The sequence below is a fragment of the Balaenoptera acutorostrata genome, chromosome 20 (assembly GCF_949987535.1).
Source record: "Balaenoptera acutorostrata chromosome 20, mBalAcu1.1, whole genome shotgun sequence".
Taxonomy (NCBI): Eukaryota; Metazoa; Chordata; class Mammalia; order Artiodactyla; family Balaenopteridae; genus Balaenoptera; species Balaenoptera acutorostrata.
The window spans coordinates 4,745,151-4,996,418 of NC_080083.1; the positions used below are offsets into that span (position 1 = coordinate 4,745,151).

Here is a 251,268-nt window from a genome sequence, read left to right on the forward strand (position 1 = left end):
CTGTGGCTACTTTCACGCTACAGCAGCAGAGATGAGTACTTGTGTCAGAAGCAATATGTCCAGCAAAGCCTAAAATATTTACTATCTGACCCTTTACAGAAGCAGTGGACAGCTGCCTAGAAGGCAACCCTCCCCAAAGACAGAGCCCGCTGGTGTCATGATTCTGGATGTCCCAGCCTCCAGAACAGTAAGAAATACATTCTGTTGTTTATAAGCTATCTGTGGTACTTTCCTATAGCAGCCCAAACCTGCTATATAGTGTTCCACGGTATGAATGAACTATAATTTATTATCCATTCAATTGTTGTTAGGTATTTAGTTTGTTTCCAGTTGGGCGCAATAATAAACAGTGTACATTCTTTTTTTTTTTTAATTTATTTATTTATTTTTAATTTTGGCTGTGTTGGGTCTTCGTTTCTGTGTGAGAGCTTTCTCTAGTTGCGGCGAGTGGGGGCCACTCTTCATCACGGGTTGCGGCCTCTCTTGTTGTGGAGCACAGGCTCCAGACGCGCAGGCTCAGTAGTTGTGGCTCACAGGCTTAGTTGCTCCGTGGCATGTGGGATCTTCCCAGACCAGGGCTCGAACTCGTGTCCCCTGCATTGGCAGGCAGATTCTCAACCACTGCACCACCAGGGAAGCCCCCTTATGTACATTCTTGCACATACATACAAATTTCTGTTGATTTACCTAAATATGGAACTGCTGAGTCATTGAATATTCATGTGTTTAATTTTATTAGATACTATCAAACAGTTTTCTTTTTCTTTTCTTTTCTTTTTTAACATCTTTATTGTAGCATAACTGTTTTACAATGGAGTGTTAGTTTCTGCTTTATAACAAAGTGAATCAGCTATACATATACATATATCCCCATATCTCCTCCCTCTTGTGTCTCCCTTCCACCCTCCCTATCCCACCCCTCTAAGTGGTCACAAAGCACCGAGCTGACCTCCCTCTGCTATGCAGCTGCTTCCCACTAGCTGTCTATTTTACATTTGGTAGTGTATATTAGTCCATGCCACTCTCTCATTTCGTCCCAGCTTACCCTTCCCCCTCCTCGTGTCCTCAAGCCCATTCTCTACATCTGAGTCATTATTCCTGTCCTGCCCCTCGGTTCTTTATAACCAGTTTTGTTTTGTTTTTTTAGATTCCATATATATATGTGTTAGCATATGGTATTTGTTTTTCTCTTTCTGACTTACTTCACTCTGTATGACAGACTCTAAGTCCATCCACCTCACTACAAATAACTCGATTTCGTTTCTTTTTATGGCTGAGCAATATTCCATTGTATATATGTGCCACATCTTCTTTATCCATTCGTCTGTCAGTGGGCATTTAGGTTGCTTCCATGACCTGGCTATTGTAAATAGTGCTGCAATGAACATTGGGGTGCATGTGTCTTTTTGAATTATGGTTTTCTCTGGGTATATGCCCAGTAGTGGGATTGCTGGGTTGTATGGTAGTTCTATTTTTAGTTTTTAAAGGAACCTCCATACTGTTCTCCATAGTGGCTGTACAAATTTACATTCCCACCAACAGTTCAAGAGCGTTCCCTTTTCTCCACACCCTCTCCAGCATTTATTGTTTGTAGGTTTTTTGGTTATGGCCATTCTGACTGGTGTGAGGTGATACCTCACTGTAGTTTTGATTTGCATTTCTCTAATGATTAGTGATGGTGAGCATCCTTTCATGTGTTTGTTGGCCATCTGTATGTCTTCTTTGGAGAAATGTCTGTTTAGGTCTTCTGCCCATTTTTGGACTGGGTTGTTTGTTTTTTTGATATTGAGCTACATGAGCTGCTTGTAAATTTTGGAGATTAGTCCTTTGTCAGTTGCTTCATTTGCAAATATTTTCTCCCATTCTGAGGGTTGTCTTTTCGTCTTGTTTACGGTTTCCTTTGCTGTGCAAAAGATTTTAAGTTTCATTAGGTCCCATTTGTTTATTTTTCTTTTTATTTCCATCTCTCTAGGAGGTGGGTCAAAAAGGATCTTGCTGTGATTTATGTCATAGAGTGTTCTGCCTATGTTTTCTTTCCTCTAAGAGTTTTATAGTGTCTGGCCTTACATTTAGGTCTTTAATCCATTTTGAGTTTATTTTTGTGTATGGTGTTAGGGAGTGTTCTAATTTCATTCTTTTACATGTAGCTGTCCAATTTTCCCAGCACCACTTATTGAAGAGACTGTCTTTTCTCCATTGTATATTCTTGCCTCCTTTATCAAAAATAAGGTGACCACATGTGCGTGGGTTTATCTCTGGGCTTTCTATCCTGTTCCGTTGATCTATATTTCTGTTTTTGTGCCAGTTTCATACTGTCTTGATTACTGTAGCTTTGTAGTATAGTCTGAAGTCAGGGAGCCTGATTCCTCCAGCTCTGTTTTTCTTTCTCAAGATTGCTTTGGCTATTCGGGGTCTTTTGTGTTTTCATACAAATTGTGAAATTTTTTGTTCTAGTTCTGTGAAAAATGCCATTGGTAGTTTGATAGGGATTGCACTGAATCTGTAGATTGCTTTGGGTAGTATAGTCATTTTCACAATGTTGACTCTGCCAGCATGTATCATCTTTAATTTCTTTCATCAGTGTCTTATAGTTTTCTGCATACAGGTCTTTTGTCTCCTTAGGTAGGTTTATTCCTAGGTATTTTATTCTTTTTGTTGCAATGGTAACTAGGAGTGCTTCCTTAATTTCTCTTTCAAATTTTTCATCATTAGTATATAGGAATGCAAGAGATTTCTGGCATTAATTTTGTATCCTGCTACTTTACCAAATTCATTGATTAACTCTAGTAGTTTTCTGGTAGCATCTTTAGGATTCTCTATGTATAGTATCATGTCATCTGCAAACAGTGACAGCTTTACTTTTTCTTTTCTGATTTGGATTCCTTTTATTTCTTTTTCTTCTCTGATTGCTGTGGCTAAAACTTCCAAAACTATGTTGAATAATAGTGGTGAGAGTGGACAACCTTGTCTTGTTCCTGATCTTAGAGGAAATGGTTTCAGATTTTTACCACTGAGAATGATGTTGGCTGTGGGTTTGTCATATATGGCCTTTATTATGTTGAGGTAAGTTCCCTCTATGCCTACTTTCTGGAGGGTTTTTATCATAAATGGGTGTTGAATTTTGTCAAAAGCTTTTTCTGCATCTATTGAGATGATCATATGGTTTTTCTCCTTCAATTTGTTAATATGGTTTATCACATGGATTGATTTGCGTATATTGAAGAATCCTTGCATTCCTGGGATAAACCCCACTTGATCATGGTGTATGATGCTTTTAATATGCTGTTGGATTCTGTTTGCAGTATTTTGTTGAGGGTTTTTGCATCTGTGTTCATCAGTGATATTGGCCTGTAGTTTTCTTTCTTTGTGACATCTTTGTCTGGTTTTGGTATCAGGGTGATGGTGGCCTCATAGAATGAGTTTGGGAGTGTTCCTCCCTCAGCTATATTTTGGAAGAGTTTGAGAGGATAGGTTTTAGCTCTTCTCTAAATGTTTGATAGAATTCACCTGGGAAGCTGTCTGGTCCTGGGCTTTTGTTTGGTGGAAGATTTTTAATCACAGTTTCAATTTCAGTGCTTGTGATTGGTCTGTTTATATTTTCTGTTTCTTTCTGGTTCAGTCTCCCAAGGTTGTGCTTTTCTAAGAATTTGTCCATTTCTTCCGGTTGTCCATTTTATTGGCATAGAGTTGCTTGTAGTAATCTCTCATGATCCTTTGTATTTCTGCAGTGTCAGTGGTTACTTCTCCTTTTTCATTTCTAATCCTATTGATTTGAGTCTTCTCCATTTTTTTCTTGATGAGTCTGGCTAATGGTTTATCAATTTTGTTTATCTTCTCAAAGAACCAGCTTCTAGTTTTATTGCTTTTTGCTATTGTTTTCTTCATTTCTTTTTCATTTATTTCTGATCTGATTTTTATGATTTCTTTCCTTCTGCTAACTTTGGGGTTTTCTGTTCTTCTTTATCTAATTGCTTTAGGTGTAAGGTTAGGCTGTTTATTTGAGATGTTTCTTGTTTTTTGAGGTAGGATTGTATTGCTATAAACTTCCCTCTTAGAACTGCTTTTGCTGCATCCCATAGGTTCTGGGTCATCATGTTTTCATTGTCATTTGTTTCTAGGTATTTTTTGATTTCCTCTTTGATTTCTTCAGTGATCTCTTGGTTATTTAGTAGTGTATTGTTTAGCCTCCATGTGTTTGTAGTTTTTACAGTTTTTTTTCCTGTAGTTGATATCTAGTCTCATAGCATTGTGGTCAGAAAAGATACTTGATACGATTTCAATTTTCTTAAATTTACCAAGGTTTGATTTGTGACCCGAGATATGATCTATCCTGGAGAATGTTCCATGAGCACTTGAGAAGAAAGTGTATTCTGTTGTTTTTGGATGGAATGTCCTATAAATATCAATTAAGTCCATCTTGTTTAATGTATCATTTAAAGCTTGTGTTTCCTTAGTTATTTTCATTTTGGAAGGTCTGTCCATTGGTGAAAGTGAGGTGTTAAAGTCCCCTACTATGACCTGTTACTGTCAATTTCCCCTTTCATGCTGTTAGCATTTGCCTTATGTATTGAGGTGCTCCTATGTTGGGTGCATAAATATTTACAATTGTTATATCTTCTTCTTGGATTGATCCCTTGATCTTTGTGTAGTGTCCTTCTTTGTCTCTTGTAATAGTCTTCATTTTAAAGTCTATTTTGTCTGATATGAGAATTGCTTCTCCAGATTTCTTTTGATTTCCATTTGCATGGAGTATCTTTTTCCATCCCCTCACTTTCAGTCTGTATGTGTCCCTAGGTCTGAAGTGGGTCTCTTGTAGACAGCATATATACGGGTCTTGTTTTTGTATCCATTTAGCCAGTCTATGTCTTTTTGTTGGAGCATTTAATCCATTTACATTTAAGGTAGTTATTGATATGTATGTTCCTATTACCATTTTCTTCATTGTTTTGGGTGTGTTATTGTAGGTCTTTTCCTTCTCTTGTGTTTCCTGCCTAGAGAAGTTCCTTTAGCATTTGTTGTAAAGCTGGTTTGGTGGTGCTGAATTCTCTTAGCTTTTGCTTGTCTGTAAAGGTTTCAGTTTCTCTGTTGAATCTGAATGAGATCCTTACTGGGTAGAGTAATCTTGGTTGTAGGTTCTTCCCTTTCACCACTTTGAATATGTCCTACCACTCCCTTCTGGCTTGCAGAGCTTCTGCTGAAAGATCAGCTGTTAACCTTATGGGGATTCCCTTGTCTGTTATTTATTGTTTTTCCCTTGCTGCTTTTAATATTTTTTCTTTGTATTTAATTTTTGATAGTTTGATTAATATGTGTCTTGGGGTGTTTCTCCTTGGATTTATCCTGTATGGGACTCTCTGTGCTTCCTGGACTTATTGACTCTTTCCTTTCCCATATTAGGGAAGTTTTCAACTATAATCTCTTCAAATATTTTCTCAGTCCCTTTCTTTTTCTCTTCTTCTTCTGGGACCCCTATAATTCGAATGTTGGTGCGTTTAATATTGTCCCAGAGGTCTCTGAGACTGTCCTCAATTCGTTTCATTTTTTTTTCTTTATTCTGCTTTGCAGTAGTTATTTCCACTATTTTATCCTCCAGGTCACTTATCCGTTTTTCTGCCTCAGTTATTCTGCTATTGATCCCTTCTAGAGAATTTTTAATTTCATTTATTGTGTTGTTCATCATTGTTTGTTTGCTCTTTAGTTCTTCTAGGTCCTTGTTAAACATTTCTTGTATTTTCTCCATTCTATTTCCAAGATTTTGGATCATCTTTACTATCATTATTCTGAATGTTTTTTCAGGTAGACTGCCTAATTTCCTCTTCATTTGTTAGGTCTGGTGGGTTTTTACCTTGCTCCTTCATCTGCTGTGTGTTTCTCTGTCTTCTCATTTTGCTTAACTTACTGTGTTTGGGGTCTCCTTTTCGCAGGCTGCAGGTTCGTAGTTCCCGTTGTTTTTGGTGTCTGCCCCCAGTGGCTAAGGTTGGTTCAGTGGGTTGTGTAGGCTTCCTGGTGGAGGGGACTGGTGCCTATGTTCTGGTGGATGAGGCTGGATCTTGTTTTTCTGGTGGCCAGGACCATGTCCGGTGGTGTGATTTGGGGTGTCTGTGACCTTATTATGATTTTAGGCAGCCTCTCTGCTAATGGGTGGGGTTGTGTTCCTGTCTTGCTAGTTGTTTGACATAGGGCGTACAGCACTGTAGCTTGCTGGTCATTGAGTGGAGCTGGGTCTTAGCATTGAGATGGAGATCTCTGGGAGAGCTTTCGCCTTTTGATATTACATGGAGCCTGGAGGTGTCTGGTGGACCAATGTCCTGAACTCGGCTCTCCCACCTCAGAGGCACAGGCCTGACACCCGGCCGGAGCATGAAGACTCTGTGAGCCACACAGCTCAGAAGAAAAGTGAGAAAAAAAGAAAGAAAGTAAGAAAAAAATAAAATAAAGTTATTAAAATAAAAAATTATTAAAAATAAAAAAATTTAAAAATAATAAAGAAAAGAAAGAAGAGAGCAACCAAACCAAAAAACAAATCCACCAATGATAACAAGCGCTAAAAACTATACAAAAAAAAAAAAAAACAGACAGAACCCTAGGACAAATGGTAAAAGCAAAGCTATACAGACAAAATCACCAAAGAAACATACACATACACACTCACAAAATGAGAAAAAGGAAAAAAATATATATATATCTGTATACATATAAAAAAAAAGGAAGAGAGCAACCAAATCAATAAACAAATCTACCAGTGATAATAAGCTGTAAGTACCAAACTAAGATAAACATAAAACCAGAAACAATTTAGATGCAGAAAGCAAACCCCAAGTCTGCAGTTGCTCCCAAAGTCCCCCTCCTGAATTTGGGATGATTCGTTGTCTGTTCAGGTGTTCCACAGATGCAGGCACATCATGTTGGTTGTGGAGATTTAATCCGCTGCTCCTGAGGCTGCTGGGAGAGATTTCCCTTTCTCTTCTTTGTTCGCACAGCTCCCGGGGTTCAGCTTTGGATTTGGGCCCGCCTCTGCGTGTAGGTCGCCCTCTGGCGTCTGTTCCCTGCCCAGACAGGAGGGGGTTAAAGGGGGCTCTGGCTCACTCAGGCCGGGGGGAGGGAGGGGTACGGAGGCGGGGCGAGCCTGCAGCGGCAGAGGCCGGCGTGACATTGCAGCAGCCTGAGGCGCGCCGTGCGTTCTCCCGGGGAAGTTGTCCCTGGATCACGGGAGCCTGGCCGTGGCAGGCTGCACAGGCTCCCAGGAGGGGCGGTGTGGAGAGTGACCTGTGCTTGCACACAGGCTTCTTGGTGGCGGCAGCAGCAGCCTTAGCGTCTCCTGCCCGTCTGTGGGGTCCGCGCTGGTAGCCGCGGCTCGCGCCCGTCTCTGGGGCTCGTTTAGGCGGTGCTCTGAATCCCCTCTCCTCGTGCACCCCAAAACAATGGTCTCTTGCCTCTTCGGCAGCTCCAGACATTTTCCTGGACTCCCTCCCAGCTAGCTGTGGCGCACTAGCCCCATTCAGGCTGTGTTCACGCCGCCAACCCCAGTCCTCTCCCTGGGATCTGACCTCTGAAGCCTGAGCCTCAGCTCCCAGCCCCCACTCAGCCCGGTGGGTGAGCAGACAAGCCTCTTGGGCTGGTGAGTTCTGGCCGGCACTGATCCTCTGTGCAGGAATCTCTCCGCTTTGCCCTCTGCACCCCTGTTGCTGCGCTCTCCTCCGTGGCTCCGAAGCTTCCCCCCCACCACCCCCCATCTCCGCCAGTGAAGGGGCTTCCTAGTATGTGGAAACTTTTCCTCCTTCACAGCTCCCTCCCCAGGGTGCAGGTCCCATCCCTATTCTTTTGTTTCTGTTTTTTCTTTTTTCTTTTGCCCTACCCAGGTATGTGGGGAGTTTCTTGTCTTTTGGGAAGTCTGAGGTCTTCTGCCAGCATTCAGTAGGTGTTCTGTAGGAGTTGTTCCACATGTAGCTGTATTTCTGATGTATTTGTTGGGAGGAAGGTGATCTCCACGTCTTACTCCTCCACCATCCTGAAGGTCTCTCCAAACAGTTTTCTAAAGCTGGTGCTCCAGTTTACACTGTTACCAGCAACATAAATGGTAAATTTGTTATAAATCAAGTGATTGAATATGAATGATTCTGTTTCTGGACTCTATTCCATTTCCTTGATCAGTGTGCCTATCCTTATACTGCATTAGAAAAGCACAGTCTTAATTACTACAGTTTTTTCATAAATCATAAAGTATAATCATCTTTATTCTTCTTCTACCTTGGCTATTCTTAGCCCTTTCTATTTCCATATAAATTTTAGAATCAGCTTATCAATTTCCACAGAAATAAAGTCTGCTGGGATTTCGATAGGGATGGCATTAAATATATAGATTGATTTCAAGAAAGAAAATAACGTAACAAGATTGAATCTTCCAATCTATGAACATGGCATTTCCTTCCATTTATGGCCAGTAATTATGTATAGTTTTTTGTGTAGAAGTCTTGAATATCTTTCTTTGGGCATTTCCTAGGTATTTGGTTTTTTAAATATTCTTTTGAACTGCAACTCCCCACAAATCCTCCAAACCACTGAAGCAGCTCTAATCACTGGCCCCTGAGAATCTCTGAAACGTCCTTTCCAAGCCCAGCCCCAGTCTTCTGAGATGTCCTCTTTGCTTTTCCTACCTACTAGGATTTCAATTATATTTGAAATCCAGAAAAAAAAAAATTCCATCTTTTACTTGAAATCCTCTCAGACCTCTCCAATCCTGCAGTAATGCTGCATTGCCATCAATTAGTGGCTCCTATTATCTTATTGCTTATTTACTAATTAATGATCCTGTGCTACTTGGCCTTTTCTTGGTAGTAAATTGCTAGAAAACTTTTCAATATCAACACACAACTTTTGAAGTCTTGTCTCCCCCCAAAAGTACACATTCAATGAAGATAAATACGCATTATCTTTTACTTTTAGTATCCCTTAAATATTTTTCCAGAGTAGTGTGTTCAGAAGGAACTTAAAGTTAGCTCCCTGTATGATTGAATCATAAATTTATTTTCCCGAACATAGTTTAGCTGAAGATTGATGTGAAATGGTTAGCTATTTCCTATTCTTTCTATAATTGGCTCATACATCATGCACATAGTAATTCGTGGATTTAAACTTGTCTTATGCTTTAAAGCTAAACTTTTCAGTGAATTAAGAGAAACATATTTTTTGTTTTCTCTTCTTTCTTTTTGATGAAAGAGGTAGGCAGCTGGTTCAAAAAGAGATTTGAGGGAAAAAACCACTTTATCCTTTTAGCCTTTTTAAAAAGTCCCATTGAATGAGGCCATGAAATTACAGAAGATGCAAATCTGTTATACATAATTTGAAGTAGTTGACATGCAAGACCCCCCTGTGCGGATTCAGAAATCATTTTTCCAAAATGCCAGGCAGCATTTTTTGGCTCATAAACAGCAACGGTGGCCTGTATGACCCAAATAATTTGTTTCTTCAATTGGGAAATCCTTAGATGTAGCCAGGCAAGTTTAGAAAAGAGAAAGGCAGAAATACAGAGAGAAATAAGAGGGAAATGGCTAGATTGAGACTGGATTCTATTTTACTTCTATGCTGACTTCCATGAATTGGGATCAGGCCAAATGATGAGGGAATAAAAATTAGAAATATTGAGCTTTAGACAAAGAGGATTTTGTGAAGAGTCTATACACAGATCATTTGGGGCTTATGTTTTGTTTAAAAGAAAAAAAATCACATCACAACCACCAGCCCTATCCCTCAAAATGTTCCCAGCAGCTGGCAACTAGAGATAAGGCAGAGGTATTTCACAGTCTAATACTAATCATATTTGAGCACTTCAAGTAAGATTGGACAGTCTTTTTTTTTCTTTCATACTATTTATTTTTTAAGTTCAAATCAAGGACTTGTATATATGAAAGATCCTCTCGCATCTAAAACACAAAACAGAGGGAGAGAGAAGTGGGGATGCAGCATGAGGTGGGGGGTAGGAGTTAGAGAAAAGACTTGTGTCTCCAACAGAACCTACTCGTTAACATTGGAATTCTTATAAAATTCCAGGCTGCCCCAGCTGATACCCACATGAGGGTGGAGGCTGATACCGAGGCTGTCAGACCTCTGGGGTGAGGGAGTGGAGTTCAAAGACCAGCAGCATCCTAGGATGTTCTAGGATGTCACAAAGAGGAGGACCGGAGGGGGAGGAGACCCATTCTGAATCATGATGAGCAGCTTTCTTTCTCTGCCAGGCCTGCAGATCCAGGCTCTTCTCAGCAAGCCATCCTGTAATTCTACATAATCTGTGCTTCATTTGCTTGGTGCATGATTGGAAAACAAACAAACAAACAAATAAAAAAACTGTAGTCTATGCCAGAAAGGCTCATTCCTGATTATAGATTAACTCCCTTTTCTTGAAACCATTTCTTCCTGGTCTTGTTCATGCTGTAGGTCTCATATATTTTCCCTCATGTATGTTAAACCAGGTATGAGTCAATGGCTTCAGGTTAAAAACAAACGCGCATCATTAAATTAGGTTAACCTGCAGATAACCAGCTATTGGTCATCTTTAAAGCCATTCTGTCCCACTATTCTAGGACTTTTTCTTTCAAATTATCTCATGAAATCCCATCATTCCCCAATCCCAAATCCACATGGCATCAGAGGACGGAAAAGCCGTCATCTGCTAATCCCATTCACTGTCACACAGATAAACATCATGCATCTATACTGTTGCCTACAGTGTTCCCTTTAGGGATCTAAAGTACTTTAACTTGTGTCTCTGCTTGTTGAACTCCTGGTTTGTTATCCAAGAGCAGTGCAAACTGTTGCCTTCTCAGAAAATTCCCCTAAACTTCTTAGGAAGAAAAATCTTTCTCCACTGTGCTTTCTTAGCCTTCTTCATATTACCACAGTCGTGATACTTGACAAATAATCAAATATTTATAAAACAATTTGAAACCATGTATCTCAGATTGGGACTTGAACCCACGAGGCTGGGACTCAAACCCAGCCAAAACCCACAGTCCTTTAACTGAGATCACACACCTGGTTTCAGGACTTAATGAAGCTCAGGTTCTTGATGTCTCATCGCAGAAAGAATTCAGTGAGAGACAAAGTGATGGGTAAGAAGTGGATTTATTCAGAGAGAAACACACACTCCACAGACAGAGTGTGGGCCATCTCAAAAGGCGAGAGCAGCCTCAAAATATGGTTAGTTATTATGGGCTGGGTAATTTTTTTTTTTTTTTTTTTGGCTGCATTGGGTCTTCGTTGCTGCACGCGGGCTTTCTCTAGTTGTGGTGAGCGGGAGCTACTCTTCATTGTAGTGCGTGGGCTTCTCACTGTGGTGGCTTCTCTTGTTGTGGAGCACAGCTTCTAGGTGCGTGGGCTTCAGTAGTTGCAGGACGCATGCTCAGTAGTTATGGCACACGGGCTTAGTTGCTCTGCGGCATGTGGGACCTTCGAGGACCAGGGATTGAACCCGTGTCCCCTGCATTGGCAGGCAGATTCTTAACCACTGCGCCACCAGGGAAATCCTGGGCTGGGTAATTTCATACGCTAATGAGTGGGAGGATTATTCCAACTATTTTGGGAAGGGGTAGGGATTTCCAGGAATTGGGCCACTGCCCACTTTTTGATCTTTGATGGTTGGCCTGGAAATGTCATGGCGCTGATGGGTGTGTCACTTAGCTTGCTGATGTGCTACAATGAGCATACTGAGGCTCATGGTCTAGTGGAAGTTGACTTGTCGACTTGGACCTATTTGGTTCTAATCATTTTATGTCGTGTCCTCGGGCTATGTCATTCTTTTAAAGTTTGTGCCCTGCCCCCTTCCCTGCTGTTTCAAATTCAGTGGTCACTCCTACCAGATAGTGAGCACAATAGGGGGAAAAACTACTTCAGTGACATTACTGTATCCATGAACTCTAGCTGTGGCCAGTACATGATGGATATGCAATAAAATATTGAACGAATAGATGGGTGGGTGGATGGATGGATGGATTGTTGCTTAGATGGAGCTAGAGGAAGATTGGTGTATTGATCTCCTATTGTTGGGTAATAAAGTCTGATTCCATGTTTTGATGTTTGCTGACAGTATTTAAGCTTCACCCCACACAATTCTCTTTCTGCCCCACACCTGGGAAAGCTGATAAGAATTGGTATCATTGGGACAACGATAAGACCATGCACAGGAACCTTCACCCTGTCCCCACTTTATAACTACCACAAAACCTCCAAGCCAGTCTCCTTTTCCCACTTTCTCAAGCTATTTTTGGACCTGATTGGGAGCCATCCTGAAAGCCTCCTTTATGTGAGTAACAGTTTTTTCAGATCCTTTTGGTGTTTGTGTGGCATCATCAATCTCAACATCTGAACCAAATTTGGGGTAGGGGTCCACCCTGTCTCTGAAGGGTGGCTATAGCATGCCGCAACAAACTACCGCAAACTTAGTGACACAGCTCAGGATATTATCTATAGCCCCTGAGGAGGAACTAAAGGTCCTTGACTTTCTTTAATGACTGAACTAGTATTATTTTGTCCTGTTTGACTGCTTTCCTTTGCTTTTGCATTTTTTGTTCCATTTCTCTGATGAAATTTATTCTTTGGCTAAAGTTTTTCTACAGACAAAAGGCAGGTGGAGGACGTGGTGGGGGGTGGAGGTGGGGTCTGTCTGGGGAAGGCCCCATAGGGCTCTGCTCTGTTGTAGAGACCTGCCGCTGAATGAGATTCTGGGAGGGGAGAAGGACAGGATGGGTAGAGAAATGGAAAAACTGAGCAAATTCAAAGAAAGTTAATATCTCGTTGTTTTTACATAAAGGCCATAGAGTCTTTCAGCTCCTCATTTTGTCCCCAGTCTTTTGCCAGTGAAAGCTATATTTACTTTATCTTTGTTTTGCCCCAGTAAATAGCGTGACTATGAATATTTAACAGGGCACAACAGTTCACCTTCTCTACTCTGCTGGCCCCATTAGACCATCCAAGATATTTAAAGTATAAAAAGTGATAAAAACATTAAGTCATCACAATTATTACTGTTATTATCATTATTAGAACCAGAACAACATAACAGAGTAGAAGGAAACTTGGACCAGGCCAAGAAACCAACCACACCAATAATTCATTGGGTGACCTTGGGCACATCAGACCTCTCTCTGCCCAGTGTTCTCCACATTCAAGTGAGGAGTTAGGCCACGTGATTTCTTACAGTTCTTTTAGCTCCAAAATGTTCGTCTTCATCGCTGAATCATTATTTTCTGCATATGTGGTAGCCCATGTAAAAGGCTGCTTCTCGAGCTTGTGGCCTGAATGCATCTGATGTCCTGTCTATTTTTAGCTCTGGTGGTCTTTTTGATGTGTTTGCCTCAGCAGAAGCACATGTTAGCGGCAGTTGCTTTATCCTGGGCCTGGTTGCCTGATGAAAAGAACGCATCAAGCATGTGCAGATCTCCGTAACCACCATTTTATTGCACCGACTGCTCGTGTTCACAGAGGCAGATGTGGTCACTCCCAGAGAATATTTCTAGAGACGTCAGAATAATTTGCAAAGAAGGGGAGCTAGGGTTTGATTTCTGCCCCTGCTAGTACTGCTTAGAAGATTGTCATCTTGGCCCACCCTGGAATCCTGGGCCAAGACTGAAGAATGTGTGTTTTGTTTTGTTTTGTTTGGCCGTGAGGCATGTGGGATCTTAGTTCCCCGACCAGGGATCGAACCCGTGGCCCCTGCATTGGAAGCACAGAGTCTTAACCACCGGACTGCCAGTAGTCCTGAAAAATGTAGGGAATGATGCTACCTCACCCACTTCCCTTCATCTCGTTTAATCCCTCCATAGCCCTGCGGGGGGTGTATAAACGTGTACATGCCACAGAGGTGAATGAGAGAAGGGTGTGATGGGGGAGGGGAGGAAGACGAAAACACATGGCCAGCTTCCACTGTTCCCTGCCTACCACCACCTGACCCATTGTCTGAGTCCACTGGGTGAACTCGGTTCCATTATTTAGTGTTTCTACTGTGCTATCCACAAATTTAATGAGCCTAAAATCCACCTTCAAACTTGCCATAAGTAAAAATGCCCCATAGGGTAGAGCCCTGTGTGTCATCTTTAGAGACAATCTCCCAGATTGATGCTGATCTTTGTTCTTCATCTTTCAGACTCAGGTACTCAATAAGGTACCGTTCTTCCTAATTGTATTGTCATTCAATCTACAGTTTTTTATGTACATGGAGACACTATGAATACACAGCTCAAATACCTTAACTCAAATTCAGTGAATTAGTTAAGCAGGGATTGGGGGGGTAGGGGGAGTTGGGTGAAGGTAATTAAGAGGTACGAATATTCACTTATAAGTTCTGGGGATGTAATGTACAATATAATGACTAGTTAATAATATATAGTGTATATTTGAAAATTGTTAAGAGAGTAGATTTTTTGTTTTTAATTTTTTTGGAGTATAGTTGATTTACAGTGTTGTGTTAGTTTCAGGTGTTTTGTTTGTTTGTCTCTTTGTTTGTTTTCGCTAAGAGAGTAGATCTTAAAAGTTCTCATCCCAAGGAAGAAAACTGATAACTATGTTAGGTGATGAACGTTAACTAAACTTATTGTGGTAATCACTTTGCAATATATACATGTATCTAATCATTATGTTGCACACCTTACACTTACACAATGTTATATGTCAATTATATCTGAATAAAACTGGGGAGGGGTGGGATGGGGGGGTAGGAGGGAGCCGCAAGAGGGAGGAGATATGGGGATATAGTGTATATGTATAGCTGATTCATTTTGTTATAGAGCAGAAACTAACACACCATTGTAAAGCAATTATACTCCAATAAAGATGTTAAAAAATAAAAAAATAAAATAAAACTGGCGGTGGCGGGGAAGGGAAGCCAGAACAAAAAAAAAATGCAAATTAAAAAAAAATGCACTAGGATTGCTGTACTTTCTTGATAGAACTAGTCTAGTAATCCCATCAAAAAATGAATGGGTCTAATCTGGCATCACACTCATAACAAACAACTTTATCTGTATTTTATTGTATTTTATCTGTATGTGCTCATAATGCCATCGAAAGTCAGGCAGGAAGGTCTGATCAAAAGCCAGACACAAAGCTGGTTTAACAGCCTGGCCTCAGGCATTTTTAGGCAATGATGGTGAGCTGGCTCACAGGTCTGGTTAGAGTCTGAAGTCTCTTTTGAGAACCCATTTCCTGCAATCCCCCAATGTGTCCAGGTAGTAGTTCCGACCCAGACACCCCTAGGAATTTCAGGAGAATAAGCTAAAGTTTCAGAACAGGATCAACCTTAAAACCTTACTAGGCACTGCATCAGGAAATTTATATACAAGAACTGAGGGTTAAGCTCTTCAACCTAAAGGTGGGGAAGATGGCAGTGGAATTTCTCAGAGATTTATTTGGTATGAAATGCTTTGCGCAGATGTAAACATTGATAAAATTCACATGTTAACGATCTGACTCTCCACTTCAGTTTGCTTGAATCTTCTGAAGATGCCTTCAGTTCCAGGCAGGGAGAGAGAATTGCCTGCAGCTTAGCACATGAGAAGCATGGCTCCTAGGACAGCCCTGGGTGTAGCTAGCTTCTTAATGATGTTAACCAGAGTAGGCTGCTGGGATCTTAGAGGATCAAAAGGAATTTAAGAAAATTGTACATGAGCCCAGAAGAAAGTCCATAAAATCACTTCCTTGTGTCTGTGGGTTCCACCCATTAAACAGCCTGCCAAACCCAAATACCTGAGAAGGAAGCAGGGTAGAGAGAGAGGAAAAAGGAGAAGCTGACTCTGGAGGGCAAATGAATCAATCCCCCGGATTCTGGATTCATTAGCATATAATAGAGGCCAAGGGGCTACATCCTGCCTGTGTATGACTTTAGGGAGAAATTTAAATAATCTTCTTCTACCCCTAGCTAATATTCTTCCTCGGTGTTATAAGAAATCCACCCAGCCTAGAAACCTGCGGCTGACTAAGGGTCTAGGAGAAGAAAAAGATAAGGATGGAAAGAGAAAAATGGAGAAACTGAGCTAATCCAAAGAAAATTAACACCTCCTGAAAGCAGTAGTTTCCTTCTGTTCCTCATTTTGTCCCCCATCTCTTCCCAGTGAAAGCTGTATTTACTTTCTTCATTTTGCTTTGCCCCAGTACATACCTTGACTAGGAATACTAACCAGGCACAATTTGTTTCCCTTCTGTTGACCTCATTAAACCATATAAGATAAGCTCTAATTTGTAGCCAGGCTTCAAATTGAATTTAATCACGAAGCCCACCTCCTTTCAGTTCCAGTTCACTGCAAAACAGGCTATTTGGCAAGTGAAGCAGTGGGTTCCAGTGTGCCTCTGTGCCTCTGCGTAAGCCACGCCCAGCGTTCGCCTGCCTTTTCTCCCTTACCGCCTAGTCTCGTCACCCACCCAGCTCTGTCTCCTTCCCACCCATGACAAGCCAGCAACCCTCACCTCCCTGCACAGGCACTTCTCTAGGTCCTCATTTACGTTTGTACGTTCTTCTGCTGTGGTGCTCCTTACCCGTCTGGATTTCTCAACTACGAGTGACTCAATGGCAAGATCCCCATCTTCTTCATCTTTTTATTATTAGCACCAGTAAATGATGGTTGAATGGATGGTCTTTCATCAGAGGAAGGCCAGCCCCATTCTTTACCCCATTACAAACCCTGCCCCTCATCCTTTGCTTTTCAGTGTCCCTCCATAATGGACGGGAAGGATCATGGCAATGAACTGCACCATCACGTGTGCGTGCGTGTGGTCCCATAGGTGGTTTATACACAGAGCATAGGTGCACTTACCTTCCGTCGTCTGTTGACTTATTTGTTTCTTTCCTCTTCATACAATGAGTAACACCCTGTCCAAAATGACTGTAGTAAGAATTGAGGCATATTAAGTGAGAGCTTTGGTGCATGCTCAACAACTGATTGTTGAATGAATTAATTGAATCACGGAATGAATGAATAAAAGCAATATGATCAGGAGCAAGTTTGCAAGATGTTGGAGTCATTTCCTGCAGTCGTCTCTAGAGTGCATGTGCTGGATGGGGCACAAATGCGGAATAAATGTTAGTCATCACCATCATCACCATCATCACCATCATCATCATCATCATCATCATCATCAACATTGTCATCAACAGTGCCTGGTATTTCTATTTAGCAATGAATCTCATGCCATTAAAGCCTGATGTCCACCATTATGGCTAATATTCAAGGTTCTGGGAGTTCCAGCCAACTGCAATCAGACAAATAATAATAGACTCTGTATGTGCCAGGTACTGGGCTTTGTGCCTTATGGACAATATTTCATTTAATCCTCAGAAGATCCCTATAAAGTAGGTATCATTATCCCTTTTTACAACTGAGGAAACAGCCTTAGAAATTGGGTAAAATGCAGAAGGTTTGAATTAGTAGGCAGTACAGTATGAATTTACCCAGGTCTGTCTGTCTGAAACAGTGATGCTTTTTAAGCACTGCACTATATTGATCTATAATAAGAAAAAGAAGTCAAAATTCTAAATATTGACAAATATTTCTTGCAAATAAAATGATCATCTCTTTGCAAAGCCCAAGATAGCCAACCTAGAAACGATTGCAGTATCTCAAGATATAATGGTATTTAAAGACCTCCCCACTTTCCCCTTTGGTAGCCATAAGTTTACTTTCTATGTCTGTGAGTCTATTTTGTAAATAAGTTCATTTGTATCATTTTTTTAGATTCCACATATAAGTGATATCATATAAGATTTGAAAAAAAAGATATCATTCACAACAACTATTTTTTTTTATAATATTTATTTATTTTTGGCTGCGTTAGGTCTTAGTTGCGGCACACGGGCTCTCTGGTTGTGGCGAGTAGGCTTAGTTGCCCCCCGGCATGCAGGATCCCAGTTCCCCGACCAGGGATCGAACCTGCGTCCCCTGCACTGGAAGGTGGATTCTTAGCCACTGGACCACCAGGGAAGTCCACAACAACCTTTTTTTTTTTTTTAAAAGATTTATTGATTGATTGATTGATTGATTGATTGCTATGTTGGGTCTTCGTTTCTGTGCTAGGGCTTTCTCTAGTTGCGGCAAGCGGGGGCCACTCTTCATCGCGGTGCGCGGGCCTCTCACTATCGTGGCCTCTCTTGTTGCAGAGCACAGGCTCCAGACGTGCAGGCTCAGTAGTTGTGGCTCACGGGCCTAGTTGCTCCGTGGCATGTGGGATCTTCCCAGACCAGGGCTCGAACCCGTGTCCCCTGCATTGGCAGGCAGATTGTCAACCACTGCGCCACCAGGGAAGCCCCACAACCATTTTTTAAAAAATTAAAATATTACATTATGTGCCCCAGTCCAGGGAATTTGCTTTCTAGTGTGGTTCCCAGTGCAGTTCACCCCTGCTCCCCACCCCAGCAGCCAGGGCCAAGTTTTTGGCAAAGTGGGAGTGAAATTCGTAAGTAATGTTCAAGGCCTATAGAAAGAAAACAACTGATAAACTTTAACAAGACACATACAAGAATGAGAATAAATAAAAAGATATACCATATTCCTTGATGAGAAGATTTAATATTGATAAAATATCAAATTTTCACAAATTTAGTTTCATATTAACAATGCCAGTAAAAACTCTGACAGGACTATTGTCTGAAATTTCACAAAATGGTTTTAACATTCGTATTGGAGAACAAGCAAATTAGAAAAGCCAAAAATATTTTGGAAGAGAAAAGTTACAAGAAGGACTTACCACACAAATATTAACATGTAATACATAGTATAATAATTAAATCAATATGTTATTTGTACCAAATTAGAAAGACAGAGTAATAAAATAGAATAGGAAACATAACAGCAGACCCAAGTATATATATAAATGTAATATTTGATAAAGGTGAAATTTAAAATCAGTTAAAAAAAAAGAATAATAATTCAACAAACGGTTTGAGGAAAGCTGGCTAACCATTTAGAAAGTAAACGTAAATACCAAACTCACACTACACCCTAATAAATTCCAGATGTACTAAAGTTTTAGGCGCTTAAAAAAGTAAACTATAAAACACAGTAAATATTTATATATAATTTTTAGCAGGGTGGATCTAAGTGTCTTATCAAAAATAGAAATCTAAGAAAAAAACCGAGAGACTTGACTAAATGCAATTTTATAATGTTTGTAAGTAAAACAAAAAGAATTGACAAGCAAACGACAAACCAAAGCAAATTTTTTAAGTTCTATGGAGGAGCTTAATTCCTCGACATATAAAGATTTTGTATGAATCAATTAGAAAGGGATAAATGATTCAATTAAAAGCTCAGCAAAAGCAGGTGGCAAAAGAAATACAAGTGGTTATAAACCCAAATAAACTCTGGAAATCCAAGAACTGCAAACCAAAACCTCTTTGAGATAATGCTGCTTTGATAAAAAATTATTATCAAATTGGCAATAATTTTAAAAATTATTTGTTAGATTAGAGTAAGAGGTACTTGTGTACCCTGCTCGGGAGGAGTATAAATTTATGCAACCTGTCTGGAAGTTAATTTTGTCATAGGTATGAAAGTGACCTAAAAACTGTGCAGTCTGCTTTGGAAGTAATAGTAAGAAAGTAACCACACAGGACAATCAACAGTTAGCTCTTAGAAAGTTAACTGAATCATGGTGACAAACCAGAAATGATTTGAATTTCAACTTTAGAGAAGTGGTTTAAAAAAGTGATTGAACATGTACAAAGAGGAATACTATGCAGTCATTAAAAAGGCTGCTCTTACAGTCATATTTTATGACATGAAAGATGTTCACAGTCAGTGAGAAAAGCTCACAGGACTGTTTCTATGAGAGGCACTGTCCAGCAGAGCTTTCTGTGTGGATGGAAATGTGTTTTATCTGCACTGCCCAATGGCCCCATGCAGCTTTTGAGTACTGGAAATGTGGCTAGGGTAACTGAGAAACTGAATTTTTTAAATATTTGTTTTAATTAATTCTAATTTGAGCGGCCACATGTGGCTATTGGCTGCCATAATTGATGGTCAGATCCATAGATTGATCGTATTTTTATCTACATGTATATGTGCATATATATTATGCACATATACATATATATGTGCATAATATATATTATGTAGATATTTTTATCTGCATAATGTAGGAAAGATGTACACCAAAACGTAAACAATGGTTATCCCTGAAGACTGGCACTCTGGGTGTTTTATTTGTTTAAATATGTTTAAATTTGTTTTAATATGTGGGCAAGGAGAGTTATTTCCCAAATAGGAGTACGAAGTGCTATGAACTGGTTTGAAAACACTTTTCTATGCAGAGAGTGGTGTAAACTCTTAACCTCTTATGTGGGTCCCAGATGCATTTGCCTGACCACCCAGACTGGATCATGTTTAATTGGAGCCCCCAGTTTTTTTCCCAAGGACCTTTCCAGATGTCACTGCCCCATATCCCAGCACACCAAGGATCACTTCCGCAGAGTCACAGCCCTGGGCTTTGGTCAATGTTACTTTCCTAACAGTTTTCTTAACTGATGGGCAGAGAGTAAGAAAAACTTGTGTGAATGATGGGGCGGGAGGCCTGGTTTTAATAGAAGTTGTGGGATCAGCCATGCATGCTTCCACTCAGCACTTCTTATCTCATCCCCTGTCAGAGCTTTTCATCACATCATGGGCCCCAATCCTGGGAGATTTGCTTCTCATTATGGCTCCCAGCCATAATGTTCCCCATCCCAGGAGTCAGGCCCAGGCATGCCTCCAGGATGAAAAATTATCCAAGCTGCTGGTACAGTGGGAGAACTAATTCTCCCACTATGGGCACTTCAATACACTTAAGAAGTCCTCTGGTACCGAAGGAATCACCACAACTGTAGCAGATGCCCATACCTGGGGCTCCTCCAGAACTGTTGAGGACTGTCACAGAATACTCATTTTGTCTTCATTTATCACTGTTTCACCCCAAGACCAGCATGGAACAATCAGGCATGAATATAACCTTCCTCCTCTCTCCTAACTGTTGCATTTATCAGTCACAGTACCCTTCCCTGCTGAGTCCAATGAGGCCTCAGCGTCCTTCTCAACACAGGACAGCCATCGCCCATCATACCAAAAGAAAGCTATTTGACCCCCAAAATTAAAGTTTGTCGTATGATTGTTCAGTGAGAGCAGAGCCCATATTGAAGCCAGACTCTATATTTTTGGACAGTTGAGAGCAAACAGCAATTTGCTGTTGTCTTATATTTATAGACTGCTGTAAGTTTATAAAGCACTCTTGTGACAGCTGAATATCTCAGTAACCCTATGAAGTTAAAAAAAGGCTGGTGTTACTTTCCTGACCTGAGAAACAGGCCCTTGTTCACTAGGTAATGTAGTAATATTGTGATTGTTACGATCGCTAGGTTGGTACGTTGTGATGAAGGGGCGTAATCCTAGATCACGTGACTCTAAACACAGGGCTCTTTCTGCAACATTGAGCTGCTGCTTCACTCAGACGGCAGTAGGAAAGCCCCCAAGAAACCCAGGGCTGTCCACGTCCAAGAGTAAACCAGGGGAGTGGTGAAGAGTTGGTCAGCCTCTAGCACTGGGTTCAAAACTTGCCTTCACCACTTAGTATTTGTGTGACCCTCAAGGAATTTGGGAAATTCCTCAAACTCTATAAGCATCAGTTACCCCAGCTGTAAAATGTGGATAATCCCATTCTCTCCCTCACAGAGTTGTTGTGAAAATGAAATAATATCTAGCACACTCCTGGGTATACAGTAGGCACTCAGTAGGAAAGTTCTTATCACCAGTCCAGTTTCTACATGTGCCCACGAGAACAGCCCCTAGAAAGTGACCTGTCTTCCAGGAGAGGAAGATGATCTTTGCATCTTGAATCACCAAGTAGATTCCATAAAAGGCTGATAAATCACCCGGAAGAGAAGGACTGGGGATTTGATCATGGATGAAGAAGAAAGTCACTTCTTAGACTAGGGTCGTGTTGAGATGGATAAGTTTGCCTTACAGCCTTGGGGAGATCAAGGCTGAGACCCCAGGAGTGAAAGGGGATCCAGCATGCTTGGAGATGTGTGTGATGTACAGTTACCACCCCAGGTAGGGTACTTTTGGATTATTTTCAGCTCTCATTGGATGATTGCAACGAACCATTGCTTTCTCTTTAGGCCCCTGCATCACACTAGGAAGAATGAAACTTCTCCCAGAAAATTTGACTTTTGACAGTATGCCATCCCATGCCCACAAGTGGTCATTGCAATCTTAGGGTTAGCCAAAACATTTTTTTTCCAGAGGGAGGTGGGCAGGCTTGAGATTGGGAAGAAAGTGGGAACTCTAACTTTTTAATCTTATAATGATGACGTTTCTAGGAATACTTTGTGGTACAAAGTAGAGATTATTTATTGACACTAGTTACTGTCTGATTGCATTCTCCATCATTTCTACATTGGCTGAGGATAATTTCTTGCTGGGAGAGGCAATTCACCACTACCACGGGCTCTGAGTGTCCCTTCATGCTCTAGCTGAGTCTGCCAAAAATGCAAGATCCTGACCACTCTCTGCCTGGTCCATTTCTCAAAATTGTGTTTGCAGCAAGCAAGATTGAGTGATGAAGTACCAAGCCCTCCTGGCCAGAGAGAGGGCATTCTTACCACTCACACCAAGCTCAGTGTTCCTCTTCTTTAGTGCAACCCACTGTTTGTGAAGGCATCCATCTAGGTTCATCTGTATCGCTCCCCGGGGGACTTGGGAGCCATAGGGAATGGACATGACAGGAAACTCAAGCTGCCTGCTGTGCTATAATTATATTGTCTCTGACCCAGGAATCTCGTGTCTTCTGCCAACATCCATGAAATAATAATAGCTTAGCTTAATAGCCTACAAGTAGGATAGACTCCCAGATCCTTTATAGTTCTTGGCACTTATATATTAACAAAATTTAGCATTTTGTTGTATTCTATCCTGTACAGTTTGCCAACTGTGGGATATTGTAGTAGACAGGGTGACCATGGTGCCTCCAAGCCCACAGCCTCTTCTAAGTGGGACTGTGTCATGAAGATGCAGCTTGATACAGGCCAGGTGACTATTCCCACACCTGGTGACAGCTAATTGGACCTGGAGTGGGCACTGGAATTAAAGAACAGCCAGTTCATGAGCTGGCCAGTAATCTGTGATGTGGACTGGCACAGAAATATGAGCTGGGCCAGATTCAGTGGATCAAGAAATGTACAGTTAGCAGTGAGAGCTGAGCTGAGGTATCATTACAGTCATTAGCTGAAGCTATGAGGAAGCAGACAGTAGGAATGAACAAAAGCTATGAGACAGAGAAAAGATATAAAGAATCGAGAGAAGGAATAAACCAGTTAGTAATTAGGAAGAACCAGACGTGAGAATATCAGCTGAATTATGATTGACGGTGGAACACATAACAAAGATTCATCAGCTCCAGCTGTGGAAGCCCATTGACCATCTTGGATTCAAAATCACCCACCACTTCCTGCTCTTCTCAAGGCCCCCTTGTCTGGGTCTTCCTGGGGTTCTATGCTTGTGCATACTATTAATAAACCCCCAATACTTGAAGTAACTGAAGTCCCCAGTGAAACAAACATGCACTCACCCATTCCTTGGCATGGTCTTTGTTCATACAATGGAGGCGTGGCTTGAGGAGATCAGGGTTGAATCAGCAAACTGCCTTCACTGCTCAGCAGAGCTCTCCTATGATAGATTCCATCCCCCACCTGACACCTGCCTAAATGCCGACCCTGGGGCCCCATCAACAGGGGTCCCCCAAGGCACCAACAAACCCTATAAGCCTTCTAGACTCTTTTATTATTTCACGGTAAACCCTGGACAACTCTCAGACATAAAATAACATGGCATCAATTTAGCATAAAAGAAACATAGTATATCTTTGTGATAGTGTGTTAAGTCAGTGTTAGAATACAAACACGGACAGTAATTAAAATGAAAAACTAATGATACCTCTCAATACTTGTTTTTCAAATTAACAAAATTACATACACACACAACTTACATACAGTAAGTTGTGTGTGTATGTATACAATTCTGCGAGTTTGTGTAAAGATTTGTGTAAACAACACTACAATGATGATACGGAATAATTACATCATCTCAAAGCCATTCATTCCCTCACCTCAACAGGAACTGCTGGTGACCACTGATTCATTCTTTGTTACTATAATTTTGTCTTTTTTAGAACGTCATGTTAAGTGGAATTATTTATTTATTTATTTATTTATAAAATAAATTTATTTATTTATTTATTTTTGGCTGCATTGGGTCTTTGTTGCTGCACGCAGGCTTTCTCTAGTTGCGGCGAGCGGGGGCTACTCTTCATTGCAGTGTGCAGGGTTCTCACTGCGGTGGCTTCTCTTGTTGCGGAACAGGAGCTCTAGGCACGCGGGCTTCAGTAGTTGTGGTGCGCAGGCTTCAGTAGTTGTGGCGTGCGGGCTCAGTAGTTGTGGCTTGTGGGCTCTAGAGCTCAGGCTCAGTAGTTGTGTTACATGGGCTTAGTTGCTCCGCGGCATGTGGGATCTTCCCGGACTAGGGCTCAAACCCATGTCCCCTGCATTGGCAGGCAGATTCTTAACCACTGCGCCACCAGGGAAGCCCCTGGAATTATTTATTACATTACTTTTTGAGGTTGGATTCTTTCACTCAGCACAAAGCCTTTTATTTTATTTATTTTATTTTTTTATTGAAGTATAGTTGATTTACAATGTTGTGTTAGTTTCAGGTGTACAGCAAAGTGATTCAGTTTTATATATGTATAAAAGAATATGTTTATACATATATATATAAAGAATCTGATATATATGGATCTCCTTTTTCAGATTCTTTTCTATTATAGGTTATTACAAGATATTGAATATAGTTCCCTGTGCTACACAGTGAGCAAAAAGCCTTTTAAATGAGTGCATGCTGTTGTATGTACCGACAGTTTGGAGACTTCATTGGTGAGTAGTATGCCATTGTATGGACGTACCACAGCTTGTTAATTCCTCCACCTCACAAGGATATCCTTCCCAGTGCCACCTGGGGTGATTTTTTTTTTATACAAACAAATTATATATTTATAAAATTATAAATATATATGATTAACGTTTCTAAGATTATCGAACAGTAAAATTGACGGTTTTTCTTTAGATGTACAGTTCTGTGAATTTTAACACATGCATAGATTTGTAGGGCTACCATCACACTCAGTACAGAACAGTTTATCACCCCAACAAAATCCCAGTGCTATTTCTTTTTCTTTTTTTCTTTAACATGGCTTCTTCTAGGTTGTTTTTTTTTTTTTAATTCATTTATTTATTTATTTTTGGCTGCGTTGGGTCTTGCATTGCTGCGCGCGGGCTTTCTCTAGTTGTGGCGAGCGGGGGCTACTCTTTGTTGCGGTGCGCGGGCTTCTCATTGTGGTGGCTTCTCTTGTTGCTGAGCATGGGCTCTAGGCACGCGGGCTTCAGTAGTTGCAGCACATGGGCTCAGTAGTTGTGGCTCGCGGGCTCTAGAGCGCAGGCTCAGTAGTTGTGGCGCACGGGCTTAGTTGCTCCACGGCATGTGGGATCTTCCCTGACCAGGGATCGAACCCATGTCCCCTGCACTGGCAGGCTGATTTTTAAGCACTGCGCCACCAGGGAAGTCCCTCTTATAGGTTTTTAAATTTTTTTTTAATTGAGGTATAGTTGATGTACAACATTATTTAAGTTTCAGGTGTACAACATAGTGGTTCACAACTGTTAAAGGTTATACTGTTTATAGTTATTATTCAGGGTAATGTTTCCTGCCATCTGCCCTCTCCCATCAACTCAAGGAAGGGGAAAGCAATACGGAAATCTCAAGTGTCTGATTCTCAGGGTCATGCTGCTTCCGTGGTGCTCCTCTTCCCAGACATCACTGCTTCCGCAGCGAGGGGCAACATGTTGTATATCCTTTTGCACTTTATCCCTTTTTCTTCTGGACTCTATGTTTGTTCCTATATATATATATATACACACAAATGACTCCTATAATGGCTTGCCCTATTTCTATGTTACTTCCCACATTTTGGATCACATAGTCTAAAAAAAAGGACAGTATGGATCCAAGTAGTAGCAGCATAGGACACATTACTCATAGCCACAGTAACATTCACTGACTATTTTTTCACATTCTCATTTTCCTTCTTTCCAAGCTTCTGTCCTACATTTCACATCGTCTATGACAAACCACATCAGCGCGATCCAGTCCAAACCACACATCATTCTAGGGCAAATTAATAACAGCCTCAAGTAAAATAATAGCAGCGCTGAGCAAATAGTTAAGTTTAAAATGAGTTTAAGTCATTCCAGTGGAGAAAGTCAGTATGCCATCATGTGAAATCAAACCCAGGAGGAGTCCGTGAGGAATCAGAGCAAATGACTTTAAGATCATTTTCTCAGAAATGTGGACAAATCTTCCCAGTCAAGCATAGCCCGTCCCAGTCCATAATGCAGGTAACATCTGTCGAGAGCGAAATTACCTTCCAGTCGCCACCGTTACCATTTCAGGGTTGACGCCAACCACGTCTCGTGCTATTTTGTAACCAGCTCAGTTCGAGATTTCCACTATTTTGCAGACATCCCAGCCCTTACTGGGTGAGCCGTTTTCAAGGGATGTGGTGTGCGCTTATCTCAATGTCTCCAAAGCTGTAAATTTCTCCAAGAAGTCCGTTTACTCCTCCAAATGAGTTGTTAGAAGGCTTGACTGATTGTAGAAGCAAATCGACCTTTAATGGGCCGCTGCATAATTACAAAACAAAACCAGTTACACACATGAAACACACCCGCGTTTCAAGGAGTGAGTGGAATGATTCTTCCAAACCCATACCAGCTCCTCAGTGTTTTAATTAGGTTGAAACATTCTGGTTTGGTGTCAGCTTTCTCATTGCAAGGGATCCTGCCTCTGTAAAACTCTATGTTTTACAAAGTTTTCTTTTCCCTAAGAAACAGTACTTATTTTTATGATGAAGATGACAAGGCAGCATGGTATAGTAATATTCCATTCAAAGGCAATTTTTGAGGGTTAGTGACGGAGAATTAGCCTCTGGAAACAAACTACCTGGATTCAGATCCTGGCTGGACCACTAAGTAGCTGTGTGACCTTGAACAAGTGATTTGATCTCTCTGGGCCTCAGTTTCCTCAACTCCAAAATAGGGATAATACTATTTGCCTCATAGGATTTGGGTAAGGATTAAGTGAGTCATTCATGGGAATCCCTTAGCTTGATACCTGGCATGTGGGAAGCATTTGGTAAATGTTAGCTGCAGCCCGCACAGAGCATTCTTTCCTGGTTTTAGCACAAAGGATCCCATAGAACCATCTTCCCCTTAAAGTGTCTTGTTGATTTCCCCCTCTATCCTGTGGAGGTTCATGGGCCCCAGAATAAGAAGAGAACGCCAGAGATGGGCTGCAGCCACTGGATTTGATGATGTTGAGATTCCCCAAGGATGGGTTTGGAACTCTGCCACGGCTGGTTTCCAGGCGGGCCCACTGCAGGAACATCCTCTGTTGCGCTGGCCAGATATCAGGGTGCTGCCCACTCCTTGGAACCTGACCTCTTGCACACTCCATGTTGTAATTAACCTTGGATCAGCAAAGCAATATCTGCTCTCCAAATGCAGTCATATTTTATGCAAGCAGTGACAAGCCAATTAAGTTAATTTTTATAACACCTATCTGTATAATGAAACTAAGGTTGGATGATTCCAGCTGCTTCTCCTTCAAGTGCCTCCCCGTGATGATTAAAAAATAATTAAATTGCACCAAAGACAGGAACGAGAAGTTAATTCAAAGACGGAGGTGCAGTCTTTTTTTTTTTTTTTTTTTTAATTAATTTTATTTTTGGCTGCGTTGGGTCTTCGTTGCTGCACGCGGGCTTTCTCTAGTTGTGGTGAGCGGGGGCTACTCTTCGTTGTGGTGCACGGGCTTCTCGTTGCGGTGGCTTCTCGTTGCGGAGCATGGGCTCTAGGCACACGGGCTTCAGTAGTCGTAGCACATGAGCTTCAGTAGTTGTGGTTTGTGGGCTCTGGAGCACAGGCTCAGTAGTTGTGGCACATGGGCTTAGTTGCTCCACGGCATGTGGAATCTTCCCAGACCAGGGCTCGAACCCGTGTCCCCTGCATTGGCAGGTGGATTCTTTTTTTTTTTTTTTTTTAAGGATTTTCTTATTTATTTATTTATTTATTTATTTATTTTTGGCTGTGTTGGGTCTTCGGTTCGTGCGAGGGCTTTCTCCAGTTGCGGCAAGCGGGGGCCACTCTTCATCGCGGTGCGGGGACCGCTCTTCATCGCGGTGCGCGGGCCTTTCTCTATCGCGGCCCCTCCCGTCGCGGGGCACAGGCTCCAGACGCGCAGGCTCAGCAATTGTGGCTCACGGGCCCAGCTGCTCCGTGGCATGTGGGATCTTCCCAGACCAGGGCTCGAACCCGTGTCCCCTGCATTAGCAGGCAGATTCTCAACCACTGCGCCACCAGGGAAGCCCGGCAGGTGGATTCTTAACCACTGTGCCACCAGGGAAGTCCCGGAGGTGCCGTCTTAATGAAACATATCCAATCATGTTCACTGCAAGGCTCCACAACCAGATCCCTCCTCCAAATATAGGTGAATGGCCACGAACATTGGGTCTTTCTTGAGAGCATTTAGAAAACATTAACATCTCCCATTTGCTCCACCCAGCAAACATTCTAGAAATCTCTTTTTGCCTTTTAATGAGATAAAGGAAACTCTTGTATTTATTTGGGCAGTCAGTTGGCTGAAACGAATTCCAAATCTGGACCAGGAATATTACTTTTTTTGTTGGGGGGGGGAGCTACATCATCAAAACTGTCACTTCTCTGGTGGTATCACAGACACCCAAACAGGAAAGCTCTATTTCCATTTTTATGGAGCTAATTGTCCTATCTTCATACAGGAAAGATTAAATAAAACATCATGGTTGGGGAAGTTTAGAACTTTACTTTGATTTAGCTAGTTCAGCTTTTACTTGTATTGCATTCCAGGCACTGGTTTCCTGGCAGAAGGGGCCAAGGATGCTTTCCCTGGCTGGCTAGGGTCCCCGAGGCCATGGCTGTAGGCAGTAGGATGACTTGTTAGCTGGGCACGTGGGCAACTAGAACAGGTGCGGCGAATGTAGTCAGTGGAGAATCCCATGGCCCCAGCCACAGTCTGCCAAGTCACTTTGCTGCCTGGGTAAATGAGACTAAAGTCACTTGCAAAGGGAGGGGTTGGGAATGAGCAAAGTTCTACTTTAGCCAAAATGAGAGCCAACAACCAATCTCCCTCAAAATTGGAAGACCGGGTTTCTGGATCATTCAACCCCTGAGCAATATGTGTCCTTGGACAGAATGCTTTGCTTCTTTGAGCTTCTGTCTCCCTGTTAATAAAAGAAGGAAGTAGGACCCAACCTCAAACTATGGTTCCTTTTCATGCTATTGTTCTATGGACCTAAGACATCACCTTAGTTTTTGTAAGGTTAAAATGAGGTGAAAGGGCAGGTATTATCAAGCCTGTTTTACAGGTGAAAAACCTACTCGTCATAGATCTTCCAGAATTTTGTTCAAGTTACTCAGTCTCCTCTGAACCTCGGATTTCAGACTAAACACCAGATACTGTGATTCCTCATCAGGCGCCCAATTGTGATGCTTAGAGCAATGCATCCACCAACAGTCTCCAAGTTCTTTCCCTACAAGGAAACCCCTGCCTAGATTTGATCACAAGATCTGCGGGTCAACCAGGGCAGTGTTACTCCGTAGAGCGAAGTGAGTGGGGTGTGCTTTATTTGCTTTGTTTTCCCCTTGTGGGAAGCTCCCTACCAAAGGGGAAGGGATTCTGTTAAGGGCCACATCCACATAAAAAGCGATTTAATGTAGTCGATCCAGATGGGACTTCGCTACAGTAACAGATCCTGTGGCTTTCATCATTAACACCTCAACAGGCTCTCGCGGTCTTCCTCTCAGGAAGCAATTACACACATGTGCACCCCGACTCGAAATTTTATCCTGGCTTCGGGTGGCTCGGGGCACAACTGAAACCTGGCGGAAAGGGGTTTCCTTCTCATTTATTTGGAATGGGGGATTTGTGAGCTGGTGTCCCGTGAAAGGTGAAGACATTTTAGAAGGGGCTTTGGTGCCTGAAGAGGGATGGGTGAGAGGGAGAGGAAAGAGGCTCTTCAGTGGGGAAACCCCGATATCTAAATGGGTTTCTGTAAATCCAGGCTGAGAAAGGCCATTGTTTTGAGGGTTGGGATGCAAAACAGCATCGCATCCTTAGGGGACCCTCTGCTCCTCCTCGGTTGGTCCGGCCCTTTCTCTTTAGAAATTTCCTGTTTCAAAAGGGCCGTGAACTCGTTTCCAGGCTCAGAGGATCAGGCCTGGGTGCTGCGTTGATTGAGTGCTGAGAAATCACACGCATATGTTCTGGGGAAGGGAGCGCATGTAGGGAAGAATCTCACTTTGGAAATCAAGCCTGGGTGGGCATCCCCTCAACACCCTGCCTGCATTGCACCATGTCCTGGTCACAGCAAAGAGCACGCATCTCTCACAGCCACCAGCTCGTCCACACCACACACAAGTCAAACAGCTATTTTCATTATCCCCATTTTACAGATGAAGGAACTGAGGCCCAGAGAGGGAAAGTGACTCATGGCCTATGTGTTACACAGATTCTAAGCAGCACAGTCATGACCTGGACCAGGTGTTTTGAATTCAAGCATCTCTAGAGGCAGACCTTGTTTTATTGCCCTTCACAGATACTTCGTTTTTTCATAAATTGAACGTTTGTGGCAACCCTGCGCTGTCAATGAGGGTTAGCATTTTTTAGCAATAAAGCATTTTTAAATTAGGGCATGTACATTGTTTTTTATAGACATAATGCTATTATTGCACATCTAATAGACTACAGTAAACATAACTTTTATATGCGCTGGGAAACCAAAACATTCGTGTCCCTTGCTTTATTGTGATATTCGATTTTTTGCAGTGGTCTGGAACTGACCCCAAAATCTCTCTGAGGTCTGCTTGCACCGGAGCATTCACCCATATATCATTCTCTCCCTTCACCCCACCACCCCCTTCCCCTGACTCCCCAGAAGTCTGCACCTTCTGAGGCAGGAGTTCAAGACATTCAGGTATCTTTAGAACCAACAGTACTGAGTAGATTCGGCACCATTCCTGCATCAGAGGTCAAGATAACCTGATCTGTGAGGGATGAAATGAGGGGGCTTAATCATTCATCTTTGCTTCCCTATGAAAAGCACGCCTTCCTTTCTGCCGTCCCTATCCCGCTAAGCTGCTCGGTGTGTCGACTCTTTTACATTTTAGCTTTTTCCTCCACATGGTGCATGGGAGGGTCCAGGTGGTTAGAGCTGATTCACTAAGCAACCGCCGAGCAGAGGGACCTGGGGAGGAAGAGCTTGGTCAACCCCAGGGTTCACATCCCAGCTTCCCCAGGTGGTACCTTGGATTCTGAGCAAGCGGCTTCCTCTCCCTGCTCCTGTGTCCTCACCTGTAAAAGGCAGGTAAGAATAGTACCTGCCTCCAAGGGTCCTTCTGAGGGTTGAATGAGAGAGATGCCCCTCTGGCATACAGTAAGAACTCAGTAAGGTTTGCTGTTACTGTTACTGAAAGTGGGGTCAGGCTGCTCGCTGCTCTAAAACCAATGAAGAGGCAAGGTTGGTGGAAAGTTTGCTTTATCTTGGAGGCTGGCAATGGGGGTTTGGGGGGGAAGGGAGGGTGGACTCCTGTCCAAAGGCCGACTCCCCCCCCCACCCAACAACCAGTAGAGCAAGAGCTTTCATAGACAGACGGAGGGGGCTGCGTGCAGAAACAGCACAGGCAGCTCTGACCGTCATCTTGAAATCAGTCCTGCGGTGGTCTGACCAGCATCATCTTGATTATACCGTTAATCTTCAGTTACAGGGTCGGTTTGTTCCCATTTCCTTGAGGGCAGTTCTCGGAATTGTGGCAGCTCATGTCATGGCTACAGCCTGGTCGTCATGTAGTTAACTTCTTCCACCTGGCGGGGGTTTCAGTGTCTATAAGGCAGCTCCCAGGGCATGGCTCAGAATATTATCTATAGCCCTTGAGGAGGAACTAAAGGTCCTTGACTTTGCTTATGGACTAAACTATTATTATTTAGTCCTGTTGGACTGTTTTCCTTTGCTTCTGCATTTTCTCACTTCTCTGATTCAATTTATTCTTTGGCTAACGTTTTTCCACAGACAAAAGGCAGGCGAGGCTGTAGGAGGAAGGACCGTAGCGTCCTGCTCCGTTTCATTACTATTAGATTTTGTACAGTGCCTCGCTCAGAGACGAAGAAGGCAGAAGTCCTGCCTTCGGGGAGTTTACAGTCTAGTGGCTGGAATAACACACACTGCAGGACACTGAGCTTGGTAGAGAAGAGCGATTCTCTAAATTGAGCCTGCATCTGAGTCCTCAGGGGGGGGGGTGTTAAAACACAGGGCCCTCCTGTGTGTTGGTTTTGATTTGTATGCTGGGCTCACCCCGAAAGTGTCTGTTTCAGAAGGTCTGGGGTGGGGCCTGAGCACTTCTGTTTCTAACAAGATCCCAGGTGATGCTGCCGCAGCTCCGGGGGCACCACTTTGAGAACCATTGGTGTGGCGACCAAAGCCGGCCCTGGGAGCACACAGCCTGATCCGCCCGCCCGCCAGAGCTGTGTGATCTTGAGCTGAGCTCCTGGGCTGGGAGGATTCACAGGGAGAATGAATGCAAGTGAGCCGTCAGGCGAAGGAAAGAGGGCCCTCGCTGCTGGTCCGCGCTGGACTTTGCTAGCTGGGCAAGACGTAGCAGAAGGGATAAGAGATGCTGATCCCAGCTGGGGTGGAGGCCTCGGCGAGGAAGTCAATTTGAGAAGGATCAAATGCATCTGGAAGTCATAGTGATAGTAACATAGATGCTTTGAGCCCTTGAGTAACAAACCCCGGGATACTGAGTCCGGGAGCAATTACAGGCCTATTTAAGTATATTTTGATTGACTTCCACCGTCTGGACCTTGAAATATGAGTGATGGCAGAAAGCCAGAAGGCCCCCAGTTCTTTCCACCGTAATCTGCATATAAAGCCTTCCGAGTTGTGTGGCTTCACATGACATCAGGGTGGGATTTATCGTCCCTGCCGCCAAGCACTACGAACAGTGGCACCACAGCAAGGAAATTATTTTTTTTTTTAATTAAGAAACGGGTTGCTTCTATTACCCAAGACTGTTCACCGTTGGCACTGTGATCCATTCATTTCACTCATTCATTGTTACCATTCAACACTTCACGTATTTGCAGTTTGAATATGTTGATGTAAAATGTGGCAGACATTTCCTGAACACACCAAAAATTTGACAGCCAGCTCCCAGGAGAGTCATTGCAAATCGCTCGGCGTACTTGCTCACAACCGAACCCAGGGCCCTGCGTTCACGCTGCGTCTCAGTGGTTACAATCCGCCCCTTCGTGGACATTCGCCTGGATCCTGAAGCCACAGAAAAAGGAGCAATTTGACATCTGGCAGCTCCTGCAAAAAGCAGAGATGTAGGCTGGGAAGCGGGGCGGGGTGTTCAGACCCACATGAGAAGGAATAGGGGCTTGGGTTGCATACGTTCTGAGCTAACCAGATAGAGCCAAGTCAGCACAGCCTTGGGGGCTTCCTGATGCTGGACCTGGGGAGCCCTGAGGCTCACACCTGCCTCTGGGACCGCAGAGCTGAGAGGGGAGGAGCTCGGACGTGACTGGAAGAAATGAGGAGTCTGGGCTTTGCTCCAGCCCACAGCCGTCAGGTCACCGCAGGAATGGTCAGCCTGACCGTGCCCCGCTTCAGGAGCAAACCGGGGTTTCTCAAACACTGTTTCCCGAAGTGCCCATGAGCAAGAGGCTCTTGGAGTGCCTGTCATTTCAAAATATCAGTATCACTGTCTGTTTCCTTGAGACCTCAAACCAGATGTCTGAAGGCAGCTACTGGCAAGTTCCTCTGTTTCCGAACTCTTTCCCAGCTTCTTCCTTCCACAGCTGTCATCCATCTCCAGTCTAACTTCTCCTTCAATCCTTATGAAAATGAGCAGTTAGGTGGATATATTCTGCCTGGTCTCTCCTCCTCACCTCCTGCAGAGCCCACAACGTAAAATGGGCAGGGCTGAGCAAAGGCATGAGCTCCGGACGCAGCACCTCCAAACCCTGACATGCGCTGGATCACTTGGGGCTCTTGTGAAAACACAGATTCTGATTCAGTGGGTCTGGGATGAGGCCTGAGCTTCTGCTTTTTGCGTAAGCTCTCAGGTGATGATGAGGTTGCTGGTCTGCAAACCGAATGACACAGTTGAATGAATGACACAGTTGTAGCGGATCATAGGAAAATATTGAAACCAGATCAGAGGTGCAGTGCTATTCTACATCATCCCCTGGGATACCGGGGGCAAAAGTTAAACGTGTGTCTCTCATCTCAGTGATGGTTTAATGCAAATGGATTTTATTTGTGCAGTAGCTGCCCGTGATCATGTTAAACTTCAGGGTTATGGATGCCACTTCGGGGCATTTCTCGATTATACTGAGAGCAGAAGGGAATTATGCAACGTGACATCTGACATAGTGGGGTGGAAACGTGACTGGCCTTGGAATCAGAAGTTGACGACATGAATGTCAACTTTGCCCCATCACTAGTGGGCACCGAGTGTGCTGCTAACCACTCGACAAATGGAAAGAAACAATAACCGTCTCACTTAACCTAACAGGGCTGCTTGGAAGGTTAAACTAGGTAAAATCTGGAAAATTTCAACGCAGTTTCAAATGGTAAAGTATTGACAACCCCCTTTGGGCTCCAGGAGGATTAGCAAATGTGGGATGTAAAATAGCCTTCTTATAAAGAAGGCGGCAAACATTTTCAGTCACACATGGTGTCACTCTATCCTAAATTGCATCTTAATACACTACCCCCATTTAATTATCCCTCTTACAGGATAATAATGGCTCTTTCAGCCAAAGAAGATATTGTATTATCCTAACGGCATTCACATAAAACATAAAGAGATCAAACAGTCCGGCTCATTTTCTTAATACCATAACAGTGAGATTTATACAAGTCTGTTTAATTCAAGCTTGGCCATCTTTCCAGCTGAAACGTCCCCGGAGAGCAGCCCTTCTGAAAAATGGTTCCTTTCGGCCTCATGTGAATTCCTTTCTAATGTCAACCCTTAAGGAAGTAATTACTGAAAGTATCCCAGCCAGCAACACATCCAAGTGTTCCTCTTTGTTTGGGAGGATGTCACATTCTTGGAAACCTTCAGGAGGACCAGAAAGGACAACTCGAAGGTGTTCATTTTTGGAATTGGCCGTCGGAAAAAGAAGTCCAGCTTCCTAAGACTGAAGTCCCGTCAGATATAAAGTCTCTATGAAAATAACCCCTGGGTCAGCATTTGCCAAAGGGCCCAAGCTTCTGCGTCCAATTTGTATCCTATTTAGACAAGTGATGACACAGTCCTGGGCCTGTGTATTATACAATTACAGAAATGTGATTTTCATTATGTTATTAAAGTGCTAGTTGTTGCTACTCAGGCCACGCTCTCTGCAGACGATCTTCCCAGCAGCACCGTTATTGCTGCCGCCACCATTGCCGAAATTTCCAGATCTCGGTGCCACATTCGTCCTGCTCTTATAGAGTCCTGTAGGGGTGAACAGGAAGTCCTCCTCAGCCCCCTGGGTTGGTTTTGATTAGACTCAACTTCTGGGAGAAACTGGACTCCTGCAAAGCCCAGCCAAGTAAACAGAACTCTCCCTCTCAGTTGTCATTAACCCTTTTCTAGGCAGGCAACACTTCACACAAATTTAAACCAGGTGGGTGAAAGAGTCTCTGCAAGGGGGAGGGAAGTCTTTTTTGCAGGCTCCACATGGAAAACCAATAGGGGTGTGTTTCATGCATTCGTCATCTGTTTCAGGAAATCTGTACTGAGTATCGTGTGAAGCTGGAATTGGCTGGAGTTTCAGACCTAGTGGGGAATGCGGTCTTCACGAACCGTGGATATAGACGACTCCGTTGATCATCCCAACAGCCTTTGGGACCAGGACATTGAAGGTCAAACTGGGTCAACCACAAATCAAAACTTTGATAATATCAGTTGAATCCCTTAGCCGCTCTTTATTGTGTATATGCAGTGCAGAAGGGTCAACGGGCTTCAGACAGGGTTCAGCCCCAGGATTTTAGAACGAGGTCAGGAAATGTCACCTTTCCAAACTGAAGCTAATACGAAGCAACATGAAATTGAAGCAATTTGCCACCTGCAGGGGAGTAAACCGGCTCTTGGCAATGCGTTGCAGATGAGCCTGGGGTATGCCCTAAACCTCCACCTAGGATGGAGACCTAGGAGGTCTTCACAGCTGTTCAAGAACAATAAACTGTCAGGAACACAGGACAGCTGTTATTGTGAAACTCTCAGAACTGATGCGAGGGGCCGCCCTAACCGTGCCCCTGGCAGATGGAGAAACATCTCAAAATTGAGACGGTCAATTCATCTAGGTATCCCACCTTGAAGGAAATAACTCCTAGAAACAACCAGTGCCCTTTGATTCATTCTGTACTTGGCAAGCAAACTACCCCCACTGACTGATCCCAGGTACCTCACCCCAAATGGTTCCCACGATGAACTAATAAGTTAACATTCCAATAGGTGAGCCTTGCCTATTGTGAGGAACAAATTTATGCTAATTAAGTCTGAATGTCCCTGGGTAGATTCATTCAACTGAAACCTGAGCCAGCGAGGACCATACCCCAAATCAGACAACTTCGTTCATTCATTCATTCATTCATTCTCTCGCTCACGTACTCCATGAACTTACGGTAGTGCCATCTCTGTACTGGATACTGCATGAGGCATAAGGGATGCCAAGGGATCTCAATGTTCCTGCTCTGAAGAAGCTTCCAGCGTATTACAGACTGTTTTTTAACCTATGGGTTGTGATCAGGTAGAGAGGTATAAAATCGATTTAGTTGGTTACAAATAGCCCTTAAAAATAAATATAATAGAACAAAAAATGAATAGAATAGAAAAAAAGTGAATAGAACAAAAATGAATAGAATAGAAACTATTACTTTATGTTGCTGTTTGTCCTTTTTACAGCACCAGCAACCAATTATCTGACTCTGTCTACCAACTGGTGCCCAACAATTCAATTCAATTCTGACACTAAGTACCCGGAGTTAGTGCAAACCCCACAGGTTAAGGGTTCAGCTCACGGACTGCCGCCACCTCTGATGCCAACCACAAATGGGGTCTTCAGGCGCCTGCACTTTAAACGACCAACTACAAATTTGGGAGCTCCCATGACACCCCTAGGGTTCGATAAATTGTTCGAATGATTCACAGAACCTGGAAAAGTGTGAAGCTTACCATTGCAGTTTATTATGAAGGATAGAAATGAATAGTCAGATGAAGAGGTCTGGAGGGTCCTGTGCAGGAGCCTCCATCCCCATGGCGTTGGTGTGCACCACCATCCCAGTACCTGGGTATGTTCACCAACCACGAAGTTCCTCAAAACTAGTAGTTCTGAGGGTTTTTATCCCATTATGTAGGCACATTTGATTAAACCATTGGCCATCGATGATTGACTCAGTTCATAACCCCCCTGCCCCCTCTCCCCTCTCTGGAGGCCAGAGGGTGGGGCTGAAAGTTCTAACCTTCATCAAATGGTTGGGTCCTCTGGTGACCAGCCTCCATCCTGAAGCTATGTAGGGTCCTGCCAAGAGTCACCTCATCGATATAAACTCAGGTATGGTTGAAAGGGGCTCCTTATAAATAACAAAAGACACTCCTGTCACTCAGGAAATTTTAGGAGCTCTGTTTCCGGAACCAGGGGAAAAGACCGAATGTATTTCTTATTATATCATAGTTGCACACAGTAGGGATTAGTGTTTCCTGTGGAAGTTTTGTTCTCAGTCACTCGTATATGTGTATGTGCCTGTCCTTCTACTGGATCTTGATATAAAAGGTATTTCTTAATATGGATTGTGGTGAAAAAGTTTAAAAATTCTAGCATTGAGACATGCCTGCCTCCCAGGTTGCCTTGTGAATTCTGACCCATAAACAGTGCCAGCGTTTCAGGAGGGCTGACGGTTGATGTTTCTCTGATCCTTCAATTTCCCTTTCTGGACCTTCACTCCCCCTGTTCCTTCTACAATGTGTAGGGTCTGATTCCTATAATGAATCCTGTATTCTGTGATTTTTTTTCTAAAGCTTGAAAAACACTTTACTAGAAGAAACATTAGAGAGTATTTATAATGATTTGCGTCCATGCTTAGGGGGTTCTACTAAAACATGTAAAACACACAATGAAAGCCCAGACAAGAAGTGACATTAACAGGCAGGAAAGGCTTCTTAGAAGAAATAACCTCAAATTAGGTCTTGAATGATGAGCAGACCTCCAACAGTGTCAAAGAAAAAAATATTCATGACACTTGTTAAAAATGGTGAGGAGGAATTGATTCAAGGGGAACGGTCGTGATAGGCATTGGGACCACCGCAACGGGGTTTTGCAGTGGAGGAGAGAGACTGGACTCAGCTCTGAACACAGCAAGGAAAAGTGGGAATTTTTAGCCGAGGAGCTGGGGTCGCAGGGTGGGAGTGGGGGAGAGGTCAGTGGATGGAAAATTACTAAGCAGAAGTATCAGCAGTAGCAGGGATTCCGGTAAACTGACCTAACAGGATTCTCTCTGAAGGAAGGCCAGGGTGATCAGACATCCCCTGGGGGATGCTGGAGGTTGAGGAACTTGGGCGTGAAGCCTGCTCAGATATGGAGCATGGAGGATTCTGGCTAAACTGACTAAGCGGGATTCTTGCTAAAACTGGACAATGCAGAGATGAACCCAGAAGTCCAAAAGTCAAGGCCTCACTGATAAAGACCTCAGAGGAGCCTGAGCAGAGAGTTTGGTCAAGAAGAGAATCTCTGTCACTACACAAGAGCTCTCAGCTGGCACAACAAATCTGCTTTTCTCTTCTCGCCCTATTTCTTAACCTGATTACCTAATTCCAACGCTGAGTACCTATTCTTCATGAATCACCTGAAAATTCAGCCAAATATTGGCCAAGCTAATAGAAAATCAGTCACTTTAGGGACTTCCCTGGTGGCGCAGTGGTTAAGCATCCACCTGCCACTGCAGGGGACACGGGTTCGAGCCCTGGTCCGGGAAGATCCCACATGCCGCAGAGCAACTAAGCCCTTGAGCCACAACTACTGAGCCTGTGCGCCACAACTACTGAAGCCTGTGTGCCTGGATCCCATGTTCCGCAACAAGAGAAGCCACCGCAAGAAGCTCACGCACTACAACGAAGACCCAACACAGCCAAAAATAAATAAAATTAGGGCTTCCCTGGTGGTGCATTGGTTAAGAATCTGCCTGCCAACGCAGGGCACGTGGGTTCGAGCCCTGGTCTGGAAAGATTCCACATGCTGCAGAGCAACTAAGCCCATGAGCCACAACTACTGAGCCTGCTCTCTAGAGCCCACGAGCCACAACTGCTGAAGCCCGCATGCCACAACTACTGAAACCCGCATGCCTAGAGCCCGTGCTCCACAACAAGAGAAGCCACTGCAATGAGAAGCCCGCGCACCGCAACGAAGAGTAGCCACTGCTTGCCACAACTAGAGAAAGCCCACGCACAGCAACAAAGACCCAACGCAGCCAAAAATAAATAAAAATAAAATAAATAATTTTATTTTAAAAATTAATTAATTAATTATTTTAAAAAAAGAAAAGAAAAGAAAATCAGTCACTTTAGCTGTACATCTGCATTGGTATTTTCATACAGGTGAAATTGACCCAGGAAGATGCCCCCAAACCCCAAATGCCAAGGACCTATGCAAGGCTGAGATTGGACCAGGGCCACAAAGAACCTGTTCCTCAATATTAAAGCCTTTAAAAAGGGATCCTCATTTCTTTGGGGACAGCAAGTCCGTTGACCATAAGGAGAGAAAACCAGATGTCTTAGATTGGGTTCTCTGGAAACAGACTTTGAGATGAGATTTGTGTGCAGAAGGCTTCTTAGGAAGAGCTCTCGGGAGGGACGCCTGTCAGGAAGTGGATGAGGCGGGAACGTGCAGGATGCAGTGTGGGTGCAGCTGAGGCCTCGGCTGGTCTAGTGGGGAGCTCTGCATTTAGGTGGCTGACCTCATTTCATTGACCTTGGGCTGAACCTTAGGAGGGCGCGTAATCTCGGCTGAAACAGGTCCCTATAGCACAGATGTGGGCAATGCCCAGTGAAGGACATAGCCACGACCATCACCCCCATGAACAATATTCCCAGGAGCTAGGAGATGGGTGCATAGGCCTTGCGGAGGGCATCTGCACACTGCACCCCAGGATCTAACACAGATCTATGTTCAGGTTAACTCTGTGTTCCTATTGAGGTTTGGCTCCAAATCTGAGTGTAGCTTCCTGGTGAGCTGACCCGGAACACTTATGAGTTGCAGGACACATTTTGGCAAGGCTGCACCAAATTCAGCCCATGTGACTCCCCTGCTATAAGTACGCAGAATTCAAAAGAGAATGAAGGGCTTCCCTGGTGGCGCAGTGGTTGAGAATCTGCCTGCTAATGCAGGAGACACGGGTTCGAGCCCTGGTCTGGGAAGATCCCACATGCCACGGAGCGGCTGGGCCCGTGAGCCACAGCTGCTGAGCCTGCGCGTCTGGAGCCTGTGCCCCGCAACGGGAGGGGCCGCGATAGTGAAAGGCCCGCGCACCGCGATGAAGAGCGGTCCCCGCACCGCGATGAACAGTGGCCCCCACTTGCCGCAACTAGAGAAAGCCCTTGCACGAACCGAAGACCCAGCACAGCCAAAAATAAAAAAAAAAAAAAAAAAAAAAAATGTAAAAAAAAAAAAAAAAAAAAAAGAGAATGAAGAAGAGAAACATCACCTCTGAGCAGGGAGATAGAGCAAAGCCCGCTGGCAAAAGAGATCTATCAGAGGCCAATCCAGAAGGAGGAAAGCAGGCCTCCAGAATGACCAGCTCCAAGGAGAGCATATGAAAAACCATCTGTCATTTTTGGATGCCCAGAGACAGTTTCCTCTTGCTATGGTAACATCATCCCAGTTTTCCTTTGGAGGACCATTATTCCTTTGCCACCATCAGTCTTTAAGGTTCAGATGGACCAACCCTTTCCCTTCACTCTGTATGTGGGCAAGTCAAGCAGTCTTTTTTTTTTTTGGCTGTGTTGGGTCTTTGTTTCTGTGCGAGGGCTTTCTCTAGTTGCGGCGAGCGGGGGCCACTCTTCATCGCAGTGCGCGGGCCTCTCACTGTCATGGCCTCTCATTGTGGAGCACAGGCTCCAGATGCGCAGGCTCAGTAGTTGTGGCTCACGGGCCCAGTTGCTCCGTGGCATGTGGGATCCTCCCAGACCAGGGCTTGAACCCGTGTGCCCTGCATTGGCAGGCAGACTCTCAAGCACTGCGCCACCAGGGAAGCCCGTCAAGCAGTCTTGGCAAAGGAGAGTGAAGCATCCGTAACCCCTGGCAGTTTTTTTCTGCTGGAGTTGCTAAGATGGTAAGACCATCAGCCTGGAGCTGTGGATGCCCATCTGCTCTCCCCTGGATAGAGCCCATCTGAGAATGAAGCCAGTAAAGAGAAGCAGGCAGCTCAGAGGTAGAGAGCAGGGACAGGTTCCTGGTGACACCTTGAGAGCATCTGGATCCAGCAGAACCTGAAGATCTCTTTCCAAATCTACCACTGGACTTTTCAGTCAGTTGAGCTAGTACTTGTTCTTTTCTGATTAATTCTTTAAGTTGTTTTTTTGTCACTTACAATGAAAAAAAAAAGTGGGGTGGCATGTTCTGATCCCCTGCACAAGCACAGAGGAAACTGTCTGGTCCCAAGGGCGGGGCTCAGCAAATCTGGAGGTGGGCTCTGGAGAGGCAGTGGAGGATGTACCATAGCTTCCTTCACTTCCCAGAGTTAACCCCTGCTCTTCCATCCAGCTGGGCGACCTGGGACAGCTCCTTATACTTCTCGTGTCTCAGTTTCCTCAGCGGTAAAACAGGAATAAAAATGGCACTCCCCTCCTGTGCTCGCCGTGAGCATTAAGCGAGTTAGGGTCTATGAAGGGCTTAGGAAAGTGCCTGGCACATAGTAAATGCAGAATTAATGTTTGCTAGAATTAGTTTTATTGGAGCCTCTTTGGCATGTGGAGTAGAAGTGGAAAAGCAGATGTGCTGGGCAGGTGAGCAGGGGCCCCTGATGGAGGGCCTGCTCTGGAAAGCTCGGCTGTAGGCCTGGAAGTCCTTACTGTGCGTGTGAGTGTGGTGGCTCGATAATGTCCCCCAAAGATGTCCAGAACCTGTAAATATGTCACTTCATGTGGCAAAGGGACTTTGCAGATGCAATTAAGTTGAAGACCTAGAGACGGGGAGATTAGCCTGGATTATCCATAAATCACCGGGCTCCTAATAAGAGGGAGAGTGGGTCAGAGAAGGAGACGGGAGGATGGAATTAGAGGTCAGAGGGAGGCAAGCACAAGAGCCAAGGCTGCAGGCAGCATCTAGAAGCCAGCGGAGGCAAGGAAACCCGTGCCCCCTAGAGCCGGCAGAAGGAACGCAGCTCAGCCAACCCACTTTATTTTTTTATTTTTGGCTGTGTTGGGTCTTCGGTGCTGCACGCAGACTTCCTCTAGTTGTGGTGAGTGGGGGCTACTCTTTGTTGCGGTGTGTGGGCTTCTCACTGCGGTGGCTTCTCTTGTTGTGGAGCACAGACTCTACGCGCGCGGGCTCAGTAGTTGTGGCTCGCGGGCTCTAGAGCGCAGGTTCAGTAGTTGTGGTGCACGGGCTTAGTTGCTCCGTGGCATGCGGGATCTTCCTGGACCAGGGCTCGAACCCGTGTCCCCTGCGTTGGCAGGCGGATGCTTAACCACTGTGCCACCAGGGAAGCCCCTCAGCCACTTTAGACTTCTGACCTCCAGAACTGTAAGAGAATAAACGTGTGTTGCTTTAAGGCACTAAGGTTGTGGCAGTTTGTCACAGCAGCTGCAGGAAGCTGACACAGGGAGCAAACGGAGAAATGAGGCTTAAGACACGTGCCATAGGCTGCCTGGGGCCAAGAGGAGGTGTGCCCGTGAAGGGGCCCCAAGGGCCATCAGGGGAGATGGAAACGTGCTATATTCCTTTTTTAAAAAGCTGTTTATTTTTATTGAAGTAAAGTTGATGTACAATGTTAGATAAGTTACAGGTGTACAATATAGGGATTCACAATTTTTAAAGGTTATACTCCATTTATAGTTATTATAAAATATTGGCTACATTCCCCATGTTGTACAACATAACCTTGTAGCTTATTTTACACATAATGTTTTGTACCTCTTGATCCCCTACCCCCTATATTGCCCCTCCCCCTTCCCTCTCCCCACTGTAATTATTTTGTGCGGAAATGTTCCATATTCTTTTTTTTTTTTTTTAATTTTTGGCTGCGTTGGGTCTTCGTTGCTGCACGCGGGCTTTCTCTAGTTGCGGCGAATGCGGGCTACTCTTTGTTGCGGTGCGCGGGCTTCTCATTGCAGTGGCTTCTCTTGCTATGGAGCGTGGGCTCTGGGTGTGTGGGCTTCAGTAGTTGTGGCACATGGGCTCAGTAGTTGTGGCGCATGGGCTTAGTTGCTCCGCGGCATGTGGGTCTTCCCGGACCAGGGCTCGAACCCATGTCCCCTGCGTTGGCAGGCGGATTCTTAACCACTGCACCACCAGGGAAGCCCCGGAAATGTTCCATATTCTGACTGCAGTGCAGCCTCAGGGGTGGACCTTTGTGAAAACTCCTCAAACTTTGCTCAAAGTGGATAAAGTGGATGCATTTCTGTACGAAAATTATACCTCGATTGACTTGAAAGCAAGTGTTTTCAAAAAGAAACGTTCCTTCAGTTTCTCAGTGTCTCTAATTCTTCCTACTAAGGAGGAAAGCAAGACCACTGGATTCTGATCTTTACTGGGGAATCATATCCAATGTCCACACTTTACAGGTGTGGAAACAGAGGCTCAGGGACAGGAAGTGACTTGCGCCACGTCACACCTCGGTTCTGCCCCAGCAGGGACAGAGGTGAGCCAGGATTTTACTTCCCACCCAGGGCTCTGCTTCTCCCTGTCATCTAACGCTGGGACACCCAGGAAGGGCAGGGCAGTGCTCTCCCCGCAGTGACGTGCTGCCTTCTTTCCTGCAAACCCAGAACCTTCCTGGTCCCCATGTTCTGTCCCCAGATGCTGAGACATCCCACTCTCCTATGTCCCAGGGGAATGAGGATCAAACCAACAATTTCCTTCTCCGCCCACTGCCCAGCAACTAGCTGAGGGCATAGCAGTTACAAAGAGGAAACCGATTTCCCCTCATGGAATTCCACTTTCCCAAGTCAGGGAGCGCCCGCCCTCCCAACCTGGTCGCATTCCTGAGTGCCCTACCCTTTACCCACCGACCCAGTTCCTGGCTGCAAAGGGATCCCACGAGCCCATCATCACGTATATTTGGCCACCACTCCAGCTGGAAAGTCCTAGCCTCTAGGAGAGTGACGTGGTTCCTGCCCCAAGCCTTGGGACGATTTTCTCTGTCATCTGTCACCTCCTACTTTGCAGGGCCTGCTTCGCAGTGAATTCAAAGTCCTTTCACATTTATTATTACACTTCCTGCAACAAGAGCCTCAAGAGGCAGAGAATGGCAAAGGCGCTTTTTTTTTTTTTCTTTTTTTTGCTCTGACCTCTGCGAGCACATTCAAAGCCCTCAGCCCAGCAGCTAGCATGCGGTGAGGGCCCAGTGGCTTTGCTCGATGATGTTTGGCTGTGTCCAGAGAGTAGCTCAGCAGAAAGCTGCAGACTGGGGCTTCCCTGGTGGCGCAGTGGTTGAGAATCTGCCTGCCAATGCAGGGGACATGGGTTCGAGCCCTGGTCTGGGAAGATCCCACATGCCGTGGAGCAACTAGGCCCGTGAGCCACAACTACTGAGCCTGCGCGTCTGGAGCCTGTGCTCCGCAACAAGAGAGGCCGCGACAGTGAGAGGCCCGCGCACCGCGATGAAGAGTGGCCTCCACTCACCGCAGCTAGAGAAAGCCCACGCACAGAAACGAAGACCCAACACAGCCATAAATAAATAAATAAATAAATAAATAAATAAATAAATAAAAAAGAAAGCTGCAGACTGTCTCGTGGAGACCAGAAGTGGCGGGGTGGACCAATGTTGCCTGTTCATAGAATTCGAGAGCCAATGTGTCTTTTTCACGGGGGTCAGAAATTCTTAGAATTGAAAGAGGATCTTAGCTATTGTTTAATCAAACTTTAGGTGCATCCAAAAGGGACACAAGGAAAGAAACAGAGTATGTCCCTTAGCACCAATCCGAGCGGCCACCATTAAGACGCTCTTCTGAGCAAATTCTAGTACAGTGACAAAAGTGTGCAGGGAGACAGGTAGTGTGCACGTCATATTGTCCTCTGATACCATTAGTCTTTGCTATGACCCTCTCCACCTCCCCAGCTGGCTTCAGATGCCAGCTCTTTGTCTTTTCACTTCTAAGCAGAAAATCATCGTCGAGTGTCCAACATGAAAAGTTGCTGCTGAGAATCTCTGCACTGTTTCTGACACAGCAAAGGATGGAGGGAGGAATCACTGGCACCAAGAAACACAGTGTTTTTTCATTTGTTTTTGGAGCTGGTGAGTGAAAGGAAGAGCCCAACCATGCGTTCCCCCATCAGAGCAGAAAGTCTGAGGTCTGTTCTCGAAGTTCCTGTGTGGTCCCAGACCAGCATCTTTGGCATCACCTGGGAACTTGTTAGGAAGACAGTTTCTTGGGCCCCACCCCAAACCCGTGGAAGCAAACTCTGAGGGAGGTGCCCAGCCATCTATGTCCTAACAAGCCCTCCGAGGATTCCAGTGCAACTCAAGGTTTGAGAACTCCAGGGGACAGACTTGTCTTCCCCCTTCCTGAGTTAGAAGCCCCTTTGAGAATCTGGCTCAGGCCAGCAGCTCTCCCCAAGAGAAATACACAAGCAAAGACTTTTGGGGGTAGGGTGCTGTTCAAGGAATACCACGAAGGTCACTCAAGAAGAGCATCGGGGACCATGGCTGAGAATGACGTACAGCCATCCCTTGGTCTCCCAGGGGTTTGTTTCTGCATCCCTGTGGATCCCAAAATCCATGGATGTTCAAGTCCCTTATATAAAATGGCATGGTATTTGCCTATAACCTACATACCTCTTTTCATATACTTTAAATCATCTTTAGATAACTTATAATACCTAATACAATGTAAATGCTATGTAAATAGTTGCCAATGTGCAGCGTATTCAAGTTTTGTCTTTTGGAACTTTCTGGAATTTTTTTTTTCCTTGACTATTTTCTATCTTCAGTTGGCACAGCCAGCGACAGGCAGAACCCAACTGTATCCTTCACATTCATTCAGGGGCTTTGGGTCTGGACTGCAGACAGGTCAGATGTTACTCTATTTTACTCGGGGGACTGATCTCACCCCGCAAAGTTCCCAGCAGCAAAGCAGGGACGTGAGCCTGGCTCGCCGCTCTAGGGCCCCAAAGCACCCTCTCAACACTGCGCCCCACCCCCTTCAGTTTAACCGATTTCCAAAAGGAGAAGGAGGAGAATGGCTATCCGGGTGGCACTCTGAACCTTTTCATAACAATAGACTTTTGGAAATCGAAACCCCAATTTAAGAAGGAAGGAAGAAGCGGGTCCCTCAGCTCCTGGGAAAGCAAAGGGTGCAGTAGCCCACGCTCACCGCTAGATGGCGGTCGTGGAAGCAAATGCTCATATCGGGGGACCTTCCCGGGGGGGCCCCCCCGTTCGGCTTCCGTGCATCTCCCTTTTGGCCCATAAAATGTTTGTACATGTTTTTGGGAAATTTCACGTAAAAATATAGTGCACCAGGCTCACTTGCCAAACAGTCCCAGGATCTGGCATCACCTGGGCGTGCATCTCTCGGGGAACCACGGCTTGGCTCTGAGCAGAGGTGCTCCCCTAGGTGGAGCACGAGGCGCCGGGTTTGCCTGTCCTCTCCTCGTCCTGCTGGTCACTCACTCATGTCACCTCCTGGCCTCTGCAGGCTAAGAGTCTGCCACCCCAGTAGCCCCCAAGCCACGTAAAGGGGTGTCTGGTGAGGTATATAGGTGTCTTTTAGACCATTTCTGATTCAGAGCAGCACCATGCAAGTTGAGAAGTGCCTGCACACATTCTTCTGTTCTATTACTTTACGCTTTACTCTGGTCTTACTGTCTGCAAACCCATTTTACTTCTGCCCAAAGCTGGGCAAGGCGCCTCTAATGCGTGCCCACAGCGCACGAAAGATTCCCTACCTTAGAGTTTACCATATTATCACGGGCCCAGATTTTTACTGTCTCTCCCATTAATTTGTAAATTCTCTGTGGGCAGGGACCAAGATAATTGGGTACCTGGCTCTTCAAAGGAATTCAATAAACAAAGAAGCAAAGAAAGAAGGGAGGGGAAGGGTGTACTCAAACGTCCTTGGTTCTCAAGCCCAAGTGGGCATCAGAATCCCCTGGAGGACTGGTTACAGCCCCAGCAGCTGGGCCCTGCCCGCAGAGTTTCCGATTCGGTAGGGCTGGGCGGGGCCTGAGAATCTGCATTTATAACAAGTTCTTGGGTGATGCTCAGCTATTGGCCCAGGACCCACAGTTTTGAGAACGTCTGCTCTCGGTGACTCTTTTACAAAACACCAGCTTCTAGAAATAGTTTACAGGTTTTCAATAATTCTCTCACCCCTGTCTTTTTATTGTAGAATATAGCAGGTACTGCATAAATAGTGGGTCCGTGACACATACATGAGTGGTTTTTACTCCCCCTTCCTGCAGTGCTCTGGAGGAAAAGGGCTGCTATGATGATTTCCTGCCCCCACTCCACCCCAAAGCAGGGGAGAGAGTTCCTATTTGTAGTGAGGAAGGCCTCCCACCCTTCTGCCTTGAGCAACAACTTGCTGGATACAAAAGGTATGAAAAATGAGGGAGAGAAGGAGTAGAGGACTCTTCAGTGATACAGATCAGATTAGGATGCTATCAGGTATCAGGCATCTCCCACTGCTCTCCCCAGAGCACATGGTGAAGTGGAAGTGTGGCCAATCAAGCATCAAATTGTTGCTCTCTGAGCCTGGGCTGTGAGGCCTCAGGGTCCTTCTTAAAACTCCATCAGCCGCTCTGAGTTGGTGCACAAGATGCAGATTGCTTTCTGCCTGATATCCTGGGAAGAAGCTGCTTTAGAGGAGATTCCAGAAACCACTGCCCTTCTTAAATCCTCTCATGTATCCAGGGAGATGGAGAAATCCATGGTGTTCTGGGGGGCGGGGGGATGGCAAACAGAACACAGTGTCACCAAAAGCCTTGGTTATCTTCAGGTCGTTGGTCACAGGGATGCAGTTGGCAAAGGAATTTTGTGGAGTAATGTATGTCAAGTGAAGCCCCCTGAGGACAAAGCCCAGGCTGGTAGGAGCGCTTCCGCCTCCCGGGAGGCTCAGCTGCAAACCAGATGGAGGGCGGGGGTGGGGGGGGGTGTCTCAGCATTTTTCCTCCCCCACCCCAACCGGCGGGGGAAAAACGAGGGTACGCTGCCACCAAGTGGTCATGGCTGGTAACACGCCGTGATTAAGGAAATAATGAAAACCAGGAAATGTCTAAAGAATGGATGCATGAGAGGATAAACACTATGATTATTTAATTTTCGTCTTTTCCAGTGAACTGAAACACACATTCCCATTTTTGCATAGAAAACACTGGGAGAAAGAAGTATCCAAGGAGGAGAGTCAAACCCTTTAAAGATCCCGGACCAGATATTGCTTGACCAAGAAAAGTGTAGATGGATAGGGAATTCAGTTCAAGCCCCTTGGATCCCATCCAGATGTTCAACCAGCTGGTCACACCGAGTCCCCTCCAGTCAATTACTTTTCTTGATGTTTCTAATCAACAGTATTATATATGTGATGCTATAAACTTTTATACTTAATATTAGCTCATAACTCAGGATCCGAAACCAGATGTTTTGGGTGAGAAAGAAATTGATGACTTATCATAGATTGAACCCAGGCCACTGGCTGCTTTCCAGGCATTTTACCAGCTGAGCTGCAAAGCAGAGAGGTTGCTACCAGCTCCCTTCAGTTATGGAGAGAGGAAAAAAGAGAGAGAGAGGGAGGATGAAAATGCATATGAACATAAAGCAGCATTCAAGATCTTTTATGATTTATTTTCTCTTATAAAATAAGAGCTTGTAATGTTAAGTCAATCCTCAGAACACATCCTTCTCTTCTTTATAACATCATGAATGTTGGGTGCTGGGGATGGAGGGGAGAAGAAAGTAAAATACGTGGCCAAGAGAAGGGGACGCCGCTGACCATCACCAATCAGGTGGGATAATGTCTTTAAATTGTAATTGACTTTTCCTCCCAGGGATTCCTCTCTGCCCTGGGATCCAAACAGCCATGCCCACAGACAGGAGGAATTAGGCCGAGTAGAGAGCAGAGAACAAAGAATTCTTTGGGGCTGTGGTTTCAGGCTCCTGAAGGAGAGGAGGAATTCCTGCCCCACTGACCTTCTTGAAAAATACCCCCCAATCTGTGGATGGGGGAGCAGGACTTCAGGTGGCTATCAGGGAAGGAGTTTCTGTGGCTGACTTCCTGGGTTAGAGCCCTGGGTGGGTAGCAGACCCCAGACAGGGCATGGCTGCATGCGGCATCTGGCCATTTGGGGCCAGAGTGATTCCAAATGAGATAACCCATGAAGAGCACTTAGCAGATACAGAGCATGTGCTCAGAGAACTGCAGCTGTTACTGCTTTTGTGAGGATGCTCATATTTCAGATGCCTTTAGAATCACCAAAGCCAGCTCCCCGTGGGATGCTTCCTCAGCAAGGGACAGCCAACAGAGGTCCTCCTCCCTCTCCCCCTCTCCTTCCCCCTTTCTACCTTTTCTCCCCACATCAGACAAGACTACTTTTAACTCAGTTTCCTCAATGAGCCAATCTAAATCAGTATGTTATGGTGAATTTTATATGTCAACTTGGCTAGGCCATGGTACCCAGATATTTGGTCAAACGTTATTCAAGATGTTTCTGTATATTTTTTACATGAGGTTGACGTTTAAGTCGGTAGATTTTGAGTAGATTACCCTCCGTAACGTGGGTGGGCCTCATCTAATCAGGTGAAGGCACAGAAGACTAACCATCCCAGAGAAAGGAGGAATTTTGCCAGCAGATGGCCTTTGGACTCACCTACAGCTCTGCTGGGCCTCCAGCCTCCTGGCTCGCCCTGCAGATTTTGTTTTCAACTCTCTTTTTTCTTTCTTTTCTCTTTCTTTTTCTTTTTCTTTTTTTTTTTCATTTGGTCTCACAGCACAGCTTGCAGGATCTTAGTTCCCCGACTGGTAACCAAGGGTTGAATCCACGCCCTCAGCAGTGAAAGCACGGAGCTACAAACACATGAGCCAATTTCTTAAAATAAATCCTTCTTTCAACACACACATGCACACACACACACACACGCTGTTGGTTCTCTGGAGAACCCTGACGAATAGACAATGATTCCACAAGAACATTATAGAATCCACATAAATATGAGGAAATCAGGGCCCTACCCCTACACTGGTGGATTGAAAAGCAGAATACTGGGTATCTACTGGTGAAGCACTGGGAGAGTAAATCTCTCTATTAGTTATGACCTTTGTAATCTTGGGCAAATTAATCCCTTTCTGCCTCAGTTTTCTCATCTGTGAAATGGGATACTAATAGGCTACACATGGCAGGACCGTGGTGAGGATTAGATGATTTACACATTTAAAGTCATGGAGGCGTGCCCATCACAGTCTGCACTCACTGAACTACTGTGTGTGGTTCTCTGCATACACCCCCATCTTTCGTATCTCCCTGCTGTTCCCCCTGGCTGGAATAACTTTCCTCATCTTGCCATTCTGGAAATCTCCTGTTCATTTTTCAAACTGCCAAGCATGCCACATGTTCTCTGAGAAGGCTCCTCTGACGCCATCCTCTGTACCCAGAAAATAACTATCACTAACACACGTGCTTATGCCCTCAGCAAAAAAATCAACTGTGCAAAAAATACATATGTATTAACTATATTTCTTCTACCTTTGCATATTTCTATTTTAAGCTACCATGCTGGGTTGGCAGAAAATTCAGACCTCAGGGTTTCTGAGTCCCCAGGCTCCTGAGGGGCCATGTCAGCTTCCTGGAGGTGGCGTGCATCAATGTGTTAGGCTGCCATACCAAAATACCACAGACAGGGGTGCTTAAACAACAGAAAGTTATTTTCTCACAGTCGTGGAGGCTGGGAGAGTGAGATCAAGGTTTGGTTTCTTGCAAAGCCTCTCTGCTTGGCTTGCAGACAATCAGCTTCTCCCTGTGTCCTCACCCGGCTTCTCTGTCCTGGAGCATCCCTGGGGTTTCTTTTGTGTCCTAATCATCTTCTCCTACAAGGACACCAGTCAGATTGGATTAGGGCCCACCCTGATGGCTCATTTTGACTTAATTACCTATTTAAAGGCCCTAACTCCCATTACGATCACATTCTGAGTACTGGGAGTTAGGCTTCAACGCGTGAATTTTGGGGGAACACAATTCAGTCCATAACATGGGGTATAGCGGCAGCTCACACGTTATCAAGGCAAATGGGGGTGAGGGGAACATCTGGTCCTCAGTCATCAGGCCACGGGGCTCTTCGATGCTCATCATCTTGATCAGAAATACCCTCGGTCCACAATGCCCAGATGCCCAGGCAGCCAGTCTGCCTGGAGTCCTGCAGCCGTCAGGGGCTCTGCCAGGGAAAGGGGCACACGTCTCCCTGTGCCTCAGCCCACATTTGCCTTTCCTTCAGCCCAAGGGACTCTCCCTGGTTTCACAGAGAATCCTTTCTCCCTTCACCTTTTTGCCAGAGACATTGGTCTCTGTCCAACAAATTTATCCAACAAATCCTCTCTTCCCAGAAGCGGATGCTTTTGAAACGAAAGCAAGGGAGACTCCAGGGCTACTTTTGCTTTCATCCCGGTCACAGCCCCCTCCTGCGACTTTCAAGGGGGCTCGCCAGCTGCTTGAAGCGGCGGGGAAGGTCAGACCCAAAAAACAATCTCAAAATTATATGCCTTGCTTTGTTCGACATGCATAAAAACACCCCAGACTGTTGGATGGATGGAGGGGTGGACAGAGGACAGATGTGTGAAAAAGCATGTACAGCAAATGTTAACATTGGGATCTAAGCAGTGCGTGTTCAAAGAACGTTTGACATTTTTCATTATCAATTGGTGTGCGTGTAGGGAGGGGGAATATGACAGTTCACATTTGCCAGCCTTCCGCCTGTAAGCTCTTCGGTGAAATATGGGGGGGGGGGTTGTTCGTTTTGTTTTTGTTTGTTTGTTTGTTATTGGCAACAATGTGCTCGGCACTCGGTAGCGCTAGAAATAAGCTCTAAAAGGAGCGGACCCTGAAGGAAGGAGCCACCTCCTTGGAGGTTCCGCAATTCTCTTGGCTGCAGCGCCACTGCGCCCTCTAGTGGCGAAGGCGCTCTCACTCCACGGGACGTTTCCCTGAGACCCGGCCCTGGGCTGGGACCAGTCGGGGGGGCGACCCGCCAGGCTCTGACCTGGAGGAAGGGCCGCAGGGCAGGTAGATGGTGACAGCCACCCAGAAGATGCTCCACAGAGGATGTGGGATGGATCTAAACGTGCGCTGAGGGACCTCCCTGATGGTCCAGTGGCTAAAACTCCGCGCTCCCAATGCAGGGGTCCCGGGTTACATCCCTGGTCAGGGAGCTAGATCCCACATGCCTCAACTAAGAGCCCGCATGCTGCAACTAAAAGATCCCAGACGCGGCAACAAGGACCTGGCACAGCCAAATAAATAAATAAATATTTTTAAAAATAAATAAACGTGCGCTGAGGATCTAGAAGGCTTAAGTGTTCCAGCCTGGTGTCAATTGAGAGCACCTGCCGACTGGGGGAGGGGCTAGCGCCCCTCAACTGGGAAGAATATTACAATCTGGTGGATAGGGAGTTGCCTCACAGCCTCTCTACCTCTGGGCAAGCGTCTGTGCAGGACCCCAACCCCTCATTTCAGACTCTGGTTCAGAGCTACCAGCTGGGATCATAGGAAAAGAGGGACCTTAAAGTTCTCCCTTTGAAGGTCGAGGGGCAGCAGACACAGGAAAGCTGAGGGGTCCTGAGTAGAAGGGGGCTGGGGGAGGAGAGGCTGGAGTGAGCTGTTTGGGGCTGAACTGTGTCCGTCCCCCAAATTCATGTGTTGAAGTCCTAACTCCCAGTACCTCAGAATGTGACTGAATTTGAAGATAGGGCCTTTAAATATGTGATTCAGTTAAAATGAGGCCGTGGCAGTAGGCCCTAGTCCAGTCTGACTGGAGCCAAGATATTTGGACACACAGAGAAACACCAGGGATGCACAGCGCAAAAGCCATGTGAGGGCGCAGGGAGAAGGTGGATGTCTGCAGGCCAAGAGAGGCCTCAGGAAAAACCAGCCCTGCTGACACCTTGGTCCCAGACTTCCAGCCTCCAGAACTGTGAGAAAATTAATTTCTGTTGTTTAAGGCCCCCAGTCTGTGGTGTTATGTTATGCCTGAGCAAACTAATACTAGGCAGATCCTCTGTGCCTCAGCAAACGTTTCCTGTGCCCCGTCTAATATCTAATTTAGATACTGCTTAATGCTCAGTATCTAAAGATGAATGAAGGGGCTTCCCTGGCGGTCCAGTGGTTAAGACTCCGTGCTCCCAATGTAGGGGGCACAGGTTTGATCCCTAGTTGGGGAACTAAGATCCGGCATGCCACACAGCGCGGCCAAAACCAAACAGAAACAAAACAAAACAACAAAAACATAATAAGATGGGATGAAGCCTGGGAGGCATTAACTACGGCAGAGCTGCAGTCTCTCAGAGCCTGATGCAGCCTGAGCCACCTTTTTTTTTTTTCTTTTAACATTCCTTGTATATTAAAAAAAATACACCAGAGATTTTTTAAATGGTGGTACCTGAGTGGGTGTTGGCTGTGACTCGCTTTGACTTCCAAGCCTGAAGTCTCACTTTCAGTGAAACTTGGAAACTGACCACCATGTAAAAACCTTGGCCTGAATACTGAATGAGAACCGTCTATGGGGAGGGAGAGGCTTTGTGGAGGTGAAGCGAGGCACCCTGGCTCGCAGCCCGAACGTGGAAGTGAGGCCATGGTGGATATTCCACCCACCATGGAGCTGCCCTAGTAGCCACTGCGAGGAAGGGATGAGCCATCCCCAATGAGCACAACTGTGGGCAAGAAAATGATTGAAATGGTTTTCAAGACACTGGGTTTGAAGGTAGTTTGCACCCACAGCAGCAGACAATTAAGAGACTCAAAGCAAGAGGAAGTGGTTGGATTCTGTTAATTGCCGGTGTCACTGAGTTCTGAAAGCCCATTTTCTCCGTTGCCTCTCTCCCTGCTGCCCTGATGTCAGGCTCCCTCCACTCCAGCAAGTCTGGGGTCACTTTTCTGTCTCTGACTCTCTGATGTACCCTTTTGAACGTACCAGACTCCTCCCTCTGATAACACCCTCTTTGGTGTCCTGATTGAATTTTGGGCCCTGTTTAATTGCAAGGCCACAGTCTCATTTAAGTTACTGGGTTCTTCCTAAATTCCTAATATTAATTGCCTGCCATAAGCCAGGCCCAGTCCTAGGAGCTAATGATACAGGAGAGAACCAGACCAAGAGAGCCCTGTACTCAAGGAATTTAATTCAAGTATAACCTCAGACTAGCTTTTGTTTTCATATACCAGGCATAAAATGTGACCCAGAGCATCAGTGCAGAAAGGCATACTGTGCCCTGAAAACAACCTGATAAGCACCCAGGCCTTCCCTAATTTCTTCATCCAGATCTCAGAATTTTATACAAGTACTTTATATAAGTGATTCACCCTATATGTAAAGGTATAAACATTCTGGGATTACCTGACAGATGTGAGTCTAGGGAACTAGTAAAACAGAACCAACATTTATTTTTTTGTGTGGAATTTAAATTTTTTTTTAAAAGGATCAAAGTAGTCACCAAGGGGAAAAAAATCAATATTTTATTGCACTTCTGAACTTTTTTTTTAAGTTTAGTATTGTTTCTGTCTTTACTCCAGCTTTATTGAGCTATGGTTGACATATAACATTGTGTAAGTTTAAGGTTTACAGTGTAATGGCTTGATATAAGTACGTATTGCAAAATGATTACCACCATAAGGTTAATTAATATACCCATCACCACACATAGTTACCTTTTTGTGTGTGTGTGGTCAGAACTTTTAAGATCTACTCTCTTAGTAACTGTCAAGCATACAATACAGTATTGCTGACTATAGTCACTATGTTGTACATGACATCCCCAGAGCTTAGTCATCTTATAACCAGAAGTTTGTACAATTTGACCACCTTTACCTATTTTCCCCAGGCTCCCAGCCCCTGGTAATCACTAATTTACTCTGTTTCTATGAGTTTTTTTGTTTGTTTGTTTTTTAGATTTTCTATATAAGTGAGATGGTATAGTATTTGTCTTTCTCTTACTTATTTCATTTAGCATAATGCCCTCAAGTTTCATCCATGATGTTGCAAATCTTTATGTGATATGGCTAATTTGCATTGTATACGTATACCACATTTTCTTATCCATTCATCCATTAATAGACGCTTAGGTTGTTTCCATGTCTTGGCTATTGTAAATAATGCCGTAATTAACATGGGGTGCAGATAACTCTTTGGGATAGTGATTTCATTTCCTTCATATATATACCCAGAAGTGGAATTTCTGGATCATATGGTAGATCTATTTTTTAAAAAAATTATTTTTTGAGGAAACTCTATATTATTTTCCATAGTGGCTGCACCACTTTACATTCCCACCAACAGTGCACCAGGGTTCCCTTTTCTCCACATCCTGGCCAACGCTTGTTATCTCTTAAATTTTTGATAATAACCATTCTGACGAGTGTGAGGTGATATCCCATTGTGGTTTTCATTTTCATTTCCCTAATGATTAGTGATATTGAGCACCTGTTTATGTACCTGATGGGCATTTGTATGTCTTCTTTGGAAAGATGTCTATTCAGGTCTGTCACTCATCTTAAAATCGTATTATTTGGCTTTTTGCTATTAAGTTGTATGAGTTCCTTATGTATGTTGGATATTAACTCCTTATCAGATGATTTGCACATATATTCTCTCATTCCGTAGGCTGCCTTTTCATTTTGTTGATCAAATATTTATTTTGAATATTTATGGGGATGGTAGTATCATCATCGTTTCAGGGCTTAAGCCCGTGAAAGGTGTAAAGTCACAGAAATGCAGTTTTCCTGATCCTTTTGGGGAAGGTTACTTCAAGTGCAAAATATGCTTTTTACACAGTTGGGTGGTAATCTTCCAGAGAACCAGTTTCATATTTGAGTGAAACTTCCAAGTAAAGGATCATCCCCACTTAAGGAAGCTCCCTGTATTTCTAGTGGTTTAATTGATATCTCTCACGGACAAATCCTCATTCGCTTTGTAAGGGGATAGTAGGTCTTTTTCTGGTTTTCAAAAGGCCTGTATTGGGCCATCTGCCCCAGGACATCCCTGGTAAACATTTCTTTAACCACCGTGGCTTATTTAAATATATTTTATGCGGGTTGAAACATTTTATTTCCTTTTCAATTTTACTACCATTTATTGAGCGGCTGTTCCGTGGCAGTGCCACTCAAAGAGCTGTCAGTATATTATTAGGTGATTTACAAAAAATGGGTGGAAGACCTAAATAGACATTTCTACAAGGAAGACATACAGATGGCCAAGAGGCACATGAAAAGCTGCTCAACGTCACTAATTATTAGAGAAATGCAAATCAAAACTACGAGGTATCACCTCACACCGGTTAGAATGGGCATCATCAGAAAATCTGCAAACAACAAATGCTGAAGAGGGTGTGGAGAAAAGGGAACCCTCCTACACTGTTGGTGGGAATGTAAGTTGATAACAGCCACTATGGAGGTTCCTTAAAAAACTAAAAATCAGAATTACCATATGACCCAGCAATCCCACTACTGGGCATATACCCACAGAAAACCATAATTCAAAAAGACACATGCACCCCAATGTTCATTGCAGCACTATTTACAATAGCCAGGTCATGGAAGCAACCTAAATGCCCATTGACAGACGAATGGATAAAGAAGTTGTGGTACATATATACAATGGAATATTACTCAGCCATAAAAAGTAACAAAATTGGGTCATTGTAGAGACGTGGATGGACCTAGAGACTGTCATACAGAGTGAAGTAAGTCAGAAAGAGAAAAACAAATATATTAACGCATAATTTGGAATCTAGAAATATGGTACAAATGAACACGTTTGCAGGGCAGAAATAGAGACACAGATGTAGAGAACAAAGGTATGGACACCAAGGGGGGAAGGGGGGATGGGATGAATTGGGAGATTGGGACTGACATATATACACTAACATATATAAAATAGATAACTAATGAGAACCTGCTGTATAGCACAGGTAACTCCACTTTGCTGTCCAGTAGAAACTAACACAACACTGTAAAACAACTGTACCCCAATTAAAAAAAAATTAAAGGAGGATGTTCAGCTTATAAATCATTAAAATAATTTTGATAATAAAACGTATATTATTAGGTGATTTGATTCTAAAAAACCTTATGAAGTGAATACTGTGACTATCCCCACTTGACAGATAAGGAAACAAGCTCAGAGAGGTCAAGATCACTCAACTAATAAGAGACCCAGGACTCGCTTGTTCCAGAGCTTGTTCTCTTAACCCTTATTCTTGCTTTTCTTTCCACAAGCCAGTAAAAACATCTGAAACGTATATTCATGCGAATTACAATGGAAATAAAGTTAGCAAAACTTCTGCGGTAAAGCTCTAGTTTATCTCCTCACATTTAATCCTAAAAACAACCACAAAGGGGTGACTTGTCTTAGGGGACACCTCGGAGTCGGTGGGGACGGGTCGACCACCCCTCAGCCAACTCCACTCCGAGGACCAGGTCTCTGGCTGGCATTGCCGTTTCCGGTCCTGCCCTCCCAGAAGTCCCGCCCAGGCGAGGGAAGATTTCCGGAAAGAATTGACGCGGGGAAGCCGGAAAAAGACCAGGGGCGGGGCCGTTCGGGGCGCTCTAGCATTCCTCCTCTCTATGGCCACCGCCAATTGACACGTCCGGAGCGGCGAGGCTCCTCCCTATTGGACGCGCGGCCTCGCGTAGGCGGGCGGCCTGGCTGGCGGCGCGCTGACTGGCTGGGGCGCCACGCGGGCGTAGGGGCGGCGCGTGGGGCACGCGGACCGAGACCGCCGGTTGCGCCCAGGAGCTGGAGGAGGGGGCGCATGTGGGCTCTCCGCTCGCTGCTGGGGCTGCGGTGCGCGGCCGGGCGCGCCATGTCGCAGGGGCCGACTCGCCGGCCACGGCCGCCCAAGGACCCGCTGCGGCACCTGCGCACACGGGAGAAGCGCGGGCCGTCGTTGGGGCCCGGGGGCCCGAACACCGTGTACCTGCAGGTGGTGGCGGCCGGCGGCCGGGATGCAGGCGCTGCGCTCTACGTCTTCTCCGAGTTCAACCGGTCAGTGCGCCGCGCCGGGGTCCGGCCGGCCCAGCGGGTCCCCTGGCCAAGCCCTGCCCCGCCCCGCGGCCGCAGTGCTGAGCGCCCAGAGCATCGGGGCCCTTTCCTGGGCTTGGTACCCCTCCCATCCCCCGCTTCCCAGTGTGGATGCGAGAGCCTAGATCCCTTACATCCCCGTCCGTGTGGCTCCGGGAGGCCCCGCTGACCTTTAGACAGACTTGGCTATAAGCGTTCCCTTCCCAAGCCTCGGCCCCGAGCCCCCTCCCGTGCACCCCAGGACCAGGGCCTCCTAGTCCGTGTTGGGGGTGGGCAGGTCTGCGGAGGAGGTGATGGGGAAAGGACGCATCTCGCCCCAGTTCGAGCCTACTCAGGCCCCAGATCCCTCCCTGCCTCTGCTGAGGAGGGTTCAAACCCCAGCGTCCCAACAGCAGAAATGCGGTTGGTAGCACAGCATGTGTTTTTAGTTGTTTCCCCTGTGGTGTACAACAGAGCATATAAACGGTGGCAGAGGTTTTACAGAACCGAATCTAATGACTCTCTGGTGTAACGTTCGTTCTCTAGGTATCTCTTCAACTGTGGGGAAGGCATCCAGCGACTCATGCAGGAGCACAAGTGAGCCAGCCATTTTCCTGCGGGGTGGGGAATGACTCTGCGGCTTTGAGGCAGGAGGGTTGTTACAGCAGGAGAATGGGTCCCTGGTCCTTCTGTTTTGTCCTGCTCCAACGCTTTCTTTTTCTTAGGCTGAAGGTGTCTCGTTTGGACAACATATTCCTGACCCGAATGCACTGGTCTAATGTTGGAGGGCTGTGTGGTGAGTATATTCTTTCCCAGGTCAGGGGCTGGGGGTAGGTGTCTGGGATTTTAACCTGCCTGGCCCTTTTTTTTGCCTGACTTCGGAGTCCAGGGTCTCTGGAATTCTTTTTATGCCAGCCCCGTCAGCTGCAGCAGGGAGAATCAAAAGCTGACTCAGAAGAGTAGATTTTAACGTAGACGCTGCCTTCAGGTGTTCACCATCCACCTCATTTATTGAGTTGCTGGACCGGAGGTATGGGACAAACTGGGAGTGTGGTGATGGTGATTACAGTCAATATATCAGTATTCACCATTGAGACGGTCCGCTCGCTGCACACAGATGCCCAGGGTCCAGATTACCCCCTTGTTTACGCCCGTCAATTAGATGGATCGAGATTGTTCTGCCGCCAGATTCTGTAAGGTTCGTGGAGCGGGTAGGAGGGAGTGGAGGCTGAACCAGTCTCATTCCCAGAGCTGAGACTCAGGTGAGGCCAGGAAGCACCAGGGTGCAGCATCTGTGGCCTGCCTCTGACTTGGCATGATTTTGCACCCGAGGTGCCTCGCCCTGGTATCAAGTCCTGCCCGTTCCAGAGGCATCTGAGTGATGGTCGGCGTCCCTCGCAGCTCTAGCCAGCGTCACTTCTGCTCTGCACGTGCGCAGCAAGCAGAAACCTAGCAAACTGAGGAAGGAGTGCGCCTCCTGGCCGCGACCGCGGGTCAGGGTGATGAGAGATCTGATCTGATTCGTCCTTTTTAGGAATGATTCTTACCTTAAAGGAAACCGGGGTTCCAAAGTGTGTGCTGTCTGGACCTCCACAACTGGTGAGTCTCGCCTGACTCAGCTGTCAAAGCTAAGCCCTCCAGTTCAGTGTGAGTAACAAGGGTTTCCAATTTTACAAATCAGCCTTCTGTCCTCCAGAGTTAATTGACAGTGGCATAAACACTTTGCCTTTCGAGTTAAAGACACCTGAGTCCATAAACCTTATTAACTCTATGACCTTGATTGAGTTACCTTCCCTTCTGCAGCCTCAGTGTCTTCACCTGTGAAATGGTTTGCAGTTGTTAAGGATTAAACGAGGTAACACGCAAAACACTCACTCTTTATGAGGTGTTTCACACCATGTGGACACAACAGATGTCAGCTTTTATCCTTATTTATTAAATTTCAGACATCTTTGTCCTCCCTTCCCAGCCAGCTTAGGACATTGTCGAGAGGTTGTGTACACATTGTTAGCATAAGGGTTCACTTCCCAGGTGCTAGGGTAAAAGGCCAGCCCTGTAAAGTCTGTCCCCAGAGTAATGCTGCATGGGCATCCCTGTTTCTTCTTGTGGTTGGTCTGTGCCTACACCTTCTACTGCCATTGCTTCCCATGTCCAATCCTGCCCCCCTGTGGCCGTCCAGCACCGCGGCCAGAGGGACCCCTCCCAAGCGTAACCGCAGGCAGGTCACTTCATCCTAAAACCCTTCAAGGGTCTTTGTTGTAAACACAGTCCAGACGTCTTCACGTGGCCCACAGGTCCTGTCGGCCCAGGCCCTCAACTGCCCCGGCATCTGTGCCCTGGTCACCAGGCGGGGCTGCGGGCCGGCTTTTAGCTCTTCCCGGAAGCCCCTTCCTGTCTCGGGCCTTCGTCCACGCACCAGTTCCCCTCTTGCCCCGCCTGTGTCCTTCCTTCAGGGCTCATCTCAAAGGGTGTTTGCTCAGGAGCCACCCCTGACTCTCCAGATGCGTCGGATCCCAGCTCCCGACGTTTTTCATATCTGCAGGTCCCTCAGCACCACGGCTGCTGGTTGTCATTTGTATTGTTTTTGTCTCCTCCCCTGGATTCTAAGTTCCGTGAGGGCAGGGACCCCATCTTTTCACTGCTGACCCCTTGGCATCTAACATATGGTGGACACTCAGTAAATATTTGTATGAAGGAAGTTCAAAATGCTCTCTGAACTGTGTTTTATGTCGGTACCTTTGATGCCGCTCATGTACTTGAATGTGTTGCTGTGTCCTCCATCTGTGCAGCCATAACTGCTCACTTCCTTATTTTTCTTTCTTAGGAAAAGTACCTGGAAGCTATCAAAATATTTTCTGGTCCACTGAAAGGAATAGACCTGGGTATGTCCTTGATGATGACTCATTGCCATTTCTGTCTCACATGTCCCCATCTCTCAAATCAGAATCCATAAAAGCTGACGAAATTAAACCTTAAAATCAGTGCTTCATCCACGTGAGATGAATTTTTAAAATATCGCTTGCTGCACTTTCTATGCCCTCACCTCCCGCTCCTCCCCAAACACGGGCAGGGGAGGCAGGAGTGAGTTAAAAGCTGCTGCGTGCTGCATGCGTGCTGGGTGGGGGGTCTCTCTTGGGGCCCCCGAGGCTCCGCCCTGGCCCTACAGGTGGTTCTCGTCATCGAATGGCCTTGGATCCCTTGTAGGGGGAAGGGCTGTGAGCGGCTCTGGCTGGGCTGGGGGGCGCGTGGCCGCTTGATGCGGGGAGGCCTGGCCGATGTGCCGGCAGAGCCCGGTGCATCTCCGGCTTGTTCTTCTGTAGAAACACTAGTATTTTATTTCAGGACGTGTCCCGGGTCTCCGAGTTGAGAGGATTGGCTCTGGCCGAGTGTTTGCCTGTGTCTCTCACGTTTAAGTCTCGGCTTCGTGTTTATTTTAGCGGGTTATCGCCTATGATCGTCGTGTGTCTTCTCCTGTGGCTGACCTAAATATTAGTGGCTGATGAAAATATGTTTTCGCTGTTTCCCTAAACACTACCGTTTCCTCAGAAATTCTGGCTTGAGCGCAGACTCGCGCCAGAATTCCAGAGCAGGCTGGTTGCTCGTGGGCAGCGATGTGGACTTGACGTTCACGCCTCGTTTGCTGCTGCAGTCACTGTCCTGTGGCCTTTTCCCCGCAGCCGTGCGACCCCACTCTGCGCCGGAATACCAGGATGAGACCATGACGGTCTTCCAGATCCCCATCCACAGTGAGTGTGAAGCCGCGATTCCCAGGAGTGGGAGGACGTGGGTCCGGGGTCAGGAAGGCAGGTGGCAACAGAAACTGCCTGATCGCGGGCCTGTGTACCCAGTTTTGTGTTCTGAGCACGATTAGGAAGTTTAGCCAAGGAGTTCCTGCCCTTAAGGAGCTTATGACCTTGAGGACAGACGCGTTTACCTCGCATGTAACGATCGTGATTGCACTTTGGGGTGTCCGGTAATCAGGCTCTGCCCTCAGATCTGCCCGTTTATTGCCAGGGGTCATTGCCACAGGTGTGGGTGCCCTCCTGGGACGCAAGGACTTGGAGAGCTGGGCACAGACGAGCCTTGTTCATAAACAGCAGCGGCAGCCCGGCGGGAGTGTGGTTGGGGGTCAGAAGGGCTCGAGGACCTCCTCAGGTCCCGGGGCCCGAGGTGCGGTCCTGACGTGGAGACAGGCAGTCTGCACGCGAGTCACTGCCGCGTCTGCGCCGCCCTGGCATCCGCTTAACGCCCTGTGTTGGGTCTGCCGACTGTGAGCGACATGCAGGGCCGGCTCCTCGCCCGTTACCTGGTCTGAGCTTGCCGCGTGCAGATGGGGCACAGACGAGCCCCCACCCCGGCCGGAGGAGCCCGGGACCCGCCGGGAGACGGTCCTGCGCCAGCCCGGCCTGGCTCACTCTCCTCGCGTGTCCTCCCCCGGCCGCGCCCCCAGCCTGGTGTGTCCCTGCCCGCTTCCCCGCTCCAGCATGTGGCCCCGCACCCTCCACACGTGCGAGTGATCAGTGCTGAGCCCGCCCGGCGAGCCCTGAAGACCGGGCAGCTCAGAGGGCCGGGCGGGGCGGGGGTCGCTGAGACCAGCAGCTGTGTGCCCGCCTCTTAGGGCAGGGATTTCTTCCGTTCGCCACACCGCGGCCTGCGGGATCTTAGTTCCCCGACCAGGAATCGAACCCGGGGCCCCTGCAGTGAAAGCATGGAGCCCTAACCGCTGGACAGCTAGGGAAGTGTTTTTTTGACCTTGAGACTGAACTGACTGCCCGGTTATGCCGCTCCTCGTGGCGATGGGGAACCTTGGGCCAAGGCCTGTACGGAGCGTGATGGCGGCGGATACGCCAGCTGAGTGCGCGGTGCTTTCTGCTTGGCACGCACCCTTGAGTCCCCGCTGCAGTCAGGCCGGGACCCGGGCAGAAACCTCAAGATGAGGAGGATGGGCATGCGGGCCAGAGCCAGGCGGGGAGGTGGCCAGTAGAGGACAGGCCGGCATAGTGGGCCACCTGGCTGTGAGCCTGCCCTCGGCGTGTGTCACTTGCTTGTTTCCCTTCCCGACCAGGCGAACAGGTGAACGGGGAGCACCAGCCAGCGCGGAGTCCAGAGAGGCAGAGTCCAGAGCTGTCTCCAGACGCGGGACCAGCGGAAGGGGAGCAGCACCTGGCGGCCGGTAATGGTGCTTGGACGGCGGCGCGCTGGGGGGGCTGCTGGGGCTGCTGGGGCTGCTGGGGCTGCTGGGGGCGGGAGTCTGTCTGAATCGGCTGGCTCCTGCTGCGCTGCATTCGAATCTCTGTCATGAGGAAGTTCTGGGTGCAAAACAGACGCTTTTTCTTATCGCGTTAGGATTCAGCTGTGGGGCAGGTGAGAAGGTTGTCTTTAAAAGCGGCCACACGAAGCTGTAGGGGCCAGTCCGCAGCCCTGGGGAGCCCCAAGCTTCGGGTTCAGTTTAACCAGAGGAAGAGCAGGACCTGGCAAATGATTGATTGGGAGGCTTGTGTTTCTCTCTTTTTTTTGGTATAAAGTTACATTGTTTATTTCATCATACAGTATAGATCATTAAGTCTTTACAGTTCATTACAGTCTTTGGATTTTTGTTTGAATTCCCATTTCACTTGTAGCAAGTCAGTATCATCCCCAAATCAAAATCACTTCCTTATATGTGCACCCATCATATGTGCAGAACCCCACACACAAAGAAGGTGTTTCAGCACAGCGTCAGCACTGCAGAGAAGGCACGATGAACTTTTTGTCTCTCGTTAAGGCAGCAGTAACGCAAGTTAGTTTATCCTGAGTGCAGAACCTAACAGCTAAGCAGACCAGTCATATCAACGAGTGGATTTGCACCTTTTCTTCCAGAATGACAGCCTACTGGGAAACTGGATTAAAATTCTAGGATGAGACGTATCACACGAATTGGGCTGCTTGAGGGTGCTGTTGTCCAGGGATGGGCAGGGCTGATAAGTTCTTGTCTCTGCCCCGAGGCCGTGTCCGTCTGAGGACCGACAAGGGGCTGGCCCTCCCTGCTGTCCTTTTTGGGTGGCTCGGGTGAGGGCTGACACCCACGTCGTTTCTGCAGGCCTTGTAGCTTTTGTGTTATTTCCCATGTTCTTACACTTGATTGTAAAGCACGTTACAACTTATTTTTCCCTCTCATCTCCACTTCTAGGTAAAATGTGTCATTTTTTTAAACATTTCACTTGCCATTTTCTGGTTGGCATTTTGCATTTTTGTTTACTCAGATCTCAACACGAGTGGGAAAAAGAAAAGATCTGCTTGAGAAAAAATACGTTTCTTTGACCTTTGTATCCAAACAGTTCCATCCATTTAAGTTTGTGTGAAGTCAGATTAGGTATCCGACGATCACCGATCTGTGGCACCTGGAGACATTGCCATTTACCTCGTGGGGTCGGATTTGTTTCTCCTCAGGTGCTGGCCAGAAAATGCACGGCAGGGACCCCTCCTTGGTCGTAGCTTTTGTCTGTAAGGTAAGCACCTTGCTGGACGCTCTACATGAACATGTGTCTGGTGACCTAAGGGTTTCCGGTAATTTGAAGGTAGCAGCTCCTACCATCACCTGTGTTCAGAGGAAACAGTTGTCCTGGTTCCCAGTAAACCACCTATGCTTGTATGTACTTCCAGATTCTCTTCCAGCCAGAGTCAGTCTACAGAGACCTGTTTCCTATTTGGCTGTGAGCCTCCCTCTTGAACTTCAGAAATAGTTGATAAGTTTCTGAAGTTAAAGACTACTTTTTTTTTTTTTTTTTAGGAATTTTTTTTTTGTTTGAAGTATAGTTGATTTACAGTGTTGTGTTAATTACTGCTGTACAGCCAAGTGACTCAGTTATACACATATAGACATTCTTTTTTATATTCTTTTCCATTACGGTTTATCACAGGACATTGAAGACAGTTCCCTGTGCTATACAGTAGGACCTTGTTGTTTATCCATCCTATATATAATAGTTTGCATCTGCTAATCCCACACTCCCAGTCCGTCCCTCTGCCGCCCCCCGCCAACCACAAGTCTGTTGTCTATGTCTGTGAGTCTGTTTCATAGATAAGTTCATTTGTGTCATATTTTAGATTCCACATATTAGTGATAGCATATGGTATTTGTCTTTCTCTTTCTGACTTCACTTAGTATGATCATCTCTAGTTGGCATCCAAGTTACTGCAAATGGCATTATTTCATTCTTTTTTATGGCTGAGGAGTATTCCATTGTATCTATGTACCACATCTTTATTCATTCATCTGTTGATGGGCATTTAGGTTGCTTCCCTGTCCTGGCTATTGTAAATAGTGCTGCAATGAACATTGTAGTACGCGTCTCTTTTTGAATTACGGTTTTCTCAGGGTATATGCCCAGTAGTGGGATTGCTGGGTCATATGGTAATTCTGTTTTTAGTTTTTTAAGGAAGCTCCATACTGTTCTCCATAGTGGCTGTATCAATTTACATTCCCACCAACAGTGTAGGAGGGTTCCCTTTTCTCCACACCCTCTCCAGCATTTATTTGTAGACTTTTGAATGATGGCCATTCTGACCGGTGTGAGGTGGTAACTCATTGTAGTTTTGATTTGCATTTCTCTAATAATTAGCAATGTTGAGCGTCTTTTCATGTGCCTGTTGGCCATCTGTATGTCTTCTTTGGAGAAATATCTCTTTAGGTCTTCTGCCCATTTTTGGATTGGGTTGTTTGGTTTTTTTGGTGTTGAGTTGTATGAGCTGTTTGTATATTTTAGCCCTTGTCAGTTGCATTGTTTGCAAATATTTTCTTCCATTCTACAGGTTGTCTTTTCATTTTGTTTATGGTTTCCTTTGCTGTGCAAAAGCTTGTAAGTTTGATTAAGTCCCATTTGTTTGTTTTTATTTCTAGTGCCTTGGAAGACTGACCAAGAAAACACTGGTAGGGTTTATGTCAGAGAATGTTTTGACTACGTTCTCTTCTAGGAGTTTTACGGTGTCATGTTTTATGTTTAAGTCTTTAAGCCATTTTGAGTTTACTTTTGTGTATGGTGAGAAGGTGTGTTCTAACTTCATTGATTTACATGTGGTTGTCCAACTTTACCAACACCACTTGCTGAAGAGACTGTTTTTCCCATTGTATATTCTTGCCTCCTTTGTTGAAGATTAATTGGCTCTAGGTGTGTGGGTTTATTTCTGGGCTCTCTGTTTGGTTCCATTGATCCATATGTCTGTTTTTGTGGCAGTACCATGCTGTTTTGCTTACTGTAGCTTTGTAGTATTGTCTGAAGTCTGGGGGCGGGTTATGCTTCCTGCTTTGCTCTTTTTCTTCAGGATTGCTTTGGCAATTCTGGGTCTTTTGTGCTTCCATATGAATTTTAGGATTGTTCTACTTCTTTGAAAAATATCATGGGTAATTTGATAGGGATCACATTAAATCTGTAGATTGCTTTGGGTAGTATGGCCATTTTAACAGTATTAATTCTTCCTGTTCAAGAGCGTGGGATATCTTTCCATTTCTTTGAATCATCTTCAACTTCCTTTATTAATGTTTTATAGTTCTCAGCATATGTCTTTCACCTCCTTGGCAAGGTTTATCCCTAAGTATTTTATTCTTCAGGTTGTGATTTTAAAAGGTATTATTTTTTTACATGCCCTTTCTGATATTTCATTGTTGATGTAAAGAAATGCAACTGGTTTCTGTATGTTAATCTTGTATCCTGCTACCTTGCTGAATTGGTTTATCAGTTCTGGTAGTTTCTGTGTGTAGTCTTTAGGGTTTTCTATATATAGTATCATATCATTTACAGATAATGACAGTTTTGCCTCTTCCCTTCCAATTTGGATACCTTTAATTTCTTTTTCTTCTCTGATTACTGTGGCTAGGATTTCCAATACTATGTTGAATAGAAGAGGAGAGAGTGGAACATCCTTGTTCCAGATTTTAGCAGGAAGGCTTTCAGCTTTTCACCATTGAGTATTATGTTGGCTGTGGGTTTGTCATAAATAGCTTTTATTATCTTGAGACATGGTCCCTCTATGTGCACTTTGATAAGAGTTTTTATCATGAATGGATGTTGAATTTTGTCGAATGCTTTTTCTGCATCTATTGAGATGATCGTGTGGTTTTTGTCTTTTCTTCTGTTGATGTGGTATATCCCATTGATTTGAGTATGTTGAACCATCCTTGTGAACTTGGGATGAATCCCACTTGGTCGTGGTGTGTGATCTTTTTTGTGTATCATTGGGTTCAGTTTGCTAATATTTTGTTGAATTTTTGCATCTATATTCATCAAAGACATTGGCCTGTAATTTTCTTTTTTGGTGTTGTCTTTGTCTGGTTTTGGTATCAGGGTGATGATGGCTTCATAGAATGTCTTTGGGAGTGTTCCCTCCTCTTCAATTTTTTGGAAGAGTTTGAGAAGGATTAAAGGACTACTTTTTCACAAAAAGCTTTGTTTCTCTTCAAATGAATCAGGCCTTTATTGAGACTCCTTCACCTCTTTTAGTTTATATCATCTTACTGTAGTTGTTACACTGCTGACGTTGGACTAATTTTTTTTTATTGGAGTATAGTTGCTTTACAATATTGTGTTTCTACTGTACAGCAAAGTGAATCAGCTATACGTATACATATATGCCCTATTTTTTTGGATTTCCTTCTGATTTACATCACCACAGAATTGAGTAGAGTTCCCTGAGCCTATACAGTAGGTTCTCATTAGTTATCTGTTTTATACATAGTATCAATAGTGTACACATGTCAATCTCAATCTCCCAATTCATCCCCCCACTCCCCCTTGGTAGCCATACGTTTCTTCTCTACATCTGTGTGTCTATTTCTGCTTTGTAAATAAGATTGTCTACACCAATTTTTTCAGATTCCACATATATGCTTTAATATATGATATTTGTTTTTCTCTTTCTGACTTACTTCACTCTGTTTGACAGTTTTCTAGATCCATCCATATCTCTACAGATGACCCAATTTTGTTCCTTTTTATGGCTGAGTAATAGTCCATTGTATATATGTACCACATCTTCTTTATCCATTCATCTGTTGATGGACACTTAGGTTGCTTCCATGTCCCGGCTATAGTAAATAGAGCTGCAGTGAACATTGTGGTGCATGTCTCTTTTTGAATTATGGTTTTCTCAGGGTATATGCCCAGTAGTAGGATTGCTGGGTCATATGGTAGTTATATTTTTAGTTTTTTAAGGAATCTCCATACTGTTCTCCATAGTGGCTGTATCAATTTACATTCCCACCAACAGTGCAGGAGGGTTCCTTTTTCTCCACACCCTCTCCAGCCTTCATCGTTTGTCGACTGTTTGACAGTGGCCATTCTGACCAGTGTAAGGTGATAACCTCGTTGTTTTGGTTTGCATTTCTCTAATATTTCACGATGTTGGACATCTTTTCATGTGGTTTTTTTGTAAACGGGGTAAGTAAAACGTACCTCTTGAAATTGGCTTCTCAGGTGTCTGCCCGCTTCTGAATTCTTTTGGGATGCCCTACCTGGGGCATTTCTGGAGGGCAGGTGTCTTTCCTTGACAGCCCCACAGGCCTTGTGAGTATTCAGTGCCCATCAGCACAGGTTTCAAAGTTGTTGTTACAGGAAAGAGCCACAAGGCGGCAGCACTTCTTCATGCCCCACTCTTGTTTTTTCTTTTTCTTTTCTTTTAATTTAATTTTTATTTTATATTGGAGTAGAGTTGATTTCCAAGGTTGTGTTTGTTTTAGGCATACTGGAACTTGATTCAGTTATACATTGACGTATATGTATTCTTTCTCGGTTTCTTTTCCCAGTATAAGTTCTTACAGTGTGTTCAGTAGCGTTCCCTGTGCTATTCAGTAGGTCCTTTTTGAATATCGGCTGAATATAACCAACCTCCTAAATTATCTCCCCCCATCTTTCCTTTTCGATAACCATAAGTTTGTTTTCTTAGTCTGTGAGTCTGTTTCTCTTTTGTAAATTAGTTGGATTGTATGAATGTATAGATTGCACCTGTTATTGATATGATATTTGTCTTTCTCTCTCTGACTTACTTCACTGAGTATGATAATCTCTCGGTCCATCCTTGTTGCTGGAAATGGCATTAGTTCGTTTTTTTTTATGTCCGAGTAGTATTCCAGTGCATATATGTACCACATATGCTTCATTTATCTGTCGTTGGTCGATTCGGGTGCTTCTGTGTCTTGGCTATATTGTAAATAGTGCTGCCCTGAAAATAGGGGTGCTCGTGTCCTTTCAAATTAGGATTTTCTCCGGATCTAAGCCCAGGACTGGGATTGCTGGATCATATGCTAATTCTACGCTTAGTTTTTTTTTTTTTTTTAATTTTTTTTTATTTATTCTATTTTTGGCTGTGTTGGGTCTTCGCTTCTGTGCAAGGGCTTTCTCTAGTTGTGGCAAGCGGGGGCCACTCTTCATTGCGGTGCGCGGGCCTCACTATCGCGGCCTCTCTTGTTGCGGAGCACAGGCTCCAGACGCGCAGGCTCAGTAGTTGTGGCTCATGGGCCTAGTCGCTCCGCGGCATGTGGGATCTTCCCAGACCAGGGCTCGAACTCGTGTCCCCTGCATTAGCAGGCAGACTCTCAACCACTGCGCCACCAGGGAAGCCCCTACGCTTAGTTTTTTAAGGAACCTCTACACTGTTCTCCATAGCGGCTGTACCAATTTACATCCCCACCAACAGTGTAGGAGGGTTCTCTTTCCCCCATGCCCTCTCCAGCATTTATTCTTTGTAGACTTTTTTTTGACGATGACACCATTCTGACCGATGTGAGGTGATACCTCATTGTAATTTTGATTTGCATTTCTTTAATACTGAGCGATGTTGAGTATCTTTCCATGTGCTTTTTTTTTTTTTTAATACAGTGTGTGCATACTTTACCTCTTGAAATTGGCCTGTTGAAAGTCAGCCCTGTTTTGAATTCTTTTCCGATGATTTACCCCAGGGCATTTCTTGAGGGCAGGTGTCATTCACAGCCCCGCAGGCCTTGTGAAGATCAAGTGCCCCTCAGCACTGGTTTTAAAGTTGTTGTTACGGGAAACGGCCACAAGGAGGCAGCATTTCTCCGTGACTGGCTCTGGTTCCCCGGCAACCAGAGCCTGAGGCAAAGTGCTGTTCCTGGGTTGCCAGTTAGAGGGGAATGGGCCAGAAGAAACGCCCCAGGCTTGTGTCTCGTGACTTCTTCCCCTCACCCCTTACGGCCCTTCCTGCCTTCAGCCAGTCCCCACTCCGGTGTCACCACTCTGCTGAGGGTGCTGTCTTCTGTAGGTAGGTGGGGCGACCCTAAGGAGGCGTGGAGCCCAGGGGACTCTCGGAGCTCTTCCAGCCCATGGGCTCCACCATCCTTCGGGCGCACCTGCTTGGTTTCGCTGTAGGAGGGCCCGCCTGGGTCTGGAGAGGGTGGGCACGTGCCCAGGGCACCAGGCAGGCCAGGTCCCAGGCGGGGCTCGTTTGCTGGCATGTCCTCCCTGGATCCCTTAGCCCTTGACAGTCCAGCCTTGGGCCCCAAGCCTGCTCGGGCTCCAGGGATGTGACACCAGCTCAGGGCACCGAGGCCTGAGGGGAACAGATTTGGCATTTTTTTTTTCTTTTTTTCTATTTTAAATTTTATTTTTTATTGGAGCGTAGGTGATTTACAGCGTTGCGGGTTTTCTTATCGCTGCTGTTTTTTCCTCCGTGTACAGGAACTTGATTTCCTTATACGTAGACCTATGTGTGTGCTTTTTCGGGTTCTCTTCCCATATCAGTTATTCCAGAGTGTTGAGTAGGGTTCCTTGTGCTGTAGCCTGGGTCCTTGTTGATTATTTTATAAATAGTAGTGTGTATATGTTAACCTCAACCTGCTTATGTCTCCCTGCCCACCACCTTTCCCTTTCGGTAACCACAGGTTTCTCTTCTAAGTCCGTGAGGCTGTGTCTGTTTTGTAAAGTTCATGTGTATCCACTTTTAGATTCCACCCGTGAGTGGTGTCTTATTATACTTGTCTTTCCCTGTCTCACTACCTTCACTTAGTACGATCACCTCTATCTCCTTCCCTGTGGCTGGAAATGGCATTATTTCATTTTTTTCTTTTTAATGGCTGAGTAATACTCCATTGTGTCTATGGACCCCATGTTTGTTTGTTTGTTTGTTTTAAATACAGCAGAAATATTTCTGAGGATTTGGGGATTGCTTTTTTTAAATTAATTTTTATTGGAGCATGTTTGCTTTCCAATGTGCGTTAGCCTCCAGTGCACAACAAAGTGAATCAGCCATACACGTACAGATATCCCCTCCTTTTTGGACTTCCCTCCCATTTAGGTTACCACAGTGCATTAGGTAGAGTTCCCTGTGCTATATGGTATGTTCCCATCAGATGTCTATTTTATAAATAGTATCAATAATGTGTATGTGTCAATCCCAGTCTCCCAGTTCCTCCCACCCCACCCGCTTCCCCCTTGGTATCCATACATTTGTTCTCTACGTCTGTGTCTCTATTTCTGCTTTGCAAATAAGATAACCTATACGTTTTTTCTAGATTCCACATATATGCGTTATTATATGACATTTGCTTTTCTCTTTCTGCCTTATTTCACTGTGTATGACACTCTGTAGGTCCATCCACGTCCCTACAAATTACCCAATTTCGTTCCTTTTTATGGCTGAGTAATATTCCATTGTATATATGTACCGCATCTTCTTTATCCATTCCTCTGTTGATGGACATTTAGGTTGCTTCCATGTCTTGGCTACTGTAAATAGAGCTGCTATGAGCATTGGGGTGCATGTATTTTTTTGAATTATGGTTTTCTCTGGGTATATGCCCAGTAATGGGTAGTTCTATCTTTAGTTTTTTAAGGAAACTCTATGCTGTTTTCCATAGTGGCTGAATCAATTTGCATTCCCACCAATAGTGTATTGAAGGTTCCCTTTTCTCCACGCCCTCTCCAGCATTTATTGTTTGTAGGTTTTTTGATTATGGCCATTCTGACCAGTGTGAGGTGATACCTAATTGTAGTTTTGATTTGCATTATTCTGATAATTAGTGATGTTGAGCATCTTTTGATGTGCTCGTTGGCCATCTATGTCTTCTTTGGAGAAATGTCTATTTAGGTCTTCCCTTTTTTTGATTGGGTTGTTTGTTTTTTTGATATTGAGCTGTTTGAGCTGCATGTATATTTTGGAGATTAATCCTTTGTCAGTTACTTTGTTTGCAAATATTTTGTCCCATTCTGAGGGTTGTCCCTTCGTCTTGTTTATGGTTTCCTTTGCTGTGCAAAAGCTTTTAAGTTTAATTAGGTTCCATTTGTTTATTTTTGTTTTAATTTTCATTACTGTAGGAGATGGGTCAAAAAAGATGTTGTTGTGATTTATGTTAAAGAGCATTATGTCTGTGTTTTCCTCTAAGAGTTTTATAGTGTCTGGCCTTACATTTAGGTCTTTAATCCATTTTGAGTTTATTTTTGTGTATGATGTTACGGAGTGTTCCAGTTTCATTCTTTTATATGTAGCTGTCCAGTTTTCCCAGCACCACTTATTGAAGAGGCTGTCTTTTCTCATTATATATATTTTTTTAATTTTAAAAAATTTATTTATTTAATTTATTTTTGGCTGCGTTGGGTCTTCATTCCTGCGCACGGGCTTTCTCTAGTTGTGACGAGTGGCGGCTACTCTTTGTTGCGGTGCGTGGGCTTCTCATTGCGGTGGCTTCTCTTGTTGCAGAGCACGGGCTCTAGGCACGCAGGCTTCAGTAGTTGTGGCTCGCAGGCTCTATAGCGCAGCTCAGTAGTTGTGGCGCACGGGCTTAGTTGCTCCGCGGCATGTGGGTTCTTCCCGGATCAGGGCTCAAACCTGTGTCCCCTGCATTGCCAGGCGGATTCTTAACCACTGCACCACCAGGGAAGTCCTCTTCATTGTATGTTTTTGCCTGATTCAGGGAAGTCCTCTCCATTGTATGTTTTTGCCTGATTTGTCATAGATTAGGTGACCATAGCTGCGTGGGTTTATCTCTGGGCTTTCTATCCTATTCCATTGATATATATGTTTTTGTGCCAGTACCACATTTTCTTGATTACTGTAGCTTTGTAGTATAGTCTGAAGTCAGGGAGGCTGATTCCTCCAGTTCTGTTTTTCTTTCTCAAGATTGCTTTGGCTATTCAGGGTCCTCTGTGTTTCCATACAAATTGTAAAATTTTTTGTTCTAGTTCTGTGAAAAATGCCATTGGTAGTTTGATAGGGATTGCATTGAATCTGTAGATCGCTTTGGGTAGTATAGTCATTTTCACAATATTGATTCTTCCAATCCAAGCACATGGTATATCTCTATATGTGTTTGTGTCATCTTTGATTTTTTTCATCAGTATCTTAAAGTTTTCTGCATACAGGTCTTTTGCCTCCTTAGGTAGGTTTATTCCTAGGTATTGTATTCTTTTTGTTGCAGTGGTAAGTGGGATTGTTTCCTTAATTTCTCTTTCTGGTCTTTTGTTGTTAGTGTATAGGATTGCAAGAGATTTCTGTTTATTAATTTGTATCCTGCAACTTTACTAAATTCATTGATTGGCTTTAGTAGTTTGCTGGTGGCATCTTTAGGATTTTCTATGTATAGTATCATGTCACCTGCAAACAGTGACAGTTTTACTTCTTCTTTGCCAATTTGGATTCCTTTTATTTCTTTTTCTTCTCTGAATGCTGTGGCTAGGACTTCCAAAGTTATGTTGAATAATAATGACGAGAGTGGGCACCCTTGTGTTTTTCCTGATTTTAGAGGAAATCGTTTCAGTGTTTTCACCATTGAGAATAATGTTTGCTGTGGGTTTGTCACATATGGCCTTTATTATGTTGAGGTAGTTTCCCTCTATGCCCACCTTTTGGAGAGTTTTTATCATACATGGGTGTTGAATTTTGTTGAAAGCTTTTTCTGCATCTATTGAGATGATCATGTTTTTTTTCCTTCAGTTTGTTAATATGGTGTATCACATTGATTGATTTTCATATATTGAAGAATCCTTGCATCCCTGGGATAAATCCCACTTGATCGTGGTGTATGATCTTTTTTGTGTGTTGTTGGATTCAATTTGCTAATATTTTGTTGAGAATTTTTGCATCTATATTCATCAAAGTTACTGGCCTGTAATTTTCTTTCTTTGTGACATCTTTGTCTGGTTTTGGTATCAGGGTGATGGTGGCCTCATAGAATGAGTTTGGGGGTGTTCCCTCCTCTTCGATTTTTTGGAAGAGTTTGAGAAGGATCAAAAGACTACTTTTTTACAAAAAGCTTCATTTCCCTTCAAATGAATCAGGCCTTTATTAAGGCTCCTTCAACTCTGCTTTAGTTTATATCCTCTTACTGTAGTCATTGAGCTGCTGACATTGGACTAATTTTTTTTTCTCTCTCATTTTATTACAACAAAGTTTAACAGTCCAGAAAAGTCACATGACCTTGGTGGGTCGACACTGGACTAATTTTTATTTATTTATTTATTTATTTATGGCTGTGTTGGGTCTTCGTTTCTGTGCGAGGGCTTTCTCTAGTTGCAGCAAGTGGTCATCGCGGTGCGCGGGCCTCTGTCGCGGCTTCTCTTGTTGCGGAGCACAGGCTCCAGACGCGCAGGCTCAGCAATTGTGGCTCACGGGCCTAGTCGCTCCGTGGCATGTGGGATCTTCCCAGACCAGGGCTCGAACCCGTGTCCCTTGCATTGGCAGGCAGATTCTCAACCACTGCGCCACCAGGGAAGCACCTGGACTAATTTTAATGTTGGCTAGCATTCACAAAGGCCTAGATTGGTAAACTGAAGTTGGTCAATTTCTATGAAAATGTTATTACAATCACGTGTTTTTCAGATCTAATTGCCTACTTTCAATAGGACTTTGCATTAAAATTTTATTATACTAGAACCTGCAGCAAACAGTTGTCTAATCTCCGGTAAGACTACATTGCTTTTTCGTGAGCTTTGATTTTTTTTTTTTTATAAAGCAATATATTTGATTTAAAGTCAACTTGGTAAAGTTGATTTTAAAATATATTTGTAATTTTCATCCATTTGTAAAAATTTTCAACACCAGCAAGTGAACAGTTATGAAAGGTTAGTAGTAATATTAGTTGTTAGTTGTAAGATCATTGCCAGTATAACTTCCATCAACTTACTTAGATAGTAAAAAGTAATATCTATAAAAATAGTTTATATCTATTTTACTTAGATATAAAAAGTACTTAACTTTTATAAAAGTTAAGTACTGTTGCCCATAGGCTTGTTACTTCTGTGTGTCTGTATTTTTAGGCAGCAGAATAATTTTCAGAGCAGTTTACGTGGTAATCTTTTGAGTGGCCCTGCATCAATCCTTCCTGAACAGATTACGTCGACCATGGTGTGTTCTGTGTGATCAGGGAGCTGTTTGGGGGCAGCTGTCCTGGGAGCCGAGGCGCCAACACCAAGTCGCCGCAGGCTGTGTCCTGGCCTCTGGCTCCTCCCATCTGTTGCTGCTCCTCCCACTGTGTCATCCTGCAGCCCCTTTTCCCTTTCCTGAAAATTTGCTGCTTCTCGGCTAAGGGTTCAGAAGGCGGTAAAGCAAAGCTAGTTCAAATTCTGGGAGGTGGGAGAAATAGGCTCTGGGTGTGAGGGTCTGAGAAGCTCTTGTCTGATAGGAGCCTGGGCTTCAGGCAGCCGTTTGCTGCCCTGGGGCCTGTGAGCTGGCGTTCGGTTTTCAGACGGGAACAACTTTCTCCACGGGTTGAATTGAGCTTGTAGTGGAGGCACAGGTTTTACCGGCCTTAGGCCTGACATTCCTGTTAAACATTAGAAACATTTTGCTTCCATCCAGTTTCATCTGGGTCTGTGGTCACCACAGTGCCTGTTAATGTCGTTATCTGAAGGTGTCATCTAAGTTCTGTCGTGTTTGTATTACGTGCTCACATTAAGCTGTCATCATTCCTCTAGGATAACGTTTTCCAAGATAGAAAATCCTAGAATCCTAATAAGGCTTTCGGCTCCAAACTGGAGACTTGGCCCTAAGAGTAGTTTCGTAAATTCAGGAAGTTAAAAGGAAATGCAAATAGCTTCTCAAGATCTAAGGAAGAAAATGAAATTCAAATATAAGTCAACCCTGAAAGACTTGTTAACATTTTATGCCATTTCTGACTTTCCTGTTATTAGGTAGGAAATATGTGGATTTCTAAAACGTTGGGACATGAGTTTTTAAGTACAGAATGATTATGAGGTTTTGTGTTAGGATTATTGATTTCCCTTTTAACATAATAAGAGAATACTGGGAACTTTTTATTGTAACTTCGTATAAAAGCAACAGCACAGTTTTGCCAAATACATGAAAAGTAGAGGAGAAAAACCATCCACACGCTCTACCCTGTCCTTGTCACTGGAATGCCATGTCACTTGGTGGTTACACGATCATTTCTGCTAGAACGTGTTCCAGTGACACTCCTTTGGCTGTTACTTGACCCGCGCAGGATAATAAAAGCAACAGTGTTTTCTCCTCCAGGTACTTGGAGGACACGTCTTATTTGATATGGAAATGGATTGCATTTTATTAGATGTGTAAGGAGTTAATGGGAAATAAAACACCTTGGTTTTAAATCATTCAGCTTTTAGTGCTAAACTCAACTGATTTCAAAACGAATGACGAAAACCAAGCTTCTTCATCAGTCACGGGAATTACATGGAGATCTCTTCCTTACAGCTCCACATGAAGAAGGGAAACTTCTTAGTACTCAAAGCGAAGGAGCTGGGCCTCCCAGTGTGAGTGGCGGGGACAGCTGGGGGGCCTCGCCGGGCGCGCTGAGATCCCAGAGCCCCGCCCTCACCGAGGCCTCGCCTCTCGTTTCAGCGGAACAGCTGCCATTGCGCCCATCATTGCTGCTGTCAAGGATGGGAAAAGCATCACATTCGAAGGAAGAGAGGTGAGGTGCCCTGTTGCTGCAGTCTCAGCAGTGACAGGCAGGGACCGGGACGCTGGACCGAGTCACTGCCTGGGTCAGGCCCTGCAGACACCACTTTTGAGGGGACTGAACAGCTTGGATTTCAGCACTTAGCTGAGCGATAAAATAGGGTCTCTTGTCTAGGCTTGTCCTGCACATCAGAGCTGGCCATGTCGGGCCGTTTCTGGAGGTTGTCTCTTTAGGATTTGGGGGTCTCCTTATAGGATGGATGCTTTCCCTTGTACTTGAGCTCAGGGTGGACCCCATAAGGGTGGAATTCGGATGCGTGGCCCAAGGGAATGACGTTGTCACAAGATGTAAGGACGTCAGGACCACACGACCTGAGAGAACCATGCGTGCCACACCGGGCCGTCCGGCCACTTCAGGTGTGAAGTGCCCTCTGCCAGCCAGCGGCCGCCTGTCTGCGTGTCCGCGGAGAGGGCGAGAAGGGTGAAGGTGGTGATCTTACGTCGGCGCTTCTCTGGAGGGTGATGCGGTGTTAGCAGGTGACTCGAGGGCCTGCCCTGGGAGCACGTCCTGACCTCAGTGACTTCACAGATTCTGCCTGAAGAGATCTGCACCGCCCCAGACCCCAGGATCGCTTTCGTCGTGGTAGAGTGTCCAGACGAAGGATTCATTCAGCCCCTCTGTGAGAATGCCACCTTCAGGAGGTAAGGAGGGGTCTCCGGGCGGAGAGGTGAGAGCCGACACGGCTCGGGAAGGGCGGCCTGGCACTGACCAATGGCTGCCCCTGCCGAGGCCTGGGCCACCACGGCCCCGCACAGCGCCCTCCCTGGCTGCCGGGCCCCGGATCAGCGTGTCCTGAGTTTGCACCACGTGACCCAGCAGAGCCCCCTGCTTCCTTCCTCCCAGTTTCCAAGGAAGAGCCGAAGCCCCCGTGGCCCTGGTGGTCCACATGACCCCGGAGCATGTGCTCCTGGACAGCAGATACCAGCAGTGGATGGGGAGGTAGGAGCCCCGGCGCATGCCAGCCGCGGTTCCGCCGCCGCCCCTGCCCCCCGCCTGAGCCCTCCCTGGGGTTCCTGCCCTCCCTGGATTCTGGGGGCGTCCCCGCTGTGAAGACTGTCCCCGCTTGCCTGGGGCTGGTTTCCTCAGCTCTGAACAAATCCTGCCTCTGGACCATCCCGTGCGTGTTTCCTAAAGAAGAGTCTTGCAAGGATAAAGCCACAGCTTCAGTTTACTGAGCGACCGCGACACGTCAGGCAGCACGTTAAACATGCTTCATTTCCCTCTCCTGATCTTGCCGACAACCCACGTTCAGCGACCGGGAGGATGGGTCCCACTCCTGGTTTCGTTGGCCGAGGCCGGCGCCGGGTGGAAGGACTTGCTGGGGTTGGACCGGGCGCGTGGTGACGCGTGGTGATACCGCCCTCCCCCGCCGGCCCCGGCAGTCCCTCCTCGGCGCCCTGGTCCTCTGCCCCCCGGGGTCTGAGTGCTGACACCCATCACTGTTTTCCTCTTCCTCCCCCGTGCTCCCTGTGTTTCCAAGTCCCCAGCACTGTACCTGCTCCTGGTTCTCCTGGTGTCCTTCCCACACGCCCAGGGCCTCTGACTTTGCAGAGACGCCGGGCTCTGAGGAAGAGGAGCAGGGCTGTGTCTGGCCACGTAGGGTGACCTCGGTGGACAGGTCACTCACCCTCTTGAACACTCCCAGCACCTGGCCACCCCGCCCCCTGTGCCGCCCTGCGGGTGGGAGTGTTCCCAGAAGGACGCCGTGCTGACCGTGTGTCGTCTGTCTTAGGTTCGGGCCCGACACCCAGCACCTGGTCCTGAACGAGCACTGTGAGTCGGTCCACAACCTCCGCAGCCACAAGATCCAGACACAGCTCAGCCTCATCCACCCCGGCATCTTCCCCCCGCTCGCCAGCCTCCGCCCTCAGGTAGGGGCCCAGCTCGGCCCATTGCCCAGCCCCCAGCCAGCTGCCCCCCGCGGACCGTGGCTCCGTCTCTTACAGGAAGGAGGGCTTGCCCCCTGCGTGCCCCTGGTCCGCGGCCAGTGTCTCCTCAAGTACCAGCTCCGGCCCCGGCGCGAGTGGCAGAGGTGGGTGTGGTCTCATTCGGCGGGGGCGGGGCGCGTCGGGCTCGTTCTGGGAGGGGCTGGGGGCGGGGCGTGTCGGGCTCGTTCTGGGAGGGGGCGGGGCGCGTCAGGTTCTGGGAGGGGCGGGGCGCGGCAAGCTCGTTCTGGGCGGTGCGCGTCAGGCTCGTTCTGGGAGGGGCCGGGGGGTCAATGGCACAGGCTCCACAGCTGCATGGTCTCCGTGTTGGACCCAGGAAGAGCCACAGACGATAGGTGGCGGACGGTGGCTGCGTCCCATTTTAAGCTGACCTGGGGGAGGCGGGGAGGCGGGGACTGACGGCTGTCCTTCCCCGAAAGTTGCCTCTGCTAACAGCCGTGTGTGTTCATTGTTTTGGAACGTGGAAAATGAGTGAGCGTAGGGTGAAGAAAATCAGTCAGCCGTAATCTCATCACCCTGACACAGCGATGGTTAACGTTTTGTGTTTTTTATCTTTGAGTACGTGGGGATGTGTTAAAATACACGTCTACACCGTGGGTTTAGGGCCTGACGCGCTGCCAGTTTTTTCCCGTGTCACGATAGTCTTCGTAAGGAGACTGTCGCCGGTGTTCCAGATACGGGTGTTGGTGCGTTGGAGGCATTTCCAGCTTTTTGCTGTTGTAGCGAAACAAGTGCCTTATAAAAGTCCTTGAGGAGAACCGTGTTCCCTTAGGGTGATTGTGAGAGCGGGGTTAGCGAGTCGGGGCGGCACTGCCCGAGGCAGCTGGTGAAAGGCGCTGCAGCGTTCACCTTAGCCAGTCACCCAAGAGGTGCTTACGGCCCTGCATCTTTAACTTTTAAAATCTCACCCTTGAATAACTGGAAGTGTCCTGTGCACGCCGTGGTGTCTGTGTCCGGGCAGACCCCGTTCTGGACCACTGCTGGACACCAGGCACTGTCGCGGTGAATAGTTGGGGCCCTTGAAGGGCCCCCTTCCCTCCCCCCCCCAGCCCTGGGGGATGCCCAGTGCTAGTGGATGTAGCGAGCAGAGGTCAGGGGGCTGCGTAGAGTGCCCGCACCGTCCCGTCTGTCCACCCCCCCAAATGTCAGGAGTGCCAGGGCCGCCCCGTCCTGCTTTGAGCTGAGAGGTTCTGAGGAGCCGGAGCTGTGAGACGCCCTGAGCTGGGAAAAGGTCTGCCGGGCAGGAGAGCGGAGCCGCCCCAGGCCCCAGTCACTTAGATTTGAAAGCATTTTCTGCAGGCGGTCCCCAGGGATTGAGCTGGATGGGCAGGGTGTTTGCCTGGGGCCACACGCTCCCCTGATGCCTTCTTCTTGCAGGGATGCCATCGTAACTTGCGACCCTGAGGAATTCATTGCTGAGGCCCTGGAGCTGCCTAACTTCCAGGAGAGCGTGCAGGAGTACAGGAAGACTGTGCAGGACGGCCTGGCCCCGGCGGGTGAGCCAGACCAGGGCCCAGCCCCGGTGTCTCCTGGCCTCTGCCCTCCTGCAGCTGTTCGCACAGCACTGAGTGGAGGGTCCGCGTGGCCCCGTCGAGCCCCGGGTACCTGTTGAAGCCATTGCTTCTCTGGCCTCCGCTTAACGTGGCCCCGTCGAGCCCCGGGTACCTGTTGAAGCCATTGCTTCTCTGGCCTCCGCTTAAGACCACCAGTGCCGGCCCCCGCCCGGACTGCTTGGTTAGGTTGGAGGTTAGGTGACGGTGCCCAGGCTCTCCTGGCAAGGCCCACGCTGAGCTGAGGGCGGCGGTTCTGGGGCCTCCCGTGAGGCCCTGGACAGAGCCGGCAGCCTAGTCCTGTCTTTGCTGGGAAGGGTCCACGGAAGATTCCGGCCATGTCACTCACCTTGCTGGGCTCTCACCGCCCTGACAGGAAGAGCAGTCTGGGGAACTCCGTGCCCTCTTTCCAGTACTTGGTTTTCCCAGTGGTGTTTTTAGCTCACGAATGAGGCGGAGAAACAAGGCTGGACCAGAGGGCGGGTTCAGGTTTAATCCAGCTGGCACCCGTCTGGTATTTCAGGAAGATAACTTCCTGGCTGCACGTGCCGTGGGCTTGAGATGGGTTTCTGGTTTGCACGTTAAAGGTCCATTTAGATCATACTCGTGAACGTGCACCCGGGGCCTGTCAGGCCAAGCGGGGCCCATCTTCAGAATCTAGGCGGCTCTGCCTCTTCTCTGGGAGCTGGCCCTCGGAACCCCTGCAAAATGCAGCAGGGCCTGGCCGGGGGTCCCCAGCCCCGGTAGATAAATGCTGACTTGTAGCATGAAAAGGTGGCCTTTGCTATTTAACACTTAGAGCAACTCTGCTGCAGAAAGGCCTGTGGAATTCCTTTGCTCTCCTTCCCAGGCAGCGCCGGGGCCCCTCGCCCCAGGCCCATGTGTAAGGAGGTCGGACCACCAGCCCCTCCTGTGGAGCTGGACTTAACTAACTCCAGTGTTGGCTCACTTCTGACCTGAAGAAGTGAACAGCTTGACGTGTGTCTTTCCATAGAGAAGAGAGGCCAGTATCCAGAAGTGGTCTTCCTCGGAACGGGGTCCGCGATCCCTATGAAGATCCGGAATGTCAGCTCCACTCTCATCAACATCAGGTATTAATCCTTGCATGGGAGGCGCCCGTAATCGGGAGCCCGGGGTTTTCTCAGCAGATCCTGTTCCACCCGCCAGGCTAACCTGGAGGTTCAGCCTGTACGTCCCTGGAGGCCCATCTTGGCTGGGGCCCGGGGGGAGGGGTCAGGCGGTTACGGCCTCCGTAGCTCGCTGGACTGGAGGCAGGCACCCGTAGTTATGTCTTCGGCTGAAAACCGCTGACGTGTATGCCGTCGCCCTGCCAAGGGGCGGTCTTGCTGAGTTTCCACGTCCCTCCCGTGAACCCGTGACTGGCCACCTCCTGCAGCCCCATCATCGGTGCACCTGCCCCAGGCTGCTCATGGCTGGCGGTGGGGCAGACCCAGGCCAGGACTGGCGTCCGCCTCTGTGTCATAGGGCCTCTCACTGGTGCCGCTGGGGTGCGGAGCGGCTTCGGGGCTCCTGCGTTCGCTTTGTGAGCCGCCTGGGTTTGCCTGGTGGTGTAGGTCCGCAGGGAGGTGGACCCGGGCTGTCTGCGGGAAGCCAGGCTCGTTTTTAAGTTTTGCTTTGTCATGCGGGTGCTGGTGGTGGATGGCTAACAGCCGAATAACGCGTTAAACGTACTTGGCAGTCGTAAGGGGCACCCCGACGACAGAAGCGCACGGGTCTGGGACGTGTTTCTCTTGTGACGGAGGAGCTGGCGGGAAGCGGCCCTGGCCTTTCCGGAGGGCGTTGGTGCAGCCGCTGTCCCCGGGCCGCGCCAGCTAAAGCAGAGCCTCCAGGTCTCCTGGCGGCCACAGCGGCTGTCGCCACGTTCCTTCTAAGTAGAGTTTTGTGGATTTCATGTCCTCACCCTCTCCTTCCGCAGAAACTCTCTTGGGTGCCCAGCATCTGTGTAGCTCTAGGTACGCTCCGTGCACTTAACCTCACAGAGCGTCGCGACAGTATTTCGTGTCACAAGGACGGACATGTGAGACCACCATCCCCTTGGCAGCAGCTCCCGCGGGAGGAGCTGAGCCGTCCCGGGAGACGGGCACCCAGCCTCGTCCTGCCCTCCTCCCTGAGGGCAAACCTGTCTCCTCCCGTAGCTCCGACACGTCCCTGCTGCTGGATTGCGGGGAGGGCACCTTCGGGCAGCTGTGCCGCCACTACGGAGACGAAGTAGACCGGCTCCTGGGCACCCTTGCCGCCGTGTTCGTGTCCCACCTGCACGCGGACCACCACACGGTGAGCGGGCCGCCTCCCTCTTCCCGGCCGCGCACCTCCGCCCGGGCCTGGGCTCTTCCGCAAGCCCAGCGCCACGTGCGTCTCCCCTCACCATGCGGCTGCTCGGAGCTGCCCTCGCCCGGAGGCGGGCGGCTGGGTCCGCTGGGGGCAGGGGGGCGGTGGCCGCCAGAGCGCCGGGCACCCAGGGGCCCCAGCGCGGGAAGGAGGTCGGGTGTGGACCTGGCTGATCCGTGTCCCCTCCTCCTTCCCAGGGCTTGTTGAACATCCTGCTGCAGAGGGAGCGGGCTCTGGTGAGTCGCGCAGGACTGGACTGCCCTGACCTGTTGCCCTTCTTTGGAATGAGCGCATGCGCGCACACACACACACACACACGCACACACGCATGCGCGCGCACAGCCATGCTTTGGGCCACGGCACGCCGTTTTCCCTGCAATGCGCGCCGTGCGCTTGGCGCTCTGCTCTCCCCGTTGCAGGTGTCGCTGGGGAAGCCTTGCCACCCTCTGCTCGTGGTGGCCCCCACCCAGCTCCGGGCCTGGCTCCAGCAGTACCACACCCAGTGCCAGCCACTGCTGCACCACGTCAGGTGAGCGCGCCAGGCAGGCTTAGACCGCGGGGGCAGGGTGAGGCGGTTCCCACTTTCTCTGCCCTCTTCACGTCTGTTCCCGTTTCTGGATCTTTGCCACACTTCCGCCAGACACAGTTCCAGGGCCGAGCGCCCTCGCTCCCTGCCTCAATGACGGAATTGAATTGTTTCTTTATCATAGCGATTTCGGGGTTCTCTCCAATCAGTGACTTGAACTTCAGATTGTTTGTATTTTTATCTTCTCACAGTATTATTCCTGCCAAATGCCTTCAGAAAGGAGCTGAGGTCTCCAACCCCAAAGTGGAAAGGTTGATTAGTTTGCTGCTGGAAACCTGTGGCTTGGAGGAGGTATGGGGAGGGCCCGGGCGCGGGAGGGCCGGTGGGGGGACAGGAGCGTGTGACGTGGGGAGGAGGGGGCGAGGCGGTAGCTGGGCCACGAGCCCATCACCCGCTCCCTCAGTTTCAGACCTGCCTGGTCCGGCACTGCAAGCACGCCTTCGGCTGCGCGCTGGTGCACACGTCCGGCTGGAAGGTGGTCTATTCGGGGGACACCATGCCCTGCGAGGCGCTGGTCCAGATGGGTGAGTACGGGCAGCCACCTCTGGTCCCCCCGACGATTCTGGTGGGTGTCCTGACTCGCAGCCTTGTCCCAGGGCCCGGGGGCAAGTGCTGTGGCCACCCCAGGCCGAGCGGGATTCTCAGAGGGCCTGTGCTTACACTCTAGGGAAGGACGCCACCCTCCTGATCCACGAGGCCACCTTGGAAGATGGTCTGGAAGAGGAAGCCGTGGAAAAGACACACAGGTAGCGGAGCCCCCTGAGCTTGCGTCAGCCGGTCCCTCCCGCTCCTCCCCGGTGATGCTGGGCTAGTCTGCTCTCCAGGGGCCCTGGGGGCTTCTGACCCCACACAGTTGTCTCCGGAGCCTCTGCCTTTATTTCTGCAGCGCCCTCCAGGCAAGGTTCTGGGGGAGGCGCGGCTCGGGAAAGAACTGGAAATAACGCTGAATAAGCGGGAAGCCGGGAAAAGGGGGCCGGGGGCAGATCTTGCGCTATTTAAGGGAAGAGCGTGTTGCCCCAAGTCGGCAGCCCCTGCTTTTCTCAGAGGCCCTCACTGGAGGAGGTCTGACAGCACAGAGCCTGGGCTTCCCTGGGGGCGGTGGGAAGACCGCCTCTCGGAGGGTTGGTGTCGGCAGCAGGAAGCCCCGGTGCCGGAGCGGGCAGAGTCTGGAGGGGGGGTCTGCGTGACTCGTTCCTTCCAGCCTTGTGTCGCCCCGTCTCTGCAGCACCACCTCCCAGGCCATCGGTGTGGGCATGCGCATGAACGCAGGGTTCGTCATGCTGAACCACTTCAGCCAGCGCTACGCCAAGATCCCGCTCTTTAGCCCTGACTTCAATGAGAAAGTCGGCATCGCCTTCGACCACATGAAGGTCCAGGACCGCCGGGGCGGGGGCGGGCGGGGCGGGGTGGGGTGGGGCTGAGACGCCCTCCTTCCGCACGCAGATGGCCAGGCTCGGGCCACCGCCCAGCACGACTGGCACGGGGCCTTCTGCACACAGTCTATTGAGAGCCTCTTGGAGGCCCAGTCGGTCCCCAGAGTGACATCATTTGAGCTTCTGCACAAGCCTGGGAGACAGTGTTCTCTTGAGTGGTCAAGCTGGGCCTGTCCCACCCCTGGGCCTGACATGACGGCTGCGTCTGCTGACGGGGGTGTGGCCGGCGCCTGGGAGCCGTGACAGCCTCACCCCAGCCTCTCTGCTTCGTCTCGCTTCGTAGGTCAGCCTGGGGGACCTCCCGACGGTGCCCAAGCTGATGGCGCCACTGAAGGCCCTGTTCGCCGGGGACCTGGAGGAGATGGAGGAGCGCAGGGAGCGGCGGGAGCTGCGGCAGGTGCGGGCGGCCCTGCTCGCCAGGGAGGATGCGGAGCCCCTGCGGAAACGGGCCCCCGCCGAGCAGCCCCCCAGCCCGCAGAGCAAGAAGGTCAGGGCCCAGTAGCGACACGGGGCCTGCGCAGCCGCTGCGCGGTGGAGGAGGCTGACGTCGTCTCCGTGCACGCCGCGTCTTCAGTCTGTCAGGTGGAGTCGGGGCGCACCCCCCCCCCCCCGCTGCGGCCCAGCCGTCCCCTCTGTACCCAGAGGCAGCGGGGCCCCAGGAGCGCGTAGCTGTGGACGCAAAGCCTCCAGGAAAAGCGTCTCCAAGAACGGAACACAGTGAAGGTCGCGTTTGGAACCTGAGTGCTTTGTCCCTGTGCCGCTGCTGGGGACCCAGGGTGCCCGGAAACAGCATGATCGTGGCGGGGACCTGTTCCCAGGGAGCCACCACGCCTCAGCAGCCTGGTGTTTTGGCAGAAGTTGTGCAGACCCACAGCCGGGGTAGGCCAGGCCCGGCTACGCAGGGGCCCCGGGGAAACGCAAGCCTTCCCGTTGTTCCGGCGAAAGAGGAGCCCTGTTGCTTTCTTGCCCCGTGACAGCCACTCACCGCCCTACAGAGTGCTGAGAAATACCGCGTCAGGTGGCTCCGGTGCCCGCCTTTTGAGGATGAACAACACTGAGGTTAGTGTGTGTTTGAAAAGTGAATTTTCAAAGAAAGATGCCTCTAGTATTTGCATATTCTTCCAGGAGACTAGAGAAGGAGCTTTAAAGTTTCAGGTGCTGGGAGACGCAGACCAAGGACTGGACTTGCCTTGCCGTGACCTCGGGGTCCCTCCTGAGGCAGCGCCTGGCATCACCTCCCGTGGCCCCTTGAGCTTGTTATTAAAACAAGATAGGCCACACTCAGGGATAATAAATCTATTTTAATAACATTACCATTGACAGCTATTTGTACATGTATTTAAAGGTAACTAACTTTCAACCCCCCGGGCTTCATTACAAATTGGGTACTGAACTGCCCTGCCAGCAAGCGAGCAAAGCTGTTAACGTCAAAAGTTTGCAAATCCCCCTGTCGGAGGAGGGTTATTTTACACTTTTGGTTGGGAAAAATAACTAAGCATTTAAGTTTCTCATTGTACACCTGTACATGGGTTTGGATTGAATGGCTCAAATTAAACAAATATAGATTTCATATATACAAATATTATATCCTGTATAGGTATGTCTATTTTAAAAGGATAAAACTGTAAGGTTGGGCTTTGCATGCATGACCCGAATCTATTTCTCACTCCCTTCATCCCAGCTGTGACCAGGCACCCCCGGCTCTCCTCCCCGAGGGCAGGTGGGGCTTCATGGGGAGGATGAGCAAAGCTCTCCCCGCCGCAGGGCCGAGGGCGCAGGCCTGGGGTCTCCGCGGGCTGGTTTCCCCTTCCTGTCTGAGCTTTGGGTAACAGGATTATTGCTATTCACTTGGGACCTCCAGAAAGAGGCGACCCCACATCTTCGTGCCCTGGATGCCCTGATGCTCCTGGGCGGCTGCAATTACTGAGCGACACCTAGTGTTGGCGGGTGGGGGGGGGGGAAGGGGGTGGCCTGGGGAGCTACCTTTGGGCCCTCCAGACATGCTCAAGGTCATTTTTTAAATTCAGAAATAGAAAACCTTAAGATAGGAAAGGGAGCTTCAGTCCACGGTGTGGAGAAGTAGAACTGTTAGATGTCGTTTTTTAGCCATTTCCTGTACAGCCCACGGATGAAGGTTTGCCCTGGCCGGCCCTCCCCTGCGAAGCAGCAGGGCGGTCAGGGCCCCCGGGCTTCTCGGCTCCTGTAAGCGAGCACCCCACCCCGTCCCCGCTCTGTACTACCAGGCTGGTCGTGCAGGACTCGCCGTGGCCGTCAGCTCAGGCGACAGGCAGCCCAGGGCGGACCGGCCGCTGGGCCCTCCACGCCCCACCCCGCGGAGGACGTTTCTGAGACACAGGCCCTTGGGTGGACGGGGCTGTCACTTGGCGTGGAGGCTGAAAGGGGGTCAAAATAGGCACAAAGTCGAAAGGCAAGATCAAACAAAAGGCCAGAGTCCCCACCCGGAGGGAACGCACAAAATCTGTGTGGCCGACACCTGCCACACGGGTGTCCACCACGCTCCAACCTCGCGGTGGCCATGACGGCACGGAGCCGTAGGTACACGCGTGTCGGCGGCGCTGCTCAGAGGGCCGTGCTCTCCGACTCCTCCGAGTCCCTCTTCTCAGCCACCGAGTGCCGCCGCACGTGCTCCCGGGGACCGAGGCGCAGCGCCGAGCCCAGCTCCACGTGGATGGAGGGGACGTCGAAGTGGACCAGATCTGGAAGGCGGCAGAGAGAGGCGCTGAGGGGGGGCTGCCCGCCCCCGAGGCGCGGCTGGCAGGCAGGACGGCGCGAGGAGCAGGCAGGGGTTCGGTCACAGAAGGGCTAGCGCGTCTGGGGGCCGCCGCGGCATCCACCATATTGCAAGGTCAGGGCAGGGCCAGCCTGCTTTGCCTGTGGACCCAGACGTCCAGATCCTGCCTGTGGGCCAGCTTGCCAAGCCGGGCCACGTGACACTTGAGCTTGACTCCATAAAAAAAAGGATGCTTCTGGCTGGGTCTCGGTGACACCTTCCGGGGAATTTCAGGGCTGCCTGTAGTTTCCTAAAGTCTGCGGGGCTAGGGTTACAGGCCGGGGAGACAGCCTTCCCCCAAGTGCGTGAATGAATGCGGGGGGACCTCGCTCAAGACCACGATTGGTACCCTTGGGGTGGCTGGTGGAGGCAGGGCGGGGTCCCCCTCCGGACCCCAGAAGTAAGGGAAGCAAACTGCTCCCTGACTGTGGGCACCCCACCACCCGGCACTAGGGAAACCACTCACCTCCAGTTACACCCCTACTGGAGGCACTGAAGGGTCACTTCCTGGGAGACGCTCAGGAGGAAGGTCCCTGAGCCAACAGGCTCGGCGTCTGTCCAGACCTCAGCTGGCAGCTCAGTGCAGCCCAAGCCACGGGGCTGTGGGGCCTGGAGGGGCGGCTGCCCCCAGGCGGGCACCGGACAGCTGCTCCCTGACTCCTCGGGGGCCGCAGGGGGCTAAGGGGACCCTGGCATCCTTTGCTCAGGCCTGTTACTCCCTCCCGGGCCTGCTAAGCCTCTGGCCTCCACACAGCCTCTCCGTCCCCAGGCAGCGTGCTGTCCCCGGACCGAGGACCGAGGACATGCAGCTGGACGGGAAGCAGCCCTGGGCCAGACGGGGTGGGGCACCCCGTGTTTCTGTAAAGCAAACATTCCGCCCAAGGAGGACCACCGCAAGTGGACAGACAGACGTTCAGACACTGTCCTCAAAGACACACAAACATGGAAGCTCTGGGACAAAGGTCCTTCTCTCTCCACCCACCCCCCAAACGGTCCCCCTGCCTGACGGAGCAGAGCCTGGGGGTCTGCCGGTGCCTCACTGCCGGCGTAGACTGTGAGGGGCAGCACAAGTCCTCAGGCTTGGTTTTGGATTCAAAGTTCCGTCCCTGTCGCCAGGGCAGGGGAGCGTAACCCCGGGCGGTTTTCTACCCTGCCTGGGCCTCAGCAGCCGCTGGGGGGATACAGGCGGGAAGGTGCCTGCAGGTGAAGGACGTGCAGCCCCGAGGCGAGCTGCCCAGCTGCCATCCTGGCCGCTCCCTTGGACGCTTGAGCCAGAAGGCGACTCAGGTAGCCTAAGCTTGGGGCGGGGAGAAGGCCCACTGGCTGCCGGGAAAGGGAGGCCTGTCTCTGTGTCAGAGGCCCCAGAAGGGCCTGTCCCGGGGCCCATGTGGACGCCGGACGCCCTGGAGCTGTGTCTGTCAGGGGTCTGCTGCCCGCAGCTCAGCAGCTTCCCTGGAGGCACTGGGGGGGACCCTCCCCTGCTTTGCTCTGGCTGTCCCTTTCTGAGTGAGGCCAAGACACTTGCTTCCTCCGGCTTCCTTCCTGTTCTTGCCTTCGTTTTCCTTTTGAGCATCCAGTTACAGAAGGAGGAGACCAGGCAGAAACTGGTACAAAGGCTCTCAGAGTATTTCACTGAGTTGGACAGAAAGGCCCTGGCTGGCTCTATACACTGGGGACACACTGAGCTCAGGATAAATTCTAGAACGAACACTATGGACACTCCAGGATTTGCCAACCGTCCTAGCCAGAGCTCAGGCTCCAGGCCCCGCGCTGGGGGATGCGGCCATGGCAGCGGGCGGGTCCTCTCCCCGGGGCCCTTCCCTGAACCAGGGGTGCACATGCATCTCCCTGACACTGGGCACCTGTCTGTAGCAGGTCAGCCAGTGACACAAGGACACACGGGATGAGGGACAGGGCTGTCACCCTCTCAGTCTAAAGCAAAATGGGCGGGGGGAGCAGCTGGGATTAGGTGACTCTGGCCAGAGAAGGGGAGGGAGGCCTGTTTCTCCCCCATCTCCTCAGAAAAGAAAGGAGGCGGCCAGTGAGCCCCAAGGCCGCGGAGACTGCCGTGCAGGTCGGGGCGCATGCAGAGCGCAGGGCCGCGGCCTGGCTGCGAGCGGAGGGGCGAGGCCGGGGCCGCTTACCCTGGAATCCCCCTCACGTGTCCACAACTGCGTCCCCCGCGTCACACAGCTGCGAGGACACAGCGACAGGATTCGGAGAAAGGAATAAATACGATGAGACGAATGGAACACGGACCACGCCCAGCATCACGGTCAGACGGACCACAATAAACCATCACCGACCACGGCGCTCAGACCCCCGCCCGCCCTGCGGGACGACGGGCCAGGCTGCCGCCGCCGGAGGACATCAGGACAGGACAGATGGGGCACGAGATGACTGCTAAAGGGCAGCAGCTCTGAGCCGGGCAGGAGGGAAGGGGGCCGTCACACCTCCCCAGGGCCCCCCCCCCCCAGGGCAGCGGCCTGGGCCCCTCCCATCCATCAAGGGCTCCTCTAGAACCACCAGCGGGAAGTGGTGCTCACTGGTGAGAACTTTTCCTTAGCTTTTTATAAGCCTCAGGGTGGGTGGCGCAGCTGGACCTGCACCGCTCGTCACAGCAAACATAAAGCAGCCGCGTCACCAGCCGGCCTCTCCGCGCAGTGTGTACCTCTGCCCCACCGCGCATGCGCGCAGGGCCGGCCCCTCCGGCGCAGCGAGGCGCTAGGCCCGCAGGCTCACCTCCACCTGACGGAGGGGAAACGGCGCGCCTGGAGAGGGACGCGGCGGTCACAGCGCGACCCGTTACAAGTCCCAGGGCACCCGGGGCCCAGGGCCAGACTGCTCTCTCAAGTGTGTGTGTGTGTGTGTGTGTGTGTGCGTATGTGGTGTGTATGTGGTGTATGTGGTGTGTATGTGGTGTATGTAGGGTGTGTGTGTGGTGTGTATGTGGTGTGTGTATGTGGTGTATGTGGTGTGTATGGGGTGTGTGTGTATGTGTGCGTATGTGGTATGTGATGTGTGTATGTGGGGGGTGTGTGTATGTGATGTGTGTATGTGGGGGGGTGTGTATATGGTGTATGTGGGGGGTGTGTGTGTGGTGTGTGTGTGGTGTGCATGTGTGTGTGTGGTGTATGTGGGGTGTGTGTGTATGTGTGCGTGTGTATGGTGTGTATGTGGTGTATGTGGTGTGTATGTGATGTGTGTATGTGGTGTGTGTGTGTATATGGTGTATGTGGGGTGTGTGTGGTGTGTGTGTGGTGTACGTGTGTGTGTGGTGTATGTGGTGTGTGTGTGTGTATGTGTGCGTGTGGTATGTGGTGTATGTGGTGTGTGTGTATGTGGTGTGTGTATGTGGTATATGTGGTGTGTATGTGTGTTATGCTTACACACTTTCCTGGAGGAAAATAGTTCGTCTTTGACTTTAAATTTAAAGCAAAACTAAATTCCGTCCTCCTGGGCTTCTCCGACCAGGGGTCCCCATCTTTTCTGAAACTGACCCCTTTCTAAATACGTGTTGCTAGAAAAGCAGCTTTCTAACAAGGCTTCTTTAGCGCAGAGGGAACACACAGCCTCTGCTCTGCCGGCGCAGTCCAGCCCCTCCCGCAGCGGTCCCTCCATGGCCGCAGGGCGCTCAGCCCCCAGATGGAGAGCAGGATCAGCGCCCCGGGCTGGCGGGTGTCCAGCTGGGAGAAATCCCGCAGGGAGCCCCTCCCCGCAGGACACCTGGCCACCAGGGCTCTCCACGGGCTCACGGGGGCTTCTAAGGAGACCAGCCCGGATGCCACGCGCCTGGCGCAGTAGGGTCCCTCCCCCGCACAGTCCCCAGAGGCCGCTCTGCGCGGCCGCCGCACTAAAGCTCACGGAGACGCTGCACGCACGGCGGTTACCTGTGGACATGCTCTCCCCGGGGGACACGCCGTCCAGCGCGGGGTGCTCAGCGGACTGCGGGCTGGAGGCTGCGAGGCCGACGGCGGGCGGCTCCGGCGGCGGCAGGGTGGGCCTCTGCCGGGGCTTCGGGGTGGGCCGCGACTTGCTGAGAGCACCCACGAAGCCGGAGGGGGAGGCCAGCGGGGGCGCCGCGGCCGCCGGGGAGAGCTGGCCCGAGGCCAGGGAGTACCCCGGGGGGCAGCTCAGTCCGTAGGGTGACGGGGTGCTGGGGGGCGTGGGGGACAGGCTGAGCGGGGACGGCTGGCCGGCGGGCGGCTCAGGCAGGGGCCCCGGCTGGCCAAAGGGGACCTTGGGCGGAATGGGTGCCAGCTTCTTGGAAACTGAAAGAGGAAGCAGAGGACACGGGGTTCAGTGACACCCATCATCCCTGCGGCTGCCAGCAAGCCCCCCCTCGCCCCCCACCCCCAGCTCCTGCCACGCTGAGAGCAGCCAACACCGTTTCTTAAAATTCACCTAGAACTGCATATCTGCCCATGTGTTCGCTAATTTCTCCTCCTCTCCTCTAGATTCCTGCTATGATCAGCACACACACCCCCAGCCAAACGGGAGAACACATTTCCCATACCCAGGCCGTGGCTGAGTTCCCAGGGTCCTCGCATCACTTCAAAGTGGTGCACCTATCAGGGGGGCTCCGAGGAGGGAGGAGTCTGAGATGCAGCGTCCAGGACGGGACGACTAGAGATCAGCTTGCGGCAGTGGACCCTGGACAGAGCAACCGTCCTCGGGGCAGGAAGCTCTGACTTTTGGCTGAACCTGCCCAATGGCTCCGGGATCCCGTAACAGTGACCTATGACCAAGTCCTCTGGCCACAGAGGCCCAGAGCCTCCATCACGCTGCCTGTCTTTCCCTGTGCTTCCCCTCGGTCCTGTGGACTTGCCTCAGAGGTGTTTTCCCTTCAAGAACCCTGGGTGTAGACGTGTACGAACCTGCACTGTTTGTTCTAAGTGCATCACTGCCCCAACCCCTCTGCACTGCCTTCATTCCCCTCTTTTTATTTACTTAGTCATGCTAAAGGATGACAAACACGTTATGCCTTTAAATGGAAAGGAACTGGCAAGGACGACAAATTCTAATATTTAGAAGATCCCTTGGTGGACAAATGTCTCGAGAAAGCGATCACTAATCTATCAGATTGAGGGCTGGCTGTGGGTAGCACTTACTCTCGAGGAAACTGTCTTTTTAAGCCCTCAAGGAGGCATCGTTCTTCCCCCTACTCCCCAGCGCCCCCGACGGAACAGAATCTATTCCAACAATGCCACGTGTACCTCCCTGGCTCCTTGGTGCGCGGTGTGGACAAGTAAGGGTCCCACTCTCCTGAGTCCCATCAACTTGAGTTCAAATTCCTATCCCGTCTCACCTGCTGCAAGCTGGGGGATTTTATTTAAACCTCTTGTATGGGGCTTCCTTGGTGGCGCAGTTGTTGAGAATCTGTTTGCCAATGCAGGGGACACAGGCTTGAGCCCTGGTCCGGGAGGATCCCACATGCCGTGGGGCAACTCAGCCCATGCGCCACAACTACTGAGCCTGTGCTCTAGAGCCCGCAAGCCACAACTACTGAGTCCGCGTGCCACAACTACTGAAGCCTGCGCGCCTAGAGCCTGTGCTCTGCAACAAGAGAAGCCACCGCAATGAGAAGCCCACGCACTGCAACGAAGAGTAGCCCCCGCTCGCTGCAACTAGAGAAAAGCCCGTGCGCAGCAACGAAGACCCAACGCGGCCTAAATAAATAAATAAATAAATAAAATTAACCTCTTACGTGCACTTGAAAGAATCACATTTTCTCCACAGTACTGTAATAATTACATGGGATCATGTATGTCAAGCACCACACAGTCATGACTTAAAACCACTCTTCAGCCCTACTGGCTGATGCAGGCATTACGTGCTTCTCATCCAGTGGAGACTCTAGGGGTCAGTGCTTGAACACGTCTTCCCCCGAGGGAGCCGGAAGACGGAGGATGCAGTGACGTCGCCGTGATGTCTGTGGCGACGTTTACCACCCCAGGTAGGGACAGGCCTAGGTCATGATGTAAGGCTGTAGGCACATTGTCAAGACTGAGGGGGTACAAAACAAAACTCAGTCTGCCATTTGTGGGCAATGGTGTGCCTTTCAAATGATGGTGCTGAGCTGCTGAATGTCACCTGGGAAACCCCTGCCTGGGTCCAATGGGCTGTGAAGAACGAGAGGGCCAATGTCCCACTGGCTGTGGGAAGCCGCGTGGCCCGGAACAGGAGCCCCGACCCCACCGGACAGAAGAACAGCTTAGCCATCACCCTGCCCTGCGCAGCTGGGGGAGGGTTAAAAGCCGTGTAAACTAAGACAGCCAGAGAATTCTATCAGGACCGCAAGGGAAACGTGTTATTGCTGGATAAAGCCCTGGCATGCTCAGATCCCTCCACTGCCACTTTGGCCAACCTCCTGCGTTGCAAGGTGCCCTCACATGACCCTCGGTGCCCTGAGCTCACCACAGGTGGCCCAGCGGCAACACCCGTGTACTGCGGTCCCACGTTCACCCGCCTGCAGAGGCCACGTCTGCTGCTCTGTTAGAGCCTCGGGGCTCTCTACACATAGCAGAGGCTCAACAAACATTTGTAGGGCGTATAAGGGATGAATGGGGATGAGCAGGATGGAAGGGCTGGGTGAGGGCAGGCTCGGATGATGGGCTCACACAGCGGCCCGCAGCCAGGATGGCTGGGAGGGGCCCTGTGTGAGGATAAGGAGAACCAGCCCGGTCCCACGTCCCGGAGCTAAAGGCACACCTAGAAGCCGGACAGGCCTGCACTGAGAACAAATTAGACAGTGTGCTATTTTAAGCACCTTACAGACTTCCTGATGACAGAAGGTGAAAAAAAAGGTGGTTCTGATTAATACACGTTCCATGCAGCCCCCATTTATGAAATATCACCATGGAGCATGTCTCCATGTTTTGGAGAATCATTTCAGGGAGAATAACGGAGCCTTCTGTAGTGGGTTTCAGTGGCAGAAATCTGGGGTGGGCAGCTCATGGGCCAGGGGACAAATGCTCAGGCCTCCACTAAAGAAATATCAAAGGGCAGGCCTCCTGCAGAACAGTCTCAATTCCACTTCTGTGTCCCCTTCTACAAATAACCCAGGGGTAGGCAGCTGGGCTGGACCCCAGCTGGGGCAGGGGGCTCCTGGGGAAGACTCCACACTGCATTTTAAATGGTGGTGGGAAGCCTGGCAGAGTCGATGAAGACACGTGTCATCCTGGGCGATGATTCTGCACAAAGGTCCTGGTGGACGGGAAGCGGTGCCCCGTGTCTGCCCCCGCCACACCCCCGAGCCCACTGTTCAAATGAATAAACCGAGGAATAACGATGCAACGATCCCTCTTGGGGTTGGCTAACTTCCCAAAGCTCTCACGCGCAGTAATTTTTCATGAAACCAGTTTCTAAATCTCCGTGCGAATGGAGGGAAATGTTTCCAGACGGTGTGACAGCTCTCTGGCTCGAGTCCCCCAAGCCCCCCGAGCCCGGTGGCAGTGACATACCTTTCCGGAGGGTGTGAGGACTCTGGTCTGCGGGCAGCTGGCTGGGGCTGAGGCCCGGCTGCATCCCTGCACTGGGCGTCCCCTGGCTGGAACCTGGACTTCCCTTCTGCCCAGATCCTGGAGAAAGTTCCTTGCTTTTAGAAGTGCTGAAACACAAGCACACAGGACAAAAGAAAGCCCCTGAACTCAGGTAACTTCAACATCAGCACTGTGAACTGAATACATGTTCCTCTAGGCAGGTATGGTCCTCTCAGCCCTTCTGAAAGCCTTCAAAGATGCCCACGGAGGTGACCATCCTCTCTTGGGGCTCTGAGGGCCTGGGTTCCACCCTCATCCCCGTGTGGCACCTGTGGCCAGCTCCCCCTCCTGGCCTCTGCCCTCTCTCCAGCAGGAGACCATCCCAGCAAATCTCCTATTTGTCCATTTCCTCTGCCGGCCATCAGCCGCTGCTTCCTGCTGAACTCCCTCTCCCCTCCCACATCCCTCAAACGAAACTGAAGCCCGTGAGTCCACGGCCAGAGCTGGCGACCCCTCGTTCTCTCCAGTGGAGCCATCAGCAACCACGCCATCCAGGGTCACTACCCTCCCCACCAGCTCTGATTGTCACTTCCCCATTTCTCAGGGAAAATACCTTCTACTCATTAAAAAAAAAAAAGAACCCTGCAATCCCTTCACTTAGGGGTGTGTGTGTGTGTGTGTGTGTGTGTGTGTGCGCGCGCGCACACGCGTACATGCAAAGACTGGGTTGAGAGGTTCGGCTTTCCAGAGTCTCCAAAATGTTTCCAGCGGTGGCCATGGAGGAATACCGCACACCCTAACAAAAAGCACAGTGCCTCTGAGTGAAGGAGCGTTCCTGCTTCTCTGAACTGCTGCTTTAGGACAGACAGAAACAAACAGCAAAGCAGTCTCCTTGTGCAATCCCCACTCCTAGAATCTCCTCTGACCACGTCCCTTTCAAGGAACGTGACGTGTGCCTTGACGGCTCAGATTGCATTTTTCATCTTTGGAGCGACAAGGGCTGCCCTGCATAAAAGTTCACGGAACTAGCGCTGGAATGAGCGTGCTCCCCGTCTCTTTTCTTCCTCTGCAAGAACGAGATGCAGTCACACCACAGGCTGCAAAGGTCACCAGGCCCAGCATGACCACGGCACCTCCATTCGTTACCTGATTTGCACCCATTTTAGCAGTAAAATGGTCCCTACGTGTCTAGAGGTAGAGGAGAGGAAGGGAGAAACACTGAAATTCTAAATTTCACAACAGGGAAAAGCTGTAATAGCGTAGGAGGGGGACACAGGGAGCTGGGACTCAGCTTCCTCGCCTGGCCGTAGCAAGCTGCCACCTGACACGTACGTGTGCCCGGGATGCTGGTCTGGGAAAGCCTGGGCGCCATCTGATGATCCAGGGGTCTGTGAATGACTTACCTGCTGCAGAAGCCAAACCAGGATGCTTAGAAAAGGGGGGAAATGACCAGTTCCAAGAGGCTTTGAGTGGATGCAGCAAAGCCAGACCACCCCCTCCCCGTGTGCACCGCAGGCCAGACTGACCCAGGCCGGGGGGTTGGTGGGGGGGGAGGACGACAGCGCCCTGCTTACCTGATCCGCTCAGCCCCGGGCTGGAGACCGAGGCCGGATGGAGAGAGCGCGGGCACCGCGGGGCCGTCGGGGGCCTGCTCCGGGAGGGGCGACGGCAAGGGCGGGGCGAGCTCCGCGGATGGGGCGGGGGGCTGCATGGTGGGCGGGGCGCAGGACGCCTTCCGGCCGGCCGAGGAGCCTCTTCGAGCCACCCACGACGTGTCCATGACCCTCACGCCCATGCTGGCCGGGGACAGAGACACCCAGGCTTAGCCGCGCGCGCCGGGCGCCGGGGTTCCCTCCCCCACCAAGCGCCCCGCGGCGCAGCCCGAGCATCTGCTGGACCAGGGAAGCGAGGCAGCCGCCAGCCGTGCTCCACGGACAGAGGTGCTTGAGCGTCACGGCAGCTCCGGGCGGGGCTCCCACCAGCGGCCCGGGCACCGCAGGCCTTAGGACCACCGCCCGCCCAACAAGCTCCCCAGAATCCAAGCTTCCCTCAGAGCAGAGCGCGGCCTCACTGGGGGGCACCCACTCCTCCCAAGTGGGAGGTGGAGGCGGGCGGGACAGCGAGGGAGGGGCAGCACCAGACTACACCAGGGCACCGGCCAGTAGGGGGCATCTAAACATCCATCTTTCTTCTTTTTGTCACTTGCGGGTGGAGGGCACGGGACCAACTCAGGATTCGCGCGCCAGCCCCAGGGTGCTGGCTCAGCTACAACCTCTGCAGGGTCTACACAGCAGGGAAGGCTGATCATGCCTGTGGTCAGTCCCCACCCCGACTCCACTTTAACGAGGGGAAGACAGTCAGCTTTGAGTAAATCAGCCAAAGCAACCAGCCACACACATTCACCCCCTTGCAGAGCTCCCTACGGCATAGCTCGCTTAGTGGTCAGAGACTGAGCGTGGCCTCGTAGCTACCCAAGGATACCGTACCTTTGGATTTTCCTAAGGCTGCAGGGACAGAAACATACAGATATTAGTGTCGAAAAAACTGCGCCCTCCTTGGGACACACAGCTTGTCTCTGTCAAGGTCTGTCTTGTCTCTTGTGTCTGTCAAGGCTAAGCCTGGGGCTTTTACTGTACCATGAAACTGTTTCAGTTTAGCTGGTCTCTCTAGTTAAAGTGACTTTTCTGTTTGTACGGGTGAAAATCAGCCTACCAAGCTTGCAGGGGAATAAAGAGAGAAGCCGAAGAGCTGACACTGGTCAGGAATAAGGGAGGAAAAAGATCCGTGGAAGCAGCAGTCCGTTCTCTTCTCAGTTAATGGTTTAGAAGGTGGTTAATCCCTTCCTCTGGCCTAGGAGGTAACTGGTTCCAGGGTACGCAGTCGAGGCCTCCACTGACTAAGGCCAGAGCCAATCCTTCCAGTGTGAAGGGAGACACGGACATCCACGCAGGGAGGACACCAGCCAGCACCGGCCTCCCCTGCGTATGTGCACAGAGGGCCGTACTCACACCCACGCTGGTCAGAAGCAAAGAGCTATTACACCACGACATTCTAGCCACCTCACAGAGGGGCAGCAAGATTCAAAGAAAAGGTCCACGTTTGGGGATCGGTTGTAGCAGGTGGGATGTGGGTCCTTTAAGGAAATGTGCGGGGACGTACCCTCAGTGAGGCACACAGAGGAGAACGATGCTACAGCCGTGCACGGAGGGGACGGACGGCTTCTGACACGCTTTCCCCTGGGGGCGGGGACCCAGAGACCCCTTCCTGTCGAGTGTCACTGTTAATAGTTCTCATCTCCAAGGCATCTTGGGGGCGGTCAGTCTCTCTCCAGGACCCACCTTGCAAGTCATCTTGCCTCTGAGGACCCTCCACCAATAAACAAGCACCTTCTATACGAGATCCAATCACCCCTGGAGGCCACTCAAAACTCTGGGACAGGGTCCAATTGCGTCCCCCGGTATTTAAAGTGGGCTGCAGGGGAGTATCAAACTATGCCCCTTGGGCTTCCAAGTTTATCAGGCTGAAAAAGAGCAAAAAGCTTAATATTCCACTTGCGGAAGCAAACTGATACCACTTAGTTGCAACGTTGGTGAGGAGGGCGGGATTTTTCCCGTGGTGATCAACAGAAGTCCTAGGGGATGGAGGTCTCACGCTCTGCTCTCTTCCTTACCCTATTCTCTCTCACTTAGAAAGACCTTCCCCATTTGGGATGAGAGGCGTGGGCTTTGGGACCAGGGCTGGTGGGGGACACCTTCTATTTCCAAACACACCTTCCAGCACTGTTGACCCCAGACACCAGGCTCCCTGGTGATCTTCTCCTGGTTTACCCAGGGGAGGGCACGGTCGGGGGGAGGACCAACGAGACCCGCTAAATATCATCGGCAAAGCATCAGCAATCAAGAGTCGAGAGGTGAAATGCACACCCCTGCTTTTATAAAGAGACAGCTGTGCTGACTGTAATCACCACTCTCCCAGCTGAAGTGACTTTCATATGGGAAGCAGCGTCCTCTGTGTCCAGGAAACACACATCAAAGGTTCACTGACATTTTCAAAAGGCAATAAAAATCTTTTTTTTTTTTTCAAGTCTTTGTATAGACATACACTTTTATTTCACTTGGGTAAATATCTAGGGATAGAATGGTTGGATCACGTGGTGGGTAAATGTTTAACTTTTGCAGAAACTGCCAAACGGTTTTCCAAAGTGGTTGTTCTATTTTACACTCCCGCCAGTATTCTATGAGCATTCTAGTTCCTTCATACAAAAGGCAATAAAAATCTTTACAGAGCGAATCAATCACAGTGGCAACAGCAATACTCTCAGAGGCCTCAAAGCATATTACCTTCAGAAGCAAATAAAGATTTGCTTGGAAGATTGGTAGATTTAAGTGTCCGAACGTCTAGCTAGAACTCCACCCAAAGACAAAAATTACAAAATTGCTTGGCACGCTGCTGAGAGGGGGGAGCTATTCAGAGGAGGAAGGATACAACCAGAGGTTATGTAAGCAGGTCACAAGTCTCTGCTCATTGTTTTATCACATAAAGAAGCAACAGTCGCCAGAATCAAACAACTGCATGTTATTTAAAAATAACTGGGACTTCCCTGGTGGCGCAGCGGTTAAGAATCCGCCTGCCAATGCAGGGGACACGGGTTCGAGCCCTGGTCCGGGAAGATCCCACATGCCGCGGAGCAACTAAGCCCGTGCGCCACAACTTGTGAGCCCACAAGTCACAACTACTGAGCCCACGTGCCACAACTACTGAAGCCCGTGCGCCTAGAGCCCGTGCTCCGCAACAAGAGAAGCCACCACAGAGAGAAGCCCGTGCCCCGCAACGAAGAGTAGCCCCCGCTCGCCGCAACTAGAGAAAGCCCGCACACCGCAACGAAGACCCAACGCAGCCTAAATAAATAAATAAATAATAAAATAAAATAAAAATGACCAAGTTCAATCAATCAGAAACAACCAACTCCCTTAGAAGTCACTGCACAGATACCTACATCTCGTACGGATGTCAAAGATTTCCCATGGCCACTGCTTCCGGTGAAAACGAGAGGAACTTGGTTTTCGGATACCTTTATGGCTGAATCAAGGGAGAAGCGAGAAACCAGAGGCCAGGAAGAACCTCCGAGAAGCAAAGGGTTTGGAAATCAATAAGCAGAAGGCAGGGGCACGTGGCAGAGTCCAGGAGGGGACCTGGGCAGAGCCTCCCTTCTGGACTTCCTGGGTCTTCTAAGGAGGGAGCAAGGTGATGGGAGGCGAGGGCCTGCAGCATCTGGGGAGCTGACCCTGAGACACGTGGCTCCCGTTCCTCCTTTGGGGTAAGGTGACAAGGGGCAGGGAATTCAGGCTTCTCATACCTGCTCACCCTCAGGATTAACGCAGGGCAGGGCAGGGCAGGGCAGCTGGCAAATCCTCACCTTGGCAAGGCAGCCCCGGCTGAAGTCTACTTTACCCTGTTTCACTCCTCCCAGTCTACAGGAACCTCATATTTGCAGGGAACTTACCCTAAGCTACACTTTGTATTTTCCATGAGAGACTGTATCATGGAACAGGTCTCCTTGATTCAGGAAATGGAGTGGCATTCCTGTTTTAAAGTCTGTAACGTGGCAGGCCACACAGGGAAAAGATAAGATCTAGGACCTTAAAAATTAGGAGACAAAGGCCTGCCCCAGAAAAAAAGAAATCTGAAAGTTGGAGATTCCAGCATAAGAACAGGTATCTACAGAGAGAACACATGTATTACTGAGAACAGAAGTTTGCTGTGGGCCATTCCAGGTAATGAGCCATCAGGGGTTAGTGGTTGTTTTTTGTTTTTCTTTTGGCCCCTGTAGGGTAGACATCTGTCATGCTGTTTTTATTTTATTCATTTTTGGCTGTGTTGTGTGGCACGCAGGATCTTAGTTCCCTGACCAGGGACTGAACCCGTGCCCCCTGCAGTGGAAGTGCAGAGTCCTAACCACTGGACCGCCAGGGAAGTCCCCTGTCATGCTGTTTTTGAATCCTGGTCAGGAACAGTCCTAAGCAGAGATGTCAGCCAACGTATGGCTTTGAGGAATTCAAGTCTACAGAGATCAGAAAGGTTTAGATTTTTGTTCTAGAGATCTGTTACACTTGGGAAAGACCCACCAAGAGAAAGGAGGAAAGAAAACCTGGTATCTCCCCAAAAACCCACAGAAGCTTTGGGAGTTCCTGCACCGTTTAAGGTGAACTTGGAGGTCAGGCAGCAGTGGCAGGATGGGTGCCAAGGTGAATGATGAATAAGAAGGATCCTAAAAATCCTGGCTTAGCCTTGTCTGCAGTCCCCCAGGAAGCCCAAAATCCGGTATTTGCAGCTCCTCTAGGGATAATTCCTCTCCTAAATGCATAACAACAAGGTTTCTTCACCTCCCCAGTACAAATAAAACCTGGAGTCACCTGGCAACATTTCACAGACCTGGTCTCAGCATCCACAGATGTGTAAATCCTGGAAATGTGGAAGCAGAGGCAGGGCCTGGGCCAAGAATGCACCTCCCAAAGGCCCAGTTGACCAATCCAACCCCAAAATATGAGTCAAAGTTTCCCCTGGTACCCAGAACTTTCTAGGTAAGCTTGTTTTACCCCAGGTTCGGGCTCTCTCTGAAGTAAAATTCCCGCACCCCCCATCCACGACGTAACCCCTTTCAGGGTGGCTGTCTTTTGGAGGCTCTCCATCCTTCCACTAGGTCTGCAGAGGACCTCAGTATCCACAACTGAAAAAAAACAAGTCCCCTGGAACACGAGTCCTGACTGTCTCATGACAACAGGCTTTATGATCTAATAAGTTTGGGAAATGATGCCATAGCCCCTTGTGAAGATGCATGGCATGTCACAGCGTGTAAAAGACCCTAAGAAGTCATACACTCAACAAAGGGTTTCGACGTGTTGAATCCTGTGTTTCAGGGACACATGAGACCCCAGATTTCCCTCTCCTTGCCTCGTGCCCCAACATAACCTAGCATCAGTGGAACTAGTGTTCCACAGAGCACTGTTCACATCGCTCCCGAACTTCTCAATTACATGTGCTTATTCCAAATTACAGAACGTCCAGGCTAAGGTCTGGGGGCAGGGCCGCTGGTGGGGCAAGACCCCTGCAGAGCAGTTTCCAGCACAGGCTGAGGATGCACTAAACTGAGCTCTGAGGGAGGCCGCCAGCCCTGGTGTAAATATCCTTGTGGATTCGGGGGCTGCTGTCGGCTGGCCCTGGTGGAGACCCCCTCAGGATCAGAACGCAAGTGAACTGGCTACAGGCACGTCAGGTTTCAGGAGTGGAAAGCGCAGCTGCACTGAGCTGCACGGGGGCAGAACATCACTGGTATCCTTTTTTTTTTTTTAAGCTTGTTCTGATTATCTTTAGTTGCGTAACAAACCGCCCTCAAAATTTAGTAGCTTATTAATCCGGGCCACAAATCCACAATTTTGGGAGAGTTTGGCAGCGACAGCTTGACTAGTCTACACAGCACTAGCTGAGGTGGTTTGACTTGTGTAGTTCTAGCCTCTGTAGACCCCTAAAAACCCTCTGGTGGTAAGGCCCCAGCAGCATCTGTAAAGCTGCCTGCAGCCCCTGGGGTCCCAGTGGGATGGCAGTCTGTCCACGGAAATCCCAATGACCTTGGCTTTTTATACTCAGAAGACCATACTGTAGGGGCCAGTGGATGTTGAACGCCCTCAGATTCCACAGTGATAACTTTCTCATAGAGGTCACCTGGATGGCTTTTCAGAGGGGACTGGGAATCAGACGAGGTCTGGCAGGGTGGAGCCCGCCTCTGATGCAGAAACACTTGGGACCAAAGGACCAGAACTGCACCTCCAGGGCGTCCCCCCGGCGAGAGACACTTCACACAGGAACTGAGTCGCTTAAAACTGAGTTTTAAAAGCAAATTCCAACGCATTTGCTAGCTCTCTCGCTCTCTCTCTGCATCTCTGTCTCTCTCCCCCATGAGGCAAAGATCAGATTCTAAGTATGCTCTTTTTTTTTTCATAGATTGGCGATATCTCCCCCTACTCCCTTTAACTTCTAAGAATTTCCAGCTTTTCTTTCCCCACCAGACAGAATACAATGAACAACAGCGCAGAGCAGAGAAACGCCCCACACCCGCCTCTCACGGGAAGGGTCTCTGCTGGGGAAGGGAACGAGCAGGGACACTGGTCCTTGTGAACACTCCCCATCATCCCAGGACACAGGTGTGGGTCTCCAAGGTCGACTCCCACTCAGAAGAGAAGAGGGGTGGAAAGTAAGACTCACGTACCTCCACAGTTCTGGGTTTTTCAACCTTTCCTCTGTAGGACACATTAGCCGATGACTCAAGCCCACGTATGTGGGTACCAGGGCTGAGCTGACACCTCCCATGAATCAGCTGTGCTCGTTAGGCAACCTGTTTACGCCCATTTGACTTCTTATGGGAATCACATCATGCAATTACATAGTATGTGAACTGATTTAATATGGGTGCAAGAGGGTCATTCCTATGCAAATTAAGCTGGGCGCGTTTATGAGTCTCATAACAACTGCATCAAAGTAGGGGTAGGTGTCGATCATAAAAGACGGGAAAACAACTCTTAGAAACTTACAAGGATTTTACACTCAGACTGCTTCAAGGTTTAGGTTTTCAATCTGTTTCAAAGAGACTGAAACTGGGGGTGTTAAACTCCACACTGCAGGTGCTACTGATGCAAGAATGTTGCTGAGGGGTGCAGACGGGCAGAACCATCATCAGAGTAAGACCGCTGAAGATTTGAGAACTGATGCGCATTTGTAAATTTTGAGTCAAAATAAAGTGTTCAGTATCCTTCTTTTTCAGTTTCCCCTTTTGACCCACTTGTTTTTCTTTTGATGAGAACTAATCAATACTGATCACAACCGTCAGCTCGGAAGGCTGCACTTACTTCCGGCCTGAAGGGTGGGAAGCAAGCCTCACACCCCGAATAGCACAGATGGAAGCATCAAGAATGAACTGACATGCTAACAGACACAACCCACTTAAACTGCTGCTGGTAAGTGCAGCCTTCCTGCCATCCCATCTGAATCAATCCCTCCATCCCACAACCCCCAACACTGAGAAAGGGATGCTAGTTCATACCCATCCTTTTTGTAAAACTCCAGCATCATGTTATCCGTGGCAACGCTGAGGGGCCGGCGGGCCTGCTCGGGCTGGCGCCGGTCGGCAGGGTCCATGTCTGGGGAGGGCATTGAGCTGTAGTTGGCATTGTGGTTCACGTGCACCGGACTCCCGTAATTGCCCGTGATGTTGAACTCTATCTCTGCGGGGAAGACAGAATGGGTGCACATGGTCTGTGGGTCGGCCACACCCTTCCTGGGCAGGAGGGAGATAGCAGAGATGGCCACTTCTTTATGTGTCACCCCTGAAAATCTTGTCCCATGGTTCAGTGTTAGATCATCTATTGATATTAATTCATCTTAATATAATTCATCCTATTACCAGGTGAACACATGTGCTCACCTAGCGTGTAATACGATGGGCATTTAATAAAGCATTTTTCATTTGTGATTCACAAAACAAATTTAGCCAAATAAGAACAGATGGGTACTTTTTTCTTGAAAAAGGCAAAATAATCTATCTCAAACCTTGTCTTTAAAAGTGAAATGCCAGAGCGTTCTAAATCATATCAGGAAAAAGAGCAATGCCCACTCTCAACACTGTTATCTGACACTACTGAAGAAGTGCTAGCCAATGGAATTAGTCAAGAAAAGAAAATAACAGGCAATATTATTATCTGTAGATGATGATGATGTCTTTCTGGAAAACAAAAGAGAAAAAGAAATTTTAAAGGATTAGAAATAGAAAGAGATCTCACTAAGACTGTGCGCTATCAAATGGATTCTAGTCTCATCCTTTCCTGGTCACAGCCTATTTATGTGCAATGATAATGAATGAGCACAGAACTTACAGAATTATGCCTTTAACTCCTACCTCCTATATTTCTTTATCCTGATTTCCTATCCTCACCCGACTGTGTCATCAATTGAACTCTTATTTCAGAGCTGTCACGGTCAAAACACATGAAGCCAAAAGACAATCAAACTTTAATGTTAGATCAACACTAAGTGATTACTTCTGATGAACAGAGCAGAGAATTATTAATATTATATCCCCACATGAGTTAATAGTTTGTTGTTGCACAGCCGAAAGCATACCCTTAATATTTACTAAACATAAGGTACAGTACTTTTTAAAAAAGCAAACACTGAATTTAATGTAACAACTGCTGTCTGTCTCTTCAAAGCTGTCACCACTGCAAGTCATTCCCTTATCCAATGGTGCTTCCACGCTAAGAACATTTATGAAACTCCATCTTAGGAAGCTGTCTTGAGAGCTTCATTTTGAACGAGGTACAAAAAAGAATCTTGTTGCCTCTGAGCCCCATCTTTACATGCCAAGGGCAACTCCAAGGACACAGCCTAGCGCAATGAATGGATGGCGCCCAGGTGATCCCCAAGCCCGAAATAAAAGTTCATGTTCATCTCCAAGCCACTCTCTCACTTTGTCCCAGCTTACCCTTCCCCCTCCCCGTGTCCTCAAGTCCATTCTCTAGTACCACCAAATGTAAAATAGATAGCTAGTGGGAAGCAGCTGCATAGCACAGGGAGATCAGCTCGGTGCTTTGTGACCACCTAGAGGGGTGGGATGGGGAGGGTGGGAGAGAGGGAGACGTAAGAGGGAAGAGATATGGGGATATATGTATATGTATAACTGATTCACTTTGTTATAAAGCAGAAACTAACACACCATTGTAAAGCAATTATACTCCAATAAAGATGTTAAAAAAAAAATATGGAAAGGAGGCATGACTATTGCCAAAAAAAAAAAAGTTCATGTTCACCTCAACTCCAGGTTCATCCTCTGCATCTACACAGCATAACATCTCTTTTCTTTTCTGCTTCAGCATTTCATGATTGACAGATTTAAAGAAACTATGGTGTAGATGTTAGACCAATAAAATCTGAGGGTATGGTTAGCACAGCACCTTCAGGCCAGAATGTCCCTTGACCAGGGATGAGAGTAAGAAGCTGCCATGACTTGACCCCATTCCTGAGTGGTGTGTGTGTGTGTGCGTGTGTGCACGTGTGCTTGTGTGTAGGAGGATTAAAAACAAACCAAATATACACACACCTGTGGCCAGTGGTACTCAAAGGTTTCAGAGGTTCGGAACTCACAGCGACACTCCCATTTTCCACAGAAGCCCACTCCCACACCCGGATGCTGCCACGTACCCCCGGGGAAGAACCAGTCTGCGTGCTGGATGATGGGCTCGATGATCCCGACGATCTGCAGCGAGACCGTGGTCATCATTTCCGTGATGTTCCTGTGAGCACAGGACAGAGCGGGGCAGGGCGGGGTGAGCGGCCAAGGCAGGGAAGGGGCCCCGGACCAGAAGTCTGAGAGCAAGCATCCTCTCAGGAAGGACCCTTCACCTTTTTGAACCTCTCTCCCCCTCTACGGAATGGAGATACCCCAGGAGTCCTCCCTACAGGAGACGAGCAAGTAACATACTCAAAATCGCCAAGTATGAGGCACCTTTCAGTGTGAGGTATGATTCTCATAACTGCCAGATTCTTCCTTTTCCCAGCTCTGTTCTCCCTTTTGAGACAGCCCTCTGTCCCTCACACGCTGGGATGTGTGCTGTTCACAGGGGGCCAGGGAGGCCTGGAAGAGCTTGCCGTGCCTAGTGCTGACCCAGATGAGCTCGGAGAAGACCCTGACTGCAGGCCTAGCTCTGCGGCTACCAATGGGAAAGATCTGAAGAACGCTGGGTCTCCTGCTGAGTCTAAAGAAGGAGCAGGCCAAGACAGACATATGACCTGACACATACATGAGGCTGGTGGTTATCCGGGGCCCTGGTCATCCCGCCCAGGCCCCAGCAGCCCCCTGCCCCCAACGTGACCCACACACCCCTTCCTCCCTGGACTCACCCTTCCGCTTGTGGCCACAGCAAGTTGGGTCCTAATACAATTGCCATGTTACTGGGAGTCATCTTGTTGACATCTTGATATTCTGAGAGTTTGGATAAAAACTTGATCAAGTATCTGAAAGGAAGTGAGAAGGGCCAGGTTTAACAAGGGCTCAAAACCAGCCGTGGTCCCCCAGCACCGGGTGGAAACTTCTCTTACTGATAACAAGATTCATACATCCTACAATATAATCAAGACGTGTACGTGTCAGGACATGAGAACGCTCCAAAAACAGACGGACTCAGCTGTCACTCGGCTAGCTGTCAACATTTGCTTCGATTAACCCTGGCCAGAAAAATTCTCCATCTTTCCATTTGACCCACTACACAATGACTGAAAGTCCTTCCTGCTTTTCAAACCTCTGTCACCTGCCATCCTCCCTGTGTGCAGAGGTGAGAAGCAGTGTGTAGGTGTCACTGGTGGGGACATTTACATGCTAGGGGTGGCGCCCCCTGGGGTTAACCTCAGTGGGGCTCTGAGAGCCAATGAAGAAAAAGTTAAACCTAGACTTAGCATGTGGCCCAGCAATTCCACTCCTAGATAAATATGTCCACACGCAAATGTGGACACAAGTGTTCCCAGCAGCATTATTCACCACAGCCAAAAAGGGGAGACCACCCACATGTCCATTAAGGGATGAACAGATGAATCAAATGCAGTCCCATCCAGACAATAGAATACTATTCAGCCCTAATAAGGAATGAAATACTGACACATGCTACCACACGGATGGACCTCAGAAGCATGATGCCAAGGGAAAGAAGCCAGACACTTTCTTTCCATGTTGAATGGTTCCATCTCTATGAAATGCCCAGTGCAGGCAGACGGACACAGGACGTAGATGAGTGTTTGCCAAGGACTGGCTGGGCAGAAACGGGGAATGACTGCTACTGGGCACAGAGTTTCTCTTTGGGGTGATGAAAATGTTCTAAAATTAGACAGTGGGGATAGCTTCACAGCTCTACAGATTTACAAAAAGCCACTCGATTGTACACTTTAAAAGGGTACAATGGTATATGAATTGTATTTCAGTAAAGCTATTATTTAAAAAAAAAATCAGTAAGTGAGCTGTGCACACATGAAGCACAAAAAGAGCTCTCATCAAACCACACCAAACCTGCCAGGCTCCACGGAGGCCCCGGACTCTCAGTTACACAGGTGGCGGGTCCAGTCCCGTTCTGCCTGGACGGCAGTGAAGTGGCTTCTTCAGGAACTGCTGGCTTTCCTTCTGCCCGCGGAGCGGAAAGACCACAGCGGCCCCGAAAGCTGCCACCGGGCCACCTCTACCCACAGCGTCTCCCGCAGCGTCTCCTGCCACTGGGCAACCTCTACCCACAGCGTCTCCCGCAGCGTCTCCTGTCACTGGGCCACCTCTACCCACAGCGTCTCCTGCCACTGGGCCACCTCTACCCACAGCGTCTCCCGCAGCGTCTCCTGCCACTGGGCCACCTCTACCCACAGCGTCTCCTGCAGCGTCTCCTGCCACTGGGCCACCTCTACCCACAGCGTCTCCCTCCAAGAGGCCACACATGCCGGGACCAGGACGTGGGACCTGAGCTGAGTCAATCCACGGGCTGGCCAGTGGCCTAGCAGCACTTGAAGAGTCATACCGATCTGATTCTTGCTCTTGGGATTTTTTTTTCAATTTTGTATATATAAATTGACCAATTTAAGCATTTTAAAGTGTATAATTCAGTAGCGTTAAATACTTTCACACTGTGATGCAACCATCACCACTATCCATCTCCAGAATTTTTCATCACCCCAAAGTAAAACTCTGCACCCATTAAATGACAGACCACCTGCTGCCCCACCCCCTCAAAGCCCCTGGCAACCACCATTCTACTTTCTGTCTCTATGAACTGACTACTCTACGTACCTCTTATGAGTAGAACTGTTCAGTATTTGTCCTTTTGTGTTTGGCTTCTCTCAGTTAGCGTAAAGCCTTCAAGGTTCATCCATGCTGTAGCAAGAATTAGAATGTCCTTCCTTTTGAAGGTTGAATATTGCATTGTATGTGTACTTTGTTTATGCATTTATCCATCACTGGACATTTGGGCTGTTCCCACCTCTTGGCTATTGTGAATCACGCTGCCATAAACACAGGTGTACAAAATCAAGCCCCTACTTTCAAAATCTTCTGGGAATACATCCAGAGGTGGAATTGCTAGGTCGTACAGTAATTCTATGTTTAAGTCATGAAAAGTCGCTCCTGGGATTTTTAACAGGAAAACAGAAATAATCAGGCAGATGGCAGCAGGAGCTGAAGCTGAAAATCTGCATCTAAGGAAGCACCCAGGAGAGGGGGAGGACCAGGGGCAATGCTGGCACAGACGAAGTGATGAGGAAGCAGAAGGTGGGAAGGGGCAGAAGCCCGGGAGGGAAAAGATCTGCAGGAGCAGCAGGAAGTGAAATCCTGATGGTAGCAAGAAAAGTAAGAGACAGACTCGTGGAAAATCGCTGGTGAAAGGTGGAAACCACAGAATATTCTCCCAGCCTCTTCTTCCTGCAGCCTAGCTCCAGGACACACCTGCCAAGCCCAGCTTCTCCGCAGTGTCCACGGGCACCTATCTTTACGATAAACCCCCGATATCTGGAAACAGCCTGCATTCATCTTTGCTCCTTGCAAATCAAAGAACTTAACTGCATTAACCAACAGCTGGTCAGGTAGCCTGCAAAGTCTCACAGCCCCTTTTAGTCTGTTTCGTCATGTGCAAAACGGTAATTCACAGCCTCCCAGGGCTGCTTGAGGTTGAAAAGAGACCCTGCATGTTAAGCATGCTTTGGACACCATATAACACCATGCCTGCCAGTGACCACGCCTTTTGGCCCGGAAACGCGTGTCTGAGGCTTAAATAACCTTGACCCAGTGTCTCCAGGGTCCACTCACCGGATGTTGTTGTAATTGGCCTTGGGCAATTTTTCACAAGCATTCCACAGAGCCTGGAGCCTCTTGTCCTGCTCCTGGATGCTGGGAAATTAACAGGAAAAGCCATTGGTTGAACACGAATCGATGAAGTCCCACCAGGATTCATATTCACCAGCCATCGAAATATTTGAGAAAAAGGAACCAGACGTTGTTAGTGATCGATCGTATCAGTAAACTATTATCATTCAAATGTTTGGTTCTTATTATTTCCCCCTCTAAGGTCTCTTTCTGTCTTGCCTGGGCTGTTTGAACAAAACTTCCCCTACACAGGTCACACGGCCCAGGTGAATGGGTGCTGGGGCAGCAGGTGAGGGAGGAGGGCAGAGGCCAGACACCTGCTCTGGAGTGGGCAGGGCCGTGGTGTCATCAGGAGGGCGATTCTGTCACAGCAACAGGACACCAAAAACAGGTCAACCCCACTTCCACACCACAGTGGCAGCTGACTGGCCAGTTCCACGGGTATTAGTTAATGCACATTAAGTGTCTTGTCATCTGGCACATAATAGATGCTCAATAAACACCTTCTGAACAAGTAAATTACATGAACTCATACAGACATAAGGACATCTGACCCTTGAAGACATAACTCAGAGATGGATAATTTCCACGACCAAAGGATTCTCTACTCTACAAAAAGATTTGCTCTAAGGGTTTCTTTATTGATAAACCCTGTAAGGATTAAAAGAAATTACTTATAAGACTATATTTTTTAATTTACTTTTCATGAAAACCTACCTCAAGGCTGACACGGTTAGGAGGGCCTTATGTTCAAAGAACCTTTTCTCGGGAAAAACTAAAAAGCAAATGCCAACAGGGAGGCCCAGCTCTGACCCTTTGACCCGGGGCCCAAGGCAGGGCAGTGGCCATCGCTGGGTCCCCAGAAGTCCCCCCTCCCATCCTGACCCAGGCAAGAAAAACTCCCTTTTCCACTCCTCAACCCTTGAAAGGGCAGATACTGCCAAGACCTTCCCTTCTATAAAAATCAACACCCACATACTGAGGGTCTCCCGTGTGTCAGGCAGTGTCCCAAGGGCTGGGAAGCAGGATGCAATCAGAGGAGACCGTTGCCTCCCCCGCCTGCCCCACCAGCCCAGCTCACAATCTAACCAGCTACCCAAACACAGCCTCGAACCCGCAGATCAGTTCTCCGCAGAGAAGGAACACCGGGGATGGGACAGATCCTGACTGCCAGCTGCCTGACATCCGGGTGCCAGGAAGGCGGGCCCGAAGAGTCAGAAGGAGCCCACCAGGCAAAGGTTTCGGGGGAACAGTCGCATGGGAGGGGATGGCCAGCACGAAGAGGGAGAAGTCCTGGGAGTGACGGGAGCCTCGGGCCTTCCTGCCGCCTCTGGGCTGCTCGGCGGGGTTCCTGCATGGAAACACTCAGCACACGTGACCAGCGAAGTCCCAGGCCACCTTGCCTGGCAGATCCCTCACTAGCGCTCCCGCTGCTTCCTGCCAGCCCCCACCCCGACTCCTGGTTAGCCCAGCGCGTGGCAGAGTGTCCCTGAAGGCCGAGCCCCCGTTAGGGTGAGTGTGGCTCTTTGGTGAGATTCAGCTTCACCAAAGGTCAATGGTTATCAACCCAGTAGCCTTGGGAGCTTTGAAACAAAGAGAATTAAACCAGAATCTCTGAAAAGGAGGGTCAGGCATTGAACCTAGGCATCTTTTAAAGCTTCACAGGCGACTGATGCACACAGAGGGTTGAAGTCGGCTGTCCTGGGCAAAATTACCTTCGTTAGAGACTGTGGCCCTGATGGCTGCCACCACCATGCCCAGAAACTTCACGCACAACACGTGTCTCCTCCAGGGGCAGAAAGAAGCCTTCGCTTTCCCTTGGTTCAAAGACCTGAGCTCTCTGAGGCATCCGCTCACCCCTATTTCCCAATGGAGCCCAGCTTTGTAAATCATCGGGAACGGTCCCTATCTGACCCCGAAGCACCGGGCTGCCCTCTCCTCCTCCAGCTTGGTGTCATCAAGACCACCCACACATTCAGTAAATAAAAGGGGCAGTGTCCATCAAGACATGTCCTCACTCATCGTCATCCCCAGGACCCCCGTGTCATTCTAGAGAGGCGTGGAGTGCCGTTAAGCACGTGGGTTCCGGAGCCGGACTCCTTGGAGTCAAATCCTCATCCTGTCATTTATTAGACGGCAAGTAACCTGCCACGAACACCTGCTCTGTGACTCGACTTCCTCATCTATAAAATAGGGAAAACAGCACAACCCCCTTCATAGGGTTGTTGTGAAAATCAGATGAGTTAAAAACATATAAGGAGCTTAGAACGATGACAAGCCTCTAATAAACACTCAACAAATGGCATCACCTGTGATTATTAGTATCATCGTGGGCTCTCAAACTCACTTTCCACCACGAGATGCAGGAATACCAGGAAGTCAGCCAGCCTTTTAAAATGCATCATCTCTATTCTACCTTGGATAAAAAAACCAGAGGTGTGCACGGTAACCGGAGCGAGCTTTTTCTAACTCTGCACACGCCAGCCTGGCTTCACCTCCAGGTCAGCTGGGTTCTCTTGCAGCCCCAGTTCTTACAGAAGCTCATACACACTCCAGCATCCTTTTGGAGCAGCTCAGCTGGCTGCTTTTCACTACTAAATCCCATGACTAGAGACCCCCAGAAATCATCCTTTCATGGGCACTGAGCTCAGTCCTCCCATGAAATGTTCCTCGTCCTCCTGTATCTTTTTCTCCTGGACCATCTCCACCCTCATCTCTCACAGCCTCTCTCTGGTGCCCATTCTCCTGTGTCCTCCCTAGCCGTGTCCATTTACTCAGTAAAAACCGATTCCTCCAAACAGTAGCAAAATCAGCTCTTACTTAGGGCCAAAGAAAATACATAATACAATCCTAATCACGAATCAAGTGCGGAAGGAAGCCAGGAATCCCACGCTTCGGAGCTACACAGGTGACATGGCTGGGGCATCACCTGCTGGGCACCAGCCCCCAGATCTCCATACTCCCATCTTCCCGATGCACGACCAGGGTCTGGGCCTCATTCCTGCCACCTCCCTGCTGAGGCCCCCCTCCAGGCTCACCTTCAGGAAAGTGGGATGGTGTCCACTGCCCAGACATTGTATTTTGATATTAGTTATTCGTTAGTTGTTGTTAATATTTTTTGCCTATTACAGAGGAGGGTAAAGACCCCTGTCACCACTCCCTTGTCCTGCTCTTTTCTCCAGAAGGAATCACCCCCACCCACCAGTGTGAGCCTTTCCAGAACCTTCTTTTATGCAGTTACACATTTATAGAGGCACTCCTAAAATTGTATTGTTTTGAGGGTGTTGGGTGTTTTTTGTATTTCTTCTTTTTAAGACAACAGACTATCCTGTAGGTTCTTGTTAACTTTAGTTCACTCAAAATTAAATCTTCGTATCTTTACACGTGAGCAGGAATAGCTCTACCCATTTTTCGAAGTGCTGCCGGGCATGTGAGAGTGTAGCTATACCGTATTTTATTCGGTCATCCCCTTCTGCTATTCAAGGTGACCACGCGACCAACACCCTGGTACACACCTCTCCGGGCACACATACAAGCCTTTCCCCGTGACACATACCAAGAAAGGGATTCGCTGGATCCCAGGTGGCATGCTTTCACAATTTCAATAAAGACTTCCAAAAAAACCACAACCCAGAAGACACCCCGAAACGTGCTGTACTCACTTGGAAGCCTGAATCCACTCATCATAGAGCTCAAAAGTCATCAGAGGTTCTGGCAGCTCCCGGAGGTAAGATTTCAAAGCTCCTGGACATGAACACCATACGGTCCGTGAGCCACTGGGACACGGCAGAGACGCACGCTACCAGCCAGCGTCACCATGGGGGCCACGTCCAGGGACGGTTCCCCGACCCACGTGACAAGGTCACACAGTGGCTGCCACGTGACCAGATCCGAGGCTCTGGCGCGGCCGTGGGCCCTGGGCTGGTGATCACACTGGCCTCCCCCTTCATGTTCCCCACCCTCGCCCCTTCCCCCGGCAGGTGGGAGATGGGAAGGCCTCCCTTCAAGGGCCACAGCCACCAGGGCTCAAGCGGGGTCCTGAGCGGACATGCCTGGAGCATGCCGGGAAGCCCGTGGCTCGAGTGGCCCCGACACGCGGCCGCACACCCTCCACGCCCACCCCTTCCCCCGGAGCCCCTCGAGTCGCGAGGCTCACCTGCAATGGCGTGGGGGTCTGCTGAGCACTCCTGCACATCCACCACGCAGCAATCCAGCGCAGCCTTGAGCTTCTTCAGCTTGGACGCAGATGGGGCTACTCGGAAGAGGCCCTGCCGACAGGACAGAGGGTCACAGGACAGCCTGAACCTCCAAGGCATGAAAGCAAAACGGACAGGCAGGGATTTCCCTGGGGGCCCAGCGGTTAGGAATCCGCCTGCCAATGCAGGGGACACGGATTCGAGCCCTGGACCGGGAAGATCCCACATGCCGCGGAGCAACTGAGCCCATTCGCCACAACTACTGAGCCCGTGAGCCACAACTACTCAGCCCGTGAGCCACAACTACTGAAGCCCACGTGCCTAGAGCCCGTGCTCCACAACAAGAGAAGCCACCACAGTGAGAAGCCCGCACACCACAACAAAGAGTGGCCCCCACTCAACGCAAGTAGAGAAAGCCCGTGCGCAGCAACAAAGACCCAACGCAGCCAAATGATAAATAAATAAATTAATTAATTAATTAATTTAAAAAACCTGACAGGCAGCCGACCCACCCCGTTCCTCCATGATCTCCTAGGTGCATGCTTCCCATCACCGTTTATCGATATTGGAGCAGCAGGACCCAAGCCTCGCCCACAGCTGTGTCCCCAGCGCCTAGTACGGGGTGACCCAGCGTTCTGGTTCAGTAAGTATTTGTTGGATAAATGAACCCTGGGCACTTCGACTTCCTGTTCTTGTGTATTTAAGATATATTTTGGAAAAACAAAAACACTAATTTGAAAAGATACATGCACCCCCAAGTCCACAGCAGCATTATTTACAATTGTCAAGATAGGGAAGCAAACTAAGTGTCCATCAACAGATGAACGGATAAAGAAGACGTGGTGTATATATACAACGGAATATTACTCAGCTGTAAAAAGGAATGAAACTGTGTCATTTGCAGCAACATAGATGGACTTGGAGGGTATTATGCTAAATGAAATAAGTCAGACAGAGAAAGACAAATACTTTCAAGTATGATATCACTTATATGTGGGATCTAAAAAATACAACAAACTAGTGAAGATAACAAAAAAGAAGCAGATTCACACATACAGAGAACAAACTAGTAGTTACCAATGGGGAGGGGCAATATAGGGGTAGAGGATTGAGAGGTACAAACTATTAGGTATAAAATAAGCTACAAGGATATACTATACAACACAGGGCATACAGCCCATATTTTATAGAGACTATAAATGGAGTATAACCTTTAAAAATTGTGAATCACTATATTGTATACATGTAACTTACATAATATTGTACAGCAACTATACTTCAATTTTAAAAAAAGGATATATTTTGGAGAAAACTTTGACCGAGACCTGGTTAGCGTTGGAGGTCTAGGAGGTGGACGCATGCACAAAGGTCTACAGTGTGTGTGTGCACCTGTGTCTCTGTGTGTGTCCGTGTCTTTGTGTCTGTCTTTGTGTGTGTGTGTGTGTCTTTGTGTATGTGTGTGTCTGTCTTTGTGTGTCTGTTTCTTTGTGTCTGCGTCTTTGTGTGTGTGTGTCTGTGTCTTTGTGTGTCTGTGTGTGTCCATGTCTTTGTGTCTGTCTTTGTGTGTGTGTGTGTCTTTGTGTGTGTATGTCTTTGTGTCTGCATATCTCAGGAGGCACAGGGCTACACCTTGAGGAACTCATCAAGGCCATGCCCTCAGGGGATGGGCAGACTGGGGGTGGTTTACGAGAGAGCAACGCCTCCGCCTCCTGCAGCCCCTTCGTGTTTTATTCTTAAAGTTACTTTTGAGTCATTGTCACCTCTTCCACGTGAACCACTGCAAAAGTGAGCTACTGCCGTATAAAGGGAGAAGGAAGCCAGGGGCGTGTGGAAGGGGAGACGCGAGCAGGTCAGAGTTGGAGGGGAGCCCCCAAGTCACGGGGAAGGTAGACGCGGGTTGAAGACCCGTTGGTTTGTTTCACCTGCTCAGCTCCTTGAATTCTATGATGCAACCCAGACACTGAGACGCTGGCAGGGTCCCCCTTGCTCCTTTAACTGTTTATGGCCACTCAGATTTCCAAGTTCCTTCAGAAGAAAACATTCCTCATCCGGAACACTGAGTTTTCTGCCTGCTAAGACTGCTAGCCCCCTTCTCAGGACAGGGTATGTCAGAAAAATCGATGTCCAAAGCTCTGTGGCACCCCTGTGAGGAAGCCTCACGAGCACGTTTGGACCAGTGCATACGTAAGGCTGCTACAGCCCAAAAGCAGGCTGCACATGCATTGAAGGAGCGGGCGAGACCCTCGTCAAGCCACGCCTCGGTCCTGGGGGGAGAGCAACCACACCCGGTGATGGACGGAGTCAAAGCGAAGGGGGCAGAGATTTCAAAGAGAAGCTTTTAGATTTCTGACCGTGTCACTGAGATGGCTGCTTCATGCAGTGACAAACACCGGGGGTGCAGGAGTGGGAGGGTTGTTAAAATAGCTTGTGAGCCCAGTTTTCGGGGCGTGAGAGGAAAGTCTGCATGGAAATGTTGAAGACGTGGCAGAAAACTCAGGAGTGGAGCCCACAGGAGGACGAGAACCCTGAGTCCTCACTAAGGTCGGGCGAAGCTCTCAGAGAGGGTGATGGCGCTGCAGCAAAGACCAGAGCGAGCGGAGGGCAGGGCCGGGCGGTGCAGATTCCCCCCGATGCTGCCCTGATGCTGCCGGCAGGGGAGGGGGGGACCCAGGAGTCCAGGGAAGAGCTGGTTTCAAGGACGACTATGTTAGCAACTTCACAGGCAGTGATGGCCAAGGTTGCTGGACTAAGTCATGGGAAGTAGCAGTGGGGATCCCTGGGGACCACTGAGGACAGCTTCAGCCCAGTGGTGGGGGCAGAAGAGACCAAAAAAAGAAGAGGAGTGGGGGCTTCCCTGGTGGCGCAGTGGTTGAGAATCTGCCTGCCAATGCAGGGGACACGGGTTCGAGCCCTGGTCTGGGAAGATCCCACATGCCGTGGAGCAGCTGGGCCCGTGAGCCACAACTACTGAGCCTGCGCGTCTGGAGCCTGTGCTCCGCAACGAGAGGCCGCAACGGTGAGAGGCCCACGCACCGCGATGAAGAGTGGCCCCCGCTTGCCGCAACTAGAGAAAGCCCTCGTACAGAAACAAAGACCCAACACAGCCAAAAAATAAATTAAAAAAAAAAAAAAAAAAAGAGTACTGTTTAAAAAAAAAAGAAGAAAGAAGAGGAGTGAGTGAGTGAATGGTGGTGAGGATGCAGGAGCAACAGATGATGAGAGCTACTTTAAGAAACTGAGTAGCACAAGCCACTACGGAGAACAGGGTGGAGGTTCCTTAAAAAACTCAAAATAGAGTTGCCATATGATCCAGCAATCCCAGTCCTGGGCAAATATCCAGAGAAAACTCTAACTAACAAAGATACATGACCCCCTACGTTCGTAGCAGCACTATTCACAACAGCCAAGACATGGGAACAACCTAAGTGTCCCTCAACAGATGAATGGATAAAGAAGATGTGGTCTATATATACTACTCAGCCATAAAAAAAAAATGAAATAATGCCATTCGCAGCAACATGGATGGACCTAGAGATTATCATTCTAAGTGAAGTAAGTCAGACAGAGAAAGACAAATATCATAGGATACCACTTATATGTGGAATCTAAAAAAATGATACAAATGAACTTATTTATGAAACAGAAACAAACTCACAGACTCAGAAAACAAAGTTATGGTTACCAAAGGAGAACGGGGCTGGGGGAGGGATAAATTAGGAGTTTGGGATTAGCAGATACAAACTACAATACATAAAAGAGATAAACAACAAGGTCTACCGAATAGCACAGGGAACTATATTCAATATCCTGCAATAAATCATAACGGAAAAGAATATGAAAAATATATATGTATAACTGAATCACTTTGCTGTACACTTGAAACTAACACAATGTGTTGATTTATAAATCAATGATACTTCAATAAAAATACATAAAATAAAAAATTTAAAAAAAGAAATTGGGTAGCATAAAACACAAAACCAAAGTGCAAGGGAAGGAATATAAGGCTGTGGTTGGATTGAGAGAAGAGATTTTTCTAGGCTTGGGGCAACCTGAGCCTACTTGTTATTAAAGGAGAAGAGCTGAAGCAAAGCTGGGGGGTGGGGCGGACAACGCAAGTGAGAGTGAGGCCTGGTGAGAGGCGGAAAGGTCCAGAAAGAGCAGGTGGGAGAGTCAGGAGACAACACAGGAGAAGTCGGAGGACCTGATCTTCCAGACCCTGTTCACACTGAGTAGGTATGTGAAGGCAGCAATAAATTCTTTTCACTTTTTTATAGAATAATATTGTACAGTTACATTTAGAAACATTCCTTATCTTTCAGAGACACACACACTGAAGTCCTGCAGATGCAATGACAGAATGTCTGGGATAGGCTTCAAAACGTCCAGGCAGGGGCTGGGGTGGAAGGTGAAGGTAGAGATGGACCTGACTAAGCCAGGCGATGAGGTGCAGTATCTTCTCTTCCGTCTTTCAGTTTTTCCATAATTAAAAACAAATGATGGGGAAAGAATAGGCCAAGTTCACCTCCCTCCATGAAACCATCCCTCAGGGGCTGAAAAGACCTTACCATCTTTTCATTGGTAATATACATGAAAATGCCTGGCACTTAAAATGGGGTCAAAAAACCCATTTATTCCCATCTCCTCCAAATAGCTGAATCTAAAACACACCTGGCTTATAGGGGGCAGCAGACATACAGTTTCAGCGTTCATCAGCTTCCCCTGCTTCTGCCCCCTCCCTCTCTGCCCCCCCCCCCCGCCCCCCCTGGACCTAGTGATACTTAGAGTGCCTATGGATTGTTTTGAATGAATCAGGTTTATGTGACAGATGCTAGACTCCTCTCCCCTCATAAGTTCATAAGCCCCCATCTCACTCTTTTATACTTTGCTCAGTAATAAATGCCCTAAATAAATATTGATTGGCTGATCAGATCAAATGAAGATGGAGTAATGATTTTTAAGTTGCCTGTATAAGAAGCCAAAGATGAGGTCTATCTCCCAGGAAAACATTTACACAACAAGAAAAACAAAAGTCACCAATGTCTCTTTACATGTGGCTCATATGAAATGCTTTCTAATGTCTGTATCAATCATATTTTCAGGATCTCTATAAAAAGGTTAGGATCAAAAATGTTAAAAGGTCTATTTTGTCAATTAGAGAAAGAGGAGGCGGAGGATCAGAGGGGGAAGGAGGGGGAGGAGGAGGGGGGAGGAGGGAGAGGGGAAGATGAGGGGGAGGAGGAGAGGAGGAGGACAGGGAGGAGGGGGAGGAGGAGGGGGAGGAGAGGAGGGGGAGAAGGAGAGGAGGAGAGGAGGGGGAGGAGGAGGGGAGGAGAGGGAGGAGGGGAGGAGGGGGAGGAGGAGGGGGAGGAGGGGAGAAGGAGAGGAGGGGGAGAAGGAAGAGGGGGAGGAGGAGAGGAGGGGGAGGAGGAAGGAGAGGAGGGGAGAGGGGGAGGAGGGGAGAAGGAGAGGAGGGGGAGGAGGAGAGGAGGGGGAGGAGGGGAGGAGGAGGGGGAGGAGGGGAGGAGGAGGGGGAGGAGGAGAGAAGGGGAGGAGGAGGACAGGGAGGGGGGGAGGGGGACAGGGAGGGGGGAGGGGGAGGAGGACAGGGAGGGGGGAGAAGGAGAGGAGGGGGGAGAAGGAGAGGAGGGGGGAGAAGGAGAGGAGGGGGAGGGAGAGGAGAATGCCCCAATCACGTTACAAATGCAGAAAGAAGGGCCAGAGCGGGGCTGTAAGATCCTCATGTCCCGCAATCCCCCACTGTCCCCGGAGAGCGAAGGCTCATGGGAGAAAGCAGGACCGGTTTGAGGAGGGGCAGCTGTACCGCGTCTTCACGGGTTTGGGTTTGTGGGGCTGGGCGAGGATGGTAACAGAGGGATGAGGAGACCCCAGAGGCTGCATGTCGCGGACGAGGAGACCTGCTCAAGGCAGAGCTCGGCTGCGCCCAGACCCACCTCCTCCTGCATCCCACACTCCAGCAGCATCGTCACACACGCCTCGATGGGGAAGGCAATCTCCCGGCCGCTGATCAGGAGGTGCTCCTCCAGGGCCTTCCCGAAGGAAGGTTTCTCCACCCAGGCCTCTGTGGGGGGGGAGCGGAGCAAGAGAGGGGTCAGTGGAGGTCACCCATGTGGGCATCTTCCCTTCCTCTGCTCACACTGATTCTCCTAAGGCTACCAAAGACACGGAGCCCAGCTGAGTCTCCATTCTTGTGGTTTTGGGGGATGATGGGGGGGTGGGTGGAATGGACGGCCAGCCCATGTGAGCAGAGCTGGTGGGCTTCCTGTCACCCACGCACCTCCACGCATGCCCACGCACACCCGGCTCATCCCCGTGGGGCAGTGTGTGTGAGTGTGCTTGGCTTCACTGCCGCTGGGGCAAGGCGCCTGCTGGGGGAGGTCCTGGGGCTCATCTAAACGTGGCCCTGCTCAGGGGGCAGCAGGTGAGCCAAGCACAGGGCACCAGGCTTCTCTGGGAAGCAGGTTGCCCAGCCTCCCCGGCCCAGGCGAGGTCTGCACTCACCCTGCTGTGCTTTTATCTGAGGCAACACAGCCTGCAGGAGCGTCAGTGACTTCCTGTGGTACTCGGCCTGCACTTCTATGAGCTGAGGAAACACAAGAGCGAGCATTACCCTTTGCTGAAGGGTGGGGAGCACAGGCTGCCGCGCCACTGGGGTGCCCGGCACGGTGCCCTGCTCTCTCCTCCATCCACCCGCGATGATGGGCATGTGTCTCCTTAGCCTCTGTAGCAGGGGAGTGATCACACATGGAAGTCTGGAAAGCAGGGCAATCGGGGAGGAAGACAGGACACCCCAGAGCTGAGCCTGCCCTCACCGTCGCCCCACCTAGCGAGCACCCCGCCCCCAGTTCTCCCGGCAAAAGGCACCGAAGAGGTGCAACAATGAAAGTCTATAAATGGAGAACACATTCAGAAATCCGTGTGTCTATGACATGGCGCTAAATGCCACGAGCCTCCATATACCTTGATTTCTGCCAAAACAGTTCAAGACATAACTGGTCAGAAAACATGCTTGCTCCACAATCCTCTTCAAGTATCTTGGGCGGTAAAATTGCTTTGGTTATCGTGATGCAGGCCAAAGAACAAAGTCCTTCAAGATGTTCTACTTTGCCCATCTCACTACTAAAAAAGCTGCTGAAATGGTGATAAGAGCAGAGGAAAACCTGTGAACAATAGTCACTTCATTTATTTTCTGAATCTCTACCTCCTCCTCCTCCTCCTCCAAAAAAAATCACGCATGTGTGAGGGAAAAGGTGGGAGTCATTCTGCTGAGAAGTCTGGTGTGAAGAGTAGCTACTGTTATCCCCAAGGAAAACGAAAAGGGAATTTTAAAAAAATCAGAATGTTGCAATAAATGGTACCCAAATGGCAATCAGGTAAGCTAATAACGCCTGGAATGTCAACAATGTCATTCGTTTTAGAAACTCTAAAATGAAATATTATCTTCACAAGTAAAACTGATGGAACATACTTGAAAATTACTGTGCGCGGGCTTTCTCTAGTTGCGGCGAGTGTGGGCTTCTCATTGCGGTGGCTTCTCTTGTTGCGGAGCACAGGCTCTAGGCATGTGGGCTTCAGTAGTTGTGGCATGCGGGCTCAGTAGTTGTGGCTCGCGGGCTCTAGACCGCAGGCTCAGTAGTTGCAGCTCAAGGGCTTAGTGGGATCTTCCCAGACCAGGGCTCGAACCTGTGTCCCCTGCATTAGCAGGTGATTCTTAACCACTGCACCACCAGGGAAGCCCAATCCCACTATTCTAAAATAAACTTTCCAAGTTGGAAGAAATGCCTATCAGCTCAAGAAACTCTGGCCTTCTCGGCCACTGATGCCCGTGCAGGGAGAGTACTGACGGCCCACAGCTCCGCCCCACGCTTAGCAACACATTTAAACTTCTCAGAATTCCTCCTCCTCTTTCTTCCCTTTACCTTCCTTCCTCTTCTGTTACTTCCTTGACCATAAAGAGATGTTTTGAGATTTGAGTTTCATTCCCAACTTTAAAAGCAGGTGAGCTTAACTGGATTTTTCATTTGTATTTTTTCTTCTCAAGTTTCGTTTTGTTTTTTTTCCAGTTGCTTTGTATTTTCCCTGGTAAATAGCCAGGGTCCTAATTATTTGGGCCCGATCATTCAAGTACGGATGACTCAGACCCTGTTTCTCTATCTCTACTCTCTAAATCTGCTCTCATAGATGAAAGACAGGCAAACAGGCCGTATCAATCCTCGTTTACCTACTTGCCACCGTCTTGGGCAAAAATCTAGATTAAAAAACAAATACGCGCCAGGTGGGGTTTTCTTCTTCTTCTTCTTCCCAAGTTCCTTACTGATGATAGGTTCAGGTTTCTCAACCTTGGCTCTGCTGACATTTTGGGGCTGGATTATCCTCTGTTGTGAGAGTCGTCCTGTGCATTGCAGGATATTTAGCAACAAACTTGACCTCCACCTCCTGGATGCCTGTAACACCTCCCCTCAATGGTGACAGCCAAAAATGTCTCCAGACATGGCCAAACCTCTGCTGGAAGAGGAGACAGAATCACCCCTGGTTGAGAACCACTGCTGTAGATCACCGAGTTGCAGTCATCTTCATGGATGAAGCTGAATTTTATTCTTGGGCTTTTGGAGAAATCCATACAAGGAGAACCAGAAGGCAGGATTTATTCACAGGTGGAACAGTCAAAGCCCCATCCATTCTCAGGGCGTGCTCGATCCAGGGGTCCTCAGTTTGAGGCCAGCGTTCCTCCCTGTCCGCACCGTGATGCCTGTAAACAGACTTCAAGCAGCCTCACCTTTCTGGACCCTTACCGTTTGAAAGTAGTTTGCATAGTCAATTTCTTTGGCCACAAAACTGTACATGTCAGCCGACAGTTGGTCCTGTAGGGGGTAAAACACAAGACAGACAGTGGGTCACGCAGGAGTCTAGGCATCACAGAAGAAAGAGCCTTAACCGTGGTTGATCTCATTTTTCATAACACTTGGCAGATTACAAACTTTGCCCGTGGACGTTCCCACATTTCCCAACCACGGCTCTAGAGGATGAATAAGCGGGAAAAGAACACCTATGCCAGTGTTTTCCCAGGGCGTTTATTTAACACGTGGGCTACAGCGAGAGTTAGGAAAGCTGGTATGGGGGAGTGATGTGCAAATTACTTCCCTACATCTCTGTGGCAGGCACCACCGTCTGAGGCAGCCCCGCCAGGTACAAACTGTGCTTCTGCTTTCCTCGTCTTGCCGTTTCTTCCCTTTGGTGAGGCTACCTGCCTTGCGCTCCTTCATTCTCAATTCTGACTGGTTGATCACCAGCATATGGGAAAGAAACAGAAACACACCAAGTCGCGGGAAGCTGGGTAAGACAGGTGGGCAGGGGAAGGACTGCTGATTCCAAACTTGGCAAAACCTGGACTCGTCCAACATCACACACAAATCTCATAGTGTGGACAGTCCTCCACCACTGAGCTTCCCATGGGACCGAGAACAATGGCTGAATGCTGTGTCTGGTTCTGGAAAGTGTTCCCTCCAAGGAGGACAATTGTCTGTTTCACAGAAACACTCCCTGCAAGGTGCGATAAAAGTGCATCTTGAGCGGATGTAGACTTTGTCAATAACCGTATCTTTGAGCATGTCACACCTCTAAACTTGTGTGTGCAAGTCATGTGATCTCTGACATCCCTCCCTATTTGGTAGCCTTGAGGTAGATCTTCAGAAGAGATGCTTAGTTAAGGAGAAAAGAGTCTATAGTTCAGGTTGAAGTAACATGAAAATATCACCCCAATGCTTATAGCAGCACTATTTCCAATTGCCAAGATATAGAAGCAACCTAAGTGTCCACTGATAGACCAATGGATAAAGAAGATGTGGTGTATATACAACGGACTACTACCCAGCCATGAAAAAAGAAAGAAATCTCGCCATTTGTAACAATGAACAGACCTAGAGGGCATTATGCTAAGTGAAATAAGTCAGACAGAGAAAGACAAACACTACATGATCTCATAGGTGCAATCTAAAAAACAAAACGAAACGAAAACAGACTCATAGATAGAGAACAAACAGTAGCTGCCAGAAGGGAAGGGGTTGCGGGGGTGGGAAAAATAGGTGAGGGGGATTAAGAGGTGCAAACTTCCAGTTACATAATAAATAAGCCTTGGAATGTAATATACAGCACAAGGAAGATGGTCAATAATATTGCAATAACTTTGTATGGGGACAGATTGTTACTAGACTTATCGTGGTGATCATTCCATAATGCATGCAAATGTCAAATCATCATGTAGCACACCTGAAACGAACATGATATTGTATGTCAACTATATCTCGGTAAAAAGGAAGAAAAAAAAAAAAACAGCACAAGAAAGCTGACCCAGATGCCGAAGGAATTAAAGCAGGCAACTACATGATTCAGGAAGAGCATTCTGCATCAACTGCAATAACCTCAGCAGCCTCTCCAGCTGCCGATTAAGCTGTTCTCAGTGAGCACGGGGATGGGAGGAGTAATCTGCTTCCTTTTCCAGTATCCTTGACAGGCAAACAGCCTTAAAGCATTCTTGTACACAAGACAATAGAACCAAGATCCCGATTTCACATGAGTAGCTACCAAGAGTTCAAGGTAACTTTCCCAAAGAATAAAAGGGGCTCTAGGACCACCCACCTCAGCTCCCTTCCACCAGAGTATCCCTACCATGAATGCCTGATCTGTCAAAGGTGCAAGAGAAAGTGGTTTTGTTGGAACTCAACCTTGTCTGCCATCCCCCCAGCAGCCTTGGTCTGGAAACATCCATCACCAGCCTGACAGGCCTAAGGGAGATATTTCAAGTCAGGGAAAGACAAAGGGTGGAATGATAAAAATGGCTCGGCAGACAGAGGAAAGGAAGGGAGCCTCGGAAGGGACTAAATGCCATATCAAATCACCTTCAACGACTCAGCAGACGATCTTAGAAAAGTCGGGCCAACTGTGTGTGCCCTCAGGAACACGACAGGATTTTCTAAAGGTACAATCACATTACCGTCTTAGGAAGTTAACAATATAGACTCCAAGTAAGCCACACAAGTGAGAAATAAAAGTGGAAACTCGAAATCAAATTTCTATTCATCTAAATAAATAAAATAAATATTGGGACTTCCCTGGCGGTCCAATGGTTAAGACTCTGCGCTTCCAGTGCAGGGGGCCCGGGTTCGATCCCTGGTTGGGGAACTGAGATTCCACATGCTGCACAGCACGGCCAAAAAATAAAAATAAATAAATATTAATCTAAATTATTTATAATTATTAATAAATGTTATTAATTAAATTTATTTTATTCATAAATATCAATAGAATAATATTTTAAAAAATAAATTCCCATTAATCTAAATCATTAGTGAATTTTCTTTATAAAGGGGGAAAAAAACCTTCCATTAATAATCACCAGAATTTTATGTATTTAAAAAATCATTTGTTTTCTGCTTTTGCAACAGATCCATACTCAAAAAAATACGAAGTAAGAAAACAAATTCACCTGTAATCCCACCACACAGAGATAACTGTGCAGAGATAACCACTATAAATACTGACATTTGCTCATTTTGTACTTATTTTAATCAGTCATATGATTGCCTGGTTTACAAAAAATGGGATCAGACTGCTTGGTAGCTCATTACCGCCCCCAGAGAAACATGCTTTCTATTGGCCATGACATTTACTGTATGAATGGACTCTGTTTCTGTTGCCGGTTATTGTGTTTCTAATTTATCACGATTATAACAACGCTTGAAAAAGCATCTGTTTATACAGTTTTCCACCCATCTCTTGATTATTTCTTTGGATAAATTCTGCAGTTAAAATTAATTCTGATTGTATAATTCCTTAGAGTTAACTTTAAAAATATTAGAAAGATAATTATGAGTTGGGAAATTAGATCTTATGCATTATACTGCTGAAAGATCAGAAAGATCACCATTTATACTACGAGGAGTAATCCATGAGTTTTGTTTGTTTTCTATAATAACCATTTAATTCTGTTCAATCACAATCAAATTTAGAGAGGAAATTTAAATAATGTTTTTAATTTGTATTTTTTGATCAAGAGCTTAACTTTCTTCTACCTTTATTACCTATTTGTGTCATCCACTGTCAATTCCTTGTGACCCTGAGCACCTATTTTCCTATGAGAGTCTTCATCTATTTCTCATTTATAAGATTTCTAAGAGTTTTTTAGATTGATGAGACCATCAGTTTTATCAAATACTGCTAATATCTTCCCCAATTTCCTGTTTGAAACTGTAACTTTTTTTTTTTTGGTACTGCATTTTTCTAGGGCTTCTGTAAATAGTAGTATCTATGAAATTTTTCTCTTTACAACTTCCTCCTTTGGTAATCTGCTTGGTGCTTTTCAACCAACAATATAAATATCCATATATATATATTCAGTAGAGAATATGACATTTAAATCTTTAATAAATTAGGAATTTATTTTGGTACTTGTATCAGATACAGATTTCTTTTTTCAAAGAACTAACCAAATGTCTGAGAATTACTCATGAATAGATTGTCCCTATGGATTAGAAATCTCACAGATGAAACTTCTCATATACTTGGATTTTGGATTTTCTTCTGGCTGGGAGGCCTTTCTTTTTTTTTTCCACTGATATATTTATTTCTTAAATAGTACCTATTTTAACTATGTATTCTATAATATATTTTAGGAGATAATAATTCAAAGCTCCAATAATTCTCCCACCATAACTTTAGAAACTTTTTACTACCCTTTGAAACATTTATTGCAATTTACCACAATCAAAATACTACAGTTGTAATCAAAATAATTTTGGGAAATTCAATTTGTATAGTATTAACTCTTCTCATCTAAAAACACCTCTCAGTTTTAAAAAGCCTTCTTTGATTTCCTTAGTAATATTTTATAATTACCCTACATTACAAAATGCTATGGTAGGATTTTAGATATTTCTGTTGTTTAAAAAAAATCCCCAAGATATTTATAAATACTAGTCTCTTAAGTACTTTTTCTTGGTAAAAAGTGAAACCTTGATTTTTACTGTTGACTTCTGGTTTCCTATTTGGCACGTAGGAGCTCAGTCCTAACAAACGTAAAGAGCTGCAAAAAACTAAAAAATCAACAACTCTTTTTAGATCCATCAGAGAAGTGAGGGTACAGGGCAAACCACTGCCCCCAAACCAGAGAGACAGACAGCGGAATACGAGAATCACAACTTACTGGAGAAGAAATCCGGGAGCAGAACCTCCATAGTTTCAGGAAACCCTGAACTGTAATTGACAAACCGCAGGAGGCTCAGGGCGGACAAGTCTGAGAATTAAAAACTCCAGGGAATGGGGGAGACCTCACGCTTTTGCTGAGTTACGTTCTCACAGTGAACATCAGAGAAAAACCCTCTTTGGCTTTTGCCAAGGGGAAGAGGAAAGGTACCATTTTGAAATGTACTAGAGCATTCTACTCTTAACAAGACCTACCCTTAGGAGAAACTTTTTTTTTTTTTTTTTGGCCACGCCGTGCGGCTTGTGGGATCTTAGTTCCTCAACCAGGGATTGAACCCGGTTCAACCCCATCTCCCTGTTCATCCTAATCACAGGGCTACAGAATGCTTCCCCGGCTCCCACACCTGACTACTACATCACTAAAGGCCTACTTACCTCAGTTCCCTTTACCCAGTACACGTTGTGTCCACCTTTCGATAAAACTTGCAAGGCAGGGCTTCCCTGGTGGCGCAGTGGTTGAGAATCTGCCTGCCAATGCAGGGGACACAGGTTCAAGCCCTGGTCTGGGAGGATCCCACATGCCGCGGAGCAACTAGGCCCGTGAGCCACAACTACTGAGCCTGCGCATCTGGAGCCTGTGCTCCACAACGAGAGGCCGCGACAGTGAAGAGGCCCACGCACCGCGATGAAGAGTGGCCCCCGCTTGCCACAACTAGAGAAAGCCCTCGCACAGAAAACCAAGACCCAACACAGCCAAAAATAAATATAAAATAAATAAATTAATTAATTAAAAAAAACAAAACAAAAAACTTGCAAGGCATACTAAAAGGCAAAAACACAGTTTGGAGAAACTGAACAAGCATCAGAACCAGAGTCAGATGTGTCAAGAATGTTGGAGTTATCAGGCTAGGAATTTTTAAAAATATGATTAACATGCTAAGGGCTTTAATGGAAAAAGTAGGCAGCACACAAGAACAGATGGATCGTGTAAGTAGAGACATGGAAATTCTAAGAAGGAATAAAAAAAAACGCTGCACCCGCCCACCTGCCCCAGGTACCAGCAGGTTCTGTCTTATGGAACCCACCTTGACTTGGTTTTCCTGATCTAAAGTTCTCTGGGTCTAAAGACAAATATCGTATATTAACACATATATGTGGAATCTAAAAAAATGATATAGATGATCTTATTTGCAAAGCAGAAATAGAGACACAGACGTAGAGAACAAGAGTTCTGATACCAAGGGGGAGGGGAGAGTGGGATGAACTGGGAGATGGGGATTGACATATATACACTATTGATACTATGTATAAAATAGATAACTAATGAAAACCTACTGTAAAGCACAGGGAACTCTACTCAATACTCTGCAGTGACCTAAATGGGAAGGAAATCCAAAAAAGCTATACGTATCTATGTATATGTATAGCTGATTCGCTTTGCTGTACAGTAGAAACTAACACAACACTGTAAAGCAACTACACTCCAATAAAAATTAAAAAAAAAAAAAAAAAAAGCTCTCTGGGTCTAAAGATCTGGGGAGCTCTGCTTGGGCCTCGCTGTGCCTAAACACAGGGAAACCAGACTGCCACCTTGCTCACCTTCAGTCCACAAACTTTCCTTTTGCTGGGCTGCCACAGTGTGGGAGACCCAGCTGAGAGAATACAAAACCATGAAGATAGAAGGGGAAATGACCCAATTAGGGCAACCCAGAAAGGGAAGGGAGGAGGACCACGGTGGATGTTTAGAACAGCTGGGAGCCAATGAAGCAGAAATAAAAGAGTAGTCAGAAGACAACTTTAAAGAAAACATCAGTGCCTGCTCTCAAGGGGATCTGCTCAGCACACAAATAAAGCTGCTGAGAGCACAATGCGTGGTTTTATCCACTGGATATGATCATTCTACAGTTCATATAATGAAACAGAGGCCACAGACCAGCCAAGATAGCTATGAAAGAGAGTGGGAGTTATTTTACTGAATATTATAATTGCTAAGAAGTCATTAGAAGAGACATTGCACAGTATTATCCCAGGAACAGACAAGCAGATGAATGGAATACAGAGCCCAGAAATAAATTTGAGGAATCAGATGATAGGATTTCACTTCAGGGGGAGGTGGCTTATCTAATAAATGAATTACCTCTTCATATGGGGGGAAAAAACCCAAATCTCTCCTGCACACCACATACAAAAATAAATTTCAGGTATATTAACATGCACAAAATAGGTGTATATGATGCATTAAAGACATTAAAACAAAATTAAAGAGGAAAAATTTCTTAACCTTGAGGTGGAAGGTGCCTGATGGACCACCTGGGGTCTTCTCCCATACAAAGGAAATACAGGTATATGATCAAGTTCTTAATGGCAGACATCAGTATAAACAAAAAAGACAACGGCAGACTGGAAAAAGTATCTGCAGCACAGCAGATAGAAGAAAGTTTAATATCTCTAATTATACAGAGAACTTACACAAATTGCTATTAAAAACAATAGAAATACTGGTCCGATAGCCAATACAAATAGACAATTTGACAAACTAAGAATGTCTAGAAATATAGGAAGAATGTCCAATAAGTACACAAAGATATACTTAGGACCACTAACATCCTGGGAAATTAAAGTTACAATAACATAGGGATAGCTTTTTTTCCCTCACTGGACGGGCAAAAACTGAAAACAGGAAAAACATACCTTACAGAGAAAGATAAAGTGAAATGTCCAATTCTGTATATTAGTGGTGGGAATATAAATTGCAATTTCCTTTTAAGAGAGGTAAACTGGAGCTTCCCTGGTGGCACAGTGGTTAAGAATCCGCCTGTCAATGCAGGGGACATGGGTTCGAGCCCTGGTCCGGGCAGATCCCACATGCCTCGAAGCAACTAAGCCCGTGAGCCACAACTACTGAGCCTGCACTCTAGAGCCTGCGAGCCACAACTACTGAGCCCATGTGCCACAACTACTGAGCCTGCGCACCACAACTACTGAGCCTGCGAGCCACAACTACTGAGCCTGCGCTCTAGAGCCCTTGAGCCTCAACTACTGAGCCCACGAGCCACAAGTACTGAAGCCCGCACGCCTAGAGCCCGTGCTCTGCAACAAGAGAAGCCACCGCAATGAGAAGCCTGCACACTGCAACAAAGAGTAGCCCCCGCTCGCCGCAACTAGAGAAAGCCTGCGTGCAGTAACGAAGACCCAATGCAACCAAAAATAAATAAATAAAATAAATTTAAAAAAAAAAAAAGAGAGAAGTAAACTGTCAATACCTATTAAAACTTAACAAGTATATGCAGTCTTCTACCTAAAAATATCACTTTTGGGGATCTATCCTATAGGGGAAAAAAGTTACCAGTGTATAAGAATATACATAAAACGATGTTGATTATATCATTTTTGTTGATGGCAAAAAACAAAGAAACAAAACACATTAGTTTGAATATCTATCACTAGGAAAAATAGCTAAATATATCATGGTAGATACCTCCCTACTAAGGAATATTGTGCACATTATTAAGAAGACTAAGTTGGATCTACAGCTACTAACCTGGAGAAACGTCCAGGATGTATTGCTAATTGAGAGAAGTGATAGACCAATAGAAACAACATGACTGTTTTATAAACACACACATACACACAAACACAAAACAAGTACCTAGGAAAATGCTAAATATGAGGGCATATTTGTATGATTAAAAAAAAGAAAAAAGGGTGGGAGGCTATGTAACAGGTCCTAACACTTACTTCCTTATCCGTATAACTTTTATGGCCCCTTGGCACGTCACAGAGCACATTGTTCACAACAATTCTTAATAAATATTGTTGAGAAAGGCAAACTGGTCACCTCCTTTGCAAACGGAGGGGTTGGTTGGTGGGTTGCTGGGTAGAAAGGGAAAGAATTATTGGTGTTTTCTTAATATATTTTCAAATTTTTTCCACTGGTTTTGGTGAACATGCAATACTTTTGTAATCTCTGAAAAGGAATTTTAATATATTTTTTGGTAAAAACAGCCTATGTAAGAAGCTATCCAAGACTGAGTGAAGCTATTAAACTTTTACTCTGATGCGTTTGGATATTTGATTTGCATTCAGCAGCTCCCCTCACCACTTTTTTTTTTTCATTTCTGGCCACTCCGTGAGGCTTGTGGGATCCCAGTTCCCCAACCAGGGATTGAACCCAGGCCATGGCAGTGAAAGCCTGGAATCCTAACCACTAGGGTATCAGGGAACTCCCCAGCAGCCCCTCTTAACATCACCCTGCTGTGTCTAGTGAAGAAGGAATTTTGTAAGAAACAAGATTTAACTGAAGGACATGCACCCATGGTAAATGGGTAGAGAAGACACAGAGTAAAAGGGAAATCAACATGAGAGAAGAGTGATTCTTCACGAATAGCACCAGCTAGATCTTTGCCATATACACAGGAATTCAAATGACAAACCAGCTTTACTCACAATGAGTCTTGGGTCTGAAGTACTGGTCTAACTTTGTTTGGCTCCATAGAACTGGAGGCTGAGAGATAACAAATCCTTTCGAGATATTTTTGATGTTTGTAACTCCAGAGAGAAATTCTATCTGACTCTGAATGTCACCTGAATGCAAGGTCAGAATCACCTGTACAGGGTGGTCATAAAAGCAGAAGCTGATGTACAAGGTAAGACTCGATAAAGCCGCAAAGAACAAAGATGTATGCATGCAAAGTGGCCGCTCTCCTGTAAAACTGTACGTTAGGAAGACAACAGATACCAGCATAATTCCAGAAATGTGGTATTTTTGTTCCTTAGATCCAAACCAAAACTGGCATATCTGCACGTACAGATGTACATATACACAGAGCATCAAGAATGGTGTATTGCTAAGAAGCCCCATAAAACGTTTGTGGGGAAAGTACATGAGAAACATTTGAACAAGGGTGATGGGTGATGAGGGGGCACCTATCACTCCTGAGGGCAGAGGCACACTTTGTAGAATGAGGTCCTCCTCTCCTGGCAAGTGGAAGGTTTTCTTTGCTGCAAGTATCTCCTTGGCTAGCATTTCAACTTCATAGATACATGTATGTCTCCCGCAAAGCAAAGGACTGATAAAGTGACTCAGGAAACAGTAAAAGGCAAACAAGAAAATAATGTAATATCAACAGGGAGTCAAGGCTCATCTATTGTCTAAACTCTCAACTGTTCTGGGTGGCCTAGAATCTATGATGTGGGGCTCAGATGACTTACAAAATCTTCGTGGAGAAAGCGAGGCCATTTCCTCTTTGCCTACCACGCAGGAATATCAGTGATCACCCACTGCTGTCCCCCCGCATCCAGGTCACCATGAAAGCCCCAACTCTTAGGGCTCATGCAGGACTCTTTGGAGGTGTCAGCAGGCAAGCTTGGGGACACTGATTCAACCAGAGGCTCACTATTAGGGTTTTCATAGACCTCCAGCCAACAGAAAGGGACTCCCTTAGGGCTTCCCCATCTTTCTCAGTGGAGAGGAGCAAAGAGCTGGGTACCCTGCAAATCTCCACTCTGTTGGCAGCCTCCTCCATCTCCTCCCTGAGGGCATCCGCTTTGGCACCTGCAGGCTGTAAGCTGCTGGACAAACCCGAAGACTTGGAAGTCTGCTGCCACCTGATGGGAAAGAGGAGACAAAGAGGAGAGAGGTGTGAGACAGGTAGAGAAAGCCCTGGGGACACTGTGGGAAGCAGAGAAATAGCTGATTATGAGTATCACCCAGGGAACGACACAGTCTCATTCCAAAGGAGAGATAATGAAAAGGTACCCAGTACCAGACCAGGAGAAAGGGGGCTCCAATGTCCAAGTGGCAGGACTGAAGGAGGCTGAGGAGAGCGGCCACTTCAGACAGAGCAAGGATTCCCCAATTTGCCATCAGCCTCCCTCCTGTCTTCTGAACACTCAGGCCAAATGACTTCACCACTGCTTCCTCTGAAGCACGGTCCATGCCATTCCCATTAGCTTCCTGCCTTTCCTGCGGGCTGTGAGTTTCGAAACATTCACCTACTTGGCTGAAGCCAATCATGGGTGCTAAGTGAGAGGACAAGTGGGTAAGATTAAAACAAATGTGAAAGCAAAAGTCTCCACTGGTAAGCACTAAGCAACCTCTGATCAACATTTCGACACTTCATTTATATTTTCTTAAACATTTATCTCTCTGCAGAGAATACTGGCCTTCTGAGGGAGCCCCTTGGGAAGCTTTAATGGGGAAGCACAAATATTTCTGGTTGCTAAGTCATTATCAAGGAATTACCAAAAGCAGGCCCTGAAAGAAGGTTCTAATTATGCTAAGACGCTAGCAGCTATAGCGGGAACAGCAGCGGGCCTCTCCCCCTGAGGCTGTAAACTCAACAGCCTATAGGGCCCAGCAAGTAGGAAAAGTAAGTCAAATGGGTCATTATCTTAAAATCTCATCCACCCAATCCTTTATTTCCTACTTGTGACAGGGACACGAGATATAAAGCTGTGTCTCAGCTCTAAGAAAAACAATCGCGTAATCAGGATGACAAAGGCTGCCAATGCCTGGCTGCAGTCTTGGGAAGTCAGCAGGAACAGGGAGGGGACGGGGACGTGGTGGGGGTTCACTGGAGGGTGATCAGGGCTGATGGAGCCCAGGCCGGGGGGGGGGGGGTGGTGGTGTGTGGCCCACAGGTTGCTGGATGTTTCAACTGACAAGCTGCGAACTGTCAAGTGAACTCATCAGATGAAACGTGACAAGAGATTAAATAGCATCCTCTAAAACCACGCAGGCCAACAGTGTACGGACCAAACCAAAGAGGTCTGTGGGCTCCATCTGGCTCTTGGACGGTCCATCCAATGGAGAGGCAAAAACGGCAATGTTACCCTCATTTTGAGAATCAAGAATTGAATCACTAAGTGTCTTCTCTGTACAATTCTTCTTTCCTCTTGTGTTACGTGCAGGAAAAAATTAGAGAGTGGGGCATTATAATACCAAAAAAGGGGACATTAGTTCTCTTTGCTATTAGCACAAAGTAGCGAAATGAAGGATTCTCTGTCACTTAAAAAGCGCACCCATGTGAAAATTACTTAAAAAGGCTTTAGGACATCAAGCTGGCTTGAAGCTCCAGAGATGGACACATGTGTCCTGAGAAAGATTCCTCATCCAAGATAAGAATTCAAGGCAAATTAGAAAGGACATATTCTATTCTAAAATGTTAAAAAAAAAATCTAAGCTAACAGATAAGGATTAGTAAAAATTCCTGGGCAATTCTTTCTTATAATGGTTTGCCTTACAGAAATATTTAATTAATACCTCCCAGGCTTAGTCAAATAAAATGTGAAATGTCATGGCTGTAATTTAGATCTCAGATAATGAATACAATTCCATGGTTGATTATGGTAGATTATGGAGCTACAACCACCATCCCATTCATGCTACCTGAAGGAAAAAAAAAACTAACCAATATATAAGTGTAAAAAATAAACAAAGTGGCCACAAACACTAAGCTGATTTTTAGGGTTTTATAGATCTGGATTAGATTTGTTTTTTTTTTAAATCCAAATTATACTTAATATATGTATATTAAAATGAAGACATTCTCCAAAGTTCTTTCTTTTCTTCCCTATTCCCCTTTATTCCCCCCCCCCACCCCCAATTCTGTCCTGGTAGTTTAAAAACATGTGCCTTTCCCCTCCATTTATAAGGAATTTTACTTGTAATGGATAAGTAATCTACTTTGATATTATAAAATAGTGATAAAATGCCCCCCAATTGGTCCCTTTGTGGAGACTGAATAGCAAAATATCAAGGGAAACTTGGAAACATTTGTATAGGTAGCAACTAATTGGGAAAAGTGCCACTAATCATGAATTTCGACAAACAATAAACGCTGGAGAGGGTGTGGAGACAAGGGAATCCTTGTACACTATTGGTGGGAATGTAAATTGGTATAACCACTATGGAGAAGAGTATGGAGGTTCCTTAAAAAACTTAAAATAGAGCTACCATATGATCCAGCAATCCCACTCCTGGGCATGTATCCAGAGAGAACCATAATCTGAAAGGACACATGCACCCCAGTGTTCATTGCAGCACTATTCACAGCAGCCAAGAAATGGAAGCAACCTAAATGTCCATCGACAGAGGAATGGATAAAGCAGATGTGGTACATATATACAATGGAATATTACTCAGCCATAAAAAAGAATGAAATAATGCCATTTACAGCAACATGGATGGACCTAGAGATTATCCTACTAAGTGAAGTAAGTCAGACAGAGAAAGACAAATATCATGTGATATCACTCATATGTGGAATCTAATTTTTAAAGAAGATACAAATGAACTTATTTACAAAAAGGAAACAGACTTACAGGAATCAAAAACAAATTTATGGTTATCAAAGGGGAAACATGGTGGGGAGGGATAAATCAGGAGCTTGGGATGAACATACACACACTACTATATATAAGATAGATAACCAACAAGGACCTATTGTGTAGCACAGGGAACTCTACTCAATATTCTGTGATAACCTATATGAAAAAAGAATCTAAAAAACAATGAATATATGTGTATGTATAACTGAATCACTTTGCTGTACACCTGAAACTAACACAACATTGTAAATCAAGTATACTCCAACAAAATTAAAATATTTTTAAAAATCATGAATTTCGAGGAAGGATGATCTTCTCATTCAGAGGCTCTATAAGTAAACTCAACAATTGTTCTGCTCTGTTAAGAGAAGAAATAAGGCTTCTTGTCCAAGAAGAGTTTGAGCTTTGAAGTTTGAAGAGAAGAAAGTTCATTTCTTCCCACTAAGGTAGCTGAGGTGACCCCATCATTCTCTGGGAAAGATGCCATCAGTCTATGATTTGGGGATGATGAAGACAGAATACAAGCTTTAAGGAAAGGCTAATGGAAAGAAAAAGGCCAGAAATAAGGGTAAGATGTTTCAGAGACCAGGAGAAGGGTATAGAAGGCAAACTCAAGATCAGTTCAGGGTGACAGGAAGTCCGGAAGAAGTTTTGGAAGGAAACAGGAAAGGTGCTTTTGTGGGACATTTATTGTTTCATCTGCCCAGTCTTCTCCGCTCCTCTGCCTCTGGCATCCTCTACTTTTTGAGGTCCTGGCTCAGAAGGAGGATGTTACAAGGAAAAGATCCTAATGTCTGCAGACTGGCCAAATGGGGAAGTGGGGTGGGGCAGAGGTGGGGGCAGTGAGAACCCAACTGCTCCTCCAAGAGTAGCTGGTGACGTTTGCATTTCAGTAGCACAGTATCTGGTCTTCCGCTCACTGCTCCATGTTGGGAAACAGTGCTCACGCTGGCTAAGGGGGAGGGTTAGAGGAAAAGGCAAGAAGCTGGGGTGAGTTGGCTTCAGAAACAACCAAAGTTGTCAAGGGTCTAAGTTAAAGGTTAGAAGCATAAAAACTTGGAGGGGGTAGTAGATTATTTCCTTACCAAATCTCAATACACAAGAGACAATGAGATGAAGACATGAAGAAGTTTGTTAAATCATGGAAGAGAGGTCCCTGATGACACTTCTCTGTGGTTTCAGAATCTACACACCACTTGGTGTCACCATTAAAAACATAAGACAAAACTAGGTTGACCACGGCCGTCACCAGGCAGAAACTCTCTCTCCCCTAAGGGGGCTGAATGAAAATACGTAAGCGGACAAGGCAGTGACAAGCTTTGGTGCTCACATCCAGCCCTCTGAGCACAAGCTCTGGGCTGGGAACGCAGGTGTTTCTTAGAGAAGCAGAGAAGAGATCTCAGAGCTAAAACCCAGGTCCTCACAGAAGGAAATGACTCTGCAAACCCAGGAGCCCGGTGTCCACCGTCACCCGGACGGTGGGACAAGCAGCATACCCGCCATCACCTTATGTGACTCCGGGATGTGGGACTTGAACACTGGGGTTACAGGACGCATTTACGTGGCGCACGGACACTGTAGGAAGTCATACCACACCATTATGCCTGATGCAACCTTCTCTCTGTTCCTCCAAGGGCCCTAGGGGGAGGGCCTCAGATCTGGGTCAGAGTAACTTCAACAACTTTCTAATTCCTCCTCCTCTTCCCTTTTCAGCAGCTGGAGACAAGCTTCAGGATCACAGCCTTCCACAGGCAACAGGACCTAAAATTTAACAGCACGGGTACTGCTTTCATCCTGTCCACGTGTACATTTACCTGGTACTTGTAGCTAAGGGCACTGCCTTTCACTTTATGGTAGTGCTGTTAAGATTTCTCTTTTAAATAGACTCATTTTGAAAAAATGTATCGACATTTCACAAGGTGTGTTGGCACAGATGTCACAGATCATTCAGGTGGACTGAAGTTTGGGAAACACTAAGTGAATTAAAGAAACGCTGACGGATACACATTACGATATATACAGTGGATAAACAACATGGACCTACTGTAGAGCACAGGGAACTATGTTCAGTATCTTGTAATAAACTATAATGGAAAAGAATCTGAAAAAAATTGATAGATAGATATAAATGTATAATTGAATTACTTTGCTATATACCCAAAACACTGTAAATCAACTATACTGCAATAAAAAAAGAAGAAGAAAGAAACTCTGTTTCTCTGCTAATCTAGCCTGATTTATTTCTGGTCTTGGGGACTGTGCTATACTTTCTGTTGATCCAAACGCAGAATTCTGGTGCCTCAACTAGTTATAGTAGCAGCTTCCTTTTGGAAAGCTCTTGGGAAGTGCTGTGACAAACAGGATCTCATCTGGCACTCCAAACAGCCTCCCAGGTCAGCCCACAAATACTGCAAATGTTGCTACGGTCTGTGCACAGGTGAGGAGACTACTATTCTGGAAGGTTCAGTGACTTGACCAAGGTCGCAGGTCTAGAGAACAGGCAACGTGGATCTTGGACCGCATCATTCACTCCCGGTTTGGGACTCGTTATCCTACAGCTCACAGCCAAAGTATTTCCAGTTTTGTCTTTGTTTTTGTTTCTTTTTCTCAAGAAAATTAAAATAAGATGCGGAGATTCTTAAACTTGACCTACAAAGGACTGAAGGTGGAACCAAAAGGTTCCTTCCGTACTATTATTCACGAGTCTGCACTACTTCAACGTGCACACGTACGCACACATGCCACTGTAAGAAATAAAAAGGCGTTTACACACAACCATGACTTATGACGGCCACAGTCAAAGCCACTGCAGGGCCACAGCACGCCCCTGCTGGAACAGGAACTTTCCGGTAGATTCTGGGAGGCGGGAGCAGGGTAAGAGTAGCACTGTCGGAGCTGCACTTCTCCCATAATGGTCTCAGGGTTACAGAATGGCTGCAGAAGAGGCAGTCACACCATCGACCGCAGGAAAAGGAGACCGGGTCCCCAGAATCAGAAATCCTCCTCTCATGGTAAACAGGACGACACATCACGCTACCTGCCTCTCTGATCTCTGCCCCTACCACTCCCCACTTTGTCCCTTCCGCCCCTGCCATGCTGGTCTTCATTCTGTGTCCTGAATACGTCAACCTCATTCCCATCGCAGGACCTTTGCATCTGCTGTTCCTGCTGCCATGGGCAGTTCTGCACCAGATCTTTGCATGGTTGCCTCCTTCTTATGAGATCCAGTGTCCTCTCCTCAGAAAAGCCTTCTCTCATTCACCCTATCTAATGCTGCAGCCCGCTTCTCCATATCTCCTGCCAAAATTACACTGTGCTCTCTTCTTGATAGGACTTATGGCTTCTGAAACAGCCTCACGTGTGTGTTCTCTTGCCTAGATCTAACTCCCAAACCAGGCGGTAGCCTCCATGAGAGCATGGTCCCAGGACCTCCAGCGCCTGACACACGGTGGGTATAAGAAACACTCGATGAATGAAAACGCTCACACACAAAACCCTACCCCTCAAACATGATCACAGCTCCTTCAAAGAGGCAGAAATGAAAGCAAAGAAATCCCACCACACCTCGTTCGTGAAGAGTCCATGTCCAGCACCAGCTTTGCTAAATGTTTCCTCTGTTTTTGGATATTTGGGATTTCCACCTATGGGTACAGGAGAAAAAAAACACAGTTGATTTGAAGCCCAAGACAGATTCTTTTTTTTTTTTAATTTTTAAAAATTGAAGTATAGTTGATTTAAAATGTTTCAGGTGTACAGCAAATTGATTCAGTTATACATATATATATATATATATATATATATATATATATATATATATATATATATATTCTTTTTCAGGTTCTTTTCCATTATAGGTTATTACAAGATATTGAATATAGTTCCCTGTGCTATACAGTAGGTCCTTCTTGGTTATCTCTTTTATATATGGTAGTGTGTACCTGCTAATTCCCAACTCCTAATTTATCCCTCCCTTCCCTTTCCCCTTTGGTAACCATAAGTTTGTTTTCTATGTCTGCGAGAAAAGACAGATTCTTAAAGAATTAATGATATCTTCCCAACAAGTTTGCTCGAGGTCCCCCAATCCTCATTTTCAGAGGAAATTCTTGGTTCCCTTTCCTGAGCTAAACTCTGCTCTTTCTTCACTGGAATCTCGTGGAGCCCAGGCACAAAGCGAGTCTCAGCACCCAGCTCAGACGTGCCCCCTTGAGTTCGCTTGCGGCTTTGGCTGGGACCCCAGAACACCTTTATAAAGAGCAAGAGGGCCTCTCAGGAATGCTCTAGGCTGTACCAGGATGGCATCTGAGAAGTCGAGAGCTGGCCCATATCAAAGCACTGTATCTAGAACGTTCTCCTTGAATACTTCTAAGCACTTCGGTAATTATTTACCCATTCATCTGTCCCAGAAACTGCACCAGGGGATGGGGAGGTGCTGGGAGTGGTCTAGAAAGGAAACCAGACATGGTCCAGGGCAAGGCTGCCCGATACGGTAGCCTTGAGCCACCTGTGGCTATGCCATTTCAAATACAAGGGAACGTGGACTTCCATGGCAGTCCCGTGGTTAAGACTCCACACTTCCACTGCAGGGGGTGCAGGTTCAATCCCCGGTCGGAGAACCAAGATCCCACATGCCGCTGGGCGCGGCCAAAAATAAACACATAAATAAATTCAAGGGAACAAAAATTAAACAGAATTAAAAATTTAGTTCCTTCGTTGCACTAAACACGTTTCAAGAGCTCTGTAGTCACAGGTGGTTAGTGGCCACCAAACAGTGCACACGTGGAACATCTCCATCACTACGGCACCGTGGACGCTTGTACGATCGATTAAAGGGGACTGGGAGGAGGTCCAGGCTTCAGGACAAATAACATCCCCCAGTGATTTTCTTTCTTGATAAAATTTCACTTGGTTGAAGCTGGCAAAACTGTCACAGAGGCATTAAGCCTTCTTTTTAAGAAGACAGTTTTCTTTAGGGTCCTTTAAAGTAGAAAGAGAAGGGCCCTATGTAAACAGAAACAGTGAGGGGAGTCTTGGACAGTGAGAGTCTCTTGGACACGGGTCCCCAGCCCTTGTGAGTAGGGGCTGCTGTTCATTTTTTTTTTTAAGTTTTTAATTGAAGTATAGTTGATTTATAGTGTTGTGTGAATTTCTGCTGTACAGCAAAGTGATTCAGTTATACATATATATACATTCTTTTTTTTTCATATTCTTTTCCAGTATGGTTTATCACAGGATATTGAATCTAGTTCCCTGTGCTGTAGAGTAGGACCTTGTTGTTTACCCATTCTATATATAATAGTTTGCATCTGCTAACCCCAAACTCCCAATCCATCCCTCCCCCTCCCCCTTGGCAACCACAAGTCTGTTCTCTATGTCTGTGAGTCTGTTCCTGTTTCGTAGCTACGTTCATTTGTGTCATATTTTAGATTCCACTGCTCATTTCACTGAAGACTTGAGATGGGTGGAGGGCAGGGGTGGAGATGGGGCAGAGACCCTGCGGGGGACACAGTGATGCCGCCAGCCTTGCAGCTTCACCCATGGGGATGCCAGCAGAGGAGAGGGTCGGTGGGAGAAGGGGGCAGCCCGCAGCTCAAAGGGCTACCAGGCTGGGGAACCCCAGGCAGTTGGGTAGGAGCCATCCCCGGTGAGACACTGTGCCACAGAGTGGGGTGAGGGGTAGAAACAGCCATGAGGCCGAAGCAGAAGGACCCCAGAGCCCACCACTCCGCCCTCCCCGCTCGCGCGGGCCCAGCCTCACTCCTGCTTCTGACCTCGGCCAGCAGGAACAGGGGCTCGATCACATCTCTCTCGACCTGCAATTCAAAATGAATCAGCTCCTGGGCCAGCTTGTCCTCCGCCTCGCCACAGAGTTTCAGCATCTTCCTGTGACAGAAGGGAAGAAAAACCATCCTGAGTACCCTGCAGAGAAAGATGTGACCCATCACCCCCCGGCCAGGTAAACACACACGAGATGGTGTTAATAAAGTAGTTGACTTCTGTGCCATCCCATTGACCAACTGGCTGCGTGTGGTTTCATTTCTGACTCTGTCTACTTTCTGAAGGATGCTGAGTACCTACTGTGTGCCTGGGCTAAAAGGGGATTTGTGGGGAAAGTAAGAGAGATGTGGAGAGAACAGATTCACACATGCCAAATCCACAGGTCTAGAAAGAGCCAGATGCTTCTCCCTCCTGAGACCACTGGAGAAACCAGCTACAGTCAATGTGCCAACAAACCAACATACCTTCAAACACATACCAAAACCTCAATGTCAGTGGGCTCTAACAGAAAGAAAACTCCTTCTCCCAAGCCATGAAAACTTATTTAATATAGGATGAGCGGACGATTTTCCAATGAAAAACTGGAATGGAAAACCATGTAAAAGTTTATTAATAATGAGCGAATTACATAAGACCTGAATGAGTAAAAAGTTATGCCATATTCCTAGATGGGAGAATACAATATTTCAAAGATGTTCATTTCCCCTGAAGGGCATACAAGCAGCCCTCCCTTTTCACGGTACCATGTTACCTGAAACTCATGTAAAAAGTTTTTACAAATTAACAAAAGTATGGAAAGAGGTAATACTATTCTAAAGTTAGTATGTACTTTTCCTGTCCATATATATATTTTTTTTTTTAATTTTTATTTATTATTTATTTATCTATTCATGGCTGTGTTGGGTCTTCGTTTTTGTGCGAGAGCTTTCTCCAGTTGTGGCAAGCGGGGGCCACTCTTCATCGCGGTGCGCGGGCCTCTCACTATCGCGGCCTCTCTTGTTGCGGAGCACAGGCTCCAGACGCGCATGCTCAGTAATTGTGGCTCACAGGCCTAGTTGCTCCGCGGCATGTGGGATCCTCCCAGACCAGGGCTCAAACCCGTGTCCCCTGCATTGGCAGGCAGATTCTCAACCACTGCGTCACCAGGGAAGCCCTATATATATTTTTAAAATTCACTAATTAATTAATTTTTTTTTTTGACTGCCTTGGGTCTTCGTTGCTACGCACGGGCTTTCTCTAGTTGCGGCGAGTGGGGGCTACTCTTCGTTGTGGTGCGCAGACTTCTCATTGCGGTGGCTTCTCTTGTTGTAGAGCACGGGCTCTAGGCATGCGGGCTTCAGTAGTTGTGGCACGTGGGCTCAGAAGTTGTGGCTCACAGGCTCTAGAGCGCAGGCTCAGTAGTTGTGGCGCACGGGTTTAGCTGCTCCGCGGCATATGGGATCTTCCAGGACCACGGCTCAATCCTGTGTCCCCTGCATTAGCAGGTGGATTCTTAACCACTGTGCCACCAGGGAAGTCCCCCTGTCCATACTTTTACACTTTTATTACATATGTATGTGTTCACATGCAATACATAATACAGCTGCTTCAGCCAGCTAAATTGCTTGCTTTTTACATTCATCATTAGGTTTCAGCTAATTCTGTATGTATCAAGATGGATAAGCCCCAAACATAATGATGAATGTAAAAAGCAAGTAATAGAAGAATAGGTTCAGTGTCAAACCATGGATGTAAACGTTTTTAACTGGGTCATTTAGGGTCCCTCTTCCATGAAGTGTCTATTTGTATTTTTTGGTGATTTTTGTATTACGATCTTTTTATTTGTAGGAGTTCTTTATATACTTACAGGTATGTGTGTGGGTGTAGAGTAGATTTAAATTCTTTTTCAGATCTGCTGCAAATGTCAACTCCCAGGTTGTGGGTTTATCTCTGTATCTTTTTAATGGTGTCTTTTCTCTGATTTTTCTGGTTCTTAGCTCCCTATTTCAACGGCTGCTTCTTTTTAGAATTGTTAAGCATTCACTACTGACTCTCAACCAAGGGAAAGGAGAATTAGCTCTATTTACATTTCCCCTTCCTCCATTTATTTCTATCAGTAGATATTTAGTATTTACACTACCTTTTGACTCCATCTGCTATTCGGAGCAAAGCTGGGTTGTGGACGATGATTACTGGTCCTTCCTGCACGTTTATTTGTTCTCTTGGGAGTTAATAATTGCCTTATTTCGGCTTGCTTGTTCAGTTTTCTGTGTACCTGACTGCACCCCAAATCCTCTGCCGCTCTTCTTCTTTGTCTCTTAAGCCACTGAACCACCCCGATGTGAATTCGTATTTCATCTTCTTGAATCAGTCTCTCCCAGACCCGTGTCCATCTGCATTGAGTTTTCCTTCTCTCTCCAGGCACGGCGGTCTTCCTGAAATCTCCCTTCACCATTTGCTGGATTTTCTCTCTCCCTGTCCTGGGCTGGAGATCCTGTTTCCTACTCCCCTACCCGTGCCTGTCTCGGTCACTGCCTCACTGTGGGCCCACCACACATCGGCTTTCTGAGAAAGTGTGTGGGAAGTCCATTTTTTGAGACCCTGCGTGTCACAACTTCTCTTTATCCTCAGGCTGAAAGAAAGTTAGACAGGAGACTATATTCTGTGCTTCATATTCCCCCAGAATTTTGAAGGCATTGTTCAATAATCTTCTAGCTTCGGGCTTCCCAGAGATGGCTCAGTGGTTGAGAATCCACCTGCCAATGCAGGGGACACGGGTTCAAGCCCTGGTCCGGGAAGATCCCACATGCCGCGGAGCAACTAAGCCCGTGCACCACAACTACTGAGCCTGTGCTCTAGAGCCCGCGAGCCGCAACTACTGAAGCCTGCGCGCCGCAACTACTGAAGCCTGTGCACCTAGAGCCCGTGCTCCACAACAAGAAGCCACCGCAATGAGAAGCCCGCGCACCGCAACAAAGAGTAGCCCCTGCTCACCCCAACTAGAGAAAGCCCGTGAGCAGCAACGAAGACCCAACACAGCCAATCAATCAATCAATCAATCAATTTATTTAAAAAAATAATAATAATCTTCCAGCTTCCACTATTGCTTTTGATAAGGCCGGAAGAATTCAGATTCCTGACCCCTCCCTCGTATATGACAATGTTTTCTCTAGAAGGTGTAGAATCTTTTATTTGTCACTAGTACTCACTACTGGTGAGTCCTGGAATAGGTTTAATTTTTCCTATTGTATTAGGAGATCGGTGGGCCCTTTCAATATAGAAACTCACATCCTTCACTTCTGGAAAATATCTTTGGATTATTTTTTAAACTATAATTATGATTTCTTCCTCTCCTCTTCTTGCAATTCCTGTTATTCAGGCCTAAGACTTCCTGGATTGGCGCTCTATTCTTCTAACCTCTCTATTTTCCGTGTCCTTGTCTTTTGCTCTCTTTTCTGGATGATTTCAACTTTATCTTCCAAACCTTCTACTGAGAAGGTCATATTTTTCATTTCTGTGAGTTTGCTTTTTTTTTTTTTTTTCCTGTAATGTCTGAAACATTTATATTAACATATTTCCATACATATTTCCATACAAATACAAATATAAGATTTTTAGAAATTTCATGTAATGTCTGAAACATTTATATTAACATATTTCCATACATATTTCCATACAAATACAAATATAAGATTTTTAGAAATTTCATGTAATGTCTGAAACATTTATATTAACATATTTCCATACAAATAACCCAATGAAAGTTTAGTATTAGTTGTTTTGTTTGTTTTTTTATACTGCAGGTTCTTATTAGGCATCAGTTTTATACACATCAGTGTATACAGGTCAATCCCAATCACCCAATTCAGCACACCACCATCCCCACCTCACCGCAGTTTTCCCCCCTTGGTGTCCATATGTCCATTCTCTACATCTGTGTCTCAACTTCTGCCCTGCAAACTGGCTCATCTGTACCATTTTTCTAGGTTCCACATACATGCATTAATATACGATATTTGTTTTTCTCTTTCTGACTTACTTCACTCTGTATGACAGTCTCTAGATCCATCCACGTCTCAACAAATGACTCAATTTCGTTCCTTTTTATGGCTGAGTAATATTCCATTGTATATATGTACCACAACTTCTTTATCCATTCGTTTGTTGATGAGCATTTAGGTTGCTTCCATGACCTGGCTATTGTAAATAGTGCTGCAATGAACATTCGGGTGCATGTGTCCTTTTGAATTACGGTTTTCTCTGGGTATATGCCCAGTAGTGGGATTGCTGGGTCATATGGTAATTCTATTTTTAGTTTTTTAAGGAACCTCCATATTGTTCTCCATAGTGGCTGTATCAATTTACATTCCCACCAACAGTGCAAGAGGGTTCCCTTTTCTCCACACCCTCTCCAGCATTTGTTGTTTGTAGATTTTCTGATGATGCCCAGTCTAACAGGAGTGAGGTGATACCTCATTGTAGTTTTGATTTGCATTTCTCTAATAATTAGTGATGTTGAGCATCTTTTCATGTGCTTCGTGGCCGTCTGTATGTCTTCTTTGGAGAAATGTCTATTTAGGTCTTCTGCCCATTTTTGGATTGGGGTGTTTGTTTCTTTGATATTGAGCTGAATGAGCTGTTTATATATTTTGGAGATTAATCCTTTGTCAGTTGATTCATTTGCAAATATTTTCTCCCATTCTGAGGGTTGTCTTTTTGTCTTGTTTATGGTTTCCTTTGCTGTGCAAAAGCTTTGAAGTTTCATTAGGTCCCACTTGTTTATTTTTGTTTTTATTTCCATTACTCTAGGAGGTGGATCAAAAAAGATCTTGCTGTGATTTATGTCAAAGAGTGTTCTTCCTATGTTTTCCTCTAAGAGTTTTATAGTGTCCAGTCTTATATTTAGGTCTCTAATCCATTTTGAGTTTATTTTTGTGTATGGTGTTAGGGAGTATTCTAATTTCATTCTTTTACATGTAGCTGTCCACTTTTCCCAGCACCACTTATTGAAGAGACTGTCTTTTCTCCATTGTATATCTTTGCCTCCTTTGTCATAGATTAGTTGACCATAGGTGCGTGGGTTAATCTCTGGGCTTTCTATCTTGTTCCATTGATCTATGTTTCTGTTTTTGTGCCAGTACCATATTGTCTTGATTACTGTAGCTTTGTAGTATAGTCTGAAGTCAGGAAGTCTGATTCCTCCAGCTCCATTTTTTTGCCTCAAGACTGCTTTGGCTATTCGGGGTCTTTTGTGTCTCCATACAAATTTTAAGATGACTTGTTCTAGCTCCGTAAAAAATGCCATTGGTAATTTGATAGGGATTGCATTGAATCTGTAGATTGCTTTGGGTAGTATACTCATTTTCACAATGTTGATTCTTCCAATCCAAGACCATGGTATATCTCTCCATCTATTTGTATCATCTTTAATTTCTTTCATCAGTGTCTTATAGTTTTCTGCATACAGGTCTTTTGTCTCCCTAGGTAGGTTTATTCCTAGGTATTTTATTCTTTTTGTTGCAATGGTAAATGGGAGTGTTTCCATAATTTCTCTTTCAGATTTTTCATCATTAGTGTATAGGAATGCAAGAGATTTCTGTGCATTAATTTTGTAACCTGCAACTTTACCATATTCATTAATTAGCTCTAGCAGTTTTCTGGTGGCAGTTTTAGGATTCTCTATGTATAGTATCATGTCATCCGCAAACAGTGACAGTTTTACTTCTTCTTTTCCAATTTGTATTCCTTTTATTTCTTTTTCTTCTCTGATTGCCGTGGCTAGGACTTCCAGAACTATGTTGAATAATAGTGGTGAGAGTGGACATCCTTGTCTCGTTCCTGATCTTAGAGGAAATGCTTTCAGTTTTTCACCATTGAGAATGATGTTTGCTGTGGGTTTGTCATATATGGCCTTTATTATGTTGAGGTAGGTTCCCTCTATGCCCACTTTCTGGAGAGTTTTTTATCAGAAATGGGTGTTGAATTTTGTCAAAAGCTTTTTCTGCATCTATTGAGATGATCATATGGTTTTTATTCTTCAATTTGTTAATATGGTGTATCACATTGATTGATTTGCATATATTGAAGAATCCTTGCATCCCTGGGATAAATCCCACTTGATCGTGGTGTATGATCCTTTTAATGTGTTGTTGGATTCTGTTTGCTAGTATTTTGTTGAGGATTTTTGCATCTATATTCATCAGTGATATTGGTCTGTAATTTTCTTTTTTTGTAGTGTCTTTGTCTGGTTTTGGTATCAGGGTGATGGTGGCCTCATAGAATGAGTTTGGGAGTGTTCCTTCTTCTGCAATTTTTTGGAAGAGTTTGAGAAGGATGGGTGTTAGCTCTTCTCTAAATGTTTGATAGAATTCACCTGTGAAGCCATCTGGTCCTGGACTTTTGTTTGTTGGAAGATTTTTAATCACAGTTTCAATTTCATTACTTGTGATTGGTCTGTTCATATTTTCTGTTTCTTCCTGATTCAGTCTTGGAAGGTTATACCTTTCTAAGAATTTGTCCATTTCTTCCAGGTTGTCCATTTTATTGGCATAAAGTTGCTTGTAGTAGTCTCTTAGGATGTTTTGTATTTCTGCAGTGTCTGTTGTAACTTCTCCTTTTTCGTTTCTGATTTTATTGATTTGAGTCCTCTCCCTCTTTTTCTTGATGAGTCTGGCTAATGGCTTATCAATTTTGTTTATCTTCTCAAAGAACCAACTTTTAGTTTTATTGATCTTTGCTATTGTTTTCTTTGTTTCTATTTCATTTATTTCTGCTCTGATCTTTATGATTTCTTTCCTTCTGTTAACTTTGGGTTTTGTTTGTTCTTCTTTCTCTAGTTTCTTTAGGTGTAAGGTTAGATTGTTTACTTGAGATTTTTCTTGTTTCTTTAGGTAGGCTTGTATAGCTATAAACTTCCCTCTTAGAACCGCTTTTGCTGCATCCCATAGGTTTTGGGTCGTCGTGTTTTCATTGTCATTTGTCTCTAGGTATTTTTTGATTTCCTGTTTGATTTCTTCAGTGATCTCTTGGTTATTTAGTAACGTATTGTTTAGCCTCCATGTGTTTGTCTTTTTTACGTTTTTTTCCCTGTAATTCATTTCTAATCTCATAGCGTTGTGGTCAGAAAAGATGCTTGATATGATTTCAATTTTCTTAAATTTACTGAGGCTTGATTTGTGACCCAAGATGTGATCTATCCTGGAGAATGTTCCGTGCGCACTTGAGAAGAACGTGTAATCTGCCGTTTTTGGATGGAATGTCCTATATATATCAATTAAATCTATCTGGTCTATTGTGTCATTTAAAGCTTCTGTTTCCTTATTTATTTTCATTTTGGATGATCTGTCCATTGGTGTAAGTGAGGTGTTAAAGTCCCCCACTATTATTGTGTTACTGTCGATTTCCTCTTTTATAGCTGTTAGCAGTTGCCTTATGTATTGAGGTGCTCCTATGTTGGGTGCATATATATTTATAATTGTTATATCTTCTTCTTGGATTGATCCCTGGATCATTATGTAGTGTCCTTCCTTGTCTCTTGTAACATTCTTTATTTTAAAGTCTATTTTATCTGATATGGGTATAGCTACTCCAGCTTTCTTTTGATTTCCATTTGCATGGAATATCTTTTTCCATCCCCTCACTTTCAGTCTGTATGTGTCCCTAGGTCTGAAGTGGGTCTCCTGTAGACAGCATATATATGGGTCTTGTTTTTGTATCCATTCAGCCAGTCTATGTCTTTTGGTTGGAGCATTCAATCCATTCACGTTTAAGGTAATTATCGATATGTATGTTCCTATGACCATTTTCTTAATTGTTTTGGGTTTGTTTTTGTAGGTCCTTTTCTTCTCTTGTGTTTCCCACTTAGAGAAGTTCCTTTAGCATTTGTTGTAGAGCTGGTTTGGTGGTGCTGAATTCTCTTAGCTTTTGCTTGTCTGTAAAGCTTTTGATTTCTCCATCGAATCTGAATGAGATCCTTGCCGGGTAGAGTAATCTTGGTTGTAGGTTCTTCCCTTTCATCACTTTAAGTATATCATGCCACTCCCTTCTGGCTTGCAGAGTTTCTGCTGAGAAATCAGCTGTTAACCTTATGGGAGTTCCCTTGTATGTTATTTGTCGTTTTTCCCTTGCTGCTTTCAGTAATTTTTCTTTGTCTTTAATTTTTGCCACTTTGATTACTATGTGTCTCGGCGTGTTTCTCCTTGGGTTTATTCTGTATGGGACTCTCTGCGCTTCCTGGACTTGGGTGGCTATTTCCTTTCCCATGTTAGGGAAGTTTTCGACTATAATCTCTTCAAATATTTTCTCTGGTCCTTTCTCTCTCTCTTCTCCTTCTGGGACCCCTATAATGCGAATGTTGTTGCGTTTAATGTTGTCCCAGAGGTCTCTTAGGCTGTCTTCATTTCTTTTCATTCTTTTTTCTTTAGTCTGTTCTGCAGCAGTGAATTCCACCATTCTGTCTTCCAGGTCACTTATCCGTTCTTCTGCCTCAGTTATTCTGCTATTGATTCCTTCTAGTGTAGTTTTCATTTCAGTTATTGTATTGGTCATCTCTGTTTGTTTGTTCTTTAATTCTTCTAGGTCTTTGTTAATCATTTCTTGCATCTTCTCAATCTTTGCCTCCATTCTTATTCCGAGGTCCTGGATCATCTTCACTATCATTATTCTGAATTCTTTTTCTGGAAGGTTGCCTATCTCCACTTCATTTAGTTGTTTTTCTGGGGTTTTTTCTTGTTCCTTCATCTGGTACATAGCCCTCTGCCTTTTCATCTTCTCTGTCTTTCTGTAACTGTGGTTTTTGGACCACAGGCTGAAGGATTGTAGTTTTTCTTGCTTCTGTTGTCTGCCCTCTGGTGGTTGAGGCTATCTAAGAGGCTTGATGGGAGGCTCTGGTGGTGGGTAGAGCTGACTGTTGCTGTGGCGGTCAGAGCTCAGTAAAACCTTAATCCACTTGACTGTTGATGGGTGGCGCTGGGTTCCCTCCCTGTTGCTGTGGCGGTCAGAGCTCAGTAAAACCTTAATCCACTTGACTGTTGATGGGTGGGGCTGGGTTCCCTCCCTGTTGGTTGTTTTGCCTGAGGCAACCCAACACTGGAGCCTACCCGTGCTCTTTGGTGGGGTTAATGGCAGACTCTGGGAGGGCTCACGCCAAGGAGAACTTCCCAGGACCTCTGCTGCCAGTGTCCTTATCCCCACGGTGAAACAGAGCCACCACTTGCCTCGGCAGGAGACCCCCCAACACCAGCAGGTACGTCTGGTTCAGTCTCCCCCAGGGTCACTGCTCCTTCCCCTGGGTCCCGATGCACACATTACTTTGTGTGTGCCCTCCAAGAGTGGGGTCTCTGTTTCCCCCAGTCCTGTCACAGTCCTGCAATCAATTCCCACTAGACTTCAAAGTCTGATTCTCTAGGAATTCCTCCTCCCGTTGCCGGACCCCCAGGTTGGGAAGCCTGACGTGGGGCTCAGAACCTTCACTCCAGTGGGTGGACTTCTGTGGTATAAGTGTTTGCCAGTCTGTGAGTCACCCACCCAGCAGTTATGGGATTTGATTTTACTCTGATTGCGCCCCTCCTACCGTCTCACTGTGGCTTCTCCTATGTCCTTGGACATGGGGTATCCTCCTTGGTGAAGTCCAGGGTCTTCCTGTCAATGATTGTCCAGCAGCCAGTTGTGATTCTGGAGCTCTCGCAAGAGGGAGTGAGTGCACGTCCTTCTACTCCACCATGTTGGTTAATCTGAGTTTGCTTTTGATCTCTGAATATTTCTTTCCTGTAAGTACTTCTTAATTAACGTCCTCTGAATATTTCTTTCTTGTATTTCTTAATTAACGTCCTGTTTTTTATTTCATGGACACATTATCTTCTCTTATCTCTCGAAAATCTAAGTACCTTACTGACTGCTACCCCTACACTCCACTGTGCCCGGTGCCCCCAGTCTCGGGATGCTCTGTTTTACCCTCCCCAGAGATAAAGCTCCAGACTTTTGCTGGGCTTGGGGGCAAGGGGATGAGAGTCTCCCAGTGGTGTGGATAAGAGCTGGGTCTGAGTGATCCAAATAGCACCTGAGTAGCTTTCAACCCCCATTTGTGATTTTCATCACCACCTCCCTGCAACGACCCACTGTTCCTGAGATCCCTGGGGCCACCAATTCCTGAGCCGTGTCAGCATTTCATGGTATAAACATCTCAGCTCTCTGCACATCTACTTCTGGCTTGGGAGTCAGCTTTCTGGGACGTGCTGAGTCAGGTCCCAGTCAATCATATGCTTTACAAAACCCTCTTGTCTTCTCTCCTGTTTTTTCCTGCCTTTGTGGGTTTATGTCTTTTCAGAAAAAAAACCCCTGGATTATAGCCTGTTTTGGAAGGGAACAAAAATTAGATATGTGTGTTCACTCTGGCATCTTTACCTGGTGTCCTCCATCCCTTACTTTCAACCTTGCTGTGTCACGTTTCAGGCAAGTCTCTCAGAGAGAACATACTGATACAACAGGATTCCACGTTTACCCACCTGAGAATCTGTATATTATAAACAGTTGAGTTTATTCCATTTGCTGTGTAAGATTTACAGGTATAGAGGCAGTAATTGCTATTACCTTCATTTTTCTGTTTTCTACTTGTTATGCTTTTCTTTGCTGACCTTTTTTTCTCTTTTAGTCCGTTTTGTGGGCTTTTTTTTCTATTTTGTTTATTCCTCTCTCCATCCTCCACCTAATTTTGAAGTTACACGTTCTATTACTTTTCTTCTTGTGGTCGTTCTTACATTTCTAACATGCACACTTCACTTTAAATTTAAATGTAATATCTTTATCGTCCTTTCATACAAGAGCTTGAAACACTGATGCCCTTTCCAAAGCTCCCTATCATTATTTTCTAGTATTTTAGTTTTCCTTTGCTTTCACTGCCCCCCGCCCCCCAGATTATTATTATATTGCTATTTCTTAATTCAATGTTTATTTATATTTCTTTACACTGAAGGGTAGCAGGATACACCTCCCCAAAGTATGCCACTTTGGCATAAGGATAAGTTTGAACTGAAGGCAATGGAGAAGAAGCAGACACAAAAAAAGCTCTCCACCCTTCCCCTATTTGCCTAAAAGCAGGACATGAATTTGTCAAGGTGTCCCCCTCCCCTCTCCACCAGGAAAGATAGATGTTAATCACCAGAGATAATTCTAGACCCTTATCAGCCCAGAGACGGCACCAGTGGACTCTACATTACAAACCTCACCAACTAACCCTTATCTTCTACTAGTCCCTCCTTTACTTACCTTCCTACAATTCGTTGCCATAGAAACTAACATTTTTTCTTCTGTCTTGTTTGTCACTTCTCTAAAAATCACTGTTCTTTGGTTTAAAATGCTATATAAGCCCAAGTTCCAGCCACCCCTTTGAGTTACTCATCACCGAGTTCTGCCATGTGTATGCACTGCACGTTAATCAAATGTGTATGCTATTCTCTTATTAATCTGTTTTTTGTCAATTTAATTTGCAGGGCCCTGTGAACGAACCTAAGATGGGAGGAGAGAAAAAGTCCCTTACACCACATTCACTATTTTTTTTTTTTTTAAAGGTTTTTTGTTTTCTGGTTCTTTTTTTTATAGCCACACTGCACAGCTTGCGGGATCTTAGTTCCCCCACCAGGGACTGAACCCGGGCCCTCAGAGTAAAAGCGCTGAGTCCTAACCACTGGACCGCCAGGGAATTCCCACACTACTTTTTTTTTTTTTCCCCACACTTTTTTTTTTTTAAGATTTTTTTTTTTGATGGGGACCATGTTTAAAGTCTTTATTGAATCTGTTACAATATTGCTTCTGTTTTATGTTTTGGTCTCTTGGCTGCGAGGCATGTGGGATCTTAGCTCCCTGACCAGGGATCGAACCCACGCCCCCTGCATTGGAAGGTGGAGTCTTAACCACTGGACCACCAGGGAAGTCCCACTACTGTTTTTTTAAAATGCTATCTTGTTACCTGCATTTCATTCTTTTCTTCTGGACATAATCTACTTCACACATCCTTAACTAGTTTTTCAGTGAGAATACACAAGTAGTAACTTCTCTAAATCTGTGCCTGAAAATATGTTTATTTTCCCCTTATTCCTGAATAAAGATTTAGTCTATCACTGAATCTAGATATCTTACATTTTCACTCACTACTTGAAGATACTCCTCCATTATTTCCTGGCATTTATTGCGGCTCCTGAATAGTCTGTCATCAGTCTAATTGCTCTTTTATACACAATCATCTCTTTCTCTGGTTGACTTTAAATTTCTTTTTTATTAATAGTGTGTAGTTTTATGACGATGTGTCCAGGGATGGATTTCTTTTGGTTGATCTCAGTCAGGACTTTTGGTGCTTCTTAAATCTAAAGACTCATGTCTGTATTCAAATCTAGAAAAGGAAAATTCAACCATAAACTTCCCCTTCTGTTTTCTTCTTCAGGAGCGACTACTACACATAATGCTGTATCTTTACATCCTGCCATCTGAGTCTCTCCATTTAATGCTGCCTGTTGCCTTACCTCTTGTACTTTATTCTGTAAATTCTAAACTCCAGATCTCTTTAAGTTCACCAATTTCCATATCTGTGTGCAACTTCCAGTTTCTCTCAAGTAAGTTTTTAAATCATAATAAATATAATTTGAATTCTTAAAAGTTCTATTTGGTTTTTCTTTGATCCTGCCTCTTCTTTTTTCACCCCTAGTGTGTTTTGTCTTTATTAAATTTTTAAATTTCATTTTAAACATAATTACTGTCCATTTCCCTTCAGGTTGTCCATTATTTTTAGTTTTTAGGGTCTGATTCTCCCACCGACTGTGCCCGCTGATCTTCTCTCATGATGATTCTATATTTAGTTTGTTTTTATTGTGAGCTCGAAATCAGCAAGGGTTGTTCTTCTGGGAATCCTATAAGTTCTGACATCTGACACGGAGAGATTTCATATTTGCTTATGCTGGAGCCCAAGGGATTTCAAGCGTCCTTCAACAGCCTTCCCCGCACCCCCCCTCCGGGCCACACTGCGGCACGCGGGATGCAGGATCTTAGTTCCCCTACCAGGGATGGAACCCGTGTCCCCTGCGGTGGAAGTGCAGAGTCCTAACCACTGGACCGCCAGGGAAGTCCCAACAGTTTCATGTTAATTTCTCCCCCTTGGGAGCTGCCGCCTGCACAGACACTATGACTCCTGGACGTGGGGGCTCAATGTCTCACTGGCAACTTTTCCTTCTTCCCCGTCCAGGCTCCAGCCAGACCACAGGTGCCCTCATTACCTCCGTGAGGGCTGTCAGTCCCCTTGTAAGGATGGGGACGACTCACCTATATTCAGCACAAACCCATACACGGAACTGCCTTACCCAAGAAGCGTGTCATCTCCCAGCACAGCTGATCCTTCCACCAGGCACTGAGCCAGTGTGGTCAAAGGCAACTTTTTCTGAAAAGGAAGAAAACGTGGTAATGAAAACTACTTCAACAGCCACCCACTTACACTAAAATAGCAAGGAGTCAAATCCTTGCCTAGATATTACATTAGCTAAGAAACAAACTGACTTTAAAATATGAATAAAACCTCAAAATTCAGAGGATACAATGGTGGGTTAGACTCAGAGATGCCAAAATTCAGAAAATTAAAACGATTAAATTTGCTAAGTTGGAAAATAAGGCTAAGGTTTACATGCTGCATTTTTAATTTAATTTTATTTTATTTTCATTTTGTTTCATTTCATTTCATTTTTTGGCTGCGCTGTGCAGATTGTGGGAATTTAGTTCCCCAACCGGGGATTGAACCTGGACCACGACAGTGAAAGCGTGAAGTCCTAACCACTGGACTGTCAGGGAATTCCCTACATGCTGCATTTTAAAATAAAGTAGAATAGCAGCAGGGAAAAAAGAGAAGATTTCAAACTTATGCTAAAGATTTGAGCCATGCCTTAATTTCTAAAAATCATCTCTCTCGAGAAGTATATTAGCCCCATTTTATAAATAAGGCAGCTTATGGTCAAGGAAGAGAGAGAAAAATGTTCACACAGAATTACAATGCAAACAAAATAATCATCAAAATAAGGCATACTCCAAAGAAGATATAAAATGGCCAATGGGCACATGAAAAGATGCTTAACGTCATTAGTCATTAAGGAAACCCAAATCAAAGCTGCAATGAGATACCACCTCACACCCACTAGGATGGCTATCATAATATTAATAATTTATATTTTAAATACAAAACATAAATATTGGTGAGCATGTGGAGATATTGGAACCTTCATGCTTTGCCAGTAGAGATGTAAAATGGTCCAGCACTGTAGAAAAGTTTGGCAGCATTTCAAGAAGTTAAACAAAATTACCATATGGCCCAGCGATTCCACTCTTGGGTATGTACTCAAAGTAATTTGAAACAGATGGCTGAACAAAAACATGTGCATGATGCGAAGAGCAGCCCAATTCACAATAGCCAGAAGGTGGAAACAGCAAAAACGTCCATCAACGGATGAGTGAATAAACACAATGTGGTCTATCCATGCAACGGAATATTATGCAGCCATTAAAAAGGAATGAACTCCTGACACAGATTACAACATGGGTGAACCTTGAAGGCATCACAATAAGTGAGATAAGCCAGGCACAAATGGGCACATAACGTACAGTTCTATTTATATAAGATATCCAGAATAAACAAATCCATAGGGACAGAAGGTAGATTCGTGGTTGCCAAGAGCTGGGGGGAGGGGGAAAGGAGAATGACTGATTAATGAGAACGGGATTTCCTTTTGGGATGATGGAAATGTTCTGGAAGTAGATCATGGTGGTAGTTGCATAATATTGTGACTGTACTAAAAGTCCCTGAATTGTACTCTTTAAAATAGCTAAATTGGTAAGTTTTATGGTATGTGGGAAGAGAGGGAGGGAGGGAAGGAAAGGAGGGAGGGAGGTGGGCAGGTAGAAGGACCACAGCATGATCCATCTTCCCTCCTTAAGTGTCAACAAGCCCTCTCCTTCCTGAGCTTAAACCACCCAGCACACATGGAGAACAATAAGGTAAGAACAGCTAGATATCTGGGACTTCCCTGTCGGCCCAGTGGTTAAGACTCCACGCTTCCACTACAGGGGACACAGGTTCGATCCCTGGTCAGGGTATTAAGATCCCACAAGCCGCACAGCGCGGCCAAAAAATTCAAAAAAGAACAGCTAGATATCCTCGGGTCTTCCAGTCCCCACTGCCACACAGACAGATCTTCAAACAGAAAGTGATGGAGCCCCTCCCAGCCCAGAATCTCCTGTCTTAGCACCCAGAGACCCTCGGCTGTAACTCGCTTACTCCCCAGCATGAATGGGGTGCCTACCTGGGAACCACACCCATGGTGACCGAGACCAGACACTGCTCTCATGGAACTTACATCCCAGGGCAGGGAGACAGACACTAAACACACACACTTTGAAGGAGACCCTTTCGAGAGTTGGAAGTGCCATGGGAACAGCAGAAAGCAGGACGATGGGCAGAGTGGGCAGCTGTGGGGAGGGGGCGGTGAGGAGAAAAGACTGCCCCCCCCGAGGGGGGACATTTAAGAAGCAACCTGAAGGGAGAGAAAGTCAGCCATACCTCCAGATGACCTGGGAAGGAACATTCCGGGCAGAGGAAGTGCAGGTGCAAAGGCCCGGAGGTGGGCTAGCTAGCCGGCTCAGCATCCCCAGCAGACCAGCGTGGCTGGAGCACAGTGTGTGATGGGGGAGAGGTTGGGGGAGGGGGCGGAGGCGAGATGGTGCGGGGCCTCGTCAGCCAGAGGCAGGCACTGGGGTTTCATTCTAGGGGCACTTGGGGACCATTGAGGGCTTGTTTAAGAACAACATGATCAGATTAGAATAACTCAATCCTGAGACAGGCAACTGGATGACTTGAGAGAGGTACCAAGCTGGAGGTGGATTTTTAGGAATCTGGTTTGAACATCCCCAGGAGACCCATGGGCTCTAGGTATCTCTGGGGAAGGTCACAGGAGGTAGACCAACCCCCAAGAGTGGTATGGAAGTCCCTAGGGTTTCTGGGGTTAGTCCAGGTGCAGGGGAGCCCAGGACACCAGGTGTCCTCAATGGGTCTAAAATATAACCCCCTCCCTGCCCTTAGACACGTCCACTCCACAGAGGTCAGATCCCTTTCACTCGAGGAATAATCTTGCTACCCCATCATTTCACATAAAATGGGACATTCTTCTTGGTAAAGATGAGACCAGGCAACTAAGTACTAATATATCCAAATTCAAACACCACTTTCTAGTTGTCCTACAAAGCTATTAGGTCCAGGTTTCTAGAGACTTAATTAAAGGCAGAGGAACAGTATCTTCGGAGAGCATCTGCTCCCACCCTCACCTTTCAAAAAAAAGTTACTTAAAGCACATTTTAGAAAAATGTCTAAAATGGTTAAAAAAGAAAAGGAGTTGTGCAGGTATAACATTTGTTACGCTCAGAGAAAAAGGATGGATTAAGGTATTAGAGTTCTTGACCAGGGGTAATTTTTGTTCCCCCGGGACGTTTGGCAAAGTCTGGAGATGTATGTGATTGTCACGATGTGGGGAACATCCCTGGCATCTAGTGGGTAGAGGCCAGGGATGCTGTTACACATCCTACAATGCATCAGAAAGCCCCCTGAAATAAACAACCCCCCTATAATCAAAGGCGGGCGAATAGAAGAAGTTAATGGACTGCAACTCACTACAGACTACAAATTATTTCTATTTCTAAAGAAATGCTCTGAGACAAAGGAAAAGTTGAGGGCTCGGTAGACGCGGGGTACTGTGCTGATTTATTTAACCTAATGCCTACCCGTGACTGAGGTATTATTTGCTCTCTCCTCCACACTCTGCTCACCCCCACTTCACATAGACGGATACTGAATCTCTGAAGGATTCAATTGCCCACATGTCCAGAAAAGCTGCCAAAATGTGTTTCTCTTGCAGACGAGGGTCTAGGCTGAGAGAATCACCCACTATTCCAGGGACCATTAGCGCCCAGGTAAAGAGACCTTACTTAAGCAAGCTTCACCCTGACCAGTGGTTTTCCGGGTCAAAGAGAAGCTATCCCTGATTCTAGTGCGCCGAGAGATCCTTAAGAGCTGAGGGAAGGGGAGACAGAACGTCCCAGGGTTTGGAAGTAGTCGATCTGACTTGTCTGAGATGAGTGCCCTCTCTAAAATTACCTTCGGCATCAGCAGCACAGCTTGTAGGATGACTCAAGAGACAGAAAGTCTTATTCTAATATCCACTCTGTTTCCTAAACATACACACACGCACACACGCCCCTCCATCTCTGAAAATGGCTGTCTACTGTCCGCTAATCCAGGCAGACTTGCTCCTCGGGGCTCAGCAGTTCTCAGTGGTGATTTTGGACTAACGGCAGGGCCCTAATGACAGCAGCAGTTTCTATTTCTTTACTACGTATTCATGTCAAGCACTGTGCTAGGCATTTACATGCATTACCTCACTTAACTCTCAAACCCTACTGGGTAGGAATTCATTGTTATGACTATTTTCCAAGGGAAGAAACCAAGGCATATAGAGGTAATTGACTTGCCCACTGTCAGGCAAAATTAGAAAGCAGTAGAGCTGGGCTTCCACCTTGGAGAGTCAGATCCCAGCACTTAAACTCAGAGCCATCACGCTAAATCGCTTCCGTAAAGAATAGGAACGAGTCAAACTGGCGCAATGCCCTGGGCAGGTTCTGTGCCTAAAATAGGCATGGGCCATCCAGTCGTGACACGTCTATTTTTAGCGCTGCCTACATGTGGCAGGCCCCGTTCTAGGCATTGAGAATGCAGCCGTGATGGGAAGACAAGATCCCTGCTCCCGTGTAGCTCACATATTGGTGATGGGAACAGACACAGCAGCAAATGAATGAGCAGGATGATTTTAGAGGAGAACACATGTTATGAAGAACATGAAATAGGGGGATGTGACTGGGGGAGGGAGGGAGCACACATATCAGGTGGTAAGAGAAGCTGCACCGAGACGGTGACATCTGAACTGAGAATCAAACAGTAAGAAGTTGCTGGTGTGACTATCCACAACAGCGAAGACATGGCAACAACCTAAATGTCCATCCACAGACGCATGGATAAAGAAGGTCTGGTGTGTATATATATACACAATGGAATACTACGCAGCCATAAAAAAGAAGGAAATCATGCCATTTGCAGCAACATGGATGGACCTAGAGATTGTCATACTAAGCGAAGTAAGTCAGAAAGAGAAAGACAAATACCATATGATACCACTTATATGTGGACTCTAAAATATGACACAAATGAACTTATCTACGAAACAGAAACAGACTCATACAGAGAATAGACTTGTGGTTGCCAAGGGGGAGGGATGGATTGGGAGGTTGGGGTTAGCAGATGCAAACGATTATATACAGGATGGATAAACAACAAGGTCCTAATGTAGAGCACAGGGAACTATATTCAATATCCTGTGATAAACCATAATGGAAAAGAAAATGAAGAAGAATGTATATACATGTATAACTGAATCACTCTGCTGTACAGCAGAAATCAATACATCGTAAATCAACTATACTTAAATAAAATTAAAATAAAATAAAAGGAAGTTGCTGGCCTGAAATGCTGGGTAAGAATATTCCACGTGGAGGGGAGATCCCACACGAAGCCTCTGCATGGATATGAACAAGGCGAGTTCAATCGCAGGTCAGTGCAGTTGGAGGATGATGATGGGGGCAGAGGAGGACGGTGCAGGGGTGGGGGGGCAAGAGCTGAGCTCAGAGATGCAGGTGGAAGATGTACCATTAGGGACCAAGCGCCAAGCTAAGAAGCTGGGATTTTGTGCTACAGTGGGAATCCTTTGGTGGGACTGAAGCATCTGATTCCATTTTAAACACTCACTCAGGCCGTTGTAGAGACCAGATGATGAAGGGGCTGGGGGGGTCGGAGTGGAGAGCAGAGACCCCGATGGGAACACTGTTGTGTTCAGGCAACAGATGATTGTCACGTGGACCGGGATGATGAACGTTAAAGCAAATGGAGATTCTTTGGAGGAAGAGCCAGCAGGACTTACTGAAATGCACATGGGGAAAGAATGAAGAGTAAGGATAAAGGATGATGCCTGAGATGTAGACCCGAGCAAGTGGGTGGATTAACAGTACCATCCCTTCTCTGCTAGGTCCTCCTCCTGTTAGAGCTTCAAATGCTGTAGTTCCTGGAGGGGTCTTGATTCAAGGCCCCTTGTCTTCTCACCTGTATTTTCTCCCTGGGTGATCTCATCAACTCCCATGGATTCAACAAGTCCTCAAGCCAGGGACCTGGAAACTCCTCTCCCTTCCTCATACCCCACATCCATTCAACTGCCAACTCCTGGCACCCTACATCCAACATCCATCACATCTCCGACCTCTCTCCATCTTCACTGACCCCATCGCGTCCCACCTTGACTGCGCCCCTACCTGTCTAACTGGACCCTGACTTCCACCATAGCCCCACCCCATTTATCCATTCATCACACAATCACCAACAAATCTCATCATGTTACTTCTGATTAACACACTGGCCTCCCACGGATCTCGGGGGAAAAGTCCAGATGCTGACCATGGTGAGACCGGGTCCCCTGCCATCCCATCTCATGCCCTCTCCTTGTCATTCCCTAACCTCTAGTCACTCGGCACCTTCGTGTTGCTCAAAAATGCCAAACGCCTTCCCGTCTCTGGAAAACCCACACATCACGCACCCTAACCTAAAAGCACTTTTATCATTGTCAGTGCTGCCACCTTTAGCTTGTCCTTAAAGGTCACTTTGAATTTCTTTTCAGTTTGATCATTTATTCAGTCAGATGAGAATAAGGAAAGACTGCTCAGCTCAAGAAATCATGGGCAGGGACTTCCCTGGCAGTCCAGTGGTTAAGACTTCGTCTTCCAATGCAGGGGGTTTGATCCCTGGTCAGGGAGCTAGGATCCCACGTGCCTCGCGGCCGAAAACACCAAAACGTAAAACAGAAGCAATAGTGTAACATATTCAATAAAGACTTTAAAAATGGTCCTCATCAAAAGAATCTTTAAAAAAAAGAAATCATGGACAAAATCAAGCACCTGTCATCTGTGCAGTGAAATCACTGATCTGTACATGCCTGAGCTTATTTCCACCACAGACTTCTTCCAGGTCCACTGCATAGCGGTCCGGTGCATATGGTAATCACTGCACCAGTGTGGCCTGTGCCTCCTGGCATCCTGGCGCTCCCCGCGTGGCCCACATGCCCCCTTCCCTGGGGAAGTGTGAGTAACCAACTGCCTTTTCAGTGCCAATCATCCTCTGACCTGTCGGCCTTGCCAGATCCCAAATTTGCTATTGATTCATGATATTTTAGAAAACTTGGAGAGCCAAAAGCCTCCTATGTAATTCACAAGACCCTCAATCCAATTAAAAGCTTATAAATCTGGGTAACTTGACCTTACCCTCGAGAAATAACGCTAGTAGTAATCAACCTACCAACACCAAAGGTCAGTTTCAAGACTCTGGTGCCGACAGTCAGATGCTACTCTTGACACCAAAATATACAGTCCTGTTGACCAGTTATTTTATTTTATTTTATCTTTGGCCGAGAGACATGTGGGATCTTAGTTCCCCGACCAGGGATCGAAGCTGTGCCCCCTGTAGCAGAAGAATGGAGTCTTAACCACTGGACCACCAGGGAAGTCCCTTGATGGCTTATTTTAAAAACAGTGCTTTCTGGAACAAAAGGACGGAAGCGGGTCACAGGCAGGCCTGGCTACAGGCCCCACACCCGGACCAGCTTCTGGAGTCCCATATATGTGTTTGTTTGATGGAAGGGTTTCATGTCGAAAGCAGTATTGCAAACTCTGCCTTTAGACTGTCAGGCTCCCCTTGCTGAAAGTCCTGATATACACAGAATTATTTCCACAGACACTTTCCAAAGCTGTAAACATTTTATTTCTACCACACGTGAGTGATTCCTGCTGGGAATATTAAGAAAGAAGAAACCAGGGCTGGGAAGAGAAAATGGAATGATTGGTAGAGCAAGCAGAGCCGTTCTGGTCCTGCAGCGTGAGATGGTGGAAGTATCAGGGCACATGCCATGATAACCAATACAAGTGAGGCCAAAAGAACCTGGGGGGCTCGGGGCGACCACCGGGAAGAGAAGTCAACAAGAACTCCAGGTCAGAGAAAATCAAACAGACACCAAACACGTCGATCATAAACTCAAGGAGGAAAGAAACCACCTAGATTGCATCTCCCCTGTAACAAAGCCAAGTGAACAGCTAAGAATAGCTTTTCATCTCTGGTGGACTTGAGGCGGGTGGAGGGGTCAAAAAGAAGCGAATCTTCACGACTGTTCACCCCAAGGACTGCTCATTCGATGGAGTCACACGATGCAATGCCTTTAGTACTAATGCCCTTCTAGACAAAGACCCTGGAGCACTTTCATGTAGCAGGTTCTCTTTATTGCTTCATTACAGCAAAAACAATTTTCATAAGAGCCTTTATAGGCCACCTGTAACCTCCAAATCCACAGTGTAATTTTCTTCCATGTGATCTTAAGATACTATGGAGGCAAATGGAAGTTGTGAACAAACAGCAGGGGTAAGAGAAAGGCGATGGCCTCCATAACGGTGGGATCTCAGCGCGCCCCTGCTCTCCTCAGGCGTTGCCCCTGTCTGGGGAGGACAAGGATGGGGACCAAATCTTGCTTGGTGAGGGTAGGGGATGCTTCAGGCAGGGTTAAAGGGCACGGAGGGGTGGGAGGCGCTGCCACACCACAACACAATTCTCAGACACTGCCTGGTCCATCAGTAGGCAAGTTTCACATCCCCCAGGGCTGGGAGGGCACTTACCGAGCGCTTGTCGGCCTCTGCCCCTTGCTGGCCCTGCAGACATGCCGTGAGCTTCTTGTGTGTGCTGTGGGAGACCTGCTTCACCAGCTCCAGCCGCTTCTCCACCTGCGGACAGAGCAGTGGGTGGGGCTCCTGGGTGACGGGAGGTCAGAAGTGGGGTCAGGGGTCTGGACAATCAAGGGACAAGACTGACCCATGTTTCTGCAGAGACAACATCCAATGCAGGAGAAAAGGAGGGGATCACAGACTCAGGGACTCTCTGCTAACCGTGCAATCAAATGCCTTCAAATGTCTCCTGAAAAACCTCACCCAGACTGGTGTTCACAATGCAAGGGGCTATCATAAAGGATAAAAGCTGTGTCTCTAAATAGACCAGATGAGGAGCAGTGGAGCAGCTTGAACAGCATCGGGAAGGGCTCGGCTGTAAAAGGGAATATGTCTTTGGCATCTATGAGCTACAGGCCAGCGACAACCTTACCTGAAGAAGGTCTTCGCTCAGGACTTCAGTCTTCTCTGCCCTAAAGAGAAAATGGAGAGAAATATCAGTTAAAAAAAAAAAAACAACTAGGAATATAGTCTCATAATTACTCTCCACTCTCTCCCCACTTATAGAGAGATTAGAAAAACAGAGACATTAATAGCAGCTATTTTTTAAAAATTTTGTGGAAGTATAGCTGATTTACAATGTTGTTAATTCCTGCTGTACAGCAAAGTGACTCAGTTATACATATATATTCAATATATTCTTTTTCATCTTCTTTTCCATTATGTTTATCCCAGGATATTGAACATAGTTCCCTGTGCTATACAGTAGGACCTTGTTCTTTATCCATCCTATATACACAAGTTTGCATCAACAGCAGCTATTTCTATCAAGAGAAAATATAGACAGTACTGGAATTTACTAGGAACCTCAAGGAACCAGCATTCCAGCAAAAACATGGTAAACAGGATGGTCTGAGGAGTCTCCTGCTACAGCATGGAAACTGGATGAAGCACAACAAACACACTTCTTCTGTCTCCAGATTTTTTTTTTCCAAGTAACAGAATTAAGTAGTTTCCTCCACCCATCCCCCTTGGTCTCCCCCAAACAAACAAGCAAAAGTAGCTTGAATATCTGAGCAGAGATTGATCAACAGCAAACACAGAGACAGTATTGAGTCCTGGTGACAAATGCAAATGCCACCACTGAGATCTGGTCACCAGTGTGAGCCCCCCTACTCCACCCAGAAAGTGGGGGGCTGGAACCGGGGGTTAACACATTCAGGGAAAGACCTTGGACGTCAGCTGGAGTGTCCCAACCTGTTAGCAACCCCTGTCTCACATCAGAGGAGAATGCAAATCTTCTTGGAGCAAAGCGCAAAGAGATACACTCAAAAACACAACAGATAAATCAAAATATAAACTAACCCACAGAAAGGAAAGAAAAAGAACACAAGGGACTTCCCTGGGTGGCGCAGTGGTTAAGAATCCACCTGCCAATGTAGGGGACACGGGTTCGATCCCTGGTCTGGGAAGATCCCACATGCCATGGAGCAACTAAGGCCGTGTGCCACAACTACTGAGCCTGCGCTCTAGAGCCTGCCAGCCACAACTACTGAAGCCCGTGTGCTACAACTACTGAAGCCCGCGTGCCTAGAGCCCGTGCTCCGCAACAAGAGAAGCCACCGCAATGAGAAGCCTGTGCACCACAACGAAGAGTAGCCCCCGCTCACTGCAACTAGAGAAAGCCCGCGCGCAGCAACAAAGACCCAATGCAGCCAAAAATAAATAAATAAATTTAATTAATTAATTTTAAAAAAGAATACAAAGCAATAAAAAACAAAGAACAAACATAAAACAAAAAATTAAATGGCAGACTTAAGCCTTAACATAGTCATAACTATATTAAATGTAAATGGCCTAAATATGCCAATTAAAAGATAGATTGACAGAGTGAATTGAAAACATTCAATCTATGAGAATCTCACTTCAAATACGACATAGGCAGACTGAAGGTAAAAGGGTAGGAAAAGATATCACACAAACATTTATCAAAAGAAAGCAAAAGTGGCTATATTAATGTTAGATAAAGTAAATTCAGAATAAAGTAAATGACCAGAAACATAGGGGAGCATAATATAATGATAAAAGGATCAATCCACCAAGAAGATGTAGCAATCTTAAATGTGTATGCACTAAACAAAGCTGCAAAAATATGTGAAGCAAAAACTGACAGAACTGAAAGGAAAACTAGACAAATCCACATAACGACTTCAATATCCCCTCTCTCAACAACTGACAGACCAGCTAGATAAAAAACAAATCAGCAAGAATAAGTGAGAACACAACAATTCAATTAACCAAAAGAATTTAATTGACATTTATAGAACACTCCAACCAACATCAGCAGTATACACATTCTTTTCCAGTACATATACCAAGATGGGCAACATCTGGGTCCATAAAATAACTAATTTGATGATGTTGGTGGTGGTGGTGGTGGTGGTTTTTTGCCGCACTGTGCAGCTTGCAGGATCGCAGTTCCCCAACCAGGGATCAAACCCATGCCCCCTGCAGTGGAAACACAGAGTCCTAACCACTGGACCGCCAGGGAATTTCCTAAAATAGCTAATTTGAAAGAACTGAAATCATATACAGTGTATTCTCTTATCACTAACAGAAAGATAAGAAGAAAATATCCAAGCACCCAGACACCAAACAGCAAGCTTCTATTTATTATTTATTTATTTATTTAATTTATTTTGGCTGCGCCGGGTCTTAGTTGCGGCATGCGGGATCTTCGTTGAGGCAGGCGGGATCTTTCGTTGTGGCTCTCAGGCTTCTCTCTAGTTGTGGCACACAGGTTTTCTCTCCTCTAGTTGAGGCGCACAAGCTCAGTAGTTGTGGTGCACATGGGCTTCATTGCCGCACAGCATGTGGGATCTCAGTTCCCTGACCAGGGACCGAACCCACATCCCCTGCATTGTAAGGCGGATTCTTTACCACTGAACAACCAGGAAAGTACCAAATGCTTCTAAATAATCCATGGAACAGAGGAAGTCTCAAGGGGAAAAAAAAAAATGAACTGAACAAAAATGAAAATGCAATATATCAAAATGGTGGACACAGCCAAAGCAGTGTTGGGAGGAAATTTTATAGCACTAAAATCATATATTAGAAAAGAGAAACATTTTCAAATGAGAATCTTAGCTCCTATTGTGGCAATCTATAAAAAGAAGACCAAGAATAAGCCCAAAGCAAGCAGAAGGAAAGCAAGCACAAAGGGCATAATAAATTTAAAACAAAAATAAAAATGGAGAAAAGTAATGAGACAAAGAGCTGCTTCTTTGAGAAGATAAATACAATTGAAAGACCTCTAGCACAATTGAAAAGAAGGAAAAAGAGAAGACAAATTACCAAGAATAGGAAAGAGGAAGTATCACTACAAAATCCTGTAGATTTCAAAAGAACGTCTTTGAACAACTAATACACATATGTACATTTGACAATTTACATGAAATGGACTACTGTACTTAAAAACCATAAATTTCAATACACTCAATATGAAACAAATAACTGAAATAGCCCTGTAACTGTTAAGAAATTGAACCTGTACTATTAAAAGTCTCAAAAAAAATATAGGCTTCACAAGAGAATTTTACCAAATGTTTAAAGAAGAATTAGCCCCAATTCTACATAATCTCTTCCAGAATACAGAAGACGAGGAAATACTTCCCAATTCATTTTATGAAGCTAGCATTCCTTTGATACCAAAACCAGACAAAGAATAGTAACAAAGAAAGCTAACTATGGACCAATATTCCTCATGATGTAGATGCAAAAGTCCTTAACAAAATATTACCAAATATAATTCAACAACCTATAAAAAGAATTTTTCACCATGACCAACTTAGGTTTAGTCCAGGGATATTATTCCAGGGGTTTTTTAATCAATCAATATAATTTACCACATTAACAGATCAAAGAAAAAAAACTACATGATCACATTAATCGATGTAAAAACAGCATTTGACAAAAATTCAACACCCATTCTTGGTAAAAACTCTCAGAACACACAGAAGAGACAGAACTTCCTCAAACTGATAAATAACATCTGCAAAAAAAAAAAAAAAAACCCTGTAATTAACATTATGCTTAATGGTGAAAGACTAGATGCTTTCCCCCCTAAGACCGGGATCAAGGCAAGTATGTCTGTACTCAACATTCATTCAACATAGTGCTGGAAGTTTGAATCAGTGCAATAAGGCAAGAAAAGGAAATAAAAAACATATAGATATGAAAGGAACAAATAAAAATGTCCCTATTTCCAGATGACATGCTTGTCTATGTAGAAAATGCCAAGGAATCTACCAAAAAAAAATTCCTAGAGCTAATAAATGAGTTCAGCAAGGTTGCAGGACATAAGGTAAACATACAAAAATAAATTTTATTTCTATACACTAGTAATGAATACATTAATACTGAGACTAAAAATAAAATACTATTAACAACTGCTTTAAAAAAATAAAATACTTAGGTATCAATTTATAAATATATGCAAAGAATGTGTCTGTTGAAAACTACAAAATAATAAAAGAAATCAAAGATCTAAATAAAGGGAGAAATACTGTGTCTGTGGATCGGAAGACTCAACCTAATAAAGATGTCAATACTCAGAAAATTAGTCATGATTAAATGCAATCCCAATCAAAATTTCAACAGGATTTGTTGTAAATACAAACTGATTCTAAAACTGATATGAAACTGCAAAGGAAGCAGAAGACCTAAAACAATTTTTAGAAAGAATAAATTTGTAGTACTCACTACCCAGTTTTAAGACTTACTATAAAACTAAGTAATCAAAAGAATATGGTAGTGAAAGGGCAGAAAAACAGATCAGTGGGACAGAATAAGGAAAATGCACCTAGACAGATGTAAGCAACTGATTTCTGACAAAGATGCAAAGGAGGAAGAAGAGTCTTTCTAACAAATTGTGCTGGTACAATTGGATATTCATATGCAAAACTATGAACTTTGACCCATGCTTCACATCATGGACAAAAAAATTCACTCATAATGGTTCACGGACCTAAATACAAAACATGAGACTATAAAACTTTTGAAGAAAACATGAGAAAATATCTTTGACCTTCGGTGAGGCAATGAGTTCTTAGAAATAACATCAAAAGGATGATCCGCAAAACAAACAAAAAAAGGGATACATTAGACTTCATCTAAATTAAAAGCTTCGCGGCTTCCCTCGTGGTGCAGCGGTTAAGAATCCGCCTGCCAATGCAGGCGACACGGGTTCAAGCCCTGGTCTGGGAAGATCCCACATGCTGTGGAGCAACTAAGCCTGTGCACCACAACTACTGAGCCTGTACTCTAGAGCTTGCGTGCCACAACTACTGAAGCCTGTGCGCCTAGAGCCTGTGCTCCACAACAAGAGAAGCCACCGCAATGAGAAGCCTGCGCACCGCAACGAAGAGTAGCCCCCGCTCGCCGCAACTAGAGAAAGCCCGCACACAGCAACGAAGACCCAACGCAGCCAAAAATAAAAATAAAAAATAAATAAAATTTTAAAAAATAAAATAAAATGAAAAAGACTGACCCAAGGAAGGAGGCGGGCTAACAGGTGACGCTGATTTTAGGAAGCCTGGTATTTTGGGCCTCATCTTTGTAAATGAAAGAGCATCGTTCACTATCAAGACAATGAACGCTACTATTTTCAGAGGATGAGTCATTTTACAGGATGATAGGCACCGTGTAGGTGACATCTGGGTACAAGTTATGTCTTTTCATTTTATTTTTTACACCAATAGACTAAAGCAAAACAGAGCCTTGGCAAATGGATCTAAAAATTGTGCACTGTTCTCCTGATGGGCTTTAGAAGAACAATCACTGCCACCCACAAAAATCTTGATTGTCACCGGTGTCATACGTTAGCTTGTCAGGTCACGGCAGCATTTCCCAGAATGTGTTCCATGAAAAAACCGACTCATTAGACACCCTGAAGAAAAAGGTTCTGTGGACAAATAAGTTAGGAAACACTGAAGGCTATATTCTCCATTAACAGAGTTTCATTAAAATATTAAACGCTCTGAGAAGTCCTGCAGGAAATTTAAATGGCTTAATTTTGGCTAACTCGTCATTCCCCAAATCTATAAAAATATATTTCACATAACACCAGTTAACGACTACACCCTGAGTGCTGAATATAGTTTAGGAAACATGAAGATGAAGGTAATATTCACTACAGGACATCTTGGAGACCTCCCCTGACATGCTACCTTGGAGTTCTGGCCTCATCACAGAAAGACACTTGGTTGGATTGAGAGCCAAGCAATGAGGAGTCTCAGCTGTCATTACAGAAGTCACGGAAGGAAACAGTGAGGCTGCCTTTAACGCAGAGATAGTCTCATTACAAAACATTTCAGTAAGTCACCAACCACGACAATAATAACAACCCAAGAAGTTGTCAAACGCTCTCAATTTGTCTATCACTAATATTTTCAGCACCTGTTGCTCTCTTCCTATTTGCAGAGTCTCAGGCTGGGTCCCATGAAGCAGCCACGAGATCCTTCTAACCGATGCCCCCGTCTCCAGCATCTTCCCATTCATCATTCACACTGCCTTTAGATAGTCTTCCTAAAATGTCCCTGTTACCTAATGCCAAAGAGGTGCTCTGCTAAGTGCTTTACAAGCTTTGTGCCACTGTGTAAAAATGTACCTGAGATTTGTTTCAATCAGGTAGATAAGACATGCAGACGTGGAACATGCAGACGTGGAACTGTCACGAAGAAACTTACACTTACAGGTCCCTGCAATCAGGAGGCGTGGCACACCATGCAGGGACACACAGGGATACACCAGGGCAGGGCAGGAGGCAGAGAGAGCTAGGGGACAGTGTGGGCAACAGTCTTTACTGTGGTTTCCACAAGAAGGATGGCTTGACAAAGCAAGCAAGCTGGGCAGGTTTAAAGTGGGAAAATCTGAGGAATTTTGGTGGGCTCTGGGCTATGCAGGGAGGGCCCTAATAGTCCAGTACTTGGCCCTGGAGCGATTTAGGGGCAGGAGGATACTGTCCAGACTACAGGAGCCTGAAAAGAGGTGGGTGGAGGTATGGATTCAGAATTGGTTGTTTGCATATCAAAGATGTGCGTTCAGGCAAACTGTTTGGTCTCTCTAGGAATTAGCCAGGCCTCGGAGGGGCAGTCTCTCCCAAGTCAGTGAGGCTTCAGATGCCCGAGCATCTGGACTACAGAAAACATAGTGAATATAATCACTCATTCCTTAAAAAAAAAAAAAAACCATGGAAGGTGCTATTATCCCCATTTTTTTAAACAAGAAAATGAGGTTACTCTGAATTAAGTCATCACCTTCGTGCAAGATACCAAAATATAGTCCTGGAGCTACTACATCAGCATCACTTTCAAACTTGTTAGAAATGTAAATTCTCCAGCCCCAACCAGACCTACTGAGTCAGAAATTCTGGGAGTGAGCTCCAAAATCTGTTTTAAGATGCCCTCCAGGTGACTCCAATGCATGTTAAGAAACACTGGTGGGCTTCCCTGGTGGCGCAGTGGTTGAGAATCTGCCTGCCAATGCAGGGGACACGGGTTCGAGCCCTGGTCTGGGAAGATCCCACATGCCGTGGAGCAACTGGGCCCGTGAGCCACAACTACTGAGCCTGCGTGTCTGGAGCCTGTGCTCCGCAACAAGAGAGGCCGCGACAGTGAGAGGCCCGCGCACCGCGATGAAGAGTGGCCCCCGCTTGCCGCAACTAGAGAAAGCCCTCGCACAGAAACGAAGACCCAACACAGCCAAAATAAATAAATAAATAAATAAACAAACAAATTAAAAAAAAAAAAAAAAGAAACACTGGTGTATGGAATAAAATCTAAAAATCTCTGCTTTGGAAAATCCTACTGAGTCAACAAATTTATCTCTTCAAGGTCCTCCGAACTGTCCCCACTGTTCTATGCCCAGGCATCTCCCGCTCTTCATTCTGGCCCCTTCCAAGAGGAGGAAGCTGTCAAGCTGCAACAATCAGACCAGGAAGAGAATTTATCAGCAATAATTGATGCTAGACTATAACGGAGCAATTCCAAAGTTCTGAGTGAAAATTCATTGCAATCCAAAAAATATATATATAACTTATCAGTCAAGTATAGAGGCAAAATAAAATCATTTTTAGAAATAGAAAAGGATGTTACCTCTCCTTCTGAGAAAACCCCTTGAGGATGCACTCCAGAAAAAATAAGGATAAAACTTTAATCCCGTAAGAAATGACAGAAATAAACCTGAGACCAGCCAAGAGGAAATCCCAGGATGTCAGACCCGCAGGAGGCTCGGAGAGCAATAAATACAAATCGGAACTCAGTGGCCTCTAAGATGAAGAGAGCAAACAAAATAATAGATGAAATGAGTAAGTTGGAAGGTATGAAGGCATATGATTCTCCCAATAGAAGAAAACAAGATAATCCCAAAGAAATTCCAGGAAAAGTACCCAAGAAAGATAGGATTCAAATATGAATCAAAAAACAAACAAATATGAATCAAAGTAAAGTGATGCATGATTGAATCATCTGTAGAATGTAAGAAAAGAGTATTTATTCAATCTTGGCACTAGGCAAAGTCTCCTTTATCTGGGCAGATATCTTTATGCTGGAACCCCAGAGCATGAAATATTATTGACATATTACTTGGCTCTGCAGTGAACAACATTTAAGTAGCTATAAAAGAAGTACTTAGTTGACTGTTGAACTTTTAGAATCAACCCATGAACAAAACACAGAAGACATAATTATGATGATTACAGGAGAGAATGAATGTAAATTTTATCAATCTTCAAGATGTGAGAAAGAGAAAGAGAAAAAAGAGGAAGGAAAAATGGGAAAGAAAGGAAAGAAGGAGGGAGAAGCAAACAGTTGAGAGAGAGAGGTGAATAATGCTCACTAAAGCCAGCCAAGAGAAACTGTACCATCTGCGGCAACTGCAGGGAGGTTTAAACATAAGAAGTAAAATGCTCTTTGTTACAACAATTGAAAAAATAGGTATGGAGGGGAAGGCAAGTGGTATAATAGAATCAACACCCCATCTCCCCAACAGGAAGTAAATTGTGTGTTTGTGGGTATATGAGAGAGAACCCACAGGACAAGCATATTATTTAAAGATGGGGAGCTAAATTACAGAGGAATTGAATACAGAAGTCATTAAACGTAATTGTCTCCAGAGAGCAGGGTTGGAAGTGGAATCAGGGTAAGATGGCTGATACCTTTTCATTATAAGTCCTTCTCTACAGCTTGATTTTTTTAAAAACCACAGCCACCTATTATTTTGATTTTTAAGGGACAAGGTTGCTGAAGGCATGGAAAATAGGTGTGCCCACCACAGCTGTTGGAAGCATGAAATGGTACGATCTTTCTTGAAGGCAATTTGGCAATATATTTTAAAAGACTGAAAATATAGAAAACCTTTCTCAAAGTAACTTAAATGGAGGAACTCATCCTGAAGAAATAATTGAGGATGTAGATGAAGATTTAACTGTAAGAAAGGTCATCAGAGCATTGCCCTATGGAGGTCTACGTTTATACTTAATCTTTTGTTTCCAGCCCTTCAGTATATGGACATATTGGAAAAAAATCCAAAGATGTTCCCTCAAATCCAAAGGGGATTGTTTAAATGGATGGACTTTCATATAAGTATTAAAAATTATGACATATATTTGACATGTAAAGGTATTGATAAATTAAGCGAGAAGGAACAAGCTATAAACCAGTACGCACAGTAAAAAACATAGATATATGGATACTCAGAAGCAAAAAAAAAATATGCTAAGGTATATGTCAAAGTGTTGTCAGCCCTCTGTTCTTCCCTTGTGTTGAATGTTCTAATTCCTCTATTGATACAAGAGACAGTGTAAGTATTGTAAAATGTATTGCAAAGGTGGTTACCAGGGGCTGGCAGGGAGTTACTGTTTCATGGGTACAGTTTCAGCTTTGCAAGGTGAGGAATTCTATGGATGGATGGTGGTGATGGTAGCACACAAATGTGAATGTGATTAATGCCACTGAATTGCATACATAAAAATGGTTAAGATGGTAAATTTATGTTGTATTTTTACTACATTTAAAAAACAAAAATAAATTTAAAAAATATTTAAGGCAGTGAAAATATGTTGTGTGATACTATAATGATCGATATGTTTATATATACGTTTGTCCAAATCCACAGAATGGACAGCACCAAGAGTGAACCCGAGGTAAACTATGAACTTTGGGTGTGATTATGATGTGTCAGTGTAGGTTCATTCTTGGTAACAAATGTAACACTCTGGTAAGTGATGTTGATAATGAGGGAGAATATCCACATGTAGGGGAGGGAGTTTATGAGAAATCTCTGTACCTTTCTCTCAATTTTGTTGTAAACCTAAAACTGCTCTAAAAACAAAGTCTTTAAAAAACAAAATAATTGTATTACAAAATAATGTAAACTGGAATATTTTATGTCACATGTGATAAATTTATGAACACAGCAAGTTATAAACACCATATTTTAATATTGCGAAGGTCAACCAAATGAGTACATTTCTAAGAGGAGTTTTAAAGGTATTGCAAATATTTTAGATTCTCTCCCATGTTACTTTTTCCCTCGTCCCAAAACAGGAATATTCCTGCTGGTTCCAAAATATCCAGGCGTTATTTTTTAATCTCTAATCCAAACCCTACCAATTCCTCATTGCTTCCTTTGAGTCTTTCCAACAGTATCAATCATTTCCAAGGACGTTTTCGAGCCCCACGGTTAATTAGTACTTCCCTCTCGAAAATAAGATGTTTAAATCTCAAATGTCTTGATACTGATTATGCTAAATCTTTAAATATGTATTTCTCGTGCCCTCCAAATAATTTTATGCTGGTTTAAGGTAAGAATATATAATTTAAAAATAATGCATAGATGTGCATAAGACTATACATATTAATATGATTATTCATAATATTTAAATTAGTAATGTTAATTATATAATATTTTTATGTATTATTTTAAATGTTTTCTTTTTTAAATTTCTCACAATTTTTCGAACATGGACCAGGGTTGTGAAGAATGGGCTTTCCCCATGATTTTGGAAGTGATTTTAGGATGCAAATACAGTGGTCTTGGTGATATCTGATCTCTGGAGTTGTTATGGGCTAAATTATGTTCCCCCCAAAACTCCTATGTGGAAGTCCTAACCTCCCTTACACTAGAATGTGACTGTATTTAGAGACAGGGCCTTTAGAGAGGTTGATAAAGTTAAAATGAGGTCATTAGGGTGGGTCCTTAGCCAGTATGACTGGTGACCTCATAAGAAGAGGAGATCAAGACCAGACACACAAAGAGACGACCATGTGAGGACACGGAGAAGACAGCCATCTGCAAGCCAAAGAGAGAGGCCTCAGAAGGAACCAACCCCGTGGACACCTTGATCTCAGACTTCCAGCCTCTGAAATTATGAGAAAATAAATTTCCATTGTTGAGCCCCCCGGCGGTGGCACTTTGTTTGGCGGCCCCTGCAGACCCACACGTGAGTGCATTCTGCATCTTCCACCTCCACCCACCTCGTGGTCACTTGTGAAATCTGAGCGCTGTGGACCTTTGTGGTTTTAAGGATGGATTATAGCATGATCTCGGGGCCACAGAACAGAGTAAAAAGCATTGCACGACTATCACAGTGTCCTGTGCTCATGATTTGGGGTCCGTGTTTGTCAGAGACCAGGGTCTGGTGACCAAAAGAACAGGACCTGATGTGTTTCCTGAAAGTGAAGGGATTAAACGGCTCAGGATGAACAGATTCCAAGCCATCCTCGGGAGCAATTTTCATGGTATCTGTCATTGCAGAAGGGTTCTCTGGGGTGGAGTTTAAGTGTGATTCTCTCTGAAGTTAAGGCCTGGACTCAATGACTTGCCAAGGTCCTTTTCTGGTCTATGGCTTGGGCACAGTTTTAAAAAGAAACCTGTGATCCCAGACCAACGGAAAGTGGCTTGGAAGTACAGGTCTCTGAGGGGCAGGTCTGTGACAGTGAAAATGAGAGAATACCCTGGTGCCCAGCTCCAGTGCGACTTGCAGATTTTACACGGGGAGGCTGGCCCCAGGGTCCAGCGGGCAGGATTTTGGACACAATTCACTATGGCGAGAGGCCCAGGACCACAAACATGGGCTTACTCTTTACTAGCCTCCTGCCCTTGGCAGTTCTGGCAGGACAGGGCTCAGAGAGACCAACAAAATGTTATCTTGCTAAGACAGGTGTTATTCCAGAAGTGTCCCCATGCAGACAAAACACTGATGTCAGGGCTTCTGGCCTCTCTTTTGGTGTCCTTCTCTACCCCACAGGCACCCCCTCTCCACCACTCTCTCAGTTCTGTCTTAGAACTGTTACCTGTCATACTCCCTAGTGGGCGAGAGGAACACATTTTAGACCCCGTTCCCACACTCCTTCTCATGTGCGGCTCAATTCATCTCCAAGCCACACTGTGAAGGCTCCCAGGCAGGGATGCAGCCATAAATGAAGCCAGGTAGACCGCGGTCCAGGCTGATGTTGTGGGCTGCAGAAGCAAGGGGGTTCCAATGATGCTCTCAAGGTTAAGGTTTTGGGGGAAAACTTTTCCAAGCAAAGTAGTCCAAACCTCAGTTTGTCTGGCATCAAAACTATCAAGGCAAACAATGAAATGCAGATGTTAAAAATCAGCTTTCTCCCGGTGGTACGGCAAGGACCCAGGAGAGGAGAGGAGAACCCCGATTTGACTTATAAAGGAACTTCCTTCCCCTGAAATCATAACTGAACCTAATCTCCTCTATTTACACATCAGTAGAAGATAATTATGTCCCCCACCAAGCTGTTTCTCCCCTGATCCACGAGAAGAAACACTTAGAACATGTTTATTTTTCCAATGACCCTCTCCCACTGCCAACTCTCACCCCCACTCCTGAGTTTGGTCGCAATTTGACTTGAGGCTATTACTGGCTTTTTCCTTTAGAGTTTGTCTGTTTTGTTGCAATCAATAATCACTACTTAGCATACACAACAGAGTCTTGGCAAAAATCATCTCATCTGTTTAGGCTAAATTACCTACTGGTCGCAGGATTCACTGCTCACTTCTCTTTTCTGTCCTCTTCTAGTTTCTGGAGCTCCCCATCAGATTGGCCATTTTGCCAGTTTTCTCCTGCTAAATTATACAAATAAGTAAATAAATAAATAAACTCTAAGGCCTCCATGCCCTTAAAAAGTGATGTTACATAAGTAATAAACAGATGCTATAGGAGTATAAAAGCCTTTATGTGTTAACCTTACAAATTGGGTAACCGGGTTTGATATAGGATTTCTGATCATAACCTTTTTGTCCAAAAGTCTACAGATATTGTTTAATGGTCTTCTTCCTTCGGAGCTGCTGATAAGAAGTCTGATATTAGTCTAGTTCTTCTGGTTCTCTCTGTCCAGATGTGCAAAATTTCTCTTTATCTGTAAAATTCTAGAATTTCACCAGGAAACGTCTATACACATAGCTTGAAACATTCATCCACCCTGCCTGACTTGTCAACTCAGAGAACTTTCCTTCTACTTTTACTTAACAGTTGCTCTTCTGTCTGGTTCTTTTTCTCCTCCAGGTTCATGTTAAGTCTCTTGAATCTGACCTCCAAGTTTCTTATCTCTTCCCTCATGTTTTTCACCTCTAAATGCCTTTGCTCTGTGGCCTGAGAAATCTGTTTCTCTTGATCTTCTAGAATAGAGAGTCATTATGTTCTTAGCAGTGACTATTTTTTACATACATCTGGAAAACAGTTCCTTATAATGTGGAAACAATGTTTTCAGTTCCATGAAGTCTTTTATTTATCTATTTTATTTACTACACTGGTATTTTCTTGAGTTCACTGCATTTTGTTAAAGTCCTCTTCCATCTCTTTCTTCAACTCTACCTCGACAGGAGCTATTTCTTCTAGTTTCGAGTTTGCACTCCTAACTTCCTGTTACCATGACCTTGGAAGTGAGCTGTGATGGTTCCCCGCCTACTCACAGGTACGTGTCCCTCAGCCCCTGCACAGGTTAGGCTACTGGTGTTGAGTCGGTAGGACAAAAGCAGATGGGGGGAGATACAGCTCCCTGCAGGCTGGTGTTGAAGGGTTAGAGGAGGTACCACAATGGCACTGGATGGCAATGCTCATCGTTTCTGAATCACAAAGTTAAGAAGTAATTCAGCCTCCCAAGTCAGTCCTCGCTGAACCTTTTGAGGTCAAAAGTATCAAATAGGAAACTCAAATCAAAACTACAATGAAGTACCACCTCACACCAGTCAGAAGGGCCATCATTAAAATGTCTACAAGTAACAAATGCTGGAGAGGGTGTGGAGAAAAGGGAACCCTCCTACACTGTCGGTGGGAATGTAAGTTGGTGCAGCCATTATGGAAAACAGTAAGGAGGTTCCTCAGAAAACTAAAAATAGAATGACCATACAATCCAGCAATGCCACTGCTGGGCATATATCCAGACAAAACTATAATTCAAAAAGAAACATGCACACCTATGTTCACAGCAGCACTATTCACAATAGCCAAGACATGGAAACAACCTAAATGTCTGTCGACAGATAAATGGATAAAGAAGATGTGGTACGTACATACAATGCAATACTACTCAGGCATAAAAAAGAATTAAATAAGGCCATTTGCAGCAACAGGAATGCAACGAGAGATGATCATACTAAGTGAAATAAGTCAGAGAGAAAGACAAATACCATGTGATATCACTTATATGTGGAATCTAAAATACGACACAAATAAACCTATCTATGAAACAGAATCACGGACATAGAGAACAGACTGGTGGTTGCCAAGGGGAAGGGGGTTTGGGGGAGGGATGGAGTGGGAGTTTGGGGTCAGCACATGCAAACTAGTGTATACAGTATGGATAGACAACAAGGTCCTACTGTAGAGCAGTAGGGAATCATATCCAATATCCTACGATAAACCATAATGGAAAAGAATATTTTAAAATGTATACATATGTAAACTGAATCACTTTGTTGTACAGCAGTAATTAACACAACATTGTAAACCAACTATACCTCAACTAAAAAAAAATTATTTTTAAGTATCAAATAGCTCCTGCAAGACAAACAAGTGCTTACACTAAGGATTGAGGACGGATCAGCCTACACCACTCTGGCCTCTCAATTCACAGCAGTTCCCCCCACCTCCCCCAAAAAAGCCACCCAAATGCACACACAAAAAATTGAGCCCAGCACTGTCTCTCATCTCTGGATATCCTAGGTAAATTCTTGGCTTCAGACTCAACCTCTGAAGCTTTGCCACTATAGCAGAAAGTAGTTTTCAAAACGGCAGGATTTCCAGTCCTACGTGCCCTGCCAGGGCACTTCCACTGGTCCATCAGGAGGCGAAGTTTATGTCCATCCTCTTGAACCTCGGAGGGCCTTTGTGGCTGCACAGAAATAACCTCCCAGGCTAGGTCACAAGGATGCTCCGTCCTAAAACCCAGCCACCGTGTTGCGAAGAAGCCCAAGCCACACAGAGTGGCCATGTGTGGGTATCTGGCCAACAGCTCCAGCTAAGGTCCCAGGTGATGGTCAGCAAAGACCTCCAGACAGGTGAGCAAGCCTTCAGATGACACCGGCGTCAGCATCTGAACCATCACAGCCAACATCGAGCGCAACAGAAATGAGCTGTCCCCTCTGAGCCCCGCCCAAGAGCAGATTCATGAGGAAAACGTCATTGTTACTTTAAGGCCACTAGTTTTTGGGGTGGTTTGTTATACCACATTACTAGATAACCAGAATGGTCACCATGGCCCACCATGCTATTCCACACAAGAAATCAAGGACCTGGGCTCAGACCAGCTTCTCCCTAGAATCCTCCAGCATTTCTATTTTGATGCAGAATTTCCATCGTTCTCAACAAGGATTCACGTTATCTCCAGCTTTCTTGGTCTTAGGGATGGCTTTGAGAAGATTCTAGAACCATCCACTTCTTTGGTACTAAAATGACTGTCAGTGAGAGGTAAAATGGGAGGAAACTGGCATAAAATAATAATTCTATTTTATGCAAGTATAGCAGAGGAAGACATGTAAATGTTATGTCAGTTCTCGGGTTGAGATGCAAATATTTTGAGTTGGCTCAGTGAATGACATTAGATTTTACAAATTTTAGGGGAAACTACCTGTACATGACAAGCATGAACTCACTCAACTAGGTCAAGGAGTTTTAGAAACGTGGGGTAACGGCATCAGCAAACAGAGGTCCTCGCTTCTCTCTGGGCTGTTGATTCTCCAGGGAAGCTTCTTAGCCTCTCCAAGTTCCCTCATCCGTTAAGCGAGGAAATTGGGCTCAGTGATCTTTAAGAAGATCCTGTGAGCTCGGCCATTCTGCGGACATCTAACGAATATTCATAGGTCGATACCGAGAACATGCTGTCCACCCAACCCCATCATTTCACGTATGGAAGAACTGAAGACAGCCTGAGAGGTTAGCAAGCAAGTGAGAGATTAAGAGACAAGAGAGGAAGAAACAGAACCCCCACCATCGGAACAATACGCTACCATGAAACTCTGCTTGTGGGGATCAGCCCAGATGTTCTCAGTATACAGCTGCACCCTATGCCCTGAAGAGCAATAAAAGCGTGATTCATTCACGCCCTGCCTGTGGGATCTCTGCCACCACCCTCACCAGGAGAAGCCACGCAATGATGAGGCAGAGAAATGTTTGACCACCAACATTATTCCCACTACCCAACCACAGGTCTGTGCCACCTGCTTCCCCTGCTCCGCCCGCTCCCGCCCACTTCAGCTGAAACAAGCTGCTTCCCCGCGTGGCCCTGAGTGGCCGCCGTGACTCCTGCTTCCAAGGGGCTGTGAGTAATAAAAAGCTTCCTCCTTCCTGGCCATCATTTGCATGACTATGCGTCTCGCCCCACCTCCTCAGAACAAGTCCCAGGTACATTTTAGAGCAGAGGGTGGCAGACAGGACTCCACAAGAACAGGGGGACATCTCAGGAAGCACTGAGAGAGGAGAACAGAGGAGAGTCAAGGGACGATCGTTAGGTCCTGGGTGCCAGCCCAACACGTGGGCAGTAAAGCAGCCTGGAAAGTTTCCGAGATGATGAGGACAGGTGTCTCCTGGGTCCAAGCAGACCCCCTGGGGTAAGAGCTTCACGCCAGGAAGAGGAGGGCAGATCCCTTCCTGTAGAACGTATGAAAAGCTCCTGTACTCGTCTCCTAGGGCTGCAATAACAAAGTGCCACAGAGGGGCGGCTTCCACAACAGAAGTGTATTGCCTCGCAGCTCTGGAGGCCAGAGATCTGCAATCAAGGGGCTGGCTGGGGGGTTCCTTCCCAGGGCCGAGAGGGAGACTCTCTTCTAGGTTGTGGTTGCCTTGGGCATTCCTCGGCTCGTAGATGATGTTCCTTCTGTGTGTGGATGTCTGTCCAAACTTTCCCTTCTTATAAGGACACACACGGGCCCACTGGATTAGGACCCACCCTAATGACCTCATCTTAACTCGATCATCCGTAAAGACTATTTCTATGTAAGGTCACCTTCCCAGGTGCTGGGGGTTAGGACTTCAACATCTTCCGAGGGGAACACAATTCAACCCATAAGAGCTCCGTATCCATTTCATTCTTTTTCTTTAGTTCATCCAATTCACCCCTCTTTGCTACTTTCAAAGTAAAACCCAGAAGGCCAATAAAAGGGTTCAGATCACCAATTCTGATCATGCAATTCCTCTGGGCTGTGTGTGTGGTCACCACAACACCAATTTTCAGACGGCAGCTGGGTGTCCTACAGTTCAATTCTGTTCTGACATCTAACTGAAGACAGCATCCAATCCCACAGCTTAAGGGCTCAGTCTCACAAGATTGTCCCCCCTCCCCGACACATACACTTCAGACGCCAGTCTCAAGTCCTGGTTGTCACCTGGCCTTCTGATTGGCTACAGATTGAAGGTTCCAAAGAACCCCCTCCTAGGGTTCGATTAATTTGCTAGAGTGGCTCACAGAACTCAAAGAAACATTTTCCTTACTAGATTACCGGTTTACTATAAAAGGATATAACTCAGGATCAGCCTCTAATCACAGGGTTGGTTTCCCTGACCACCAACCCCCACCCTCAGGTGCCATCCAAAAGTCACCTCATTAACACAACTAAAAGCTAAAAAGACACCGTTATAGCTCTCACCACTTCGGAAATGCCAAGGGTTTTAAAAGTTCTGTGCCAGAAAGAGGACCAAGGCCAAATACATATTTCTTATTATAAATCACAACATCACAGGCTGAGAGCTTCAACTATGGAAAAGGGGTCTAGGAGGGTTGCTTTATCTGGCCTGATGCTAGAGCCATGAAAGGAATCCTTGCACACCTGCAGGATCCCCGCTGAAATAGTCACACCCCCGCCAGCGACCCACTGACTCTCCTCGTCCTCCCTCCTGGGCACCAAAGTGGTGGTGAGTGAGGGGGCTCTGGCTGGGGTACTTCACAGATCATCACAACTACCAGAGGGCAGGGCAGGTAAAGGAAGGGGATGAGATACGGCCGCTGTACACACAGCTCCTCTACTTGGCTGACCCAGGTGACTTTAGAATAGCAGACGTGGTCAGCACTTTCCATTCATAAGATTCCTGTGCCCACACACCGTGGGCTAATACACAGCCGAAGGCTTACTACACACTTGGCATAAGTCTTACTCCTGTTCCTCCTTCCAAGCTCGAGCAAATGCTGGCTTCTCAAAATATATAGAAGTGAGAACCTACGGGGTCCTGAGCACAAGTAATACCAGTGGCACAAGGACAAACAGGGCAAGTGACAGCAACCTTCCAACCCACTAGCACGGACTAAATGCATCTTCCTTGCCAGCAACCCTAGCCTGAAAAGCAGATCTGCCCCAAATCGGACATAATCTTTAGCAACATCTGATGATATCTGATGAATAAATTTACAAGTCCCTTTTGGCATGGGGCAGGATATAAACAAATAAATAACAGGAACAGCCAATGCAAGTAAAGCTTGTTAGCAGACAGAGTATCCTTTCACAGGAAACATGGTCTCGCACGAGTCACTTCCTAGAAAACGCAGCTAGCTCCAAGCCACTCTGCCATTATAGAATATCCTCCAGGACAGTTGCATTGGAAAGCCTTGAAATGCAGGGGGAGTGATGTCTAAAATACCACCATGAAGCATCCAATCCTTTGGTGGCTTGAGACGCTATCCTCTATTAGATGTCATTAGTCACTGCAGGCCTCCTCAGGGAGGATTCAACCAGGTCCTCGCCTAAGAACAAGCTTCCAGAGGAAGTGGCAGGAAGTGGGGAAAAAGGTCTGCTCTAGGACTCAGAAATGGCTTTGCCATTAAGTAGCTGCAGAGCAATGAGTTTTAGACAAGTGAGGCGACTTTTTTTTTTTTTTTTTCAGTAAAGTCTGGCAAGAGGTGGGGTAAGAGTTTTCTTGGAAAAAAGTATCATCATTATACTTCTAGTGACATGTTATTTTCAGAATACGGATTACAGAAAGTAAATCTCAAAGTCTGGGAAGGCACAGCGAGAACACAGAAAATGCACAGAGAATGCAGAGTCATGGGCAGTGTCTTTATTCATTAAAAACCACCAAAACTGGGCTTCCCTGGTGGCGCAGTGGTTGAGAATCTGCCTGCCAATGCAGGGGACGCAGGTTCGAGCCCTGGTCTGGGAAGATCCCACATGCCGCGGAGCAACTGGGCCCGTGAGCCACAATTACTGAGCCTGTGCGTCTGGAGCCTGTGCTCCACATCAAGAGAGGCCGCGATAGTGAGAGGCCCGCACACCGCGATGAAGAGTGGTCCCCACTTGCCGCAACTAGAGAAAGCCCTCGCACAGAAACGAAGACCCGACACAGACAAAAATAAATAAATAAACAAATAAACTTGAGAAAAGGCCACAAGCAAAAATTTAAAAAACAAAAAAACCACCAAAACAAGCATTTATTAATTCCCCACTAAGTACCCTGCAGTATGTTAAAACCTGACATTCATTTAACTTTCCCAATAACCCCTGAGGTCAGGACTATTAATAACATCATTTTATTGATGGGGAAATTGAGGTTTAGCAAGTGTACATAATGCGCCCAAGGTCACAAAGCTTGGAGAAGCATCTTATGAATATAGTCTGAGCTCAGAGCCCACTTTCGCAACCTCTATATCATCACAGCTTTTAAAAAAGTTTAGAGATCCTGGCAATCCCTGAAGTGCCTTCCAAATAAAAACTCCGATTATGGAAGACAGGGAGGCAGGGAAGGCAAAAATAAACTTTGCCTGCTTCACAACTGCTTAGGGCTAGCTTTCGATAGAGTTCTAAATATAGTCTTAACTGCTTTTCAAAAAACAGCAGAAAACCATCACTCGTCAGGGTACCTATAGGGAAGCAGAGACGAAGGACATTTCCCCACCAGGTCCAATAGACTTCTGGTTTCATCTGCCCTAACACCTCTGGAAGCAGCCACCCCACGGACAATGTGACAACTCCCATCCCTGCAGCCAGAAATGACTGGGCTGGGGGAGGCGGTGTAGTGAAGACAGACAGCTAATTAGATGCTCCCGGGATTTTATAATAAGAGAGGGCAGTCAGCTGGGGCTGGACCTGTCAGGGCCAGTGGCTTGGATGGGCTGTCTATAAGGAAACTTGCAGGAACAGAACTGGTGAGGGCAGAGAAAGACAGGACAGCCTGGGGGACGTGGCCCCCAGTGGCAGCACATCTCTCACTGCCGTGACAGGTACCTAGTTATCCTTCAGGGTCAGCATCACGAGGGTGCCTGCTGCTGGGTGCTTATAATCAACTGCCCTTTCCTTAATGCAGCTTGAGGGTTTTCTGTCTCGTGTTTTGCATTTTGCAGTCTAGGGCTTTGCCCCAACACAAACAAGTAGGGCCTCTTCATCCACACACCCCAGCCCAGGCATCCCACTCCTCCTTCTGTTATTACGTTTCTTTAAGAGCAGCTTTCCCTTAGTGCCAGGGCCCCACTGGACACTTCATCACACAGGGTCGCTCAACTCTTCAACATCGATGGACCACTTCACTGCTGTAGACAAAGAGACCCCCAATTTTAGACAAATTTTAATAAGCAGTCCAAGTATGTGTGGGAATTTAGAAGGCACAAAATCAGACTGGCCGATTGTCCAATCAATGGTGTGGGAGCAACTGGATAGCCATTTGGAAGTGTTCCATTCCTTGGACCACATAGAAAAATACACAGGAAGTGGACGACATCGTTCATTGTAAAAGAAAAAAAAAGTAAGATGATGAAAAAAATCAAGACAGTGTATAATCTTAAGGCGAGAAAGGCCTTCCCAGGCAGGATTCTAAAGTCAGAAGTCATAATGTCAAAAGATTCTGTGACCAATTTCTTAAACTGGTATGGGAGAAAAGTCATAATAATAAATGACAAACGACAGCCTAGAAGAAAACACCTGCAATATACATAACAAAGCACCCACTCCTCTTTGCAAAGGTTTCCAGGGCATTTACAAAGCGTAGGGTGAAACGTGAAGCCTTTCTCCCATCTACCTGTAGCTTGAATCCTCCCTCCAGAGGAACCCCTGAAACCTACCCTTTCTATCCTTATTCTACACAGTCAGTGTTCCACACTGTGGATTCAAAATAACTGGGAAAAATAAATTCCAGAAAGTTCCAGAAAGTAAACTTGAATTGACCGCACACAGGAAACTACATAGTATTTACATTGTATTTACAACTATTTACATAGCCTTTTACATTGTATTCGGTATTATAATCTATAGATGATTTAAACTATGTGGGAGGGGACTTCCCTGGCGGTCCAGTGGTTAAGACTTCACCTTCCCGCGCAGGGGGCGTGGGTTCGATCCCTGGTCAGGGAGCTAAGATCCCACATGTCTCTTGGCCAAAAAACCAAAACATAAAACAGAAGCAATATTGTAACAAAAATTCAATAAAGACTTCTTAAAAAAATATAAAGTATGTGAGAGGATGTATGTAGGTTATAAGCAAATACTATGCCATTTCATAAAGGGGACTTGAGCATCCACAGATTTTGGTATATGAGGGGTCGTGGGACCCATCCCCCCTGGAAATCAAGGGACAACTATACATCTATATACATGTAAGTTCACAGACACCCTTTTTCTTTTTTACATAATTGGGTTCATACTGTCTGTACTGTGTGATTTGATGTTTTCCACACAACACGTCTTAGAGATCTAAGTATCTATATATATACGTCTACCCAACTTTATCAGCTGTGTTAGATACCACTCACTGTATCAGCATTTATTTAACCCTTCTCCTACTGAGAGATATTTGTTTCTAGTGATTCTGTTAGAAATGTGCCCATCAACATCCTGTACATTCATCTTTGTGTATATGTGTCATAACACTGTCAAACGGGAAAAAGTTTGCAAAACTATATACAATATTACCCTAACTTGGTTTTAAAAACAACCACACACATATGTACAGAGAAAGCAAATTAGAACAAACATACCACAAGTATGACTAGTGGATACAACCTGACAATTGGACTGAGTGACATAGTTCTGTTAGACTCTTCTGTGGTTGATCATTTTTCTGTGGTGAACACTAATACTTTAGTCATCAGAGAAAGTAAGTTTCGGGATGAGTTAATAAATTCTGAATGGAGACAGAAGGTATGGCTCTCGATTTCAATCACTGACAATGATTTCAGTCACTCAGATGCCTTTCCCCACTTAACCTGTGGGTTTTCAGCTGTGTTCTAGAGGGTGGATGCTACTAAAGAATGGTCTCTGGGTGAGAACAGGATTCTTGTGTATTTTTACACGTCGCGAAACTAAAGGACAGAAGAGCTCTGATGGATCACCTGGTATTAGTGCGCCTGTTATAGGAAGTCAAAACGTAGGAAGCACGGCTGCTTTTACAAGTGGGGATGAGGAGGCTGTGATTTGGGGGCAAAGTCAGTGACTACAGCTTTGGGTCCTCGGAGGACCAGAATGGAGGTCCGCGAGTTAGCCTGCAATACCTGGAGATGGCGCTACAGGCATTCTCAGAATTGGTCTCCCAGGAACCATGTCCCTCACCCCAAAGGAAAATAAGATTATCAGGAAGTAGCTGTATTGCGTAAGACCGTGGAGTCCTTAAGGGCCATTATGCTAGTCATGTGGACGTAATTAAACGAGCAACTGATCGAACAAATATACCAACCTCAAGAGTGAACGATCGGAGCTGCCTTCCAACACTGGTCCTTCACCTCCAAACTCAACTTCCATCCTCCCACTCACGTTTCTCTAGAAATGTCTAGCCTCCCTGGCCCCTCCCGGGCTTTGCAGATGACGAAATGTGCTCACATGCTGGGAGGTACTGACTGCACGCGTGTGATGACGGCCAGTCACCGCTGAACTTGGGGCCGATAACGCAAGATGGCGGTCATGGCACGGTAAGGCGTTGTACCTAGCATCTCAAAAACAGGTTCCGGTGATGTGACTTGTCAATGACAGTGTTTGCACAGGCCATTTTGCTGCAGTGTAACGTGGCTGGAGTCTCAGAGGTCGGGAAGCCCCGCTCTGGGGCTTCTGCAAGCAGGCTGGGCCCTGCTTGGATAAGGCGAAGAGGACCCTGGAGTCCTGAGATGCAAGGCTCACCCACCCAACATCCCTCCGTGTACCATCCTGGCGAGGGCTTCATTAGCTCTAACTCCCACCAAGCCTGCCTTAACCACCCTCCAGCTCCCCAGCCATTAGCTGCCTAAATTCCCCTTCAGGGATACCATGTGCTCTGGGGAGAAAACACTGCAGACCAGACCACTGCCAACACGCGCCAACTTCACCCACATCCCTGCTCACAAGGAGCTAACCCACCTCATTCCCTCGCTTGCTGAGGCTGCGGAAACCATTTACAACCTCCGCCTCTGGCTGGAGACCGCATGATGCCGGCGCCTGCCCGTCTGCTCACCAACATGACACGCAGCATGTGCTTCTCAACGCAGCCTCTCATCCTTGCTGCCCTCCACCCTGCCCCCTGACCGGCCAAGTCAGAGGGCAGCCCTGAGAAGCCCCAAAGGGAGAGGGAAGCACGATCGGTACAGACCCGACAGAATCAGGGTAAAAGGAACCAGAAGTCAGTCGGGGGGATGGCATGTGCTGGGGTCACTGGGCTAAGAGGTGGGTGAGAAGCCAGGCAGAGACAGAGGACAAGTCCGCCAGGAGAGAAAGGCAGGCGGCAGGACGCTCAGGCAGTTGAGTCGGGAACCAGGAAACGTGCAGGGACTGAGGGTTCCCGACAGGTGCAGCAGAGCTGCCCGAGAGCGGGAAACCCAGGTGACGCTCTGCGCATCGCGGGGGGTCTTCTACACAGTGCATTCGGGGACTTGGAGCAGCTGACACGAGGGACTGCAGGGTCCGGGGTAAAGCAATTCCCGGGGCGGGGGGCACCCTGCTCTTGCCCTGGGGCTTCCAGCTCCCTTGTCCCCTGCACCGCCCTTCCTCACACTCACATTTCCGTCCTCTGTAACCGCCAAACGTTTCTCACGAACGGCTCAACTCCACTTTCCCAACGCTCATTCTATCCTTCCTGTCCTCGCCTCCAGCAGCCTGTGTTTTAACTCCTCCCCCTCCCCTGGGCAGATCCATTGTTTTATCTTAGGCCCTTTGATGCTTAATACACGGGCATGAACATAGGTGGTGACTCGAAATACCCACTGCATGAAATGACGCGCCCCACACCCAGAATGTCCTTCCCCGCGTGCTACACATTTACTTTTCCCTTAAAAAGGACCCCAAGGGACTTCCCTAGCGGTCCAGTGGGTAAGACTCCGCGCTTCCCCTGCAGGGGCCGCGGGTTCGATCCCTGGTCAGGGAACTAAGATCCCGAATGCCAAATGCCGAGCGGCCAAAAAAAAAAAAAAAAGACCCCAATTTTTGTAATTATAAACGGTGACAGACGTTAACTATACTTTTAACTATATATTGTGGTGATCATTTCACAATATATACAAATATCAAATCATTACATTGTACACCTGAAACTCAATGTTATACGGTAATTATACTTCAATAAAAAATAAAGGAAATCACAATGGAAATTATTAAATATTTAGAACTAAATGATAATTAAAGTATAATTTAGCAGTGTTGTGGGGTGGAGGTAAATATTCCTTAGAGAGAAATATTTAATAATTATTAAATATATAAGAAATATAAGAAATATTCCTTAGAGAGCACTGACTACATTTATTACAAGCAAAATGCCATTAGAAGAAAAGAGATAAATGTTTAACTTGAGGCTAGGAAAGAGAGTAAACCCAAAGGAAAAAAAAGGGAAAAAATAAAATGTTAAGGACAGAAATGAGTATATTAGAAAACAGAATTGATCAATAAAACAAAAGATAATGGAATATGCAAGCATCTTCCAAGACAGTTAAGCAGTAGAGATTTAGCAAATTCAAAACATTTACAGCAAAAAAAAGAGGCAATATGACTACATATACTGTAGAGATTTTTTTAACTCTTCAGAATGTTAGAACAAACATCGATGTAATGAGACATTAAATCACCAAAACTGCCTGAGAAATGAACCAAAAAACCTCACCTGACCATATGCAATCAATTAAAAAAAAAACAGCAGAATGAGACCAAATAGCAGACAAAATATACATATAAATGTATCATATATAAATGTATATATAAACATATATAAATGTATTATTTATAAATACATATGTATATTAAGAAAAAAGATAATATAAGCAATAGAGGGAATTAACCAAAGCTAATATGGGTTCTTTAAAAAGACACGAAACAGACAAGCCCCTGGGAAAACTAATCAAGAAAAACCAAGCAAAGGCACAAATGACAAATACTGTGAATGAAAAAGAAGCGTTTTTACGTCCATGCCACTCTCTCACTTCGTCCCAGCTTACCCTACCAAATGTAAAATAGATAGCCAGTGGGAAGCAGCCGCATAGCACAGGGAGATCAACTCGGTGATTTGTGATCACCTAGAGGGGTGGGATAGGGAGGGTGGGATAGGAAGAGGGAGGGGATATGGGGATATATGTATATGTACAGCTGATTCACTTTGTTATACAGCAGAAACTAACACACCATTGTAAAGCACTTATACTCCAATAAAGATGTTTAAAAAAAAGAAGCGTTTTTTAAAAATTTCCAGAAGCATATAAACTGCACAAACTGAAAAAAAAAGTCTTTATAAGTAAGGACTTACTGGTGAAATAAATTTAACCAGAATTTAAAACCTATTCTCCACATGATCACCGCCCCCTAAGATAAAGCAAACAATTCACACATTTCAGATGATCTTGCAGGCAAGCTGAACACCCCGTCAGGGAACAGGTTATTTCCATCCTATCTCCTCAAACTACTCCAAAGAACAGAGGAATCGGGGTCAATGCCTTCTACACCCTTGAAGCCAGAATCAAATACAGACAGCAACAAGGAAACTGATGAGACAAGCTCATCTTTATAACCACAGATTTTCAGCAGGCATAGTCCACTCCTCCTAAAAGATTACACTCCCTAACCCCCCTCTGACTTAGATGGTCCCTATTCTGGGCCAACGAAACGCAGACAAAAGCATGCGCAACCTGGTTTCTGGAAAGTTTTCTCCCACAGACTTCATCTATTTAGAAAGTAATTCCCTTCTTCTGTTTAGAACAGCAGTCCCCAACCTTTTCAGCACCAGGGACCAGTTCCGTGGAAGACAATTTTTCCATGGATGCAGGGGAGGGGGGGTGCGGGGAGACGGTTCAGGCTGTAGCCGGGGGTTGAGGACCCCTGGTTTAGAATGTAAGAAGAGTCACCTGGGTGGGAGAACCGTGGGGAAGAGAGTTCTGGGGTGAAACTTTAGGTCCTCCCTACCTTCTAGCCCTCTCTGTAAGAGATAAATAAGCTTCTGACTTTGTCGAGGCTTCTTTTTTGTTTAAAGCTTGACCATCTAGGACTTTTCTGTTATATGCAACCCAAAGCTGATTCCAACAGCCAGTTGAGCAGGAGAGATCCGGGAGGTGGGGAAGCTACCAGCCTTGCCCCCGTAGCTGAGAAAACCCCTGACAGGAGGGACCTGAGGACGAGAGGGCTTTGCTTCCTGTGATGCTGGCGAAGCTGTTTGTGCGGATGCTTGAGCACAGAAACAAGACAGCTGGGAGGGACCCTACAAATGGACACAGCCAACCCTCTCATTTTACCCGTGAGCAGAGTGGAAATGGCTCACAAAAGTTGATGCACTGGTACAATTCTGATTCCAATTCCCACGTGTGTGTGGGCTCCTTTCACTCCACCAAGCAACTTTCTGCAATACCAGCTGCGCTTCCTACGATTCAACTCAACTCTGACACTATCTACCTGGCAATGGCATCAGATCCCCCAGGTTCAGGGCTCAGTCCCATGAGACTGCACCACCCATCTCCCACCCCCCACTTCAGATGCCAATCGCCAGTCCAGGTTGTCACCTGTGCTTCTCACTGACCTGCTACAGGTCTGAGGTTCCCACGACCCCCTCCTCAGGTTCGGCTGAGGAGGGGGCTCACAGAATTCAGAGAAACATTATGCAGCTGACCCTTGAACAATGCAGGAGATTGGGTCCAGGATCCGCCCAAGACCAGAATCTGAGGATGCTCAAGTCCCATAGTCGGCCTTCCGACGTGCAGCTCTGCACCCAAACCTTCAACCAATCACAGGTGCAGATCATGTAATACTAGAGTATTTATTGAAAAATGTCCACATATAAGTGGACCCACACAGTTCAAACTCATGTTGTTCAAGGGTCAACTGTACTTACAAGATTACTGGTTTAGCGTATATAACTCAGGAACAGCAGAGTGGAAGCAATGCACAGGGAAAGGGATGGGGAAAGGGCCCAGAGCTTCTTCCATGATCTCTCCAAGAGCGCCTCTTCCCAGCACCTCCAAGTGTTCACCACCCCAGAAGCTCTCCAAACCCAATCCTTCTGGGGCTTTGTGGAGGCTTTGTTACATTGTCACGAATAATTAAATCACTGGCCATAGGTAATTGATTCAACCTCCAGCCCCACTCCTCTCCCTGGAGGTCAAGGGGATGGAATTGAAAGTTCTAACCCTCCAGCCAGCCCCACGCTTTGGTGCTTTCCAAAAGTCTTCTCATTTATGTAAGCTCAGGTGTGGTTGAAAGGGGTTGGTTCTAAATATCCAGACACCTTTAGCTGCTCTTATCACTTGGGAAATTCCAAGAGTTTTAGGAGTTCTAAATATATATTTAGGAGCTCTAGGGACAAAGACTAAATATATATTTCCTATTACAAATCAAAACTCACAAGTGTTCAAAGCCAAAGTGGGAAGTAAAATCCAGTTCTTCTGATTTCCACCCAGATCCCAAGCTGTCTGTTATACGCATGATTCTCAAAGATTAGAAGCTTCTAACTTCAGCCAAATGTTCATTCATTCACCAAATGCTTACTGAGCAAAAATGCTATGGACCAGGAACTGGCCTGGGCCCTAGGAACACAAGGATAAGTCCCGATGTCTCCAGGCAGACAGCAGGTGGAGGTGAGGCTGATGGGATTAAGGCAGGTAAATGAGGTGAGACATTCTGGAGCCCCTGGGCCCTCCCTCCACTCCTACCCATGGTTGAAGCCAGCAGAGGGATGATGGTCAGAGCCCGGGAAAGCCCCTCACATTCTTGGACCCCTCCACGGACATGTGGGCTCAGAGAAAGGTAGTCTTACCCACCACAAACGAGAAGGCAAAGGATGCCGTACAGGTCAGTGAAACTGAGTAAGGCAATTGCAATTTCTAAAAAAACGGAAAACGGTGCTCTACTCCTTGCCTCTGGCTTATTTTAAAGTTAGATCCCGTCAATGTGTAACACACGCAGTGAAAAGCAATTGGCTCTGTATAATTTTGTCGGTATGAAAGCCTGACTCGGGCCAGGCTCCTTATCCATCAGTTCTGCACTGGGTCTTGGGCAACTCGCTTCAACCATCTAAGCCTTCCTCATGTCCTTGACTTTAAAACGGAGCTGGTTGGAACATGCTCTCTTGAGCTTTCTTGACTCCAAAATTGGATCATTTTATATTTATAGTTGATTTATCCCTTGACAAGTCATTATATGTCTGTGACATTCCACTTTGGCAATGCTTACCAACTTCCCTCCTAGCAGGCAAAAGTGAATCTGGCGCCTTGAATGAAGCATAAGGACAATCCGAATGCTCTTTTATGGGCAATGTTTTTCGGTCTTGGATAAAACGAACATTTCAGTGACAGACAAAGTGAATCATCACAGAGTCGTACGCTCACAGCAACCTATCATGGACAAGCTTGTCACCCTCAATCACACAGCGTCAAATGCTGCCTGGAAAAAAGGAAGCAAAGGTATACAGGAGAAGATGCTATGTATCGTTTATAATAAGTGCCGTCATATTTTTGGACATGGCAGGAATTAATGTTTTCGAAAGCCAATAATTAGCAGATACTGTTAAATGTTTATCATCAGACCCTTTTAGGGCCTGGGTTTGGGCAATTCTTTTTTTTTTTTAACTGAAGTATAGTTGATTTACAATGTTGTGTTTAATTTCTGCTGTACGGTAAAGTGAGTCAGTTATACACATATATATTCTTTTGCATATTCCTTTCCATGATGGTTTATCACAGGATATTGAATATAGATAGTTCCCTGTACTCTACAGTAGGACCTTGTTGTTTATTCATTCTGTATATAATAGTTTGCATCTACTAACCCCCAACTCCCGGTCCATCCCTCTCCCCCACCCCCAGGAACCACAAGTCTGTTCTCTATGTCTGTGACTTTGTTTCTTAATGATGAGCAAATGCAGGGCTCACTGGGGCCAGACAAGGTGAAAACACAAGGGCCTAAACACAAAAAAGAACCAAAATCGAAAGGAAAGACTAAGTTCCTTAACAAACATCAGAAGCCAGAGAGATCAGGCTCCAGGTAGCAACCAGGATTCAAACCAGAAACAGAAAATCAGATTCATGTGAACAAGCCAAGCCAGGGTTAGAAACAGTACACAGAGTGTCAAGCATCGTGGGCACCAAGCACAGACACAGACTGGTACGGGGTCAGGGTGGGAAGGCAGGCGATGAACAGAACGGAGAGGAAGGCACAGGGGCAGGGGAACCGCCAGGTCACACAGCTCTGTTCACCCAAATGCTTTTGAAAGGACTCTGTAAAGCGCATGAGACAGACTGTGAAAAGTCCACACACAGAAACCTCAGGAAAAGTTCTCTGACCTGCAAACCCTAGAAACAACAACTCATTCTCATGACAACAGAAAAGCTATATTTTTAATGCTCTCTGCAGCTAGACTCTGAATGTTCTTTTATGGGCTAGAATCTGAATGGAGGATGTAGCCAACATTTATTTTGATAAAACAACATGCATTTTGTGTTCCTTCTAGAAACATAGGATACTGCCCAGTAAGAACTGTCTCTGCCCTCATGGATCTTAGAATCTAGTAGAGATGGTGAAGCAAATCAGGATTTCAGAGGCATCTAAGTGCCCTGATACAGGTTTGACGAACATTCCCAGAGAACTTGGTAATCAATTTCCAGAAGTAGCTTCTGACTTTAAAAAAAAAAAAAAACAGGGGAAGGCTTTGGTATGAATTACAGGAAAAATGTATCAGCAAGAATACTTGAAGGATATTCATGTTTCTTACCCAACCAACAAATTCAATAAAAAGTGAGAAATGAGTGCGTTGGTGCCGACAAGGTGACTGAAGCAGCACAGAGCGTTTCCATGCAGTGATAACAAATCACTTCAAAGGCTAGAAATCGACACCAAAAAAAAGGCAGTACAGGAAGTCCCCGGGAAGACGGCCACTTGAAAACTGGCACTTCTACCCTTTGATTCAAAGTTACTATTAATATAACATTTAACAGAAAGATTTCTAGGCTATACTTCACCAAAGAACATGAATAAGAGTTTCCCCATTTTCCATTCTATTCTTATTGCAAATAGCAGGGAACAAGAAGCGGGCTGATATCTGACTTTATTCAAGATCACCTTCTGCCATAAAAAAGAATGAAATCATGCCATCTGCGGGAACATGGATGGACCCAGAGATTATCATATTAAGTAAAGTAAGTCAGACAAAGACAAATATCATACAATATCACTTATATGTGGAATCTTAAAAAAAAGATACCAATAAACTTATTTACAAAATAGAAATAGACTCACAGACATAGAAAACAAACTTATGGTTACCAAAGGGGAAAGGGTGGGGAGATAAATTAGGAGTTTGGGATTAACATATACATGCTATTATGTATAAAACAGGTAGACAACAAAGACTTACTTATAGCACAGGGAACTATACTCAATATTTTGTAATAACCTATAAGGAAAAAGAATCTGAAAAAATATACACACACACATATATATAACTATATATATGTATAATCGAATCACTTTGCTGTACACCTTAAACTAACACGATATTGTAAATCAACTATACTTCAGTAAAAAAATAAATAAATAAATAAAAATAACAACAACATGCTGGGAAAACTGCCTTTGGAACAATGCAACTTCCACATTCTATGGACATCATCCCCCCACTCATCACTCATTGTCTAATTCACATTTTTTTTTCCTAGTGTGTCCAAACATACTTTGTAGCAAATCAGCCCGTACTGTTTCCCTAAGCATTATTTTAAAGAACTTTATGTATCCAATGGGATAAATCAAATTGTGCCGGGGTGTGCTGAGCTAAAGCTGGATAAGAAAGATGTAGTTCAGGATGGGGTAAAGCCTAGGTAACACAGCAGGCCACTTCAATGACGACTTCGTCAACTCGGTATTACTTAGTGGGTAAACCTGAAACAACCTACAAAGACCGTGATAGAGAATTCTCAGCTCCATTCGAGTACCATACAAGTTCTCCCCTGAAGGAGAGAAGACCCTGTGAAATTACTTTGTAGCACAAGCAACACCATGATGAATTTCACCTGCATAGCTAAAGAAACTAAAGAAACAAACCATAAAAGTGTTCCCCACTTGAAATGATTTGAAGTAGTCTACAATCTAGCCCTTTCACGCATTCTATCTCTGTCTCTTTTACTCATATATGTACCTCCAAGAATGGCATTAGGAGAGATGCCATGGCATTTGAAGGTGTCTCTGGTTTGTCAAGGTAACCAGAAACACTGCAAAAAAATTTTTTTCATATTGTTCTAAATCTACTCTAAGGCCTTGCTCTGTTTTCCTGTCCTCCGGGATGGATATTCAGGGTTTAGTCAAGGTCACATGCTACCCATACTGGCTACACCTGTGGTTCTCAAAGTATGGTCCCGGCCCTGCAGCATCAGCAGCACCTGGAAACTTGTTGGATGCATTTTATTGAGTCCCACTCTAGATCTCTTGAATCAGAAACTCTGGAGGTGGAGACCAGTTTTAACAAGCCCTCCAGGCGATTCTGATGCACACGTTAGTTGGTGGGCCAATGAACCAGGAACCAATCAGTGTTCTCAACCTCGGCAGTATATTTGAGTCACTTGGGGAGATTTAAAAATCCCAGTGGCCAGGCTGCACCACACACCAATGACGTCTCAGGCCTTTGGGGGTGGGATGCGGGCATCAGTATCTGCAGCTCCGCATATGATTTCCCACGTTCAGCCAAAGCTGAGCATCGCGTTACCCCAGAGACCTTGCAGAGTTACTTTTATTTCCCTGGAGTGGTTATGCTGTTTCAAACTTCTTTCATTTGTTCACACTACAATCAGACGTTCCTCGGTATCCATGGGGGATTGGTTCCAGGACCCCCGCGTGTACCAAAATCCGCGGAGGCTCAAGTCCCTTATATAAAATGGCCTATTACAGTCAGCCCTTCGCATCAGTAGATCAAAAGGCGATTGGCTGAATTGGCGGATGCAGAACAGAGGATATGGAGGGCCGGCTGTATTCTGCATCCCTGGGATGTTCTTTCTCCAAGGTGTTCACATAGCTGTATGCGCTTGTAAAATTCGCAAAAGAAAATTTGAAACTTTTTTTTAAAGAAGCCCCCACCCCAAATCATGTAAGCTTCATAGATAAAGTAGCTCTACCTCAATTGTCTCCATGTTAGAAATGAAAAAACTGCAGCTCAGAGAGGGTAATTAGCATGCCCGAGATCACATGAGCTTGGAAGTGGCAGTGAAAACAGAGCCCAAGGTGTCCCTGCAAAGACCACGTTTTGAAGAACCTCAAGTCATTGGCAATCCCATTCCCTGGTTCTGGGCCCTCACTCCCAAGGTGAATTTCCTCCCAGCTGTGCTTTCTTTCCTACCCTCAAGCCAGACTGCTGCTGCCTCAGGACGCGCCTTTGTGCAAACTGGAGAGGGCACCCCTTCCTCAAGGAAAACTAGCCAAGGCTACCCTGTATCTGCACCGTGTGAAGAACTCTGCCTGGAGGACCCTGGGGACTCAGCTGAACACGCGGCTGCGGGACAGCACCCGCCACCCACACACCTGGAAGGGACCACGCCAGGGTCGGAGTCCTGCTCGGGGGATGCTCGGGGTCCGGCCAGGTCTGGGCACCGCCGAGCACCAAGGTGATCGATCCCCTTACCTGAGGCCCCTTGGGCAGGTGACACCAGTTGCCTTCACAGTGGCCCTGAAGGGTCCCTAATCTTCTCCCCAGGGGAACAGCACCTCTTTTCTACCTCCTCGACCCAGATAAGCCACCCAGCACCACCTGCCACTCACCTTGCTGTGCTCTCCCAGGCCAGACACTGCTTGTTGCTACCCTCATGGAAGGGGGAGGGGTGGCCTCGGACACAAGTTGGTACCCCAAGAAATGGGGCGGAGGGTCAAAGAAAGCAACTAAAGGACTGTTGAGATGAAAGCGTGGCCAACTAGTGACCAACAAAAGTGCCTTCTTTGACCTTGGCTCCCTAGGTCAGCATCAAGAGATCCAGAAGGTCATTGGTACATTGGTTGTGTACCTAATTTGCCATTCCTTTGAAATCTAAGATGAAGATAAAAACCAAGACGTGGCAGAGCCATTCTGACCAAGCTAAGAACACAGTCCGAAGATGTTTTGGCCACAATAAACTGCCTGCCCAGTATAACCACATGCACACTACTGGGCTGAAAAAGTGAGGGGCATTTGTACCAGGTTGCACAAAACAAAGAGGTAGGTTAGTAAAATGGATCCATTTTCAAAGATTGGGATATAGAATAAAATATGTTTACTATTATTAAACTTCCTGATGACAGAAAAATCTCAATACTGAAAATCTAAATCATAAAAGAATGATTAAGAAATCTAGTTTTAGTGACTACATCCACAGCACGTGACAAGAAGGCAAAATGTATGCTGGTCTTTCACTCAAGAACAATAAACGTTGGGGAGATATACTGGGAACTGGAGTTGGGCATATCTGAAATTTTTACAATTGAGAAAAATCAATGTTTGAGGGTGAATGCTGGTTGTTATTTCTTGCCCTTTTTAAGTTAGCCTTCATCTGGATCACAGAACAAAACTAACATATTATTTACCTGTAAGTGTGAGTGCTTGACCTCTGTTTTGTTTTGGGGTTAACCTCTTAACTGTATTTGGAAATAAATATGACCTGTGTGAAGATGAGCTACAATTTGGAAAGAGAAGAGGAGCCAGGAGGAAAGTAAAAAATAATATCCTCTCAATTTCAAGTACTGAATTCTTCCTTCTTGAACAAAAAACACTTTAAGCCTAGGGTCATTGATAAAATACCTCTACTAAATCTTTGCAGGTTTCCGTTCATCTGGTTTGAAAAACTCTAAAATGGAATATAATCCAGCCCAGAATCTACAAATAATTTCCAGCAAGTTGAGACATGGAAATTAGAAGAAGTGTCTAGGACCAAATTTCATCAGTGTAAGTAAAAGCACGTGGTCAACCACTGCACTTCATTTTGTTAAGAATGAATGTTGTTTGTACTAACTCAAGGAGAGAAAACTGTTTTCCACAAAGCTCACAGGACATGGTAAAGAAGGATTCAAAGGGTGATGAGGAGGAAACCAGATCTGGCTCAAAGATGCAGGAACACGCAAGAAGCACATGCTGCAAAGACGCACAACAATTGTCATCAATTTCAAGATAGGAAGATCCCACTTTTACAAAGGTGAGCCCCTGGCAAGAAATAAGATACACTGGGACCAGACCATGACGCCTGGCGAAGTGTTAACTGACATGCCAACTTTTCAACCACTGAATAAACAGCCTAGCAGGGGATCTTTTTGCTGCTGTCTCTCCACTAGTAAAATTCTCACAGAACACAATCAAAGAAGGTTTGGTAGAGATGAAATCAGCAACCTGGTACATATAAAACTAGTTAAAACAGATAAACAATAATGCCCTACTGTACAGCACAGGGGACTATATTCAATATCCTGTAATGGAAAAGAATCTGAAAAAGAATGTATGTATATGTATAACTGAATCACATTGCTGTACACCTGAAACTAACACATCGTAAAAAATAAAAAATAATTAAAATTTAAAAAATTGGAGTTGGGAAGGAGATGACTACATTTCCCATTCCCTCCTGGGCCCAAACCACAAACTCAGAAGGAATTTTCCCAGTGAGGCTACCTCACCCCAAATATAGGACTAATTCACTTTACAATAAGGAGAGCTTGAGTACTATTAAAGTTGGAGACCAGTGATTTCTAGCACAGGAAGGACACAACAGTCAACCGCTGATATATTCAAAGGAAAGCTGGCCACTTGGAAAATACAGGAAATTGCTAAAAGAAAAAACAACATCTGAAATATTCAAAACTTTCGCTAACTTTTAGATGTATTTTCTTTCAGACTTTTGATACGTATACACAGGTATTTTAAGAGGAGTGTGAACGTGCAAACATCACTGTGTATCCTACTTGTTTGCTCACTTAACATTTTCCAGGGAAACACATCTTTCCAGGTCTTGAGAAATTCTGTAAACACATCACTTTTAAAGACAGTGATACCTCTAGGAATTACTCTTAAGTAAGGCATACAAACGGATCCTTTTTTTTTTTTTTTGGCTGTGTTGGGTCTTCTTTGCTGCGGGCGGGCTTTCTCTAGTTGCGGCGAGCGGGGGCTACTCTTCGTTGCGGTGGCTTCTCTTGTTGCGGAGCATGGGCTCTAGGTGCATGGGCTTCAGTAGTTGCAGCACGTGGGCTCAGTAATTGTGGCACACAGGCTCAGTAGTTGTGGCTCGCAGGCTCAGTAGTTGTGGCGCACGGGCTTAACTGCTCCGCGATGTGGGATCTTCCCGGACCAGGGCTTGAACGCATGTCCCCTGCAGTGGCAGCCAGATGCTTAACCACTGCGCCACCAGGGAAGTCCCAAGGATCCATCTGCTTTTTACAAGATGTTATTTAAATATTTATTATGATGAGGAAATGAACAATAAAGAAATAATTCACGGGTTTACCTATTACAAAAGAGAGATGGAAAGGGAGGAAAACTGACGAAGAGGAGCCAAAAGCAGATAGCCATGAGGCGATGGAGAAGTGGAAAAGTCTGTGAGTGGGAGAAGGATGCTGGGAAACTGCAAGGAGGGATTCTGGATGGGGCAAATTCATCATCTTCAAATACAAGATTATACACCTGATTACTCACACCAGCTATCAACAGGGCAGGGCCCACAGAGCACAATTCTATAAAGCACCTCTCTACCCCTCACCTCTACAGGTGCCCTCAATATATAATAAGTGATTTATCCACGTACCAGTCATCCTACCAATGCCAGCATCCCACACATCTCCTCGTATTACCCAATCACTGTCAGCCTTGCCAAAGTCACTTACATCCATCAGTTCTGCCATCTGCCCACACTATAGGACTAGTGACCTGATTAAAAAATGAGAGTGATTAGCCTCTCAGTCTGACCCTTGTTCTGACTCTTCTTAGGCTAGCTCCTAGTGACCACTGCTTCCTTTTCTAAATCTCTACAAGACAACACAGTCATCATGCATCCTAGCATCTTGCCTGGGATTTGAGTCAGACACACCCATCAACTCTACTTAAAAATCAACCCTCTTTCCTTAAAGAAAACAAAACAAAACACCCTAGCATGACTTTGTTCAGCTCTGTTCTGCAAGCATTTCTGTCCTGATCCACAGGTTCTTAAAAGATACCGGCCATTCCCACTTCTGGTTATATACTCAAGAGAACGGAAACCAGGATCTCGAAGAGGTATCTGTACACCCTTGTTCATAGCAGCATTATTCACAATAGCCAAGTGGTGGAAGCAACCCAAGTGTCCATCCACAGATCAACAGATAGACAAAATGTGGTCTATACGTAAAATATTATCCAGCCTTTAAAAGGAAATCCTGTCACATGCTACAACATGCATGCACTTTGAGGGCATTACGGTAAGTGAAACGCTAGGCCCGACACCAAAAGGCAAATACTGTACGATTGCATGTATATGAGGTAACTAAAGTAGTTAAGTTCATAGAGACAGAAAGCAGAATGGTGGTTACCAAGGGTTGGGGGAGAGGAAAATGGGAGGTGTTGAATGGGAACAGAGTTTCAGTTCTGCAAAATGAAAAAAAAAATCTGCAGATCGCTTGCAAAATAAAATACACTAAACATTATTGAACTATACGCTTAAAAATGGTTAATATGGTAAATTCTATGTTATGAGGGGTTTTTTTACAATTAAAAATTTCTTTCAATTATTTTAAAAATAAATTTACCAGTCATTGTTTGGCAATTAGACCAGGCCAGGTGGCAACGATAAAAAAAAGAGGTAATGTTCTCTTATAATATCTGAGGCTTTAACCAAATCACTAAAGCTCATTTTACCCTTTTAAATCAGAAGATCACTCTTCTCAGTGGATAGAAGACAAAAAGTAATTGAGAAGTCTAGTCTTCTCCTTTTTATTCACCAACTTATATCATCAAGCCCAAGGAGTTGGCTTATGTTTTCTACACTTTATTATGAAGCCCAGAAACTGATATTTCTTGTTCTTCATCATGTTTGAACGTGACCGAAAATATCCTACACACACACACACACAAACACACACACACACACACACACCCCTTTCTTTTCTTGTTCTTAAGGGTTTTGGTAAGCCTCTACCAAAAGGTTTTTTTTTTCCTTCCAGTTTTTTTTTTTTTTAATTTTATTTATTTATTTATTTATGGCTGTGTTGGGTCTTCGTTTCTGCGCGAGGGCTTTCTCCAGTTGTGGCAAGCGGGGGCCCCTCTGCATCGCGGTGCGCGGGCCTCTCACTATCGCGGCCTCTCTTGTTGCGGAGCACAGGCTCCAGACGCGCAGGCTCAGTAATTGTGGCTCATGGGCCTAGTTGCTCTGCGGCATGTGGTATCTTCCCAGACCAGGGCTCGAACCCGTGTCCCCTGCATTGGCAGGCAGATTCTCAACCACTGCACCACCAGGGAAGCCCTTCCTTCCAGTTTTATTGAGCTATAGTTGACATACAGCACTGTACAAGTTTAAGGTGCACAGCATAATGATTTGACTTACATACATCATGAAGTGATTACAGTAAGTTTAGTGAACATATTATCTCAGATACAAAAGAAAAGAAAAAAAATTTTCCCCTGTGATGAGAACTCTTAGGGTTTAACGCTCTGAACAACTTTCACATGAAACAGACAGCTGGGGCTTCCCTGGTAGCGCAGTGGTTAAGAATCCGCCTGCCAATGCAGGGGACACGGGATCGAGCCCTGGACCAGGAAGATCCCACATGCGGTGGAGCAACTAAGCCCGTGCGCCACAATTACTGAGCCTGCGCTCTACAGCCTGCGAGCCACAACTACTGAGCCCACGTGCTGCAACTACTGAGCCCACGTGCCACAACTACTGAAGCCCAGGTGCCTAGAGCCCATGCTCTGCAACGAGAAGCCACTACAATGAGAAGCCCGCGTACTGCAACGAAGAGGAACCCCCACTCGCCGCAACTAGAGAAAGCCCGTGAGCATCAACGAAGACCCAACGCAGCCCCCCAAAAAATAATAATAATAATAAAATAAAATAAAAGTGTATTAAAACAGGCAGCTGTGTTAATTATCTTTATCATGTTGGACATTGCACCCCTAGTACGTATTCATCTTATAACTGGAAGTTTGTGTCTTTTGACCACCTTCGTTTAATTCCTCCTCCCCCGCTCCCGCCTCTGGTAACCACAAATCCAATCTCTTTTTCTGTGAGTTTGTTTGGTTTTGGAGTTAAATGACCTACAACACTTTGTTAATTCCTGGTGCACAATATAGCAATTCGGTATTTCTATACATTACAAAATGATCACCACTCATTTCAGCCTTTCCAATTTTTTCATACTGATTGGCACCATTTGGTCATTTACAGGTTAGCTGAAAACCTTTCCCCTGGTTTGATAAGTCCTTTCTAAATTAAACTTGTCAGAAGACGAGAGCCTGAAGCCACAAGGGTTTCTATGGGATGTTCTCTTTCCTCTGGATCACACTGAATCAATCTCTCTCTCACACACACACACAAGATTATCTGGAATGAAGAAAAATGCATTTAATTTTTCAGACCTTTCCAACCCTCTTAGCAAGCCTGGCTTTCAGGCGCCTTAGTAATCAAAAACTTGAAAACATTAAAAGCAATTAAACCTTCAACGATTAGAATACACTATATTTATAAAACTTAATACACTAAATATTATGATAGGAAAAAACAAAATTATATATCATGTATTTATATGATTATTAAAAAAGGGACACTATAGCATTATAAAAGAAACAAACAAACAAGAATGTATTTGAAGTTTCCCCAAATTGTCTATTTCCCACTGATTTCACCTGGTTCTCCAACACCCAAATGTTATGCCTCGTCTGAGGAAGTCATTTTTACTAGAAAACAAATTCCATGAGGGAAAAGACTATATTGTATCCTCAACGCCAACCCAGCGATGGAGACAGCAGACATTTTACTAGTTGGATGAATAAGTGAAATTCACAATCTGGTGCAAAATTTTAGTTTCACACAACTAGCTGTCCAATGCTGCAGAATTTCACAGCAGCTCTATTCCTCATGCAGAGAATGTGAACCTAATCTCTACATTTGGTATGGTTTGTAGGGGCATACTGTCAATTAGACATTTGGAAGAACAGGTGAGGAAGAGATCAAGGTAGGAAAGTGAGTAGCGGAGAGGCAGGAACAAGAAGAGAGAGCAGTGGGGAGGGGACGGAACAGCCCCCGGCATTTAGTAAGTGCTTTCAATTTTAAAAAAGAGGTGGGGAGGCTGAGAATTCAAAGAAGAGGGTGAACAGGACCAGATGATGATTCAAAGGCCCAGGAGGCCACTGAGAAAGTATGACTTACGTACATCTCAGCCCAGATGGAATCTGAACTGTGACACTTCTTTCTTAATGCAGGCATCCAGAACATCTGCCCAATGTCCCAGAAACTCAAGATACATATTAGACCCTTATCCTAAAGTAACTCCTGACAGCCTACCCATTAAGGACACATATTCCCTTTCTTCCACCAGCTTCAACCACAGTTCTTGAACAACCTCGTAGCTTTTGTCTTTGTAACTCCCTGATTCTTTTTTTGTTCTTTTTAAATTTTTTTTAAATTAATTAATTAATTTATTTATTTATTTTTGGCTGTGTTGGGTCTTCGTTTCTGTGCAAGGGCTTTCTCTAGTTGCGGTGAGCGGGGGCCACTCTTCATCGCGGTGCGCGGGCCTCTCACTGTGCGCGGGCCTCTCACTATCGCGGCCTCTCTTGTTGCGGAGCACAGGCTCCAGACGCGCAGGCTCAGTGGTTGTGGCTCACGGGCCCAGTTGCTCCGCGGCATGTGGGATCTTCCCAGACCAGGGCTCGAACCTGTGTCCCCTGCACTGGCAGGCAGATTCTCAATCACTGCGCCACCAGGGAAGCCCCTAAGTCCCTGATTCTTTCTCTTCCCCGGAATACTCTCTTTTTTATCCAAATCTGTGTCCCCTGAATTGCCATTCTTAAGACCCCAGATAAAGCTCTTTGCTCTCTGCAGCCTTGATACTGATTACTGTTTGACTTTACTGATAAAAATTTGTCCTTATCGCTTTACCTTAGCAAAATTAAGGAAAAAATGACAGCAGGAAGTGAACAGGCAGCCCGGGCTCTGACCACTGGGCTTGGTCACCAACTGACTGTGACCTCAAGATGCTTTCCTGAATCTGTAAAAGGAAACACCAGCCTCTACCTCACAAGATTTGCTGAAGCATGAAGTAAGACATGGCATGAATGTAGGCCATGTCCGGAATATCAGAAGTGCTGAACAAGTAGTGCCTAAAAAAGCAAACAGAACTAAACCTCTGGAAGGACTCATTAAAACTGGACAAGGGGACAGAAAACCAAAGCCAGGGGAATGTAACACACTGAAAGAAAAATAACTGCAAAGTCAGAAGATGTGTTCCCAAACGAAATCAACTTTACCCTCACTTCTTTTCTCTGATACATGGGATAATGTCCCTTTAAACAACCTGGCCAAACCTCTTTCCTAAAGCAGGCGGTTGCTAAGTGTTGCCAAGGGATACAGGCTAAGCTTGTGTGTAAATTAATCATTGTGTGTAAATTAAGCAAAACACCAGATGAGAGCTGTCTGGAATAGGTCCCCATCCAAAGGAAAAAAATATAACAAATTTCATAGATTTTTTTTCTTGTTTAGCCGCTGGAAAAAAGAATTTACAGGACACCTAATTTGATTCCTCCGTTACACAGGAGGCAAGTCTTAAGCCTCCAGAGGCAAAGTGACTTGCGCAAGGTCCCAAAGCAATCAGTGATGAGACTGGACCTAGAAGGTAATCTAACCACACCCTGTCAATTTCTCATAGTAACAGTATAAAGGAAAATGTAACATCGACCCAGGAAATATCCCCAATAAGGACAAGAAATCTGAGTTACAAGACATTAAGTTCAAAACAATCTGAAACGTAAAGATTTAAGAATCTGAGAAATCAATCTTCGCCCACCCCCTAAATGAATCAAGAGAGACAGAGATGAGAGTCTGAGCCCAGAGCAGTAAGAGAATCAGGGAAAGGGAAGGCATCTCTCGTCACTAGCACCTGACAGCATATAAGATGATCTTCCTGACAGAGCATCTCAAGACAGAAAATAAGTTCCTTGGCCAAAGAGAATTTAGCAATCAGAGCAAAAAGACTCATCACTCTTTTAGGCAAAGAAGGAAAGCATTCAAATAAATACTTATGAAAAGACTCCTATCTCCTTGAAATCCCAAACCCCCAGAGCTCACACAACCAGTACTTCTTTGCTGCCATGTAGTGGCAGGAGGCCTAAACTGCAGGGTAAGTTCTTAATTGAAGGCTGGCATATTTGACTTTATTCATTTATTCTAATATTTATTGAGTGCCAACTATGTTACAGGTACACTTTTAGACACCAAGATAGTCAGTGAACAAACAGACCAAAATCTCTGCCTTTGAGGATCTTACATTATAGTGGGGGGAGAAAGAAAATAAACATGATATCTATATATGTATAGTAAGTAGGTGGTAAGTGCTAAGGGGGAAGGATCCTGAATGCTAAGGCACTGGGATTGCGATTTTAGGTATGTGGTCAAGGGAGGCTCTATCAGGAAAGTGACATTTGGGCAAAGACTTCATAAAGGTAGGGAAATGCCTTAATTAAGGTGAAAATATGTTTGGTATGATTATTACATGAAAAGGTCAGTTTGATCAAAGGTGAGTGTGAGCTAATCAAATGATCACCATCAACAATTAGAGCTTATGGGCTTCCCTGGTGGTGCGGTGGTTAGGAATCCACCTGCCAATGCAGGGGACACGGGTTTGATCCCTGGTCCGGGAAGATCCCATATGTCGCGGAGCAACAAAGCCTGTGTGCCACAACTACTGAGCCTGCACTCCAGAGCCCACGAACCACAACTACTGAGCCCGTGCTCCACAACTACTGAAGCCCGTGTGCCTAGAGCCCGTGCTCTGCAACAAGAGAAGCCACCGCAATGAGAAGCCCTCATACCACAACGAAGAGTAGCCCCTGCTCGCCACAACTAGGGGAAGCCCGCGCACAGCAACAAAGACCCAACACAGCCAAAAATAAATAAATACAATAAATTTATAAAGATAAAACAAAAGAAAAACAATTAGAGCTTATAATAAAACCGAGGCACTATGTTTGAGGCTTAAAATCCAGGTTTGGGAGAGGTGACCCGGAGTGGGTCCTAGACACATATATACATGGGGAAAAATAACTGTGCAATGTAGCTTGTGCTAAGGGTCAAAAGAGTGAAACAGACAATAAATGCTATAGAAAGTCAAAACTAGGAGGGCTGCTGGAAGGCTGGGAGCATCAGAGAGGATTTCAGGAGTGATTTGGGGTGTACTGTGGGTTTTAGAGGATAAAGTTTAGATAAGCAGAGGAAAAGAAAGTTGGTCAATCAAGAACAGTGAGAGGAAACATGCTCAGATGGAAACAGGAATGAGGGACCAGCTTGATTAGCTGAGCAGGGTGACAGGTTAGGATGCACAGGTAGCTTGGGCCCCAAGAACGAACAGTCTTCATGTGAGTTCTGCCTTCCAAAGAGCACTTGATACCTGCCTTATACAAAGTGTTCCAGAAAATAGAAACAAAAGTTGCCCAACTTATTTAATGAGACTAAACTTTGTGAACTGAATTCCTAAGCCACACAAGAACTATAAGAAAACAGAGTTCCTGCCAATTTCCTTATGAATGTGATACAAAAATCCAAAATAAAATACTCGCTAAACAAGTCCAACTGTATATTTTAAAAATACATAATTAAGTCGTGTTTATCCCAGTAAGTCCAGGATGATTCAACATAAAAATTGTTTATTGATTTCATGTACATTTATATATAGTCAAGGAGAAAACTTATGATTATCTCGATGGATGCAGGAACAGCATTTAATACAATTCAACTTCTATTTGTGATTTAAAATAAATAAATAAATAAAAATACCTCATTGCAAATGAGGATAAGAAGGAACCTGATAAACTTGTTAGAGTACCTATACATGAAACAAAAACCCAGAACAAAATGATGAACAGGAAACCTGTATGATACTATCAGCGCTATTTAACATGGTCTGGAATTTCTGAAACACCTAGGAAAAGAAAAAATAAGTATAAAAAAAAATTTAAAAGCTATCATTATTTGTAGATAATATGATGCTCTATTAGGTTAAACTGTTTGAAATTACAGTTTTATAGGCAAAAATGGTCAAACATCAGCAATGTCATATAGTTCAATGTAAGTTTAGCAACTTGGTTCAAAGTAAGGTTAGTAGGTAACCAACTGTGAGAATTAATAAGAGACTTCATCAAGGTTGCCGATATAGGATAACTTGCCCCCCCAATCAATCTCATTACAGCAGCAAAATCCAGCTATAAAATATAGGATAATAATATACCAATCACAAGAGCATTATGAACCATGAAATATAAAGAAATCAACCAATACATTCTCTACAGTGAAAACTATTAAACTCTAATAAATACAGATTATGATGTGATTAAAAGAAAAACAGTAATTAGAAGCACTAGCCTATATGTTCACACTGCATCATGCATCGATCTGAAAAGCGGTGCTATATACAGAACAAAATGAGATCTAGAGTACAATTCATGTAAATTAAAACACCCAGAATTACAGTACATATTTTATAAGAACGCACACAGACGAAAGACAATACATTCAAACTGTTTTTATGGGGAAAGAGAAAAAAAAAAAGATTAAAAAGACAACAGGGTTACATAGACCAGAGGATGTGTGCTGTGATCTGAGAAGCTAACTTAACCCTCTGTGCTGAAGGTCCAATAAAGAAAAGGAATGAAGTTTGGATCACGTGGTATGTAAGGAGGGCTTAGTAAACAAGTTTCAAGGTAGTGACTGGGTGTTCACAGCTGGGGAGAAGAGAATGTTCTCAAGATGACACTTAGGAAGGCTCACCTGACACTGGTGGCTACAGTGGGTTGAGGCTGGGAGAGGACAGTGGCAGGAACACGGGTGATAAATCTATTCCCATGGCAGGGACCGCCTTTGGAAGAAATGAAAAAATGAAAGGATCAACTTGGAGGGACCATATCAAGAAAGAATCAAGAGAATCTTAGAACTGAACAGGGATTGTGGGCGTGGAAAAGACAAAGATGACTCCAAGCTTTCTTGTCTTGGTGTCTGGCACCAAGGACAGAAACAGAAAACTCTGGAGACGGAGCCAGGAGGATAAGTTGGATTTCAGAAATAGAAAATTCAGCACAACGGGCTGCTGTAGCCAAAATGGCCAATAAAATGTAAGGGCACTGGGAAATTTAAATGAAGTGACCTCCTTAGGTGAAGTCACGGTCCAATGAAACTGGCAACAAAGCTGGCTCTGGTTACTGTACCCCAAAAACAGGAAAAAGACACAAAGAGGAAGAAGACCAGAGAAGAGGAAATCAAATGATTAAGTCAAATGGCTGAGATGGCTTCCTCACCAGACTCCTTCAAAGAGCTGGTAAAGAAACAATCTAAGAGGGATTATAAATGAATTATAAAGAAGCAGATTTGTCAAAAATAAGAGAGATCTGTTGAACCAGAAAAGTGTTTATCAATAATATACTTTAGGACTTCCCTGGTGACGCAGTGGTTAAGAATCCGCCTGCCAGGACAGGAATAAAGACGCAGACGTAGAGAATGGACTTGAGAACATGGGGAGGGGGAAGGGTAAGCTGGGACAAAGTGAGAGAGTGGCATGGACATATATACACTACCAAATGTAAAATAGATAGCTAGTGGGAAGCAGCCGCATAGCACAGGGAGATCAGCTCGGTGCTTTGTGACCACCTAGAGGGGTGGGATAGGGAGGGTGGGAGGGAGACACAAGAGGGAGGAGATATGCGGATATATGTATACGTATAGCTGATTCACTCCGTTATAAAGCAGAAACTAACACACCACTGTAAAGCAATTATACTCCAATAAAGATGTTAAAAAAAAAAAAAAAAGAGTCCGTCTGCCAATGCAGGGGACACAGGTTTGAGCCCTAGTCCAGGAAGATCCCACATGCCGCAGAGCAACTAAGCCCGTGCACCACAACTACTGAGCCTACACTCTAGAGCCCACGAGCCACAACTACTGAAGCCCGCGTGCCACAACTACTGAAGCCCGCATGCCTAGAGCTAGCCTGTGCTCCGCAACGAGAAGCCACTGCAATGAGAAGCCCGCGCACCACAGCGAGGAGTAGCCCCTGCTCGCCGCAACTAGAGAAAGCTCGCGTGCAGCAATGAAGACCCAATGCAGCCAAAAATAAATAAATAATTTAAAAATAATAATAATATACTTTAGAATGAACACAAAGAATGACGCTAAAGAACAGTGCATGCAGCCGCAAGATGCATTACTCCCATTGGCATTGGCTGCAGGTAGAAAATCTAGAAACCTAACACTCCCAAAGCCACATAATCAATATTTATTGAGTGCCTTCTACATATCACGCACTGTGACAGACACTGAGGATGCAATGATGGGCTCAAACAGACATGGTCCCTGTGATGGTTAATTTTATGTGGCTACCTGGCTTCGCTATAGCACCAAGTTTTGGGTCAAACATCAGTCTAGATGTTGCTGTGAAGGTATTTTTTAGATGTGAATAACATTTAAATCAGTAGACTTGAAGCAGAGCAGATTACCCTCTAAGTCCATTTGGGCAGCTATAACAGAATAGATTAACTAGGTGGCTTATAAACAACAGAAATTTATCTCTCAAAGTTCTGGAGGCTGGGAAGTCCAAGGTCAAGGTGTTGGTATAGTCCATGTCTGGTGAGGGCCCACTTCCTGGTTCAGCTGTCTTTTCGCTGTGTCCTCACATGGCAGAAGGGGAGAAGGATCTCTCTGGGGTCTCTTTTTATAAAAGGGCACTCATGTCATTCATGAGGGCTCCACCCTCATGACCTAATCACCTCCCAAAGGCCCCAATTTCAAAGACCACCACATTGGAAAATAGGTTTCAACAAAAGAACTTTGGGAGGACACAAACATCCAGTCCCCAGCACCCTCCATACTGCGAGTGGACCACCTCCAATCAGTTGAGGGCCTTTACAGGAAACACTGAGGACCTCTGAGAAAGAATGAATTCTGCCCCCAGACTGTCTGTCTTCAGACTCCAGATGGCAACATCAACTTTTCCCTGGTTCTTCAGCCTACTCGCCTGCCCCACAGATTTCAGACTTACCGGATCCCATAATCACGTGAGCCAATTCCTTAAAATAAATCTCTTTCTTGTCTACATATATACATCCTATTGGTTTTGTTTCTCTGGAGAACTCCGATGAACACAGTTCCTCGTGTCATTAAAAAATAGTAATCAAAGACTCTATAAGTGAACATATATTTTAAAACTAAGATTAGCCTACAAAAGGGAAAGAAATCCCATTCTATAGGAACATGAAATAAGAGAATCTGACCTAAACTGGGGTCAAGTGCTCTGGGAAATCTTCACCAAAAGGGACACTTCAGCCAAGATTCTGGAAGAAGAGGAGATACGCAGGCAATGGCAGTCAGGGTGGCAGAGAGTGACTCAGGCAGAAGACAGAGCAGTGAAGAAGCAAAAGGAAGCAGGTAGAAAAGGAGGTCAGGTAGGTACATCAAGGCCAGCCCGTGAAGAACCTTACATGGGGTTCATTATCCTCAGAGCAATGGGAAAGCACTGAAAGGAATCAGTTTGGGGATAACATCAGATCTGCTTTGTGAAGACTCAGGCTACTATGTAAGAAACAGAATAGAAGAGGGCCAGAGTGCATAACTGAATTGGAAGGAAAAGGTGATGCTACGGTCTGAATGCCTGTGTCCCCCTAAAATTCATATGTTGAAATCCTAACTCTCAAAGATGATGATATTAGGAGGTGGAGGCTTCATGCATGATATAAATGTTCTTATAAAAGGAGCTCCAGAGAGACCCCCTAGCTCCTTCCGCTATATGAGGACACAGCGAGAAGGTGCTAGCTCTGAACCAGGAAGAGGGTTCCCACCAGAACCAGACCATGCTGCTACCTTGATCTTGGACTTCCAGCCTCCATAACTATGAGAAATAAATTTCTATGGTTTATAAGATCTCCAGTCTATGGTATTTTGTTACAGTAGTCAGAACAGACTAAGACAGGTGGGGGTCAGCGTTTCTAACTCATCCAACTGGATGGGTGTTGACCGCAGACACAACAATAAGGAAGCCTGGGTAGAAGATCTTGAATTAGGCCTTGGAAATGTTGAGTTTAAGGCACGTTTGAAATCTAACTGGAGGCCCCCATGACTTCTTTTCTGGATATTAGCCTCCTAAGAGGTTTCCCTGCTTCCACTCTTGCCTCTCAACTATGTACTGTGCACACAGCAGGAAGAGTAATCTTTTTAAAATGTCAGTAAAACCATATTACTTTTTCACAGAAAATTTCAAACTCTTTTCCATGGTGTATTAAGGACCTGGGGCTCTACCAAAGGCAGCTCCAAGAGGGCTTATGAGCATTCAGTCACCTGCACAGAGTGGTCACTGAAGCCAAGGGCATGAAGGAAATTGCATAGGCAGGACTGTAGAATGATGCGTGAGGAAATCCATTATTTCCTGCAATGGAGACAGATAAGGAATGACCAGAAAAACAGGAAGAATCCCGGCAGAATACAGTATCACTGAGGCCAAGGGAGAGAAAAAAGCACTTCAAGAAAAGGTGATCAGGGACTTCCCTGGTGGCGCAGTGGTTAAGAATCCGCCTGCCAATGCAGGCGACACTGGTTCGAGCCCTGGTCCGGGAAGATTCCACATGCCGCAGAGCAGCTAAGCCCACGTGCCACAACTACTGAAGCCCGCGCGCCTAGAGCCTGTGCTCCACAACAAGAGAAGCCACCGCAATGAGAAGCCCACTCACCTCAGCGAAGAGTAGCCCCCGCTCGCCGCAACTAGAGAAAGCCCGCACGCAGCAACGAAGACCCAATGCAGCCAAAAATAAATTAATTAATTAAAAAAAAAAAGAAAGAAAAGGTGATCAGCCAAGGCTGCTGAAACGTTAAATAGTAAAGACTCAGAGATGTCCAGTGGATTTAGCAATATGGAGTCTGGTGCCTTTTTGGTACCTTACTGAGTTCAGGCAGAGTGATGTGGGGAAGGAATAGGACCAGAAGCCATGCAGGGGGGAATGCAGAGTGAAGAGGAGGCAACGACATTTGCAGCAACATGGATGCCACTAGAGATGATCATACTAAGTGAAATAAGTCAGAAAGAGAAAGACAAATACCATATGATGTCACTTATATGTGGACTCTACAATATGGCACAAATGAACCTATCAACAAAACGGAAACAGACTCGTAGACGTAGAGAACAGACTTGTGGTTGCCAAGGGGAAGTGGGGGAACGAGAGGGATGGACTGGGAGTTTGGGGTTGGTAGATACAAACTATTACATGTAGAATGGATAAATAACAAGGTCCTACTGTAGAGCACAGGGAACTATATCCAATGTCCTGTGACAAACCATAATGGAAAAGAATATAAAAAAATAATGTATATATGTGTATAACTGAGTCACTTTGCTGTACAGCAGAAATTAACACAACATTGTAAATCAGCTACACTTCAATAAAAAAAAATTTACAAAAAAAAAGAGGAGGCAAAGAAATGGAGGCTGTGAATACAGACACCTTTCCAAAAAGTCTGGCTATAAAAGAGGAGAGGTAAGTCAGGGTGTGGGAGTGTCAAGGGAGGTTTTGTTGCCAAGATGGAAAGGACTGAACACCTTCACATCTTGATGGAATGAACTGTTTGAAAAAGTAGTTGAATACACATGAGAAAGAAGGGAGACCTGATAACATAATAAGGTTCAGGAGGAGATGAGACCCACAGCACAGATGGAAGGATAGAAAGAAGAGAAAAAGGATTCCTCCTCTATTGGAAAAGGTGAGAAGGAAGAGAGAATACAGAGAGAGGTGGTCTTTGGACTTCACAGTGGAAAGTTAAGGCCATCCCATCCATCTGGCAGAGCTTCAGTTTTCTATAGGAAGTAGAAGGTGAGGGTAGTCGTGGTGAGGGAAAGGGCTGGGGATGAGGAAGTTTGAGGAAAGTTGGAAAGGGAAGTACTATTGTTTTGGTGAAGGACAGAACGAGCTGACCTGACAAACAGTAGGATTCAGAGGCAGCAACTGGGGCCCATTCAAGTTGGATGGTAAAGAATTCATAAGAGTACCAACCTGCCTTGTTGAGTCACTTCCAATGGCAGGGTTTACCGCCTCAGATACAGGCACAAAGCTCATGGGGAGGGACTTCCCTGGTGGCGCAGTGGTTAAGAATTCACCTGCCAGTGCAGGGGACACAGGTTCGAGCCCTGGTCCAGGAAGATCCCACATGCCGCAGAGCAACTAAGCCCATGTGCCACAACTACTGAGCCTGCGCTCTAGAGCCTGCGAGCCAGAACTGCTGAGCCCGTGAGCCACAACTACTGAAGTCCACGCACCTAGAGCCCGTGCTCTGCAACAAGAGAAGCCACCGCAATGAGAAGCCCGCGCACTGCAACGAAGAGTAGCCCGCGCTCGCTGCAACTAGAGAAAGCCCCTGCACAGCAACAAAGACCCAACGCAGCCAAAAATAAAAAAAATTTAAAAAAAAATATCACGGGGAAATACTTCAAGAGGGTTCAATGGTTTGCAAGGTGATTAGAAGTATTAAAGGAACCTGAGATTCTCACGCCCTCCCAAGAAACCAGCTGTTGCTGATCTCCAATGTCAAGGGTGCCAAACAGAACATTACTCTATAATTAGAGAGTCTACACTAAGTTGGTATTTAACCACAGCAGATTTCTGAGTTAAGAGACTACGTGGATGAAAGAAGCTAGAAAAGCAGAATCTATCTGTGCAGCGCAGCAGAGAAGGAAAAAGGTCTCCCCAGTACTATCACCATCTTGCTATTTTAAGAAAACAGGATAGATCCAACACTTCTTGTTGGCCTGGCCATCAACTTGTGCAGAACAACTGCCTCTTTCGCAGACTTAACATTTAATTACCTAAGTCCAGCCTCAGCGTCAGATATGTGCCTTGGGAAGAGAAAGATGATGGAGTCCCCAGGCAAGGAGGGCAGCCGGGGAACCAAACGTCATTATCCAGGGTATCTTCTTTCTGGCTCTACTGCTGGACACAGTTGTCTTTGTTCAGCTCTCATCACTTCTACTCAGGGCCTCAAGTGATGAGACGATTCTATCCTGGTTTGTAAATGACTTGCATTCTAGACTTCGGTTTCCTTCTGAATAATTTCTGAATAATTAACAGTAATGGTTTATTAAACAGAGTACGGCCTCACTGGTGCTCCATAGACCTGCTGGCACTGAACTCCCTGAGGCACAGAAGTCTGAACCCAGGTACCTGAAGGGGTGTCACCACTCTCCCTCCCAGGCCAAGGGAAGTCAATGGCAACCTACTGCAGGGTCGGCCAACTATGGCCAGTAGGCAAATCCAGCTCGTCGCCTGTTTTTGTATGGCCCACAATCTAAAAATGATTTTTAAGTTTTAAATTCATTTTTTTTAAGTACAGTTGCTATACAATGTTGTGTAAATCCTAATGAAATAGTCTCCACCTATTATAACCAGTAACTTTTTTCATCTTTAGTTGTGGTTTTTAAAATGTGTTACTAAATAGTTACAAAAGAATATTTAAAACATTAAAAAGATGGGTAAAATACAACAGAAATATAGTCCAGAGACAGACCCACATGTACTATCAACTGATTTATGACGAGGAGAACACTGCAATGTAATGGGGAAAGGATGGGCTTTTTAATAAATGGTGCTGGAGAAATGGGCTATTCATCTAGAAAAAAGATGAAATTGACCCCTATGTTACAACATACTCAAATACCTATTTAAGGTGAATTTTAGACCTAAATGTAAAAGGTAAAATGATAAACCTCTAGAAGAAAATATAGAAAAATATTTTCTTCTATGGGGTAGGCAATGATTTCTTCAACAAGGTACAAAAACTACTAACCATAAAAGAAAACTTGGATTTTATCAAAATTAAAAACCTCTGTTGGGCTTCCCTGGTGGCGCAGTGGTTGAGAATCTGCCTGCTAATGCAGGGGACACGGGTTCGAGCCCTGGTCTGGGAAGATCCCACATGCCACGGAGCAGCTGGGCCCGTGAGCCACAATTGCTGAGCCTGCGCGTCTGGAGCCTGTGCCCCGCAACGGGAGGGGCCGCGATGGAGAAAGGCCCGCGCACTGCGATGAAGAGCGGTCCCCGCACCACGATGAAGAGTGGCCCCCGCTTGCCGCAACTGGAGAAAGCCCTCGCACGAACCGAAGACCCAATACAGACAAAAATTAATTAATTAATTAATTTTAAAAAAAAAGAAAATCCTAAAAAAAAAAACAACCTCTGTTCCTCAAAAGACATCAAGAAAGTGAAAAGGCCAACAAATGGCAGAAAGTACTGGTAATAATATAACAAAGGACGTCTCTCCAAAATATATAAAGAACCCCTACAAATCAATAATGAAGATACACAAAATCTAATTTAAGTATGAGCAAAAGATTGTATATACACTTCACAAAAGGAGAGATCTGAATAGCCAATAAACTCATGAAAAGGTGTTCAACATCTTTAGTTGTTAGGGAAAATGCAAATTAAAGCCACACACCCACTGGAGTGACAAAGATCAAAAGGACAGACAATGCCAAGTATTGTCACAAGTATGGAGGAAATAGACTCTTACACATAACTGATGGGAGTGAAAATGACACAAGCACTTTGGAAAACCGTTTGACAGTTTCTTATAAAATTGACCAGCAATTACACTCCAGGGTATGTATCCAAAGAAACAAGCCTATGTTCACAAAAAGACTTGCACAAGAATGTTCAGAGCACATTTAAAAAAAAAAAAAAAAAAAAAAAAAAAAAAACCTAAAAACTGGAAAAAGCCCAAATGTCCACTAGTAGGTGAATGGATAAACAAATTGTGGGTATATCTGAATATACTAAATACTAAAGAGGAGGGAAAATGAATAAGCTACTGATACTTATTACAACGTGAATGAATTTTGCAAATGATATGTTGAGAGAAGCAGCCAGACACAAAAGAACACATCCAATCATTCCAACGCCATTTGTTGAAAAGTCAATCCTTTCTTCATTGAATTGTCTCTGCATCTTTGTCCAAAATCAATTGACCATATTTGTGTGAGTCCTTTTCTGAACGCTCTATTCTGTTCAGCTGATCTAAGTGATGTCTCTGTCATTACCACTCTGTGTTGATCACAGTAGCTTTACAGTAATTATTAAAATTGGGTAGTATGATCCCTCCAACAATATTCCTCTTTTTCAAAAGTGTTTCTGATACTCTAGTTCCATTGCCTTTCCCTGCAAATTTTAGTGTCAGCTTCTCTGTATCTACAAAAATATCTTGCTGAAATTTCAATTGGAATTGAATTAAACCTATAGATTAATATAAGGAAAATTGACATCATAACTAGATTGAGTCTTGCAATCTTGAATATGATCTGTCTCCCTATTTAGGTCTTCTTTATTTCATCATTGTTTTCAAGTTTTCAGCATACTGACCCTGCACAGATTTTCTTAGATTTATTCCTGTTTTCTAAATTTTATTTCCAAATGTTCACCGCAAGTTATTAAAAATACAATTGACTTTTTTTTTATTAAACACATATATATTTTTAAAATTTATTTATTTTATTTATTATTTCTTTTTGGCTGTGTTGGGTCTTCGTTGCTGCATGCGGGCTTTCTCTAGTTGTGGCGAGTGGGGGCTACTCTTCGTTGAGGTGCGCGGGCTTCTCATTGCGGTGGCTTCTCTTGTTGCGGAGCACGGGCTCTAGGCGCACGGGCTTCAGTAGTTGTGGCTCGCGGGCTCTAGAGCGCAGGCTCAGTAGTTGTGGCGCACAGGCTTAGTTGCTCCGTGGCATGTGGGATCTTCCCGGACCAGGGCTCGAACCCGTGTCCCCTGCATTGGCAGGCGGATTCTTAACCACTATGCCACCAGGGAAGCCCCTACAATTGACTTTTTTTTTTTTTTTTTTTAAAGAAAGGTCAATCTATTTATTTATTTATTTGTTTGTTTCTTTATGGCTGTGTTGGGTCTTCGTTTCTGTGTGAGGGCTTTCTCTAGTTGTGGCAAGCGGGGGCCACTCTTCATTGCGGTGCGTGGGCCTCTCACCATCGCGGCCTCTCCCGTTGCGGGGCACAGGCTCCAGACGCGCAGGCTCAGCAATTGTGGCTCACGAGCCCAGCCGCTCCGCGGCATGTGGGATCCTCCCAGACCAGGGCTCGAACCCGTGCTCCCTGCATTAGCAGGCAGATTCTCAACCACTGCGCCACCAGGGAAGCCCCTACAATTGACTTTTGTATGTTCATTTTGCATCCTGAGCCTTTGATAAGTTCACTTATTAGTTCTAAGAGCTTTTTCATAGATTCTTTAGTATTTTATCCATATGTAATCAGGTCATCTATAAATGGGGCAGTTTTATTTATTCCTTTCCAATCTGTGTATCTTTTATTTTTCTTGCCTGTTTGCACTGGTGAGGCTCTCCAGTACAAGGATGAATAGAAGTAACAGAACATCCTTGCCTTGGTTCCAGGGTTAAGGGAAAAGCATTCAGTCTTTCAACATTAAATATGATGTTAGCTTCAGAGTTTTCTTAGATACCCTTTATCAGACTCAAGTTCCTATTATTTCTAGTTAGATATTTTATCATGAGTGAATTTTAAATTTTGTCATGTGCTTTTGCTACACCAGTTAATATGAGCATTTGGTTTTTCTTCTTCATTTAATATAGAAGGTTACATTGATTGATTTGTGAATGTTAGACCAATCATACATTCCTGGGATAAACCCCACTTGGTCACAGTGCATGATTCTTTTTATTTGTTGCTATATTTGATCTGCTGTTGGTCTACAGTTTCTTTTGCTTGTAATGCGTATGTCTGGCTTTGTTATCAGGGTAAGGCTGGCCTCACAAACTAGGTGGAAAGCGTTCTCCTCTCTTTCCTCTTCTGAAAGAAATTGTGTAGAATTGATGTTATTTCTTTCAGTGTTTTGTAGAAATCACCAATGAAACCATCTGGACCTGGCATTTTGTTTTTGGAAAGAACGCAATTTCTTTATAGATATAAGACAATTCCAGTTATATTGACTCTTCTTTGGTGAGTTTTGGTAATTTGTGGTTTTCAAGGAATTGGTACATTTTATCTACGTTGTCCAATTTAGGTGCAGAGTTGTTTGCAGTATTTTTTCATCCTTTTAATAACTTGTCAGAGCTGCAGTGATATTTTCTCTTTTATTCCTGAGATTAGTCATCTGTGTCTTCTCACCTTTTTCCTTAGTTTCGCGAGATCAACTTTATTAATCTTTTCAGAACATCAGCTTTTGGTTTCATGTATCCTCTCTATTGTTTTGCTGTTTTCTATTTCATTGATTCTCATTCACCTCTTTATCACTTCTTTCTGTTTGGTTTGGGTTTATTTTTTATTTTTCTATTTTCTTAAGGTGAGAGCTTAGATTATTGATTTGAGACTGTTCTTCTTTTCTAATGTAAGCATTTAATGCTATTAATGTCCCTCTAAGCTTTAGCTGTATCTTACAAATTTTGATGCTATAGTTTCAGTTTCATTCAAAATATTTTTTAATTTCCCATGAACTATCCTCTTTGGCCCATGGATAACTTATAAGCATATTGTGTAACACTGGGATCTTCTAGTTATCTTTCTGTCATTGATTTCTAGTTGAATTCCATTATGGCCAGAGAACACACTTTGCATGATTTCAAATGTTTAAATTTAAGATTTATTTTATGACCCACGATATGGTCAACCTTGGTAAATGTTTCAGGGGCACTTGAAAAGAATATGCACCATCTTGCTGTTGGGGGAAGTGTTCTATAAATGCCAAATGGATTCAGTTAGTTTATACTGTTATTAATTCTTCTATATCCTTGTTGATATTCTGTCTACTAATGCTATCAATACCAGAGAAGAGCTTTTGAGTCCCCACCTATAACTGTGGATTTGTCTACTTCTCTTTTCAATCTATCACTTCTTGCTGCATGTATTTTGAACTTCTGTTCTCATTTAGGATTATTATGTCTTTTTGATTAGTTGAACCTCTTATTGTCATGTAATATTGATATCTTTCCTCATGGCTGTAATTTTCCTGGATCTGAAGTTTACCGTATTTGATATGAATATGTTCACCCTTTTCTTTTGAATGGAGCAAACTTGACAAACTCTTAATAATTCTAATTATTTGTGTGCAGGGTTTTGGGGTTTCTTACATAGATAATCATATCTGAAAGTAATGACAGTTTAGAGTTTCTTTCCATTTTTCATACCTTTTTATCACACTCAAGAACTTTTTATGACTTATTCTCCTTAGAATGGCAGGGATGGGCATGTGCCATTGCTACTCTAACATAATCCCTCATCATAGTCTACTCAGATTTAAAGCTTCCTTCTACTTTACTCTAAAGCTTCTGCAGCAGTTTTAGCAAAGCATCTCTCTCCCTTGTCCTTTGTGGGTTTATAAGCATGAAAACAAAGTACCTCAGTTGCTGCTAGCAGCTACATTGCGACCATGAAAAAAGCCAGTCTGAGGAAAAGGCCAAGACACAGATGAAGGCGAAGGCAAAGCAAAGGGAAATGGCAAGAAAGACAGCAGGGGCCCAGATCACAGGGCCTTGGACTCTCCCTTCCTTTGGACGCCCTGTCACCTGAAACAGTCTCCTTATTGTTTAAGTCTCTCTGGATTGACAGCTGTTACTATAATTAAAAGCATTCTAGGTGATACAAATGATCAACAGTTTTCTTTACTACAGAACTTGAGAGCCTTAAATAGAAATATAGACTGTAAGTTCCTAAGAAGAATCTACACTGTGCCACATTCCTCACAATCCGAGGATTCTTTTCCCACAGAACAAAACTTGATAAAGAAGGAAAAGGACATTCTTCTGTCCATGTATTCAAAGACATCATATGCCCTGTGCTGCAGGAAGCCAGAGAGAAGAGATTCCAGGCAAGAATACAAATAAGGAGGACACCGCAATAGTCAAGGGTAGGGACATAGATGACCGTGAAGAATCAGAGATGAAATAGCAGATATAGTGATAGATAAACTATAATTCAGAGAGAGATTTGTAGGAACTGACTGGATATGGAGGGGTGAGGAATGACCTCGGAATACCAGGAAACATGCTCTCTAGGTCACTGCTAAGGTCACAGATCCCTGGCAAAGTGACCAAGGTAGAGTCTTTGATGTCATTGATTAGGGTCTGGTCAACCATCCGGGTGGACTGAACGGCCACCATTCCTTCTTGGTCCTTTGGGCAGAAGCCTCTAATTTTCCTTTTGGGAACTGCTTCTCCCCACTTGCAGTCTGTGTGGGCATGCAATCTAGTCAACTCTCTACCCTGCCACTGTTCCCAAGGGTTGGCCAGGTCACATGACCCAAACCAAGCCAATCAGACTCTCTTCTGCAATGGAATCCTGAGTGGCCCAATGATAGAAAACAACTGGGAAGTAACCCTTTTCTCTTTTTAACTTTTTAAATTTATTTTTTTATTGAAATACAGTTAGTTTACAATGTTGCATTAGTTTTTGGTATACAGCAAAGTGATTCAGTTATACACATATATATAATTTTATATATATATGTATATGTGTGTGTATATATATGTATATTCTTTTTCAGATTCTTTTCCCATATACGTTATTATAAAATATTGAGTATAGTTCCCTGTGCTATACAGTAGGTCCTTGTTGGTTATCTACTTTATATATAGTAATGTGTATATGTTACACCCAAATTCCTAATATATCCCTGCCCCCCACTTCCCTTCGGTAACCATAAGTTTGCTGTCTATGTCTGTGAGTCTGTTGCTGTTTGATACATAAGTTCATTCGCAGGGAAGTAACCCTTTCGAAGGTGGCCTCTGAAGAGCTCTCCTGTCGCCCTGCACCTGGTCACTCCTTTGATTTTCTGAGCCACCCCCATCCTTCCCAAATCTCCATTTTGGCTTAAATTAGCTCCTTCTACTGCTGCAACCAGAGAATCCTAACAGGTCACGGGGAACCACTGGTCCTCAGCTCCAAGTCACGCAGACAATTTCAAAATGTGATGTGTCTTGGAAATTAGCCACCCTCAAAGGCTACTAGCCGATCACTTCCTAAGAGCAGACTATTTTATTCTGTAAAATGAGATCTGACATCTGTCCTTTCCAGAGCATGACGATAAGAAGTTTCCCATGTTTGAAACTAAGGTTCAGGAGAACTTCAAACATATTTCTAATCAGACCTTTCAGGGCCCCAAACTTAAAACATCAGTATGAGAATTTCCAGCTACATTTTACATTTGCCCTCTTTGTTTTGAGTCCTGGAAGAGTTTGGATTTGTTTTGGGTTTTTTTAATGTTCATTTTAAAGAATTTGGAAATTTTTAGAAAGTACCAGCAGCAAGAAACCAAATCACTCCTAATCCTACCCAAAGGTAAACACTACATGCTAAACTGTCCAGTCCTTCCAGATTTCCTTCCAGTGTGTTCTACGTACTTTTTAAAAAAAAAATAGTGTACAATCTCAACTATGTATGCACTTCTGTACCCTGTTTCCTTATCTTAAACATTTCTCCGAAGCCCTTAAATTTTTTTGAATGTTAGGAAAACACTAAGATTGTTACAACTGCAGAGATGTACCAGAATTTACTTAACCATCCCACTGACGTTAGACATTGAAAGTTTTCCACTTTTTCCCCTCCTGCAGAATCATTAAAGTACAACGATAAAGAACACTGGTGTCAGAGCCAGCAGATCTGGGAGCAAATCTTAACAACTGTCCTTCTCTTACCAACTACACACCCAGCAGCAACACGTACTCACCTGCTCAGAGGTTTGTGCAGACAACTGAGGACAGATCAGAACCTACTCTGAAGTGTCGCTGTGAGGATGAAACAGGAATATCTGTAAAGTCCATGAAAGTGTCTGTTGGAGGACACACTCAACCAAGAGCAGCTATGAAAACTCAGCCAAGAGCAGCAATCACAACAGTGCCCATAAGCGAACAGCTAAAAGCTCTGTCCGCTTTTCATACTCCTTATTTTGTAAAGGTCCCTGTTTGGTTTATTTGTTATGTAGGAGTCTGTAGGGGCTTCTGCAGATACAGAAACTGCTTTTCTTTCAACATAGAGCTTAAAAAAACAAAAAAAGTACTTTCAAAGGGCACTCTTCTTACCCTTTCTGGTGAAACTGCAGTCAGGAAACAAAGTGAAGAATTTTCTATCGGCAGATTTTCATTGTATGCTCTTTGTGGTTGGCTACCTAGAAGACACTCGATTACCTTAAATGAATGTGACAGTTTTATTTTTATTCATGTCAAGAGCGGTTCATTAGCATTTCCAGAACCACCTAAACTGAAGTAACTGGAGGGACCCTGAGGCTGCTAAGATCCACCCTCAGGAGACAGCGGACCAGGGGGAGCATTTGCCTGTACTTGACCTACTTAGGACGCAGCCCAGATATGGTCTGCCCCTTTCTTAGTCTGCTACTTCTGCAAAATGGAGCTACAAAGAGTACCCAATGCTTATCCATGTTGCCATGAGCCAATAAAAATAATGCCTATAAAGGACACAGCCCAGCAGTCCTTGGCGACAGGGGACAGAGCTGTGGCTTTTGTGGTTCTGCTCTTCCGAATCCATGAGGGACTGCATTTCCCTGCCCCAGCTCAAGTGGCATGGGGTGTGTGATTTGCTCTGGCCCATGAATGTGAGCAGAAGTGACATGTGTCACTTCCAGGAGGAACCTTAGGAGCCAATGTATGATTCACCACATCTTCATTCACTCACCCACTACCATCACAGAGGTGCACGTGGAACAGAGCCTGGGTCCTTGAGGGGCCACCCCCAGCCCCGACTGGCCAGAGCCTAAGCCACCGAGATCTTGAGGGTTTTTGTTACAGCAGCATAACATGGACCATCCTGAGGAATACAATAACTAGTAGTCACAGTGAGTTTTAAATGAGTGAGGCCACGAGTATTATTAATATCTCAAGATGTTTCATGTTTGCCACTAAACACAGAAAAACTGGGTTTGACTTGGGAAAACAAGACAAATGGGTATCAATTTCAACTTGTAATTTTCAGGTACTTAAGAATATAAATAAGGTCCAAACCAGTGTCTCATGTCAAAGAGGCTTTCAGCACAGCAGGGGATCGTGGTAATAATTGTAATATATTGAGTGCTTACAGGGGTTAGGCTGAGGATATTCTATTTATTATCTTATTTAATCCTGGCAATCAGCCCATACATTAGGTGTCATTCCAGTGTGACAGGATGAGAAATTCTGTTCTCATGATTCCTCTCCCCACTGTAAAAAGGCTTTAAAATTTTTATATATATATACATACATACACACACACACAAATTCTGACATGAGAGATGGTAGGTATCAGCAAGAGAAAACTTTGTTATCCTAAAGATGCTCCTCTCTGAAGGACCTGACAGATTCCTGGACACCGTGAGAATCTACAGCCACCCTCCTATGATGGAGACAAAGAATGACCTTTCTCATAGCTGCACACAGAAGGAGAGAGCAGCCAGAGGGGACCGGAGTGAGCAGGGGTACAAGGAGGATTTCAAAGACAGGCAGTGGGAGAGGAGAGAGATATACTCCCGGTTATTCAACTGTGGCAGAGGCTCCCTTCCACCAGTCATATCTAGGGGAGCTTTGTGACTAGTTCAAGCCAATGAGATGTGAACAAAGGTGACATCTGTCAATTCCAGGTCAAGGTATGTAAGAGCCAGGATGGCATCTCTACATCCTCTCTTCACCTTTAGTAGAGACTGAAAGCCACATATTGAGATGGGGGGTGGATCACTGAATCATGCATGGAGAAAGTCTCCTGACTCCCATGACATGTCACATGAGCTTAAAACAAACTACTGGTACGTTAAGCCACTGAGGTTCCAAAGCTCAGGTGTTACCATGGCAGAGCCTAACATCCTAATATTGAGACAACATGGAAGACCCGAGACTAGGAAAAGAACAAAATAAACCCAAGGAAATCAGGGGGAAGGAATTTAAAACTTAAAGAAGCAGAATTTACTACAAATAGGAAAAGAAAAATGCACCAATCAAGAGCTAATAAGAAAGAAATTTTTTTAAAAAATAGATTAAACCTAAAAGCTGATTCTATAGGGTGTGGGGGGAAGGAAACCCTCTAGCAAAGCTAGTCCAGGTGAGAAAAGAGAGAAATGCAAATTAGGCTGACAAAGGAGATACACGTATATACTCAGAAAAGATTCTACTAAATTTTAAAATCATCACAAAATTAATGCTTTTCTATAAAACAGGTTACTAAAAATGACTCAGGAAAAGATAGAAAACATAAATAGTCCAATGATTACTGAAGAAATTGGGAAAGCTGTCAAAGAACTACCTCCAAAAACTGTCCTGGAAAAGTCGTTTCGAACCTTCAAAGAACAAGTAATCCCTTACCTCACCATTGCACAGAAAAAGAAAACGGACAGTTCATTTTACAGTGTTATTAAAATGTGACAAGTTTAGCAGAAGAAAAAAATTCAGATGCTCTCGTATATGAATACTGAATGCCAAAATCCTAAATAAAACAACTAAATCTAGCATTGTATAAGAATAATTAGCAAACCATAGTCAAATAAGATCAATTGCAGGAAGGCAAGGAGAGCTCAAATTAGAAAATCTATTGAGGTTCAAGAATGTAAAACACAAGGTCCTCATGTGTAGGAACTGTAGGAACTATCATTGGTGTATCCCCAGCACAGAAAACAATGCCTGGAACATAGTAAGTGCTCAATAAATATCTGTGGCATAAATTATTGAGTGAGTATATGAATAACTTAAGGGAGAAAAAAATATGATTATCTCTAAAGACCATGATAATATAGTTAATCAAATTTAACTTTAATGCCAAAGAAAAACTCAAAATAAAATACATGTATGCAGCATGTAACATGATTAAAAAATAAAATCTCTCAAACCAATTATCACGCATTTCCAAAGAGGATAAGGAGAAGACAGGGAAGCCCACATTTTGCCATTTATTCACCAACATTTTAACACTGTTCTACAAGTCCTAGACAGTGCAATTAGACAAGAAAATAAAATAAATATAATACTGAAGAGGAAGAAGCAAAATTACTATTTGTAGAAAATATTTATGATTGCTACCTGGAAAATTCAATAGAGTCAATTTTTTTAAAGTACTTAAAAATAATGAGAAAGTTTATGAAGGTGATTGTTTAAGATATACAAAAATCAGTAACTTTCCTACATTCCAGCAATAAAGAGTAAGAAAACATAACAAAAGATTCCAAGCATTAAGTCTACAGTAATGACAATGACAAATTACCTAAAGCACAGAAGCAAAATTATGCAGGACGCAAGAAGACAAAAACTAGTTTATAGGATCATAAACAGACTTGAATAAACATACCCTACTCCCAGATGGGAAGAATTATCATATTGCAAAATTGTCAGTTTCCCCAAATTAATGCATACATTTAAAAAAATACTAATAAAGAATAAACCAATGAGCGAAGCCAAAAGAATATAATCAACTTTTTTTTTTAAGTAAGAAAGCAATTTGTGAATTAGCTGTGATTAAGGCACAACAAGACCTTTAGGCAAAGCTGTTGAGTCCTAACTGCCAAGCCAAGGAGCTGCCCCAGATGAAGCTGAGATGAGGGGCCCAGACCAACTCCACTGCACCCCCCGCCCAAAGCCTGGGATGCACCTATCCACCCCTGCTCACCTGGGCAGTAGAGCCCACCTTAAATCCCTGCCAGCTGGCAGGTCAAGAGAACAAACTAGAATCCCAGAAACAGATACAAGTAGATGAAATCTTTTAGTACATAATAATGATGACATTTCAATACAGTGTCTATGAGTTACATCATTCAATTTTATATCACGGTAACTGTTTAAAAAAAAAAGAAAAACTAAATGTGACACCTACGTGATGTCCCACACCAAAATTAAAGAATTTGACGAATTAAAGATTTGATGGCAAAATAAAATTATATAAATGGTAATGAAAATGTATAAATATTTATGTCATCTTAGGCTGAGAAAAGTGTTCCAAAGCATAACATTTAAAGCACAAACCATAAATTGATAGACTTGAGATCATGAAATATTATAAATGACATAAAACAAAATATAAAAGGCAGAAAAAGCTACAGGGAGATATGCATGGCATAAGACAAAGCTTGTATATGCTTATTAACAATTACCTAAAAGTCAGTAAGAAAACAGTTATGAACATGACTTTAAAGAAGTGGGGCAAAGGACTATGCAGGCAACTCAGGAAAGGCCATGAATGTCCAGCAGACATAACAAATGCTCAACCTCACTAGAAATTTGAGAGGAGAAAAGAGAAGGTTTTGGTTTTATTCAGGTAATTAACAAAGTTATAATATTAGTTGCTGATAGAGTTGGGGAGAAGAAATTAACAATTCTTCTGAGGATGAAAATAGAATATGTGTGTGTGTTCACATATATAAAACGTACATTCTCAGTCTTAAAAACTTACATATTCTTTGGCCCAGCAATTCTATTTCTAAGACTTCATCCTAGGAAAGTAAACCCATAGGATATATTTGCTGCATGATTACCAAAGGAAATCGGCGGACTCTAATGGAATATTACACAGTTGAAAAATTACGCTGGAGACACACAATTATTGACATGGGATGATATTCAAGATGAAGGGGGAGGGGATTCCCTGGTGGCGCAGTGGTTAAGAATCCTCCTGCCAGTGCAGGGGACACGGGTTCGAGCCCTGGTCCAGGAAGATCCCACATGCCGCGGAGCAACTAAGCCCGTGTGCCGCAACTACTGAGCCTGCGCTCTAGAGCCCGCGAGTCACAACTACTGAGCACATGTGCCACAACTACTGAAGCCCGCGCGCTTGGAGCCCGTGCTCCGCAACAAGAGAAGCCACCGCAATGAGAAGCCCACGCACCCCAACGAAGAGGAGCCCCCGCTCGCCGCAACTAGAGAAAGCCCACGCGCAGCAACGAAGACCCAACACAGCTAAAAATAAATTAATTAATTTTTTAAAAAAAAGACAAAGGAGGGGGCTTCCCTGGTGGCGCAGTGGTTGAGAATCTGCCTGCTAATGCAGGGGACACGGGTTCGAGCCCTGGTCTGGGAAGATCCCACATGCCACGGAGCAGCTGGGCCCGTGAGCCACAATTGCTGAGCCTGCGCGTCTGGAGCCTGTGCCCCGCGACGGGAGGGGCCGCGATAGAGAAAGGCCCGCGCACCGCGATGAAGGGCGGTCCCCGCACCGCGATGAAGAGTGGCCCCCGCTTGCCGCAACTGGAGAAAGCCCTCGCACGAACCGAAGACCCAACACAGCCAAAAATAAATAAATAAATAAATAAATAAATAAATAAATAAATAAATAAGAAAATCCTTTAAAAAAAAAAAAAAAAAAAAGACAAAGGAGGGCTTCCCTGGTGGCGCAGTGGTTGAGAATCTGCCTGCCAATGCAGGGGACACGGGTTCGAGCCCTGGTCTGGGAAGATCCCACATGCCGCGGAGCAACTAGGCCCGTGAGCCACAACTGCTGAGCCTGTGCGTCTGGAGCCTGTGCTCCGCAACAAGAGAGGCCGCGATAGTGAGAGGCCCGCGCACCGCGATGAAGAGTGGTCCCCACTTGCCACAACTGGAGAAAGCCCTCGCACAGAAACGAAGACCCAACACAGCCATAAATAAATAAGTAACTAAATAACAAGACTTTCTCTCTATAAAAAAAAAAAAAAGACAAAGGAGGAAAAATCAGGTTGCAAAACAGTACACACCAAACGGTCTCTAGCTCTTTAAGAACAGATATACACCTATGAAAAAACTTGGAAGACCATATCCAAAATATACACTGTGGTCTCCAGGTAGTGAGATTATTGGTGATTTTTTTTTTTTTTTTTTGCCTTTTTGCCCACCCATGAGTTTAAAACTTTTCTACGATAAACAAGTATCACTTATGCAACCAAAAAGAAAGTTAAAAAAAAGTAGATTGAATTCTGTGGGAAAATAAACATATATCCTAAAAATAAACTCTGAAGTTGGAAAATGAAAGCAAAAACATCTGCTTCCTGGACAGAAAGGAGAGTTTAAAATTGCTCGACAGCCACACACTTCCCACAGGCTGTGGGGCGCCAGGTGCCAGCTTGCTGGGACGCCCTGCACCCAACAGGAGGGCCCTAACTCTCCCCGGCTCCCCCCAGCCCGCCCCCAGCTTCTCTCCAACCTACAGCTAACTGCACACGGAGCTGAAGCCTCAGTGTATTATCTGCTGTTGTTATCAAAACAGCATTTGAAATATATGTTGTCATTATCAGTATAGCATTTGAATCTCTTGATTGTTAATACAAGGGCTCCTTACTTATCCCCTCTAAAAGGAACCACCATAAATTAAATGACTGTTTTGCTCACATGGCTACGGATTCAGTCTTTCTAGAGAAAAAAAATTGGTCCTTATCACCCATCATGAAAAACGCTAATGACTACTGATACATTTCTCTGCTGGATGGACACTGGGAGGGCGAGTCATTAATTGCTGTCGACAGGAATGACTCCCTCGCAATGACTTGCAGGTCTGGGAGAACAGAATTCTGCAGGAAATCCTGACGGCTGGGGGCAGCCCAGCCGAAGGCTGCAAGCTGGCAGGGCTGTTACAGCAAGGAGCTTAGAAGACAGGAGCAGGGAATATTCTCTTCAGATTCGCTAGTCCGTTCATCAGTTTGTGAGTACATTCTGTTCTCTGTCACACAGACACACCACAGCAGGTGGCCAGACACGGGCTTCCATAAAACTAATGAAAAATTTCGCTTTGAGACCTCATAAACGTGCACCTTGGGGGCCAGGATTGGGTCTGCCCAGCCCTGCTGGACTAACAGGGAAATAGAGGTGGGAGCCAAGCAGGCCGATGACTAATTTGGAATGACCTTTCCACGATGCCCTATGGATTGGATCATGGCTCTCAGGAGGCCTGCTGATGGGCGAGGCAGGGTCTCAGAGACGCCTTCAAGGAAAAGATCCTTGCTAGCTTCGGCTGCTTTGGCCCGAGCAAAATATGCCTGCAGCGCCAGTGCTCCTAGAGGCTGCTGCGTCCTCCACATCTATCTGGGTACCGCTGGCGACGGCAGGGACATCCTGAGAGCTGTACAGCAGCAGGGATGCTCAGCCCGGCTCTGCACCAGAAGCCAAGCCCAATCACAGTGGCAGGCTGAGCAGTCTAGGAACGGAAGACGGGGGCTGTGCACACCAAACCTGGCCTTCCACTCACCAACTCACAGACTTGAGAACCAAAGAATCCAACCCCACCGGCCCTGCTCCCGCCCTTCCACGCCTCTCTCTCTCACACTTCCAGAGCTCCTTGCCTACCCTCGGGCTTCTTGAGTGGCCCCCGTTTTGCACGAGAGCACGGAGCCCATTGACGGCCGTCATCGGGCAGCGGCCCTGGGAGTCTAAGACGCCCCTTACACTTGGGAGGCCAGCGTTTTTGGAGAACTGAATGGGCAAGAAGCAGAAAACGACAAGGAACCTCACCGACCATTTCCTGGGCACTTGGTGTAAGCCAGGCTCCCTTTAGCTCTTAACCATCTTCTGAGGCAAGGGCTACTGTGACCCCCCACTGTGCAGACTGAAGAAAACCCTCCTCCTCACCAGGTCCAAGTGCCAGTTTTACTTCCATTTTCTCGGTCACTTAGCAGGTCTCTAAATCTCAGCTCAGGGAGACCAACCAACCAATTCCACCGAACACAAACCAAACACCACTTGCAAGAAAAATACTCTATGCCTTTCAGGATGCCGCTCACCCCAGCAACCAATAGACTCTCCTGAAGGCAGAAAAAAAAAAAAAAAAAAAAAAAAAATGGCAATGTAAGTCGGGCATGAACTAGTTCCTCCCTTAAATCTTGCTCTGTCCTTCCAAAGCCCAGCCATGCAGCTGTGCCCACGCCTCTGTACGCCCCTTCCCACCACAAAATGAAAGAGGCGCGGTGTCAGGAGCCTCTTGCGTCTTTGTCTACGATGCAGGGATCTCTTGCTCACTCATGCCTTCAGCTGCCAAAGAATTTCAGAGAACAAGACTGTACACCAGGCATTAGGACAGTTGACCCTGCCTGCGAGGAACTTAAAGTCTAGTGGGAAAGGTAAACAAGACGAGACAAAAACAATGCATGCCTTGCGGACACAGATTCCAGGAGAAAAACAGGGATTTTGTTTACCCTGCACTGCAAGAGCCCCTGAACCAGCGCAGAGCCTGGCACACAGCGGGCATCCAATAAGCATTTACTGAATAAAGGAAAGAATGAACGAGTGCCACGTGCATACAACCCAGTAACAGTTACAGCATATGCCCAAAGATACTTGGAGCTACTATTTATGGAGCATGCCCTAGTACTGAGCACGGTGTTGGGTGTTTTTCAGGGGTAAGCTCATGTCCTCATTGCCACAATTACCACATTACTGTTACCGAGTCCAAGCTTGTGCTGCTTGCCGCATGACAGGCCAATAAATCGAGAGACCAGTTGACGGGGCAGGGAATAATGACTTTATTCCGAAAGTCAGCAGACCCAGAAAATGGTGGACTCGTGCCCCAAAGAACTGTCTTGCCTGAGTTAGAATTCAGGCTTCTTTTATAGTAAAAGGGGAGGGGGTAAAGCCAAACACTTCCTGGTTCCCATCAGCCTCCAGAGGGGAGGTGTTCATTCCTTCCTCCCTGCGGTCATTCACAGGTGGGCCTGGTCAGGATGTTTCCTGTGAGCTAAACAAAGGTATTTTAGCTTAATGCTCATGACCTGGGAGGCAGGGTTCCCAGAGATGGCCCATTATGTGTAAGTTAAGCTTATAGGCAACATCCCTTTAGTGATTGACTTGTAATAGAACACAAAGGGTCTTCCCTATTACATTACCACAGTGCAACTCTTGTTATGCCCATTTTGCAGATGAGGAAACTAAGGGGCAGATTTCAGCTCAAGATCCCGTAGTCAGTAACCAACCAACCAGATCCATCCCACTCGAAAGCCGGAGCTAGCTGGAACCATGAGGCACACGGTGGTCCAGTCCTGAAGGGCCGGGGATGCTTCCCAGAGGATGAGCTGAAGTGAAAGGACAGAGAGGAGAGTCCAAAGCAGAAGGAATGTATGCAAAGACGGGAGAAGCGACTAAGGAGGAGATGAAACTCTTCCCAGTCGCCGGCACCCTCTCCATGGAGAGGTGAGCACTTCAAGAGGAAATACTATTAGCTCCACTGGGTACGTGTAAGCATGGCAATTCCTACGTTGTTAAAGGGACTGGATCTGACCTCTGGAGGTTTTACATTCAGAAGACCTCCGAAACCTGCAACTTATGGAAGGCGAGCTGGGTGAAGAGCCGTGAGGAAGGGCAACCCTCCAGCCCACCTCTCAGCCTTCCCTCAAAGACAGGAATGTCCTCACTTCAAAGACACGCAAGGACAAGAATCCAGCGGCTTGTTAAAGCCACTCCACTAGGTGGTCCGCCAACCCCACACCTGAATTCCAAGCGTCCAATCCTATTGCTTCCACCGATTCAAGAAATTAAGAAGCAATGTTAGGATCACGCCCCACTACATTCTCAATAAGACAAAGTAAAGGCTGCCCCCTTTATTTACCTGCATGGACCCAACGGTAAACTCTTTTAACCTTGTCAATAAACATGAACTGAGCACCAACTGCCTACAAGGCACTGTGCTATATACAACGAGCATAGAGTGGCGATCTATACATTCTGTGGTACTGTATTTGTAAGAAGTCAAAAAAATGAAAACTAAGCATTTCAAAGAGTAATGAGTGCTGTAACAAAAACGAACAGGAGGATGGGCTGGAGCGTGAAGGGGGGAGGGGGGCCTCTCGAAGCCCTTTGAGCTAAGACCTGGATGATGAGAAAGAGGCAATATGGGAAAAGCAGACCCTCAGCTGGGCAGGGAAAGTGGGAAACAGCTCGAACAAAGCCCCTAGATGGAAAGGAGCTTGGTGTGTTTGGGGCAAGGAAGCCTATCGTGGCTGGAGCACAGTGGAGGAGGGGCGGGCAGGTGGGCGGGCGGAACAGAAGGAGTATGGAAAGACAAGGAGGGGGTCAAGTCGGACAGGGTCTTGTAGACCCCTGGAAAGATTTGGGGCGCTCGGTGCACTGAGACGCCCCTGGAGGCTTTCAAGCAGCAAAGCGGCACAAACTGGTTTTTGCTCTAAAAGTTTCACTCAGAACGTCACCAAAATGGATACAAGCTAGTGATACTCAAGAGTGGGCTGGTCCCCACGTTACGCGGTGCAGGACACCACAGATGCCATCTGATGAAGAGCCAGAACTCATCCACACGCCAGCATCCATCAGAGACGCCATAAACAAGGGGAAAGTACCTCTTAGTGACCAGCTGTTTGGACTTCCAAGAACGTGCTTTCAAATTAGTAAGATCATCTGGTACCTATTCTGAAACCCAACTTCTTCCCTTTTCCCTTGGTCATTACATCCATGGATGAGGGTGGAAATCAGGTTTTATGCCCAAGGCTCGTAAATCTTACCACTTCAAAACAAGTCCTGAAGAGAGAAAGAGCTGTGTTTCAGGGGCGCCAGGGAGGAAGCGTGAACACCTTGTTACCATTTCGCTTCCAGCACCAAAGTGACACCCCAAGACCAAGTGAGAAGGGCAATCCAAGTCTACGGTCAGGGGCCTCTTGGTCACGTGGCTGGTCTGGTGCGATGACCTGATGACAGAGGCCAGCCAGCAGAGTGATGCAGAAGTCAAGTCACTAAAGACATGTCAACTCAGCTGTCATCTGCTAAACAACCCAGACAGGAAAACACTGTTTCTGCGTCCAACATATCCAAAGGCAGCCTGCGTGAAGCTATATCTGTGGCAATACCATGCCAGAAATCTGGGCTAATCTGACTCTGCTATTCATAAATTCTCCCCCATGTGAAAGCACATGTGTTTGGGAAAGGAAAATGCATCCAAGTCAATTTTAGACATGGTTACTTGGAAACCATCTGGCGTCCCTGGAAGCATACGAAGCCGTCACATCCCCTGCCCTCAAATGCCCACCGTAATTAGGGCAGTATGCTTACATGGGCATTCAGTGTCCCCAGTTAGGTCCCCACTCCCGCCCTACCAAATGCCAGTTCGGGCTCCATTTCCCACCCAAGAAAGGTACTGGGTTTCTTGGTAAACCTAGTGGAGGGCCCTCGATGTGTAGAGCTCGCACTTGAACTGCACCCAAGGCTGCGTTCTCTGCTTTCCGCCGCCGGCCTTAGTAGGGCACGCCTGCATTCCTTGACCACAGCAGCAACAGAAATCCCTCCCCAGGGACGTAAGTTCCACGAAAAACCCCCTCTACCTAACCCCCCTGTGTGCAGAGCCTGTCGAGCTTTGGAAGAGACCCACCAGAACCTTCCGTAACATCAACAGAGGCTGGCACCCCGCGGAGCATCTTCTGGAGACACTAGCCCAGATGTAGCCCATTTTCACCGCGATGACGGCCACAGCCGGCTGGGTCTCGCAGCGTCCTAGGGCCTGGCTCTTCCTGACTGTGAGGCCTCGGTCCCCCTTCCCTACCTGGCTGTGATCTTCTGCTTAACTCATCTTCCAGAAGAGCTGGGCCTCCCTTTCCGCAGCCTCCCTCCCTCCCTGCGCTGAAACCTGTCTCAGAACCAAGCCGACAGCAGCGCCATTCCACCAGCACCTGCCCTGCCCCCGCTCCCCCCACCCCTACAGATGCTCTCTCCACCACCTAACGCCTCGACAAACCCGGCCAGGAGAGATATCCAGAATCTCATACGGTCAGAACCCCAGGAAACAAACAGGGCAGGAGGGGCAGGCTCAGCTCGGCCAAGCCGACCAGGCCCAACACTCCCCCGGACCCCCGAGGAGCCCCGAACTCGGCGCAGGGGAAAGCATCTTCGCAGAGCGACCGCGGTTCGGCGGCCTCCAGCGCCATCAGAGCGAACACCTGTTTCCAGGAAGCTCTTGGGCCAGAGGGAGAAGGGAGTCCCGGGGAAAGGCAGGGAGGACGAGGTGAAGGGGCAGCTGGGGACGCAGGTAAAGGATGCGTCACGCTTTGCGCTTGGCAACCGGAGCCCCGGAGCGGCGGGCAGAGCATGAGAAGGGGTCCGGGAAGTTCAGGGAGGAGGGCTTGCGCCCGCGAGCGGCGCCCCGAGGGGGCGAGGGCCGGCAGGGAGGGAAGGGCGGAGGGCGGGAGGCCGGCGCGCCCGCTCCATCACCTGCGCGCCCGGCGGATGCAGGCTCGCAGCGCGCCCCGGCCCGCGGCGGCCAGCGGGTGACCTACCTGCCCACCGTCTGGTTGGCCAGCTGGCGCATGCGGTTAAACTGCTTCTTCATCGTGGCCCCGCTGGCGCGCTAGCCCTGGAGCTGGGGAGGACGGAGCAGCCCGGAGCCCGCCGCAGGGTTACATGGCTCCCGCGCGGAGCCTCCCGGGCGACGGCGGCGGCACTGCGGAGCCTCCGGAGCCGTCTGGCCCCGAGCGCGCCTCCCTCCCGGGGGCTCCACCGCCTACTCCCCTTGCCGCCGCGGCGCCGGCTGCCGCATCCTCCTCCTCACGCGCGCTGCGGCGTCTTCATCCCAACGCCCGGGCCGCCCTGGGCGCCGCCGGGTCCGCCCCGGCTACTTGCCCCCAGCCCAGCTCCGGCGCGGGACCCGGGTCTCCGCAGGCTGGCTGGCCGGCGGCCGGGGGTCCCCGCTGCGCCTGTGCGGAGGGCGCCGTGCATTCTGGGACTTGTAGTTCCGCGCCCGGCGCCCACCTTTCCTCTGCCCGAAGTTACCACGTGCGGCGGGGCGCGGAGGTGGGCGGAGGCGGCGTCGCCGGCGGCTTTGCCCTTAGCATTCTCGGAAGGGAAAGGTTTTCCTGCTTTAGAAATAAAGTGGAACCGAGAATACAACGGCACATTAAGAGCACCTGTCTTCCATTGTCTCTTTTTTAAAATGAAATACAGGTGACGTACAATATCCTGTTAGTTTCAGGTGTACTACATAATGATGTGACATTTGCATACATTATGAAATGATCACCACCGTAAGTCTAGTAACCATATGTACCCACACAAGTTGTTACAATATTACTGACCATATCCCTTATGCTGTATATTACATCCCCGTGACTTATTATATAACTGGAGGTTTGAACCTCTTAATCCCCTTCACCTCTTTCGCCCGCAGCCCCTCCACCCTCGTCTCTTCTGGCAACCACCTGTGTGTATTTTAAGTGAACGGGAGGCGTCGCTGCTTTGAATTCGCAGGAGGAGGATTTACGCCAGCAGGAACGTGGCTCATAAAGTTGCACCTGATTAACATTGAGGGGCGGGGTTAAGCTTGGGGCACAGGGGTTGATGGTCAGATTTTGAACCAGGCATAGTTTGCATCCCAGAAATTTGATCCTCGCTTTTCACCAAACCTAGTAGGTAACCAGAAGCCAGTATAATGATAGTGGCATCGTAATCACGGGCCGAATTTGACCAGGACAACTTTCTTGTGTGGCTTACATTCCAGCCTCATTTCCCTTCCGCCGCTGGGTCATCAGCTGTGACCCGCCTACAGCGTCCTACACAGCGTCCTACACAGGGGCAGCCCACTGACCTCAGTTGGCTCTTGAAAAGGGCTCGTTGACTTTCTGCAGCCTCTATCCTTAGGAAAACAAAGGTGATTGCAGTTAGGTTTTATCATGATCTACCAAGTAAGAGCAGTGTTGTTGCGTGGTAGGGTCTTTGGATCAAACCGATATGAGTTTATATTAGAATTCCAAATACCAATTATATAACCTTAGGGAAAAATGCACACCCTCCCTAAGCCTCAGTTTTCTCATCTCTAATAGAGAAATAATACTGCATGAGAAATAGCAAAGTTAGAGAACTATTTGCTAAATTACCAACAATCAAATAACATCTAAATTTCTATGTAGTACATTATGTCATCTTCACTTACTACAAGTATGATTATTGTGAGTGCAACAGAGAAAAATGCTATTCCTACAACAGAAGTACTAATGTGATAAATGAAAGAACTTTTTTGAAACGGGATATGTTGCATACGTTGATTATAGTTGCAAGATGTCCCAAATATGGTTCTAAGTATCTTGCTGGCCAGCTGAACAAAAAAAAAGATGGTTTGAGGCATGTCTTGGCTGAATGAACATGAAATCTTTAATTAGTTGTGAATTTAGCCTCAGCTTATTAGGTCAGCAGCTCTAGCCAATTAATAAGTGAAAGCATTATTTGCTTTCAACCAACTGTGTTATGTCTATAATATCAACTTAATTTTTATACAAACTGAAGTTATTTCCGTTTTGAGATTTTTTTTAAAAACCAAGGCACAGCACGTTTTCATATGTATAAATAATAGTGAGGCATTAAGGGCACTGGCTGACTTTTAGTAGCACTGTCTCTGGTAACGTCTAGAACCGCACTGTCCAATATAGTAGCCACCAACTACATATGGCTATTGAAATTAAAATTCAATAAAATTTAAAATGTAGTTCCTCAGTCACCCTAGCCACATTTTAAGGGCTTCATAGCCCCATGTGGCTAGGGGATGCTGTACTAGACAGCACAGAACTCTGGTAGACCGCTCCAATATCACGCCAGACCCTGCCTTCAATTCTGAGATATTTCAGTTCAGTTCTGCTTCTCCACAAAAGACAGCCTACCCTGCTAGAGTGTGGTCCAATAATAGTTTATTAACTGGTGGTTTCTTCACAAATTTCTGTTCTCCTATGAGCTTTTCCTCCATTCAGCCGGGGCTTTTTCTGCTTCCTACCCCAGGGAGAGGATGACAGTGCAGAAAAAAAAGGGCAAGGAGCGTCAAGACTACTCTTTTGATCTTTCAAAGCAGGCTTCAGAAACACATGCGAGAGAGCAGGGCTTTAAAAGAAAGGGGTTTGCAGTTTCAAGACTACGGGCTTTGGAATGTTAATAGTCTACGCCATTAATAGCAGAGTTTGAAGAATATCCTATCCTTCCTATTCTAGATAAAGAACCCACAAGCTGTGGGGTGTTGAAGAAGATGATAGGGGAGTGGGAGGGGAGAGAGGGAGATGAAAAGTAGACGATGAGTGTGCAGATTTTATTACTGTTCAAAAACGTCACTGCCTTCCCTATAGGAAGGGATTACACTTCCTCTTCTCTTTGAGGTCAAAATCGATCATGTGATTTTCCTTGGACATAGAATGTGCACAGGAGTGATTTTTGTCACTTCAGAGGAGAAGTTTTCAGAGTCATTTAGAGACGCTACCCCCTTCTTTTTTCACTCTGCCATGAGACCAGCAATGAGCCAGGTAGGGGCAGCTATAGATCACAGTCGTGGTGATCCAACTGGAATGAAAAGCAACACCTTTGTTGTTGTCAGAGGTTTGGGGATTGTTTGTTCCTGCAGCGTCACTGAGTCTAAGCTGACTACTACAGAGGGAATCTCTGAGAAAGCGACTTGCCCCTTGCCCTTTCCCAGGGTCAAAACTTAAGTTGGGTACGGGCAGGTTGGTCGCAGATCTATCATGTAGCTTTAGGTCATACAGCAAAGGTCACAGAGAGCCTCCATGTGAGGGCCTGGAACGCCCAAAACACAGTGCTGTGGTGGCTCTAGAGTTCCCTGCACCAAGCCACGTGCAACGAACGTGTGTGTGCCAGGAGGGCTTACAAAGGTACCAGAAAGGGCTGGACGTGATGCTGCTGGCATCAGAGATGATGAGAAGGCAGCAATGGCTGAGGTGTGGAATCAAGAAGCCCCAAAGTACTCTGACATTTAATTTCTACCACCAGAAGAATGGACTGAATGTTTCAGTGAAGTGCATTTGAAGAAGACAATGAAAAGGAGGAGAAGGAGGAAGAGGAGGAGGAGGAGAGAGGAGGGAGAAGAGAAAGAAGAAAGAAAATTCTATTTTATACCTGACTTTGATCTATGGAAGGATAATACTTCCCGCTCCTATGGACCTTAAATGTGGCCACGTGACTTGCTTTGACCAACAAAACAGGGGTCTCTTACTTGCTTCAACAATGTGGTAGTACTATTTATCTGAGATCCGTTTCCTTTGAAATCTGATATTCCATGTGGGAGCCCCTGAATTAGAGCGGTTTTAGCATCTTAATCCTCAGTCCCAGCATTGGCTGGAGCTGTCCTGTCCAACTCAGGAGTCACTAAAGAAAAATGGTTATTTAAATATAAGTTTAAAGTAAGTTCAATAGAGTTAGAAATTTAGTTCCTCAGTGACACTAGCCACATTTCAAATACCCCAAAACCACACATAGCTTGTGTCTGCCATATTAGATAGTGTAAAATAGGGCATCAATGTCATCACTGAAAGTCCTATTGGACAGTACTGGCCTTTAGAACAGAACTCAAAATACAGCGTCCAAATACCATACGGTATCACTTATATGTGAAATCTAAAACATGAGACAAATGAACTTACTTACAAAACCGAAACAGACTCACATAGAAAACACATTCATGGTTACCAAAGGGTAAAGGGGGTGGGGGAGGGATAAATTAGGACTTTGGGATTAGCAGATACACACTATGATATATAAAATAGATAATCAACAAGGTCCTACTGTAGAGCACAGGGAACTATATTCAATATCCTATGATAAACCATAATGGAAAAGAATATGAAAAAGAATATATATATGTATGTGTGTATGTGTATATATATATATATATATATATATATATATAATCACTTTGCTGTACACCAGAAACTAACACAACATTGTAAATCCACTCTAGTTCAATTTAAAAAATTAAAAAAAAAACAAAACACGGTCCACCAGAAGACAGAAAACAGAACAGGAAGTGACAAGTTCAGTGTAATTATGGCCGGTCATTTTATTTGACCTCTCCAGGGTATTCTTCCCTCACCTACTATATGGGGGTTTATAGCCCAAGATCTCTAAGCCTTAAGTTTTGGGAAATCAACCAACTGGCCAATCTACTTGCTTAATAAATCGCTGTTGGCCTGGATATGCCTAAGCCTTCCAGGATTTAACATGTCCAAAGTTATATTCACTGTTAACGCTATAACTGAAGGATATTATTATCCTTTTCAGATTCCAATCACCTTTATACCAGCAAGTATAAAACTTACACCATTAAAACATATCTGTTAGTCCAAAGTATCTTTAAACAGGATGATAGATGTTCCCATCTTGGGGCATATCAACTCCAATTTTTCAGCTCTCCTTGGATCTATATCTTTGCCAGAACCTTATCATGGACAGAGTGTATTTCCCTACCTAGTAACTTTGGACTTGGCTATGTGACGGCTTTGGCCAATGGCATGTGGGTGGAAGGGACACGTGCCACCTCCACCCAATGCATTAAGAGGCTTTCTTCACCTCTGTCAGTGCCATAAGATGAACTTCCCCGAGGGGACTATCTGTCTGTCACCTTGGGCTCCAGAACGAACAGTTGTTGAGGCAGGCCTGATAAGGACCACAGCTGAAATTAAAGGAGTAATTGATGAACTCATTCTAGGGCTGGCTACTTTAAAAGATAGATAAAATGAATAGAGCTCAAGAAAGGGAAAAAGAAGAAAAACTGAAAGGCACAACTTTAGGAATGAGAAAAAGGATTTAATCACAGATGCCAAAAAAATTATGAGAATACTTTTGCAATTTTATGTCTACTTGTTTCAAAGTAAGCTCTTTTTTCACTAGGAAAATATATATTACTACAGATGTTTTTAAAATAGGTAGCAATGGGGACTTCCATGGCAGTCCAGTGGTTAAGACTCCGTGTTCCCAATGCAGGGGGCACAGGTTCAATCGCTGGTCTGGAAACTAAGATCTGGCATGCTGCACAGTACAGCCAAAAAAAATAGGTAGCAAGACCCCATGTTCATAGCAGCACTATTTACAATAGCCAAGACATGGAAACAACCTAAATGTCCATCAACAGATGAATGGATAAAGAAGATGTGGTACATATATACAATGGAATACTACTCAGCCTTAAAAAAGAATGAAATAATGCCATTTGCAGCAACATGGATGGACCTAGAGATTATCATACTAAGTGAAGTAAGTCAGACAAAGACAAATACCATATGATATCACTTACATATGGAATCTAAAATATGACACAAATGAACTTACCTACAAAACAGAAACAGACTCACAGACGAAGAGAACAGACTTGTGGTTGCCAAGGGGGAGAGGGTAGGAGAGGGATGGATTGGGAGTTTGGGGTCAGCAGATGCAAACTATTATATACAGGATGGATAAACAACAAGGTCTTACTGTATAGCACAGGGAACTATATTCAATATCCTGTGATAAAAACATAATGGAAAAGAATACAAAAAAGAATGTATATATATATATATATATATATATGTATAACTGAATCACTTTGCTGTACACCAGAAACTAACACAACAGTGTAAATCAACTATATTTCAATAAAATAAATTTAAAAAAATAAAAATAGATAAAATAGGTAGCAAGAATGAGTAGACCAAGAACACTGAAAAAATTGGAAAAGTTGTTACAAAACAACACTCCCCTAAGTAGTCAGGCCCAGATAATTTCATTTATTTAAAATATATCTATTTCATTTATTTAAACTATAAATTTATTTCAAAGATTCAAGAAACAGATCATTCTTCTGCTATTTAAAGCGTTCCAGAGCACAGAAATAAAGGGAAAGCAACTCAGTTCTTTTTATGAAATTGGCCTAACCCTGTAACCAAACCTGATGAATGTAGCACAAACATGAAACAAACACAAAAACAACAAACCAGTATCTTAAGAGTAGACATAAAAATTATGAATAAAATTAATCCACTAATAGAATGTTAATGAATAAAATCTAACACTATATGTGTTTACATATAAACGCAGGTACGTTTTCATGGTATTTATTGAGGAATGAATAGTGCAGATAAATTAAAAAATAAAAACCGTGCCTATTCTTACTAAGATAACATTATGAAATTATACATATATTTCAAAAAAGGGATCACACTTGTTAGGTCAATATGTTCATTCCCATCTTCTGTTATTTTAAATATCTCTGTGATTAACATGGTGACTAAAACTTTGCACATATACTTTCTTAAGATCAAAATTAAAGAATCAGAATTTCTGCATCAAGATACACACCACTGTATATAAAATAGATAAACAACAAGGACCTACTATATAGCACAGGGAACTATATTCAATATCTTGTAATAAACTATAATGGAAAAGAAACTGAAATATATATATGTGTGTGTGTATATATGTATGTATGTGTATATATACATATATATATAACTGAATCACTTTGCTGTACACCTGAAAATAACACAACATTGTAAATCAACTAGAGTTCAATTTAAAAAGAGAATTTCTGCATCAGAGTGTGTCATGTTTTCAAGTTTATTCTTGTATTGCCAAATTATCCTCTAGATTGAAAAATGGAAAGATTTTGCAGGCCCACCTACCATGCATAAATGTTCTATTTTCCCCACACCCTGACCTATATGGGGTCCATATAGGACCCCATATTAATTAAAAGTACCCCATTAAAAGTGGGGTACCAATTTTAATAATCCTGCCAGTTGAAGAGCTAAGAAATAGCATTATAGTGCTATTTTAATTTGCAGGGTTTTTCTTTTTTATCACATTAAACATTTTTCTCACATGTTTCATGGCTATGAGTGTTTCTTCTTCAGTTAATTGCTCACTTCTTCATATCCTCAGCCTGGTTTTCTCTTATGGCATTCCATATTTTCTTAGTGATATTAAAAAGCTCTTTTGTTATATTAACTATACTAATGCTATTGTATCTTATGGCAAATGTTTCCTCTAGTTTGGCCTTTCCCCTTTTAAAATCTCTAATGTTGATTTTTGTCTTCCAGGAATTTTACATTTTTCATGTGGTCAAATCCATCAATCTTTTCCTTTATGTTTTATGCCCTTAGTTTAATGCTTAGAAAGTCTACCCTATCCTCAAAGGGTAGAAATATTCAACTGTATTTTCACCTAAGCCCTTTCATGTGTTAATTCTCTTTATTTAGAATAAATTTTAAATTCAACTTTGGGGACCAAAAAGTTAACTAGAGCCAATAGTTTTGACTCATTTCTTCCTCCAAAATCATTCTGAAATAATTCAAATATATATGTGTGTGTATGTGTGTGTGTGTGTGTGTGTGTGTGTGTGTGTGTGTATATATATATATTTGAAAAATTCTATTTTACTCGTGAAAATTAGGGAAACGTCCTACTTGCTAGCTTGGCAGAAAATAGCACCAGTGATTCTGAGTCAGGGAAGCTGTCCAGGAGAACGTTACTATGTGTGGTAACCTGTTGGGGGAAATTAAACAGAGACCAACACCATCTCCGATAGACCACTGCCCCCACCATCTCGGCCACCAAATCCTGACTAACTGGACCTCTCTGAGAATGAACAATCGCACACACACACACACACACACACACAAAGACTGAGTAGCTCAATATGATAGTAAAGATGATGATGACGCCGACAGTGATGATACCAAGTGAATATAATAATAATATATTGATAATATATATTATCAATAATATAATAATAATAAACCATATAGCTAAGCAATACTGTAAGTATCTCAACACTCATTATCTTGTTCAATCCTGAAAAGAACTCTGGGATGAGGGTTTTATTACACCCATCAAATAAATCAAAGCTCAGAGGGTTTCTGTGAATAGTCAGTCATTCAAGTGCCATCACTGGGATGCAAACCCAGGTTTTTCTAGTTCAAATGCCTGTGCTTTTATTACAGGTTTTTACCTCCATAACACAGGGAGGCGAATCTGAGGATTCAGAGAAATGTCCTCCAGTGAAAAAGTTAAGCAGGAAGTAAGGGAAATATATTTTTTAAAGTCTAATTTGTATTCTTGGTGAGAACAGAGAGAACATTGCTTTAATATGACAGGAGCTGGTTGCCACGAAAAAGAGCCATATTAAACAAGAAAGAGTTCTTGGATGAGAAACATATGACTTCCAAACTAATGAAATTCAACAGAGGCAGGAAATAGCAGATTTGGCACTGCCCGAAGCAAAATTGGTGCATTCCAACACGGGCTGGAAGAAAGCTCCCCAAAATTCGGAGGAAAAAAGTAGGTAATTCAATGAAATGAAAGGAAAAGGAAGAGAGACATGGAATCTTTTTCAGAACATTAAAATATATATATACATGTAATAGAATTTCCAGAGCAGATGATGAAGAAGAAAATAGCATAAAAGTTCTTAAAAAGATATTCTGCACAGCTGAAGAAAGGCCCAAATCAAAATTGAAATCATTCATCAAGTGCCAGAATATATTACTGCAGTGGGTAGAGGTGGGAGTCCTAGATGTATTTTGGTAAAACTTCTGAATTTCAAAGATAGACACATACTGTACTGTATATTTGAAATTTGCTAAGAGTAAATCTTAAAAGTTCTCATCATAAGAAAAAAAATTGTCATTTGTGTGGCATAGATGTTAACTAATTGTGGTGATCATTTCACAATATATACAAATATCGAATCATTATGTTGTATACCTGAAACTAATATAACGTTATATATCAATTATACCTCAATCTAAAACGACAACCACTGCCAAGGGGGAGGGGGGTGGGGGAGGGATGGAGTGGGGAGTTGGGGTTAGCAGATGTGAGCTATGATATATGGAACGGATAAACCTCAAGGTCCTACTGTATAGCACAAAGAACTATATTCAGTATCCTGTGATAAACCATAATGGAAAAGAATATAAAAAAAGAATGTATATATACATATATATATGTATAACTGAATCACTTTGCTGTAGAGTAGAAATTAACACAACATTGTAAATCAACTATACTCCAATAAATAAATTAAAACAACCGCCACCACCACCACAAAAAAACGAAGATGGATAGATACAAATGTATATAAGTACTGTTCCAAGAAAAGTTTGTCTCTGAAGAAAAGCCGATTCTCTCAATGTTTCCTATTGGCAACACTCAATGCAATAAAATTTGGAGCCATATTTACAGAGTTCCAATGGAAACAGGTTGTAACTCAAGTGCGACTCAAAAATTCTACATCTGGTCTGACATTCACAAACAAGGGCAAAAGAAAGTCATTTTTAAACATGCAATGCCTGGAAAGGTTTATCAGCCACCCATTCTCTAAAAAAATTATTCTTCCCAAAAGAAATAAAAAAATCAAAATAAAGAACAAGAGAGAACATTTTCTATAGGAACTTGGGGTAGGGAATGATTCCTTAAACATGACACCAAAAACTCTCACCTTAAAGGAAATATTGATAAATGGGATTACTTAACAATGAAATACTTTGGTTTATCAGATAATACCATTAAGAGAATAAAAAAAGCAATCCTCAGAGTGGGAGAAGTTACTTGCAAACCACATAATAGTCAAAGGACTCAACTCCAGGATATATAAAGAATTCTACAATACAATAGGAAAAAGGCAGAAAACCTAAAAGAAAAGTGGACGGGGGATGTGAACGGTCACCTTACCACAGAGACAAATCCAAATGGCCAAAGGACATATGAAAAGTTGCCGAACCTCATTAGTCATCCAATATATGCCAATCGATTTTACAAGGGAATACCAAAACACACCCATAGCCTGGCTAAAATTGAAAAAGATTGGCAAAAACCAAGCGTTGGCGAGGATGTAGCTCACCTGAAGCTCATATATTTTGATGGGAGGACAAGCCCCTCAGAAAGCTGTTTTACATTATCAGCTAAGGCTTAGCAGTATGCAAAGCCCATGACCCAACAATTTCACATGTTCAACAAAAATGTGTACATATCTGTACCAAAAGGCATGCGCTAGGATGTTTGTATCAGCAACATTTTCAATTGTCAGAAATTGGAAACAACTGAAACATCCATCCACAGTAGAGTGTACAAATAAAGGTGATACAGCCGTGTATCCCTACCACCTTCTCTCTTGTGTGTACTACCAAACTCTCATTCGCTTTTAGGTTACCTCAAATATCTCTCCTCTTGACAATCAATCCTTTGAATTTCTGACTCTCTGCTTTGGTCCTGTGTGTCTTCTTCCTCACATGGGCACGCTTCTTGAAAGGCAGTGTCTGGATTTACCGTCTCCATTTCCTCACCGCCTTTCAATTCCTCGGTCTACATCCACCCGGCTTCACCACTGCACCCAAGATGCTCTCACCACCTCCTTATTATTAAATCAAACAACACTCTTCATTTCTTACCTTACTGAAACAGTAGCGCTAGACACGATTGAAGACTCCCTCTTTCTTGACATTTTCTCCCGCCTCCGTGCCTGGGAAACCACCTTCTTCCGGTCTTCTTCCTGGTTTTCTAGCCACGCCCTTTCCTCGCCTTCACCAATATCTTACGTGTTGGTGGTCCTCAGCAACCTCTTTTCTTCTAACTCCACACGTTGTGTAGCTCATAGTCATCCCCATGATTTCAGTTAATTTCCGTATGCTGACTTCTCCCAACCCTAAATCTCTACACAAAGGACTCTGAGTTCCAGACCTCCCTCGTGAATGCTTTTGACTTGAGTGTCCTACAGGCAATAGTCGCTCAAAACTCAAATTCACAATTTTTCATATAAAGTCACTCATTCTGGCCTTTTGCCTCTGTGAATGGAATGAACATACATTGGACAACCACCTACCCCTCCCAGATCCGAATCCTCTCCTTTGCTCTCCACATCCAGTGATCAAGACCCATACTTTCCATTCTATTTCAAGTCTACCTTAATCTCTCCATTCCTACCACTGTTTCCTTAGTCGAGTCACCATCTGTTTGTTGGCTGGTTTATTACAGGTTCTTAGGTTACTACCTTCACTCTAACCCCTAGCCTTACCCCATCATTCCTCATGTACTAAATTCAACATGTTGAATTTCCCTTGAAGTTCTCATGCCTGTAGAATAAGAAGGGCACCAATGATTTATCAAACGAATTCACAATTTACTCGGCTGCCCTTCCCTTATCCTTGTCACTCCATCCATTTCCACACTATAGCCAGAGTTCTCTTTCTAAAATGTAAATTTAGAAACTTAGGGGACAGACAAATTTGGAATTTGGGATTAACAGATACAGACTACTATATATAAAAATAGATAAACTACAAGGACCTACTGTATAGCACAGGGAACTATATTCAATATCTTGTAATAATCTATAATGGAAAAGAAATGTGAAAAAGAATGGAGATATATATGTATAACTGAATCACTTTGCTGTACACCTGAAACACTGTAAATCAAGTATACTTCAATTAAAAAAATTATAGTAAAAATAATTAAAATTAAATAATAAAAATAATAAAATAAAAATTAAAACATAAAGTGTAAAGATTATTATAGCACTTCCTTGCCTAAAATGCTTCAATGATACCCTCGTGTTTCAAAGATAAGTTCACACTTATGGCAAATTCTCATTTATCTCCAGGCCTTTACACAGGCTGTTGCCTCTGCTTGGAATGCTTTCTTCCTCTGCTTTGGCCTGGCTAACTCCATTGTTGTAACTATCCTGGCTTGGTGGTCTCCTCTGGAGAGCCCTTCTTGACCATCCTCCCCACCCAAGACTTCCTTAAATGCCCTTTCTCTACCACACACCACATGGGAGCAGTATGCACTTACCCGCATGTAAGCAACTTAGGCTACGTTGTCATTCCTTGTTTGTTTCCTCCACTAGGTGACAAACTTCTCATCAACAGGGGCTGTATAGAGTAATCTATAGTTTGTGCATCCTTTCCACCTTTTGGTAAAAGCACCTCAACCTTGCTTTAGAAAAGCTCACCTTCTCCACTGTCAGTCCACGAGATTCAAAGGATCCCACGCCGCAGCTCAGGGCTAAACAGGAAATCCAGACCCTATGGATGAATTTGTATCTCATGCTCATGGCCACAGAGATTGGTTCATGGATGAGACCAATGAGAGACAGCTGTCAGATTTCTGCTGTGACTCTTAGGAATGAGAAATTCTCTTTTTGCTGGAACTGCTAATCTGGCAGGATGAACACCTGGGGCTTCTGGCCACTTGTGACCTTCTTGCTTCTACACGGGCAGAACCCATGAGAAAGTAAGGCCAGAGCAGGGAAGGCAGAGCCATGGCATGGGGCAAGATCAATGCTAGTCTGAACTAGAGCTGAGGACCCCCATTCCAGGGCTCTTTCACAAAATCTCAGCTCCTCCATTTGGTTTATATATGCACTGATGAGAAAATGATGGTCAGGAATAAATTTAGGGGAGAAAAGAAGATAAAAACTCAAGTCTTCCTTGGGGAGTCTCTACAGATTTTATAGATCACCTTGATGCCCAATTTGTTCTACATTACCATTCGGTTTGCTCAGCTGCGAAACTGATGAGAACATTGGGTTGGCTGACTTATCTGTGCGTGTGTTTTTTTTTTTGTTTGTTTTTTTTTTTTATTTACTCTCTCAATCTCTGACTTTTTTTTTTTTTTTTTAAGAAGGGAGAATTTTTTTTTTTTTTTATAGCTACTTTATTTATTTCTTTCTTTATTTTTGGCTGTGTTGGGTCTTCGGTTCGTGCGAGGGCTTTCTCTAGTTACGGCAAGTGGGGGCCACTCTTCATCGCGGTGCAGGGACCGCTCTTCATCGCGGTGCGCGGGCCTTTCACTATCGCGGCCCCTCCCGTTGCGGGGCACAGGCTCCAGACGCGCAGGCTCAGTAGTTGTGGCTCACGGGCCCAGCTGCTCCGTGGCATGTGGGATCTTCCCAGACCAGGGCTCGAACCCGTGTCCCCTGCATTAGCAGGCAGATTCTCAACCACTGCGCCACCAGGGAAGCCCCTGTGCGTGTGTTTTAACAGCATATATGTAACTGCAGACTCTGTTCCTTTTCACTGAAGTCCTCGTTTTATTAGTATCATCAGTGGTAAGTGCGGGTGAGATGTACAGTGTTTGAGATCAGGGACATCGGAGATAAATAAAGTGTGATTACTGGTTCTGTCAATTTTGAGACGCGTAACCTTAAGCAATTAACTTAGCCTTTCCAAACTCTGTTTCTTCAATGTAAACTGGGGATAATCATGGTACCGCTTCCTGGGACCATTGTGAGAATTGAGTGAAATAATAGCACAATGCCCGGTACATCACATAGTTTAGAAAAAAGCTTCCATCTCTTTCTAAAATAAACATTTTATTTAAAAATATACATATATTTTTAAAAAAGAACACATGCCAACTTTGGTATTTAGCCATTGCTTCTTTTCGCTTCCTGGTCACCCACATTTCTTTCTAGTTATGTATCGTTGAGCAAAGGAGGCCGACGTGAAAACTCCACCACACAGGGTCCCTGCAGAGAACGTACGCTGGCTCTTTTGACTTCTTCACGATGTGTCTCTTTGTGTTTCGCCAAGGGAGGATTTCAAGTACCCAGTCACACATTGCCCTCTTTCCTCACTGCGGGCGCACTGGAGAGACCCCGGGGAGAGCAGTGTGGATTCCCTTCCTTTGGAAAACATTACAACAGCCTCCAGGATCCTCAACGTTACCCTCCCTTTCCCCATAAACCCTCGGGAGCTGTTAAAACATGTACAGGAAACTCACATGACCAGTGTCCATGAGGCTGAAGGTGATTAAAATAAGCACAAGAGACAATCAGGAGTTGGTCTTAATCCGCAGAATTCTAGAAGCCTAGAAGCCACCAACTCTTACAATCAGGAGGGAACTTATTCATATGTTATCAAACTCAATGAATCCTATTACAATTTCCCTGGAAGATGATAGAGAAATTTTTCTCAGACCTCTTCCTGTCTTAAAATCATCTCCTAATGTGTAGTCCCAGCCTAGACAGGGTTGCTCTGAAAATGTGGATTCCAGAATCGAACCCAGCTCCTCACCACACTGAGCGGCTCTCAGACTTACAGGACTGTCTTGTTCCAGGACCTGGACTCTGTGTGTCTAGTGATATCATCTAATAAAGCATTAGCAGTTTCAGCATCTGAACCGCCCTGCTGGTTTCTACTGGATTTATAGGAAAATGAACACTCCAGACTCTTTTAATCTGAGTTCTCTCGTAGCTGATAGCAAACTGTGTGCATCTGTGGACTTCCCCTGTGAGGACCACAGCCAAGCCCTGAAGGGGGACCAAGCTACCCTCACAACCCTGCAGCTTTTCTCCTAAAAGATGGAGGCTCCCCGCGGACACCCCCCACCCTTAAGTGTCCCTTTGGTCCAGAGAGCTTGTTCTGAAGATCAAGACTGGGGGTGAGGCAAAAAAAAAAGTTTCCTTTACCCTTCCCTGATTTTCAAGAGGCTTCTGTATCTGGCAATGAAAACAAACCCTAAAGCTCTCACAGATGTTTTAAGTGGTGCAAGTATGGAAAGATGTCTAAGTGACACATTGAGGCTGTTTGAGAAGAAAAAAAAAAATGTTAGCATGGGCACAGTTTTTACCTCTACCTTCTGGAAAAACGAAGATCCCTTTGTCACCATAGGTAAAGGGTTTCTGGTTGGAGAACTGGGAGATTCCCAGTGTTCTTGCAACTCCCCAATCACTCAAAATCTGAACCATCTGTGCAGAGTCTACATGGTATTGTACATTTGGGGGTTTGTGTGCTTTGCACAGGTGAGACATCAAGTACTTAGCCACTGGATGAGTAAATTGGACGTGGGAGTTTTCGGCTAGGCCAGCATTGATTTCTAGAAGAGCTGATGGTGTCTGAACATTTTTGGAAAAGGACTGTCTTGAACGCTTGGGGTAGGTTTTTGAGTCTTTTCTTCAGATTGGAAATAAATGTTTCTGAATGGCAAAGGCCACCGGTTCACAGACCCTTGACTATTTAGGTGAAGACCCTCTTGCTTTCCTCATTTACCAGTGCAATTGTTTCACTGGAGAGAATCATTTCTCATCCAAAATTTTGCGATTTCCTTTTCATAATGCAGAGTCTTAGTTGAACTGAGAGGTTAGGACCTTCCCTTCCTTTCCTTTCCTTTCTGATCCTTTCCTTTCCTTCCTTCTTTCTCCCTCCCTCCCTTCCTTCCTTCCTTCAACTTCCTTCCTTCTTTGCTTTCCTTTCCTTCCTTCTTCCTCCCTCCCTTCTTTCCTTCTACTTCCTTCCTTCTTTGCTTTCCTTTCCTTCCTTCTTCCTCCCTCCCTTCTTTCCTTCTACTTCCTTCCTTCTTTCTTTCCTCCCCCCCCCCCTTTACAGTAGAGTGTGTGTCATCTCAATAATGCTGTTAGAAGCAGAGCTTCTAATGAGCACTGGCTTAATGAAAGCATTTGCACAAAGGAATTTCCTGACTCCACTGGGTAAGTGTGAACCTACTGCACCAGCGTTGGGAAAAGCTGCAAATGTCTGCAGGTCTGCTTTACCAAGGGGGAGTCCCAGGGGTCTTAAGAGAACTACATGTG

At 45.6% G+C, this 251,268-nt stretch overlaps 2 protein-coding genes across 6 annotated transcripts; one reads left to right on the forward strand and one right to left on the reverse strand.

Moving 5' to 3' along the window:
• Positions 1-26,085: 26,085 nt before the first annotated feature.
• Positions 26,086-235,610, reverse strand: ARHGAP44 (Rho GTPase activating protein 44). 4 transcript variants are annotated; one of them, XR_009006260.1, is made up of 22 exons: positions 235,214-235,610; positions 164,395-164,434; positions 163,917-164,021; positions 155,432-155,508; positions 142,103-142,214; positions 139,899-139,975; positions 133,493-133,610; positions 123,599-123,667; positions 121,308-121,389; positions 120,740-120,867; positions 114,746-114,857; positions 114,252-114,333; positions 110,533-110,613; positions 107,604-107,717; positions 106,905-106,996; positions 104,752-104,932; positions 98,144-98,161; positions 97,232-97,453; positions 95,640-95,785; positions 92,067-92,447; positions 36,822-36,930; positions 26,086-26,737 (listed from the first exon to the last, which is right to left on the reverse strand). XR_009006260.1 is itself a non-coding variant. In XM_057535555.1 (22 exons), exons 1-21 carry the CDS (start codon positions 235,264-235,266, stop codon positions 90,362-90,364), a joined length of 2,298 nt encoding a protein of 765 aa, XP_057391538.1. In that variant the 5' UTR covers positions 235,267-235,610; the 3' UTR covers positions 88,014-88,102; positions 90,321-90,361. The 4 variants fall into 4 exon arrangements, 3 of the variants coding, with proteins under 3 accessions (XP_057391536.1, XP_057391537.1, XP_057391538.1); XM_057535555.1 differs by lacking the exons at positions 26,086-26,737; positions 36,822-36,930 and adding exons at positions 88,014-88,102; positions 90,321-90,369; XM_057535553.1 differs by lacking the exons at positions 26,086-26,737; positions 36,822-36,930 and adding an exon at positions 86,681-88,102.
• ELAC2 (elaC ribonuclease Z 2) lies at positions 58,264-86,698 on the forward strand. 2 transcript variants are annotated; one of them, XM_057535551.1, is made up of 24 exons: positions 58,264-58,584; positions 59,146-59,196; positions 59,325-59,395; positions 60,134-60,198; positions 61,424-61,481; positions 62,277-62,345; positions 63,665-63,772; positions 65,029-65,087; positions 77,254-77,312; positions 77,401-77,473; positions 78,050-78,162; positions 78,365-78,460; positions 79,254-79,392; positions 79,468-79,553; positions 80,845-81,068; positions 82,012-82,108; positions 83,174-83,312; positions 83,564-83,602; positions 83,786-83,895; positions 84,144-84,243; positions 84,356-84,476; positions 84,620-84,698; positions 85,178-85,322; positions 85,669-86,698. In XM_057535551.1, exons 1-24 carry the CDS (start codon positions 58,352-58,354, stop codon positions 85,885-85,887), a joined length of 2,553 nt encoding a protein of 850 aa, XP_057391534.1. In that variant the 5' UTR covers positions 58,264-58,351; the 3' UTR covers positions 85,888-86,698. The 2 variants fall into 2 exon arrangements, with proteins under 2 accessions (XP_057391534.1, XP_057391535.1); XM_057535552.1 differs by having other exon boundaries at positions 58,265-58,584; positions 80,845-80,963.
• Positions 235,611-251,268: the final 15,658 nt, after the last annotated feature.

Coding starts and splice junctions, on each gene's coding strand:
- ARHGAP44 (XM_057535553.1), bottom strand. CDS start 235,266: ATGAAGAAGCAGTTTAACCGCATGCGCCAGCTGGCCAACCAGACGGTG. Junction 139,976..142,102: donor CCCTGTTCCTGCTGGCCGAG/GTCAGAAGCAGG, acceptor CTGTACCCATAG/GTGGAAATCCCAAATATCCA. Junction 120,868..121,307: donor TCAGATAAAAGCACAGCAGG/GTGAGTGCAGAC, acceptor CCCCCCCCACAG/AGGCCTGGGTGGAGAAACCT.
- ELAC2 (XM_057535551.1), top strand. CDS start 58,352: ATGTGGGCTCTCCGCTCGCTGCTGGGGCTGCGGTGCGCGGCCGGGCGC. Junction 77,474..78,049: donor TCACATTCGAAGGAAGAGAG/GTGAGGTGCCCT, acceptor GTGACTTCACAG/ATTCTGCCTGAAGAGATCTG. Junction 78,461..79,253: donor TACCAGCAGTGGATGGGGAG/GTAGGAGCCCCG, acceptor CGTCTGTCTTAG/GTTCGGGCCCGACACCCAGC.